The 243,793-nt window shown below is 41.5% G+C and overlaps 2 protein-coding genes across 5 annotated transcripts; one reads left to right on the plus strand and one right to left on the minus strand.

Annotated features, from left to right (window-relative positions):
• Positions 1–1,449: 1,449 nt before the first annotated feature.
• On the minus strand, positions 1,450–71,411 carry LOC126262672 (uncharacterized). 2 transcript variants are annotated; one of them, XM_049959446.1, is made up of 3 exons: positions 70,457–70,482; positions 39,823–40,026; positions 1,450–2,136 (listed from the first exon to the last, which is right to left on the minus strand). In XM_049959446.1, exons 1-3 carry the CDS (start codon positions 70,465–70,467, stop codon positions 1,854–1,856), a joined length of 498 nt encoding a protein of 165 aa, XP_049815403.1. In that variant the 5' UTR covers positions 70,468–70,482; the 3' UTR covers positions 1,450–1,853. The 2 variants fall into 2 exon arrangements, with proteins under 2 accessions (XP_049815403.1, XP_049815402.1); XM_049959445.1 differs by lacking the exon at positions 70,457–70,482 and adding an exon at positions 71,222–71,411 and having other exon boundaries at positions 1,453–2,136.
• Positions 71,412–71,655: 244 nt separating this feature from the next.
• LOC126262847 (leucine-rich PPR motif-containing protein, mitochondrial) lies at positions 71,656–237,245 on the plus strand. Of its 3 annotated transcripts, none has more exons than XM_049959713.1 (16): positions 71,656–71,950; positions 82,090–82,241; positions 108,244–108,369; positions 120,481–120,742; positions 122,074–122,305; positions 143,531–143,713; positions 146,058–146,271; positions 148,803–149,015; positions 158,156–158,376; positions 169,489–169,665; positions 183,408–183,548; positions 184,525–184,720; positions 184,825–185,035; positions 197,287–197,521; positions 214,969–215,122; positions 236,992–237,245. In XM_049959713.1, the coding sequence occupies exons 1-16, from the start codon at positions 71,784–71,786 to the stop codon at positions 237,159–237,161; spliced, it is 3,054 nt and encodes a 1,017-aa protein (XP_049815670.1). In that variant the 5' UTR covers positions 71,656–71,783; the 3' UTR covers positions 237,162–237,245. The 3 variants fall into 3 exon arrangements, with proteins under 3 accessions (XP_049815670.1, XP_049815672.1, XP_049815671.1); XM_049959715.1 differs by having other exon boundaries at positions 71,780–71,894; XM_049959714.1 differs by having other exon boundaries at positions 71,813–71,950; positions 82,094–82,241.
• The last annotated feature ends 6,548 nt before the right edge of the window (positions 237,246–243,793 follow it).

Raw genomic sequence — 243,793 nt, forward strand, 5'->3', positions numbered from 1 at the left:
ACAGTCTCTCAGGTGGGAACACACTGTGCAAGTGACAGTGATCCAGTGTTGATACAATGTTTCATTTTCAGTGGTATGCTTTACCACTCACCAAACTGGATTTGTAGGCATCAAAAATTCTGCACAGAATATGGAACACTCACAAATGTTGCTCCTAAGGCATATAAGGTCTATTTGGAGAGCGTTACTTTGTCCACAGTACTGCCTGTAGAACAAATGCAAAGTAAATCTTAATTGATGGAGTGGCAAGGAGTTTAAGCTCTCAGAATGGCTCAGCTATTTGTATGCAGTTATTCCTAACAATGAGCTGTGAATGTTCACTGCATTGTCTACTGAGGTCTCTATCTGACAGCTTGTGATGATTACTGCACTCCACGTAGCTACCTTTGCATTCCCCCAAAAAGTATAAAAACCTTGGAAGCATCATTGCTGCTGGTTACAAAACTTACTGTGGTGTCACCGCCAGACACCACACTTGCTAGGTGGTAGCCTTTAAATTGGCCGCGGTCTGTTAGTATACGTCGGACCCGCGTGTCGCCACTATCAGTGATTGCAGACCGAGTGCCGCCACATGGCAGGTCTAGTCTAGAGAGACTCCCTAGCACTTGCCCCAGTTGTACAGCCGACTTTGCTAGCGATGGTTCACTGTCTACATACGCTCTCATTTGCAGAGACGACAGTTTAGCATAGCCTTCAGCTATGTCATTTGCTACGACCTAGCAAGGCGCCATATTCAGTTACTATAAGTACTATCTTCAAGAATGTATTCTGAACAGATAATATTGTGAATCATGTACCATCAAGAGCGACGTTCATCATTAATGGATTAAAGTTAAGTATCAAACTAATTACATCCACTTTCTGAATTCTGATTCCTTGTCATGTTCCAGACCTCACGTCAGTATAGTTCTTCCCTCCTCACGCTAGCCTGCTTGAGCTAAAACATGTGCATTTCGGCCTCCACTCTTAACAAGGTGTTGGCTCTTCTGCTAACACAAAATTTACAATAAAAGGAATTCTAGTGTTGACAACAACAACAACAACAACAACAACAACAACAACCAGTCAACTGCCTGTAGACCACTTTTCTACATTAAACACAATCATTTAGTGTTACTGGTCAAGAGGTGGATTCAGGTTTCCCATGCTTGCAGAAAATGATCTACACATCCTGCTTTCCTGTAAAAACGTAGTTTTTACACAAATACTGCAAACATGATGGTGAATTGTCAGAGGATTTTCATTTGTTTCTCTTTGATTGCATTTACTGCTTTCTATGATTGCTTGACATTTCAGCTCAAGCAGACAAAAAACAGAACTAACATAATTATCCTTCAAAAGAACTGCATTGTCATAATACAAAATGTTTATAGAGAGGGTGCATTGGCTACAAAATAAAAATATAGCAGCAGATTTTAATAAAATTCAGATATTAGTATTTAAAATCTATAGTGTTCAAAGGAGCATACCAATCAATCTTTTGCTATACATATACACAAAATAAAAATTATTGTCAACATGAGATCAAAACTAAAGAAATTGCACATACAAAGCACTAAAAAAAATGCTATTTTTCAGACATGAATACTACAGGTTTCAATAGGTTTTAATAGAAACTGCAGCCACATCTGGTGAATGAAAAACTGCAGTTTGAAGCCTTCAGAGTATTAACCCATAATCAAAATTATCAATTTACAGTACACAAAGAAATATAACAAAAATAAAATCCACATTTTTAACTACTGTTACAAAATATGGTAGAGACTGAACTGTGTGATGATTATTTGGATCATGAGACATAAATGCTGCTCTCAGAAAAGGTATGTACTTTCAGGGACACAAACAGCTGGAAGTCACTCATAAATATAGTGACCAAGTTCTAAGTCTGAAACTAAGTTTTCTAGTAGTATTTCTATTCTCTCTGTGCACATGTTTAGCTTGGAAGAAATTTCAGTCAAGTTTGAAACCTTGCTTTGAAGGCTTGCATATTGTTTTCTTGCATCTTCTACTTTCATCTTCATTTTTTCTACCTCTGCTTCTTCTTTTTCTACTAGAGCCACCAGCTCCTGTTTCAATTGCATTTGTTTCTGACAGTCATGAGAACGTATGTCATTCAAGCAGTTCCTCGACGGCAGCCTGTAATGGCAAAGAAAGAATTAAGCCAGAAAACAGCATTTTAGAGCTAAAGTCAACAGACTGTTTGCTGTTTCATTAAATTGAAGAGTTGAAACTATTGTCGCGAGCAAAATTATAGTGTGAAGAAGCAAGGAGTTGCGAAATTACATATTTTATGAGAAGAAAGTACAGAAGCAATAAAACTAAAGAGAACAGACAAGGGCAAAGACAATCAGGCTATGCACATAAAGTTATTATACATTTATAACTATTTCTTTGGGTTCATCACTCAGTTTGCTATTAAATGCAATGATGTTTTTAGATACTTTTCATACTGCTTTTTTTATGTTAAAGTTACAGAAATACAGAATGTCCAGGCAGTACTAAGCTGCTTCTGCTTCAGTCTACAGAAGAAACAAGCACAGAACGGGAGAGATCAGAAGTCAAACACTGAGAGCAATTAAAAACTAAAATGGAGGTGGAGGAAAAACACACACACACACACACACACACACACACACACACACACACACACACACACACACAGAGAGAGAGAGAGAGAGAGAGAGAGAGAGAGAGAGAGAGAGGGGGGGGGGGGGGTGAGAGTGAGTGAGAGAGGGGGGGGAGGTAGATGTGAGAAGGAGAAAGAATAATGTAGGTAAAAAAGGAATAAAGGAAGGAACTCAATAAATAAAAACTAAAACAGAAAAGAAGGGCTATATAAGCTAGGTCCAGGAGAATATTGAGATGCGAGGAGATTTTGGAGAGCAAGTTCCCATTTCCAGAGTTCTGAGAAACTAGTATTGAGTCGGAGGGTCCCTGTAGACCATGTAGTGTAGCAGGCACTCGTGTCCTTTAAGCTGCTGAGCATGCTCGGCAACTTACTACTGGGAAACCTCCAAGACTGGAGTAAGTATTAGTGAGTGGGTGCTTTGCGCAGGTTTCACAGTGGGAACAGTTGAGGGTTAGGGGCAAGGATAACTGTGTGGGATTGTCAAATAGTTCGACAAGGATACTACAGAGTTTAGGAGGGTGAGCAGTATGTATCTTGGGGCATGATGAGCAAGTTTTAGCCTCAGCAGAGTAAAATATAATAATTATTATTGTGCATGGGTATTCTGCATGTTCATCAGACCATTCAATGACTGAATGCTCAAAATGTTGTTAAAGATGTGAAGGAAAAAGAAAAACACTGGAACCATTTTCATTACAAGGGGCCAGATATTGTTATGTTAAAGCCTGTCCCATTTCTAGAGTTTTAAGTAGGATAGGTGACTTTCAGATATGTTGTTGTAGTAGCACTTTGGTCGAGTTACGGGAGTGTGGCCTAGCTGGTGGCCTCTCTGTGCTCAAACTACGGGGAGAGGGTCACCCTGTGAAGATCCTGTATCCTCCCACGTCAATATATCTGCCATTTATCTACAACTACATCTACAAAGATATTCTGCAAATCACACATAAGTGCCTAGCACAGGGTTCATTGAACCATCTTCACAAAATTCTCTAGTATTCCAATCTCAAAAAGTGCAGGAAAAAAATGAACACTTATATCTTTCTGTATGAGCACTGATTTCCATTATTTTATTATGATGATCATTTCTCCCCACGTGGGTCAGTGTCAACAAAATATTTTCACATTGAGAGGAGAAAGGTGGTGACTGATATTTTGTGAGGAGATTTTGCTGCAGCAATAACATCTGTTTCCCAAATCCTGTATCAGGTCTGTGACACTCTCTCCCCTATTTCGGCTGAAGCAGACAAAAAACGGAATTAACATAATTATCCTTCAACAGAACCGTAGTCAGAATACAAAAAGAAAAGGAGATACATTTGTCATTTGGTCTTAAACTTGCCAATCTGCTTCCTCACAGAGTGAATTTTATGTTAATGCAACTACCGCTGTTTTACCTGCATCCGGCATTCCAGAGTAAGCGCTACCTGTTGACAATGCTTTCCGTTATTGCTTGGCACGAGCGCTTAATGGCTGAGTCAGTGTTAAACGGGCATTAGAGTACAGATGATGTGCATGCTGACATTGCTCAGACATACTTCACAATTTTATTTCAGTATAATTATTTGTGATGCGTTCTGTTTGCTTTAAGGTTTCAGTGTGAAACAATCAATGTCATATGGTGGCATGCAGAATATTGGTAAAAACAAGTGTATATACAGTTTACGATCTGTTTTTAATCGAATATGTCATTATCAGGTCCCTCATAATATCAATAAATGAAAGAAATATGAGGTCTGTTAAAAAAATTCTGGAGCATTCGTAATTTCACGCGAATGGTGTGTTGGAGCGAAATGCGGTTGGCATCCCTGCACACACACACACACACACACACACACACACACACACACACACACACACACACACACACACACACACACCTGTGTTTATGTGTAACTGGCATGAGTTTCATTATTGTATGTCTGTTACTTGTTCAGTGCTGTGTCGAGTATGATGATCAAGTTTGAGGGGGCGCTCAACATCATGGTCATCAGCGCCCTGACGAAAAGTCAGCATGCAAATCTCATAGGTTGGGATGACGGTTGTCCCCACATGCAGAGCAGTTTATAATGTATTAAAGTGTGCCGCCCTTCCTCAGCAGTTTAGGGATTAGGCCAGACAGTTCACAAAATTTCACCACTCTTGTAACACTGGTATCGACATTAGTGAGGATGGTGGGCAGATCTCCAGCGAGACTGAGGGCTGCCCTAATGTCAGTATATAGCACAAGTAGCCACAAAATGCTGAACTGAAAGCGGCATGCCACAAACTTCACAGAGTGGTGGATCCAACCGCCAGAGGAGGAAGCCATGTGTGAAAGGGCTCTGCCTGAAGCACAGTCTGGTGAGCAAAACCTCCTTCCAGCAGCGAGGCTGACATGAAGTCCGCCTAGCCTTTGTGGTCGATTTGAGCGACTGCAATTAGTTGTCTGTCACCTGCAACCATTCAGTCTCCCACTGACGCATGCTGCATCTGTCAAAAATGAGATGATGGTGTGCAAAGGGATGGGACATTGATGGACAGCACTATCCCAACATACTGCCTTGGGAGCTTTGTTGTTGCCCTGTATCCCAATGTGGCCAGATACCCAGCAAAAGATCACCTCCTTGCCACAGTGTTGGAGCCGCTGTAACGAGTCATGCATGAGCCGAATCAGCAGGTCTACCGGATACATTTTGTGAAGTGCTTGCAGTGCACTAAGAGAGTCGGAACAGACAAGAAACCTTGTACAGTGATTTCTGTGAACCCTCTCCAATGCCATCAGAATGCCATTAACCCCACAACATAATTTGTAAATTGTTCTGGAAGACACACTTTAAAAACCCTATCAAGGAAAACAGCAGAACAACTGAGAGCATTCTCCTGCTGGGTTCCACCTGTATACATAATGATAAAACTGTGGTAAGTACTTAGAATAGACGAAAACAAAGCTGTAAAAACAAAATCTGGAGCACAAGTTTTCTTGTACTGTGTCAAGCTTAAAATAGCTTTGGCCCTCTGAAGACGACAAGGCAGCAGTGTGTTCCATCCCTGGTTGTGTATTTTGATGCCTGAGAGATCCAGATCCTTGAGACAGTCTGTAGCACATATACCAAATGTGCTTGTTGTTCAAAGGTGGGTTGGACCACTGAACAAAATGCCAATGACTGAAGTGATGCCGAGATTTTCAGCGCATTTCGAGTCAAAAGGGTATGTCGTCAAATCGAGAGTGGTGGTTCACCAGCCTCTGCACACAGACTCTGAACTGGGCTGGTCCGAAAGGCTCCAGTAGATATCCAAATGCCCTCATCGTGGACAGCATCTAACATCCTGAGGTAGGAAGGACAGGCCGATCCGTAGACAACCAACGCTGCCATAATCTAAGCGTGATCGAACAAATGTCCTATAAAACTGTAGGAGGCGGGACCTGTCTGCTCCCCATGTTTTTCTGCCAAGGCATCTCAAAATATTCAATGACTGGAAGCCCTTCATTCATAGATTTTTCAGATGTGGAAGCCAAGTTAATTTCCGAGTCTAATAATAAATGCAAAAAGTGCGCAGTGTCTTGAAAACAAACTTTTGTCCCCCATGGTGAGCACTGGTTGGTTAAAATTCCAACAAGCATGGTTAAAATTGACACATGTAGTCTTCTCTGGTGAGAACCGAAAACCCAATGCGATAACGAAAAACGCCGGCCCGTCCAAGTAGTCTCCATTCATGAAGTTGACGAAGTAGTGTCATATGCTTTTTCGAGGTCAAAAACACAAAACAAATGGTTTCAGCGTAAGAAGGACTCCTCTATTGCTGTCTCCGGTAGAATTAAGTTGTCAAGGGTGGAATGGTAGTGCCTGAGTGGCTCAAGTGACCTCGGGACTCGAGCAGCCAGACGAGGCGGCGGCTGACCATGCATTCAAGAGTCTTACCCATACAACTGGTAAGGGCGACAATCCGACAACTGTTAGGGGCGCTACAGTCCTTGCCTGGTTTCCGGAATGGAATTAGTACTGCTTCCGTCCAAGTGTGGGGTTCTGTCCATCAAACCAGATCTGATTGAAACAAGAGAGGGGCTGTCCTTATGCTTCAGGGCACAGTTGGCGAAGCACGGCATAATGGATCTCACCAGGTCCTGGAGCTGTGGCTCTGGCTGCAGACAAAGCTAATTCCAGTTCCCACAAGGAAAATGGAAGGTTGTGGAATTCCTCATTATGCGACAAGAAATTGAGCTTCCTCATCTCTGCAGTCCTACGGAATACCTGAACAGCGAAAGCTTGTATGGATGATGTAGTAACAATAAAGAAGTGTTCAGCTAAAACGTAAGCCATGTCTTCTGGCATGCCCACCAAGACTCCATTATTTGACAAGGCTATAAGGGACGTGTACTACCCTTGCCTGAAATGCGTCTTATTCATTCCCGAACTTGCGCAGTGGAAGTACACCAATTAATGGAAGTCATGAATTTCTTCCAGGAAGCCCTCTTCCGTTCTTTGATCATTCACCTCGCATGTGCTTTTGCAGAACTGAAGGCATGAAGATTGTCTGTAGTTGGACAGTGTTTGAAGTTCCACAGAGCTGTTTGTCTGGTCCCGATTGTCAATTGACAATTTTCACCTCATCAAGGTACAGGCCGTCACTAGAGGTGGTTAATAGACCTGGGGGTGGACTCTGCGCAACCCTTTGGATCTCACAAGTGATATGGGCCACTGCCTACTGCACACAATCCTTTTGTTCAAAAATAGCCTGTCGACTGTACTGTAACCAATTTGCTCTTTGTGTCATCCATCTGCGTGGTCTCCTATTAGCCGCCGTCCTAGTCGGCAGACAGATCCACACTGGGAAGTGGTCACTAGAATGTAATTCTGGAGCCACTTCTCACTGAACTGAGTCTGCAATAGCTGGGGAACAAAAACAAAGATCAGTGGCATAAAAAGACCCTGTAGTTGTGGAAAAGTAGGTCATCTGACCCGCGTTCAGACGGCAGATATTCTCAGAATGAATGAGTCGCTTGATCATCCGATCCCTGGAGAAGAGCCCCACAGCACATTGTGGGCACTGAAGTCCCCCACAAGGAGGAATGGGTGTGGGAGTGCCTGGGAGAGTTCTGCCAGTGTGTCTACATCCAAATCATCATTAGGAGGCCAGGCACAAGGAACACACCATGATATTAAAGGGTGGGAGAACTTTCACAGCAACTGCTTACATGGTCATGGTAAGAGGGACAGGAGAGAGGTGGCATCTGTCATCAGGGAAAATAGCCACTCCACCTTTAGCCCTGTCTCCAGTAGTATGTCCTTCCCGTATGTGTGATAGCACCATAATGCAGGTGTGTCGGTGACTTCAAGATGCATTTCTTACGAGTAGATGCAGAAAGGTTTCTACCGGATCAGTAGCTGCAATTCTTCCAAATGTGAGCGATATCCATTCAAATTCCACTGCAACACAGAAGCCCCTGTCGAAGCCACTGGTTAGAAATGGTTGTTCTTTGCTTTCTCCCTCGGAGGTAGTGAGTTACCTGGGAGGTCAGGGGGAACATTAGCCAGTTCCTTGCCCTCCGGTTCCTCCTATTGGAAGTCCATATCCCCATTAGAATGGGAGAGAGCTCACCAATCTGAAGGTTTAACTACCGCTTTCTTGGACTTAAAACTACTTTTCGAAGGATGTTTTTCTTTACTGGCAGGACGAGGTGGTGCGTGGACTGCGGGGATGGCTTAGTTGGCTTTTGATGTTGGGTAGTTGTATGTGGCTTAGGTAGTAAGCCTATTGCTGATGGCTTCCGAACGACATCAGTTGCAAGTGGAGTGTGTCCCTGACAGGTAAATCGATAAGTGCATGTGCTCATACTTGAATCTGTGGTCTGAGGTTGTGTGGAGGCATCATACTCAGCAATTGGTGTCTTAAGGGCTGATGCAAAAGAAGTCGCAAAAACAGGTGGTTGAATAGCTTTGAAAGCTTTTTTAGCTTCACCATAGGGTATGCGTCTCTTTACTTTCAACTCCTGAATTTTCCTGTCCTCGTTGTAAATCCCACACTAAGTGATCCGCAGAGTATTTTACAAATTTTGAAGGAAGTGTACAAGAACTGCCCTACTTGTGAGCTGAGCCTCAACAACTGCCACACGTAGCCTTCTCATTACATCCCACAGTGGTATGGCTAAATCTTTGACATTTGTAGCATCGCATTGGGTTAGGAACAAATGGGCGAACCTTAAGGTGGATGTAGCCTGCAAGGATATGTTCAGGTAACTCTTGAATACTAAACATTAGAATAAATGTTGCCCATTTTTCCAATCTGCCATTCACTCTCCTCACATAATTTTGCACTTCCGTGATGCCCATATTTCACACAACTCTACGGGGTTCACCTTCATTATATCAGAGCAGGTAACTATGAACTTACTAAAGTTAAGGGTGTTATACAACTCAGCCTTGACTGGGTAGTCACCTAAGGCCTTACATCCAAGAAGCATACTTTTATATATTTGGTTGGAATTAGCAGTTTCAACTAAAAGTGTACCATTACGAAGTCATCTGACACTTTTCAGAGATCGAGCAATATCTTCCAATGGCTTGTGAATATAGAAACGGGATATCTTCTCAAAAGTTCGCCCTGTTCGCTTGATTACAATGAAAGTGTTATGGCACACTAATGACCTGCTCCTACGATTCTGAGACACTTTTTCGGGACGACTGACCAACCGAGCTCTCTGAGAAGTGGGTGTAGGTACTGCCTGATGGTACACCTGTCCCATCAGGAGTAGTAGTTTGATGAGACCATGCCATAGGAATCCCACGAGACGCTAGGGAAACAACAGTCAGCGGAGGAAGAGTCATGCATGCCTGAGCAAACCTGTCCCAGAGGTTGCCCGCTAAAGACTGTTTTACCTCAGCAGCCATTCACTTCATCAGCATGTAGCACACCTTGAGGTTGAGGGTTTTTTTAATTTTTATTTATTTATTTATTTTTTATAGAGGTGTGTACTTTCCAGGAGGTGAAGTCAAGACCATCGTTCTCCAAAACACACAACATTCCACTGCTGCATCGCACAGTGGTCATTGAAATGTAACCAGAGCTTATGGTGACAGAGGACTGGTGGCGCTTAGCAGTCCCTCGCTTAGGAACTCCTTGGGTCACCAAGCCTGTACTCAGCAAACGTATGCTGAGCCCCTGAGGGGCTGTATTGAGTAGATTGTTGTGTCAGACTGTTTGCGAATTTGAAGATAGCAGAGTTAGAGGAGCAATGTGTCTGCATTAAATTTTGTGTAAAAAAAAATCTTTACAGAGACACATCAAAGGATTCAGGAAGCCATACTCATTGTTACAAATGGTTCACACAATTTAAAAATGGCCAGATGGAAGTTAAAGATGCCCATAGTTCAGGACATCCTTCTATGTCTACCAACAACACTCTTGTCAGGAAAGTCAACAGAATTGTGTGTGCCAATCGAAGACTGGCTAAGAAATTGCATAAGAATGTAACATTTTAGTTGGATCATGTCATGAAATCCTGACACAGCATCTTAGAATGCATCATTTTGCCACCAAGTTTGTTCCACAGCTCACGAATCAGTATGACATTTGCCTCGCAATCTGTGAATAGCTTTTGGATCACACAAATGAGAACAAGATGTTCCTTAAGATAATCATAACTGGCAATGAGACATGGGAATATTGTTATGATGTTGAGGAAAACATTCATTGTTCACAATGGGTCAGGAAAGCTCCTAGACTGAAAAAGCTCATCAGGTCAGGTCAAATGTCAAAGCCATGCTGATAGTTTTCTTTGACTTAGAAGGATTATTTCATCGTGAATTCGTGCCGCAGGGACAAACTGTTAATTGATGGTGCTATCGGGATGTGTTGCGATGCCTACGAGAAAATTTGCGAAGGAAACGGCCTGAAATGTGGCGAGACAATTCATAGCTCTTGCAACATGGTAACGCACCACACGTTCGCTTCTGTCGGCGCGTGGCTATTGCACAAAAAACGAAATAACTGTGCTGCATCCTCCTCCGTACCTTCCAGACCTGGCTCCTGCACACATTTTTTTTATTTCCAAAGTTGAAAACCTGGTTGAAAGGACAAAGATTTGCAACAATAGACAAGATAAAAGAAAATTTTCAGATGGCACTTCATGCGATCCGGAAATGGAGATGGCGTTGGGAGCAGTGTAGCAATGGCGGAGGAGAAGCTTGCACAATAAGCAAAGGGTAAGCAGAGAAAAATTTTGTGGCCAAAATTCTGGAATTTTCTGAACATATCTCATATAATGTTAGCTTCCTGAAGTGAAGACAGGCAGCACTGTTGTCATGTAGCATCTCTACTACTTGTGTTATAACCACCCCCATCCCCAATATCAGCACAGAAGCAGGGAGACTTCTAGTTTATTATAATAACCGGATAGTCTTATAAACTGCAAGATTCACTTGATGGCTATTTCAGTGTTTATGAGTAGGACATGTAGTTAAGTGTTCCTTATGTTGGCTACAGCTGTGCATCCCACACATATATATGAGCCACTGTCCTGGACTGCATCGCATTCACACAGTGGCCAGCCAATTTCTTTGAGAGTAAAATCAAGAGTGCACCTACTGTGACCAATGGTATGTCTGCATGGTAAAACTGATTCCCTCTAAGAGGCTATTTGCAAGGTCCTTCATATAGCTGTGGCTCCCTTAATCAGTCATAATTGTTTAGAGGTGTTGTGCTATCGGGATGTGTTGCGATGCCTACGAGAAAATTTGCGAAGGAAACGGCCTGAAATGTGGCGAGACAATTCATAGCTCTTGCAACATGGTAACGCACCACACGTTCGCTTCTGTCGGCGCGTGGCTATTGCACAAAAAACGAAATAACTGTGCTGCATCCTCCTCCGTACCTTCCAGACCTGGCTCCTGCACACATTTTTTTTATTTCCAAAGTTGAAAACCTGGTTGAAAGGACAAAGATTTGCAACAATAGACAAGATAAAAGAAAATTTTCAGATGGCACTTCATGCGATCCGGAAATGGAGATGGCGTTGGGAGCAGTGTAGCAATGGCGGAGGAGAAGCTTGCACAATAAGCAAAGGGTAAGCAGAGAAAAATTTTGTGGCCAAAATTCTGGAATTTTCTGAACATATCTCATATAATGTTAGCTTCCTGAAGTGAAGACAGGCAGCACTGTTGTCATGTAGCATCTCTACTACTTGTGTTATAACCACCCCCATCCCCAATATCAGCACAGAAGCAGGGAGACTTCTAGTTTATTATAATAACCGGATAGTCTTATAAACTGCAAGATTCACTTGATGGCTATTTCAGTGTTTATGAGTAGGACATGTAGTTAAGTGTTCCTTATGTTGGCTACAGCTGTGCATCCCACACATATATATGAGCCACTGTCCTGGACTGCATCGCATTCACACAGTGGCCAGCCAATTTCTTTGAGAGTAAAATCAAGAGTGCACCTACTGTGACCAATGGTATGTCTGCATGGTAAAACTGATTCCCTCTAAGAGGCTATTTGCAAGGTCCTTCATATAGCTGTGGCTCCCTTAATCAGTCATAATTGTTTAGAGGTGTTGTGGTTTGCCGTCTTCTTCAAATCTTCTTAGCGTTCGTTATCTTAGTTGGGACTGTGCGTCATCAATGGGGGTTCTGAGGTTTATGGTTCTTTTGGCCTTTTGATGAGCCAGTTCATTTTCTCTAATTCCCACTTGGCTTGCTATCCGAAGGAATATGGAATGGATTCTGACAGCCTCTACTACAAGAGTGTTCATGGGAGTTGTACATAAAGCTCGAGTCACCAACTTCAGACTGATGTGCTCAGGATTGAACAGGTGCAATAATCAATGGACCTGTATGCAATGCACCAATGGCCAGGTGTGACAGGACTTGTGACTTGTAAAATCATAAGAGAACTGTGCAATCTGCTTCCCAGCAATCTGCTACCCAGAAACCGTAGAACACTGGGTTTTGTCATGCAATTCATTTTAGTTGGTATACATGAGGTAACCATGTCAATTTGCTATTAAGGAGAATACTCTGAAATAAGTGTATTTCAAAAGTTCTGGTAACTGATTACCTGGGTAGAGCTCACAGTGACACTGTGCATAAATGGTTTATTATTATTATTTGAGAGAATCTCAAACCTGTGGCTTGGAGCTGGCAGTCAACAGCGTACATTGATGTGGCACTGTAGTGTAGGGAGAAATTGTTGTGTACATCGTTCCAGAGGTACACAACAATACCAAGAGAGGCTGCTACCACACAGGCGCATCAGTCCCCTGGTTCATTTTGAGTTCTGAGAAGCAGTCTCCAGATGGTGGCCACTATTTGGGACCACTTCCTGCTTCCACTGTCACATCCATCAGCGAATCATGGCGTTCCTGGCTGCCAGAGGGAGTGCTCTCAACAGTGGACTACATTGTTCCTAACAAGTACTGGCAAGGATGGAGATCCTTCTGTTGACAGGCAGAATGCTCAGTTCAGTTCCTGAAATGCCACAGTTCTCTAGTTCACCTTGTTCCAACAATTCAAACATTTCCTGCAGTTAGAGTATGGAGCGCAGTTCGCGATTTCTGTTTAGAACATAGACAGAGCTAGGACAGTCAAACATGTGTCTGCATAATAATTTCAGTTATAGTGATTAAATTATAGACTGCCAAGAAACAGAAAAGTTATTATAGGTAACTGTATTACATGTAGGACGTGAAGTGCCATGCATCAAACTGTTAATAAAGTTAAGTTTTGTATCTTAACTATCAATAAATGTTACTTATTGTGTTGCCACATTCTGTTACAGAGCCATCCTGTAAAGAAGATGTTTAATTATTAATAACTAGCACACAAAATGCCACCCATTTTATTGAACCATAGTAGCAATTAACTTTCATGCTACTGTGGATGTCTGGGCTGAATTAATAGCAATTTAGTTACAACATCCCAACAGTCAGGGTGTTCAGAAATTCCTGCTACAATAATGTGTCCATGTCTGCTTAAGGACAGAGAAAGATCTCACAGTTGCTGGTCCTGGTATGCAATCTTCCTACAAAACATATCAGGCCCATCCTTGGAAGCTGTGCCACTGAAAGTACGTCAGGAAATGTGGTTTCAGTGTGATGCCACTTCTCACTTGTGGTTCAGAGACATCTCAACAGACAACATGGTGAAAAAGGGAAAGGCCGAAGAAGTCCAATTGTGCGTCCGCTGCAATCATCAAATTTATCTCCTATGGACTACTACTTCTACAGTTCTATGTGAAGTTTAATTTATGACACTCCTTTAGAGATAGAGGACGATCTGCTGGTGCAAGTTTTGTCCACTGCACTAGAAACTGAAGAGACACCAGGTGGAATGGAGAGAGTGTACCAGAACATACCTCAGTAGGTAGAATGTCTGTAACAATGCTGGTGATCACCATTTTGAGCCACTGTTGTAATCCATTTTATTTTGTTTTTGAACTATGTAAGCACACAATGTCCAAGTGTTAATACAAACAAATGTGCTTAAGCGATAAACAGATGTTTCTTTATGTTTTCTTTTGAATTGTTGTATAATAATTGTACTGCAACATGCCTAATTCACTTGCTCAAGCAGAATTGGATGAATTAAATACCTGAACTGAAACTGTCATTGAACAGAAATGGTATTTTTCTGAACATTGGTTCCTATTCAAACTATTGTATACTCACTCCCCTCTACTAGTCCTAGAAGTTTGTAATGGGAATTTATGAACACCTTGTATAGTGCTGGCAAGACCATGGGGCCCCGACAGTGGATGCTAGGCCACTGACTGTGATTACAATGAGTATGATGTTCAGGACTGAGCACAAGGTATTGTATTGTACTGTATGGAACTGAGGACCTAGAAGCAACAGAGAGGCTTTGTCCCCACCATAGCCCTCAGTGGTTCACAACCCCACAACAGGCTACAACAGTCCATTTACCCCACCGCTACCCCACACCGAACCCGGGGTTAATGTGCAGTTCGGCCTCCAGTGGATACTACAGCCCGCTGGTGCATTACTCACAGAGGGATTCTGCGGACAAGGTTATATTAATTACTGCACGCACAGAGGCATTTAAAGGTGAATGGAATGGGAAGAAACCCTAATAACTGTTACAACGGGATGTACCCTCTGTCCTGTGCTTCACAGTGATTCGCAGAATATAGATGTGGATGAAGATTTATATTATGTTTGGGGTTGAAATGCGCGTTAAACATACCATGGCCTACAGGAAACCTATGAAAACAGATGGGGTTACATACAGAAAAGACCTAAACTCATGCTTTCCGAATGTAAAACTCCGAGAAGAAATCCAGTAGATTTAGATGAAATGGCAGATGAAGTGACATTTGCCATCATGACCATATACTTAGAAAACTGTCCAATCACCAAGCTGTCCACAAACAGGAATGTACTTTGTTGGAACAATAAACTGGAATTGCAAAGGAAGTAGGTAAGAAGTTCGTTCAACTGCAAGAAGGAAAGACCGATGGGTAAAATATCAGGAGTCCCTCTGCAGCAAGTTGGGACCCATTCCTATACTGTTTTCTTATTCACCTTCTTAAATGATTTTTTTTTCTTTTTTTACTTATAATTAGTGTTACTGAGAGATGTGCCAGATAAAGCTGTCATTCTATAATTTTGAATTTAAGACCAGGCCCAGTATTCAAGCAGCTGATTTCCAAAGCACGGTAGGAACATTAGCACTTAATTCATTCTGGATATTAACACTTTTATGTATGGCATTTATGGTATTGTTTACTTAGCTATTTTTCCAGTGTCGTCATCAAGAAGGCTTATTTCTATCTAAACTCATATCGTAACATAAAATTCAGACAAAAACCAATTTTTATGTGCTATTCAATTAATTTGAGATGTGAAATTCTAATTGTAAATTATTGAAATTATGTATTTAAAAATGTAACTGGATAGATAAAACAGCTACTCACCAAGTGGCAGCAGAACACACATGTAAAAGACGGTTGTAATTGGCAAGCTGTCAGAGCCAGTGGCTCCTTCTTCAGGCAGAAGGGTTGCAGGGGAAGGAAGAGAGGTGAAGGAAAAGGACTGGAGAGGTCTAGGAAAATGGGCAGATTTTGCGAAAGTCACCTCAAACTGTGGTTTGGTTGGTTGGTTTAAAAGGGGGAAAAGGGACCAAACTGCGAGGTCATCAGTCCCTTGTTCCCAGCAAAAGAAGTACCCAAGGGAAAGAAGAAAACAAAGAAGACGTATGGCACAATAACAGGAGAAAGGAAGAACCAGAAGAACGACAGAAGGACAACAAACACTACAATGGACAAAACAGGACAAGAAAACCACAGAGAGATGCAAGAAACAGGGAGAACAGAGATAACAAACAAGAAAGCAGATTACCATGGCTGGCTGAACATGAGAATAAAAAAGAAGCCAGCCACTCTGCAACACATTAAAAGCTCCACCCTAAAAGCCTCAGGGTGGAGGACACAGAGGGACAAAGGAAATGCACTAAAACTCAGAGCAAATGATAAAACCCACCCTCACGAAAAAAAATCTAAATCTAAAGCTGCTGTTGAGGCATTGTCACCCAGCACCAAAGGTAGAGTGCTGGGAAAAGTCCGCCGCAGAGTGGCTAAAAGTGGGCAGTCCAGCAAGAGGTGGACGACTGTTATTTGGGAGCCAAAGCGACACTGAAGTGGGTCCTCACGACAGAGAAGGTAACCATGTGTGTGAGCCATGTATGGCCAATGCGGAGTTGACGAAGGACAACTGATTCCCTGCGAGAAGCCTGCTGGGAAGTATTCCACACTTTCGCAGTCTCTTTAATGACATGAAGTTTGTTGTGCTTACTGTTATGCCACTCCGTCTCCCAAAGCCACAAAACTTTGCAGCGCAAGATAGAACGCAGGTCAGTTTTAGAGATGCCCATCTCCAGGAGCGGTTTCCGCATAGCCTGTTTGGCCAGCCTGACAGCAAAGTTCATTGCCTGGGATTTCGACGTGTCCTTGGATCCACACATACACCACTGAATGACTAGACCGTTCCAGGGCAGAGTTGGACACCTGGATGTTCACAACCAAAGGATGGCAAGGGTAGCACTGGTCGATAGCTTGTAAGCTGCTCAGGGAGTCAGAACAGAGAAGAAACGACCCAACAGAACGGGAACAGATGTATGAAGTGCACGAGATATGGCCACAAGCTCTGCAGTGAATACACTGCAGCCAGAGGGCGAGGAATGCTGTTCAATATGGCCTTTGTGGACATAGGCGAAGCCAACATTACCATCAGCCATCAAATCATCAATATAAACTACTTCAGAACCCCAGAACACAACAAGAATCTAGAGGAAGTGACAGCGGAGAGCGGTAGGGAGGGGGGGGGGGGGGTGTGAATGGAGTCCTTAGGACCATGCAAAATGTCCAGATGAAGCTTCAACCGATGTGTACACCATGGAGATGTACGTGAATGGACCTCAAGTAGAGGTGGCAAAGGGAAGGACTCCAGTCGGAAGAGAAGGGATTGCACGTGAACCACAATCGTGAGCCCTGACCCGGGCCTCGTTTGCAGGATATGAACCGTAGCAGGTAGGAAAAGGAGACGGTAATTCGGATGCTCAGGAGAAGTACGAATGTGTGCAACATAACTGGAGAGCAGTTGTGCATGCTGGATCTGCGACAGAGAGATTCTGGCCTCCACGAGGACACTGGTCACCGGACTCGTTCTAAAAGCTCCCGTCGCCAGGCGAACGCCACAGTGGTGCACTGGGTCGAGTAAATGCAACACAGAGGGTGCTGCCGAACCATAAACTAGACTCCCATAGTCAAGGCGGGATTGTACAAGGGCTCTGTAGAGCTGCAGCCACATAGAGCGATCTGCATCCCAGTTGATGTTGCTCAGGCAGTGGAGAGCATTGAGGTGCTGGAGGCACTCCCACTTAAAGCTGATGAAGGTGAGGTTGCCAAGTCAACTGGACGTCAAACACCAGTCCTAAGAATCAATAAATCTCCAATACAGTGAGTGGATCGTCATTTAGATAAAGTTCAGGTTCCGGATGAGCGGTACGACGCCAACAGAAGTGCATGGCACACGACTTCGTGGCTGAAAACTGGAAGCCGTGGACTAGAGTCCATGACTGCATCTTGCGAATGACTACCTGTAGGTGTCACTCAGCAACACCAGTACTGGAGGAGAAATACGAAATGCAGAAGTCATCCGCATACAGAGAAGGGGAGACTGACGGCCCTACAGCTGCTACTAGGCCGTTGATGGCCACTAAAAATAGAGATACACTCAATACAGAGCCCTGCGGTACGCCATTCTCCTGCATATGGGAGGAACTATGGGAGGCACCAACTTGGACGCGGGAAGTATGGAGCGACAGGAAGTTTTGGATAAGAATCAGGAGCGGGCCCTGGAGACCCCACTCATACAATGTGGCAAGGATATGATGTTGCCAGGTTGTGTTGTATCCTTTACGCAAGTCAAAAAAGATGGCGCCTGGAAAAGGCTGTTCAGATGGTAGACTCAAGGGACACAAGATCAACAGTGGTAGAGTGACCCTGGTGGAAGCCGCTCTGACATGGAGCCAGTAGGCCACGCGACTCCAGGACCCGACCCAACCCAACTGCTGACACAGCAGCTTACAGATAACGTTGGTGGGGCTGATAGCTATGCACATCAGGCGGATTTTTACCGCTTTTTAGCACTGGAATGATGGTGCTCTACTGTCATTGTGATGGAAAGACGTCATCGCTCCAGATCCAGTTGAAGATGACGAGAAGATATCACTTGCAGTCAGACAACAGATGTTTAATCATCTGACTGTGGATCTGGTCCGGCCCAGGAGCTGTGTCGGGGCAATGTGCAAGGGCGCTGAGGAGCACCCCCTCTGTAAATGGGGTGTTATATGCTTCACTGTGGTGGGAAGTGAACGATAGGACTTTCCGTCCGCTGTTTGAGGGTGCAAAAGGCTGGGGGGTAGTTCTCCTATGCAGAGGCTCGAGCGTAGTGCTCAGCAAAGTGCTCTGCAATCACGTTTGCGTCAATAGAGAGCACGCCATTTATGTTAATGCCAGGGCACCTTTTGGGGTCTGGTACCCAAAAAGGTGTTGGATCTTCGTCCAGACTTTGGAAGGTGACGTATGGCACCCAATGGTCTGCCCATACTTCTCCCACCACTCCTGTTTCCATTGTTTTATAAGCAGGCGAACGCGGGCACGGAGCCGCTTAAAGGCTATTTGGTGCTCTAGCTAAGGGTGCTGCTTATGTCACTGTAGAGCTCACCAATGCTCTTTAATTGTGTCAGCGACTTCCAGCAACCACCAAAGGACTGTCCTTCTCTGGAGGTACCCTAGAGAACGAGGGATCGCGTTTTCCGCCGTAGAAATTATCGTTGTAGTGACCTGCTCAATCACAACACTGGTGGTACCATGTGGGGGAGATTCAGTGGTGACAGGAGAATTGAAGGCTACCCAGTCTGCCTTGTTTAAAGCCCATCTGGGTAGGCGTCCATGGGCATGACACCAGGGCAGTGACAGGAAAATGAGGAAGTGGTCAGTACCACACAGGTTGTCATGTGTGCTCTCCAGTGGATAGATGGGAAGAGTCCTGGGGTGCAAATTGATACCTTCTGTACACAATGCTACTGCCATCTGTATACGTGCAATCACTATCCCATGACTTGTTACCTCAGTGTATGATAACTTATGCAGCTACAGTATTTGGTATAAAGTAGAGTAGAAGATGGCTGCTAAGGAGCTCTAGAAGGTGCAGTTTGGCCTGTCTAGCCATAACAGGTGGAATTAGCAGCACTTCTGGGATGAAGACCATGCAGAACATGCCCCCATTATATCACTGGATTACAGTGGAGCCACTAGCAACATATATCCACAATCCTCCACAAATATAATGAATGGTGTAAATAATGTGGCAAACTCAGAAATGATCAGGGAACTGCTCGACAACTATACAATTAGCTTCAATCTGCTTAAACAAACCTTTCAGTGTAACAATTGAAAGTAGGGAGCTGTGGAAGAATTAACCACTGTACTGTTCAGATGACATAGTCTGGTAGACTGATGTGCCAAAAAAGAGACCAAGCTGCTGGGGCTGGGCATTCAGGGAAGTCGGCTATGGTATTCCTATATACCATCAGCGTGTGTGCGAAGGAGAATCTATGTTGGAGCTAAGGGAAGGCAACAGGGTACACTTGCTGTGTACCCTGATCATTCAGGTATTATTGATAATGAACAAGCTGATAGGCAAGCCAGGGCAGGGTAACAACCCCATTTTTTAGACTAGAATCAGTCACAATTAGCACTAAAGTGACGATAAATTTTAAACTACATGGCTGGATTGGAAGGCAGCATGTAGAACTTCTGATTAAAACACAAAAACATAAAAATGACTAGCTAATAATACAAAAAACGTGCTTAAAGAGAAATTCTGCAATCCTGGGCTTGAACAGGAGGGACATTAAACTCATGCTAATGGTAGTACCTGGTTACTTGCCTGACTGAATACCACCATGGAACACATTCACAGCTGGCAGGTTGGCCTAACCCTAGATATCCTCTGCTGAAGTCTGACACATGGCAATCCCAATTCTGGTTCTACACACCATTCTGTGTGCGCACCAGACAACAAAGGCAACATCAATCACTGTTTGCATACCAGATGACAACAGCAACATAAATACCACTATGTGTACACACCAGACTCCAGCGGGCTCCACGACAGGCACCAGTGTCGCCTGTCAGCAGCACGCACAGCTGATTGCTGCACTACATTTTGTCCATGTGCCATGTGATGCATGTCCCAATCCCATGTGACCCTCATGGAAATCCGTCTGTCACAGTACTTAAGATGCTGCACAATCAATAACAAGCAGATCTCGCTCTCACTCCACACTCTACGCTGGCTGCTCCTTGCAGTTCATCTATTGGTAGCAATCTAAAACAGCAGTCTTCAGCGCCATCCCAATCACCAACTGGGTGTCAACCCAGTGTGGCCGAGGACTCTGACAAACACTCTAACCTGCTTGCACCTGAATGAGCCAGACAAATTTGACACCCAGCTGCACCCAGTTTTCTATTCCAGGTGACGCACTCTGTTGACTAGCAGGCCCTCTCGACTGTAGTGGATCAGGGATGGAACAGATGTAATTAAGGCATTTTGTGTCACATGCAGAGCTCTGTGGCTTTTTTTTTTTTTTTTTTTTTTTTTTTTGTGGTTTTAGGGCGCAAAACTGCTATGGTCATTAGCGCCCGGTCCGTGACTGAGGAAATAATAAAAACTGAAAATGGAAAACAGCAAAAATGGGAACGAAACTCAAATAATTTGAGACACTAAAAGCAGAAACAAGGCTTAAAAGTCCACTACAGAGAGGGGTTGATGGTCCCCGATAAAACTTCAAATGACTGACGTCATTTCACTGTCACTAATAAACTGGAGAACGCGGTCGGCTGAGCGCGTCATCTGCTAAAATCGACGATAGATCCGGCGATAGCTGTAGACGGGAGCGTAACGGATTAAAATAGGGTCATTCAATTAAAAGGTGTCTTACCGTCCACAGCTGAGAGCAGTGGGGACAGAGTGGGGGAGGATCGCCGCTTAAAAGATGTTGATGGCTAAAAAGACAGTGCCCTATCCGGAGTCTAGCTAAAATTACCTCCTCCCGACGACGCGTTCGGGAGGAAGAGGTCCAAGCGCAAGGAAGGGCTTTCACTTCCCGCAATTTATTTCGGGGAAGCGTTGACCAATGCGCATGCCATAAATGAGCAACTTTGCGACATAAACCGCTCCGTAGATCGGTGAAGGGAAGCGACTGAATAGCTGGCCGAGGAAGAGAAACTGCAGCCTTGGCTGCTATATCAGCCACCTCATTCCCACAGATACCAGCGTGTCCCGGGAGCCAGAGGAACGCCACCGAGACGCCCCCCAGGTGGAGCAAGCGCAGACAGTCCTGAATCCGGTGGACCAGAGGGTGCACAGGGTAAAGAGCTTGGAGACTGAGGAGAGAGCTGAGAGAATCTGAGCAGATTACGTACTGTATCCGCTGATGGCGGCGGATGTAGTGGACAGCCTGGAGGACAGCGAAAAGCTCCGCAGTATAAACGGAACACTGGTCGGGAAGCCGAAAGTGATTTGGGGCGTCGCCAACAATATAGGCACTCCCTACACCCAACGATGTTTTCGAGCCGTCGGTGTAAATAAAGTTGGCGTCCGTCATTTGTGCACATAGAGCAGCAAATGCCCGACGATAAACAAGTGAAGGTGTACCATCCTTGGGAAATTGACAAAGATCACGGAGCAGACAGATCCGGGGACGGAGCCAAGGCGGTGCTGTACCCCAAGTTGTCAAGAAGGTTTTAGGAAAGCGGAAGGAAAGAGAATGGAGCAGTTGACGGAAGCGGACTCCCGGGGGTAGTAGGGAGGAGGAGCGGCCTGCATACCCTACATCAAAGGAGGCGTCGAAAAAAAGGTCATGGGCTGGATTAGCAGGCATGGAAGACAGATGGCTAGCATAACGGCTCAGAAGGACCGCTCGCCGATTGGACAGCGGAGGTTCAGCAGTCTCAGCATAAAGGCTTTCCACAGGGCTAGTGTAAAAAGCTCCAGACGCTAAACGTAATCCACGGTGGTGGATAGAGTCGAGACGCCGAAGAATAGACGGCCGAGCAGAGGAGTAGACTATGCTTCCATAGTCCAATTTCGAGCGCACTAAGGCGCGATAGAGGTGGAGAAGGACCACTCGGTCCGCTCCCCAGGAGGTACCATTCAGGACACGGAGGGTGTTGAGCGTTCGCAGACAGCGAGCCGAAAGATAGGAAACATGGGAGGACCAGCACAGTTTTCTGTCAAACATAAGACCCAAGAATTTAGTGACGTCTGAAAACGGAAGGTTGACAGGACCTAGATGTAAGGAGGGCGGAAGAAACTCCTTACGTCGCCAAAAATTAATACAAACGGTCTTACTGGGAGAAAAACGGAAGCCGGTTTCGAGGCTCCAAGAGTGGAGGTGATCGAGACATCCTTGAAGACGTCGTTCAAGAAGGCTGGTCCGTTGAGAGCTGTAGTAGATCGCAAAATCGTCCACAAAGAGGGAGCCCGAGACATCAGGAAGGAGACAATCCATAATTGGATTTATAGCGATGGCAAACAGTACAACACTCAGCACGGAGCCCTGGGGTACCCTGTTTTCTTGAGAGAAAGTACGGGAGAGAGTAGTGTTCACCCGCACCCTAAATGTTCACTCTGCCATAAATTCGCGAAGAAAAAAGGGGCAGCCGGCCTCGAAAGCCCCAAGAGAACAGTGTGCGGAGGATGCCTGTCCTCCAACAGGTATCGTATGCTCTCTCCAGATCAAAAAATATTGCTACCGTTTGGCGTTTCCGGAGAAAATTGTTCATGATATAAGTGGAGAGAGCAACAAGATGGTCAACTGCAGAGCGATGCTTTCGGAATCCGCATTGGGCAGTTGTTAAAAGACTGCGTGATTCCAGCCACCAAGCTAAACGGTAATTCACCATACGCTCCAAAATCTTACAGACACTACTCGTGAGAGAAATGGGGCGATAGCTAGAGGGGAGATGTTTGTCCTTTCCAGGTTTCGGAATGGGAACGACGATAGCTTCCCGCCATCGTCTGGGAAAAGTACTGTCGGTCCAAATTCGATTATAAAGGCGAAGGAGGTAACGCAGACTATGGGTTGATAAATGCAGCAACATTTGGACATGGATACCATCCGATCCTGGGGCGGAGGAGCGAGAAGAAGAGAGGGCATGTTGGAGTTCCCGCATGGAGAAAACAGTATTGTAGCTTTCGTGATTTTGAGAGGAGAAAGCAAGATGTCGCACTTCCGCTGCACGTTTCTTCGGGAGAAACGCTGGCGGGTAATTTGAAGAGCTCGAAATCTCAGCAAAGTGCTGACCCAATGAGTTAGAAATTGCGACGGGGTCCACTAGGGTATCATGCGCGACAGTGAGCCCAGAGACCGGGGAGAAACTAGGTGCGCCTGAGAACCGTCGAAGCCGACTCCAAACTTCCGAGGAGGGAGTGAAGGTGTTAAAGGAGCTAATAAAGAATTTCCAGCTTGCCTTCTTGCTATCGCGGATGACGCGACGGCATCGCGCACGGAGATGCTTATAGCGGATACAGTTTGCCAAAGTAGGATGGTGACGGAAAATGCGAAGAGCACGTCGCCGCTCACGTATTGCGTCACGGAATGCCTCGTTCCACCAAGGAACTGGGGGGCGCCGGGGCAATTCGGAGGTGCGTGGTATTGAACGTTCCGCAGCTGTAAGGATAACGTCGGTAATATGTGTGACCTCATCGTCGACGCTGGGAAAGCGACGGTCAGCGAATGTCGCTAGAGACGAAAAAAGTGTCCAATCGGCTTGGGCAAACTTCCAGCGTCGCGGGCGCATGTATGGCAGTTGAGGCTGCAACCTAAGGACACATGGAAAGTGGTCACTCGAGTGTGTATCATCAAGGGCGAACCATTCGAAGCGCCGAGCTAGCGGAACAATACCGATCGCAAGGTCCAAATGAGATAAATTTGTCGTGGAGGCAGACAAAAACGTGGGGACCCCAGTGTTGAGGCAAACTAGATCCGCTTGGTGGAAGACGTCTAGCAATAGGGAGCCACGTGGACAAGGATGTGGAGATCCCCAAAGCGGGTGGTGGGCATTGAAGTCCCCAACCAGCAAATAGGGGGGTGGAAGCTGACCAAGAAGATGAAGGAGATCAGCTCGTGCCATTGGTGTGGACGATGGAATGTATACAGTACAAAGAGAGAACGTGTATCCAGAAAGGGAAAGACGGACGGCGACAGCTTGGAAGGAACTGTTTAAGGGGATTGGATGATAATGGAGAGTATCATGGAGAAGAATCATGAGTCCTCCATGGGCTGGAGTGCCTTCCACAGAGGGGAGGTCATATCGGACGGACTGAAAATGAGGGAAAACAAAGTGGTCATTAGGACGCAGCTTTGTTTCCTGAAGACAGAAGATGACCGGCGAGTAGGATCGTAAGAGGATCGACAATTCATCCCGATTGGCTCGAATGCCGCGGATATTCCAGTGGATAATGGACATAGGGTGAACAGAAAATGGAGGATTGTGACCAAGGGTGCTGTCAACTCAACGACTGCTCAGAGCTTGCGACCGACAGCAGGGAATGGCATTCAGCCGAAGGCAGAAGATCCTGATCCATAGGTTGGTCAGGAGCAGCTCCTGCCACCAGCGATCGGCCGGTTGACCGGCCACCAGCAGTGCGCCTCGGCGACACAGAAGACGGCCGAGGGCGATTTCCGCCAGGTGGCGCTGTGGATGGGACACGCCTTGGCGGAGAAGGAGAGGAACTGGGTTTCTTTGTAGCCTTCTTGGAAGTATGAGGTTTAGATGAAGGAGGAACCGATGGTGGTGAAGTTGCCGTACGTAAAAACTCTTCATGAGTATGCTCTTTCTTCGAAGACTTGGTGTCTGACTTTTGGGCTCGAGATTTAGCAGAACCCGACGAAGGGTGAGCCATAGAGTGGGCAGGCGAAAGTGGTGAAGTTGAACGGGCGATCTTTGCGCTGGCCGATCGGACGACCGTGGCACTAAAGGTGAGGTCGCAAGTCTGCGTGGCCGCCTCCTTTGTTGGCCGAGGGGAAGCAAGGACAGTGCTGTATTTGCCTGTCTGAGGCACGGTGGGCTGTCGACTGGCGAATAATTTTCGAGTAGCAAAGGTCGACACCTTTTCCTTCACTCTTATTTCCTGGATGAGCTTTTCGTCCTTAAAAACTGGGCAATCTCTAGAGGAAGCAGCGTGGTCACCCATACAGTTGATGCAGCGAGGGGATGGAGGTGGACAAACACCCTCATGGGCATCCTTGCCACACGTAACACATTTGGCCGGATTGGAACAGGACTGGCTGGTGTGATTGAACCGCTGACATCGATAGCAACGCGTAGGGTTTGGGACGTAAGGGCGAACGGAAATTATCTCATAGCCTGCTTTGATTTTCGATGGGAGTTGAACTTTGTCAAATGTCAAGAAGACAGTGCGGGTTGGAATGATCTTCGTGTCAACCCTTTTCGTAACTCTATGAACAGCCGTTACGCCCTGGTCAGACAGGTAGTGCTGAATTTCTTCGTCAGACAATCTATCGAGGGAGCGTGTATAAACGACTCCACGCGAGGAATTTAAGGTACGGTGCGGTTCCACCTGGACAGGGAAGGTGTGGAGCAGAGAAGTACGCAGCAATTTTTGTGCCTGGAGGGCACTGTGTGTTTCTAACAACAGGGTGCCATTCCGTAATCTGGAACAAGACTTTACAGGACCTGCAATTGCGTCGACACCTTTCTGAATAATGAAAGGGTTGACCGTGGAGAAGTCGTGACCTTCATCAGACCGAGAAACAACAAGGAACTGTGGCAACGATGGAAGAACCGTCTGTGGCTGAGACTCAGTGAACTTACGTTTGTGAGCAGACATAGTGGAAGGTGAGGAAACCATTGCGGAAGAATCCCCCATGATTACCGGCGTCTCCGATGGCGCGCTCCTCCCTTGTGGGGGCCCTCACTGAGGGCACACCCGCCTTAGGTGATTGTTCACACCTCAGGTCACACCTCCCGACAAACGGACGGAGGGACCAATCGGCACTTTCGGAAGGTATCAGCTCGGGTAATCACCCCTCCCTGGGCCTGGCCGTTACCAGGGGGTACGTATGTGTCCTACCTGTCTACCCGGGGCGGGGAATTACGCGTTACCCCGTCACCGGCTACGCATGGAAGTGCGTGGGTCGGCCTTCAGACACGCACAGGGAGGAAAAAGGAGAAAGGGAAAGGAAAGAAGAGGGGGTCTCAAATGCCGCAGCGGAGAAAAGGGCAAAGAGAAAAGGGAAGGAAAAGAGGAGGACAGAGGAAGGACAAGGACTTGCAAGCGTAGAAATCAAGGAATTTGGAACAGTTTCGAGCGTCCGTCTCCGGACGTAGGCACAAACTATACTCCCAGAGGGGGAGAAAGGTAAGGGAAGAGCCAGAGGTGAGGGGGGGGGGGGGCGAAGATGGGGGACGGGGAAGGATGCGGAAAGGGAAGGTATGCAGCCCGGAAAGGAAGGAGGGCCACATTAGCTCGGGGTCCCGTGCTCGCTACGCACGTGTCCACAAAAGAGTTGTGGACCCCCTGGGGGGGAGCTCTGTGGCTGCCCACTTGCTGACTTCCCTATTTCCTTCATTTTACTGTTATTATTGATGGTACAAAATATGTCTGTGAGCTACTATCCTCATCTTGATCCCTGCAGTAGAAACACTTCTTTGTTAACAATCCCTCCAAGTGAAGCCAGCCTAATGTCAACATTGAACCTCATTCCTCCCAGTTCATATTACTATCCAATCACAACCACCACTCCCCTCGCACCTGACCATCCCCTGGAAACCTTTCAGGCTTTTCTTACCTCTAACTCCCCTTCATCATCCATCCTCTGGTCCATTCCCAAAAAAAACATTCTCCTCAAAATTCACAAACCCAAAAAGGCTGGACACCCAGTTGTAGCTGGTTATTGTGCTCCTACTGAAAGAATTTCTGCTCTTGTTGATGAACACCTCCAACCAATTGCCCAAAGCCTAGACTCTCATATCAGACATACTAATCATTTCTTTCACAAACTTTCAAACAGTTGATTGTTCTGGCACGAAATAAGAACCTCTTCTGGTGGAAAGAGGAAGTTCTCATTACAGTCCAGTTCGGTGTCTGGGGTCAATGTCTGATTAGTGCCTGGTGAGGTCGAAGATTGTGATTTGGCCGGTGTCCCAGTTAGTGTCAGCTCGGTCAGGTGCAGGCAATGGCTTTGGTTCAAATGGCTGTGAGCACTATGGGACTTAACATCTGAGGTCATCAGTCCCCTAGAACTTAGAACTACTTAAACCTAACTAACCTAAGAACATCACACACATCCATGCACGAGGCAAGATTCGAACCTGCAACTGTAGCGGTCTCGCGGTTCCAGGCTGTAGCGCCTAGAACTGCTCGGCCACCCCAACCGGCCAGGTGCAGACAGGTTGGAGTTTTAGTCGGAGTTCTCAGCCACATTGGCTCACCATCAATGGATGACCTGTAAGGAGCATTTGCCACTGAGCCCAGAGCAAGAGCGAATGCTGCTTGCTAGTGGTTATGCAGCATCTTGAGTACTACAGCAAAAGAATTGTTTAAGGGTCATGTGAGATGTCAAGCAGTGCACAGATGAAATGCTTGCACCGCCGTGATCGGCTGTATGTGCTGCTGGCGGGCGATGCTAGTGCCTCTCGTGGGGAGGCTGCTAGCATCTGCGCTGTACGCAGAAAGATTTTATGTCACTGTTGTCCTTTGGCATGTACACAGAGAGATGTGTTACTGATGTCATATCACAGATACACAGAGAGGTGCACACTACCAGAACTGGGATTGCATGTGTGTCTGGCTTCGACACAGAATGCCTAGGGTTATGGCAACCTGCCAGCTGCAGATGTATTTTGTTGTCATATTTGGCGAGTGGCCACATATTACATCCATCACCCTGTAAAAAGAGATGTGAAGTCGTTAGGCACAATGGCCAGAAGGAAGAGGAAGATGCGCAGGAGGGCGAAGAAGGGACCTCGGTTGGTAGTCACGACACAGGCACCAAAAAGCTAAGAATGGTCGTGAACATGCAAGGGGCCCAAAGGGCATAGAAGAGATCCATGGCCAGAGACAAGAAGCCTTGGGGCTGTGATGTTCATGATGCATGAGGAATTTATTGGAATATGTGAAGAAAAGGAAAAGAAAAACTGGTGCATGAAGGAGGCACAGAAGAAGACACATGCATCAATGAGGCACATAAGGAAATCAGAAGACCCGTTCAGAAATAGGTGTCAGATCAGGCGAAAGGTGGAGCAATGCTACACAGAGATGCGGGCCCAGCACCAATTGCGAAGGCAGCCACAGGTGAGGAAGGTTATAATGAATGTGTGAACATGCACAGTCTTGTGTGAGGGAGGACGCAGGAGTCCAGTGGTCTACATAGCAGCACAGAGGAGTGCAGTGGGGAGCATAGCAGCACAGTGGTGTGCGTAGGAAATGAACATAGGTGGGATCTCGGTGTCAGTTGACGTGATACACCGTCCTCATAGGGGAGGCCGACCACAGCTGTGTCCTTGTGACAAAGGAATATGAGGATGAAAGCAGTGTCGGGCTGTGGTGGGACCATGAAGTGAGCAGCAGGTGAGGTCTGGTGCAACGATAGGTGTCCGAGGAAAGTTGACAGACACCTCATTGCCAGCATGTTGTAAAGATCTGGGCATGGAGGTGTCCTCCAAAGGAAAGCTGACCAAGGCTGCATCATCCAGAGGAAGTGGCATGGCACCGTGGGGTAAGACTGGTGGAGGGTAGCCACCATGCAGAACAGCAGGACGAATGAGCAAGAGGCAGACAAAGTCAAAGGCAACAAAATCAAGCACAGCCAGGCCTTGTGGTGAAACTTCAACTACCATTGACCAGGATGTGCAGAGAAGTCTAGGGGATGTCCCGTGAATGCAACCACCACCCAGTTCAAAGCAGGAGGCCCACAAGGCTGCAGGAGATAATTGGTATCAACAAATACGCTGGGGTGGCACCAGGCAGGTGCAGATGCAAGGCATGCCACGGAGCCACCTGTCAGAGAAGAGGACAAATGTATGAGATAGGTGTGACCCTCGTGCAGAAGGGAGGAGGCCCGGGAGGGGACGAAGGCAGAAAGGAAGGCAGAATGAAGCGTGACATGTCAGAAGGTGACACACTTGGATCAACAGAGTTGGAAAAGACCAGAACTATGTCACCATCAGACAAAGAAGGGAAGGTCATGGAGTCGTCGGATGCCGAGGGCACAGGGGTTGAAGGACAGAGTCCAATAGATAGGGAAGCTTGGAATGGGCTGATAGCATATAGGCTTGCGGCGTACTGTACATGGGCCAGTGGTGGAGTTTGAGGGTGGGTGAGAGAAAGAGAGGATATTGAAGTGTGAGGACACATAAGAGCAAATGAGGGGATCATAGTCTGAAAATGCAGTAGAGCAAGAGAGGGCATTGGAATAAAGGTAAACAGTGCTAGAGGTGGTGCTGACAGAGGCAGAGGAGCTGGATGCAAAAGGAAGGAAACAGACAGAATTTCAGAGACGTGGAGAATGTGGTTCAGCCCTGCTAGAAAGGCAGGCCGCTAATCAAAAGCAATGTTGAACTCCGGAGGAAGCAGTAGCATCTGCACTGAGTCCTGAGCAGGAGGGGCATCCATACAGGTGGGTACCATGAGAAAACCTTAGTGGTGTGCAGAAAGTGCCGTGCATGACACAGAAGTTGTGCTGTCCTGTCCATAGCACATGGGGGCATTGCCACTAAACAGTGTGGAGTCAAGTGAGTGATGCCCTGGGTGAGACGCAGCAGCTGCAGACCCCATAACTGGCAAAGTTGCAGGAACAAGAGTTCCAGTGCGGGAGCAGCCATGATCATAACATTGAGAGAAGTATCCATGAAAGAAAAGATGCACATGGATGATCGTTCTTCTTCGCCACTTTTATGTAATGGTCATTACGAGGTGGCTATGACAGCACATAAAAAGTTTGTCCATAGGTTACAATGAAAGAACACTTTCAATCCTAACACACAAGTGAACGATTCACAGTTCTTAGGTGAAATAGAAAATCAGAGCCCCTGATGGAGGAAAGAGAAAGTTCTTACTGTAGTACAATTCGGCATCCTAGGTCGATCTCAGATTGAGGTCCAGAATAAAACAGGGATAAAAGAATAGCCTGGTCAAGGAGGTAGGGCAGGGAACCCTCAGGCCAAGCATAAAGCTTGAGACGCTCCATCCCCAACCACCCTGCCCCTTGCTCCAGAGGTAGATTAATACCTTATAATTGATGATAAAAACCACTTTCATAGACAAAACTGAGAACCAAGTCTATCATCCTGAGTTGTCCGCCAGTATTAGAGGCAATGAGACCAGAAGCCCGTAGTCAGCATGGAGAACCCGAAAGGAGGGAGCATTCCATCAAAATATGAGCTACCGTCTATAAGGGTCCACAACCAAAATGTGGAACTGACTCATTACACAAAATAAAACTATGGGTTCACCTGGTATGATTAATGCAGAGATGACATAGGACTGTGGATTCCTTCTGGGAAAAGCAGAAGAGCACCATGCTGCAGTAGACTCCTCCATTGTGTGGAGTTTACTAGATGCGGCAGTAGCCCACTAGATTTGATTTCATTTCTGAGGGAGCAGAGATCTCAGGGACACATGCAATTCTGCACTTGGAATCGACAAAGCGAATAGGGAGTGAGTAAGTGCTCCTCTAGCCAAACAGTTGGCCAATTCATTCCCTGGGATCCCCACATGACTTGGAACCCAAAGAAAGACAAGTAAGCAGGCAGCATGACGAAGGCCAGCAAGGTCATCAATACTGAACACCAAAGGATGGCAAGAATAGTGCTGGTCAATAGCCTGGAGACTGCTCACTGAGTCAGTACATACCAAGTATTGGATGAAGAGTTTCGCACTCCCCCATATATGGCTTGTTCCTCTTCCCATTATGTAGTCAGGGAAGGAAATTTCGTACGGTCATGTCTCTCTGCATTATAATAATTTTTCTCATCTGAAGAGACTGCTGGTGCCTTGCAGCCACCAACAGAAGAAAGTGTATTTCATTTCATGTGTGAATCTTCCATCATGGTACCACCCACTCCAAACAGGGAGAATGCCACAGCCACAGCAATGGTTAGTTGGTCAGTAAACCACTGCCCAGAGTCCCCATGCTCCAGCCATTTTGAACACATACTCCTTGGCTTGCACGGGAAGTTTCTAGCTCGGGCACCAACAGAGTGATCCCTGCATGGTCAGGAGGCTACCACCGTGCAGGTACTTGATGCCCCTTGCCCCACCCACCCAAAGAAATGGCTGCCATGTTGGGTTTTGCACATAGTATCTTTGCAATAAAGGATGGGCACAAAGAGAAAGAAGCACAAAAGGTGGAATATATGCCACAGACGGTGACTTCCCTGCACAATCCACACGTCTGTAAAAATTGAAAAAGGTGTACCACATCAAACCCAACAAGTGGAACATATAATTAAGGATGAGATGCTGTAACATGCTGGGAAAAAAGAAAATGAGTGCGCAAAATCACAAACCAGATTCCAGCACAATCACCACCAAGAATACCTTTTAGTGGAAAAGAAGAGAGGAAAATAGAATAGCAGAAAGATAGACCTGAAGCAAGGAAAGGTAAGTAGCACTGCAAGGGCTGGGGCCTTGTGGTACCAGAGCTTTTTATTATCCATCAGAAATGGGTGACATCCTGTCCAAGATCCTTCCCACCCATCCTAAAGAGATATACCGTCACTCATCCAACCTACACAACATCCTGGTCCATACCTATGCCAATCCCACTCCCATCCCCTTGCCACAGGGATAATATCCCTGTGAAAACCCAGGTGCAAGGTTTGTCCAATCCAGCCACCCAGTACTTTCTGATCCAATCCTGTCACAGGCTTACACTGTCCCATCGAAGCAAGGCCACCTGCGAAAGGAACCATGATATATACCAACTCTGCTGGAATCACTAACAGCTTTTTATGTTGGTATTGGACCACCAACCAGCAACCCATCAGAATGAATGGCCACCGTCAAACTGTGGGCAAGAACAAAGTTGGCCTCCTGTGGCAAAACATGCTGCTCAAGTTTGATGGCTGCGCCACAAATTCTGCCACCTAGATCCTTCCTTCCAGAACCAGCTTTCCTGTAGTGTGTAGATGGGAGTTATCCTTACAACACATACTTAACTTCCATAATCCTCCTGGTGTCAATAGCCACTAAACCGTAGTACACTACCCTCTAACCAATGGTTTCTCCTTCCTTTGCCCTATGAACTCCTCCCAATCTGCAGTTCCACATCATCACTGTGTACCACATCTTACCAGATCCAGTATGCACGTGTCATGTGCCTAGCCAGTGCACCTGCTACTCCCACATTAACAGCCTGCACATCTTTTGCCTCCCTCCAAGATGCTAGCTGCCTGTCCCCCTGCTTCCTGTCTCTTTCTTCCTCTACCTACCCTACCTGACAACCTCCACCACAGTCCACATGCTGACCTGCATTGTGTGTCCATCCAGGAGAATGTAGGTGCACAAGTTGCAAGTTTTCTTTTGAAATAGTTAGAATTTCTAACTTCTTGCTTCAACAGAATGAGATTTTCACTCAGCAGCGGAGTGTGCGCCGATATGAAACTTCCTGGCAGATTAAAACTGTGTGCCGGACCGAGACTCGAACTCGGGACCTTTGCCTTTCGCGGGCAAGTGCTCTACCAACTGAGCTACCCAAGCACGTCTCACGCCCCGTCCTCACAGCTTTACATCTGCCAGTACCTCATTTCCTACCTTCCAAACTTTACAGAAGCTCTCCTGCGAACCTTGCAGAACTAGCACTCCTGAAAGTCAAAGGTCCCGAGTTCGAGTCTCGGTCCGGCACACAGTTTTAATCTGCCAGGAAGTTTCATATCAGCACACACTCCACTGCAGAGTGAAAATCTCATTCTGGAAACATTCCCTAGGCTGTGGCTAAGCCGTGTCTCCGCAATACCCTTTCTTTCAGGAGTGCTAGTTCTGCAAGTTTCGCTTCTGTAAAGTTTGGAAGGTAGGAGACAAGGTACTGGCAGATGTAAAGTTGTGAGAACGGGGCATGAGTCGTGCTTGGGTAGCTAAGTTGGTAGAGTTCTTGCTTTAAGTTAGGTGGGAGCTTGTTAAATAGCTTTGCCCCACAGGACATAACTCTATTCAAACTCAAGAGAAGGAGGCAAAATGTTCATGAGAACTGTTTTTGGGTTTTCTATTATGACTGTGTAAGCACAGTTAAGATAAAATGATTTGCATTCACAGAAACGAAAATGATTAAGGAGAAAATCAATGTAACAATTCCACGATCTTTAAAAAGATTTCTGAAAATATATTTTTATCAACGTTATACTTCCTGAACGTGACTGCTGAATAAATACTAAATTTAACTAAGGTGCACTACCCTAGTAGATAATTCTGTACATTAACTCCATTCATTCACACATCATGTTCCATAAACTCTATCCTAAAGGATGGCCTACAGAGATGTTGAAGGACTGAAGTTAGTATACAACAGACAGAAGCAAACACTATCAGCTACTTCTGTAAAGTATACTAACAACAAAGTCTGGCAAGTGCTAGTGTGTTTACACTGATATTTATGAGAATAACTTTCAGGTTATTCCAATTAGGTTTATTAGGAGAAAAACAGTTCCGATTTCTCATCCTCTTATATTACTCAGACATTGTTTTTATCCAATACTTCAAACAAAGCACTTATTGAAATTTACATGGGCTACTGTGAACTCTCTGCATAACTGCTAAATAAAGATGTGTTGAATACAAATATTAGACTTACGTGGAATTTTTTATATCTCACAGTACAAATGTTCTTGCAAATTGTATGAGTGACTGATGATGTACCACTTTTTTTCTTTTTCAATATTTGGGAGTTTTCAATTTACTGCCCTTAGTGTCCCCTTTGGTACTGACTGGCATGGCAAGTTTTCATTTCCTGTTGTAGGGTTCTGTTCCCAAGTTTGTTGTCAAGCCACCGTCAGCCCATACCATACTGTACTTTGTGCTGACAGTGTTATCTGTTTCATGCACCCATCCAGTAAAATATTCACCAATACAACTTGCAAACTGTAAGAAACTAACAACTAGGCAACATGTGAAATTACTCTCACTTTTTACATTTCTTTCTATCCTTAACAGCATTAACCTTTCAACTTTATATTTTTCTTCCTCTGTTAATCCATCTTTCCTTCACACTGTGGCTCAGTGTTTAAGTGGCAGAATATGGATCAAAGGTATGGTTTCAATCCCGTCAGTCCCAGGATTTTTATCTGTAATTTACCATTTCTTTCACCTCTGAAAATCTTTGTTAATGTAAAAAGTGCTGAGCTGCAGCATTGTCCGGAGTCTACATTAATCTGTAGATCCGTCTAACTGGTTGCATGCGCCACTTCAAAGGTCTGAGGAAGGCAAAGATATGCAATCTAGAAAGGCAAAGATATGCAATCTAGAAGGTACATATAGTTCTTTCTATTGTGAGCATTTACATGATCAGAATTGCGAGTTAAGCCTCTGGGCCATTCTCTATCAACTGATCTAATCTGGAAGATCCACTCAGCTCACCCATCTTCGATATTGTTGAAATTTGTATTACTCTACCTAAAGGTCCTGCATGAACTTCTGCCAACATTCAACTCCATCTGTAACTCAGTGCTGCTGTTTGAGCATTTTCATAAGTGTCAATTTCCTTGTAACTGGACACATGCAAAAAAAAATCCTCACATTTGGTGACTTGCCTTTGTTCCTGACCTAAAGAACTAAGATCTTGCAACTTGCTACCATGGCACAACTCTCTGAACAGAACACAGAAATAAAAATGAAGGACAGGAAGCCAAGCCTATGGCAAAATCTCTCATTAAACTTCTTAAAAAATTTTGTTTTACAAATTTTCTCCATATTTTAACAAGAAAGTAAAAGGTTCTGGAAACACGATCATTCTCTATTGTCTTTCTGCTCGTTACAAAATTAAGGAATTGTTAGCACCACTGACAACGCAAGTGTATGAACTTCCTCCTCACCAATCTGATTCATACTGACACAATGCACAGGGCACGAATTAGACTTCAACATATGTAAACAGGAAGACGCAACTCTCAACCATTTTAGAGAAAACTGAGGTTGAAAATTTTAGGTATGCTTATGTACTTTGTGTGCTCATGAGTATTCGAGGAGCCCATAGCTGAGCAAGTAAGAGCTTCTTTTCGTAAGGATGGGGTTTCTAGATCAAGTCACACTGCTGATATCTTATTTTTTCCCCCTGATTCCCATGTAATTCTGACAACTGATTTATTATGACTGTGCAAACTCTATGAAGAATGGTAGTTATTGTGCAGCCAAAGGGCATGAAACAGGTGACACATTCGTACACTGCACAATATGCTGTCATCTTGTCTGGAAAATCACTACCAATGGTCTTTGTTTACTTTCAAGAGACCACTGGTACATTTGGAGCAAGACTGAAAAAAATCAGTTGATGAGTATGCGTGAAAATACAAAAACATTACAATAACGCCTTCAAAGTCCTTCAAACTCAGACCATCATAATACAAGAATTTTATAACCAACATCTTGAGGCCACATGTGGGAGAAGAACAATTTGTTTTTGCTCCTCAGTTCATGAGAAGTGCAAACAAAATGTGATTTGTATAATTAAACTTTTTAGGATGGAGAGGGTCTGCCAACGTGCAGTAATTCCTCCAACTGTACTCCACCGGTTCAGCTTCACAACGTTTATTTTTACAGGCTGGTGAAAACCCTTGTAAAATGACTACAACATTGCATGTGTGTCAGAGTCCAGAAGGCTGCATAAAAATTCAATCAATCATATACCATGTGTTGTCTGCATCAATATTTAGTGATATGCTTTCATATGCTTGGTATGGCATGAAATTGCATGATGACTGAGAACAGTTTATGAATGCAAACTAAGTTTGCTTCGCAATAGACACACTGGGAAAAAAGTCTTTCCGTTGAGCCTGTCTGCAACTCAACAGGTCACATTTAATGGTTGGTACTTGCAAATTATATTGTCTTCTCAGCATTGTTAGATTTTGAGCTGAATTTTGAAATTATTTGCTGTTCAGGAATCTGGAATCTAGAAAATTCTTCTAGCGGCTTCCTGAGGATTAACTGATTTGAGCATCTTTGTGTTTTTTTGAAATTTCACAAAAAATAAACTGTCTTGTTTTATCTATTGGCCCAAAAAGGTCATGATCCTTGGACTACTATACATTTTCTTCATGCCATTTAAATAAATTTCTGAGACAAAAATTTCTACTGGATATTAAAGGCTAGCTTGTGCCACTATATAACTATACCATAAACTTCATCACTCAGTGATTTGCAACGGCTTGCTTTAAAAAAAAAAAAAATAATAATAATAATAAAAAAAAACTCTATTCTAGTCTGAAAATAAAACAGATTGAAACAGTCCTTAAAATGTTTGTGTTGTGCAGGGCAACAATCAGTAAAATAATGAATATCCTCCATTTGTGTGATAGTGAATTTAAGCAGCTCGATTAGTTCAACCATAAAAGACATGCATGGCTATTTTTATGATGCTGCACTGATTTTACAGTATTTGATACTTTTTATTATACTTGGCTATTCGCCCAATGAAGTCTTTGAACTGTATATCTAAAAATAAAGGATTAGTTTTCTGCACAGTTCCATCTATATAATCAACTCACCCAGTTTGATGCTGTCTTTAGTCAGTTACAAATGCTTGTTTTGGTGCTTAGTAATGTAATGATGGTTAGGGAGAGCCAACATTTTTATCAACAGTTCTACAATAAATTCTAATATTGCCAGTCATATGGCTCCAAGTGTGTCTTAGTCAGTGTGAATACATAATTTGAATTGAGTTACTTTTCAGGATACATATTTTCAAGCTCCAATGCATTTTCGAGATTTTTTCCTGGACTTTCTTCACAGTGTTGAAGCATGAAGTCTTTGGATTCCAAACCACACATAATTTTGCTGTGTAACACTTTATAGCTTTTTAATGGGCTATGTGTCGACATTAGTTTTCCATTGTGATGTGTTGACCACACACAAACTGAGTGTGAACCTACTTTATCTCCACTCATTCACCACTTGAGACGCAAGCCAAAGAACTTTAAAAAACCACAAATAACAGAACTTAAAAAAGAAAAAAAACCAACACATATTTCTTTCAAACTACTCAGTTGCAAGTAATTTCGCTTATGAACTTGTTCTCCAATGTAGGTTTCCACGGCCAATATTTGCATTCTTGGTGAATACCATTTTATGGGCGTTACACCACAGTCCAAGGCGTAGTTCTGTGCGAAACATTTTGTCTGCTATTGTTGGAGCGTCATCAGAGTCTAAAAAGATTAAGACACAGTTTCAGACTTAAACAAGGCTTTTTTTTTCTTTGCGATTTTTTTTTTTTTGGGGGGGGGGGGCATGATGGGCACTGTATTTGGCTGCTTTGTATCAAATACTGTCAAACTAAGAGTCTTGTTTCAAACTTAAACAAGATACTCAAATGGAAACAGTCCAAATTCCACTAAATTCTCACTCTTCAGAAAATTATATATCTTTTTCCTTCTGTTTTCTGAAAGCTTGTTACCACACTAGCTTTTTGGATGTGTTTAAAGTTCCTTTTTCCATCTTAAAACTTCCTTGCTGATTTCATCATTCCTTCTGAAACAAATAATTCTTTGTTGACTTTCTGATGGACAAGCTCAGAGGAATTATGGTCATGTAATTTTTTTTCTTGATAATAGGATTTATTCATCTTTTTCTAGAATTATCTGACCAGTTTGTTGTAATCTAAACAATTGAGACATTGTTTGCTTGCACTATTAAGCTACAATTTGTTATGGTCAAGTGTGCCAATTGTTACAATTTTCTATCTTCAACCTCATGCATATTTCACTTTGCATAACAATTATCTCTTGAAACAATTAGTTAAATATCAATGGCAATATTGCAACAGCTGATAAGCTTGTAATCAGATCTTCAGAAATATTTGTCTTATTAACTTCGCGTTTGGTAAGGAATAATGTATGTGGATTTTTTGTTCTTTTTTTTTTTTCTTGTAGAAAAATCTATTCTGCATGATGACCACTGTTTTTGGCCTGGTGTATATCTGGCCTTGTCGTATACTATAGTTGATCAGATATTCCCAAACCAAATAAGCACAAACTTTTATATTTTATGATTCTTTATGGCAAAATGGTTACAATGTGAATTTTTTTTAAAAAATGTACCCATAGTTCATGATGAGAGCAAATCTGCTCAATTTCATGAGAATATAAACCCATCTGTCACTGAAGCAGCAGTAGTTCTTCTAAAGAAAATTCTTTTACAGCTTTTAGGACTTCATCGACTTTGACACTGTTGTATCCACGGACCCAACCAACCAACCAACCAACCAACCAACTCATGCATGCGCACCCTGATCGTGACATTGCTGGCCACAGTTCCTGTCACGGCCGTCGGCGTCTCAGGGCGTTACCACCGACGGAAGAGGTCGCACCATGGCTGAGCTCGGGTCCGCAGCACCCTCTGCCTTTTGCATATAAGGAGGAGCGCTGCCCCGAGACAGACAGTCTATTGTCGATTGTCTATTGCTAGCCTTTCGAGGAGTTTATAGCGGAGCCATTGCAGTGTGATATTAGCTATTGTATTCGACTAGGCTCAGTACACGGATTACTCTTGGATATTACTTGGACTCGTATTGATGGTGCACGTTTCGTCAGAAATAAAGATATGTTATCTCTTCATTCTAGCAGGTGCAATTCTTGTCATTAACTATTTTTCGGCCAACACTACCCACGCTTTATACAATTTGTGGTGGCTGCCCCAAAAGTACTGCCAGGGACCTTGGGTTTGGGAGCCGTCACAAAAGACACTGTTACATGACAAAGAATTTTAAACATTTTCAAAGCTGCAAGTGTTTTACTGATCATCTTGCACTTCCTTATTTCAATATTTTTTAATTTTATGACACGCGAACAGACAACGCACTGACAAATAATTGTTTTCAGTGCCTTTTGCTCAGTACAGGATCCTTGTTAGGATATGGGGAAAATCTGTCACAACAAAGTTATTCTGCAAACTTAGAGAGATTATGCCATGTATATTGCTTTATCATTTCCATTTATGTTATTTGTGTTTCCTGCACAAAAAGTTGTGCCAGGGTGGAAAGTTGCATGTTATTAGCTCTATTATGCAAGGAATAATGGCTTGCCAAACAAAACTTTTCTGTGTTTGTAGCTTTGAAAAAATTGGCTATTGTGTAAGCATCTCTAGCACCAACACCAAGGTTCAGATGGAGCTGAAACTTTGCAGAAGTTCACGCTGGTTCCTTACGTATGTTCTGTACAAATTTCAACAACATGGAACATGGCCAATCTGGAATCCCTGGGTCATTGTTCATGGAATGACCTCTGCTGAAATTAAGTACTGACCAATCTAATTTTAAAGTTACACACAAAAGCAAACATTTTAAATCAGATAACCAGCAATCAACCTTTCCGTATTTAATCTATTCATAGTAATAACTGATATATACCAATTTGAAGCTTCGATTCAACATATTTACTCACTACAAATATTTATCACTCACCATTTCACATTTCCTGGTGAGATGTCTTCTTCCAGCTTTTGAAGTTGTAGAAATTTTTCATTTACATTTTCTTCAATTACAAGTTCATCAATTTTCTCCTTAAATTCTGTTTCTACATAGTCTATAAAACGGCTATGTATTTTGGAGATTGTTGCTGGATATTTCCCAAGAAGTTTTCCATAACACTCTTGCATCACTCCTTCACTAAAACATGAATCACACGTCAAGATTCTGCCATGCATATCATACTGTAACAAATATATTACATTGTATGTGATACTATGCTGACAGGAAGGACAAAGATCTCAGTAACCTTAGAGCTGTCACTAAGGGCAAGTGTTTTCATGAAAGCAGTTGCAAAGCAATATCTTACTGTCTTTCAAAAACTGAAAGTTCACACACAATATCTTTTGTAACTGGTTCTGAAATTCCAAAAGATATTCTGTCCGCACCTATTGCTGAACTGTGATTGCCCAACTAGCACTCAGAGATTCTGGGAGTGATTTCTAATACTGCCAAATATTATTCCTTAATAGGACAATTAGAATGGGGTGACCTCAGCCTTGTGAAAATAAGTGAAGAGCTACTTTAAGTAGTAATAGATTTATTTTGAGAAAGCTGACATTATTGGTAAAGATTGTGACATGCAACCCATATTCCCCACCATACTAATTCTGCTGGCACAAAACATTAGAATTGGCTGTCAGTGTGTGATCTATCAAGCTTGATGTGGAATTCTTATCTTCCTTCTTCTTAGAGTAATTCAAATATAGCCAAATATGGGACACATAATACAATTATTCATGATTTATGTTTTGTATTGGCTCTTTCTCCTTTGCTGCTGAAAGTATTTTGCACTCTATGGAGAGAAACTGTAATAGAGACTGACAATAAAAAGCAACAGCACATAAATTCCAAATTAAAATGTCTGCTTGTGTCTGTGTATGTGCGGATGGATATATGTGTGTGTGTGTGTGTGTGTGTGTGTGTGTGTGTGTGTGTGTGCGCGCGCGTGTATACCTGTCCTTTTTTCCTCCTAAGGTAAGTCTTTCCGCTCCCGGGATTGGAATGACTCCTTACCCTCTCCCTTAAAACCCACATCCTTTCGTCTTTCCCTCTCCTTCCCTCTTTCCTGATGAGGCAACAGTTTGTTGCGAAAGCTTGAATTTTGTGTGTATGTTTGTGTTTGTTTGTGTGTGTATCGACCTGCCAGCACTTTCGTTCGGTAAGTCACATCATCTGTGTTTTTAGATATAAATTAAAAGCTTATTTTGATTGATACGCAGAACAGTGCACAAACATAAATAAATTGAAATACATAGAACATAAATTATGTCATCAATCGAAATGAACAAAACAAAACCATAAAATGTTAATAAATAAAGGCAAGAGAATATAAAGATTCTTCCAAACTGGAAACATTATGTGGCTACTTCATGAGAACTTTTATCACTTACAAAGACAATGTAACTTATTCACAGTAGCTAGAAGTAAGTAAGTTTAAAATTTAGAAGGTGCTCAATACTTCCATATTAACACACAAAAACAGAGAGCAAGTGACCTACAAACTAGCAGCATGGTAGAGGCACACCTTGTCTTGCCCCAGTGGCTGGAAGAAGGTAGGCCTTCACCTGGTAACCCCAATGACCACAACTTATTTCTCCCTTTACCCACTGTTCTACCCACCTTACACATGATCCTATGACAACTCTGGTAGTCCCACTGGATGTACCAGTGGATCAACCAATATAATTACGCATATGATCAGCAAGGCTATTAAGGTGTGATGTGGAATGGCACATCCACTGACACCAGGCAATGTGAAAGAACAACAGCGGCAGATTTAAGGGCTGATCTCATTTGTCCCAACTCATTGGTGTGTACTACATGCCATCCGGTGAATTTATTTACAATGATCTTGCGATACTCTGCTATTTTCTGGACAATGATTTGGCCACTGTTATTCCCTGTTGTCAACATCTGGCTTGCACAAAGACATTTCTGTTTCCCCATTGTGGCACTGCCTCCATTCTCCATTTGATCATATATTGTGCCTTCTGTAAATGAATTGGTGTGTGTGTGTGTGTGTGTGTGTGTGTGTGTGTGTGTGTGTGTGTGTCAGAAAAACTTACAGTGCCATCCACCAATAACGTTCGAGTTGTTCAGCGATTCTTTAAAGGACTTAATTGGCAAAAATTCTAGAAGTCTTTGTCTCTGTTTAGTTCAAGAAGACTAAGGTTCTATTATTTTTTGTGATGTAATTGTACTTAACTGGTGTTCAGTGGAAGCTGTGTTTAGTAGAATGCTTCTGGGCATCCAGTCCAGTTACTGTTTCTATTTTACACACATTTCGATGACCACCCCAGCCTAGGCCTTCAGGTGCTGCAAGTTCTGCTGTTACGTGTACTTGCTGCCTGGACTCCAACCAGAGTGTGAACTATAGTTTGTCTCACACCACAATTTATACCAGAGTTTGACAACCGACACCCACTACACCCTTCGGTGTTCTTTTGTTTTTCATGGTTTGCACAAATATTCCATGAAACACAAATTCTCTCTGTGTTTTCCAACTTTGGTAGATGTAATGGCCAGTGAGATTTTAATAAATTGACTGTTATGCAAACTGAACCCACCATCCCTGTTCATTAAGTTTCCTGACATCTTTAGTTTGACAGACTCCTTCGTTACACTGTCCCAGCAACTTGGCATTTGCACCACAGTACTGGTCTCGTCCTATTTTATTCCATGACTATATGCTTGGTGTCAGCTGATTTGCTCAGTTGTTTTAGTCAAGTATGGCATCCAGTGTATTTTACTTCCTTCAATTAAGATAAAAAGTATTCTTTGTAATATTAAAGACAATCCAGGTCTACAGAAGCTGGCTATATATATCAAATCCAATGGAATGTGGCATGTCCTACATTGGGCAGACCATCAAAACAGTCACAGAAAGATGCAAGGAACAACAGTGACACACCCAATTATTTTTGGGGTAATTCTTCTGATTCAAAAAGGGTATTTTTGGCTCAAAAACGGGCTGTTCAGGCTACGTGTGGTGTAAGTTCGAGAATCTCTTGTCGACCCCTATTCAATAGTCTGGGAATTCTGACATTGCCCTCACAGTATATATTTTCTTTAATGTCGTTTGTTGTTAGCAATATTAGCTTATTCCCAAGAGTTAGCAGCTTTCACACAGTTAATACTAGGCAGAAATCAAATCTGCATGTGGAATGCACTTCCTTGACTCTTGTGCAGAAAGGAGTGCACTATTCTGCTGCATCCATTTTCAATAAGCTACCACAAGAACTCAAAAATCTTAGCAGCAGCCCAAACACTTTTAAGTCTAAACTGAAGAGTTTCCTCATGGCTCACTCCTTCTATTCTGTTGAGGAGCTCCTGGAAGAGCTGAAAAATTATGCAAATTCCAGTGTTACATTGTTGATTTTCTTTATTTAAATTTACGAATTGTCGCCTGAATATGTTTCTTATATTTCATTTTATCTGTTTCCACTATCGTGTTATAATTTCATGTATTGACTCGTTCCATGACCATGGAGACTTCTCCTTAATGTGGTCCCATGGAACAATAAATAAATAAATAAACAACCTAGCAAGTCAGCTGTGCTGAGCACTGCCTCAAATAATCATAAAATGAAATACGATGAGACAATTATCATGCTGCATATGCCAAGTTTCTGGGACAGTATAATAAAGAAGTCTATCGAAATAAAGATGTCAAAAACCTATTAAATAGGGACAGAGGTTTCAATTTACATAATGCTTGGGGTCTGGCACTCAATGTACAAGTACTGAAATCAACCTGGCAATCACATCCATCAGATTTGGAAAACTCAGAGAGTTTGCGTTTCGTGAAATACCAGTGCAAGGTCTGACACACAAAAGATCTTAAAGGGTGTAGTGGGAAATGGGAATTGAACTTGGCTACAAACAGTGGTGCGAGACCAACAATAGTGTACAGTCTGGTGTATACATAATAGCAAACCTTGCAGCACCCAAAGAAGAAGGCTGGGTCAATTGTCAAAATACTGAGCATAAAACAGAAACAACAACTCAGCTGAACATGCAGAAGTTCACTATAAATCAACTGTGACAAGGAAACCTGAGGGATTGAAAGCTGTGTTGTTAAGGAAGCAGACTTATAGAAGTGGCAATGAAAGCTGTTTGGAACTCTGAACCATCCATGTCAGAATAGGACTATCAGGTACTTTGCTAGAGTGTTACAACCATGATGGACAAGTAGTTTTTTTGAGCCCTGAAACCAACAGCTCAATCAGCAGAAAGAGCTCGTATAGAAGCTGATGTATCTGATACATCGACAACTGCTCCCAGCAATCCCCTGCTTTTTTAGTCATTTAATTAAGCTCAAGAAGATTGAATAGTGTACTAAAAGTGTTTAATGCTTCATTTCCAGGCAAGTGACATTAAGTGAGACAGTGGGCATTTTTTCAACAAACCAAGAGCTCTATTATCTTGGGCAAAAATAGGCTCTTTTGTACAATCAGGGCAGCCCCTACCCACTATTTATTCATTTTTATGTGAATATTTTGCAACAACAATGCATATGGTGGCCACTAGTTTAGAGGTCCTCCAACATCATACAACAACATCAGAGAGTTGTGCGTCATGGATCATAGTCCTGCAGGGCCTAAGTAGAAAATGCAGTTTTACGTGTTCTTGTAGAAAATCACATGTAGAATCATTAATATGTGCCATGGTCATCAGATTAGCACCAGAGAGTGAAGTGCATGTGCAAGCATTATCACAGAAAGATCCTTATTTAGTATAAGTTTTGCGTATTTCTAGGGGTTTCAAGACTTCACAAACAGCTCAGGCCTCATTCTGTGTAGAATATATCAGAACTGTCATTTCGAATGGCAAATGTGGACGAGAAGTCCACCTGATGGTGAAAGTGCAAAGATGTCACTCAGTTCAGGTGGAAATGGAACAACCACCGTTTGACCAGGTGGGCATCAAACTTCATGCTATCACAGTTTTTCTGTTTGGCTTCGGCAAAATTTTCGTAGACTTCACACTTGTACTTATTGTTTTTCTGCACATGGTAGACATAATTGGCCACATTATAATGGCTGTCAACAGTGTTTTCGCCAGGGTCATTGCTGTACACCCAGCTTAAGGGTACACAACAATTACCATGAGATGCCGCCACCACACAGGTACCACACCACTCACCTGGATCCTCTCAGTTCTTAGTTGCAGACTCCAAATGGCGCTCACATATTCAGCCCATTTTCTGCTTCTGATCTATGTTTATCTGTACACTATACTGACTGGTTGTGGATATTGTGCAAGTGGTACATAAATGTCAGGTTTGTCAGTCTCAGCACCTGGCACCACCTAAAAATACCAGCAGTGGCCTCCATCTACCAAGCTGCTGGATTGGGTGTATGGCCTGTATCATGTGAAATAATCCAGCGGCTGTTACTCTCATATCACAGATGTTTATAAAAATCTGGTATAAGAAAATACATACTGAAAGAGGGCTCAAACAACTTTTCCTGAATTTTTCAACCAAAACTGCATTCAGGAGGCCATTTTGAAAATGTAAGTGATTTTCACAACTTGGGTTGGTTGGAAAGGCGAATTAAAAGTTTTTAACAACTACAACTTTTTTATTTATGATTCAGTTTCACTCAATCTGGTAGCATTGAAATGTTAAAAGAATCAACTACAATATAAAATGAATAAAATGCTGGAATTATACATAAAAAAATTTACAAATTTGTAACAAAAGCCTTTTTTAAAGACTTTTTCCAAATGTCAGCAAAACCTCAAGTTCTGTCGAGTTAATATTTGTTTCACATAATGCCTATTTTACATTTCAAATGGCTACATGACATAACAACAAAAAATTCAGTCTAGCAGCTGTACTCACAGGTGATACAGGCTCTCTCTCTCTCTCTCTCTCTCTCTCTCTCTCTCTCTCTCTGTCTGTGTGTGTGTGTGTGTGTGTGTGTGAGAGAGAGAGAGAGAGAGAGAGAGAGAGAGAGAGAGAGAGAGAGAGAGTGTGTGTGTGTGTGTGTGTGTGTGTGTGTGTGTGTGTGTGTGTGTGTGTTTGTACACACTTGGAAGGACTTTTCTACACGAGTATTAACTGGTAACAAAATTGCAGCTACTGTGAATTCTGGAACAGTTTCATAAGTGTTCTTACTCAGAGCATGCTAAGCAGAGATTTCTGCTGTGTCAGGTTTAAATCTTTTTTTCTTCCTTAACATATGTATTAGAGATCACATAATGTAGTCATTAACTCTTTTTTGATTCCTCTTACATTTGTTCATAATTCATCTTTTGTCTGATTAGAATGTCAGAAAAAAAGTTTAAACCACCCAGTCCTTGAAACTTCCTTGCAGATTAAAACTATGTGCTAAATTCAGACCACAACCCAGTAGTGGGAGAAATACAAGTGAAATTGAAAAAAGTCTGGAGAGGTAAAGCAAAGGAAAGACTAAACATAGAAAGCCTCAAATATGTAGAAAAGGCATCAGATTTGGAGAACAGACTTATGGAAAAATGGGAAAGAGGTAGTGTTGATGAAAGTTTTAATGACAAATGGATAAAAATGAGGGAAGGACTCATGGACTCTGCCAAAGAAGTACTAGGAATTAGAGTATCCCAAAGTACCAGGAAAGAATGGATAACAAAAAACATGTTGAAAAGATGGCAGAGCAGAGAAAGTGGAAAAATGTAGAAACTGAAGAAGGCAAACAGAGGTACAGGAAACTGAATAATGAATTAAGAAGAGAAACCGAAGAAGCAAGGGAAAAATGGATGAAACAGAAATGCGATGAAATAGAGAAAATGGAGAAAGAGGGAAAGTACAAAATGATGTCTGGCTAGTGAGATAGTTTTTGAATGTAAAAGAAAGAGGAATACCATGGAAATAGAAAGAGCAAATGGTACTCTAGCAGAAGAACCACAGGAGGTTTTGAACAAATGGCAAGAATATATGTCTGTATAAAAGGAGTGAAATACACAGTGAAATTAAAGTTGAAGAGGAACAATATGTGCTGGAAGATGGAGAGGGTTTCACCATCTTGGAAGCAGAAGTAGAAAAGGTGCTGAAGGAGATGAAGAATAGGGAGGAATGTGGAATTGATGATTTGCCAGCAGAACTGTTGAAGAGTCTGGGAAACAAGGCAAGAAAAGAAATAGTCTACCTCTGAACGAGATATATGACAAAGGAGAATGGCCTGAGGACTTCCTTGCAACAATTATGATACCAATAGAGAAAAAGAGAAACACTAAAAAGTGTGAAGAGCTTAAGACCATTAGTCTAATTTCTCATGCAGCTTAAGTCTTGCTGAGACTGTTGAACGGAAAGCTATATGGCAAGCTGGATAGAGGGATTGCAGAGGAGCAGTTAGGATTTAGAAGAGGAAAAGGAACAAGAGATGCTATTGGCCTGTTAAGAACTATAGAAGAAAAATATATGGAAAAAGGTAGAGAAAAATTTGCTGTTTTTATAGATTTAGAAAAGGCTTTTGACAGAGTTCATTGGAACAAGCTGATGGATATTTTGAAGAGGAAAGGAGTAGATTGGAAAGAGAGACGACTGATACAGAATCTATATTTACACCAGATATGTATTGGTGGAAACAGAATAGAATTATAACATCTGATGATGATGATGAGTTGGGTTGAGCGGGTGCTCGACATCACGGTCGTCAGCATCCTGATGAAAAGTCAACATGAAATCTAATGGGTGGGGACGAAGGCTCTCCTCACATGCAGAGCAGTTTATAATGTACTAAATTCTGCCGCCCGTCCCCACCAGTTTAGGAATGAGGCCTGATAGTTCACAAAATTTCACCACTCTGTTAACACTGGTATCGGTATCTGCGAGGAGGGTGGGCAGATATCCAGCGAGACCAAGGACTGCCCTAATATCAGTCTACAGGACACACGTGGCCAAAATACGCTGAACTGAAAGCGGCATGCCACAAACTTCACAGAAAGGTGGAGGAGGAGGAAGCCATGTGTGAAAGGGCTATGCCCGATGTGCAGTCTGGTAAGCCAAACCTCCTTCCAGCGGCAAGGCTGACACGAAGTCCGCCAAGCTTTTGTGGTCAGTTTGAGCGACCGCAATTTGTTGTCAGACACCTGCAGCCATTCAGTCTCCCACTGACACATGATGCATCTGCCAGAAAATGAGATAATGGCGTGCAACGGAATGGGACATTGATGGACAGCACCATCCCAACATGCTTCCTTCGCAGCTTTATCAGCCATGTCGTTATCCTGTATCCTAACTTGGCCAGGTACCCAGCAAAAGATCACCTCCTTGGCACGGTGTTGGAGCCACTGTAAGCAGTCATGGATGAGCTGAATCAGCACAGTGAAGCACTTGCAGCGCACTAAGAGAGTCGGACCAGATAAGAAAACTCGTAGGGTGATGCCTGTGAACCCTCACCAGTGCCATTAGGATGCCATTTAACTCCGCATCATAATTTGTAAATTGTTCTGGAAGACATATTTTAAAACCCCCATCAGGGAAAACCACAGAACAACCAAGAGCATTCCCCTGCTGGGATCCACCTGTATAAATAATGGTAAAACTATGGTACGTACTTAAAATAGACGAAAACAAAGTTGTAAAAATCATATCTGGAGTACAATTTTTTTGGGTAGTGCGTCAAGCTTAAAATCACTTTGGGCCTCCAAAGACACCAAGGCGGCAGTGCGTTCCATCCCTGGGCGTGTATTTTCATGCCTGAGAGATCCAGATCCTTGAGGCAGTCTGTAGCATGTATACCACATGGCTGGGTCGCTTGGGCCGATTCCTGAACAGTCGTTCGAAGGTGGGTTGGATCACTGAACTAAATGCCAATGACTGGGGTGACACTGAGATTTTCAGTGCCTGTAGAGCCAAAAGAATACGTCGCCGAATCCAGAGTGGTGGTTCACCAGCCTCTGCACACAGTCTCTGAACTGGACTGGTCCAAAAGGCTCCAGTTGATATCCGAATGCCTGCACGGTGGACAGCATCCAACATCTGGAGGTAGGAAGGATGGGCCGATCCACAGACCATACTGCTATAGTCTAAGCGTGATTGAACAAATGCTCTATAAAACTGTAGGAGGCAGGACCTGTCAGTTCCCCCATGTTTTTTCACCAAGGCATTTCAAAATATTCAACAACCAGAAGCCATTTGTTTGTAGGCCTTTCAGGTGTGGAAGCCACATTAATTTTGAGTCAAATAACAAACCCAAAAAGCGCACTGTCTTGAAAAAGTAAAATACTGTTCCCCATTGTAAACTCTGGTAGGTTAAAACTCCGACGAGCACGATTAAAATTGACACACACAGTCTTTTTGGGTGAGAACCGAAAACCAGTAGTCTGGGCCTCGGTTTCAAGCCTCCTAATGGTCAGTTGTAGCTGCCTCGTTGTAAGATCAGAGGAAGAGCAGAAGATTGCAAAGGCATCCACAAACAAAGAGCATTTGACAGGTCTCCTGCCTGACTGCAGAGGAAATGCCATTGATAGTGATGGCAGACAATGTGACACTGACCTGCGGCATACCTTTCTCCTGAACATAGCAGTAAGACATGGCATCACCAATGGGATAATGAAAACGCCTGTTCTCGAGAAAGGGCAGGATCAGAAGCGGCAGGCGTCCACGTAGTTCCCATTCATGAAGTTGGCGAAGGATGTTGTACCTCCAAGTAGTGTCGTATGCTTTTTCGAGGTTAAAAAACACACAAACTAAATGGTTTCGGCATAATAAGGACTCCTGTATCGCCGTCTGCAGTAGAATTAAGCTGTCAAGTGTGGAATGGTAGCGCCTGACACCACACTGGGAGCGGTTCAGGTAACCTCGGGACTCTAGCAGCCAAACGAGGCGACGGTTGACCATGCGTTCAAGTCTTACCCATACAACTAGTAAGGAAGACACTCCAATAGGGGCACTACGGTCCTTACCTGGTATCCAGAATGGAATTAAGATTGCCTCCTTCCAAGTCGTGGGGTACTGTCCATCAAACCAAATCTGATTGAAACAAGAGAGGAGCTGACCTTTCGCTTCAGGGCACAGATGACGAAGCATGGTATAATGGATCTCATTTGGTCCTGGAGCAGTGTCTCTGGTTGCAGATAAAGCTGAGTCCAGTTCCCACATGGGGAATGGAAGGTTGTAGACTTCTTCACTGCGTGAGAAAAGATTGAGCTTCCTCATATCTGCAGTTCGACGGAATACCTGAACAGCAGGAGCATGTCTGGATGACCTAGTAACAGTAAAGAAGTGTTCAGCTAAAATGTGTGCCATCTTTTTTGGCGTGTTCACCAAGACCCCATTATTTGACAAGGCCGTAAGGGGATGTGGACTACCCTTGCCTGAAATCCGTCTTATTGATTCCCAAACGTGTGCGGCAGAAGTGGACCGATTAATCGAAGTCATGAATTCCCTCCAGGAAGCCCTCTTCCGTTCTTTGATAACTCGCCTTGCATGTGCTCTTGCAGACCTGGAGACATGAAGATTGTCTGTAGTTGGACACCGTCTGAAGTTCCAAAGAGCTCTCCGCCTGGCCCTGATTGCCAATCGACAGTCCTCATTCCACCAAGGTACAGGCCATCGTCCGTGGTGGTTACTAGACCTGGGGATGGATTCTGCGGCAGCCCTTTGGATCTCATGAGTGATACGGGCCACCGCCTCTTGTGCACAATCCTTTCGTTCAAAAATAGCCTGTCAACTGTACTGAAACCAATTTGCCCTTTGTATCATCCACCTGCGGGGCCTCCTGCTGGTCACTGTCCTAGGTGGCAGACGAATCCACACTGGGAAGTGGCCACTAGAATGTAAATCTGGAGCCACTTCCCACTGAACTGAATCTGCAATAGCTGGGGAACAAAAGCAAAGATCAATAGCTGAAAAAGACCCTGTAGCTGTGGAAAAGTGAGTCATCTGACCCGCGTACAGAAGGAAGATATCCTCAGAATGAACGAGTCGCTCGATCAGCCTACCCCTGGAGCAAGTAGTAGCCAAGCCCCACAGCACATTGTGGGCATTGAAGTCCTCCACAAAAAGGAATGGGCACAGGAGTGCCCGGAAGAGGTCTGCCAGTGCGTTACCATCCAAAGTGTCATGGAGGGCCAGGTACAAAGAACACACTGTGATAGTAAACGGTGAGAAAACTTTCCTGTATATGTGGTAGCCCCATAATGTAGGTGTCTGTGACTTTAAGATGTGTTTCCTGTAAGTAGATGCAGAAAGGTTTATCCTGGACCAGCAGCTGCAATTCTTCCAAATGTGAGCAATATCCATTCAAATTCCACTGCAACACAGAAGTCCCTATGGAAGCCATTGGTTAGCGATGGTGGTTCTTTCCTTTCTCCCTTGGAGGTGGTGATTTACCGGGAAGGTCAGGGGGAACGTTAGCTAGTTCCGCGTTCTCTAGTTCCTCCGACTGGAAGTCCACCTCTTCAAGAGCATAGTCGCCATCAGAAAGGGAGAGTGCTCATCGATCTGAAGGCTTACCTACTGCTTTCTTGGACTTAGAACTACTTTTAGAAGGACGTTTTTCTTTACTAACAGGGGGAGGAGGCTGCCTGGGTTGCTGGGATGGCTTAGGTAGCTTCTGAAGTTGGGGAGTGGAATGTGGCTTAGGTGGTAAGTCTACTGCTGATGGCTTCCGAGTGACATCAGTTGCAAGTGGAGCATTTCCCCCACAGGTATAGCGACAAGTGCATGTGCTCATACTTGAATCTGTGGTCTGAGTTTGTGTGAAGACATCACACTTAGCTATTGGTGTTTTATGGGCTGATGCAAAAGAAGTTGCAAAAACCGATAGTTGCATAGCTTTGTAAGCCGTTTTAGCTTCACCATATGGTATGGTCTCTGTACTTTCAACTCTCGAACTTTCTTTTCCTCATTGTAAAACCCCACACTTTCTGCTCCACACTGGGCGATCCCCAGAGCAGATAACACATTTCAGAGGAAGTGTACATGAAGACCCTGACTTGTGAGCGGAGCCTCCACAATTGCCACACGTAGCCTTCCTGTTACATCCTATAGCGGTATGGCCAAATCTTTAACATTTATAGCATCACATGGGGTTAGGGACAAACGGGCGAACCTTAAGGCGGATATAGCCGGCAATGATATGTCCAGGTAATTCGGGAGTACTAAACATTAGAATAAATGTTGCCGAGTTTTCCAATTTGCCATTGACTCTCCTCATATAATTCTGCATCTCCATGACGCCCACATTCTTCCACTCTTCACAGAACTCCGTGGGGTCCATCTCCATTATATCGGAGCAGGTAACCATGCCCTTGCTATAATTAAGGCTGTTATGCAATTCAGCCTCGATTGGGTAGTCACCTAAGTCCTTACATCCCAGAAGCTTAGATATTTGGGTGGAATTAGCAGTTTCAACCAAAAGCGTTCCATTACGTAGTCGTTTGACACTTTTCAGAGAGGGTCATTCCATATCAAATCACACAATAAAAAATAAATTTTACACCCACCTTCTTAGATTTTCATGAAATTTGGCTCAAATGGTTCTAATACCATCCTGACAATACCTGCAAATTTTTTTTGTTGTATCTCTTATAGTTTTTTTTTATAAATTTTTAAAGTTTTTATGTTTTGCATTTTCCGAACCGTTGGAAATGGTAAATTTAATTTGTATTCAAAACTTTAAAATTGCTTATCTTAAAAACTCTTTTAGATAACATCATGAATTTTTGCAGCATGTTTATTTATTATACATATTTGAAGATAAAAATGATACTATTAAAATATATTAATATTTTCTATGAAAAAAAAAATATATATGTATTTTTTTCTTTTTTTTTTTAACGGATGTTTTGTTTTATACGAATTGCAATATCTAGAGTCTCAGACCTGATAGAATGCTCAAATTTGTTTTAATTTACTCTTAAACATATAGGCTACTTGATAAAACAAAAATAATGATGGCTTTTTAACATGTTTATTAATTATAGTAGATTACATTAGAATTATGTACAAAGATAGTGTTCTTACAACACTTATGTATAACCCAACTGATTGCTTGAAACATTGAATTTTTTGAGTAATTTTGTCTTTTTAATAAACATTAATGCTGATTCAAACTGTTTTTCCACTTCATCCAAGAGCTTTCAGTTCTTTTGATACAGTCTTTTTTGAAGTAATACATTCTTCCAGTGCCGCTTGATTGAGGTGCGTCTACTACACAGACTATGTGCTCCAAAGGCACTATGCAAGAATCTTCTCTTTCAGGCCAATAAAATGATGCAGCTGGTCCTGAAGGATGTAGAAACAGAATTTCTGCATCTTCTTCATCATTGAATATTGTTTTTACCTGTCCAAAGTACCAGTTACCATCATGATTTGCATGGTTCAACACGAACCCAATCAGAAGAAGAATGGAAAGAAAAGACTAAGGAGGGTTTTACACTATCTGTAGTCCTTCTAATTTCAAAGTTGTTTGTTGGAAGTGGTTTGAAGTTATGAAAACTTCTTGTTCCAGGAATGGTTCGGGTTGCTGAAAAAACGTTTTTCTAGTTTTAACCGTAGCAAATCAGCTTCTTTTTTGTCAATAAAGTGAAAATGAATGTTTTCAATATTTTTTTCACAAAACTTGTACACATCGATTGCTGTCATTATTTGTTCTTCATCAGAAAGCTGTAGACTGGCTTTCCTTAAAATTCTTTTAACAGTTCCTCCTAGGCCATCACAAATTGACTTCCCATGACTTGTTGCAAAAAAAGAGTGTTGGGGCTCAAATTAAAGTCTCTCAAGTGTTCAGTCAAATTTTTAAAACTGTTTCTATTTTTGTACTGCCCAGCACAACCATCTGCAAAGTAGTGAACTGAGTCAATGTCAGTATGATGTAATGACAGCCACTTTGTAATTTATTTTTGTACAAAGTTAACAAAACCAGTGTCATGTTCTTGGTCATCACTAATAAAACAGTGGTTGGAAACAAAAACATTGTTTCCCTCATTTCCTAGGAAAACTCCAACTGGGTGTAGAGTACAACCACCTCTATTCCAGTGGTAACTTTGGATCTCATTTTGTATAACAAAGGAATAATTTTCACTGAAATCCATCACAATAATTGCTGTTTTGGGTGGTGGGTCTTCTTTCAATCTTTTAAAGGCTGCTGATTGGGATTTTGCTATAAACGAGTGCGGGGTGAGCTTTTCCAATGACCTAACCAATAAAGAAATGTACTCTTCAACACTGATAGACTGTTTGATCATTTCTGCCCTGTCTGTGTTAACCCACTAACTGAATACAATTTCTTCTTCTAAATCATAATCTTCACTTAGTTTTTCAGTTAAATACTCAGTTAGTGCAGCATTTGCAGGACAGCTGTCGCAATGATGTAGCATGCAGTTTTGGTTTTCCGTGTTGCACACAAGCATCTTAATTAGGTCTTTATAAGATTCTTCAATTTTCACAGCATCCAATAATAGTTTAACATTCTGGTGGATACTGCATACACATACAGTGTGTGTGCCTGCAGCACCAGCAAGGATACACCATTTAGGTCTCAAGAAAAAAAATTTTGAAAATCCTACTTCTACCTCGGGATTATCCCATTTGAAAGAATAATAGAGTTCTCTCGAGTTACACGAAATGAGTCTTTTTTGCATGTACACAATTTTTTGAACACTTACTTTGTCTTTTGTTCCAGGTAGCACTCTGGAACTTTCATCCTTTTCATAAAAATCTGTTACAAGTCTTACTGTATTTTCAGAAAGAGTTTTACCTTTTTTTGGACCAGGAGTTTCCAAAATACCCTTTTCAGATTTTAGCTTTCTAGCTTGTCGCACCATGTACTCACTCACATTAAATTCTTTCATCACTTTATTTCGACTCCAAGAATCTGGAGCCAAGGTCAGAATCTGGATTTTTCTAGACCTCCAACAGGTGATATCTTCTCTTTCATAAGAGAAATCATTACATCAAAATCCTTTGCTTTCTCAACCACACTTATATCTTCTTCATCATCAGAACTTGGTGCATCATATTTTAATGCTTTTGAAACCGCCTTTTTTTGCAGTCTTTTCAATACTACTAACCTTCCTTTTAAAATAAGACCCTTTACTTTGTTCTGACAAGCCATGAAGCTTTATCGGTGTTAAACCTAAATTATCAAGAGCAATGTTTGTTTGTACGAGGGATTCATTTCTGGATTCAAATGATTCTATTTCAACCATGACTTCATCTTCGGTTTCACTTTCATTGACTTCAACTCTTAATTTTTCCTCACAAAAGTTACGGCATGTTGAGCAAAGCTTTTGTCCAGGTTTTATGCTAATATTTTTTGTCAGTAACTGTTTAGAAAGATCCGAGCCTACACTTCTCAACGACTTTTGATGGACTTTTTGTGTTTTTTTTAGTGGGTCTACACATGTTGTTTGATACTTTTCAAAAACATTTAAAAAGTAGTAGCTGTGGTGTGAACATATATTCTTAAATTCACACAGATTAATTCCAGATCGTAAGTGGATCAAATTTTTTTCTTCCTCACTCAATTCAGGTACCGGTTGTAACTTTTTTGAAGGTGTGTAGGTTGTTTGGAAACAGTCAGATTTTTTAAAAATGGTTCAAATGGCTCTGAGCACTATGGGACTTAACATCTATGGTCATCAGTCCCCTAGAACTTAGAACTACTTAAACCTAACTAACCTAAGGACAGAACACAACACCCAGCCATCACGAGGCAGAGAAAATCCCTGACCCCGCCAGGAATCGAACCCGGGAACCCGGGCGTGGGAAGCGAGAACGCTACCGCACGACCACGAGATGCGGGCTCAGATTTTTTAAATAACCCTACGCTACAGGTTTGAATAGCTGACATACTTATTTCACTTTTGGTCTGATTACTGTTCTGGTTACTTTTATAGGATATTGGAAAAGAATCTCTTAAACTAAGTAACAGTACTTACTGAAAGTTCGAATAAACTTAATAAAATACTATCCAAGCACTATTTAACACTGTAGTAATTTTTTACTTCAAAACACAGGAATAACAAAACAAAATCCAAGCATACATTGTTACTCCAAGAAGACAAAAACTTATTTTTGGTGTCTAAGTCACTTGGTACTTTTTATTTTTAAAATATAATTAATATTATATAAAAAAATTAGATAACTATTGAACAGGTTAAAAAGCCAACATAATTTTTCTTTTATCTAATAGCCTATACAATTAAGAGTATTTTAAAACAAATTTGAGCTTTCTATCAGGTCTAAGACTCTAGATATTGCAGTTTTTGTAAAAAAAAAAAAAGAAAGAAAGAAAGAAAAAACCACAAAAAAAAACACCAACAACTACTTGTAATTTTTTTTCATTTGGAAGATTTTAATATATCTTTATGGTATTTCTTTTAACATTTAGATATAATACACAAACTTATTCCAAAATTTCATACTGATATCTTGAGTATTCTTTAACATACAAATTTTTTTAGTTGTGAGGACACGTTTAAGTTACGATTTCCGACTGCTGAAACAATGCCAAATCTAAAAACTTTAAAAATTTATAAAAAAAACTATAAGAGATAGAGCCAAAAAATGTTACACGTGCTTTCAGGATGATAAAAGAAGTAATTGTACCAAGTTTCATCAAAATCTGACATGGTTGGTGTCAAGGCCTGGGTGACTTGTGACTTGACATGGAATGACCCGAGAGCCAGCAATACCTTCCAATGCCTTGTTAATATAGGAAGGGGATATCTTTTCAAAGCTTCCCCCGTTTTGCTAGATTACAATGAAAGTGTTATGGCACACTAATGCCCTGTTACTATTACTAGGAAACTTATTTTTGGGAGGACTCGCCAACTGAGCTCTCTTTGAGCAGTGGTTGTAGGTGTTGCCTGACAGTACACCCATCCCGTCAGGAGTAGTAGTTTCATGAGACAGTTCCATAAGGATCTCACGAGACACTAGGGAAACAACCGTCGACCCAGGCAGAGCCCTGCATGCCTGAGCAACCCTGATTCAACTGGGGTGCGGCAGGTACCCCAGAGGTTGCTCGCTAAAGACTGTTTCACCCCAAACAGCCATTCACCTCCTCAGCTCGTAGCACACCTTGAGGTCGAGGTTTTTTTTAGAGAGGTGGGTACCTTCCTCGCAGTCCAGGCGGTGAAGCCAAGACCCCCCGTTCTCCGAAACGGACAACATTCCACCGCTGCGCTGCACGGTGGTCGCTGAAGTATGACCAGAGCTTACGGTGACAGAGGACTGGTGGCACTTACCAGTCCCCACCTCAAGAACCTCGGGGTCACCAAGCCCGTACTCAGCAAACAAATGCTGAGCCCCTGAGGGGGTATAAGATTTGCTGATGACATGGTATTAGTGGCAAAAAGTGAGCAGATAGTGAATAACATGCTGAAAGATCTGAATGAAGCTTGTGTAAAATATGGGATGCAAATAAACACAGCAAAAACAGAGTATGGTCATCAGTACAAGACACAGACTGTCCAATATTAAAATAGGACAATCTACCATTAACCAAGTAAGTGCTTTGAAATATCTTGGAAGCACAATAACTGAAGACTTGAGATGTTACCAGGAGGCAAAAACTCGAATTGCCATAGCGAAGGAGGCATTTAACAGAAAGAGGAGACACTTATGTGGCAAATTAGGAATAGGCTTGGCAAATTTCTTGTCTGGAGTGTGGCACTATATGGGGCAGAAATGTGGACACTGAGACATGAGGATGAAAAAAGGTTAGAAGCATTTGAGACATGAATTTGGAGGAGAACTGAGAGAATAAGCTGGATGGAAAGAGTGAGTAATGAAAGAGTATTGGAAAGGGTTGGTCAGAGACTGTGTGTGCTGAAGGTTGCAAGAGGAAGGAAAAAGAACTGGTTGGGACATTCATTGAGAAGGAAGTGCTTGCTAGCAGATGCTTTGGAAGGATTGGTTTGTGGGAGAAGACTGAGAGGAAGAAGGAGATACAAGATGATAGATGACATAAAAGGAAGAGGAAATTATGCAGACCTGAAGAGGATGGCAGAAGATCGGACAGCTGGAGAACTATCATGTGAAAACTGCCTTTTGGCAGAACACTGATGATGATGAGTTTTAAATCATTAAGCAGAACAAACATCCTTCTAATTTTGTTGTTGTTGTTGAAAAGTATGATAATTGGCATTACGTGAAACAAAAATTAAGATGGCGGAACACGTGATTTTTTAAAAAAAACCAACAACAACAACAACAGTACCTAAAATTTGCAAAATCTTTAGAAACAACTTTCTTTACAGATTTGTAAATACTTTTATCCATGATTCCAGCATTTTAATACTTTGATAACAGAGTTGATACTTTTACTTTTCCAGTGACACCAAACTGAATAAAACTGAACTATATGCAGTGGCAGACAACTGCATATTCACCCACCACACTTACAAATGTGCACTGAGGGCCAGGCAAGGCTCCTGCTTTACTTTGGAACGTTGTCAACAAAAGATTTGCAAGGCTGTTTATCGCAAAGCCTCCTGTAGTCGCCACAGCGCCTGGAGCTGCAAGCCGTGCTGATCCTGCTGTGGCATGCAGTTTGCTGTAATGTGCTGCAGCTGCACCTATTTGCATCCTCACAGTCATGTGTCCATGTGACGCCACACCTATATTCCAACGCTGACGGGTACTTAAGCCATTACTCAGCCTCTTGGCAACCATTTCCACTCCTGTCTCCAGACTGACCATCAGTTGCTTCGAGCCTACGCTTCAGACCACAACACATGCCCCTACTGCTATCCATCAGACAGTGGCATCTCCTGCCTTCGCCGAGACCATCAGCTGCTGGACATCCATCAGCCACACCTGCACATGGAGCTGCACCTTTATGGTACACCAGCTCACAGCCTCATGGTACGGTGCCACTGATCATCCACAGTATCTCCCAGTTCATCACCACTTCTGACAATTGTGGACTTTGGCATAGTGGTCACTCTCTGCACAGTGTCAAGATAGACTCTTCACTTGTACTCTCCAGTGTCGTCTAAAGCTGTGCTGAGTTATCTGTGGTTAATAAACAAAGTATTATTACAGCAACTTATGAATTCCATCGCTACCATCGTGCCACTTGGGTAAAGTTACTTTGGTTACCAACTTTTAATCGCTTTTCTAATGATACCAGTTTGTGAAAATGACCCACATTCCAAAATGGACCGTCATTTTGATCCAAAAAATAGAGGAAAAATTTGTAACTCACATCAATTTTTGATGAACATCTGTGAACTGAGGTAACAAAATTTCCTTATTTTAAATTAAATGAACAGTATGTGGATTTTGCAGGCCATATCGATGGAGCCACAGTGTGATTTTTGCAGATACACATCCTTATTTCCCATATCTTATAAAAATGCAACAGACCACAATGTAAAATACTACCGTTGCTATCACAACCCCATTTCTATTGAAGGAAACCCACAAACTCTTGTTACAGTTTACTTCAAAGCATCTTCACACTTGCTCCCAGAATGGAATTCAGCATGCTACTATACTTCCTTTTTAACCTGTATCTAATGGCACGACAGAATATTTATGCCACAAATTGAAGAAAAAAAAAAGTTGAGATCTGCTCCTATCAATTCTGCATTGATCTCCTTTTTATCACTATAACAGCCAACACCATTCCGAGATCGGAGCCCCTGCAGGCCCTTTTATAAAGGCACAAACCTAGAGAAATGGTTCAAATGGCTCTGAGCATTATGGGACTTAACATCTGTGGTCATCAGTCCCCTAGAACTTAGAACTACTTAAACCTAACTAACCTAAGGACATCACACACATCCATGCCCGAGGCAGGATTCGAACCTGCGACTGCAGCAGTCACGCGGTTCCAGACTGAAGCGCCTGGAACCGCACGGCCACACAGGCCGGCGCACAAACCTAGAGAGATGGGCTTTGCATGGTAAACTGGGCCACTTATGACAATATGCTGATGCAACGTTTAAACCATGGCCGTCATTGGGTATCGCTGTCTGCCTGCGCTCTACTGCCCAGATGTTTAACAAAGCCAGTCGGTACTTTGGCATGTGGCATAAGTGACTTTAGCAGCCACAACAGGTCTGCTTGGGCACACATAAATGCTGGCCATCTGACCACGCAGGTGATCACAGCATTGGTCGGTCAAATCAGCGAGTCACTGAGTCTTCAACTGTTGTCATTCCAACCTCCACCAGTCTGCTGTCATCCTGACAGGACCACCTGTCAAGGAGGTCCAGCTGCTGCCTGACGAATCAAGAGACGAGAAACAAACACCATCCTGAAAACCCAAAGAATGACTCTTCCACCCCACCGTAGCAGTCATTGCACACCAGGCTACTGCATTTTGCATGAAAGCCCTTATCAGTCCTTGCTATGAGGGCTATCCACAAAGTACATTACGTTTTGGAATTAAAAATAAATAAAGTATTGGAAATTTTTTTTATTATATACAGATGAAAGCCACACTTAAATACTACTTTTCTACATAGTTGCCATTTAAATTAAGGCACTTATTGTAGCGATGGACAAGCTTGGAAATTCCTTCATCATAAAATTCGGCCGCCTGCGCCTTCAACCACGTGGTTTATCAGTAACCCGGTAGAAATAAGATTTTTGCCAATTTCCTGGAAAGAGGCACTACAATAAACTCTCAAAGGTATTGCCAAACTCTGCACAACCTCAGAAGAGCAATACAAAACAAGCGCAGGGGAAAGTTGGGCTCAAAGATCTTGCTGATTCACGACAACGCCCGGGCCCACATGGCAAATGCCACTCGTGAAGTTCTCGAATCTTTTAAGTGGGAGTTGTTTCCTCATCCGCTGTACAGTCCCGACCTGGCACCGAGCGACTTCCACTTAATCCCAGCAATGAAGAAGTGGTTGGCTATGCAGTGTTTTGATGACGATGCACAGCTTCAAGAAGAGGTAACCACGTGGTTGAAGGCTCAGGCCGCCGAATTTTACGACGGAGGGATTTCCAAGCTCGCCCATCGCTACGGTAAGTGCCTTAATTTAAATGGCAACTATGTAGAAAAGTAGTATTTAAGTGTGGCTTTCATCTGTATATAATAAAAAAAATTTCCAATACTTTATGTTTTTTTAATTCCAAAACGTAATGTACTTTGTGGATAGCCCTCGTACATTTGTTGCAACCCCCATCAGCACAAGGAGGAGGAAAAGAAGAAGAAAAAGAAGTAGTAGAAGAAGGACAATAACTTCTCTACCACCAGCAGCATCAGGAGATGAACCTAGCCTTCACAGTAGGCTGTGGTGCACACACCTTGTCCTCTCCCACACCAGCCAGAGCAGATTCAATGGAGAAAGCATCTTGTAATCCTGCCATAAATTTCTGTTTGCCTCCTGTGAGCAAACCAATGGCATGAGCATGCTCTGAGAGAATGGTTTGAATTCATCTGCTTCCCAGTCAGACAAATTTACAATGGCCTACCAAGTCAATGTCTGATTTATTCAGTGAATCTCAACAGTGCTTAATTGGCACGATATACCTACGGAAGTCTTCGTTTCCATTTTGTTCAAGAAAAGTCAGGGTCTATTATTTTCTGTGATTTATGTGTACATAATAGCTGTTCAATACAACCTCAGTTGTTGAAAAAGCAGACTTAAAACATCAACAGAGGGCGGACTGCATGAAGGGCAATGTAATTTAGGAAGTTGAAAAAGACGAATTTCATTGGTGAAATACATCTCCTTTGATTCAGGTTTCTGAAAATCACATCTACTCTGCCTCGTAGATAATGAAGGCATTTTGTAGGAGTATCTCGAACACACAGTCGAGGCAACTCAGTGTCACAGCAATGTCATTCCCTTGCGTTAAAATAGCGGTTTACAATGCTTTCATTCGAATTTTTGATAAATTTAAATTCAGAATTATTATCCAGAGTACTGGATCTTTTGTACTTCACAAAAGCTAGCTCCTAAAGCATCTTGACCATTTAGTATGTGAGGAGCCCAAAAAGTTTGTGCTCACACATATCTGATAAAGTGATGATGATGATGACAGGGTTCCAAGGGTCTGAAGATCATAATTATTAGGCCCTTTATCCTCATAATCCATTGGCAAGTCAAATAGTTTTGCGAGTAATATAGATAGAGTCTGGTCAAGAGCTGCGACATTGTCACAAGGAATGGCTTACAGAAAACAGTGAAGTGAGAATAGTCTTAAAAGAAGATAAGGAATGTGCAGAGGTGAAGTTAGAGTGATGTGAGGAAGAGTGTGACTAACAGTTCTTCCAAAATAAGAGCTGGGGCAGAAGATGTGCTCTGTCACTCCCAACCCTCTTCACTGAAACTGTAGTCGACTCGGCATATGATTACGCCCAACAGCTAGCAGTGCTGTTGCTAGCCTTCAACTGCAAAACACAAATGGCTGCAACAAAAGAACAATCTTCTATAGAACTGCAACAATACAGAGATGCTACCAAAGAGATGTTTCCAAAGTTGTGTTACACAGTTGGTTGAGGCAGGCACACAAAGTGGCCACACCCAGCCCACTGTAACAGCCCAGAGATCTGTTTATGTCACCTCAACTATAGGAGAGGATACCAAAAAGAAAAAAGTCAATAGAATGTATTGAATGTGATAAGGACACAGACAGAATAGTCATGTAAGATTTGGAGTTTATGTTTGGACTGAGGTGGAGCATTGTGTAACAGAATTGTTTTGGCATGCAGTAAACCTTAACCATACAATTAATTGTGAGTTCTTGGTGGCGTGTCTTTAGAGTACAATAACTGCTTCTACAAGGAGACAATAGACAGTGTTCATGCAGAACACTCCAGTAGCAAGGCGGACTCAACTGTGATGCATAGGGCTGCTGACCTGAAAGCTATACAGCCATAGTCTAATTGAGTTACGTGAATGATTAGTAAAGTTTTACTAGAGCCTGTTGATTTTCTAGCAAAGAAAAGTTTTCGAGAAAGCGCAGGGAACTTAATTTCTGCGTATCAGTTGTATTGAGCTGCTGTACATACAGTAACCATCTCAGTTTATAGTCATACTGCAGTCATAAAAGCAAAGTAATCTTCCATTTCTGGCCATCGGTTAATCAGACACGATTCATGGTGTGGATGGACAGAAGAGTTCTGTAGAAGTACATAACTTGGGTTTTGTAGATGAAAAACTGCATGCATGATTCTGGGTCCATATCAACGTCTTCTGAATGGGTGTTTCATGTACACATCTATGTTGATTGCTACACTGCGACAAGGTGTCACCACATTGTGGCTAATGACTTTTGAATACTGGGAAGGAACACTACCAGGTGTCTTCAGTGCAAAGGCCTACCTGACAGCAGACCCCAGATATGGATCTGGACCTTCGAAATGTGCACTGACATAGTGGGATCAAATTGTTGTTTCCAGACAGAAACGAAGTCTTGCTAGGATGGGTAGGATGTGTGCATGCTGTGTGTGGATGCTGGATGATCTGGCCACAGTTCGCGAACTACTGAACATGCTGTTGGCTACGGTCAGTCACCATTAGGCTGCTGCCTTGGAATGTAATGTGGTGGAGAATCTGGTGCATCACATGCGACACCTCAGGTGCCACTTTTTTTGTCCATGGGCTCTGCTTCCAAGGTATCTCCTAGTTCACACAACATGGTGGATCCGTCCTCACGGCAGGGCGAGTGGTAATGCGTCCGCGTCACTCGATGCGGAGGGCCAATGTGGAGACTGGCCGCCTGATCTCACCCATTCACCCTGTGAGTGGACAGGTGGCCACTCCTTCACAGGGTCTGAGCAGGCACACGGGCAGAAGGGTTTACTGGTTATTGGGAGCTCCAATGTTAGGTGCATTATGGAGCCCCTTAGGCAGATAGTGTTCAGGGCTGGAAAGAAAGCCAATGTGCACTCAGTATGTCTGCCAGGAGGCCTCATCAGGAATGTGTGTGCGGCCTTGATGTCTGCTATCAAGCACGCAGGTTGCAGTCACCTACAAATTGTGGCTCACGTCAGCACCAATGACACCAGTCCCATGTAATCCGAGGTGATCCAGTCCGTACAGGCAGCTAGCAGCGGTGGTGAAGACTCCTGACCTTACCTGCAGGGTGCAAGCAGAGCTTGTAATTTGCAGCATTGTTCCCAGAGTTGATCTGGGTCCTTTGGTTTGGAGCCAAAAGTAGGGTCTCAACCAAATCAACTCTGTGATGGTCTTGGCTGCAGATTTCTGGACCTGCGTTATCGTGTGGGTATTTGTAGGACTCCCCTTGGTAGGTCAGAGGCGCAACACACAAAGGAAGAAGCAACTCCGGTAGCAGAGTACTTGTGGAGTGCACATGAGGAATTTTTAGGCTAGGCGGTAGTTTGAAATGCTCTAATGAATCTCGCCACTCGATTCACACCAAAGGATGTCAAACTGCTTTCAAAATAAAGTCACTTTGTCTGTTACAATTTTATCAGTAAACTGTCGAAGTATTCGTAGTCAAGTCCCAGAATTTACTGGCCCTCCAGGAAAGTTCTCGTGCTCCAATTATTCTTGGGACTGAGAGCTGGCTAACATCTGAAGTGGAAAGCTCTGACATATTTAATGATTCGTGGAACACATATCGGAAAGAAAGATTAGAGGCCATAGCAGGGGAAGTTTTCATTTCTGTTGACAAAAATATTTTCTCTATTGATGTCATTGTTGAGTGTGACAGTGAAGTTGTCTGGTCGCATATAAGAGCTGTTGGCTTAAACTAAGTTAATTGTTGGATGTTTTTACCGGCTACCTGATTCCGCTGTGGCAGTTCTAGAGTCATTCAAAGAAAGTCTATGGTCAATAGTGCGTAAATACTCAGATCATGCAATACTGGTTGCAAGTGATTAACCTGCCGAGTATAGACTGGGATCTCTATGGATTCATTGCAGTTTCTGAAAACTGTTTTGAGCAGTTAGTTTGGCAGCACACACACAATGGAAATATCTTGGACCTCGTAGCTACAAGCAGGCCAGACCTCATCGACAATGTCAGTATAGACACAGGGATTAGTGATCATGATGTCTTAATAGCAACTACGATAGTTGCTATAATGATATGAAACATAATAAATAAGTCAAGAAAGCTGGGAGAGTGTTCCTGCTAGATATAGCAGAGAAGCAGTTATTAACATCTTACTTAGACAGTGAACTGGCATCACTTAGCACCAGTAAGATGGATGTAAAGGAATTATGGACACAGTTTAAGCAGACTGTAAATCGTGGCCTGGAGAGTTACGTGCCTAGTAAGTGGATAAAAGATGGAAAACACCCACCAGGGTTTAATAATGAAATTCATAAGATGCTGAGGAAGCAGAGTCTGTTGCACTTTAGGTTCAAAAGGTTTGTAGAGATTTGTGTGTCTGTGAAAAGATATATGCGCAAAGCATACAGCAACTACCACAGTCACACCTTAGGAAAAGATCTGGCAAAGAACCCGAGAAAATTCTTGTCGTATGTAAAATTGCTCAGCGAGTCTAAGGCTTCCATTCAGTCCTTTGTTGACCAGTCTGGTACGCAGTTGAAGATAGCAAAATGAAGGCCGAAGTTTTAAATTTCATGTTCAAAAAATCGTTCATGCAGGAGAAACAAACATACCATCATTTGACTGTTGGACAAACTCCCATATGGACAATATAGAAATAAGCATACCTTGCATAGAGAAGCAACATAGAGATTTGAAAACACTACACTACGTCATTAGCTGCTTATCTATCTTGCACTTATCGTGAATCTCTCACCCACCGCAAAGCCCCAAGTGACTGGAAAAAGCACGGGTGACTCTAGTATATAAGGGAGGTAAAAGAATGGACCCACAAAATTACAGACCAATATCCCTAACTTCTATTTTCTGCAGAATCCTTGAACACGTTCTCAGTTTGAATATAATAAACTTTCTTGAGGCAAGGAAGTTTATGTCCACAAATCAGCATGGTTTTAGAAATCATCGCTCATGTAAAACTCAGCTTGCAATTTCTACATCTACATCTACATCCATACTCCGCAAGCTACCTGACTGTGTGTGGCGGAGGGTACCTTGAGTACCTCTATCGGATCTCCCTTCTATTCCTGTCTCGTATTGTTCGTGGAAAGAAGGATTGTCGGCATGCCTCTATGTGGGCTCTAATCTCTCTGATTTTATCCTCATGGTCTCTTCACGAGATATACGTAGGAGATAGCAAGATACTGCTTGACTCCTCGGTGAAGGTATGTTCTCGAAACTTCAACAAAAGCCCGTACCGAGCTACTGAGCGTCTCTCCTGGAGTTTATCTATCATCTCCGTAACACTTTCGCGATTACTAAATGATCCTGTAATGAAGCACGCTGCTCTCCGTTGGATCTTCTCTATCGCTTCTAACAACCCTATCTGGTACGGATCCCACACTGCTGACCAGTATTCAAGCAGTGGGCGAAGAAACATACTGTAACCTACTTCCTTTGTTTTCGGATTGCATTTCCATAGGATTCTTCCAATGAATCTCAGTGAGGCATCTGCTTTACCGACAATTAACTTTATATGATCATTCCATTTTAAATCACTCTTAATGTGTCCTCCTAGATAATTTATGGAATTAACTGCTTCCAGTTGCTGACCTGCTATATTGTAGCTAAATGATAAGGGATCTTTCTTCCTATGTATTTGCAGCACATTACACTTGTCTAAATTGAGATTCAATTGCCATTCCCTGCACCATGCGTCAATTCGCTGCAGATCCTCCTGCATTTCAGTACAATTTTCCATTGTTACAACCTCTCGATATACAACAGCATCATCCGCAAAAAGCCTCAGTGAACTTCCGATGTCATCCACAAGGTCATTTATGTATATTGTGAATAGCAACGGTCCTACGGCACTCCCCTGCGGCACACCTGAAATCACTCTTACTCCAGAAGGCATCTCTCCATTGAAAATGACATGCTGCGTTCTGTTATCTAGGAACTCCTCAATCCAATCACACAATTGGTCTGATAGTCCATATGCTCTTACTTTGTTCATTAAACGACTGTGGGGAACTGTATCGAACGCCTTGCGGAAGTCAAGAAACACGGCATCTACCTGGGAACCCGTGTCTATGGCCCTCTGAGTCTCGTGGACGAATAGTGCGAGCTGGGTTTCACACGATCGTCTTTTTTGAAACCCATGCTGATTCCTACAGAGTAGATTTCTAGTCTCCAGAAAAGTCATTATACTCGAACATAATACGTGTTCCAAAATTCTACAACTGATTGACGTTAAAAGAGATACAGGTCTATAGTTCTGCACATCTGTTCGATGTGCCTTCTTGAAAACGGAGGTGACCTGTGCCCTTTTCCAATCCTTTGGAACGCTACGCTCATCTAGAGACCTACGGTACACCGCTGCAAGAAGGGGGGGCAAGTTCCTTCGCGTACTCTGTGTAAAATCGAACTGGTATCCCATCAGGTACAGCGGCCTTTCCTCTTTTGAGCAATTTTAATTGTTTCTTTATCCCTCTGTCGTCTATTTCGATATCTAACATTTTGTCATCTGTGCGACAATCTAGAGAAGGAACTACAGTGCAGTCTTCCTCTGTGAAACAGCTTTGGAAAAAGACATTTAGTATTTCAGTATCATTTTGGTCTCAGAGTGTCTGGACATTTTGTTTTGATCCACCTACCGCTTTCACATAAGACCAAAAATTCTTAGGATTTTCTGCCAAGTCAGTACATAGAACTTTACTTTCGAATTCATTGAACGCCTCTCGCATAGCCCTCCTCACACTACATTTCACTTCGCATAATTTTTGTTTGTCTGCAAGGCTTTGGCTATGTTTATGTTTACTGTGAAGTTCCCTTTGCTTCCGCAGCAGTTTTTTAACTCGGCTGTTGTACCACAGTGGCTCTTTTCCATCTCTTACGATCTTTCTTGGCACTTACTCATCTAACGCATATTGTACGATTGTTTTGAACTTTGTCCACTGATCCTCATTACTATCTGTACTTGAGACAAAACTTTTGTGTTGAGCCGTCAGGTATTCTGAAATCTGCTTTTTGTCACTTTTGCTAAACAGAAAAATCTTCCTACCTTTTTTAATATTTCTACTTACGGCTGAAATCATCGATGCAGTAACTGCTTTATGATCGCCGATTACTCGTTCTGCGTTAACTGTTTCAAATAGTTTGGGTCTGTTTGTCACCAGAAGGTCTAATATGTTATCGCCACGAGTCGGTTCTTTGTTTAACTGCTCAAGGTACTTTTCAGATAAGGCACTTAAAAAATTTCAGTGGATTCTTTGTCCCTGTCACCCGTTATGAACGTTTGAGTCTCCCAGTCTATATAGGGCAAATTAAAATCTCCACCCAGAACTATTACATGGTGGGGAAATCTACTCGGAATATTTTCCAAATTATCCTTCAGGTGCTCAGCCACAACAGCTGCTGATCCAGAGGGCCTATAGAGACATCCAATTACCATGTCTGAGCCTGCTTTAACCGTGACCTTCACCTAAATTATTTCACATTTCTGATCTCCGTCAATTTCCTTCGATACTACTGCACTTATCGCTATAAACACGCCTCCTCCTTCACTGTCCAGCCTGTCTCTGTGGCATACATTCCAATCCGAGTTTAGAATTTCATTACTGTTTACATCTGGTTTCAGCCAACTTTCTGTCCCTAGTACTATGTGGGCAGTGTGACGCTCCTGCAGTTTACTATTAGCACATTAATGTTATTCCCTGTTGCATTTTGCCTACTCCTACATTGCCGCGTCTCAGAAGGCGTCTTGTCAGGCCTAGGGAGGGAATTCTCTAACCTAACAAACCCACATGTGCACACCACATGTACTCCGCTACCCTTGTAGCCTCTTCCTGCGTGTAGTGCATGCCTGACCTATTCAGGGGGACCCTACATTTCTCCACCTGATATAATGAGAACTATGGATGAAGGGCAACAGGCAGATTCCACATTTCTAGATTTCTGGAAAGCATTTGACACAGTCCCCCACTGCAGGCAGTTAATGAAAGTACGAGCATATAGAATAAGCTCACAGCTATGTGAGCGTCTCAAACACTTCTTAAATAACAGAACTCAGTATGTTGTCCTCAGCGGTGAGTGTTCATCAGAGACAAGGGAATTATCAGCAGTGCCCTAGGGAAGTGAGATAGGACTGCTATTGTTCTCTATATACATAAATGATTTGGCGGACAGGTTGGGCAGCATTCTGTGGTTGTTTGCTGATGATGCTGTGGCATATGATAAGGTGTTTGAAGTTGAGTGATTGTAGGATGCTACAAGATGACTTAGACAAAATTTCCAGGTGGTGTGATGAATGGCAGATAGCTCGAAATGTGGAAAACGGTAAGCTAATGCAGATGAATAGGAAGGAAAAACCTGTAATGTTCATATACAGTATTTCCAGCATTTACTTTGACACTGTCAAGTCATTTAAATATATGGGCGTAACGTTGCAAAGTGATAGGAGGTGGACCAAGAATGTGAAAACTGTGGTAGGGATGGGAACTGATCAACTTCAGTTTATTGGGAGAATTTTAGGAAAGAGTGGTTCACCTGTAAAGGAGAGAGCATAAAGGACACTAGTGTGACCTATTCTTGAGTAGGCCTGCTGCTCGAATGTTTGGGATCCATGCCAGGTCGGATTGAAGAAAGACATTGAAGCAATTCAGAGGCGGACTGCTAGATTTGGTACTGGTCGGTTTGAACAACATGTAAGTGTTATGGAGATGCTTCAGGAACTCTGAGAGAACCAGCATTTGAAGCCAACTGCCAAACGATTCTGCTGCCACCAACATAGATCATGCCACGAAGGTAAGATATGAGAAATTAGGGCTCATATGGAGGCGTACAGACAGTAATTTTTCCCTCGCTCAATTTGTGAGCGGAACAGGAGAGGAAGAGACAAGTAGTGGTACAGAGTATCCTCCACCATGTACCTTAGGGTGGCTTGCAGAGTATCTATGTATATGTAGATGAATTGGCCACTTATTCCAGGAGTTAGCATCGAGTCCCTGTTAAAATTCTTGTTCTGTAGGCCTACCTGTATCTAGTGTGGTTTCCTTTCTACCAAGTTTATATTCTTTAAGTGAATATTAATATTAAACTAAAATAAATTATTGTATGTAAAATCTGAATATTTATAATAGGTACGATGTAACACCCAATATTGTGCCTTATTAGGTACAATGGTACATTTGTATCATGTATATGTAATCACATATGTATATATGACTGTACTAAACTTGTAAAAAAATGCTATGACGTTTGCAAAAGACACCAGTTAGTGTCTCCATGCAAAAAAATACAATAAATAAATAAAAAATAAATAAATAAATACTGGTATAACTGTAATAAAAGTTGTGTAAAATAGTATAAAATGTACATATGTAATTATCATCCAGTGGGCCTCAGATAAATCGATCAACAATACAAATGACAGTTTAATTAAAATAACTATTATTATACCATTGCTTATGTTTTGCTAACGAATCTCTAGAAACAAAATTCTAAGTCTTTAAATCAATTTCTGTTAGTCCATGTCCAATTTCAATTGTAACTATTAAAGATATTTGTGTTGAAATTCCAGATAACTCAGGGTGTTTACACAATCTGTTATTCTCTATTAATTGTAATTTTTGTTTAACCTGTAAATTGCGGTTATAACTTTTATTGTATATTACAATTGCCTTACCCCATAACCATCGTATAACCGTAAGTGATCCATGGGATGAATGAATCAATCAATCAAATCACGAACTGAGGAGGAAGGCTTGGGGCCGGAGGCGGCTTGAGCTAAAATGTCTACACTGCATTTCGAAACCAACAACGGAAATAATCACAGGTAGTGAAGCCGAATGAATTACTACGCTATCGGTGTGTAAGGAAATGAACACACATTCTATGCGAAATGTTTCTCACAAATGTGGCATAAGTACAAATGTATAAAACATATTTTCCATTAACGATGCCCCAAAAAACAGTTACATATTTTGATCACAAAAGTGCGCTGAATACGTAGCCTTCAGGCAGAAAGTCTCTAAGGAGATCTATGATAATATTGGCACTGAATGACAAAACATTTGCCTTGTAACCGGACTTTACTTACGACTCTCGTTATTTGATACTATTAAACTATACATCAACTGGTTCATCTAAGAAACTAGTCAGTGTATTACTAACTACGCGAAACTGATTAAATGCAAAGCATTCACGATAGGTACTTTATATCGAAAATAACATATCCGCTGGGGAAACAAGACTGGTGGACGTAGCTAGCAATGGTAAATAACAAAACAGACAAGCCATATGGAGGCAGGAATGAGTTCTAGTTTGAGGCAATGACAGAAACTGGCAGCAACAGGTGCGAATATTGTTCGTACAACATTTTGGGCTAAGTTAACATGAAACAGGTGTTGAAGCTTGAACTCTGTTTGAAATATGCATTGAGTTGGCTTACTCGATATCCTTGCAAATTCCTTTAAAAATGCTTTCCATGGTTCTTCGAAATAACTGTGTTTTCACACACTCAGGTCTCTTATCACCAGTATTTACCATTTTACTTTCATCCATCGCAACACAATTTAAATTCTGCAGAAATAGTGAACAATCATAAAACGCGCGCACTTTACAAAAACATACAATGACAATCTACTTCTACTCATAGCATCTTTGATTACCCAGTCAGGAGCAAAAACAACATAGAACTAAGCAAATTCTTCAGAAGTGGATTAAAAATTAAGATAAAACAATGATAATTTATAATAAACTTTAAAAACACATTATTTTGGTGATAACAATTGAAATGTAGAATTGCTTCAGAGATACTATGCCTCAAACGGGTGGCGTTGCTTGCAAGGCGTGCTTCGTTGATGTCGCCGGCATCGAAGTAAACACTAACGTGATGCAGACATACTGACATACAGTCATGCGTAGTTAACGAATGAAAGTAGTTGTTAATTAGTGATAAAAAAGAAGCAAAAGTCAGCTGCTTTCCTTTGAATTCATCTTTCAGTTCGGTTATGATGTTTCGAGTGACGCTTTGGCGACGATTAATAGCATGTCGCGCAACTGATCGTTGCTTACGAGCGCGAGCATTGCAAGAATATCCCAGAATCCTACAAACTTCGTCGGTAAATAGTCGCATTAAAAACTTAGCATCTCGCAGTTACGTGACTTCTACGTTAATGTAAGTTCGAAGGTCTGTTGTAATATAATTGTTATATAATTTATTTTCCACAATGCATCTACATGCATACTGTGCAAATCAAGATATATAAAATGAGATGCAAATCGCTGCAAACAGCATTGCAATTGAGACTTTTTTTTTATTTTCGCCACCGGTTTGGGCAGCTCATTGCGGTAGTAATGCTGGGGTCATATATTTCTGGATGTCCAGAAGTCTTCGAAGGATGCACTTGAGATACTTCTTCCCAGCATCCAGAAACATATTGTCCCAGTAGGCCTATGCCAAAATCGATTGTTTTTGACAGATGCATATGGGGCCTGAAGATTGCGTAATGAATAGCCGAAACTGTGAGCGAAAATAAAATAACGTCTCAACTGCAAAGCTATTTGACGAATTTCATTGTTAAATATTTGACCACCCGCTGTCCCATGTCCACAGTGGATCAACAGATATTATAGTAAGGTTTCATCCCGTTGCATTCGCTCGAGTTCGGTTCCTCTGTATCTGTTGCAGTTAGTCTAATTTCGTGTTCGCGCTAATTAGATTCGTTCGCAAATTCGCCACTTAATCCTGGTTCTTGAAACTTTGTAAGAAGGGTTTTGCGGAAATGTTGACACATGTCTTCAAGCGTCTACACACACACACACACACACACATTCTACGTCACAGTCATGAGAAGATACTCCTCAACCACTCTCATGATCCATGGACACAAACATTGTTCATATTTCCAGAATTCATAGGTCGATTCAACCGAAATAGGCAGTCCCATCCGTCTGCTTTACCTGAAATGTTATTGTGGTATTACGTCATAATGTGTGTGTTTTTGAGTACAGTTGAGTTAGTATAAGGCATTGTTGTATTTGGTGGTGCTCTCTTACTTGTAATGTTTATGTTTTGAAGTTGTTAGTGAGTCATTTGACCTTGTGAGTTGAGTATGTCAGGTAGTTATTGAAAGAGTTTATTTTGGGTAGTAACAACAACAGCTTGTCAAGCTTCAGTGATCACGAGTGCCTGATAATATATCAACAACCATGAAACTACTTATGACCAAAGAAATTAACCGTATCTGTTGAACAGTTATTTTTATATGTACACTGTCTGAAAATGAAATTGAAGCACCAGAAGGCATAGTAGGATGTCAATGTAACTTTGAACACATATGTATCTTTGGTGGGTATGTAAATGAGTAGATTTTCCACCAGAGTGCATAGGAGGTATCAAGTGAAATTTGTGACTGGATTGAAGACTTTTTGGTAGGGAGGATGGAGAGTCAATTTCAGATACACGGGTAACTTCGGGTGTGCCCCAGAGGAGTGTGTTGGGATCTTCGCTGTTCATGTTGTATATTAATGACCTTATAGACAATATTAATTCTAAAACCAGGCTTTTTGTGGATGATGCAGTTATCTATAATGAAATAGTATCTGAGAGAAGCTGCATAAATAGCCAGTCAAATCTTGATAAGATTTCAACATGGTGCAGAGATTGGCAACTTGCTCCAAATGTTCATAAATATAAAATTGCTCACTTCACAGAATGGAAAAAAAGCACTTAGTATCATGAGACTGTAATATCAATGTGTCAATTTTGGAATTGGCCAAGTCATACAAATACCTGGGTGTAACGCTCTTTAGGGATTTGAAATGGAATTATCACACAGGTTCAGTCATGGCTAAAGCAGGTAGACATCTGTTTATTGGTAGAATACTGAGGAAGTGCAATCAGTCTACAAAAGACATTGCTTACAAATAACTCATGTGACACATCCTAGAATACTGCTCAAGAGTGTGGGACCCATACCACATAGGGCTAACAGGGGATATTGAATGCAAGCACAGATGGTCACAGATTTGTTTAATCCATGGGATAGAGTTGCAGAGATACTGAAGGAAATGGCAGACTCTTGAAGACAGACAAAAACTATCCCAAGAAAGTCTATTTACAAAGTTTCGAAAACCAGCTTTAAGTGATTGCTCGAAGGATATACTACAACTCCCTACGTATCAGTCACACAGGGATCATGGGGATAAGATTAGAATAGCCGGCCGCGGTGGCCGTGCGGTTCTAGGCGCTTCAGTCCGGAACCACGTGACAGCTACGGTAGCAGGTTCGAATCCTGCCTCGGGCATGGATGTGTGTGATGTGCTTAGGTTAGTTAGGTTTAAGTAGTTCTAAGTTCTAGGGGACTGATGACCTAAGATGTTAAGTCCCATAGTGCTCAGAGCCATTTAAGATTAGAATAATTACTGGATACGCACAGGCATTCAAACAATCATTCTTCCCACACTCCATATGTGAGTAGAACAGGAAGAAAGCCTAATAACTGGTGCACTGAGATGTACCATCTGCCATGGACCTCATGGTGGTTTGCAGATTATAGATATAAATGTTGTTACCAGGCTTGGTAGGGTATGTAGATGGCGTGAACAACATTGTATGTTTAGTGAACGCAGTCAACAACAGAGATATGCCACATACACGGTTGAGGCAGCATTATCAGCATATGGCAACAGTTTGAAAGGAGCCTCATTGTGTCTCCATTTGGCCGGTTGGTTGAATGGTGCATTGTCCAGATTTACATTTGGAGAGAGAGTGTTCCAATAACTTGACTACATGGGCCTCGTCTTCATGGTCCTGGTCAACCATGTCTTACCACTAAAAAGGAGGATAGCTGTATTGTGCATGTAAGCACATCATAACCCTCCTCATGTCTGGACCTGCCATCCAAGAACAAGTGATGAACTCCCTACAACATTCTATATCATTCCACATCATGAACTGCTGATGAATTGTGTTACTTTGCCTTCAGCGATGAATTGCTGTTCTACACTACTCTGGATGGCCATCTCGGTGAGTGTGATGGTGTCTTGGGGTGAGGCTCCATTATTCCAATGGGCCAGTATTGTGTTGGGAGGCATCAGATATTACTTCAGCCCATGGCTGATAGTGATTGAGTGAACTCTGATAGTATAATAGTACGTCATGGAAGTTCTACGTCCTCATATGTTACATTTGATGTGACAATATTATACGTCATTGTTCAACTGGACAATGCTCATCTTTGTAAATTTGACTTGATTTTCAGCATTGCAGAAGCATCCAGTTCCACCCGTCTGCTTCGACCCACGACACCAGTGTATACAAAATGACAATGATGACATCACTACATACACACACCTACAAACACAGACAAAAATAAACATGACACAATAATATCTCATGCCAAAAATAAAATGAAACTAACTGGATAACTGTGGAAAATTGGGGCGTATGTCATGGGTCAAAGCAGATGGGTGGTGTCGGACACCTCCATTGACTCCAATTTTCTAATAAATGCTATAACATCACATACCCTCCGAATACGTGAAGCTTCATTTTGTTTCCTCTTCCCCTTCTGGGGGCTTCAGTGTTTTTTTTTTTTTTTTTTTTCTCTCCTCCAGGCTGTGTATTATCAGCGAGCATCTCTGTGCTCAGATCGAGGGATTGGCTAGACCAGGTTTTCTCTTCCACATAGAGCACAGTGTTGTAACTGCAATAGGGTTTTAAGGGAGAGGGTAAGGAGTCATTCCAATCCCGGGAGCGGAAAGACTTACCTTAGGGGGAAAAAAGGACAGGTATACACTCTCGCGCGCGTGCGCGCGCGCGCACACACACACACACACACACACACACACACACACACACACACACACATATCCATCCACACATATACAGACCAAGCAGACATGAAATATGTCTGCTTGTGTCTGTATATGAGTGGATGGATATGTGTGTGTGTGCGAGTGTATACCCGTCCTTTTTTCCCCCTAAAGTAAGTCTTTCCGCTCCCGGGATTGGAATGACTCCTTACCCTCTCCCTTAAAACCCACATCCTTTCGTCTTTCCCTCTCCTTCCCTCTTTCCTGATAAGGCAACAGTTTGTTGCGAAAGCTTGAATTTTGTGTGTATGTTTGTGTTTGTTTGTGTGTCTGTCGACCTGCCAGCACTTTCATTTGGTAAGTCACATCATCTTTGTTTTTGGATATATATATCATAATTTTTGTTGTTTTATTGCATGTCAGCTTTTGTCACAAGATCTTTGGCTGGGGTTTGTTTAACAATTTTTCTGGTGTTTTGCCAGCCACTCGTGTTCATTGTTCATGCAATGGAGGGTGAACATTTGAAAATACTAGCCATTTATGCTGTAGAGATGGCAGAAAATATGTTAAAAAAACATTGGCCAAAGATCTTGAGACAAAAGGCAACAGGCAATACAGCGACAAGTTGCCATGAAACCCTGAACAATAACTTTCCCTGTCTCATGTGTTCCTCCCTGTTTGTGCTAATTGCAGTCATTTTTCCTGCATTTGTTTCTTGATATTATTCTTAGAACACGCTTCCACTGACTGACTGGCGCAAAAGCTTCTCTTGGCATTTCACACCAACATAATTACATGTAGATAAACAGAAAAGAATAATTTTAGTTGATGGCTCATTCCTACTTCCACTATAGCATCTTATTCATGATATTCCAAAACATCCATTTGTAACTCATTCCTATTTGTGACAAAATACACTGAAGGGAAGAGAAAAAGTGGTGATGTGGTGGATAGCACATTTGTCTAGTAAGTGGAAGACCATGTCCAAGTCTCAACTTTGGTACAAATGTTAATTTGTTACTTTAGGTTCTATCCTGTCAAAGATGAAGTTGAGACTCAGTATGTTTCCAAGAAAGTATATTCCATCAGATCAGTATATCACCTATGCCCAAAATATACACAAGATTTCCCCATTACGTACAAAGCTAGGTTGCCATTCCAATATCAGAGAGTCTCGGCAACACTGATGATGCAAGAAGGGGAAAATCTAGATGGGCTGAGGCTTGAATTGAAGTTTGTGTTCTGGAGGGCACTGGACAAGGATAGTCAGTGCAGCTATGTCAGCCATAATGCCAGGGTAGTGTAATGATAGCACATCTGCCTAGCAAGCAAGAGACAAGGATTCAAGTCCTGACCTTGGCACCAATTTAGTTCATTACTTCAGCTTGTGGCATAATCGGAGTAAAAACAGCAGTTTTTCACAGTTTTAGTGTGCCTAAGTGATATTTATCACCTTTTTTGTTTGCTTGCTAGCTCCCACACTAATAAGTGCAGTATGAGGAAATTCTGTTTTGCCAAAAATTGGAATATTTGATTTGGCAGTTTATATCATAGATGGATTCACTTCAAAGACAGTTGACTGCTTCATGCATTTACAGAGTCGATGTAGTAACAACAATAGAAAAAATATAGAAATAGTTGCCCATCTAGTAACAGCGAACAAAGCAGTTTGTAGTTTTACGAAAATCTTAAATAAAAGAGCACTTGGTACTAACTCCAAAATCTGCTTGTATCAGTTGGCTATTATACTGGAAACATCATATGGATCTGAAGCATTAATATTTACAAAGAAAGATGAGGAAAAACTGTTAATATTTGAAAGAAACATTCCACGGAAAATTTGTTGACCTGTAGGCCTATATGATGAAAATACTATGGAGTTAAGGATAAGAAAAAATGAAAAATTAAGAGAGCTATACAAACACCGTAATATCATAAAAGTTCCAAAGAAGAGAAGGTTGAAGTGGACAGGCCATATAATGAGAATGATGGGGAATAGAGTACCCTGAAATAGCATTCTGCGGAACAATAGATGGAACAAGAGGAAGGGGAAGACGAGGTGGTGAGATAATGTCTGGGAGGACACAGCTAGGATGAACATCAACACCAAATGGACAAACAGTGCATTTGACAGAAGGAGATGGTCAATAAGGCCCTTGCCACATGTAAAAGTAATAGTTTCTTTGCATTAACAGCAATTAATAACAAAAGTTCTTGATATGCAAGTCATAACAAACTTAAATCTTAATCATAGCCACTGTCCTCACTATCAAGAGTTAAAAAATAAGGACTCGCACCTGTGACATTTGATTCATCATATATTTATAGTGGCTCTTGAAGCTTTGACAGATGTTGGACAACACAGGTTCCACAGAATGTTTGAAATGTTGAATGGTGATTTATCACGTATGGTATCATATATATAAGACTTTGATACATTTTTGTACATACTTGTTTTGTTCCTGTGTAACAGCGTGTACAGCTTTTATTAATGTACAATTAAACACCCACAGAATAAATTGTTGTTGTTGTTGTGGTCTTCAGTCCTGAGACTGGTTTGATGCAGCTCTCCATGCTACTCTATCCTATGCAAGCTTCTTCATCTCCCAGAATAAATTACAGTTCACAAAAAGCTGAACAAGATGGGTCGACATAAATGAGCAAACTTGATGGTGGAAGAACGAAACCAGAAATTTCAAAGTCCACACAAAGTTGTCACCAACACAGCAATAAATAGTCCTTATAGCAATCTGTAGTCTATTCCAGTTCAGGCAGCCAGGTTCAAATTGTACATATCAAAGATGATGAGTCAGGTCTCCACTTGATGTATGATAAGACTGTGGATATCCCACGACTACCTATAAAGGTGTTGGTGGTAGGACAAGGTGATATTTTCACGAAGAACTGCCTATCCAGAGTTGCCATTGATATCTTCTGTAGCAGAATTGATGTTGTAATCCAGGTGAAATAAAAGCACCCTTTGTTTGGAAACATTTCAGAAGAGTAAAAAATTCCTGTATTATTTTTGAAGGTAATTAAAGTTAATCCCTCTTGTCATCAATATTCCTGTAGCTCCCGCTGAATTGAAATATCCAACACATTTAAGACTGTATATCTTACTACTGAAAATGCTGACTGTTAATATTGTCACCGTTATTTGTCTTGATCATGTGTTGTATGATTTCCCATATCTGACCCATTGTAAAGGAGGAACAGTATGCTTTCAGCGACATAAATATAAGTTTGTAACAATATTCTGAGAAGGATAGTTGCTACTCTCCATATAGCATAGATGCTGAGTCACAGATAGGTACAACAAAAAGATTTTCACACTTAAAGCTTTTGGCCAATGCCCATTGTCAACAATGCGCGCACACACACACACACACACACACACACACACACACACGACTGCAGTCTCAGGCAACTGAGTGTGGTTTCAGTTGCCTGCCTGAAACTGCAGCCGTGTGTGTGGATTGTGTTTGAGAGAGAGAGAGAGAGAGAGAGAGAGAGAGAGAGAGAGAGAGAGAGGGGGGGGAGAGAGAGAGAGAGAGAGAGAGAGTGTGTGTGTGTGTGTGTGTGTGTGTGTGTGTGCATTGTTGACAAAGGCCATTGGCTGAAAGCTTTAAGTGTGAAAATCTTTTTGTTGTGCCTATCTGCGACTCAGCACCTCCGCTGTATGGTGAGTAGCAACTTTCGTTCTCAGAATATTGTTACATTCCATCCTGTATTTTCCATTGTTTGATAAATACAAGTTTGTTGCTTCTGAGAATTGAACATTGCAGGATAAACTATCAACACTTTTATGCCCAAATAAATACTCTTGTGTTTTATCTTACAGCCATACCTCAGTCACACTTTTGTAACACCCTTATTTTTATTGAAAAGGATATTGCTCATGAAACTTACTGTAAGATTAACAGTGTGTGCTGGACCAGGACTCAGATCCAAGAACTTTGCCTTTCGCAGGTGATAAAGGGCCCAGGTTAAGGTCCCTAACGAACAGTTATCTGCCAGGATTTTCACATAGTACACGCTCTGCTGCAGAGTGAAAATTCATACTGGATTTGCTAATGTTTTAACTACACAATTCATAGAAGTATTGTTTTTTTTTAAAAAATATATGTTTTAAATTTTTTATTTGCTCAATTCTAGAAAAAAAAAGTCAGGATTTTTTCTGTTAGGCCTTGGAAGTTATTCTTTTGTGGACACTCATTCCTCTGTTCAGAAAATGTTGAGCCGAAGTGCTTAAATCTTTAGACAATTCTGATTTCATTATCTTGTATTCTTTAGTTTCTGGCCGATGCTGTCCGTATATTATTTGTAGATCAGTGAATGATACTGATTTATACTTAAGATATTTAAAGTTAGTTATGTTTTACCTTCTGCTGTCAAGAACTGATGCTGAGGTATTATCTTGTTGTTATATTGTTTTTGTGGTATGCACATAAATGGATCTGAAGACACTCTGGCATGGTAGTATGATCAGTTATTGCTAGGTCACCCACAGAGTTGAATTTGACACTAGTCACTTGAGTCAAGCCACTGCTGTACTAATTGGATAGTGCCGGAAATGCTACAGCACCTTGAGATAACCCATTCTTTACTGTGAAAGATTGATTGTATTACACTTAATGCTGACACTGAAAGAGCAACTTGTGAGCATGTTGCTCATGAGAATGATCATCATTTTCATTGTAATTCACCATTAGTGTTTGACCATGAGACATCATACCCATGCAGGATTGTGCACATAGCTCAACAAAAGCTGCTGCTGTTGTTTACCTCCTCCTCCTCCTATAGTGTGACTGAATTTAAGATTTCAGTACCACTAACTTCAAAACAGCTTCACTTGTTTTGGAAACTACTTAGCATGCTTACTCACACAACTATTAAGTGTTCAGGGAGTTTGAAACAGATCCCTAATGATGACACGGAACTATAGCTTGGCTTTTTATTAATATAGTTAGTGCACTGAAAACTCTCTGTAATATGCAGAATCTCTCTCTCTCTCATATTGTAATTTTTGTTAACATTGACACAGATTAAATTATCTCTGAATTAATACTTTCTATTCCCCAAGCCTTAAGGGCCAACTTCCACCTGAAGTGATATTTTGATGTGATCTTATTTCAGTGATTTAGAAAATCTAGCATTCTTGCTTCTGTGAATCATTTAAGTACGGGAACCTAAACAAACAAAGTAGACACAATCAGCAGAAAATCAATAAAACCATCATTCAACTTCATAAATACGAACATCTTAGGTTAGACCTTACTGTTTCTGTGATTGAGATGATTTGAAACTTCAAGTGTACTGCTACTGTTCACAATTTATTTTATTTGTACTGCACCTTTCAGATGTTTAAACTTACATTATCAGATCAGTTTATTTGAATTAATAACCGCATATGTGTTGTAAGTATGTGGGGTAATCTGTGGGACAGTATCCAATGCTCACAGGCAACTTTTTCTGTCATGTTTACATAATATATTCTGAAGTAAACAAAGATGGCACTCTGCTGACCAGAAGAATGAGCCTGTGGCCACTAGATGCATTGCTACAGGTTACCTCGAAGTCATATGCACAACACATAGATGCCTTATTAATTCACATAAATCCTCATTATTGTGGAGGTTCAAACTTCTGAAACACAGTGTGGAAATAAAATAAATTGCAGCTACTAACAGTAAATTTATAGTTTCCATTAGGTTTTTCAACAAGCTGTTTTCATGCTCCTAGGTGTTCATCTCATTCGCACAGAAAATCAACTAGGCATCTGCTTCAACTGCTTACACACTGTCAGATGAAACCATAGTCATACATCAGTCTACAGGTTTCTGTTCCCTTGTGTAATAGCCATTCACCAGTGGCTGGTTACACCTCACGCAGTTGGGGCCAGTAATCAGGAAGTGTAATTTTCTCATCCTAATGTCACAGCACTACCAGCTTTCTTTTCTGTGTCACATTGAAGGTGCTGCCAGTGGTATTGTTGCAATTTTGAGAGTTGAATCCACTGCCTCATAATTTGTAAGTTCCAATAATTTGAGTTATATGGAAAAAAGTGTGTTTTCAAACAATAGTCCATGTCCAGTTGTGGGACTGAGTTTTGTGACAGCCATCTTGTCAAATGTAGTAATGCAGATGGGACAAACAACTAATACTTTTAATGAAGGTGGTATGTACTTCTGGCATACAGGGGAATTTCTTTTACTTTGCCATTTTGTGAACTGTTTAACGCACATTCACTTAATGCTATGCTACCTATTGGTATAAATTTCAATCATCGTTTGTTACATTTTGTGATCTTCATCAGGCAGTACAATAAATAGCTATGGAAATCTCAATAGTTTAAATTAAAGTTTGTATTATGTATTTCCTTTTATAATGTAACATGTTTTGTGTGGGATGGTTGCTCTGTTATTGGATAATGTAACAGTATTTTATTTCTTTTTATTTGTTATTTTACAATATTGGTATTTCTCTTTCTTTTTTAAGACAGGAGTCAGTGGAGAAGAATAAGTCAATGCCATTGGATCCCAGTACTGAAATTTCAAATACAGTTCAAGCAATTGAAACCAGTGTGAAAAACAGTAACAGAGTTAAAAAATCAACTTTATGTGGATTTTTGGATATGATTGAAGTGAAAGGTAAGGCATTATTGTTGCAGGAAGAAACCTCATATAGATCTGTATTTGGAACATGAAATTATACTAACTAAAGTCTCAGTGCTTATTTTTTACAAGATAAATAAGTATTCCAAGGAGCCCACATATAGGTATTCTTTGCACCTTCATCATTATGAGTGGTCTTCTATTATTTACAATTGACTGTTTAAAAATTCCCATACACCACTGTGGGGTTCGGCTTGCAACTGGCGCTTTTCGTACGAGCCCCGTGGATAGTTTACTGGTGGAGGCCGGGGTTCCCCCGCTGCGGATTCGCCGCCATCGACTGCTCGCCGACTATGCTGTCCACGTGCATTGCTCGCCGGGCCATCCCAATCGTCGCCTGCTTTTCCCTGCCATGGTCCTCCATCTGCCCGAACGGCGACCTCGGTCTGGGCTTACCATAGCTGTCCGCATCCAGTCCCTGCTGTCGGAACTGGGGTCATTCCCTCTTCTGCCTCCCTTCCGGGTCCGTGCACCTACGCCTCCCTGGTGTTTGCCCCGGCCGTCCGTCCGTCTGGACTTGGCGCAGGGACCCAAGGACTCGGTTCCGCCTGTGGCCCTCCGTCGCCGTTTCCTTGCGCTCCTCGCCTCATTTTCGGGCTGTGAGACTGTCTACACTGATGGTTCCCTGGCTGATGGTCGCACTGCCTACGCTTTTGCTCACGCTGCCCATGTTGAACAGCGCTCCTTGCCGGCTGGCTGCAGTATTTTTACTGCAGAGCTGGTGGCCGTCTTGCGCGCTCTTAAGCATATGCGTTCCTGCTCAGGTATGTCCATCATCATCTGCAGTGACTCCCTGAGTGGACTCCAGGCCATCGACCACTGCTATACCTCTTCTCCTCTGGTGTCCTCTATTCAGGAGTCTGTTTCCGCCATTTCCCGTCCTGGTCGTTTGGTGGTCTTTGTTTGGACGTCAGGTCATGTTGGCATCCCGGGGAACGAACGTGTTGACAGGCTGGCCAAAGGGGCGATCGCCGCCCAGCTTTGGAGATCGGCCTCACGGCTCGCGATCAGCAGCTGGTGTTGCGCCGTAAGGTGCTTGGGATGTGGTCTGCTGAGTGGCGTGGCATGACAGCCCCGAATAAACTGCGGGCTGTCAAGGAGACGACCGATGTGTGGCGCTCCTCCCTGCGGGCTTCTCGCAGGGACTCTGTCATCCTGTGTCGTCTCCGCATCGGCCATACCTACCTGACGCACGGCCATCTTTTGCGTCAGGAGGATTCCCCCCTGTGTTGGTGTGGGTCCTGGCTGACGGTCGCCCACATTTTGTTGGAGTGTCCCCGACTGCGCACCCTCCGGCAGTCTTTTAATCTCCCGGGCACTTTGCCTTTGGTTTTATGTGACGATGCCTCCATGGCTGATGACGTTTTAAATTTTATCCGTGGTAGTCCTTTTTATGGTTCCATTTAGGGAGGTCCTGCACCTTTCCCTTTCTGTGTCTTGTCCTCGTGTCTCTCATATTTGGTTGCAGATTTTAGTGTGTCGTCGGCTGGTTGACTCTTTCCCTTTTTTTTGTTCTAGTGGTCAGTCAACCAGTCTCCAGTCATCTTCTTTTCTTCTGTTTCTTTCTGTCTGGTGTTTGTCTGTACTCTTCTTGTCTGTTAGTGTTCGTTGCTGCATTTGTGTTCTTTTAGTGCCTGGGGGGGAGTCTCCTTCCCCTTGGGGTTTTACCTCCTTCGTGACTATGTCTCGCCTGTTTTTTTTTTTGGAATGGGGGACTGATGACCTTCGCTGTTTAGTCCCCCGTACACATCCCAACAACCACCACCACCTTGGAGGAGCTGCAGCAGCTGTCTGCCACAAATAACCAATTTAAAGAAAACATATTGTCAGTCAAGACTGTCGAATTTTCAAAAATTCATTTTCTTTGTAGGCTATATCTTGTGCAGCATAGTTGTTGTTAAAGCCGTATCCTGTATAGCAGAGAGTAAAAAATGTTGTGTTTCCTCCAAGTTACATCAAGTTAATTTGCTGAGGAATAACTCAAAAATGTTCATGGAGTATTATTTACCATTCCTCCTTGTTTTTAATACTGTACTACCTGTATGCTGGATTCACAACTATGTGTCAAGTTGCTCCACTTTTCTGGGGTTATTTTAAGCCTGATTTCCACTGTTTTGGAAATAATAGCTTGCATCACCATTTATATCTTGCCAACCACTGTATACCAATTGAAATAGAAACTCTTAAAGAAGAGAGACCATGCAGTGTGAAAACCAGCAGTATACCTAACTTCACTTATCAGTGTTTAGAAATAATGACAGACTGCCTGAAGACCATGTGACTTCTTATATATTTTTCACTATACAAACACATGAGTATCAAACAATAATATTCCAAAACTTGTTTTGACTCAGAAGACACTAGCAGCAAGGGGTTTCTGTTGCATTGTCAACAATAATAATATTGTTGACAGTGCAACAATTCTGTAGCCTGAGGGTGACCAGTGGCTGCTCATAACAGGTGATGGCATTGTGAAATGCTTATCAGTGTTGGCAGAAGTAGTGTCAGGCTGGACGGTCGCCCCCAGAATTGTTGCCTAAACCAGAGAGGCGCACGAGATCTGTCTGCCCAGTGTCTCACGGCCATTGAAGGTATGATAGTCACCATGAGAACACACGGTGTGCGTGCAGCTTGTCAGGTTCTACAGTGGCTGTAACTGTCCTGCTCATCACACGTGGGAAACATATACCTATTATCCACACAGTTTCGAAAGATTGTAATATATTCTTAACTTCATGAGTAAAAATCAGTGCTGGGGAACTGAAAGGTATGTGTGAGGATGGAGTGGGGACAGGGAAGGACATATAGGCAGATGGAAGATTGAGGCTAGTGGAGGTTGAGGAGAGGTGGGTGGGAGGGTTACAGGAACAAATGATATTTTCAGGGAGAGATTCCATCTGCGCAATTAAGAAATTTCTGAGCAAGCCCAGTTCAGATTGTTGAGCTTATTCCAGTTTGAAACTGCTCTCTGAATCTGTATAGCCTCTGATGATACGGAAATATGGCTAGTACCATGACCTAATGCCCATAAAACAAAAACTACCAAGAATACATAATATCTTTTGGTATATGTCAATATTTGTTTGTCTGAACATTTGTTCACAGCGTCATGGACAGATGTGAGCAACTTGAGTTGTTCTTCCCGTGTACGGTTGCTAGATGTCCCAGTTTTCCAGTTTCAGATTCAAGAAATCGATGTCCTGAAAAATAATTTTGGGGCAGCAATTTGTCCCAGACTTCAGAGAAATATTTTCATACTGTATATTTTTTCTCCAAATTCTTGCATACATCTATATTTCTATTTCAACAGTTCGGCCTCAACAGCCAGAGACAGTAGTCGTGTGTGTGTGTGTGTGTGTGTGTGTGTGTGTGTGTGTGTGTGTGTGTGTGTGTGTGTGTGTGTGCCTAATTTGGAAGAAAGCCTTTTGTCTGAAAACTTACTCAATGTTAACAGTCTTTCTGTTGTTCCTATTTGCAACTTAACAACTCTGCTGTGTGGTGAAAGCAATGTATCCTTTTCATAATATTGTCATTATATTTCAACTATGTTAACCTAGAAATGGAATTTTTTATTATCGTAGCTGACTGAATCATTCAAGGAGTATTATCACATTGTAATGCTGCTCAGTTTCCATTGTTGACCCTCAGTTGAGTTTAAGCTTTGCAGCAGCATGGTTTTCTATTTCTCTGCCAAGTCGTACTGCAGTTAATTTGTTATCAAAATCCTTGATTGTTCCAAGTGAGCATAAAACATGAGGGAGGAAATATTCAGAAGACTGGTACTTCATAAAATGAGGGAAGTGACTACGAAGTAGGAATGTAATTCGGAAATGTAATGTTTCTGTTACACATGTGGGAAGAGCAAATAGTAAGGATCCTCTAACTAACATAAAGCGTGAATCAAATGTGTACTCTGCAAACACTTTAAAGAAATGTTGTATATTTTGTTTCATATTCATTTAATCAGGGCAAATTAGCGACAGCAGCAGAATTAGCAATGTGCTACCGTACCATGGAACATCACATGTCTTTGAGATCAGAGGATTGTACTTCTTTAATGATTCTGAAGCAGCAAAAAATTGTGACATTGGCGAGGACAAAAGTAAACAGCAATTGTGAGATAATGTTAATGTGACACTGTCAAACAAATACGAGATGATCTTTCCAAGGTCCATTATTTTGGTATAGCTACAGACTCTAGTAATCAGGAAGCCAAGAAAATATTTTCACTAATTGTTTAGTATTTTACATCAAAAAGTGAAATTATGTAAATTAACTTCTATGCCAAATAAAACTGTCTCTGTAATACATACAATTTGGATCATTACCTTAGAGGAAAACAAAATTGATAAAAGTAGGAGCATATCATTTTGTGGTGATAATACCAACACTAATTGTGGAGTACAGTGAGCGGTACAAATAATTTGTTAGCAAAATTGATAGGTGAAGTAAACGAAAATCTTGTAGGGGTGAGATGCTCCACACACAAATTACATAATGCTGCAAAGGCAGCTACCAACTTGATGAGTGTTGATTGGAAACATTTGTGACTAAACTTTTAAATTTCTTCTTCTTATACACAGTACAGGTGGAGCATCTTAAAGAATTAAGAGAGTTAGTTGACAGAGTGTATCACGCATTGTCTTCACATACAAAAACAGGGTGGATATCTTTGTTTGTTACAGTAGAGAAAGTACTGAAATTATATTATGTTCTTAAGTCATTCTTCCTCTCAGAAGGAAAAAAGTACATAAATTTCTGACAACTCAGTTTCAGAATGTGCTGACTGAGCCTTATTTATCGGTTTTACACTGTCAGATGTATTTATTTCAGAGACAAATACTTAAACTCAAGAAAGCAGATAGCAGTCTTATACAAGCAGCTTCGATTTTACAAGATGTTGGAGTGATAGGATGGTGTAAAGAGGAAAAATTGCACCACACGAGGTGACATTTATCTTGGAGAAAATGGATGTTGCATCAGCTGGGAATATTCCAACATTTCACTCTGGTATTAAACAGTTTTATGAAACATGCGGATTACTTAAAGAAGAAAAAAGCCAATGAACTTGAAACAATTTCACCTTTTCAAATGGATGTTCTTGGACTCGGAGCCTATTTGGAATTAAGTGACAGGGATTAATATTTCTGCAAGCTAGAGGATAGCGCATTCTCTGACCAGTTTTGTTTTGTCAACCGTGTCACTGTATCACAACTCTTCAGAAATAGTGATAATTGGTCTAGTAAATCATGTCAGGAGAAATGGTGGAATTTCTTTGAACAGTGTGGACACTTAGAGCAGCATTCACAGTTACTAAATCCGTGCAACTTCACCTTTAGTATTCCAGGCCGCAGTGCTAATGTGGAAATAAGTTTCACTATCACAAATGTCCAGTGAACTGTGGAACGGAATAAATTAAAAGTATCAACAGTTAAGGCAATAGTATAACATGTTTTTAATTATGAAATGAGCTTCACTCACTTTTATGATTGTCTTTCAGCATCAGGATCTTCCCTCTAAAGCTCCAAAATACGATAGATACCAAATGTAGAACAGTGAAGAAAATTTGAAATAGAATTTTTTAAACTTCATGCAACTAAAACTGTGCATTTGGACCTATTTTAATATTTAAGTTTTTGTCTCATAATGCAAAGATGTTAGAAAAAGTGTCTTGGCGATTTATTACATTGTCACAAGTATAGTTATTATAATATTCTTTCTTTGGTTTTATTAAGTTACTTATACATAGTAGTAATTACGATTTATATATTTCATTAAATCAGTTGATTGCAGCGTTGAGTCTTTCACACGAGACAATTTGGACAAGCTGCAATTAGCAAGTCAAATGAGAGTGTTCAGACGAGCGCACATCAGGCAGTGCTTTGGCTCTGCAGCTGACTTACCAGCTGTAAAGCGAATTGCGAGCTACTAATATTGCAAACAGCTAACAAACTTATAATCAACTGATCACAAGTTGCAGAGTTGATCATTTACCGTGTGTGCAGTCCCACTAATATGAATGCACTGTATAGTATGGAAGCACAATAATTATAACAGTAAAAGAATAGTACCAGTTCTAAATTCCATACTACTGGGGTAACAGATAACTGTCTACACTGCTTCTAGACAGCCACATTGGAATCTGTAAAGTTTTGTCTGTCTGATTAGTTAGGTGTCTTCTCATTTGGAAAAGAATTGGAAAAATAAACTCAGGCCTACTAGTTCACTAAAAATTTTTTAACTTGTGTGTTGTGGATTTGAGGACTTGAGTGCAGTTGAGCAGCAAAATAGTTACTGTGTAAATGTACCTTTGTATTAAATCTTTTATTCAGGTACATCCTGTAGAGTCTTGTGACAGTGATATAGTGACTCTGCAACTTTCTTCTTCTCCTCCTCCTCCTCCTCCTCCTCCTCCTCCTTTCTTTTAATATGGCAACAGCCACAACAGTGGCTACTTTCTAAGCAGAGAACCTGCTTGTGTGAGCCATTTCTCTTCTAACATCAGAGACTTGCTGCAACAGTTTTTAATCTCCTGACTAAAAGGGGCAATTTGTTCACATTTTTAACATTTTTTGAAGCCTAAGAGATGTGTCCTGGTTTCTGCTTCCCATATTACATCCATTTTTATAGTCAGTTTAAAAGACATGTCCCTGTTTGTTAGACACAAATTATAGCAATTCTATTCCCATTCCAGTATTATAGGCTGTCTGCATGAATGTACTTCATTTACAGTCCTGCTCTGTGATACGTTTCTCGTCTGACACGGACAGTTGGTTATGGTCATGTTGTGTATAGTTGCATCTTTTCTCCATTTGCTGTTATACTAGTACTTTTTGCCATGTACAAAGAGTGCAAAATATTCATTACTTTTATATTTTAAGTGGACTAATTGTAAGCGGACAGTAGCTAAAATGTAATACAGTTTCTGGTTATTGATTATAGATGACATAGCTGCTGTTCACAAAATTTTTACATTAATCCTCAGAAGTAATAGTCGTAAAATATTGCCAAATGTTGTTCATATTATGTGATATGTATTTGTTGATTAAGATTCGACTATTTTAGTAATGGAAGGTATCTCACAATCTCACATTGCCCTTTTGACAGCTAAACATATTTAATACAGAATGAGATTTTCACTCTGCAGTGGAGTGTGCGCTGATATGAAACTTCTTGGCAGATTAAAGCTGTGTGCCAGACCAAGACTCAAACTCGGGCCTTTGCCTTTCGCAGGCAAGTGCTCTACCATCTGAGCTACGCAAGCATGACTCACGCCCCTTCCTCACAGCTTCAATTCTACCAGTACCTCATCTCCTACCTTCCAAACTTCACAGAAACTCTCTTGGTAGAGCACTTGCCCGCAAAAGGCAAAGGTCCTGAGTTCGAGTCTCGGTCTGGCACACAGTTTTAATCTGCCTGGAAGTTTCATATTTCATTCAGCTTCTCTTTCATTTTCATCTACATCAGTACTATGGAAACCACAGTGAAATGCGTGGTAAGACATGAGGAGAATAAATGGTTTAAATGCCTTTCTGTGAATTGTAATTAGTCTAATCTTGCCTTTGCAATCTCTGTAGGACTGATACATAGGGTACCATAGTGTCTTCTTAGATTCCTCATTTCCAGCTGGTTCTTGAAACTTTGTAAGCAGATGTTCATGTGGTAGTTTGCATCTAATTTCCCGTGTCTGGCAGTTCTGTTTTTTTCCAGCATCTCCATGATGCTCTTCCTTGGATCACACAACTTGTGGCTATTCATGTTACTCATTTTTGTAAGTGTTCATTATCTCCTGTTAGTCATTTGATATGAGTACTACCCACTTGAAAGCTATTCTAGGGTAGGTTGCATTAGTGTTTGTAAGTTATCTCTTTTGTATTTGAATTGAGTTTTCCTAGTATCATATCATTGAACTGAAGCCTGCCACCTGCATACCTACAGTTCAACCTACATAAATTGTTACAGCCAGTATTCGTATAAGCAGATCGATTCCAGTTGCGACACATTGATTTTGTAGCCATAGAGCACTACATACATTTTTCTATTTCGTGAAGTACAAGATTTTGTATTCCTCAACATTTATAGCACTTTGCCATTTTTGTGCTGCTTTGGAATCTTTATCTCTTCATTTCATCCATTCTCTCATTCATCATGTTCTGTAGATCCCATCGAGAATGAGAAACTTCATGGATGTGGAATGAGTCGGATTAGATTATCTTCAGTTTGTTAGTGATGGAGAGGCTGTAGCCATTACAAACTGCAAAAAAAAAAAAAAAAAAAAAAAAAAAAAAAAAAAAAAAAAAAAAAAAAAACACTTTGCCACTTGACCAAGAAACCACTCTCAATCCTGCATCTCAGAATTACAGGGTTTCTAAGCTTCTGTTTTTAAGTAATGTGTCCTAAGCCACAGCTAAACTCTTTCCTGATAAAAATATAAGAATGGTGTATACCACCTCCAATAGAATCCAGTATCAGTACATTCACCATGAGCATTCCCAGAAAGATAAATATGCTGCCTTTGGTGTACACTATGTGGAAAAGTATCTGGACACCTGGCTGAAAATGATTACAAGTTCATGGCACCGTCCATCGATAGTGCTGGAATTCAGTATGATATTGGCCACCCTTAGCCTTGATGGCAGTTTCCACCCTCGCAGGCATAAATTCAATCATGTGCTGGAAGTTTTCTTGGGGAATTTCAGCCCATTCTTCATGAAGTGCTGCACTGAGGAGAGGTATTGGTGTCTGTTGATGAGGCCTGGCACAAAGTCGGTGTTCCAAAACATCCCAAAGGTGTTCTACAGGATTCAGGTCAGGACCCTGTGCAGGCCAGTCTATTACAGGAATGTTGTTGTCGTGTAACCACTCCGCCACAGGCCGTGCATTATGAACAGGTGCTCGATCGTGTTGAAAGATGCAGTCACCATCCTCGAGTTGCTTTTCAGCAGTGGGAAGCAAAGAGGTGCTTAAAACATCAATGTAGGCCCATGCTGTGATAGTGCCATGCAAAACAACAAGGGGTGCAAGCCACATCCATGAAAAACACGACCACACCATAACACTACCGCCTCCTAATTTTACTGTTGGCACTACACACGCTGGCAGATGACGTTCAACGGGCATTCGCCATACCCACACTCTGTCATCGGATTTCCACAGTGTGTACCGTGATTCATCACTCCACACAATGTTTTCCCACTGTTAAATCACTCAATGTTTACACTCCTTACACCAAGCGAGGCATTGTTTGGCATTTACTGGAATGATATGTGGCTTATGAGCAGCCGCTCGACCATGAAATGCAAATTTTCTCACTTCCCGCCTAACTGTCATAGTACTTGCAGTGTATCCTGATGCAGTTTGGAGTTCCTGTATGACAATCTAGATAGATGTCTGCTATTACACATTATGACCCTCTTTAACTGTCAGCAGTCTCTGTCAGTCAACAGACAAGGTTGGCCTGTATGCTCTTGTGCCGTACGTGTCCCTTCACATTTCCATTTCACTATCACATCAGAAACAGTGGATCTAGGGATGTTGAGGAGTGTGGAAATCTCGTGCGTAGACATATGACACAAGTGACACCCAATCACCTGACCACGTTCAAAGTCCGTGAGTTCCGTGCAGCGCCTCATTCTGCTCTCTCATGATGTCAATGACAACTGAGGTTGCTGATATGGAGTACCTTGCAGTAGATGGCAGCACAATATACCTAATATGAATAACATATCTTTTTTGGGGTGTCCGGATACTTCTGATCACACAGAGTATATATATATTTGAGTGCTGTGAATATCAAGCAGCTTATATTGGCCAGAGGGAAAGGACTTTTAAAATTAGGATTCAGGAGCATTTACTCACTACAAAGGTTAAACATTATTCCACCTTTGCCAAGCACCTTAAATCCAGTGGTCATCAGCCACTGACTTCAGAAACTTGAGGGTTTGGCACTATGCTCCCGAACGTAAAAGACTCAATCTGTTTGAAGAGTTTGAAATTGTTAAACATTTATGCGCTAGTAAGGCTTTGTGACTCTGTGATCAGTTATCAAAGAAGAATCATGTTTTCTATGATTACGTGTTTCCCATTTTCAAACAATTTATTAGTTTTTAGCTTCTCTTGCCAGGAAGGTGTCCTGGGGACACTTCCTTCCAAAGTTTCTGCCAATCTGCAACCAGACACCAGCCAGTGGCTGAAGTAGCCACAGGCTGCTGGTAGCAGGGCTTTGCGTTCATCATCTGTACCAGAAACTGATTCAGAGACGTCCTCACAATCATTGAAATCCTCTAAGGACAGGAGAGAAAAGAAAAAGTCCTCAAAGAAAAATGTCATGCTGGTGACCTCCACGCTTTCAGATCCCTCCTATTCCACTCATGTGGCCAAGGTGGAGATTCTGGCAGCCCCTGAGTCCCTGGTTCACACCACACAATGGACCCCAGAACCTGTGTATATTGATACTATAACCCCTCAACCGGTGGCAGCAGGTGACCATAGGTCCTCCTTGGTCCCTTCATGGCCTCACAGTATATCGACAACATTACTCCCCAGTGGAATTGTAGTGGTTTTTCTCACCATCTGGGTGAGCTACGATATTTTTTTAAGCACTTTTGCTGCCTTCTGCATTGCTATTCAGGAGACTTGATTTTCAGCAACATGGATCCCGGCCCTTTGTGTATACCAGGGATATAAGAACCGTGCTACCTATAACAGGGTGTCAGGTGGTATTTGCACTTATGTTCTGGACACAGCCCTTTGTGTATACCAGGGATATAAGAATCGTGCTAGCTATCACAGGGTGTCAGGTGGTATTTGCACTTATGTTCTGGACACAGTATATAGCAAACTGTGCCTCGTACTACACCTTGGGAGGCTGTGGCTGTTTGGGTAAGGGAATTTCAGGATATTACCATCTGCAATGCTTACCTTCCTCCTGATGGTGACGTGGCTCAGAACATACTGTGTGCATTGGTTTCTCAGCTCCCCTCACCTTTTGTAATCTTGGGGGATTTCAATGCCCATAAGCCTTTGTGAGGTGGAACCTTGATCACCAGTCACAGCCAAGACCTCTAAAACTTGGTGGCACAACTTGACCTTTGCCTCTTGAACACTGGTACCCCCACACACTTCATTGTAGTGCACCAAACTTTCCCGGCCATTGACCTTTCCATTTGCAGCAAGTGTCTCCTCCCATCTATCCACTGGAGAGTCCACAATGATCTGTGTGGTAGTAACTACTTCCCAATCTTCCTGTCCCTTCTTCAGCATCACTCCCCAGCACACCTGCCCAGTTAAGCTCTCAACAGTGCTGACTGGAGTGCTTTCACCTCTGCAATTGTTCTCAGCTCCCTGCCACATAGAGATGATGAGACAGTCCAGAATGTAACTACGCCCATTCTTTCCACAGCTGATTTAGTGTACCCCTGTTCCTCAGGCCCGTGTGACAGCAGACCTAGGTGGTCATCAGAAACCACAGAGGCAATTAGAGATCATAGGTGGGCTTTACAATGCTGTAAGTGGCACCCATTGAGGGGGAGCACCTCTTTGCCTTCAAGCAGCTCCGTGCCCAGGTCCGCCATCTAATAAAAAGACGGAAATGAGAATTCTGGGAACAGTATGTTTCAACCATAGGACCACATTTCTCTCCTTCTCAGGTTTGGGTTAAGATCAGGTATCGCTACGAATACCAGAAACCTGCAAATGTGTATGGTGTTATCTTGAATGGTGCTGTCTACACTGACCCAGATGCCATCGCTGATGAGAATTATCAACCTTCCTCTTGGGTTCTTACACAGCGGGTGGAGCAAAACAGTTATCTCTCACTACATGCCACCTGTAACCATACAATACTCCATTCACAGAGAGGGTATATGTCAGTTTCCTAGCCCACTGCCCTGATACAGGCCCAGGGCTGGATTGCATCCACAACCAAATGATCGAGCACTTACAGGGCGTGCAGAATGCCGTGGCCTCTAGACGCACAGACAGCAGGATGTGCGTGGGAAGAGCAGCAGTGGTGAGGGTTACAGGCAGGCGCTGTAGGGGAAATGCCAAGCACTGGAGTGCCATTCTAAACTGTAGCCTACACTCACATATTCTGTAAGTATAAAGTGGGGCTCTCCACATCCACACTTGCGTGGTGGCCATTCAAAAAGATCTACTGTCACCTCTGCTTTAGTTAGTATCAAAAAATAATTTCACCAAAAGTGAAGTGATTTATTTTCGCCTGGCTTGTTAACCATTTGTAAGTTTCAAAGAAGCATCATGAGTGGCAAATTTTGAGTAAAACCTACATTTTCTCTGGTTGCCATACAAAAATTTGCTGCTTTTGCCAAAACACAGTGGAGTTTACACAGGCTCACCTCACTAATATGTTGTGTAGACACAGTTGCAAAAGAATTCCGAAAAAGTGGTTTATATGTTTAATATGTGAGGGACTAAGGAAAAGTAAGATCAGTAGGTTATGAAAAAGCACATTCTTGGCACAAAATAAATGTGTAGTGTCTTCAATTATATTGTTCCAAAACCCATAGCATTTCTTGTTTCATCAGCTATTGATGGTTCATAAAAATTGCATTCTTTCATCGAAAGTGAAATAACATGGTAAATAATGAAATTTTGCATAATAACCTTATCACAAAATACTCTTCTCTTAGCGTGCTGCTATTTGCCAAAATTTCATTTCTGTATCTCAAACCATTTATGAAATATGAGGAATGATGGAATGTTGTAGATAAAACTGGTGTGGCTTGATCACAACTAAGTGTGTTATGTCAGATCAGTTTTCTCAAGATTGGTGGCAGACAGATACCTCCAGCCTAGTCTGAAGAAAAATTCAATATGTTAGCTAAACTTCACACACTGCAAACACAAAATCATAGCAACCCCTGTTTTTTCATTACAAACTTTTTCAGATTTCACGCAGTGTCTTACTTCCATGTAAATATCACAATTACTGTGACCGTTAATGAAATGATGGGCACACCATCATGAAGCTGACATATATATCTATAAGTAAAGCAAAAACGTTGTTTTTTTATCGGATAGTTTCTGTAAAATCATTTTGAGAAAGATTGCAGGGCGTGTGCCTTGATCCTGTCATCACCAACTGGCTGAAAGGTTTCAGACACTTGTTGGCCTCCTCTTCCGAACAAATGAACTCGCCCAGCTTTTTGGTGAAAATTGGTCATTGCACATTGGCCACCGTATCCTGCACTTGCTATACCAGTGGTTTGTCAGCATCATATCCTTGCCATCTTCAACTGCATCTGGAGCAATGGCGAGCTCCCATTACAATGGTGAGAAAGCATCATTGTCCCAGTGCTAAAACCAGGCAAGCACTTTCTAAAGATGACAGTTAACACATAATAAGTCTCACCAGTGGTATCTGTAAGTTGCTTGAGCATATGGTGAGCCGGCAGTTGTGTTGGCTCCTTGAGTTCGGGGTTCTTATGGCTCCGTCCCAGGACAGTTTTCACAAACACTGTTCCACTACTGAGAATCTGATTTGCCTGGAGTCTGCCATCCAAATTGCTTTTGTCCAATTTCCACACCTTCTATCTGTCTTCTGTGACCTGCAAAAGGCCAGTGACATCACATGGCGATACTATATCCATGCTACTTAGCACAAGTGGGGCCTCTGGGGTATGCTCCCAGTTTTTATCCATAAGTTCCTGTCGAACCATACATTCCAGGTTTGAATTGATGCCTCCCACAGTACACATCATATCCAAGGGAATGGGCTCTCATAGGGCTCTGTACTGAGTATTCCCCCCGTTCTAATAGCCATCAATGGTCTAACAGCAGCTGTGGGGTCCTCAGTATCACTCTCCTTCCTGCTGAGGACTTTTGCCTATACTATTGCTCCTCTAGTGTGGGTGTCACTGAGGTGCCATACGAAGCACACAGGTGTGGGCCTTCACCCATGACTTTGGTTTTCAGCTGCCAAAATTCGCGTCATGCACTGCTGACAACATCATACCGTTCACTCACAACCAGAACTTTACCTCAATGACCAATTACTCAGTGTGATGGAGACTTCTTGTTTTTATGGACTGTCCTTAAATTCTCGGCTGACGTGGATTCCCCATCTTCACCAGCCTAAGCAAAAGTGCTGGCTGCACCTTAATACACTTCACTGCCTGAGTAACACCAGCTGGGGTGCAGATCGCACTACCGTTCTGCAGCTTTATAGGGTCCTGATAGAATCCCTTTTTGATGAAGGGAGTCTGGCATACGGTTCAGCATCACCCTCACCATTGCAGATACTGGACCCGATACATCACTGCAGGGTTTGACTTGCGACAGGAGTCTTCCGAACTAGCCCTGTGAACATCTTGCTCGTGGAGGCTAGGGTCCCTCTATTGCGATCAGGCACCAACAACAGCTTATCAGTTATGCTACCCATATTCGCAGCTCCCATAAGCATCCAAGCTACCATCCTTTCTTTCCAAACACAAAAATCCATCACCCGCAATGGCAGCCCAAATCAGGGATTATGATAGCAATTCACATCCAATCCGTCTTCTCTGACCTCCAGTTGTTTCCTCTTTCCTCATGCATCTCTCCTCTGGGGCCGACTCACGTACATCTCCACCGTGCATCCCTCGGCCACATCTTTGTCGTGAGCTATTGGAAGGTCTGAAAGACTTGGTCTCACCCGAGGCCCTCCACTGCCAGTATTTCTCCATCCTTGTTGCTTACCGGGTTTCAGAAGTAATCTATACTGATGGCTCAATGGTTTCTGGTCATGTGGGATTTGCTTGTATTCACACAGGACAAACTGAACTGCGTTCCTTGCTGGATGGAAGTAGTGTTTTCACTGTGGAGTTGGTAGCCATTTCTCATGCTCTTGAGCGTGTGTGTTGCTGCACCAATGGGTCCTTTCTCATCTGCAGATATTCCTTGGGCAGTTTGCAAGCTCCCGACCAGTTTTACATTCACCATCCCTTGGTCACTGTTATCCAGGATTTCCTGTATGCCCTCAAAAAACTGGCTGCCCATTGACCTTCATCTGGACCGTGGGCCACATTGGGATCCCGAGGAATGAACTTGCTGATAGCCAGGCCAAACTGGCTACTCTTGAGATAAGTAATCTGGAAACAGACCTCCAATCGGTATTATGCCATCAAGTTTCACGAATCTGAAATATGGAATGGCTCAACAAACTTTGGATGATAAAGGATGCTACGGATCTATGGAGGTCCTCCAGGGAAATCTCTCGCAAAGACTCTACTGTTCTTTGCTGGCTCCGCATCATCCATACCTGGCTGACTTACAGTCATCTCCTTCATCGTAAGGACCCACCCCGCTGTCATTGCAGTTCCCATTTGATGGTGGTCCACATTTTGCTGGACTGTCCCAACCTAGCTGCCCTGTGGCGGACTCTTAATCTACCCCTGGTGTTAGGAGATGATCCCTCAGTGGCTGATTTAGTCTTACGTCCTAGATGGGGCACCTTGCCTATCTTTCTTTCTCTGTCTCCCTTTTACCACTCTCTTTAAGGGAGGGCCGTGTGACTTTATTGGCCCATTGATTGGTAGGCAGACCACTGTTGGTAGGCAGACCACTGTTGTCTCCTCTGGCCAGACTGGGCTGTGGGCTTGGTGGTCCAGACCAGTCCTCACACTGCCTGCTCTTTTACTCTTCTTGCCCCGTCTTTCATGGCCTGTTAGACTTGTTTATCTTTTGTGTCTTTGTGCTCCTCTTGCTCTGCCTGTGTTGCTGGTCTTTCCTAGGCAATTTCTGAGTTGAGTACCTCTGATAAGTGACAGGGAATGCCAATGTATGTTTCCTCATTTCTGCTCTGCTTTTGAGGGCTTCTGGCTACCTCGTAGATGGGGCACCTTGCCTATCTTTCTTTCTCTGTCTCCCTTTCTTCTTTGTACCCCTTATTTCAGCTTTGTTGACCTTTGGTAGACCTTAGGGTTTTCTTCTCCTGGGTTTTGCATAGTTGGCTGTCTCTGATCTACAGTCATATAGATCTGTCTGTTTGAGGAAAAAGGAACTGATGACCTAGTAGTTTTGCCCTTTTAACCATCCAACCAATGAGCCAACCAACCAATCACTAAAAATGAATTAACTGAGTATGGCATGGTTGCAGCAATTCAAGAAATGTACCCAGAAAGAGCTAATTTATTTTAAAACATCAATTTGTCAGCAGACACTGTGGCTTGAACGGTAAATGATGTTGCCTGGAACTATAGTAACTCAGTTGTCTTGACATTTAGAGTGGTTCTCTTTGGCTCTGGATGTGTCAACAGGTGTTTTAGATACTGCCTAAGGGGTTAATTTTTATTCAAGGGATAAGCTGCTTGACATTCACAGCATTCATGCAATAGCCACAGGAGAAGAAATTCTTAAAGGAGTAGAAAATGCTGTCAGAAAAACAGTCTTCAGTGGAAAAGCTTAAGGTATATCAAACTGATGGTGGCAAAACATGTGGAAAAAAATAGGGGTGTTGTTGCTCTCGTGTTAAAGGCATTAGAAAATGATGGTGTATCATAGACCTTAATCATATATTGCATCTTTCATCAAAGAGTCTTTGTGCGGAAAATGCTTGGATATGTCAGAAGTTTTAAAGCCGGTCATGTCAGCTGTTAACTGTAGGAGATCACATGCCCTCATTCATCAGCAGTTCCTCAACTTTATTGAAGAGACAGAATTAATGACTTACCATATTATACAGCAGTTCGCTGCCTTAGCTGCGGAAAAGTGCTGATGCAATTTTTTTGGGCTCCAAATAACAATCAAAATTTTCTTGAATAAAGGAATCATCGTCTGGCTAAATTACAAAACAATGAGTGGTTATGGAAGTTATCATTTTTTACAAATTTAACTAAACATGTGAATCACTGGAGATAACCAGCTATAACTAATTTTTATATTCATATTACATCCTTTCAACAATTTTTCTCCCTGTCAATCTCAGATGAACAAAAAAAGTTCCGTGCATTTTAATACATGCCAAACATTCAGTCAGCTGCCAGACTCTACTTCTAGTAGATTTCACAATTGAAACTTTGAGTGCCATAAAAATAAATTTTGAGTCTTGTTTTTCAAATTTTGATGCAATTGCAGACAGTATAAATATTTTTCAAAATCATTTTAACGCTATTGTAGAAACTCTTGCCCCAAAATTCAAATGGAAAAGATTGATTTGGAATGTAGTGATTTTTGTAAAGATAAATATTTAAATTAATCATTGCTGGAGTTTTATAGGAGTCTTCCACTCACAAAGTTTGATCAGTTGTGTAAGTTTTCTCGTGACCTTTTTTCCACTTTCGGCACTACTTATCTCTGTGAAAAATGTTCTCCTAAATGAAATATACAAAAAAATATTTACAGAACTAAAATATTTGATGAGCATTTGAAGTTGCCGCTGTTAATGTCTGTTAGCAAACTTGATCCACAACTGCAAACAATTGTAAGTGGGAAGTTACAACTACATATATCTCATTTATCATAATTACAATGCTTAATTTCATTATGTGGATTGTATATGTATGTCACTTAGGTACACTGTAATTAACACCCATTAAGTGAAACACTTTTTTTCCATAGGAAACCACATGAAAAAGGTCAGTGTATTCAAAAAAAAAAAAAAAAAAAAAAACTGCTCAAACAGATTTAGTACAGTATTGTATTTTTTTATTTTTAGTACAGTACATCCTATTTCGGAAGAAAGTTGTCAAAAGATATATGTTTATGCCTTTTGGTAATCAGTCTACTGACTGGTTTAATGCGGCCCGCCATGAATTCCTTTCCTGTGCTAACCTCTTCATCTCAGAGTAGCGCTTGCAACCTACGTCCTCAATTATTTGCTTGACGTATTCCAATCTCTGTCTTCCTCTACAGTTTTTGCCCTATGCCTATGCTTCAAAAATTTGTCAAAAAAAGAGGCATAGCATTATCATTAATTAAATTCATAGCATGCATAATTACTGCCTTATTGGTATTTTTAATGAACTTGTGTTATTTAGCGATGACAAATCGGAACTTTAATTCATGAACAGTTGCAGTGAATTTGCAAGATCATCACGGAAGCCTGAGCAGTGGTACAGGTGATAAGTGCGACGCAAGGCAAATTATGATCAGTACATCTGACTGAATACAGCATTGTCGAAGCTTCTATTTCACAGATTGGTGGTTTATAGGAAAACATGTGATTTAGTATTCATTTATAGTGGCCAAAGAGACCGATCTAGCCCAAAAGATGCTTTTTTTTAATGGTTGTTAAAGACTGACAAAAATATTGCTAAACAGACTCTTTATGGGAAACGTTATTCATTAAGTGAGTCATTTTCTTACAATTTCTTCTACTCATTGTGTGAATCAATTGTTATGGGAGGTGCTCGATAAGAAGGTTCAATAATAATAATAAAGATCATGGGGGGCTTGATACCGTGCATCTCTGACCTGTTACCGTGTGTCGGATTGATGGTGTTTGCAGACCAGTGTTGGCCCGCAGGCTGTAGTTTGGAGACCCTTTCATAGAAGATAGGTTAAAGGAAGGCAAACTAACATTTATAGCATTTGTAGTCTTAGAGAATGATTATGACAATGTTGACTGGAATGCACTCTTTCAAGCTATGAGAGGCAGCAGAGATAAAATACAGGCAATAAAATGTTGTCTGCAATTTGTGCAGTAACCAGACTGCAGTCAGAACAATCAAAGATTTGTAATTGAAGCAGTAATTGAGAAGGAAGTGAGACAGTGCTGTAGATTATGCCTGATGTTATTCATTCTGTGAACTGAAAAAACAATGAAAGAAACCAAGGAAAATTTTATTTGGGATTAAAGTTTAAGGAGAAGAAATAAAAGCTTTTTGGATTGCTGAAATTTGGTTAGGGGGGGGGGGGCAAAGGACTTAGAAGAGAACTGAATGAATTGTGTTTTGTAATGATATTAAAAGGTGAACATCAAGAAAAGTAAAATAAAGGTAATTGAACATAGTTTAAATCAGGCTTGTCTGGAGAATTTGCTTAGAAAATGAGACAGTAAATAGTAGTAGATGAGATTTGCTATTTGGGCAACAAATTAACTGATGATGAGCAAGGTAGGGACAGTATAAAGTGCAGACTACCAATAACAAGAAAAGAAATTCTGAAAAAGAGAATGAATCTACACCTAAATGAAACTTAAATGTTACTGACTCTTTTTCTGAAAGTATTTTTCTGGAGTATAATGTTACGCGGAATTGAAAAGTTGATGGTTTGCATTTCAGACAAGAAGAGAATAGAAGCTTTTGAAATGTAATGCTACAGAATACTGCTGAAAATTAGATGAGGAGATTGAGTAACTAATAAAGAGGTTGTTGTTGTTTTGGTCTTCGGTCTGAAGACTGGTTTGCACAGCTCTCCATGCTACTCTATCCATTGCAGGCCTCTTCATATCCGAATAACTGCTGCAGCCTACAACCTTTCGAATCTGCTTACTGTATTTGTCTCTGGGTCTCCATCCATGATTTTTACCTCCTGCACATCCCACCAGTACTAAATCGGTAATCACTTGATGTCCCAAAATGTGTGTATCCATCAGTCCCGTCTTCCAGTCAGGTTGTGCCACAGATTTCTTTTCTCCCCAGTTCTGTTCACTACCTCCTAACTAGTTATGTGGGCTATCCATTTACTTTCATCATTCTTCTGTAGCTCCACATTTCAGAAGCTTCTACTCTCTTGTCTAATCTGTTTATCGTCGTTTCACTTCCATACATAACTGAACCCCATACAAATATTTTCAGAAAAAGACTTCCTAACACTTAAACCTGTATTTGATGTTAACAAATTTCTCTTCTTCAGAAACCCTCTTCTTGCCATTGCCAGTCTACATTTTACATCCTCTCTACTTGGATCGTGATCGGTTATTTTGCAGCCCAGCAGCATACCTCATCTACTACTTTCTGTGTCTCATTTCCTAATCTAACTCCCAAAGCATCACCTGATTTAATTCAACTACATTCCATTATCCATTATTTTGCTTTCGTTGATGTTTATCTTTTATCTTACTTTTAAGACACTGTCCATTCCGTTCAGTTGCACTTCCAAGTACTTTGCTGTGTCTGACAAAATTACACAAAGTTTTTATTTCATCTTTGTAAACTGTAATTCCAACTCCCAAAGTTTTATTTGGTTCCTTTACTGCTTACTCAATGTACAGATTGAATAAGACAGCCGTGTCTCACTCCCTTCTCAAGCACGCTTCCCTTTCATGTCCCCCAACTGGTTTCTGTACGAGTTATAAATAGCCTTTCACTCGCTGTATTTTACCCCTGTGACCTTCAGAATTTCAAAGAGAGTATTCCAGTCAACATAGTCAAAAGCTTTCTCTAAGTTTACAAATGCTATGAACCTATCTTCTAAGATCAGTTGTGTGTTCCTGCATTTCTCCAGAATCCAGAGTGATTTTCCCCAAGGTCTTCATTCTTCTGTGAAGAATGAAAAGGTACTGAATTGAATTGGGGAAAAGTTTTTGTCAGAACTTGACTAAAAGAAGGGATTGGTTGGTAGGGCACACCTTAATACCTCAAGAAATTGTCAGTTTGGTAATGAAAGGAAAAGGGGGTGGGGATAAATTATTGTAGCAGGAGACAGGGGGCGATTACATATTATGGCGGGAGGCAAGGGATTATTACAGTAAGCAGGTTCAAATGAATGTAGGTTGCAGCAGTTATGCAGAAATGAAGGGACTTAACACAGGATAAACTAGCGTGAAACAATTACGTCGAACCAGCTCCAGACTCGAGACCAAAACAGTAACAACTACTCTGTGTGTTATTCAGCTTTATAACTAATGATCCTTCATGCCATGTAGTTAATAGAACTTTTCAATCCATGAATCTAGATATTTATGTAATTTTAGAAAGAACAGCTAATGATGATCGTTTTTGTTGTCTTATTTCATAATGTATGTTTTTTTGTTGAGTATCTTCACAGCAGTGTACCTATTGCTGTTCTAAACCGTAGACAAGAAGGCAAAATCTGCATGAAAATTATTTTTATGTCTTGTATTGTGACTGCATAAAGCATAGTTCATCAAAATCAATTTTTGTTATGAGGATGAAAAAGCGGAAGAAAACAAATGTTAATGTACTTGAAAGTGATTGTGAGATTGCAAGATAATGAAAAAAAGATCTTGCAAGATGTTCAGTTATCTGCTTTATACAATATTCTGACTGCTCATTTATGATGAATAAAAAGTTTATCTACTCTAGGTGTATTGCCCCTGAAGGTAATACAGCTGGTATGAGTAGGTCATTATTGCTTATTGGAGATGGCATAATTATGAGTCATTGTGAGATTAAAAATTAGACTGCTTGCTGTGAACTGCTTGTCTGCCTGCTCAGTTATCATATGATCTGTGTTGGCTGAGGTCGAGTTGGAGACGTTCATTTATATACTTGCCATCAGCAAGCATTGCAGTTTCTGAACCATGCTTTAAAGTCGTTGTAAGAAATAGGAGTCAGTCTGGTATCGATCATTGTCACTCCTCATATGTAATATTTCCCGATTTCATGCCTGTGACAGTCTTTGAATGGAACTTACTGATTTCTGATATGAAAGTGAGACTCTGTCCATGCAAGAGGTATGTCATTAATACCATAACAGTTTAATTTGCCAAGTAAAGTTTTGTTATCCACATTATCACTGTCGTTGGCGAGGTCACAGAATATACCAAGAGAATAATTTTTGGTCAGATGTTTGAGCAGAATGAAAACAAAGTCTCTGGAAATCATATGATGGGTTTTCATCTGAATTTTCATAAGTGTTATATTGATCAACTGCTGCTATCTATGTAAATGAAATGTCAAAAAGTTCGTCTCTTCAAGGCATAGCTATTTTGTTCGTAAAAAGTTAAATTGGTGTAGCAATTCTGGAATTCTTTCTTTCATGTTGAAAAAATAAAACAGATGTCAAATTAATGTATAAACTGTAACTCCTATGCTTTCTATTGGTCTGTATACTGTTAATAATAATAGAATCCAATCAATATTTAATGTTTTTTGAGCAAAACCTGAAAATAAAAATTAAATTTGGAAAAAAGAGTCAAGTGAAATGATTTGTCTAAAAATAAGAAATAGAATGGATTAGGGAAATTCTGATATGTTTCACTTGCTGTACACAATTTTGAGCATCATTCAGAAGCACATCATCTATTTTAGTTCTTACTTTTAGACAAATCATCTCACAAAATATTTGAAACACTCTTTTTTTCCTTCAAAAAATATATGACTTTATTGAGAATCAATTACAAAAGCCAAACTGAGGTGCTGTTAATAAGTTCTGCTCAGTTATACGATTTGGGCCAGATTATCAAACATGTTTAAAAAGATTCAAAGATGATGTTTAGGTTTCTAATTAGACGTAGTTTTCTTATCTCAGATTTTGTAGGCGGGTGCTTCTAGAGCATATTTAAGTCTGTCAGGAAATATTTCCAAATTAATTAATTCATTCATTCATTGATTACAAAGATAGCTTAAGTTTAAGCCTATGGAGTCAGCATAAAATTTTATTATTGGTGTTTTTAACTATCATAGTCACCTGAATTGCTCCTTTTTAGTGAGCTGATGAATTTTGTAGTCTCCTTAGGGGTTGTATTTTTTAAATTAGTTTCTGCAAAAGTAAATCTACGCATCTCTATTTGGTTGTAGATTAGTGGCTGCAATGCATGCTGCCACTGTGAGGAATTAAACACAGTTTGAAAGTGTCAGCATATCTGCCAGAGATTTTTTGTGGGAGTTCATTTTCGTTGTATCTATCTTTCTTTCATTCTTCTTGTGCAGTAGTAATTTCTACTGTAAACAACGGAGCTGTGCACCTAAAGTAAATGAAGTATTTATTTAGCAGAAGTGAGCAGTAGAAAGTCCTATATTATGTAAACTAGGTGACTGCATGTTTTGCTGAGTCCTCCATAAGGATCTTGGAATTTTCATACCTACACTCACTTCTCTGTGCACATTTACTCCTCATTTCATTTTGTTGTTGTAGTAAAATTCAATTTCAAGTGAACGATGATTTGCACAATCTCACAAGACACAAAAATAACTTTAATGTAGACTTTGCTTCTTTATTTATGCTTTGATATGGAGACATGAACTCTGGTGCAAAGGTATTCAACAAGCTGTCATCTTTTATATAGCAAGAAACTGGGAATACCCACCAATTAAAAAAAATTAAAACATTTACTCATTAGTAACTTGTTTCTACAAAATTTACCATTTATCTGTACTCAAGAACTGAACATTTCTGTTCACTATATGGCAAGTAACACTGTTCATTATAAAGCTACACAACACATAGAGGGGGATTGCAAATAAACCTAAACTGAATTGAATTGCAAAAGAGGTAGGTAATTATATTCCTTGAAAACTACCATTGTAATCAAGTATGAGGGCAGTTCAATAAGTAATGAAACACATTTTTTTTCTCGGCCAATTTTGGTTGAAAAAAACCGGAAATTTCTTGTGGAATATTTTCAAACATTCCCACTTCGTCTCGTATAGTTTCATTGACTTCCGACAGGTGGCAGCGCTGTACGGAGCTGTTAAAATGGCGTCTGTAACGGATGTGCGTTGCAAACAACGGGCAGTGATCGAGTTTCTTTTGGCGGAAAACCAGGGCATCTCAGATATTCATAGGCGCTTGCAGAATGTCTACGGTGATCTGGCAGTGGACAAAAGCACGGTGAGTCGTTGGGCAAAGCGTGTGTCATCATCGCCGCAAGGTCAAGCAAGACTGTCTGATCTCCCGCGTGCGGGCCGGCCGTGCACAGCTGTGACTCCTGCAATGGCGGAGCGTGCGAACACACTCGTTCGAGATGATCGACGGATCACCATCAAACAACTCAGTGCTCAACTTGACATCTCTGTTGGTAGTGCTGTCACAATTGTTCACCAGTTGGGATATTCAAAGGTTTGTTCCCGCTGGGTCCCTCGTTGTCTAACTGAACACCATAAAGAGCAAAGGAGAACCATCTGTGCGGAATTGCTTGCTCGTCATGTGGCTGAGGTTGACAATTTCTTGTCAAAGATTGTTACAGGCGATGAAACATGGGTTCATCACTTCGAACCTGAAACAAAACGGCAATCAATGGAGTGGCGCCACACCCACTCCCCTACCAAGAAAAAGTTTAAAGCCATACCCTCAGACGGTAAAGTCATGGTTACAGTCTTCTGGGACGCTGAAGGGGTTATTCTGTTCGGTGTCCTTCCCCATGGTCAAACGATCAACTCTGAAGTGTATTGTGCTACTCTTCAGAAATTGAAGAAATGACTTCAGCGTGTCCGTAGGCACAAAAATCAGAACGAACTGCTCCTTCTTCATGACAACGCAAGACCTCACACAAGTCTTCGCACCCGAGAGGAGCTCACAAAATTTCAGTGGACTGTTCTTCCTCATGCACCCTACAGCCCCGATCTCGCACCGTCGGATTTCCATATGTTTGGCCCAATGAAGGACGCAATCCGTGGGAGGCACTACGCGGATGATGAAGAAGTTATTGATGCAGTACAACGTTGGCTCCGACATCGACCAGTGGAATGGTACCGTGCAGGCATACAGGCCCTCATTTCAAGGTGGCATAAGGCCGTAGCATTGAACGGAGATTACGTTGAAAAATAGTGTTGTGTAGCTAAAAGATTGGGGAATAACCTGGTGTATTTCAATGCTGAATAAAACAACCCCTGTTTCAGAAAAAAAATGTGTTGCATTACTTATTGAACTGCCCTCGTAAATACAGAGCTATTCAGAAAGTAAGTTCTGATCAGCCACGAAATGGAAATCACTGTGAAAATCAGAACTGTTTTATGTGCAGTAGTTAGCTACACTTTTCAGCTACTTCTCTACATAATCACCACTCCAGCTTAGACATTTGTCATAGTGTTGTACCAACTTTCCATAACCTTTATCATAGAAGACAGCCACTAGTGCTTTCCACCACTTCTCTGTGCTGGTCTGAAGCCTGTTAAAATGTAGTCTTCATAGCCAGTGGTTCATGTGAACAGAGGGGAAACTCAGGACAAGACAATTCCGGGCTGTGTTGTGGGTGATCAAACACTTCTCTCGGAAATGCTGCAGGAGCATCTTCATTGCCCATGCAGATTGTGGCCACAAATTGTCACGAAGAACAAAATGCATGACAGTTATGAGTGGGTTGCACGGCATGAGGCGAAATCTCTCACCAGGCCCTCATCTTTCGACGCTCACCGTGCGCTCAGAATTGAAAAGAGTGATGCGCCGCAATCAACGGGCATACTAGAGAAACTACCCAGTACATTCATGCAAAATTTCATCGTATTTCTGCACTGGTTTCCATTTCGCGACCGACCATAACTTACTTTCCAAGTAGCCCTTGTATTAAGCTACCAATACAAGTTAGACAGCAACTGTTTCATATAACTGAGGAAGCAGCAGTCACCTGCCCCCAGCCCCTTCCACACTCCACTCTCCCTAGAGGAGAACCTCTCTTTCTAACTTTAAGCTAGCATAAGTGCCATTAATGGTAAGTAATATGGTGGTAAGTTGTTATTAATACAGCTAACATACCAAGATTTCTTGATTTTCTTATTTTTGGTAATGTGTACCTGTCATTTGTTTCACATCGCTAGGAGTTGTTCTTGGTAGGATCTACAAAACGTGTATGAATTAACTGGAAAAAAAAACACACACACACATTCTTGCTTCGCTATATATATTATACAAAATAGGTTAAAATATGGCTTTGAATGCAAATGTTTTTGCTAATTATTTCGAGTTTTATGTAACTAACACTGTAGACTGATTTCCTAGAAGCTACATCGTATGTTTTGGTTGTAATTTGCTTGCTTCCATATACACTCCACACAAGGCTTCAGCTGTAAGCCCATTGCAGCTAAAGTCAATTATTTCATTTATATATTGCATGAACTTCATTAACAAAATCAAATGTTGCATAAATGATGTTCGCAGTTGTCAGTGGTCATTGTGGTTCTATGTTCTTCTTTTGTAGGACATCCCCTTGATGATCAAACTTGGCTCCTTTTATTGAGGTGTTGTGGGAGCTTGCTGCCTGATGAAGTTCCTTCAGCACGAGTGAAACTTGCTGACAGGGTGTGGAAATTACTGAAACACTCAGGTAATGTGTGTGCAGAGTGCTTTGGATAAATGAACTGAGGAGTTTACACAAATAGAAGGGTTAGATGAGATGAAGAAATGAATTTATCAGGTAAAAGGGATCACTGCAGAGATATATAATCATATCTCATTGTTATTGAATTCAAGATATAAGATAAAAAAGTACTCACACTCCAATCATCCATAGTGTTGAGAAAATGTAGCTGCATGTATGTGCTCAGAAAAAAAGCTATCTTGAAGTGTAACTTTACTGACCCAGTTCTTGTTTATGTGGGTATATATTGCTCAACATTTCTGCTATATAGGGAGCAATTATCTTCTCTCGCTTTTTTTTTTTCAGTAAACTAAAAAAAGACACTTTTTAGTCACAAGTGATAAATAAACCCAATTGCAAAGTACTTAGCTGAGGAGGCTATCAAATAACATTTCCAATATTGTCCTTAGGGTGCTTACAATGCTTTAGTGAGCACATTTGTGGTGAGTGCAGCATCCTGAGCCATGGTCAGTTTGAGAACATTATTCGACACAAGGGACTTATTGTTTTGCATTCTGCTCTTTTTCCTTGTACACTTTCACCAATGTTAGTTTCCACTACTAATTGTACTATGGTACACACTGTATATAAATATTGCTCTTCGGCATCCTTGCATGCCTCTCAGCTTGGCACCTCAAATGGCTGCTACTAATTGTGATGCGTTCTGTATAGAAATCCTATATATTGGGCACCTCTGGCAACCCTCTCAGCTTGGTGCCCCAAGTGCTGGCTTGTCACTTGCGCCTTAAACTGGCACTACCTAGAGCTATAGCAGATTTCTTCTTATGACCTGGTGCAGTTACGATCCCTCATCTCCTCTCTGAATATCTTTCACCTCTTAGCTCATAAACCTTGGTGGCTTCTATGATGTGGACTGAGCTTCCTTGCAGATTCCAATTTTGGTCACCCCCCTTATGTCCTTTCTTGGCTAACAGAGTATTACCCCATTAATAACTTTCACCTTCCAATCTTCAAAATTTTCTCAGTAGTGCACATTGTATGGGGAAGTTCACCCAATGTGACATGCATCCCACCTGGTGTACAGTTCCATCTTATTAAAACATTTGTATTAGATTGCTTTCTTGTCTGTCTGTTAGATACAAATTTCCTGATGAGATAGAGACTTGAAATATTAGATGCGGCCCTGAATTGGATGACAGTGCAATATTAACTCACTTTCTTGTCATTCTGTTCAGTAGGGGTTGGGTGGGGGTGAGAAGGATTGGTAACGCCCTGCAGGACTGATGTGTTGTGTGGGTGGTATCGAAATGCATTCTGGGTGGTATGCGAGTGGATGGGTTCAGCAGAGCTGAGAGAAAAGGGACGGGGTGGGAGTGGGGGTGGGGGGTAGGAGATTTGTGCAATATATGTCACACACGCATGTGCGGATGAAGCCATGGGTAAAAAGCTAGTGTATATGTAGTTGTTTGTATGATGAAAATGTAATCTCATGAAAATGTTTAAAATCCTTGAGAAATTTCACACTCACGAGACTAAAAAGCAGAAAATAATTGAAACTTCCTGGCAGATTAAAACTATGTGCCCGACCGAGACTCGAACTCGGGACCTTTGCCTTTCGCGGGCAAGTGCTCTACCATCTGAGCTACCGAAGCACGACTCACGCCCGTATACACAGCTTTACTTCTGCCGGTATCTCGTCTCCTACCTTCCAAATCTGCCAGGAAGTTTCATATCAGTGCACACTCCGCTGCAGAGTGAAAATATCATTCAGAAAATAATTATTTCAATAAAAATAAATTTTTAATACAACTTGTTTGTAAATTGGACTAAAAAGTATAAAATAATTTCTCCTGTTGTTGTTGTTGTGGTCTTCAGTCCAGAGATTCGTTTGATGCAGCTCTCCTTACTACTGTATCCTGTGCAAGCTTCTTCATCTCCAAATAACTACTGCGACCTACATCCTTCTGAATCTGCTTAGCGTATTCATCTCTTGGTCTCCCTCTACTACTTTTAACTTCCACGCTTCCCACCAGTACTAAGTTGGTGATCCCTTGATGACTCACAATGTGTCCTACCAACGGATCCCCTCTTCTAGTCAAGTTGTGCCACAAATTCTTCTTCTCCCAAGTTCTAATTAGTACCTCCTCATTAGTTATGTGATCTACCCATTAATCTTCAACATTCTTCTGTAGCCCCACATTTTGAAAACTTCTATTGTCTTCTTGTCTAACCTATTTATTGTCAAAGTTTCACTTCCATACATGGGTACACTCCAGACAAATGCTTTCAGAAAGGACTGCCTTACACTGAAATCTATATTCGATGTTAACAAATTTCTCTTCTTCAGAAACACTTTCCTTTCCATTGCCAGTCTAAATTTTATATCCTCTCTACTTCGACCATGATCGGTTATTTTGCTCCCCAAATATCAAAACTCATCTACTTTAAGTGTCTCATTTCCTAATCTAATTCCCTCAGCATCACCTGATTTAATTCGACTACATTCCATTATCCTCATTTTGCTTTTGTTGATGTTTGTCTTATATCCTCCTTTCAAGACACTGTCCATTCCGTTCAGCTGCTCTTCCAGGTCCTTTTCTGTCTTTGACAGAATTACAATGTCGTCGGCAAACCTCAAAGTTTTTATTTCTTCTCCATGGATTTTAATTCCTTCTCCAAATTTTTCTTTTGTTTCGTTTACTGCTTGCTCAATATACAGATTAAATAACATTGGGGATAGGCTCACTCCCTTCCCAACTGCTGCTTCCCTTTCATGCCTCTGGTCTCTTAAAGCTGCTGTCTGGTATCTTCACAAATTTTCAAGACCCTTTTTCTCCCTGTATTTGATTCCTGCCACCTTCAAAATTTGAAAGATAGTATTCCAGTCAACATTGTCAAAAGCTTTCTCTAAGCCTACAAATGCTAGAAACATAGGTTTGCCTTTCCTTAATCTATCTTCTAAGATAAGTCATAGGGCCAGTATTGCCTCACATGTTCCAATATTTCTACGGAATCCAAACTCATTTTTCCCAAGGTTGGCTTCTACTAGTTTTTCCATTTGTCTGTAAAGAATTCATATTAGTATTTTACAGCCTCGACTTAGTAAGCTGGTAGTTTGGTAATTTTAACACCTGTCAACAGCTGCTTTCTTTGGGATTGGAATTATTACATTCTTCTTTAAGTCTGAGGGTATTTCGCCTGTCTCATACATCTTGCTCACCAAACAGAAGAGTTTTGCCATGGCTCGCTCTCCCAAGGCTATTAATAGTTTTAATGGAATGTTGTCTACTCCCAGGGTTTTCTTTCAACTTTTAATACATGTGGTTCTCTTGTCACCAAAGGTCACTTTAATTTTCCTGTAGCCAGTATCTATCTTACCCCTAGTGATTTATGCCTCTACATTCTTACATTTGTCCTCTATCCATCACTGCTTAGCCATTTTGCACTTCCTGTCGATTTCATTTTTGTGACATTTATTTTCCTTTTTGCCTGCTTCATTTACTGCAGTTTTATATTTTCTCCTTCCGTATTTAAATTCAGTATCTCTTCTGTTACCCAAGGATTTCTACTAGCCCTCATCTTTTTACCGACTTGATCTTCTGCTGCCTTCACTATTTCATCTCTCAAAGCTACCCATTCTTCTTCTACTTTATTTCTTTCCCCCGTTCTTGTCAGTTGTTCCCTAATGCTCTCCGAAACTCTCTAAAACCTCTGGTTCTTTCAGTTTATCTAGGTCCCATTTCCTTAAATTCCCACCTTTTTGCAGTTTCTTCAGTTTAAATCTACAGTTCATAACCAATAAATTGTGGTCAGAATCCACATCTGCTCCTACAAATGTCTTACAGTTTGAAACCAGGCCTCTTCCATGTATACAACCTTCTTTCATGATTCTTAAACAAAGTGTTGGCTATGATTAAGTTATGCTCTATGCAAAATTCCACCAGGTGGCTTCCTCTTTCATTTCTTACGCCCATTCCATATTCTCTTACTACTTTTCCTTCTTTTCCTCTTCCTACTATTGAATTCCAGTCCCCCATAACTATTAAATTTTAGTCTCCCTTCACTATCTGAATAATTTCTTTTATCGCATCTTACATTTCTTCAATCTCTTCATCATCTGCGGAGGTAGCTGTCATATAAACTTGTACTACTGTGATAGGTGTGGGCTTCGTGTTTATCTTTGCTACAATAATGCATTCACTATGCTGTTCATAGTAGCTTACCCGAGCTCCTATTTTTTTGTTCATTATTAAACCTACTCCTGCATTTGATTTTGTATTTATAACCCTGTATTCACATGACCAGAAGTCTTGTTCCCCCTGCCACCGAACTTCACTAATTCTCACTATATCTAACTTCAACCTATCTGTTTCCTTTTTTAAATTTTCTAACCTACCTGCCCAATCTGACATTCCACACTCCGATCCATGGAATGCCAGTTTTCTTTTTCCTGATAACGATGTCCTCTTGAGTAATCCCGCCCAGAGATCCGAATGGGGGACTGTTTTACCTCTGTAATATTTTACCCAAGAGGACACCATCATCATTTATCCAGTGAAGCTGCATGCCCTCAGGAAAAATTACAGCTGTAGTTTCCTCTTGCATTCAGCTGTTCACAGTACCAGCACATCAAGGCCGTTTTGGTTGATGTTACAAGGTCAGATCAGTCAGTCATCCAAACTGTTGCCCCTGCAACTACTGAATAGGCTGCAGCCCCTCTTCAGGAACCACACCTCTGTCTGGCCACTCAATAGATACCCCTCCATTGTGGTTGCACCTATGGTATGGCTATCTGTATCGCTGAGGCATATCTACATGCAATAGACAATTTAAACTATAACAGATTGTGGACAAAAATCGTACAGGCAGACAATCTCTTAGATACATAAAAACCACCATTTTTTTCTTTAATCATTGAAGCCATGCGGGGAGCCAGACAGACAAAGCCCTGTGGCACTTACAAGAGAGAGGGGGGGGGGGGGGGGGGGGGGGGGGAAGACACCGAAACATAGACAGCTTATCATCTCAAAACAACAACAAAATTTCTACTTTTAAGAATGAAAGCAAAACACAAAAACAGAAAATACTTGTTGTCTGCACATTAGAAGCTGTGTGGAGTACCATTGTCCTCTCACTGATGCACACTATTGCCCAGTCATTTAATGTGATGTGCTAGTAACTTTATTATCTATAAAAATAATGAAAGAAAATAATTGGAACTTACAGTTATCACAATACTCTTTCCTTAATTAAAATAAGATGAGATAAAGACTTTAAATTTTAGACACAGCCGTGAATTGGATGACAGTGCAATATTAACTCACTTTCTTGTCATTCTGTTCAGTAGGGGTTGGGTGGGGGTGAGAAGGATTGGTAAAGCCCTGCAGGACCGATGTGTTGTGTGGGTGGTATCAGAATGCATTCTGGGTGGCATGCGAGTGGATGGGTGCAGCTGAGCTTAGAGAAAGGGGGTAGGATATATGTGCAATATATGTGAAACATGCATGTGCAGATGAAGCCATGGGTAAAAAGCTAGTGTATATGTAGTTGTTTGTATGACGAAAATGTAATCTCATGAAAATGTTTAAAATCCATTGAGAAATTTCACTCTCACAAGACTAGAAAGCAGAAAATAATTGTTTAAATATAAATGAATTTTGAGTACAACTTCTTTGTAAATTTGACTAAAAAGTATAAAATAATTTCTCCTATCCCTCACAAATTCCCAACCCCATATGGATAGTCCTGAAAATTTGTGCTTGTCAGTTTTTAATAACTATGAAAATACTTAATGATTTATAATGAAAAACTTGGTGTGCATTCAGCAGATAATAGTTATGAGGTGAGCTATTCATGCATCGTTATGTATTACATGCGCCACTTGTGTTTTGTTACAGATCTTATAAGTATTCTCATAGATATTAAAAATTCACAATCACACATTTTCAGGACTATCTTGAGCATGTAACCTGTGCATAACAGAATCAAGCTGCTCATTCACCTAGCCAAATGTCTCATTAACTAATATGTGTTGCACACAAATTATTTGTGAGATTCTAGCTGCAGTTTGACGTAGTGCTTGTTATAAGGATAATGAAGAAGGATTTACAACGATGCACAGTGCCCTGCAACTTAGCCGAGATGCACCACTCCCATGTAGTTCCCTGTGGGTACTAGCTGATTAGTGAAGTATACTCCTTCAAATGGAGTGTGTGTCCCCTCTTAAAGCATGATTCTTACTCATGTCATTACTTCTGGTTTTTTGTTGTGCTTGGGGTAGATATTAACAATGACCTGTTTATGAGTGAAAGAGCTGTTCTATCTGTAGTTTCCATTGTTTGATTTTGCCGAGTGGCTTTCTTCCATCCTAAAACCCTGTGATGTTTTCCTTTGTTTCTCCTCTCAGTGCTCATGCTTCCTCTTCTTTTTGTGTTTTATTCACCACCTTCCAAACTGCAAATACTTCCAACCCACAGTGTATGAATGATTGTCCGTGCACAACACAGACTTTGTGACACCGTGGATTGTTGATGCAGCATCTGATGCCCCAGATTCTTTCCTCCGATAGTTGCAATTATATTTACTTCTGTTGATCCCACTTCATCCCTCAACCTGACGTACTTTAGCTTTTCTTTCTACACCTGCCTATGCCACACAAACTTTTGATCCTTGACCTAGCTCATATCTTCTCCCTCTCTCTTGGCTTATCACAACATGCACACACTCCTATACCTCATCATTCCTTTTACATGCTTATTTTTGCATATCTGTACATGTTTCTGCATGTCTTTGTGTATTTTTTACACATTTTTGTGTGTCTTTTTGCTTATCCAGCTCTTCTCACAACCATCAACACCAGTTTTTCCCATTCCTGCATCCCATTTCCTTTACACCTTTCCTGCCACAATGGACCTTTTTCTCCATCTTTCTGCACCAGTTCAGAAAAGTATCCCTGTCCCTGGCTAAAACCCAGTCCCACCTCCTGTTTCCCAGATGCTGCCTAAAGCATGTAACTCCCCAAAGGCCGTAATTGTAAAGATTCCTTTTTCTGCATCCCACCCCTCCTTCCAGAGTGACCTACACCTTTTCAGATTCTGCCAATCCCTGGCCCTCACAAACCTGGTACTTCATGAACACTTCTCCATGCACATGCATCCCAGAACCACCTCCACTCTCCCCGGAAGAGACTACTACTCTTCAGTACCCTCTCCATACATCACATCTCTGAAATTGGATTCCTTGCTCTCCAGCATCTGGAGGAGCATTCCAGACACCACCTCAGTAAGTTATCCAACCTGCTGGCATCCTACTGCCACCTTGGGGCACCACTATCCAACCCGTATTGTACCCAGTGTTCCTCCTCATCCACTCTTCATAGCAGCTACACCCTGCCCATCTGGCCTTTTCAGCTTGCCACATCTCCAACTCCACCAAATCCAGAACCAAAACATTCCCGTGACACTGTTGTTAACCTTTCCATCAAAATCCTCAGCTCCACAGAAGTTTGTCCTATCCAAAGACCTCTAGTCTTACACCCAAATTTAACTATTCTGGACTTGTCAGAGGCGTACTCTCCTTCTTGTGGTCCCTACAATGGAAGTACTTCTTTGCTGCCTATCCCTCCAACCAAAACTGCCCTAATTCCAACATTCAACCCTGCCTCTTCCAGTTCATACTGTCATGCAACCACGTCCCCCCTTCCCCCCCCCCCCCCCCCCCCCCCGCCCAACCTAACCATTCAATGGTCACCTTCCAGGAATTCCTTACGTCCAACTTAATCTCACCATTTTTCCTCAGGTCCTTTCCTCGGAACACCAACCTTTCATTAGAAGAAGGAAAAGCCATACACAACCTCAAAACAAATCCTGACCTAATCATCCTACTTACAGACAAAGGTTCCACCACTGTTGTTATGAATCACAGTGACTACCTGGCAGAAGACCTCTGCCAGTTATCTGACTCCACCTATAAACTCTGCTGGAGTGATCCCATCCCAAAAGTCCAACACAACCTCCAGTCCCTGCTTAAAGCTTTAGGTCCATCTCAGAACATCTCCCCTTGAATCCATTTCTCTCGTCACCCCTATCACATCCCCACACCCACCTTCTGCATCCTTCCCAAAATCCACAAACCTGACAATCGTGGATGCCCCATTGTGGCTGGTTGTTGTGCTCCCACTGAAAGAATTTCAGCCCTCATTGACCAACACCTCCAACTAATCATGCCTAAGCCAGCCTCCCATGTCAAAGACACTAACCACTTCCTTCACCAACTCTCCACCATCCCACCCCATTATCTCCTGGATCTTAACTCATCACTGTTGATGTCACCTCCCTGTACACCAACATCTCTCGTGCCCATGGTCTTACCTCTATTGAACACTATCTTTCCCAAAGTCCTTCAGACTTCAGAACCACTACCTCATTCCTCATACACTTTACTAACTTTATCCTAATCCACAACTACGTCTCATTTGAAGGGAAGGTATATAAACAAATTCACTACACAGCCATGGGCACCCTCCTATGCCAACCTTTTTATGGGACATCTAGAGGAGACTTTTCTAGCCTCCCAAAACACCTAACCCCTAATGTGGTACAGGTTCATTAATGAGATCTTCCTAGATGTTGACCTCCTTCTCACTGATGGCTCTGTCTGCACATCTGTCCACATTAAATCCACCAACCACCAACAGTACAAGCATTTTGACAGCTGCCATCCCTTTCACACCAGCCTGGCTACCCAAGGACGGTGTATCTGTAGTGAGAAGAACTCCCTTGCTCAGTATGGTGAGAGTCTCACCAAAGCCTTCACAAACAGGCACTATTCCCAGACATGGTCCGGAAACAGATCTCCCATGCCATTTCCCCTCACACCCCAATCCTCCCATCTCCCCCAGGAACCAACCACAAGGGAGTGTACCCTTCATCACCCAGTCCCACCCTGGACTGGAACAATTGAACCAAATCCTTCACCAGGGCTTTGATTACCTATCATCATGCCCTGAAATGAGGGACATCCTACCCCTTCTAAAGTGGTGTTGCGTCATCCACCCAACCTCCACAGCATCCTAGTTCACCCCTATGCCACTCCCAATCCCAACCCCTTGCCACAAGAATCTTATCCCTATAGAATACCCAGGTGCAAAACTTGCCCAGTCCACCCACCCAACATCTTTTATTCCAGTCCTGTCACAGATTTATCCTACCCCATCAGGAACCAGGCTACCTGTGAAAGCAGCCGTGTCATTTACCAACTCAGCTGCAATCATTGCACAGATTTTTATATTGGAATGACTACCAATCAGCTGTCCATCAGGATGAACGGCCACCACCAAACTGTGGCCAAGAGCAAACTTCACTACCCTGTGGCACAAATGCAGCTGAATGTAACACACTTGATTTTAATGGCTGCCTCACTATCTGATCCACCTGAATCCTTCCCTCCACCACCAGCTTTTCTGAACTACACTGATGGGAGTTACCCATACAACACATTCTCTGCCCCCATAATTATCCTGGCCTCAACCATGGTAACATACTGTCCCCACACCCCCTCTGTCCTATCATCTCCTCCCCATTCTCATCTCCCACCCTATTTATTGGCAGCCCTCTGCAAATGCATCCACCTGTCTTTCCCTGTTCCTCTCCTTTTTTTTGCTCCTTTTTTCCCCAGCTGCCCCACAGCATTCTGACGCTGCACCTGATGGTGTTCTAGTCCCTGCACACTCCACCAGACAGTGTTCGTCTCTCACTCCCCACCCATACACTACTATCCCTTCCCCTCGCCCACTCCCTCCAGATTGCTACTTGCATTCCAAGTGATAGTTGCATTCTGGCCCGAGATGCTGGAGTTGGCAGTCATATTTGCATAAGGGGTGCTTACTTGTGTGTATGAGTAGTATGTCTCTCTCTTTTACTGATGAAGGCTGTGGTGCTTCATGTAAGTGTCTTTTAATTGTGCCTGTCAGCAACTTAATTGTCTTCGTACAGTGAGTAGCAATCTGTCTTTTCCTACATTATTGATATTCCTACCTGGAGTTTACATTATTTGTAAGAGCACAAATAATCGTTTGTGAAAAACTCAATGATTGCTGATAGTAAGGGGCTGCATAGTAATTGGAACAGTTCCATGTGCCTATTGTACTGTTGGAATGTCTCTACCTGCTATCTACCAAAAATCACAGGCAAGGGAACATGAAATACCACTTACTCTGTTAGGCAAAGTGCATGTATAGTGGAATAAATACCCAGCATCATGGTGTTAGTGCAATGTTAATGCCACAGCTCCGTGTATGTGTACCACAGAATGACATGCGCCTCATGTGCCGGTGCAGCTGCACAAAGTCTCTTGCGTTGTCTGACTTGAGGTTGGTGCCAGGCAGGGAATTTACCTGGGGTGGTACACCTGTCAAAGAATAACACAACTGGTCCAAGGCCAGCTCATTGAGACCAGAAACCTTGTGTTGAGCAGATGGGCAAAAGTGGGCTTGCTCTCAATATTCAGTAAGCATAGGGACTGCAAAAGCATGACAGTCCTTTTGGCTCTGAGAGTTTCCGACAAGACATATTAGAGAAGTTACCACAGCTATAACTGGCTTGTGGTGGTCAAGAATTCATAGTGACATTGCTCTCTGATCCTTCAGTGTCACCTCTCTTATAATTCTGACGCAGAATTTGCCAAGCATTAGACTGCTCACCCACTAATAGGGAATGTGAGACAGGCTAGTTTTATCCTACTGTTGACTGTGATGTTAGTGACTGCAAGTTTGAATATTTGATTCACTCGCTTGGCTGAGTGGCTGGTGGTGCAAACCTACCATTTGTGGGGTTAAGTCTGAATACTTCAAAGTCCGAATCCCTTCAAGCACATGCTATCGATATCACTAGGGAGTCCTGAAGAATAAAAGGCTCTAAAATATATGACTTTATTAGGAGCTGTGTGTATATTTCAATGTCGAGACTTGTAATTGTCTATAGACAGCAACCAAGTGAGATATTGCGTACAGCAGAGCAGTTGTCATACTGTATTGGTTGGGGAAGCAAGAACAGTTAACTTCCTGTGCCACCTATCACTATTTAAGTTTTTTGTAATCATCCAGACTCACTATGAATGAAAACTGTTTCAGAAAGTGGTGACCGAGCAAGGTGTTGCTGCATAATATACTGGGCTCTCATTCAATAGGTGTGGAATTCAAATTCCCTTCAGCTAACAAGATTTACGTTTTCCATCATTTCCGTAAATTGATAAAGGATGATACTGTGGTGTTTTTACTGAAAAGTTTGCTGGTTGCCTCTGCATCCAGTTTTTGTCTCTAATGACCTAATCATTGATGGTATGTTAAACCTTTATTTTCTGTACTGTATTATGGAAAACAATGGCTGGCAACTTTCCCATTCTGTGTGTAACTGAGCCCTTGATGTACATTTCTGTAGGCTTCTTGCTGTTCAAATCATTTCTGTATCATTAAAATTTATCTCATTAACTTGTTTTACAGTAGTCCATTGTCTTTCTGTTTGATGCATTTCTTGGTTAATATGTTAACAAACTTGACTACCTTCTGGTAATGCCCCCAGAGGTTCTACAAAATGCATATAGAAATGAACTACATAAACACTATTGTTACAAAGTTGGAACTTAACCCTTAGAAAGGTATAAAGCATACAATCAGAATCTGAACATTAACCCTTTCTTGCCACCAGCAGACGCAGTAAACTGTAAATTTAATAACTAACAATCAGCCTTCCTTGCCTTGAGTTGGAAGTTGATCCTTTGTGAAACAAAGGCAAAAGAGAAGAGAGTAAGTGTTAAGAATGGTTGGTAGGAATAACAAATAATATCTTGTGTGATTTTTTTCTTTTTTCTTCCAATTGTTCCATTTTCCCCTCACCATTCGTTCAATCTGGCGTACTGAAGTGGTAATCATTAGGCCTAAAAGCATCTGATCATTGGGTTAACATTGTTTTGAGCTGCTGTTGAACCTGCTACCTGTTAAATTTAGTGTTAGTGTATTTTATATATTTTTTCTATTTATAATGTGCACATGTTTTTGGTATCCCAGGTGCTGATCATTTAAGACTGTATTACGAGTATTACAATAAATCAATTCTACTGCAGGTTGCCCACTTACTGTGGATCACTACAATGCACTTCTGTATAGCCATCTGGAAAACAGAAATCTGATATCCTTGCCAAACTTTCTTGAGTTAATGGGAAATGTGGTGCCAACTGAGACTACGTATCTCTTGTTATTGGAACTCATGTGTGAAGGTGGTAATATAGATGCTGCTGCTGAAGTAATACAGCAAATGAAAAGGGAAAATTTGCCTGCAAATGAACGTATGTTCAATGCGCTTTTGAAATGCAATGCCAAACTAAGGTATGAATATAGAATATAGAATGAAATGTGTAAGTTTCACCCATATTTAACAATACAGAATGACAGCTTTTGTCACCAGACTGCCAAAAGGGTAGGTACATGGAAAAGAAGTCAGAAATAGATATTAAAACTCAGTCTTCTGAAACTACAGAAGAAAAAGATGTATAATATTATTGAAAGATACTGACAAGGTTTCATATTGTTAGTTTTGAGTTTGCCTTCGCATAACCTTTGTAACTGGTTACATATCTGTCATGTAGAGATCATAAAGATGAGCTGCTTTACAGCAAAGCAAAAGTACAGAACCAAAGACTGGTGATTACTTTTTAAACAAAAATTAAAACTTCTTGTATCACTTGTCCATTTACTTTCATTTTCATCTGGTCTGTAAATTTCTCATTTTCAAGTATATATTAATTTTCCTTACACTTTCAGAACTTCAGAAAAAGATTTCTGTTTGGTTTTATCTGTCTCCTTAGCTTAGTGGTCAGTGTGGCTGACGGCCACGCAGAAGTCCAAGGTTCCATTCCGGGACAGGTCAGAGATTTTTTCCACTTTAAGGACTGGGTATTGTACTACCCTCATCATCATTGATTTGCAAGTCAACAAAATGACATTAAATAAAAAAGGACTTCTTTTTTGTGAGACTCGTAAGAGAGAAAGGGGAGTGTGTTGTACTGTATGACTAATACATGCAACTTTTATAGCCAATGATATAGCTTTTTTTAAAGACTTTTTTGTTCACATGTTAACATGATTATACTCTTGTAACAAAATAATAAATACCATGTAAGAAGCATATAGGGTTGTGTAAGAAACATGTACCTGTTTCAATACCTCATTGATTTCAGTTTGATAATATTAACCATACAGGAAAACATCACGTATTTGCATATTATCCCTCATTAAAAACCTTGTGTTGTATCTTAAAGCATTTAATAAATACATAAAATGCTCAGGTTTCATGGGGCACCCTATATGTAAAAGTGCAAACTGCTGTCATTTCAACCCTTTATACATTGAAAGAAAACAGCTTTTGCTTTCTTAAGTAGAGTACCTAATTTTTAGGAAAGTGGTGTCTTTCTCAGATGTTAAGAAAGAAAAAACACAGGAAAGGAACACTCCATTGTTAGATCTTCATTCTGTAACTTGCATTATGTAGCTAGGTATTTCTTCTGTTCCAGTAACATGGGTTTCTGTTTAGTAGAAAATAGGATTTGTGTGTGTTACTATCAACCTTTTTCTGTTATACCCTGTTTCAGAACTATTTCCCCCATTAAATGGCTCTTGATTAGTTACCATTGATATTGCTATTTCTTAAATATTTGCAGAGACCATGAAGGTTGTCAAAAAGTCCTTGAAACTATGCGAGCTGCTCATATATTGCCCAGTGTGGATAGCTTTGCATCATTACTTGAAGGTTTTGGTGAAGCAGGGGATATAAATGGTTTCAAAACAACTTACACAGATGCCATGGCTTCATCAGTAGCTTTTAGTGAAAAGCACATTTTAAATATTCTAAGGAAAACTGCCTTTTCAACAAATTACCCAACTTTCAGCAAGGTTAGTGACCAAATTGTCCACATAAGCTGCACATGTGTGTTCATTTAATTGTTTATTCTAATTACTGATGTAACTTTTCTTAAGATTTTATTTTCCTTGTGGCAGAATTTGAATACTTCTTTTTTTCTCTTTAAGACTAGCCAAGTGTTACTAACATATCTTCACACAAACGATCAACAACAAAATTCAAAGTTATTTGTGAGGATACAAAATGTATGTTCACTTGCATTAATAAATAGTCTGAAGATGCACAGTGGTTTTGGTCACAGTGCAGGAGTAGAGTACTTTACACAAAATAATAATTTTTGAAGAAGAAACTATATTTATAATACTTCAAACTTACTCTCTTAACAACACAGCAGTCTTAAGGCAATTGATGCAAAATATTTCAACATACACAAAATAGTTCCAGAGCACAGGCAAGTGGGTAGTGTGTGTGAGCTGGTATGCAGACATATATGTGCCAAATGCGTGTACACACACACACACACACACACACACACACACACACACACACACACACACAAAATAATTCATTTGAAAGTTAGAAACTTGCCAATAGGAAATCATAAGTAAAGTATGAAGTAAAAGTAACCACTCACCTTACAGTTGAGACAGTGAGCGTACAATGCTTTCAGGGGCCTGTTCTTGGAGCTAACAGACTAAGAAAGACAAGTACCATTGTAGACCTGTGTGTGTGTGTGTGTGTGTGTGTGTGTGTGTGTGTGTGTGTATGTTACTATTATTAATTTGTTATTATTATTATTATTATTATTATTAATTTAAGTGTTTTAATTATCACTTCAGAAAATGAAGTTATATTACATTTTTTTTTTTTTATTCTAAGCACGTATATGTCTGCAATCCTGGTACACACCGAATTCCCTGTGCCTAAGTGCCACTACACTTCCCCCCCTCCCCCTCCCCTCCCTCTCCTCCTCGCCTTCCCCCTCCTCCTCCTCCTCCTCCTCCTCCCCCTTCCCCCCTCCCCCTCCTCCCGAGAGCCTACGACTGTTTGCGGGCACGTGTGTGGTGAGCATGGGTACCTGAGCAATTGCAGTACTCCTTTGCTATAATGTGGTTCCCATGTCCTATATTGTATTCCCACACTCACCCTATCTTTTCCTGCTATCCTGATGACAGCCTAGCTTTCACTCATGTCTTATGTTGGCTTTTTTCTTCAGACTCCTTAGTTACTTCATACCTTTTTTAACTACTTTCAGTCCTTACAGAAGATTGATTTCTATTCTTTTCCAAATCTCGCCAAAGCACAAATTGTACAGGGTAGTGCACCTAATGCTGTATGCGGGTAGGGCCCAGGTGTGACCATTCTGACACAGAATTCTGGGGAAACTACATGCCATATTCAAAACCTAAAATCGTGACCAGACCATTGTATGAGCATCGCCTTGTAGCTGCACAGCTGTAGCCACCTGGCAATATAGGGATCATATTGCTGACGTCTGCACTGTAAACTTCTTACACAGGCCAAAGAGTAGGTAACCGTCTCCAGAGGGACTAAGGGCAGCACCCACCACTGTTGCCATGGTGGGGTGGCAACCGTGGAGAGAGCTCACAGCCGGAGTAGATGAAACCAAGGTGAACAATCTGCAATGAAGCAACTCACACTTACTCAAGACAGTTATCACAAGATCCTGGCAGTCTCTTCAGAACAGAAATCTTACTATGCTGCTCACCAGTACAACTTGAAAGCGTTCCCACACTTGGCCATACCATGATAGGGAGGATGACAACTCCAGTGTGGAGAACCCTCTCACCGCAATACCTAGTCTGTACTAGAACAGATGACAAGGCCTTTCTAATGACCAAAGTTTAATTTTTCACAGAACACATTGAAGACAAGTTTGGAGGGATGGCTTCATTGCGAAAGACACAAAATAGCTCCCTGCTGATCAAGACGGTGGACTCTGCTTAGTTTCGAGCCTAACTTACCTTTACTTCTTCTATCCCCATTAAAATTCAACAAGATACAGGAATTACCTTTTGCCAAGACTTGACTTTACTATTTGTTGAAGAACTAAGTGCCAACTTTGGACATCGAGGGATGTAGTTCATCATCTGTACACAGAAATGACCAAAGAGTAATACAGGAGCATTTGTTCTTATGTTCATAATGACCACACTCCCAGAAAAGGTGATGATCATGATTTACCACTGTGGTGCTGTATAGCCCTATGTGTCATCACCTATGCAGTGCTTCAAATTCCCCATTTCGGTCATACCATGTATACCTGAATAAAACAACCATGAATATAAGACAAACCCTCCCTTTTCTAAGGAACTCCTTGATAAAATTTTATTTTCAACATATTATGACTAATAAAAATTACAAACTATTCTGGTCTTTTCATTGCCAGAACTTTTTATGGGAACACTTTCAATGCTCTTCACATCAAATGTAATATTTGATGGCATATCAAAATAAACATTCTGAGCTAGCCATGATCTGCATTGTAATGTAGGCTCCACACTCATTATCATCCTCATGCACTAACTAGTACTTGCTTTGAATTGCATTATGCACCTTCATTTGGATAATTTCTTGAGTAGTCAAGAAGCCTTGATTGTGTTCGTATTGCTTGTAAACAAGACACTACTGTTTGAATTTGTGAAACCTTCTCTGCTTTGGTCCCCTGAAAGTTTGGATTTTAGGGCTCGCATTCTGTAATTTATTCATCACCTGACACCATGTACGAACATTCACTTCTGTGGCACCCATTTTTCTTCCTGCTGCACAGTCGTTTGTGTTCTCTACCTCATGAATCACCATTAACTTAAAATTAGGATAATGTTGTCTGTATGAACCAGTTGGAAACTGCGAACTTGTAGATACATTCCCCCCCCTCTCCCCTTAGTCACACCTATGATTTGCATCCACTATCAACTGCTCAGTTTATTGTTATTACAGCAGTGATGATATAAGCAAAGTGAATGACAACAATATCTTACCCTCTTAGCTGTCTGCTGCTGTATCCAGAGAAATGGTGCAACTTCAGATTAATTCTGTAACCAGCTTTGAAAATCAACAGTGCTGTAGAGCAGTGGCAGCTTTTGTACCATTTCTGAAGCTCATGTTTCATTTTTTGTGCCATGTTTCAAATGTTCTGAGTAATCATATTTTTGTTAGGATTAGTTTGTCTACAGGGCGAAAGTCTTAAATTGGGGCACTCCTAGTCTTGAGAGTGTGTGTCGAATGGGCGCAGGTTGGCAAGGCATCATTTGGGTGATAGTTTCACCTAGGGGATTTCACATCTCTATATTGGTTCTTCAAAATAAATCTGCATTTGAATCTCAATTGCCAAAACTTCACCTGTAAATGTAGGACAGTCTCTCCATTCATCTATTACACAACAAAAAAACATTCTCAGCGGCAATAGGTAAATCACAATCCATTTGTAGCAATTGTGGCATTTCTCAACTTGGCAGAACTCCTTGTGTCTATTCTATAGCTTGGGTCAGCTTGCTGGACCGACTACTAACAGATGGTGTAAAATTGCTCTTTTTATCTTACAGCCATGACGATACTTTACCCAATATTTTAGAAAATATGACAAAACCGTACAGTCACTGTTGTGCAGAATATGGTATCATTACACTTCCCATCTGGACCAATTGATGATCTTTTTGAGATTTAATGCTGATATCGGTGATGCCACAGATGTAACAATCCCATTCTTCAGTGACCCTTGTCACAAACAACCACTTCCATGGTGGACTTAGGAAACTGCAATGAAAATCAGAGTCCACTGGTGAGCTCTTCAGTGATTCAAATAATACTCCTTGATGGTAATTCTCATAATTTTAGATAGCTATGTACAAGGAACCATTTTTTAAATTAAAATCACTAGAAAGACTGCTGGAAATGATACTACTTCTCCCTCTCACTGCACACTCCCAAGCAATGCGTACTCCCGTCTGACTCAGAAATGACTTCCATCACAGAAAGGATTATCTTCCCTTGAGAGCTACTGACCAGCTTTACTTGTGTGCTGCATAAATTACTCAAGAGGATGGTGGTCTTGTCAGTTGTTCTGTGACTTCAGTGCACTTCTCAGTTCTCTTGACAACACCACATACTGTTTTTCTGAAGTCACGTGGGCACTATTTTAATAGGGCAGCACTATCCATAATCTGAACAATCAGTTTGTCTATTATGTTTACTTTTTCTTTGTAGACTTTGTCTTTCAATCATCCCCACAGGAAAAAGTGTAAAGGGGTAGGACCCAGGAACCTCTGTGGCCAAGGAATGTGACCACTTCTTCCAATCAATCTTCTGGGACATCTGGTGGGTCATGTCATGCTGGAAGGAAATACCTATCCTTGTAACAAAAGGAATCTGTTCCAATAATTCTGGAACATTGTTTTCAAGAAAGTCTAGATAATGAGGCCCTGTAAGATGATGCGGAAACACAACAGGCTACTCAACTTATTGTGTACCATACCACATCATAAAAATTATAAAGAAGTTCTAGCAGACTAAGGAGTAAAGAAGACACCTCACAGGCCATATACATTTACAAGAAAGGTAGTAGAAGTGATCCAGATAACTTGACATTGATTTGTTGTGGAATCTTAGAACATTTTTTGAGCTCAAACATAATGAGATCTCTTGAACAGAATGATCTCCTCCATTGCAACCAGCATGGATTCTGAAAATGTTGATCATGTGAAAACTAACTCACACTTTTTTCACATGAAATAATGAAATATTCAGTACATCTTTGTTTCCAAAAAGCATTTGAATATGCACCACATCTACGCTTATTATCAAAAGTACAATATAATGGTATCAATCACAATTTGTGACTGGATTGAGGGCTTTTTGGTAGGGAGGATGCAACAAACAATTCTGGATGCAGAGTCATCAACACATGTAGAAGTAACTTCAGGTGTGCCCCAGGGCAGTGTGTTGCGACTCTTGCTATTCATGTTGTATGTTAATGACTTTGCATACAATATTAATAGTAACCTCAAACCTCTTGCAGACGATGTATTTGTCTATAACAAAATACTTCCTAAATGAAGCTTCATAAATGTTCAGTCGGCTCTTGATAATATTTTGAAGTGCTGCAAAGATTGGCAACATGCTTTAAATGTTCAGAAATGTAAAATTGTGCACTTAAAAATAAGGGGGGGGGGGCAGTATTCTGTGGCTGTAATATCAGTGAGTCACAGTTGGAATAAATAACTCGTTCAAATACCTGACTGTAACATCTTGAAGGGATGTGAAATGGAACTATCTCATAGACACAGATTTTGATAAAGCTAGTGGCAGACTTCGTTTTATTGGTAGAAAACTGGGGAAGTGTAATTGGTCTACAAAGGAGACAGCTTACAAATCACTCTTGTGACCCATCGTGGAATATTGCTCATGTGTGTGGGACTGTACTATAATGGGACTAAAAAGAGAGATAAAATGTATGCAGAGAAGATCAGTACAAATAGTCGTAGGTTTGTGTGATCCATGGGACAGTGTTACAGGGATACTGAAGAAACTGAAGTGGCACACTCTTGAAGATAGACACAAACTATCCCAAGAAAGCCCACTTACAAAGTCTTCAAAACTGGCTATAAATGATGGCTCTAAGAATATACTAAAACCCCCCTACATTCTGCTCCTGTAGGATCATGAGGACTAGCTTAGATTAATTACAGCACAAACAGAGGCATTTAAACCATCATTCTTCCTGTGCTCCATACATGAACGGAACAAGGAAAAAACCCTAAAAAATGGTACCATTGGATGTACCCTCTTTCATGCGCTTCAGTGGTTTGCAGAGTATAAATGTAGATGTAGATTCAAAATAGTACATTCACAGTGAAGTGTTCTTGAAACTCGTGTGTCCACAAAGGCTTGTGGGTGATTATCAGATCACTGATGAGAGTTACAAGTGTTAGGGCTACCATCATGACTTAAAGGGGGGGGGGGGGGCCTTACTCATTGAATTAGAATTAACCAGTGACAAAATTCCAGTCTACTGCCATCAGCTACTTCTCTTAAGTTGTCGGATCTGCTGCAAATGATAAGGACAGAGGTCATGCATATATAATACCTGCTATATTCTTGTATGTATAGTAATTCTTCATTTGCTTGTTGAAGGACTGTGTTCCACCAAATGAATAACATTTTCTAATTAAGTCATAATTTGTTCAATTACAAACTGAGAGGAAATTTGACTGCTGAGACCTGCACCAGCCTCACCTGGTTTAGTGAAAACACAAGAAAATGCTATAACATCTGCGACTCCCCAGTTAGGAACTCATCTACTACATTCTCTCCAAGCAGCATCATCATTTCTGTTGCAAATCCCTTACACAAATGCCATATTGTCATACCTAGCATTCGTAAATATTGTAGAAGTGGCCAACAAATCACAGTCACAATTGAAAAATTCATTTATGTAAACTCGACCACAACTTCACAAGTTGAACATCGAAACAAAAACGACAGTTGATAAATAAACCTATAGCAACTAGAGTACCAAAATGCAAAATGAAAAACTTTTCTCTGGAACCATTAGAAATTGGACACATACCATATGGAATATTTTATTCAGATTAATCTATACTACCATAACCTAAAATATTTACTATTTCTCCTAATCATTTCATTATTCATATTCATTAATGGCCTTTGTCATTTCTAATATTTCTCTTTTCTAAAAAAATACTTAAAAGCATGACTATAACAATGGGACAAAACACGCTACTAGAAAGACATCAAGAGATTAACATTAGTACAGGAAGGAGAAAAGTACATGAACACATATTTATTCAAAGTCTGCTTGAGTATATTATTTCCTTGCAAATATTATGTTGGAGTTTAAGACTGAAGTAAAGAATGTTTTGCTGGGCAGCTCCATCTCCGTTGTGGAACATCTTCACTGAAATACTTAATATTAATGTTTTAAGTTATTATATAATTAGGATTCACACAAGGCTGCTATAATTGTTCATAATGTTAAATCATTTCATTATGTTTCACATACATAAAATGTACATCTCTGACTTCTTTTCTCATCCCACAGACCCCTCTTGGCAGAATACATGGAATACAACAAATGTAATGTAAAAACATTCAGTGAATAAATTAATGAATTGCCTTATGTAGGTGTTGTAGTTGATGTTTACTGAACACATTTTGCTAACTGATGAGTATATTTTTCCTAAGATTTTAAAAACTGATGCACATTATCTTGGACAATTTTCTGATTCTGTTTATGGTGCAGACTGTTAAAATTTGGTACCAGTACAAAAAGATGTGCTTATAATTAAAATGAATTTTTTTGTCATAATGTGATAGTTACTACTAAGTGTTGTCAAGACATGTTGCAGTAGCTTGTGTTAATGTCGTCTAGTCCTCAAAGTTGAGACTTAAGCCATATACAGATACAAGATCCTTCATATGCATAGCAAACTTTTCATTAAGTTTAAGTCAGCATTAATATTAAAATCACCACAAATAACAACCTTTCTGCAGAATTTTTCCTCCCCTTAGTTCATTTAATAACATTCCAGTTTTACTCAGTATTTCATATATAAGGGGCGTTCCAAAAGAAATAAGCTGGAGGCATAATTACAAATACCAATACCTGTATGTTAGAAGTGTTGACCCTGGGTGTTGAGACACTTGTCCCACTGTGACACAAGGTGGTGAATGGCTGTCTCATAAAAGTCCCAGGGCTGCGATATTAACCAGTTCTGCACGGACAGTGGACATCATCATCCAAAGTGAATCGTTTGCCCCTCAGAGCCTTTTTAAGGGGACGAAAAATGGCGTAATCACAGGGATGGATGCCCGGACTGTATTGTAATGGGATGACCGGAGCAGGGGACATGGTCGGGGTTGTAGGGCCAGGCTGGGTAGAAAAAGGTGGCTGTTTTTGGCGATCGTCCTCTTTACTGTTGGTTCGTCCAATACATTTTCTGGTAGCTCAGCCCCATTGCTCGTGTCGTGGTGGAGACGAGCTGATGCACGCAGTCCGGGGAACGCAACGCAATGCCGCGCTCGGTCAGCGGCTGTGCAGGCGATAGGAGGTTAGCAGCACGAGGCGTGGCCCAGCTCGCAGACGCGGCAGCTCATGACGATGCCGGGAGTCGCCAATGCAGCAACGGGCGACGCCCCCCACTGACCGGTCCTCGGAGACAGCATCACTGATGACGACGATGTGACAGCAACTGAACGCCCAGTCGGTCGAACCGAATGCCAACGCCCACCTCTGATGCCCTTAAATAGTGCAGACCGCTGCTGCATCCGCCGGTTATGCGGTGGCATGTTTATTAGGAGGTTCTCGATGAGTTGGCTAATGCAACCGCACCACATGCGGCCCGCGCCTGCGTAATTCTGCTAATGCTGCGTTCTGGTGGTTGCCCCACACATACACACATACCAATACTTGTTGCAAAACTGTGTCACCTGCATAATGCGCTGGCCGGCCTTCGTCCGCCTTTTGCCGTGAGGCTGGCACATCGCGCACTGAAACACACTAAATCACAATTTCACACCGTATTTCCTAAAAATAACCCCTTGTCCTCTACTATTCCTCCCTCGTACGAAAAGAATTCGTCCCCGAATTCAACCAAAAAGACAAAACAAGTACATTTCACTTCACAAACACCTCAAAATGCGATTGATTAACTATTTACACTGTGTTCATTCACTTCTATCCTCAGTCTAATCTTAGTCCATAAACATTACTCACAAGGGAACCTCCCCATTGCATCCCCCTCAGATTTAGTTATAAGTTGGCACAGTGGATAGGCCTTGAAAAACTGAACACAGATCAATCGAGAAAACAGGAAGAAGTTCTGTGGAACTATGAAAAAATAAGCAAAATATACAAACTGAGTAGTCCATGTGCAAGATAGGCAACATTTAGGATAATGTGAGCCCAGGAGTGCCGTGGTCCCGTGGTTAGCGTGAGCAGCTGGAGAGCGAGAGGTCCTTGGTTCAAGTGTTCCCTCGAGTGAAAAATTTTATTTTCAAACAATTACCAGTGTTCAGGCACTCACACATAATCAACTTTGCTCTCCAAAATTCCAGGACATGTTCAGATTTGCTTGGACATATGCAGTATCTGACGGTCTACACACGGAAAAATTTGAAAACGTTAAAAACATATGTTTTGACAGAGCACAGAGAAAACTGTGCGACAGTGAAACAGTTACATTCATTTGTTGCACTTTATGTGACACACTCTCATGTTTTCATTACTTTTTTGGGAGCGATTATCACATCCACAAGAAAACCTAAATCGGGCAAGGTAGAAGAATCTTTTTACCCATTCGCCAAGTGTGCAAGTTAGGTGGGTCGACAACATATTCCGGTCATGTGACGCACATGCCGTCACTAGTGTCGTATAGAATATATAAGACGTGTTTTACTGGTTCAAATGTTTTCGGTTCCCATCGGAGAAGCACGTCCATTCGTCTACTAATCGCACGGTTTTGCTGTGCGGTCGCAAAACTCAGACACTAAACTTATTACAGTGAACAGAGACGTCAATGAACGAACGGACAGATCGTAGCTTTGCAAAAATAAAGTAAGTAAATTTTCCCTCGAGGGAAGACGTGAACCAAGGACCTCTCGCTCCGCAGTTACTCACGCTAACCACGGGACCACTGCGCACCTGCGCGTCTACTCTCCTCCATAGGGTCTATGTTGCCCATGGACTACTCAGTTTGTAAATTTTGCTTATTTTTTTCATAGTTCCACACAACTTCTTCCTGTTTTCTCGATTGATATGTGTTCAGTTTTTCAAGGCCTATCCACCATGCCAAATTATAACTAAATCTGAGGGGGGTACGATGGGGAGGTTCCCTTGTCAGTGTTCTGTTGCAGTGCCTCACAACTGTTCAGTGATTTTGTCTGGACCCTTAGGTTAAAGGTTGGAAGGCGCAGGATTTGGGCTACCTTCCTCTTGAGCCAATAGTACACTAATCCTACGACAGATGGCGGTGGTTGATGATCCAATAACTAGTAAGCATTGCTTATGCTCATTACGGTACTCATGCACTCATTGAAAAAGATGTTCCCTAGTTATACGTCCATCCTGAGCTGTTAGCATCCAGTCCAAAGAGGCGAGCAAAGTCGGGTCTAATGTGCTATTCAAAAGAGTGAGATTTTTTTTTTTTTGTGACGAATTGCACTGTTTGGTTGGGTACATAGATCAATGTGTGTGTTATGTTCATGATTGTAGCTCCAGTAATCATGGCTGGTAAACGGGAAGTTGGCCCTGAAATGTCACACTGTGTGCCGTTAATTAACAGTCCCTGCCCCTGCAATTCTATTCTTTGCGTACTCCCTTTCTTACCCTGCTCGTAACAAACGCAAATAACGACTTTGTTTTCCATTACTGAAAATACCCAGTGTGGACCCACTTGCTGAAAGAACTACACCGTGCCGTCTATAATTTCCTTAGGGCACTCCGCAACTGGTTCTTGAGAGCGGAATAGAGGATACTCACAAGATTTGGGAACAGTGTGTGACAATTTCGTGGGGCAGATGGTAATTAGACCTGTTCGACAATGCAGCAAGTATTGTGCAGTGAGGAATGCATGAGCTTTGTGCCACTAACAGTATTTCCCGTACGGTTAATTCTACGAATTTCTGCAAAATTTCCCCCTTCACTGGGTACGTATGCAAGGAACATTCAAATTTACAATCCTTACATGTTAGTGGTATTATGATATGAATTCTCAGCAGGGTACCCATCCACGTACTGGTAACAGTGGCCATTTTGTAGTACAGGGATAAGTGTTCATCTGTTAATGTCGTCAGTGGCTCCAGGGATGTGGGCAATTCCGATTGAACTTTCCGTAATCCTTCCCGAAGTTGTTCCGAAGGTAACAGTACTGGAGTTAGGTGCCCACGCATTGCGTGCAAAAACTGATTGTAGTAGCTGATATTCCCCCTATGTGTCACTAAACCTTGACTGATTAGCCACCATGGAATGAAGTTCATTAAATGTATCCTCTAATTTACGGGATTTCGTCTTCAACCGCCCAAATATTACAGTCCACCCTTAAGGTCCATTGATGTCCAGACATAATTATGTCCACTTGTCACGAGAACAAAACACCACTTGATATAGGATGTACCTTCAAGGCTTCAGCTAAGTTGCAACAGCAAAACAGAATAACTATGCTGAGAGATAGTGCACACATTCCCTCTTCCTTCTTCAGCGCAACCCATGTCATTGGAACTGCTGGTCTTACCCGAACGTCACGCCTTCTGAGAAACAAAAGAAAAACAACTCACACTAGCTCTTCCTTTTTACGTGTGGCCTAAGAGCATAATAGCATGTCTGATCGCTTCCACAATTAACTTGGTTCTCTTGTTTATCTACTCCTTTCTTATTCTTTTTCTTAGATTCATCTTTCTCTCCACTAGAAGTTACTGCAGACAATGAAGGAAGTTCCTCAAAATTCCCCTTGAAAGGCCTAATTTGGCTCACATGCGCAATAGTAGGGTGAGTTGGAAGCTGTAATTTTACATTCACCAGCGATGTCATCTCGATTACCTGGAAAGGACCTTGATAACGGGATACAAATTTTTTCGTTTTGCCTTTTGGCACATACGGATTAGTCATCATCACCCATTGTCCTAAATGATATTTGGGTAAAGCCACCTTTCTATTGTGAACTTTCTACTGTCTCTCTAACGCTTTAGTGTTCATTTTTTTCACCTGCCGCCAGATTGTTTTCAACTTTGTGGATAAATCCTTAACAGCCGAAATATCGGTTACTGGTGGGGTCTTGAGCAATTCAAACGGAGATGGCATCTTCCGACTGAACAGTATGCCTACTTCATATGGAGACAATCCTGTACTTTCATGCACTTTTGAGTTATACGCTGCATTTACAAATGCCAATAGGGTATCCCAATTGTTGTGTTGAGAATTTACATAATAACTTAGCTATTGTACGATGAACTCTCTCGGTCCGACCATTAGCTGCGGGTGTTACGCGCTCATTCTCAATTTATTTACATGCAACAACTTGCATAACTGTTTCATCAAATCGGACATAAAGTTTGACCCTTATCTGTAATTATAGTTTCAGGTGTTCCGAATTTCAATATCCATTTGATGTACTATGGCGTGAGCCACTGTTTCGGCTTGCTGGTCCGGAATAGCTGTCATAGACACATAGCGCGAAAAATGATCTATTATTGTTAAAACATAGCGATTACCCGCTGGTGTTTGCATAAATGGTCCTAAGATGTCTACGGCAAGTAATTGGAGAGGTCTATCTGCTTCCGGTAGTCGTTGCAACACAATTTTCTGATGACTCAATTCCGCCCGTTGAGCACATGGAATGCAGTTCTTTACGTACTGATCGACATCTTGCCTACGCGTTGACCACCAATAACTCTGTGCTACCCTCCTTTCCGTTGATCTTTGACCTGAATGACCAGAAAACATTGAATCATGTGCTTGCCTTAAAATTTCACTTCGCAATTTTTCTGGTACGACTATGCGTGGACCGTTCCTGGTTTTACGGTACAATATCCCGTCTTCCACAATGAACTGTCGCTGCGAGGTATATCGTTGATAATCTGTGTCGGCGGTTTGTGCCTCCACCCATTCGTTCTCATTTATTCCTGTGCATTCCATGGTGCATACTTTACGGCTCAGACCATCCGCGTTTCTGTGCGATTTACCCGGTCGATGAATCACTTCAAAATCGTACTCACTAAGACACAAAGCCCACTTAGTTAATCTACTCATTGGGTCTTTAAGCCCTAACAACCACTTAAGTGCTGCATGGTCAGTAATCACCTTGAAACGTCGTCCATACCAATAACACCTGAAATAGGTTATTCCGAAAATTAATGCCAATAACTCCTTCTTGGTTGTTGAGTAATTTTTTTCTGCATTGTTTAGCTGTCTGGAAGCATATGCTATTGGGTGTTCTTGCCCATCTATTTCCTGAGATGATACAATACCCAAAGCAAAATTGCTATAGTCACAAGATAATATAAACTGTCTACTAAAATCTGAAAAGCCAAAACCGGACTAGATATTAACAAATTTTTTAACTTTTGATAAGCCTCTTCACATTCTGCTGACCAGTGAAATTTTGCTCCCTTCTTCAACAACTGCGTGAGGGGCCTTGCAATTTGCCCAAATTTTGGAATATACCTCCTGTAAAAATTGGCGAGACCTAAATAAGTCTGCAACTCTTTTACTTTTGTAGGTGTCGGAAAATTCATTACCGCCTCTACAAGTTTTGGATCCGTGCGGACACCCTCCTTTCCTATAATATGACCTGAATATCGGACTTCTTCCAACAATGACATTTTTCCACATTCTTGCATGTCCTTTGAGAAAACAATTATGTCATCCAAATATATCATACACTGATTAGGTTTCAGCCTTCGTAACACGCTATCTAGTAACCGTTGGAAGGTTGCCGGAGCATTTTTGAGTCCGGAAGGCATTCACTGATACTGAAAATGACCTCTAGGTGTTGAAAAAGCTGTCTTCGGTCGGTCTTCCAGGGCGACCTCCAACTGGTTTTACCCGCTTTGAAGATCCTAGGTCATGAAGTACCGACACTGACCCAAATTTCCAGAGTTTCGGTGATATTAGGCATTGGGTATGCATCCGATACAGTTTTTTGATTCAGGAAATGATAATCACAACAAAAACGATATGCCTTGCCCCCATCAGGTGATTTTTTTACCCACTATTACGACAGGAGCGGACCAGGGACTACTACTGGTTTCTATTATCCCATCCCTAAGCTGTTGATTAATAAATTCTTCCATGACAGGCTGCAAACTTTTTGGAACACGACTTATACACCGGTGCTTCATTCCCAGTGTGGATGTAATGCTGAACTAACGGTGTGCCGGGCAGTGGACCATGAGCATTAAATAACTCTTTATATTCCATCAAAAGGTTCTCCATGACTTCTCTGTCTTGCCCTTCTAAATGTGCTACTTTACCCCTCAGTGCGGACCAGTTGACAGACTCTCCCGGCATTGTGTAATCTGCTGCGAAATCCTTATCCAGTCCATCTTCCCCTATTATCTCCAGATTCGCTATTACGGTACCCTGTGCTAACTGCACCTCTTTAAGGCCAAAATTATCAATAATGACAGGCACAACCTTTTTTCCTTCTATATAACCTCACGTAGGACACGCTACGGTGCATAAAAAACCCGGCATGCTAACTCCAACATCTGCCCAGATTATTTTCCCTGTACCCTTCGGTATAGTATCCCACGAGTTAACCATAAGGGACCTTGTACACAGTTTAGGTGGTCCACCCGACGTCTGGGCAGTTCCTTGTGACAGTAATGGTTTTTCGGACGCAGAACCTAGGCAAAATTGTATTCCATCCAGTTATGCTGTACGCCATTCCAGGTTAACTTTTGCATGATGCGCAACCAGGAAATCCAATTCGAGTGTGACATCATAGCTTCTGCCAACAACTGGAAGAACTTCTACCTTCACCTGGAAGTTCCTCATTTCCACTTGGAAGTTTAACACCGCTGATCCGAGTGACTTCACCTGTCCCCCACCCACGCCACTTAACGCCCAGCGTGGTGGTTTTAAATTCTACTTTACCGAGTACACTTCTACTCACCACGGTTACCTGAGACCTGGTATCCAATAAAAATTTGCACTGTCTGCCCCTCACCAAGCTGGTCAGAAAAAAGTCTGCCACTGATTCTGCACTAGCATTAATCCTTACCGGGGGTGTTGCACAGTGGACCACCACCCCCTGCCCCGTTTAACTGGGGGGGGGTGAGGCCCACCTTGCGGTTTACTATCATGTTTCTGCCAGGACCCATTGCAGTTACGCTCCATATGACCCCAATGTCTATGCATTTCCTGCACTGCACTTCCTTGCAATCATGTCTAATGTGTCCCATCCGACCACATCAGAAACATTTTATTTCTGCATTAAACACTGCTTTCCTGTCCCGCATCTTTGTTACTGTTTCAACTTCCTCTAACACCACAGCAATTTCGACTGCCTCATTGAGAGGGAATTCCATCCTAATCTTGCGGGAGGTTTCGGGTTGTATTCACAACAAAAATGAGTCTAGTGCCCTCTGCTCAGCTTCCTGCAGAATGGCTTCATTAACCCTATCGGAATCAGTTAGCTCATAGGTGTTAACATTAATTTTTCGAATTTGATCTACAAAAGCTTCTATTGATCCCCCATTCCTTTGATACATTCTATTCAATTGTTCCCGATAATATCTAGACGTATTTTTCCTCCGATACCTTTCCAGCAACCCTTTTTTGAATACTTCAAATGTCCGAGCATCCCTTAATTCTTCGTGGCATGTAACGTACACTCTGGCATCCCCAGTTACTTTCAACTTAGCCACATGCAAAAGTGTTTCTGCACCCCAATTTCCCAATATAGCGGCCGTGCTAAGGTTCTCAAAAAAAATCATAACATCCTCCCCAGCTTTTCCCGAGAAAGGGGTGACCAAAGATGCAGTGTTAGTGTCAAGAATTACTGCATTAACAGGAAACCGTACTTTGCTCGCTTCTTTAGACCGAGTAAGCTCTATCTCTAATTACGACACTCGCTCAAGTAGCTGTTGAATAACCACCTCAACTGACACAGACTGCTCCATCACTACCAGCTATCGAATCAAGACTTCAGTAAGCCCAGAAAGAAGAACAGGAAGGGAAAATGGACTATGCTACCGGTTCAGACAAACCACCAAACAAAAAATTGGCACTTACTTGTCATGTTGCCCGAGTTTCTGATCCATTGTTGCCCTTCTCAGGTGTTACTTTTCCTCGTCGATTACCAGCCACAATTTCCTCCAAATCCAGGGAAAAAACCACTACCAATTGTAACAGGAGTGTGTGATGCGCAGGTTGCCTGACTGACACCACTTGTAATGGGATCACCGGAGCGGGTGACGTGGTCGGGGTTGTAGGGCGAGGCTGGGTAGAAGAAGGTGGCAGTTTTTGGCGATTTTTCCTCTTTATTGTTGGTTCTTCCAATACATTTTCCGGTAGCTCAGCCCCACCGCTCGTGTAGTGGTGGGGACGAGCTGATGCACGCAGTCCGGGAAACGCGACGCCGTGCTCGTTCAGCGACTGCGCAGGCAATAGGTGGTTAGCAGCACGAGGTGCGGCCCAGCTCGCAGACGGGGCGGCTCGTGACGACACTGGGAGACACTGATGCAGCAGCGGCAACGCCCCCCTGCCGACCAGTCCTCGGAGACAGTGTCACTGATGACGATGATGTGACAGCGACCGGACGCCCAGTCGGTCGAATCGACTGCCGACGCCCACCTCTGATGCCCTTAAATAGTGCAGATGCTGGTTATGTGGTGGCTTGTTTATTGGAAGGTTCTCGATGAGTTGTCTAATGCAACCGCGCCACACGCGACCCACGCCTGCTTAATTCTGCTAATGCTGCGTTCTGATGGCTGCTGTGCATGTACACACATACCGATGCTCGTTGCAAAACTGTGTCACCTGCATAAGGTGCCGGCCAGCCTTCATCCGCTGTTTGCCGTAAGGCTGGCACATTGCGCACTGAAACACACAAAATCACGGTTTCACACCATATTTCCTAAAAATAACCCATTGTCCTCTACAGTATGGAGGGTGGCCGAGAACCTCCCATTTGAATTTCTGTAGGAGCGTGACGACTGTGTTGGCCGTATGAGGCTTTGAGTTGTCGTGGAGCAGAATGACCCCACAGGTGAGATTGCCTGGTTGTTTTGATTTGGTCGCTTGGCGAAGGGTGGTCAAGGTTTGCGAGTAATGCTGGGTATTCACTTTTGTCCTGTACTGCAGGAAGTGAATCAGAAGGGGGCCATCTTGGTCAAAGAAGAATGTCAGCATAGGGGCAAATGATTCACCTTGGATGACGATGTCCAGCTGTATGTGCAGAACTGGTTAACATTGCAGCCCTGGGAATTTTATGAGACAGACATTCACCACCTTGTGTCACAGTGGGACAAGTGTCTCAACAGCCAGGGTCAAAACTTCTAACATACAGGTACTGGTTTCTGTAATTATGCCTCTGGCTCGTTTCATTTGAACGCCCCTTATATTATTGAATATTCAGAAACAAACTGTACAGTGTGATTCAAAGGTCATGTTCCTCTATACAAATAGGGTGCACTGGAACAATATCTACAAATTTTCAGAGTATTGGTATGGACCAAAACAAGAAAAAAACAGGCTAGTAAATATGGACTCTAAAATGCATACCTTTATAGCTGTGTGTCTGTGCTGTGACAAGAAAGGCACTGTACAACAGTTTTGTACTTTGCCATTATCATGGTTTGTCCAGCAAGTGGAATGTTTTGTTTGTTACATGCCGCTGAACAGCAAGCTGTAGAGCAAAGGGGCAGTGCCCCCAGTTGGACAAATTTTAAAAATCCAACAGGGATGCAGAGGCATTAATGTCAATCTGTAGCTGAACTTGTATATTGCACAAAGTCAGCGTGATGAACAGTTTCTGATAGAACCCAACTGGGGTGCAAGATTCAAATGAAAGCACAATAACATCTACATCTACATTTATACTCCGCAAGCCACCCAATGGTGTGTGGCGGAGGGCACTTTACATGCCACTGTCATTACCTCCCTTTCCTGTTCGTCGCGTATGGTTCACGGGAAGAACAACTCCCAGAAAGCCTCCGTGCGCACTCGAATCTCTCTGAGTTTACATTCGTGATCTCCTCGGGAGGTATAAGTAAGGGGAAGCAATATATTCGATACCTCATCCAGAAACGCACCGTCTCAAAACCTGGACAGCAAGCTACACTGTGATGCAGAGCGCCTCTCTTGCAGAGTCTGCCACTTGAGTTTGCCAAACATCTCCATAACGCTATCACGCTTACCAAATAACCCTATGACAAAACGAGCCGCTCTTCTTTGGATCTTCTCTATCTCCTCTGTCAACCCGACCTGGTACAGATCCCACACTGATGAACAGTACTCAAGTATAGGGCGAACGAGTGTTTTGTAAGCCACCTCCTTTGTTGATGGACTATATTTTCTAAGGACTCTCCCAACATTTTCTAAGGACTCTCCCAATGAATCTCAACCTGGCACCCACCTTACCAACAATTAATTTTATATGATCATTCCACTTCAAATCATTCCGTACGCATACCCAGATATTTTACAGAAGTAACTGCTACCAGTGTTTGTTCCGCTATCATATAATCATACAATAAAGGATCCTTCTTTCCATGTATTCGCAATACATTACATTAGCCTATGTTAAGGGTCAGTTGCCACTCCCTGCACCAAATGCCTATCAGCTGCAGATCTTCCTGCATTTCGCTGCAATTTTCTAATGCTGCAACTTCTCTGTATACGACAGCATCATCTGCGAAAAGCCGCTTGGGCACACTGTTTTTGTAACAAAACTGGGCATACATTTTATTTTGTACGCATGTAAAGAATAGCTGTCTTTATGTTACAAGGAAAGCATATATGAGCAAAATCACACTGTAATCTTAGTTTTAGTCAACAATGTTATAATAACTTACATTGTATGGGCTAAAGCACTGTTTAATTAAATAATAAAATAAAATTTCATTATATCCCTCTCTTGCCGCGTACAAGTGTTACTGTACAGTAATGACCCTCTCAAAGGATTAAACAAAGCAGCTGCATCAGATCTCAGCCAACTGCCTATTCGATCACTAATTATCTCAGACAGCTGCCTCATTATGTGAGTATGCTGCTAGCTCATTATCTTGATCATGTTCTTGCATGGATTGTAATTTTTTTCTCGCATGGCTTGCTGTTTATTTTACATTATGGCTGCTCACTTGGACATATGACAACACAGCTTATTACTGTGTTACTGAAGCAATAATGAAGAAACAGGTAGGAGTTCACAGATGTATAACAACAGTGGCATGGTACAAGACAATGTTTTCAATGGTTTGTGTACTTTATACACAGGTGCACCAAGTGGAGGGTTAATATCCATTAGGTCTTCTTGAGGTGAGTGTTTCTTGTTTAGAGCGCGGCAGACATGGGAGATGACTGGCCTGGCATGCCTTCCACCATGCCCACATTTTGGGACAGTCTTCTCTGACATGTGTTTGAAAACAGTCTGAGCGTGATGGAAATGATGGGGGGGGGGGGGGGGGCAGAGACTTCTTTCCTTGTTTATGATCTAGAGTCAGAGGATGATGTTTGTGCACAACTGTTACTGCATTGGCCATGTTGGCCAGAGTGGACCATTCTTTCAGGTCTGATGCGACTGCCAACACATGAACCCAGGTTCATGTCCTTGGAAACATCAAAAGATTGGGACCACTTTACAATTTCCAGAAGGGTCCCCTGCTTGTAGAGCTTTCTGACACACGTCCTTATCTGATGCCACCTGAATAATCGCGTCTGTACTCATCACTTCCACATTAAATATTGACAGGAGTCACTAAATGACATTTCCTATTGATTCCCTTCAGTTCAGCTGCCCATGCATTATTTGGCTGGTTAGGCTGTTTATGATACTGGTAAAATTTCACATGGGATGCAATCACATGGCTGTGGCGGTGAAAGTAGATAGTTAACAAAGCACACATTTTGTCAAAGGTCCGGTGCACTAGTTCCGTGAGTGTGGCCAGTTTGCCCAAAAGCTGGTACGAACTAGGCAACATCAATGACAGAAAAACTGATTTGACCACATCTGGATCTGTTACTCGAACATGGCGAAATGCTGCTGGAGCAGTTTGTTGTATGGCCCCTACTCCTCTGCTGACTAACCATATGGTGGAAACAGTAGTGGGTGTGCAGACAACAAACCTTCCTGACATTTCTGCCCTTCTAACTGCTGCTTTAGGAATTGCTGAAGCATGACATCCATCGATGCACCCGGTAAGGTAGCCTGTGATGCCCAGGATAATCATCAGTTATGTTTTGTTTCACAACATAAAAATACCAAACACCACTTACAGAATAAGTGTATTTAACAGCCATACAGCACTATGTGAACCACAGATACAATGTTAGGAATGCCACTTGGCCGACATATGAAAGACAGTTCAGTAAACATAAGGAACAGCACGTGGGGTCAGAATAGAATGAGAATGATTGTTGGGCAATGATCGCATACTTAGCTGGCAAGCTGTAAGTGATGCTGGGCTGCGCCTCTGCAGTCATTGCACACTGCAGCTTGGCTATAGTGCCTTCCCCTAGCTACCATGCTCCGCAGTCAGAGAGGTTGTCTGGTGCCCAATGTCCAAGTTGTAGCTTGGTGGCTTATCACAGAATCTCAGTAAGTTCAAACTCAAATTAAAAACATATCTCATTAGCCATTATTTTTACAGGTTACATTAATATCTAGAATCAGGGATTGTGTGACTCTTTTAGGTACGTGGCAAGTAGCAGTATTTGTTGTAATCTGCTTTTCCAATAGTAAGGTCCAGAATGAATTTTCATCCTGCAGCAGAGTGTATGCTGATTTCAAACTTCCTGGCAGCTTAAAACTGTGTCCTGGAACAGAACTTAGGCCTGGGAAAGTAGAAGAGGTACTGGCAGAATTAAAGCTCTGATTACGGGTCATGAGTCAAACTTGGATAGATTCGTTGGTTAAACACTTGCACAAGAAAGACAGTAAGTCCCAGGTTTGAGTCCCCATCCAGCATACAGGAAGACACAAGCAGTAATGTGTCATAAATAGGACACAGTATTTACAGACACAGGTACACACAGTTTTTTGAAAAATACTGTTGTATAAATAAGAAGGCAGCAGTTTTTTCCAAAGTAGCAGCTTTAAATTTTCAACGTACTAGATTAAATTTATGTAGCATAAGTGTGAATAGTGTTAAGTGCTGTAGGGAAAGTTTATTGTTAATACAATGAACAGAATAAGTTTTTTTGATGTCTTGTAATTTGTTAATGTATTACTTGACTTGTTCCACATCCTTGAGGTTTCCTTTTGTATGTGATCTACAAAATAAGACAAATTAGTGAATAGATGAATCTGTATTAACATTTGTAATTTTAATTTTATTGCAATCTTTTTTACCTACAACATTACTTGGCACCACGTTAAATTAATGTGTTCTTCGAGCCACATTAGTTCCTGTAACATTTTTGTTTTACTTTTTATACATACCTGTCCAAGTCAAAAAGAAATAGGTTCAGTTCTTTGGTGGTAATTTACAGTTTATATTTGCCAATATTACTGCTCTGTCAGTTACAGGAAAGTTAAACTGTATTGTTGATTTTGTAGGTGTTGCAGATATTTCCATCTGGGCTCCTTAACATGACCCCAAATGTAGCTAATTTGGCCACGCATCTTGTACATTTGGGGAAAGTGCAAGAAGCTTATACTCTGTTTAAGTATTTGCCTAATGATGCAGATTATCAGAACTACAGTAATTTCTTTATTGAAGACATTGTGAAGACTAATCAAGTAAGTATATGAGATGTCTACAGAATGGGATGTCATCTTATTATGAATTTGTGCCTATTAATTAATTATAGTTGTTGAGCAGTTTCGTAACATTTTCATTTCCCCTAAGGAGTGCCATGATATTTGTACCATTTCACTTGTAGATAATATCCAACTGAGCAGCAACTAGAAGTTATCACCTATTAAGTTATCTGTTTAGCAAGCACCAGTGTATTCATAATGTACCTTTCATCCTATAACAGAATATGCACTGTTGTGAATGTGCACTGTTATGACATTTCTTGAACTTTAAACTGTGTGCAGGTCCACCACTAAGAACCTGGACCCTGGCTTTTTGAGAGCACTGTTCTTGTCAAATGAATTATTTAGGTAACTGAATGAACTATTTGGGCACATGTTCTGAATGATCTTCTTGGCTTCATATGTGCTTCCACTCTCCTATTTTCCAGACTTCTTTTGTCTGCAGTGGCATTTTTGCTTTAGTGAAACTTTTAACTGTCTATCAGACTGGGACTCAGGCCTCTACTCTTGTCTTTTGTGGGCAGCAATGTTGCTGAATGAACGATCCATGACATGCCTTCTGCTCTGCCAATGCTTTCTCTCTCAGTAGTATTAGTTCAAATGATATGCTTGAGAGCATCTATAGAGTTGGGAATGTAGGACAGAGGTACTGACCAAAGCAAAGCTACAAGATAGGTTGCGAGTTGTGGCTGGATGCCTCATTTTGTAAGAACTTTGTGTGAAAAAGGCAAGTGCTTCAGTTCTGTTCTGTGTGTTGTTTGCACATAATGCCTTGCCCAAAGAAAGAAAATTGGTTGTAGAAACCACTGGTATTTTGTTGTTACATTCTACACTTTGCATCCAGAGAATCTGCTCTTACTTTGTGTAATGGTAGCATGATAGCTGTTTTTAAAATTAAAATTTAAATGTTTGATAGTATTGACCTCTTGTCTATGACCATGTTGATCAATTTACAGCACTCTTTAGGAGAAGAGGAACTTCTGAGAGTTTCCCATGAGCTGGATTTCTCTGTTTGCACTTGAGAGTTTGAAAGGGACTTTATAATGGGTTTCCATTTTTCCAGCTGGTCAAATTGTGATTTGTGGGCCATTGGGATGTGACAGCGGTCCATTGTTGGACTGCATGAGAATGTGAGGGCAGGCATACTTGGCATCGGGGTTCCAGTTAACCGCATCTGACTACCACAAAGGAGGATTGCTGAACTGTGCACCAAGCACATTGTAACACCCGTCACCTCTGTAGCTGTCACCAGAGGAAAAGTAATGGACCCTCTGCAACATCTGTGTCATCCCGTGCCATCAGTTGGAGACCAGCAGCAGCCAGATTAGATAATTACGGTCCCACGCTTACACTGCTGTCGACACCACGTCTCTGCGATTGAAATGCTCTCTTGACTGGGAAACATGGACTGTGGACGAATTGTGTTGGATTGTGTTCAGTAGTTAGCTGAGGTTCAGTACTACCCTGGGTGACCATCATCGGCGAGTATGGCAGCAACCTGGCAAGAAATGCCTCTCGTGCGACAGACACTGCTCGTCCACACATTCTACGTGTCTGAACACACTGTGCGGTGCTGAGATACTCCTGTAGCTTACAAGATGTACAGATCTACCCTCAGTAGCATACATTTGGGGCTAGCTCAGACGTCAACTCCATCCCAGTGCCAGTATCCACAATATCGAGGACCAGTTATGACAGTTGTGGGCCGACTTGCCTTGGGAGAGGATACAGTAGCTAATGACAGCCTTCTCAACTGAATCAGTCCACGCATCTGGGCTAGAGAGGTGAACATTGTATTGATATTCGTACTGCTTAGTTCTTTGTAAATTTGACTTGATTTTTGTAATCATTGAAATAACATCAGATACCCTCTCAACCTGTGAAGTTTTCATTTTGTTTCCTCCTCCCCTTGTGGGTGCTTCATGTGTTTGGCAGTCTGTGCATATTGTTGAAATACAGCATGATTCTCTGTCAATTTTACAAATTGATTGTGATTACGAAACAGATAATGTTACCGTAACACAGAGCAGATGAGCTACTGATACAGCAGTCTCAGCAATTTTTAAATCTTGATTAGGAGTTCTTGATTCGTGTAACACTAGGACTTTGTCTAACAAGCTGGATGTAATTTTCTTGCATATCGCACTTTCTCTCTTTGCTGGATTGATGTCAATCATATGAAACTATATTTTTCTGCTTAAAAATAATATAAGTACAACCAAATGAAGAATTGCTGTCATCCATTCTCTAGGTTCATGTTTAATATTTGAAGTGTGCCACCTTCCTAATTATTTCATGTATGAATGTGATGTTTTTATTACAGGAAACATCCATCATTGTAAGCATCTGCGAGGACTTGGAAAACACTGGTCGCAATACTTGTGCTCTGCTTACTGCTGCTGAGGTTGCTCTGTCTTCAAAGAAGGTGGAAATAGCACTTGGTATTTTTAAAGCCATGAAGTTACACACTTTGCCTCTTCGCCCACACTACTTCTGGCCATTGCTTGTCATTGAAGCTAGAGAAAAGGGAGAGAAGGGTAATTACTATGCATACATTACAAACCAAGTATCTTATGAAAACAGAAGGTTCTGACATTAGTAATGCAGCTATGGTAATAACTGATCTTGCCGAAGCAAATGGAAAATGGGAGATTTGATTCATCTGTCCCCCCCCCCCCAAATCTCGTATATAAAATGTCAACAGGTGTGTGTGTGTCTGTGTGTAGTCTCAATTAGACTAACAGTTATTTGTCTCCTTTTTGTCGTTTGGATTTCAATATCTGTATTGAATCTTTCACTAATCTTACCTTTGTCTTTTGTGCAGCCTATAGGTTTTACCACCAGTGTGATCTGTGCTTTAATGGTAATGTAACTGGAAAGCCAAAACATAGTAGTGAACAGTGTACAACAAGAAATAAAATTTTGCAATAGTATTTGCTAATTTTTAAAATACAGTATAAAGCCTGTTAGAAATAAGCTTTCCAAAAAATCTATCAAGTGTCTCATTATGCTTGATCACAGAATGTACATTACATACAAGGGTCTAACTTTGATTCTAGCAAGTTGTCAGTATGCAGTCAGTGGCTTCGACATCCTAGCATATTAACACACATGTGGGAAGAGATATTGGCATTCAACACTGTGTCAACTTTACATCCTTCACAGACTACTTGGCACTGTGTGTTCTATTAGATTATCGTGTAATGTGGTTCAAAGTCGCAACATTCTGCTGATTTGTTATCTATTGTTATGGTTTACACGTGCCACTTGGCAAAGTTAATGTCCCTCCCCCTACCGCCTCCCCCCCCCCCAACATGTGTGGTGTTAATTGTTGACATTGATAATCTGAACACTGACAAACATTGTGCTAAGAGTGTCCTTTTTGGGACCAAGTTCCAGCAGAGTAAGGAACCACAACCATCTCTATTTTCCAAGACAGTGTCTATGACATACCAGATACCACTCCTTCAGTGGATCTGTGTTCATAATGTATGTTGGCAGCTGAATGTAAGTGGCATTTGCTTGTCCAGACACTAGTTTGTTAGGACCAATCCCTACTATGTAGAGACTGCTATAGCTGAGCTCCTCAGTATCTGTTTTATTAACATAGTGTTATGTTTTAAAGTACAGAAAACAATCAGATGTGTAACTTGTGGGCAACCCATATAGTGAAATTTATCTCTAGATATTAACATTACCAGTCTCTTATGTGAAAACAATACACATTTCCACTCCAGTCCTTCCCCTCTCACTCACCTTCCTCACACCACCCTCTACCCTCTTTCCATCCTTCCTCTCCTCTCTTTGGCTAAACCTCTGACAGGTATTCAGTGAACTACCCCAACAACATTACCTTTCTCTGATAAAATTCGAACTATATTACTTTGTTATTCTCCCTTTCTTTCCTTACTCTCACCATTCTACCTTAATTTATGTGCATCTGTGTATCCTCGAATATTATTATTTTGCATAAGCTTTCGACTGTCTCCAGTTATCACTTACCTGACCGTGGCTGATAGAAATGTTCTGCTTCAAAGCTCTCTTCTAAATCCACACAGTATTGGCTGTGTTGTATAGTGTATAGTTGCTGCATTTCAATTCCTGTTTATACACACACACACACACACACACACACACACACACACACACTGGTATAAAAATAACCATCACAATAGGCACAAGAACATGCAAAATTAACTATTTAGACATTCTCCAAGTGTCATTAAATAGTTTAATTTTACATGTTCTTGTGCCTATTGTGATGGTTATTTTTATATCAATGTGTGTAAAATTATAATTTACTAATTTAGTAGTACATTACACCCTGATACATGTTATAGATACTGCATGATTTAACCTGTCATTCCCCATCTGCAAATCCCTGTCTTTTGTAAATAAATAAAGCAACTGAGTAAGAATTTGAGAACCAACTGGTATAGGTATGAGGGACCCGAACCTTTTATTCCTGGTACTGCTATTGGCAAATAACCTTACTATTAGCATTAATAATCATTATTTCTGTTGTTGAATGACATACCACAATGTGAGTGTATCAGTTAAATCCCAGCACATATTCTATACTGGGACCGTATTGAAAATGCTTTGCAGTTGTTAAAAAATAAATGAATAAACAAACATTATGAGAAACTTATTAAGAATCACAATGACTCTACCAGTCTAGTGCGTGGTTACACACTGTATTGAATGACTGTAACTGTAGGTACTGTGGATATTTCTGAATTATTCTACTGTTGCAAGTATTGTGAAGATGTATTGAGACAAACATATGAAAATTACCCAGAACACACTTCAGTGTATTTCATGGTATTTAAAAGTGTATCCTATGTGAATCATCAAAGGAATGTGGAGGCTTCTTGCTTTCCCCACTCGTTTTCCCTCCTAGTGCTCCTCCTTCCCCTTTTCCCTTCCACTTTCTCCATGCCATTGTAATGTAAACTTTAATATTTCATTTTTGTAATTAGTTATGTACTGATTTCAATGTGATCAGCCTCTTTTTCAACAATTTTGAAACATATTATAATTGTCAAATGTTGTGGTCTTTTTCCAGGAGTTTTTAATATTCTGTCTCGGATGAAAGAGTTGGAGGTGAGCCCAGATTCAGACACACTGCAAGATTATGTTCTCCCATATTGCTCACTGTCAGATCCAGTTCAACTTGTGCGTAAACTACAAGATCTTGAACTTAAACTGTCTGCAATTATGGTCCCACTGCTAGCTGTACTTCTGAGACTTGGTTGTCTACAACATATTCAGGAGTTATGTGAGTAAAACTTATTGTTTCTATTTAAGGAATTGTTAATTTCCATCATCTAAAAACTTCCAGGAATCAGTACTTATATTGTTTTGCAAAGAAATAAGTCATTCCTGGTCAATTGCTGAGAGGTGAAAGCTAGGTTAAAGGCAGACCATAATATTCCGTAAACTGAATGGGGTTCAGTTCTACAGCCTTTTGGTTTCCAAGCACGTTCCTTGCCGCTAGACTATCAGACCTGACCATTGTTGCAAAGTAAACATATCTCTAACGAAGTCAATTGTTTTGTCGTAATAGTGTGCTCCATGTATTTTGTGACTTCCATATCATGTTCCATTTAGTTCCTTCGTGTAAATTATTTGCACGTGTTGTAAATTTATGCTAGTTTCATGTTTGTTATGTGGGTTTGTTAAATATCATAACCTCGACAAATAAAAGTTCATAAACTTCAATCAGTAAACTTAATCCCATGTTTTTCTCCTGTTATAAAAGAAAAATCACTCTCTTTGGTGGGGATCACCTCAGTTCTTACAAGGAACTTGTAATCCTTCCACCATAACAGATCCGTATGTTGAAAGAGTAACAGCAATTTTAGTTAAAATTATTTGTGTAATTTTCTGAAAAAACATTACACCAGTCACAATGCAGGTAGATAGTGAATGCTTTTTCTGAGCATAGAATGGAATGAGTTAGTTGCTGTTTGTCAGTAGCTGGAAATCAACCTGACTGTTTGCAAGAGGCTAGAAGCTGCTGGGAATGGATGTGCTGAGTGGGCTACAGAGAGACATGCGACATAGCTACTAAAGGTACTTGAAGTAAAATCGTCTCCTGTGGATACTATCTCCTCTACATGCAGTCAGTTTGACTGTTGAGTGGCTTGTCACTTTCCACTACAGTGGAAACAGGGACCAGGAATACCTCAAGATAGTACACCTAGCCTCCTAACCAACAAGTTCGAAGTGCTGTCTTCTACAGAAATCGAAATTGAACCTGTAAACCTTGATTCGCTTGTTAGAAATACTGATTGTGTGGCTCATGTCAGGAAGAAGCTAACATGGAAGGATAAGAACCTGTTAACCAAAATTGTTAATAGAATGCGTAATTGTGAAATCCGAATGAGCTAATCAGTATTTGAAGAGTAATGGCACCATTCATTAGAAAATCCTCTGTCTGGTAACCTGTTTGTTTTCTGAAAACTAATCAACTTAAAAGATATCCATAATTAAAGGACAGAGTAAGGTTGGTTGTAGAGAAGGCGAATGGCTGACTGTGATGTACTGGAAGAATTCTAGGAAAATGTAGCTCGTGTATAAATGATACCACGTACAGCACATTATTGCTACCCATTCTTGAGTACTGCTTGTGTTTGGAATCTCCATTGGGTAGTATTAAAGGAAGAAATTGTAGCAGTTCAGAGGCATGCTGCTAGATTCGTTACTGATTGGTTCCATCAGCACATTAGTATTATAGAAGTGCTTTGTAAACTTTTAAGGGAATCGCTGGAGGGAAGAAGATATTCATTTCACAAAACACTATTGAGAAAGTTTAGAGATTCAACATTTATGACAGATTGCAGAACAGTCCTGCTGCTTCCAACATACACCTCATGCAAGGACCAAGAAGACAAGACAAGATAAGTGAAATCAAAGCTCTCACTGGTGCATATAGCTGATCATTTTCCTCTCTCTCCTTTTGTGAGTGGAACAGACCTGAGCTGGTTTGAGGACACTGCCCATAATGCACAAAACATTCTGACTTGTGGAGAGATCCAGTGACCTTGCTGGCCAAGGTAGGGTTTGGGAAGCATGAAGACAAACTGTAGAAACTCTCGCTGTGTTCAGGCAGGCTTTATTTTGCTGAAATGTAAGTCCTGAATGGCTTGCAGTGAAGGACAAGATTGGGCATAGAATATTGTTGACATTCTGCTGTGCTGTAAGGGTACCACGGATGGCAACTGAAGGAGTCTTGCTATGAAAAGAAATGGCACCCCAGACCATCACTTCTAGTTGTCGTGCTATACGGTGTGCGATAGTCAGGATGGTATCCAGACACGACTTCAGCTTGCAGTCTCATTGACTGAAGTAGAATAGTCTTCAGTGATGAGTCCTGCTTCAAATTGAGCCCTGATGATGAGCAAAGACATGTCTGGAGATGCCCCAGACAAAAGTGGGATATCAGCTTGACTGTCGTCCATCATATAGCCTGACACCCAGGAGTGATGGTGTGGGTTGCCATTTCATTTTATAGCAGGACCCCTCTGTTTGTCATACGCGGCACACTTGCAGCACAGTGGCACATCAATATTCTATGCCTCGTTTTCTTGCCCTTCATCGAAAGCCATACTGGGCTTACATTTCAGCAAGATAATGCCCGTCTGGACACGACGAGAGTTTCTACAGCTTGTCTTCATGCTTGCCAAACCATACATTGGCCATCAAGGTCATTGGATCTCTCCCAAATTGAGCCATTCTACCAGCTCAGGATTTTGATGATCTGATGCGCCAGTAGGACAGAATTTGACCCAATATCCCTCAGTAGGACAGTCAACAACTCTTAGCAATCAGTGTCAAGCCAAATAACTAATTGCATAAAGGCCAGAGGTGGACTAGTGCATTACTGACTTTCTCAATTTCTGAAGCCCTTTCTCTTGAATAAATCATCCAGTTTTTGTGAAATAATTGCAATCATATGTTTGTCTGCATATGTACATCATATCTGTTGATTTCTGTCCCATTTGGATAATTCCTTTGTAGTGCGTGTTTTATTTATTTATTTATTTATTTTAAGGGCATTTGACTGTGTGAGAGGGAAAGGCAGATGTTTCTTCCATTATTACTCCTATAAAAATCTTTGAACTTCCTTCATGAATGACAAATGAATTCAAATGGGTTAAATTTTTCTTTGGTGCTTTATTTTTAATTAGAAACTAGTGTTATCTGCAGGTGCACTCATGTTTCAGTAGTTTTTTTATGATGAGTGAAGGTGAGTAAATAAGCTATCGTATGTGCAATAACACAAGCTGCCCTCACATGTCTGCTTTTATGGGTAAGCGTAGCTCGTGATGTCCACCCCACCTCCATCTTTCTTCTCTCCCAACTGCCCCAATGAATGACGACGCAGCGCACACAGCTGTACCAAATTTCATTGAAATCAGTTCAACAGTTTAGTCATGAGAATGTGACAGACAGAGCTACTTTCGCACTTATAATATTACTAGTAGTTGCCCACGACTGTGCACACATATTAGTACTTTTCATTATGATGAGTGATAACGAGTAAGAAAGGTATAGTATGTTCAATAACATTTTCTGCTTTCACACATCTGCCTGTTTAACAGGTAAGCATAGCTTATGATGTGTGTGCCCCCCCACACAGGATATTCAGGTACATTGCTTGTCTTGATTAATCCTGTACACTTCCATCTAATCTGGTGGAGAGTCGCAATTTCTTGGTCATTCTCTGCGCACTTCCAGGCCTGTGTAGGCCACTTAAAATCCAGATTCCAGAGGAGAAGTCCATTGTCTGTCACAGTGTCCAATTTCAGTTGAGACGGTCCTGATTCCAAGGCTCCTGACCAGTGTGAGCAGGGAGGTAATCCTCTGCACAACCCCCAACCTTGAGGACCAGTGGCATTATGCATGGATGCCCATCATAGAGGCATTGTGTTCCCCATGGCTTTTGACACACCACTGGCCCAGTTTACGACATCCTATACAGGGTGGAATCACCTATATCTTGAAAATGTTTCAGTTCCCACAAAAGTTAATAAGACTAGCACAGATGTGTTTAGAGGAAATGTATTGTAGATTAAAGATCACTACAGGAATTTCAGAGCATTTTGAAGTTATAACTGATAATAGACAAGGAGATGCATTATCTCCAATAATTTTTAATCTAAATTAGGAAAAGAGCTGCTAGTGGTAGTGGTCATGTGTGTACGAGATGTGCTTGCGTGGGTGAATGTATGTGTGTTTTCTTTGCTGAAGAAGGCTTTGGCTGAAAGCTATAATATGTAACAGTCTTTCCATTGTACCTCTCTGAAACACAGCAGGTTACGGTGAGTGGCAATCTGTCCTTTTTCTAATATTGTTGACATTCCAACCTGGTGTTTCCATTGTGAGTGAGAAAGGAGGCTGGAGGGGGTTGGGGAGGGAGTTCGCAAAGGGTGGGCAACAGATGCACGATACAGGAATGTGACATGAATGCATCTACAGGTGGCCCAAGCAACAATGGGATAGAATAAGTCTGTGAAGGGCATGGAGTATTCCACAGGTGGCCCACCCAGCGATGGGATAAGGGTCCAAACATATTTCGCAAAGATACACAGAGTGTCGAGGACATCATAGAATTATATATTGGGAATGATCTATTTGAATATATTAGCAACGAAACCAACAAGTACTACAGTCAAAATTGGAATAGAACGAAACTGGATTAAAAAAATGCCAAATTTGTCGACGTTACAGGACCCTAACTTAGAAAATGGTTTCGGCTTGCTATCATTATGAGAACTGTAAACAAAGCAACGATTGATGATTATTGGTCAACAAATCTGATATTTCACAGAACAATGTCCCGCAATTGATTCAGACAAATATTATCAGTTTTACATTTTTATGACAATAACTATAAACCGTATAATGCCAGCCAGCTTTACAAATCGCAATTTGTAGTAGATTGTTTTTCCAAAAAGTTTAAAGAAACTTTTAATCTCAAATCAATCAAAAACATCTCAATTTATGAAGGAATGATACTGTGGCATGGATGGTTAAATTTTAAGGTTTACAATCGGTCAGAAATTAGGAAATATGGCATACTCATTCAGATGCTGTGTGATTCGAGTATGGGATACATTTCCTTATTCGAGATATATTCTGGTCCTGGACAGCCTTTAGCAACTACAGTGATGGAACTGTTAACACCTTCTTATGGAAAGTGGCATCACCTCTACATGGATAATTATTATAACAGTGTAGAACTTTCAGAGAAGTTACTCAAAAAGAAAATTCAAGTTTGTGGAATGATACGACAAAATAGAGGGTTTCCAGAAAAATTAAAGCACGCAAAAGTCAATGGGTTTGAAACATGTCATCGATGGAAAGGTGAAGTACTCGTACGGGTATGGAGAGCTTCGAAAACTAAAACGATATGCATGATCTCTACAATACGTAGTGCCACTTTGACTGACACTCAAAGAAAATATAGAAAAACCAATTACACAATAAAAAAACCTGAAAGTGTAGTAGACTACAACAAATACATGAAAGGAGTGGATCGGACAGACCAATATTTGAGTTATTACCTTATATATAGAAAAACTATAAAATGGTCAAAAAAGGTTTGCATGTACCTGTTTAATTGCACATTATTTAATGCATTCTGTACAAGTCAATATTTCAATACAGAACATAAGAGTCTCCAATTTCATGATTTTTTATTGAAAGTGTCTGACTTGTGGATAAAAGACCATGTACCTGCTGCTGAGCAAAACTTGGAGGTTGCTACTACATCGCATACGTCACGTCATGATCCAATTGACAGACTTTCCGGTCACATTATTATTTCCGAATCAAATAAACGTAAACGAAGAAAGTGCTATGTATGTTCCAAAAACAAAACACCAAACTTAATGTGCAAGTCATGTGGAGTTGTGTTACACCTTGGAGACTGTTTTGCTATGTATCATATGAAAGAGAAATACTAAGTACCAAAGACAATGCAAATAAACAAATATATGAAACAAACAAATTTTGTATTTATTTACATATGTATATCTTCGAAATTTCATGAAAGTAGTAGAACAGGGTTGAGAACTGGTGAGAACTAATGATGATGATGAGATTAGTAAAACTTAACAATTTATAATCTCCCGATAATTTCAAGAATGGCCGGCACCAAGGAAGTTAATCTGACTTAGCGCTGCCAAGCACCAAGTGATTAGATTTGTACGAGACGTGCGGATGGCAAAGTGTTAATTATGGTGGCCAGTTTATACATACAAATTATTGGTCCAATTATCCAAGACAGCACACATAATTACAGTGATGAAGTTAATGATTGAATAGGGACACAAAATAGATAGTTCATATTTATCAAAAAAATAAAACAGTTCATGTTTAGTACAGTCCTTTAGCAAATTGTTAAATGCATTATACTTCGGTAGCTGATTTAGGTGAGTCAGTCACACAAATAACTGAGTCCAACAACAGCTTATACACTCTTGACAATCACAACATAGTTCAGAAGAATATTCATTAATTTTACATACTGAATTCACTCAGAAGTATTTAAAGTTAATGAGCTTCGCAGTTTCCAGAGCATGTATTCTCACATGCAGAATGTACATAAAATAAATCTGAGTCAAATAACGGGAGCACGTCCGGCATAGGTGTTACTTGTTAGCTCCCTAACCACGGACTGATATTTCATGGGCAGTCTCAACCTATAAAGACTGGCATAGGAACAAATTGTTATTTTGGAAACTACATTATACTTTGAAAAATCGCTAGGTTGTAAATCACTAATTTTGATTTATTACAAGAACTAATGGAATATTACAGAAAATGTTACAAATTTATAAAAGTAGATGGACACTAATATCCGTCTGCCACGTGATTCTTATTTTTTTCTTGAGTGAGCACCATATTGCAAATAATGATAATTTTTATGAAAGTGTTAGTTAATTAGTTAATTAACACTTAGACTTAAAGAGTATTTTGACGAAATCCACAACAGAAAATGGAACTGTTTATGAAGTTACACTGAGGTGGCAAAAGTCATAGGATAGCAATACGCACTTATGCAGATTGGGGTACTATCGCGTACACAAGATATAAAACGGCAATGCATTGGTGGAGCCATCATTTGTACTCAGGTGATTCATAGATGCCTGAGACATTTGATATTGGAAATAGTTTGGGAATTCAATATCCCGAGATCCACAGTGTGAAGAGAGTGTCAAGAATAGCAAATTTCAGGCATAAACTCTCACCACGGACAATGCAGTGGCCAACACCCTCCACTTAATAATCGAGAGCAGGAGTGTTTGCAGAAAGTTGTCGGTGCTAACAGACAAGCAACACTGCATGAAATAACCTCCAGAATCAATGTGGTATGTATGACAAACATATCCAGTGGGACAGAGTGGCAAAATGTAGCATTAATGGGTTATGGGAACAGGTGACCAATGTGAGTGCCTTTGCTAACAGCATGACATCGCATGCAGCGCCTCTTCTGGGCTTGTGACCATATCGGTTGGATCCTAGACAACTGGAAAACTGTGACCTTGTCAGTTGAGTCCCAATTTCAGTTGGTAAGAGCTGATGTGTAGGGTTTGAGTTTGGTGCAGACCACAAAAAGCCATGGACCCAAGTTGTCAATAAGGCACTATTGGTGGCTCCGTAAAGGTGTGGGCTGTGTTTACATGGAACGGGCCATTTGATCCAACTGAACTTATCATTGTCTGAAGATGGTTTTTGTTCGGCCACTTGGAGACCATTTGCAGCCAGCCATTCATGGACTTCGTGTTCCCAAACAACTGTTTAAATTTTATGGCCATCAACATGCCTTATCAGCAGGCCACAATTGTTCAAAATTGGTCTGAAGAACCTTCTGGAGAATTCAAGCAAATGATTCGGCCACCCAGATCGCCCGACATGAATCCTGTCAAGCATTTATAGACATTATTGAGAGGGCAGTTGCATGCGCAAAATCCTGCACACTTTCACAATTATGGGTGGCTGTAGGGGCAGCATGGCTCAGTACTTCTATAGGGGACTTCCAGTGACTTGTTGAGTCCACACCACATTGAGTTGATGCACTATGCTAGGCAAAAGGAGGTCCAACACAGTATTGGAAGGTATCACATGACTTTTGTCACCTCAGTTTATTATAGAAGATAATTAGTTTCTAGCAATTTAAAATACTTTCCAGAAAAGTTGGAATGCGTAAATTTCAAATTGTGTAGGTCACCATTCTCAAATATAGGTATTAGCTCATAGGATTTTGCATGTGGCAAACTGTAGTGCTAACATTAACAGTGCCCTCATGAAAATTAATTGTACCAGTGAAATCGAAACACTTGAAATGGGAAGCTGAATAATAAATTTAAGTGGAATTCACTCTAAATAGTAACTTGACATTCCCAGGTAAGTGCTACATGTCACCCAGTAAATGTATTGGAAATAAGATAAAAATTAAAAAAATTGAGAATAGAAAAACATAACAGATTGAAACAATCCATCTGCTTTGTCACAAATTTCTTCCTTCTTTTTGATGGTTTTACTGTAAAATTCATGTGACACATGCTTCATAAATTTAATACACACAAAATGGAAAATCCAGGATGGAATGAAATAATATTATGAGAAGGAAAGTTGCTATTCACCATATAGCGGAGAAGCTGAGTCGCAGATAGGCACAACAAAAGATTCTCACAATTAAAGCTTTTGGCCATTGGCCTTGTCAACAATAGAATCTCTCTCTCTCTCTCTCTCTCTCTATGGCCTTGTCAACAATAGAATCTCTCTCTCTCTCTCTCTCTCTCTCTCTCTCTCTCTCTCTCTCACACACACACACGCACACACACACACACACACACACACACACGTGTGTGTGTGTGTGTGTGTGTGTGTGTGTGTATTGTTGATGAGGGCCAATGGCCAAAAGCTTTAATTGTGAGAGTCTTTTTGTTGTTCCTATCTGCGACCAATTGTCTCCGCTATATGGTGAGTAGCAACTTTCCTTCTCATAATATTAATTACACATATAAGGTACAAACAGCAAACAGGAGATAGTTGTACAGAGCATAATATTTGCTGTACTGTACCATATGCAGAAAAGGTGACATTGCAGTAATATAGTGAATTCATATGTGTTAGGTACCAAATTATTTTCTTGATAATTTTAAGACGTATATGTATTTTATCTTTCTTCCTCACTCATTCTGTCAGCAAACATTACACCCCAACCCCCCAACCCCTCTCTCCCTTTCTGCCTGCCCTTTCCTATGTCCATCTCACGTATGTCATTAAAAACTTTGATACATTTTACTCTAAAATAACATTTGCATTAAAATTTTGGTAGTGTTTATTTTTCTAACCGCAGCCCATACCAAGATATTCATATCTTGATATTGTGTCCCACTGCAGGTGGAACGTACAAATTTCAGATTGATGCCAGTTCACTCACTACTCCGTTGGCTGTTGCATATTTGGTCACTAAGGACCTGCCAACAGTAATAAGCCTAATAAAGACCTTCTCAAGTATCAGCAGTAACAGCAATACAGATGTTGGAGGCTATTTCTTGTTGGGTGCTATGACCTCTAAACGTATAAAAATAGAAGCGAAAGAAATTGTCAACATTATGCAAGTAAGTCAAACATAAAAATTATACATACGTGTATGGGCAAAACTGTCTTTATGGAAGATTAAAATGTAAATTTAAATAACTGAGAAGGCAAGGCAAAATGAAAAATAATTTAACATGAAATAATGTGATAAAATTAAATGGGAATGGAAAGCAACATGAAATGTAGGAAATAGGAAAAAAATTGCATCATATGTAGTACAAGCTGTAAAACACCTATGGCACACAAATACAGTTAAACCCCTTCTTAAAACTTCTCTCAGGGCCCATATATTTTTCCCTCAAAGGGTATTTTTCTTAAATAGGGATTTAAAACACTCGTACTGAAGGAGTGACCAGAATGTGAATTCAAACTTTTCAGGTCATGTAAGTATACATTAGTTACAAGCTTTCATATACTTGAAACTGAAATGCAGTTTAGCATGATCTCAAGAGGATTCTGCTTCTGTGGCACGTCTAAAATCAGCAACGAGTATTCTGCTGTGATGAATCATTAAAAAAGAAGAAGATATTGTTTTTACAAAATATTGTTTTATTCAGTAAATGTTTGGCATAAATATGATGTAAGTTAGAAATAACTCCTTAAATACTATATTTTGTTTTGTGGGAGGGTAGCAGAGGGAGGATGGAGGGGAGGGTGGGAGGAGGGGGGAGGAGGAGGACGATGACGGTGATAATGAGAGTAGCTTGCTTCTTTTTTTCTGTATAATATATCATTAGTAGTTGTCATTTCAGCTGATTGATGCAATAAGAACTGATGAAAAATAGCTCTTATCAGTGTCACGTCTTTGCATACCTACAACAAAACTTCTTGCATTGTCATCACTCTCACCTTCTCCATTATCTCAGTTTTAGCTTGTTCCTTTACAAGAGAATTTCACAGCTTGCTTATGACCATCTGGGGCATGGAAGTTGTAACATAACACGTATGCTGCTGAGCTATCAGCCAGCTAAAAGTTATCGAGCCATAGTATTGTAAGGTTGGCTCTGCTAGTGAGGCCAAGTTGATGGAGGGCAGCTGGGCTGTCGCAGTAAGGCATTCAGTTTCAGGGAAGCGAGTGCCCAGCTATAGCTAATTGGTGGTTTTCCTCAGGCCACAGGAGTTGAGGGACAACAGTTAGTCAACTGGACATCATGGCCTGAATGTAAATGGTTTCAAATATGGCAGCACATCCACAACATGACAGAATGTGACTACTTCCAAATTTGATAGTTATTCACAGTTTCATCATCGCATAAAACTAATCACATTAGCATATTCACAGCAATGAGGTGACTGTATTGAGACATTAATTTTATGAATGTCACAAAAACTACAGAAGTTACTTAGTCACAGTAAATTAATAATCTTATGGAAAAGTATTAAAAATTAATAACCACCGAATGTTTCATTCGGTCTTGATAAACAGTGTGTTGAATGGTAGCTTAGGGCTCTAGTTACCAGCACTGAAAGCCACACATTTTATTTATTGAGTTATTATGTATTTTATATATTTTTAATTATAGAAATGTATTGGACCATCATATTATCCACAGTTACAGAGCAGCTGGATCCAGCATGCCAATACATCTCCCTACTTAACCATCTAATATATTTCTAGATTATTACTCGATTCTGTTTAATTAAATGTTAATTCAGCCTATATGAAAGACACACATCATTTGAAACTGGTAATTTGCATATAAGATTTGTTACCACAGCTGAATGCAGCATAAAAAGAGGCAGCTATTGAGTAGGCGAACTTTACTGTTTTCTTAATTCCAACTCACTAGGCAGTTGCCCTGACCACCAAGCCATCTGGACATAGTGGTCATTGCAATTGCATGGACTATCCTAGCACACCTCCTGTCAGATCCAAATTCTCAGCTTATCCATACACACTTGCCCATTATCCTCATTACTTACAGTATGTCACCAACTCCAGTAAAAGTTCGAGCCTGGTGTGCATCTGCACTGAAGAGATCATTGGCCATCTTGCCTGCATTATATCTACACTCCTGGAAATGGAAAAAAGAACACATTGACACTGGTGTGTCAGACCCACCATACTTGCTCCGGACACTGCGAGAGGGCTGTACAAGCAATGATCACACGCATGGCACAGCGGACACACCAGGACCCGCGGTGTTGGCCGTCGAATGGCGCTAGCTGCGCAGCATTTGTGCACCGCCGCCGTCAGTGTCAGCCAGTTTGGCGTGGCATACGGAGCTCCATCGAAGTCTTTAACACTGGTAGCATGCCGCGACAGTGTGGACGTGAACCGTATGTGCAGTTGACGGACTTTGAGCGAGGGCGTATAGTGGGCATGCGGGAGGCCGGGTGGACGTACCGCCGAATTGCTCAACACGTGGGGCGTGAGGTCTCCACAGTACATCGATGTTGTCGCCAGTGGTCGGCGGAAGGTGCACGTGCCCGTCGACCTGGGACCGGACCGCAGCGACGCATGGATGCACGCCAAGACCGTAGGATCCTACGCAGTGCCATAGGGGACCGCACCGCCACTTCCCAGCAAATTAGGGACACTGTTGCTCCTGGGGTATCGGCGAGGACCATTCGCAACCGTCTCCATGAAGCTGGGCTACGGTCCCGCACACCGTTAGGCCGTCTTCCGCTCACGCCCCAACATCGTGCAGCCCGCCTCCAGTGGTGTCGCGACAGGCGTGAATGGAGACGTGTCGTCTTCAGCGATGAGAGTCGCTTCTGCCTTGGTGCCAATGATGGTCGTATGCGTGTTTGGCGCCGTGCAGGTGAGCGCCACAATCAGGACTGCATACGACCGAGGCACACAGGGCCAACACCCGGCATCATGGTGTGGGGAGCGATCTCCTACACTGGCCGTACACCACTGGTGATCGTCGAGGGGACACTGAATAGTGCACGGTACATCCAAACCGTCATCGAACCCATCGTTCTACCATTCCTAGACCGGCAAGGGAACTTGCTGTTCCAACAGGACAATGCACGTCTGCATGTATCCCGTGCCACCCAACGTGCTCTAGAAGGTGTAAGTCAACTACCCTGGCCAGCAAGATCTCCGGATCTGTCCCCCATTGAGCATGTTTGGGACTGGATGAAGCGTCGTCTCACGCGGTCTGCACGTCAAGCACGAACGCTGGTCCAACTGAGGCACCAGGTGGAAATGGCATGGCAAGCCGTTCCACAAGACTACATCCAGCATCTCTACGATCGTCTCCATGGGAGAATAGCAGCCTGCATTGCTGCGAAAGGTGGATATACACTGTACTAGTGCCGACATTGTGCATGCTCTGTTGCCTGTGTCTATGTGCCTGTGGTTCTGTCAGTGTGATCATGTGATGTATCTGACCCCAGGAATGTGTCAATAAAGTTTCCCCTTCCTGGGACAATGAATTCACGGTGTTCTTATTTCAATTTCCAGGAGTGTATATGTGGTGTCTGTTTTTTTGGACTTTCTGTTTTTAGGACTGCTGTTTGACCACAAATTTACATGGTTACTGCGTATAAAGTAGGTCAAGGCAACCTGCATGAGTATACTAAACTCTGTACACTTCCTCAGAAGTGGAGTCCACCTTGCAACTGGGGCTTTCCACATGAGCCCTGTCAACAGCCTTCTTGTTGAAGCAGATACTCCACCTTTAAAGATGCGTCACCAACAACTCTTAATGAACTACAAGGTTAAGATTTACTGTAGGCCAGAACATCCCTTTTATATTATGCTTTTCCAGATCCCCAACATAAATCTTATTATGAATAGCTTTAAAAACTGGGAAAACAGTAGCAATTAGGCTAAAAGATATACACTGGAAACCCTTTTTTTTCTCCTGCAATAATTTGCCCCCCTAACCCACAGATGGCAATCCCCCTATAGTGCATTCCTCACCCTGTAATGTGAATGGATTTGTGGTGTGGAGTCAAGGTTCACACAGACCCTAATATTCATTACTGTAGGTTCTATTGCGTCGTTCACATTCATGCAACTTGTAGTCCGATATATGATGATGGCTCCAAGGTTGGAAAGAAAGCCAGATATGCATTTATTGTTCAAACACATTTTGGCGTTGAAGCTTGTTACCATTGAATACATACCACAATATTTCATCTAGTCACCTGCCAGTCATCCTCAGGTAAGCAATCAAAGACTGATGAAGACATCTTCCATGCCACAACATATAGCATGCTCTGAGTATACCACATATACTTCAGAATCAAGTTGGCATACAGACCACACTACCCAGTGGAAGTGCCTTCCCTGGTGGAATCATGGAACTCAGCTGTCCTCTATTACTGCTCGTTCCAGCCATCGGCACACTCTGTTGTCTTTGATTAGAGCAAATTGTGGAGATGATAGGGTTCCATGCACTGTCACCTGGTAGTTATTACACTTAATCAGATTTTTCACCATGTGATCCATGGATTCTTTAATTATGGAGTCCCAAAAAGATGTTGCTGTGGTGAGAATCATTATATTATCATACTCCATCGAGTGTCTGGTGGAAATATGATGTTCAGAAATAGCGGACTTGCTTGGTTGCCAAAGGCAAGCGCAGCATTGATGTTCAGTGCAGTGGTCTGACATGTGTTAGCCATACCACATTGGCAAGATATTTTGTAAATTCTAACAAAATCATTCTTCACCGACTCCGGAAGATCTGCAGTCTTAGATGGTGGGCAGAAAACTATCATCATAAAATTTACAGAGGATTCTTGCTGTCTTAAACAGAATGCTGCCCATAATGGGAAGAAAAGCTAAAGATTTTGCTGGTGTATTCTCCGATTAAACTGCTCCCCAGTTCTTTATTTTTAACTTAAAGTACCCTGTTAATCTACCAGGTGGAGCATCCATTATCCCTGAACACTGTCTTTAGGTGGGTGAACTCTATAGGCAAACTATCTAGATCTTAACTGTGTGAACTTTGTTTGAAAATGTTTTAAGCACACTCATAGCTTGTAAATATAAATCAGTATAAGTGTGATTATGATAAACTGAATGCCCCAGACAGCCATAATTGTTCCATATGACCCAGACATCCAAGAAAGGTAGACAACACTCTTTCTTTCTTTCCATAGTGAAATGAATATTGTTATGGATTGATGTGATATAGAAACTTCATTAATTTGTCTCCTCCATGAGGCCACACTATGACAGTATCATCCATGTACCTCCAAAATACAGTTGGTTTCATTAGACAGCTGATTGAAGCAGCCTTTCCGTGAAATACTCCATAAAAAGATTAGCCACCCAGGCAGACACAGGGCTACCCACAGCAACACAGTCGGTCTGTTCAAAATAATATTGGTTGAGGAAAGAGCAGGCTGAAACAAAGCAGTAATGGCCAAGTAAATCGAATAGCAGAATACATAGTCTTCCCCAGCTCTTCTTCAGGAGGAACCTTTTGTCTGCCGTGAGATGACTGATGTTGCCTCTTCATTGATAAATGAACAGGAATTGTATAACTTCTATGAGCTGCAGCAATTGTATAGCTTCTATGAGCTGCAGCAATTCATGGTTAAACCTTTCTGGTCACGACAATGAGAAAGTCAGTTGCTCAGTTTTTGGTGCACTGCACAGCAGTAGTGGTTGTCATTCCGTATCAGCCACAGCTGTTCAGCAAAATACTTAGAAGGAAATCATTAAGAGCTGTCATTAAAGTGGTGCCGTAGTGTGTGTTCGGTCACTTGTGCTAAGAATATTTAGCATTAGATCAAGAGTAGGGAATGCCATTAAAGGGGGAATAATTTCTGAACCCAAGGCAATATTAGAATCTCATAGCATGATTTCATTACTTGATTCCATTATCACTATTGATAAAGGAGTTTATAGTTGCTTCTTATCCTGTTGTATATACTGCACTTCATATACTGATCACTATATGCTATTAATTAAGAAACAATTTAACGGCAACAAACAGAGGTATAATGCTTGACAAAGTAAGGCAGGAGACGCCTTAATACTGGCAACTGTGCTATGACTATGATTTCATTGCAAAATTGTGTGTGTATGGCATTCCAGCACAGCAGCACTTCATTTTTCTTGAGAAAAAAAGAAAACACACACACATTGGAAAGCAGTAATAATCTGTGAACTATAAACTGCGAATAGGTGTGACTCTGAAAATAATAGGCCACATGCTACCCTAAAAATGAATGCAGCAATAATACTGCTGGGATTGTTGCAGTGCAGGACAGTCCAGTCATAAATGTCAGTTCTGAAAATAAATCAGGAATTTTGTTAAATAACAGTAACTTAAATTGTGAGAATAAAGAACTTGCAGAGCTGAGAGTTACCTCAACAATGGAGGCTACAAGACAGACAGTTGGTCATGGTGGACCAGTAACAGTGGAACCAAGTCAGTTGGTTTGAATACATAAGTGGAATGAATAATGTTCTTAGGCAACAAAAGGATGATCTTAAATAGCAAAGTGACAATGATATTAAGCAGCAAACTGCCAAAGTTGCTAATCTCATGGTGGATCGGGTCAAAGAAATAAATAAGAATTTCAAGAAGCATTATAAAAGCCACAAAAGGAACTCATCAGTGTGTTCCTATAAAAGCATGATGATTTACATAATGAAGATTGCGTGTCGAATAAAATGGCACTTGATCAGGTGGAAAATAAAATCAGTGCAGGTATCGTGATAGTAAAAGGGATTGTTCACAGCACAAACAGCCAATCATTAAAATGTTATTTGGTATATGGCAACAATGCATGGATCTGGCCACAAAAGTTGAATCTGTACAGCAATCCACTGTAGATGAAAGTGCACTAGAAGAAAAAAATAAGTGAAACAGTACAAGAGTAACATTTTGTTTTCCTGAGTGCAATGCTAAACAAGCATGTTGATAGCACTATTGAGGCATGGAAGTTTCATGAGTTCAAACCAAATCAAGGATTATGCCCAATTGCTTTCATGCACCAGTTCACAAACACTTCTTCAACACTGCATTCTGAGAAACAGTGTACTGAGATGTATGTGAGTAATTTGAAAGAGAATGCATATATGTGAGTCATGAATGTCACTAATAGCTACAATAATTTCAGTGAATTTCAGGCAGCCCTTTTAAATAAATTTTGGTGGTTTGAATGAAAGTGGACAGTCAAGTCAAAATTATTGACACCACAGTGACACCATCATTCTCGGATTTTTACAGAGGTACATATGTTTGGCAGAGCCTGTCAAAGACACAGAACTCATAGAGATTCTTATACAGCAATTACCACTGCATGCTGTGAGAAATTAATCTTTGCAAGTACAAAGACATTGATGATGTATATTTTTCAGAGATCGAATTGCATCTCTCTACTCCGAAAAAAGGTGGTGTAAGAATAGTTACTCCGACGTAAGAAATGACAAAATAAAACCCTGTGAAATGAGCATTGTAGTGAACAGAACTGCAGAGCACTGAGTCGGTTGAGTGAGCATAACAAATCAGGAAGGCATGACCACATACAACCATACAATAAACTGCAGGGATATCATCTCGAATCGAGGCTTTGGATCGATCGCATCAACATAGAAGAAATCATGATGTGGTTCCACTTCAGGATTCACAGGAATGCAACCTAAATAATAAAATACTAAAGGAACTGAAGACAGGGACCCAGAAGGCATTGAACATCTTGAAGTGTCTCAGCGACAGGTCGTGGGGAACAAATAGGATGTGTCTGCACCAATTTCATAGGCCCTTCACGTAATTGCAGCCGGACTATGGGTACTCAGTGTATGCATCAGTGAGGCCTTCTTACATGAAGATCATTGACATTGTACAACATGAGGGGTTCAGGCTGGCCACTGGCACTTACAGGACAGCCCCATACCCAGTACCTGTTCAGAGGCTGGTGAACTGCCACTTACCAAACAGTGGCAACTTCTCATGGTGCATCAGGTGTGTCAATTCCTCACTACTCCCTCTTCCCCAGCATACCATACCATCACTTGCCCAGCTATGGAACGCCTCTTTATCACACACACCCAGGCAGTGAGGCTATTTTGGATCTGCATGATATGTGTGCTAGAGTCCCTAGGTGTGGGGCATGTAGAGGCTCAAATCTAGGACTTTAGCTGGCTGCCACCTTAGTTACTGCAGAGAACCAGAGTGATTTTAGATTTAGTGCAGTACAGAAGAGATTGTAGTCCTGCTTATTTTTTAATTCATTATTTTATGGCATCTCAGCTGTGTACCAGAACTCAGTAGCAGTATTTACAGATGGGTCTAACTGGGGAGGGGGACTATGTTGGTTGCTCAGCTGTTTTCCCTAGGTGTGTTCTCAATTTCTGATTGTCTCATGCGTTTACTGTATTTGATGCCGAAATAAATGTGATATTGCAGGCACTCGAGCAAATGAGATATGTTTCAGGTGCTAAATTCCTTGTTTCTTCCGATCCACTAAGTGCTCTTCGCTCTCTACAACCCTTTTGTGCAGCAGATAAAATAGTTCAGAACATCCTGGTTGCCCTCCTCCAACTACAAAATCTGGGGAAGGAAGTGTCTTTTTGTCGGGTGCTGGGGCACACGGGTATCGGGGGAAATAAAAGGATGGATGTAGCAGCCAAGGAGGCATGTTGCAGTCCTCAGTTTGGTGTGCCATCCCCCTGCATGCTATTGTCTCGCTGTTGAGATTCAGAGCAATGAATTGATGGTAGGATGAGTGGCTGGAAGTAACGGACAGTAAGCTGTGTCTAGTAAAGTCCATTAATGTGGCCACGGGGTACCTCAATCCAGCCACTTTGGCGGATGAGGTACTCATTATTTGTCTTTGTATAGGCCACAGCCCTATGATGCACGGCTTCTGCTTGCTCCGGCAAGAGGATCCTTCAATGTGTGGTGCTTCTGGTGTACAGATCACTGTGCATCACATATTATTAGACTGCATTTTATTTTCAGGCAAGAGGGCAGCAGCAGATTTGTCAACATATCTGTTTTCTATTTTAAGATTTTGTGATATGTCCAACTTGTTTCCTAAAATTTTAGGCAGCTGTTCTTAATGTGGTAACAGGGTGTCTAGCTGAGCCATATTTTTTGTAAGTGGTCAGCCAGTTGCATTTCCCCTGTGTCATTATTTTAGATTCTCTGTCATTTTACTTATGTTTTAATCCTTGATATAGCACCATTCACCCTTTCTCCATTGTCTTAAGGCCTGTGTGATAGCATGATTGTATGGGTCAACACGAGTGATTTGGAAGTGAATGAGTGAGTGTCATTTTGTAGATTTACTCCTTATTGCTTGATAAATTCTTAGCCACGTAGCCATCTTATTCATATTAGTTTCTTTTAATATTTGTAAGGGCACTGATAATCTTGCCGTTCTGCACTAGTCAATTTCAAAAATACACACACACACACACACACACACACACAAAACTTGGTTGTAAGTTAGTAAAACCTACTTTCCTAGCAAGGCCTCATGATAACATGCATAGGCCCAGTGTCTTGGTTGCCCGCAAGGCTGGTGACCCCAAACATAAATAAATAGATTGGTTTAGCAAGGACACAGAAGCAGTGCTTCACAAAACCATGGACCATAAATGCATCAAAGTACATTTTTATGCTGGTTTCTATTCTGACAACTGTGCAGTTGGTTCAATTCCACAGGTTGGGACATATTTGCATTGGAACTGCCACACCATACCTCTTGCTAGTGTCCCTTTTTGCGGCATCTGTGGTGTGTTGTGCACCAGTGGGGACACACACTGCATGGGTGGTGATCAGGAAGCAATGTTTGGACCAAGGCCATGGCTCTGCTGGTCCATGGATCAGATGGGTTCCCTGCCAGAGGTAGCGCGGCACTATTTTCCATCGTAAACCGAATCTAGGCTGCATTGGCAGTTTCATAGACTTGAGCTATTCACTTTATTTTTCTCAGAGAAGGATCTGATTACTGCAGTATGTGGTTTCTCACTTTCAAGTCAGAGGTAAGATTGAGATTATATTTTCCCACCTCCGCGTTGCAAATGTTTTGACTTTTGAGTGAAATTCCCAGTCGATGTGCTGTTGTTTTCACGTCAATTCTACCAACAGTGAGAGTTGTTTAGTTCTCTGGGTGTTGTAAAATTCCTGGATTCGTCTCGTCGCTGTGCAGCCTATGAAAAGGATTGCAGAAGACTCCCAAATAAATTCCAAAGTACAGTGCAGTTTTAACACCAATATATTTCCAGGACTCTTGTGTCCGAGCCTGGTTACATCACATGTACCCAAAGTTGACATCAAACGACACAGAGTTCACAACAATCAACAAATGAGTGAGCCTATAATACATTTGCTCGCAACCCTAGCCAAAAAACGAGTGCCCCAAGGCGCCTGCGTGACCTCTATTTATACTTTTGTTAACAATTACCTACAATGAAAATTACAATTTTATGTAAAATCACAATTAAAAGTTAAACCGAATATGAGATACACATTGCTAAAAAATAAGAATCTCAGTGCTGAACAAGGTGAACTTATTTTCAACTTAGTTAAGAGTTAATATAACATTTTCTGACTAATTATGTTACATGTAACAATTACATTTCTAAATTTGTTTATAACAAATCAACTAGTGCCTGAATTTTAGTGCTAACATATATCAGAGATTCAATTAACATGCTTTATATAAATGTTCTATTTAAATTGTTGTAGTAATTTTATAATGATAGGTTTACTGGTACACCCTGACCATGTGCTACATTTCTTTCAATTAGTTACAGTATTAATTTCACATTCACATTGTGTTTTTCACATAAGAACAATGTTAATCAGCAAAGCATCATTTTCGAATTATATGTATACTGAAATAGTGGTCATTCACATCTTTGATTTTCCATCCCCTCCACCACACTTTATTATTGTCTTTATGGAGATGAACTGTAGCAGCAGCAATTATTTATAGGATCCGTGTGAAATTTGGTGGAGAGAATCAAGAATATTGTTGGTGTCTCTGAGGGAGACAGGTTCTTAAGAGAATGATTATCTCAGTGATTTGTTGTAAGAGCATAAAGAGTCTATGTTGGCATAAAAGGAGGGGAGCTCTTAAGAGTGTATGTCTCTGCAGGACATATAAAGCAGGAAGATATCCTGTGCAAGTATATGTTATATTGATCTTGCAGACTGTTAGGACCTTGTTATGTTGTCATTCCTTTTTCTCTCACCTTTCAGGCTTTCAAGGAAGAAAGTATATTTATTTCCAGTGCAGCAGCAGACGCAATATATTATCAGCTGCAACGCCACACAAGAGATTTACATGACTTGAAAATAAACAGAAACATTATTTATCAGTTGGTGAGAAGTGATACAGATCTGTCAAAAGAATCAAACAATCATATGTTGCATCCGGTATGTTCATTTATTCTATTATATCGATGTTGAATATCAAAATAATTTGAACTTGAACATATTTTTTTTCTTTTAAATTCCTCAAGGTTAATCATATGTGAAGCATTATATTTGTTAGTATATGCTTTGAATAATGTTATAGCCATTATTTCATTTCCCGATAAATCAAAGAAATGTGTGTTTGCTCTTAATTTATTTGTACTTTTCTGTGTTTGTATTCCATTTACATGTAACTTACTTGTTCTTTTCTGTAGCTGAAATTAGATACATTTTAACACTGTATCAAAAAGAAAATCCACCTGACAACATAAAAAATTATTAGACAGAATTTTTGTCTGTGATGGATTTAGTTTTAATAGCTATCATCCATTCCACACAAGAAAGTCTTTCCCATACAGACTGGTCTCATGTGGGCAGCACATCTGTTGTGACCAACAAATCCTTTCCCATTATGGACAGGTACTGCACTCCAAACCAGTCTACAAACAGATCTCCCTTGCCAGTTTATCATATTTCAACCCCCCATTCCAATCCCCCCCCCCCCCCTCCACACCAGGAGGCTCACAGTTTTTCAGGAGTTCGTGCGTGGCACACATGGACCCCGAGATACTGCAGCCCATTCGTCCTTCCCTGGATGCATTTCCTTCCCTGTATTTCTGCCTCCCTGCCCTCAATCCTGCCCTGTGCCCTCTCCTCCCCTCTCTGTGTTCTTACTGTCAGCCTGGCTACCCACCTGGTTTTCTGTATTCCTTGCAGTTTTGAACCCCTTGCATTCGGTCCCCATTTGGGGTTTGACACTCCCCCCCCCCACTTTTAAATTTTTCTCTTTCTTCAATGAGCTATTTGGGGAAGAACTCCATCCTAGCGTCTATGTTGTAGGTTCCTCTTACCCCCCCACCCCCTCCCCCCCACCCCCTTTCTTTCCTTCTTCCTTCTCTGCTGTCTCTGCCCTGAAAGGTCACCAGCATGTGTAGCGAGCGGGACTGTTACGTACTCATCTGATGAGCCCCGTGACAGCACAGGGATCACACTTCTGATACCTGAGTTGTTGCCTCCCATGGATGCCTAGGACTGGTTGCTTGTCATTTCGGAGTATCAGAACTCTCAGCAGTGGCCACCATGACAGATGGCCCTTGCTGTGACTGGGTAGCGCCCATGGGGATAGCCTGTGATCAGTGTAGGTGGTATCAAGGCAGATGCGTTTTGCATGAAGCATATCAAGCTCCAAAAATCTGATTATTCTCATACGACCATCTTTTTGATTGATAACAGATCATTGACTGCTGCTTCTTATGATCCTGTGTCCTCCACTTCCATGGCTACACCCTGGGAGGAGGGCCTGGCTTGCTAGCTTGGGGGTTTCCTTGCTACCTGGCCTGTTGTAGGATGGCAGGAACACATTCACCACCACAAAGCCATTATTTTTTCTAGAAAATATTGAAGACAATTTTGCCAAAGTGGAGTGTCTCAGTAAGATGTGGTTGGGTTCCCTGTTGACCAGAACTTCTTTTGCCACCCAATCTGCAGCTCTTCATGCTTGTCATCACCTTGATGATGTCCTTGTGTCCATTACACCTCACCAGTCTCTGACTATGGTCCAGGGTGTCATTTTCCATAGGTACCTTATCCTTCGAACTGGTGATGAACACTGGGCCAATCTGGAACAATGGGACTTTCACTTTGTTTGGTGTGTGCAGAAAGGCCGTAAGGACAATCACACCAATACTGGCACCTTAAGTCTGGGTTTTTGAAGGAGATACCCTCGCAGAGCAGGTTATGTGTTACCGTTATGACTTGAAGCTATATGTCCCACCACCCATGAGGTTCTTTTTGTGCTTGGGTTTTGAGCACTTCTTTCTGTTGTATGGCAGACCCTGTATTTGGTGACTGTGGACACTCATGCCATGAGGACAGCCCTTGTGTTCCACTACCGATGTGTGTAATTTATCATGACCCTCAGTCTCCATGTTCACCAGACTGCCCAGCTTGTAAGAAAGAAAAGAAGATACAAGAGTATAAGTCCCTGGATCGTTTATCTTACACTGAGGCTTATCAGAAATTTGACCAACTGCATCCTGTGTCGATGACTTCTACTTTTGCCTCTGTATGTCCTCCCCCCCCCCCCCCCCTTTCTTCTTCCTTACCCCAGTCCCGTCCCTCTCTCTTCTTCCCCACCCCTGCAGTTCCCACACTCCACCCTATGGATGCCACTCCCCCTCTCTGCCTGAAGAAGTGCCCCCTTTCTTTGGCACCCACTAGTGGTGGGGCTCCCTCCTGGGGCCCCTACCCCCAGCATCTCTCAGGCCTGAGGCCTGATACCACAACTCGGGCACAGGACATACAGTCTGTGCCCCTCAAGGTTGCTTGCCCTGTTTCAGTTTCAGATCTTGCAGAAGCCCGCTCTACTTTTGTGCCCTGCTCTCTTCAACCTATGAAAAAGAAGAAGAAGAAGAAGAAGAAGAAGAAGAAACATAAGTCTCAGGACAAGGCCCTCCCGTTGCCCTCAGAGATGCCATCTCCCCCATCACAACCTTAGTCTGTCACCTTATTTTTGGACATCACCCTGTCATCGTTGGTGACAAATGGTGATCCTTGGAGCAATTGTCTCCAGCCCTTTCACATCCCATTTGGGTAGCTGCTCTGTGATTATTCAATGGAGCTCTAATGGACACCACTGTCACCTCCTAGAATTGCAATCCCTTATGCCTTTTACTCGGCAGCTTGTGTCACCCTCCAGGAATCTCATTTTCTGATGCTCCCTCACCGACTCGTCGTGGGTTCCGTGCTTTCTTTTGGACCTGAGTTGGTCCTTCTTGTGGCATCTGCACATTGGTCTGTATGGATATTGTTAGTTTATCGATTACAAATCGTACCCCATTGGAAGCAGTCTACTTAGACTCATCCGTCACAATTTGCAATTCCTATCTCCCTCTCCTGACAGGCCACCTGCATCTGCTGCTCTAACTGCTCTCCTTCAGCAACTCCCCCCTCTCTTCCTCTTCCTTGGGGATTTCAATTCCCATCACCCTTTGTGAGGCAGTGCTTTCTCATCTAGTCAGGGGCTCCTCATTGACCAGTTTCTTGCAGACCACAACCTGTTCCTTCTTAATGACAGTTCCCATACTCATTTTAGTGCCGCATGTGGCACCTTCTCTACCATTCATCTTTCACTCTCTTCCGCTTCCCTTTTTCCTTCCCTACACTGGTCACCACACTATGGCTTCTGTGACAGTGACTACTTCCTGTCGATTATCTAGTTTCCTTCCTGCCTTCCAATGACCACGTTACCCTACTGGGCTTTCCCTACTGATTGGCCTCTATCTACCTCCCAGGCCATGTTTCCCCTTCTTTGTCAAGTTGTATTGATGAAGTTGTCCTTGATCTGTCCAATAAGAAATCCGAACTGCTGGCATTGCCGTTCCCTGCTCGACAGGCCCTGTTTGCCATCTGCCAGTTCCATGGTGGAGCACAGGCATTGCCATTGCCATCCTCAATCATCGTCATTCCATGCAACATCTCAAGCGGCATGCATGCTCCAACCGTCATGTCTTCGCATCAAAGCCCATTACTTAATGAAACAGAGCAAGCGACTGTGTTGGGAATGCTTTGTCTCCTCTCTAGGGTCTTCTGTCCCTTTCTCACGTATGTGGTCTACACTCCACACCCTCCAAGTTTCTCAATGGCACTCTTCCATTGTGTGCCTTGTGTGGTGTCACCGCCAGACACCACACTTGCTAGGTGGTAGCTTAAATCGGCCACAGTCCATTAGTACATGTCGGACCCGCGTGTCGCCACTGTCAGGATCGCAGACCGAGCGCCACCACAAGGCAGGTCTCGAGAGACTTACTAGGACTCGCCCCAGTTGTACGACGACGTTGCTAGCGACTACAATGACGAAGCCTTTCTCTCATTTGCCGAGAGACAGTTAGAATAGCCATCAGCTAAGTCCATGTCTACGACCTAGCAAGGCGCCATTAGCCTTAGATAGCTTGTATCTAAAGAGTCTCACTTGTATCGCCACAATCTCCAGATGTCTCATCAAGAACGATGTATACAAAGGATGGATTAAAAGTTAAGTATTCGAGAAGCTACGTACTTTTCTTTATAGCATTCATTACGTATCCTGTTTCAGACCTCACTCCATCCTTCGTGAGTTAGCGCGTGCATCTTGACCGCCTATTTCAATTAGTGTACGTAGTGTTGGCAAGTCTGCCGACACTACACCTTGCCCTTCCAGGTGGTCTCTCTGCAGACTCATCAGTTCTTGCAGAACACCTCGTGTCCTATTTTGTGACAGCATTGGTGTCAGCCTCCTTATCTAGCCACCTTCCTCCTCCAGAAACACTGGGCTGAAGCTTCTTGCTTATGTTTTGCCCCTTGTCAGGCAGAATCCTATAATGAACCTTTTACTGAATGGGTGCTTCTTCTGGCCCCACTTTCTTCCCAAGATTCAACCTCTGGCCCTGATCCCACCATAACCAATTACTTCAACAACCCTGTATGGCTCCAAGGCATTTTCCTCTCTCAATGGAGAGACAGCATTGTGGTTCCTGAGAAGCCTGGCAAGGATCCATCATTCCTTGATAGTTACCAGCCAATCAGCTGGACCAGTGTCCCATGTGAGTTACTAGAAAAGATGATGGCTCATTGGCTCAATTGGGTCCTTGAATCTTGTGACCTTTTATCCCCTCACCAGTGCAGCTTTCAGAAGGTGATCTCTGATCAATCATCTGCTTAGATTGGCAACCACAATTGGCAGGCCTTTCCTCAGCACCATCAGCTTGTCACAGTTTTCTTCGATCTTCTTAAGGCCCATGGCACAGCTTGACAGCATCACATCCTCGTCATCCTCTTCAGGGCCCCCCTCCCAATTTTTATTTGCCAGTTCCTGTTCCACCGGTTGTTCAGAGTCTGTGTTGGCACTGTTCTCAGCTCTCTGTGGACCCAGGAGAATAGTATTCCACAGGGCTCCATATTATTTGTCCTTCTTTTTGTAATAATTATTAATGAATTTTTGGCCTCCGCTGGACCTTTGGTCACCCCTACCCTGTATGAGGATGATTTATGTATTGGGGATAGCTCTCACTTGGGAGACAACATCAGAGTGCCATCTGGTGTGCTTTCACGTGGACACACTTGCACGGTTTTCAATTATCTCTCCTTCAGTCAGTGGTGCTGCATTTCTGTTGTCATACTACGGTCCATCCTGATCTGGAGCTCTACCTCAATGCCCAATTGCTGACCGTGGTGCCACAGCTTCTTTTGACAGCAAGCATAGTTGGTAGTGTCATATCCGTGATCTGAAGGTTGTCTGTTTTCCTAAACTCGATGTTCTTCACTTCCTTGCCCACACCTCTTGGGGCGCAGATTGTTCGACCCTTATCTGCCTTTACTGGGTATTAGTTCTGTCTCTTCTGGACTATGTTTGTCAAGTTTAAGGATTACCTGCCCCTTCCACACAGGTACAAACACGGTTCAAGGTTCATGATATCCGTTTAGTTACCAGTGCCTTTCACACTAGCCCTATCAATAGTCTTCTAGTTGACACTGGGATTCCTCTCCTTTAGATTCATTGGTCCCAGCTCCTGGTTTCTTATGCCATCTTCCCCTGCTCACTGCTCCTATTCTATTCTTCCCATGGCTTCGGGCCATTGCCTGCTCGCTGCCCGCCCTCAGGTGCATTTACCAGTTGGGGTCCACCTCGCTTCTCTCTGTCATGACTTCCATCTCCACATTCTGTCATGACCATCCCCTCCCCACCCCCCCACCCCCGCCCCTCTCCCTGCCCCCGCTGTCTATTTGTTCCTCGACCACATATTAGGATGTATTTCTCTTGGGGTCAGAAAAACTCCATCACTCCAGTGGTGTTCCATTGTTTGTTCTGAACACTCTTACGGGAGTTGCAGGACACCATTGTTTTTTACACTGATGGCTCTAAATCCACTGATCATGTGGGCTATGCTTTCACGTCTTCTATTAGCATGGAACACCATCTCTTGCCTGCCACGTGTAAGATGTTTACTGGAGAATTGATGGCCATTTATTGGTCACTCTGTTTTATTAAATTGTCCTCCCTCACACGAGTTTTCTTATATATGGACTCAATGAGTGGTGTTCACACTATTCCTCAGTGTTTTTCCCACTACGCCTTGGTCTCTGCCATCCACAACCTTCTCGCTGATCGTGGTGATGCTGCTTGTTTGGTTGACTTCCTTTGGGTTCCTGGCCACTCCACCTAGCATTTCTGGGGCACCCCTGCTCTCCCTGTTTCCATCCACCCCCCTGCTGTTCTTTCCTCTTCCTGCTGCTCTGACATCCCTTTTCCGTCTCTGTTTGCATGTTATCCCTTCCCTTTCACTGGACTGTACTGTTTGTGAAGTTATTCCCTTGATCTCTACCATCGTAGATCATGGGACTGATGACCTCAGTGTTTGGTTCCCTCTTCCAAATCAACCAACCAATCATATTCCCAAACCCTTGCTGCACAGGTCATATACTTGAGGAATACCTAGGTCCAAGACCTATTCCATGCACCCACCATCACAGCATATCCTATCCTATTCCAGTCCTGTCACTGACATATCCTACTTTGTCAAGAGGCAGGGCCTCCTGTGAATTATTTGTGTCATAAGGCAACCCTGCTGCAATTTCTGCACAGTCTGTGACATGGGCTTTATCACTAATCAGCCATTCCCCTGAATGAATGACCAGCACCAAACTACATGAAAGTTGATTACACAGTGGCAGGTCATGCTGTTGAACACACCTTCCTCCATTTCAGTAGCTGCTTCACAGTGTGTGCCAGCTGGATCCCACCCCTCCCCCTCCTTTAATATCAGCTTCTCTGAATTACATAGGTAATATTTCTTCTTGCAGCAACGTACTTTGCTTCTGCAGTCATCTGGCTCTTAATCTCTGCCAGTGTGACCCACACTTATATGAATCCCTGTCCCCATGTCTCCCACTTCACCCTACTAATTTTACAGTGGTTTCTACACTTCTCCATCTTCTTCTGCTTTCTATTTAACCTCCTCCTCCCCCCGCCCTCCCCCCCCCCCCCCCCAAATATTTCCCTCATTTCCAACATTCTATCTACTTGAGTGTCTTCCACTTGCAACTCCCCACCTGGTACCGAGGTCAGCTCACCAGTGGCACATTCTTATCCTATTCCTGCACCACCTCCCCCTCAGAGCTGTCAACAAATCTTCCTTCTACGACTTCTTGTCTTGTGTTTCCTCACTCCCATTGCACTAGTGACAGGACTGTACAGTCAATTGGGATGCCTTAAACATACATGTGTTAAAATGTGTGTGTTTGCATTCAGTAACTCCAAAGGAGGACATTGTATAAAAGCTTTGCAACATTTTCAGTATTGTTTACATGCCTGTCAACTCCTCAACTGATGGGGTGAACAGATACCTTTGTTCCTTCTATTACTTGTTTTCAACCCCTCTCTTTCCAGAGTCTCATTGAAATAAAATAAATATAGATCCATATCCTTGCAGATAAGAACTGATACTTATCACAATAAGTATATTTATTATGGTTATAAATGGTGCCACATTGATAACTGGGAAATAAACTCATGAAAGAAATAAGAATGCCTTAAGCTAGTACAGTTGCTTGTAAATTCTGTTTACTGTCGTATTCCGTATTGGAAACATCACACAGACAGTTTTGGTAGTTCATGGTTAAATTGCTCTGGAGGTTTCTTGTTCTGTCTTCTCCTCTTTTATTTTTATTTGTGTCTCAGCCAGAAAGTATGCCACAGAAAAATTCCAAAATAGGCTAAGAAATTTAGCCCCAAAATAAAATAAGTCACAAATGAGATTGCACAAACCACTCACTGTACACACACTATCACAGTATTTTAACCATGTGTGAGTACTGGAATGTAGCTTTACTTTTTAAAACATTTCAAAGTTCAACAAACTAAGTTGTATTCCCATTATGTCATAAGAGAATAAGTAAATTATAAAATAGTATTACCAAGTGCGGATCAGAGCTTGGAATGTCAGATCCCTTAATTGGGCTGATAGGTTAGAAAATTTAAAAAGGGAAATGGATACATTAAAACTAGATATAGTGGGAATTAGTGGCAGGAGAAACAAGACTTCTGGTCAGGTGAATACAGGGTTATAAATACAAAATCAAATAGAGGTAATACAGGAGTATGTTTAATAATGAATTAAAAAAAATAAAAAAATAGGAGTGTGGGTAAGCTACTACGAACAGCATAGTGAACGCATTATTGTAGCAAAGATAGGGTCGAAGCCCACACCTACCACAGTAGGACAAGTTTATATGACAACTAGGTCCGCAGATGGCGAAGAGGTTGAAGAAATGTATGACGAGATAAAAAAAAATTATTCAGATAGTGAAGGGAGACGAAATTTTAAGTCATTGGGGACTGGGATTTGATAGTAGGAAAAGGAAGAGAAGAAAAAGTAGTAGGTGAATATGGAATGGGGGTAAGGAATGAAAGAGGAAGGTGCCTGGTAGAATTTTGCACAGAGCGTAACTTAATCATAGCTAACACTAGGTTTAAGAATCATGAAAGAAGGTTGTATACGTGGAAAAGACCTGGATACACTGGATGGTACGAGATAGATTATACAACGGTAAGACAGACATTTAGGAACCAGGTTTTAAATTTTAAGACGTTTCCAGGGGCCGATGTGGACTCTGACCACAATCTATTGGTTGTGAACTGCAGATTAAAACTGAAGAAAATGCAAAAAGGTGGGAATTTAAGGAGATGGGACATGGATAAACGGAAAGAACCAGAGGTTGTAGAGAGTTTCAGAGAGAGCATTAGGGAATGAATGACAAGAATGGGGGAAAGAAATACATGGAAGAAGAATGGATAGCTTTGAGAGATGAAATAGTGAAGGCAGCAGAGGATCAAGTTGGTAAAAAGATGAGGGCTAGTAGAAATCCTTGGGTAACAGAAAAGATACTGAATTCAAATATGAAAGGAGAAAATATAAAAATGTAGTAAATGAAGCAGGCAAAAAGGAAAACAAATGTCTCAAAAATGAGGTCGACAGTAAGTGCAAAATGGCTAAGTAGTGATGGCTAGAGCACAAATGTAAGGATGTAGAGGCTTATCTCACTAGGGGTAATATAGATACTGCCTACAGGAAAATTAAAGAGACCTTTGGAGAAAGGAGAACCACTTGTATGAATATCAAGAGCTCAAATGGAAACCCAGTTCTAAGCAAAGAAGGGAAGGCATAAAGGTGGAAGGACTATATTGAGGGCCTATACAAGAGCGATGTACTTGAGGGTAATATCATGGAAATGGAAGAGGACATAAATGAAGATGAAATGGGAGGTATGACATTGTGTGAAGAGTTCCACAGAGCACTGAAAGACCTAAGTCGAAACAAGGGCCTGGGAGTAGACAACATTCCATTAGAACTACTGATAGCCTTGGAAGAGCCAACCCTGAGAAAACTCATCCAGCTGGTGAGCAAGATGTATGAGACAGCGTAATATCCTCAGACTCCAAGAAGAATGTAGTAATTCCAATCCCAAGGAAAGCAAGTGTTGACAGGTGTGAAAATTGCCAAAATATCAGTTTAATAAGTCACAGCTGCAAAATATTAACACAAATTATTTACAGACAAATAAAAAACTGGTAAAAGCCGACCTTGGGGAACATCAGTTTGGATTCCGCAGAAATGTTGGAACACATGAGGCAATACTGAGCCTATGACTTATCTTAGAAGATAGATTAAGGAAAGGCAAACTTACGTTTCTAGCATATGTAGACATGGAGAAAGCTTTTGACAATGTTGACTGGGATACTCTTCCAAATTCTGAAGGTGACAGGGATAATATACTGGGAGTGAAAGGCTATTTACAATTTGTACATACACCAATGGAAGTTATAAGAGTCGAGGGGCACAAAAGGAAAGCAGTGGTTGATAAGGGAGTGAGACAGGGTTGTAACCTATCCCCAATGTTATTTAATCTGTATATTGAGCAAGCAGTAAAGGAAACAAAAGAAAAATTTGGAGAAGGAATTAAAATCCATGGAGAAGCAATGAAAGCTTTGATGTTTGCCGACGACATGGTAATTCTGTCAGATACAGCAAAGGATCTGGAAGAGCAGTTGAAAGGGATGGACAGTGTCTTGGAAGGAGGATATAAGATGAGCATAAACAAAAGCAAAATGAGGATAATGGAATGTAGTCAGATTAAATCAGATGACCCTGAGGAAATTATAGTAGGAAATGAGACACTTAAAGAAGTACATGAATTTTGCTATTTGAGGAGCAAAATAACTGATGACGGTCGAAGTAGAGAGGATATAAAATGTAGACTGGCAATGGCGAGGAAAGCGTTTCTGAAGAAGAGAAATTTGTTAACATCGAATATAGATTTCAGTGTCATTAAGTCCTTTCTGAAAGTGTTTGTCTGGAGTGTACCCATGTATGGAAGTGAAATTTGGACAATAAATAATTTAGACAAGAAGAGAATAGAAGATTTCAAAATTTAGTGCTACAGAATGCTGAAGATTAGATGGGTAGAGCATGTAACTAATGAGGAGCTACTGCATAGAACTGGGGAAAAGCGGAATTTGTTGTACAACTTGACCAGAAGAAAGAATTGGTTGTTAGGACACGTTCTGAGGCATCAAGGGATCATCAGTTTAGTATTTGAGGGAAGTACAGAGGGTAAAAATCGTTGAGGGAGACCAAGGCATGAATGCACTAAACAGATTCAGTAGGATGTAGATTGCAGTAGTTACTTGGAGATGAAGAGGCTTGCACAGAATAGAGTAGCATGGAGAGCTGCTCAAAGCAGTCTCTGGACGGAACATGACAACAACAACAACAACAACAGCAGCAGCAACAACAACACTACATAGTATTGCTTACTGGGGAAAAACCACTTTCAGAAGTAAAGCACATGTAATGTAGTTAATCAAACAATGGAAAATCCAAGGTGAAATATAAGAATACGAGAGAAGGAAAGTTGCAACTCACCATATAGCGGAGATGCTGAGGTGCGATAGGCACAATAAAAATATTCACACAATCATAGTTTTCGACCATTAAGGCCTTTGTCGGCAGTAGACACACACACACACACACACACACACACACACACATGCAAGTGCAACTTGCACACACATCTGCTGTCTCAGAGAGCTGAAACTACTCTGCGAGCAGCAGCATCAGTGCACGATGGGAGTGGCGACTGGGTGGGGGTAAGGAGGAGGCTATCGAGGGGAGGGGGAGGGATAGTATGGTGGGAGTGGTGAAGGGGAGAGGGGGTAAGTAGCGGAAAGGAGAGAAATAAAAATAAAAGAACATAAAAGACTGGGTGTGGTGGTGAAATGATGGCTGTGTAGTGCTGGAATGGTAACAGGTAGGGGGCTGGATGGGTGAGGACAGTGACTAACGGAGGTTGAGGCCAGGAGGGTTACGGGAACATAGGATGTATTGCAGGGAAAGTTCCCACCTGCGCAATTCAGAAAATCTGGTGTTGGTGGGAAGGATCCATATGGCACAGGCTGTGAAGTAGTCATTGAGATGAGGGGTATCATGTTTGGCAGCGTGTTCAGCTACAGGGTGGTCCACTTGTTTTTTGGCCACAGTTTGTCGGTGGCCGTTCATGCGGACAGACAGCTTGTTGGTTGTCATGCCTTCATGGAATGCAACACAGTCGTTGCAGCTTAGCTTGTAGATCACATGACTGGTTTCAGAGGTAACGTGATAGGTAATGTTAGTGACCGGACTGGAGTAGGTGGTGGTAGGAGGATGTATGGGACAGGTCTTGCATCTAGGTCTATTACAGGGAAATGAGCCATGAGGTAAGGGATTGGGAACAAGGATTGTGTTAAGGATGGACGAGTATATTGTGTAGGTTCGGTCGATGGTGGAATACTATGGTAGGAGGGGTGGGAAGGATAGTGGGTAAGACATTTCTCATTTCAGGGCACGACGAGAGGTAATCGAAACCCTGCTGGAGAATGTAATTCAGTTGCTCCAGTCCCGGACGGTACTGAGTTAGGAGGGGAATGCTCCTCTGTGGCCGGACTGTGGGACTTTGGGAGGTGGTGGGAGACTGGAAAGATAAGGCATAGGAGATTTGCTTTTGTACAAGGATGGGAGGATAATTAAATTCAGTGAAGGCTTCAGTGAGACCCTCAGTATATTTAGAGAGGGACTACTTGTCACTGCAGATGCGACAATCCTGGATGGCTAGGCTGTACGGAAGGGACTCCTTGGTATGAAACGGGTGGCACCTATCAAAGTGGAGGTATTGCTGGTGTTTAGTAGGTTCGATATGGACGGAGGTACTGATGTAGCCATCTCTGAGGTGGAGGTCAACATCTAGGAAGGTGGCTTGTTGGGTTGAGTAGGGCCAGGTGAAGCAAATGGGGGAGAAGTTATTGAGGTTCTGGAGGAATGTGAATAAGGTGTCCTCACCTTCAATCCAGAAAGTAAAGATGTCATAAATGAATCTGAACCAGGTGAGGCGTTTGGGATTCTGGGTTTTTAGGAAGGATTCCTCTAGATGGCCCATGAATAGGTTAGCATAGGATGGTGCCATGCGGGTGCCCATGGCTGTATTTTCTTCTCCTTTGAATGGATTACCTACAAACATCCACGGTACTATTACCTCTCATCGTACCCTGAAATGAGAAATGTCCTACCCACTATCCTTCCCACCCCTCCTACTGTGGTATTCCGCCGTCCACTGAACCTACACAATAAACTCGTCCATCCTTACACAACCCTTGCTCCCAATCCCTTACCTCATGGTTCATACCCCTGTAATAGACCTAGATGTACCATACATCCTCCTACCACCACCTACTCCAGTCCGGTCACTAACATTACCTATCACGTTACCTCTGAAACCAGTCATGTGATCTACAAGCTAAGCTGCAACGACTGTGTTGCATTCCATGAAGGTATGACAACCAACAAGCTGTCTGTCCGCATGAACGGCCACCGACAAACTGTGGCCAAAAAACAAGTGGACCACCCTGTAGCTGAACACGCTGCCAAACATGATACCCCTCATCTCAATGACTACTTCACAGCCTGTGCCGTATGGATCCTTCCCACCAACACCAGATTTTCTGAATTGGGCAGGTGGGAACTTTCCCTGCAATACATCCTATGTTCCCGTAACCCTCCTGGCCTCAACCTTCGTTAGTCACTGTCCTCACCCATTCAGCCCCCTCCCTGTTCCCATTCCAGCACTACACAGCCATCATTTCACCACCACACCCAGTCTTTTAATTTCTTTTATTTTTATTTCCCTCCTTTCCGCTACCTACCCCCTCCCCCCATCACCACTCCCCCCATACTATCCCTCCCCCTCCCCTCGATAGCCTCCTCCTTACCCCCACCCAGTCGCCACTCCCATCGTGCACTGTTGCTGCTGCTCGCAGTGTAGTTTCAGCTCTCTGAGACAGCAGATGTGTGTGCAAGTTGCACTTGTGTGTGTGTGTGTGTGTGTGTGTGTGTGTGTGTGTGTGTGTGTACTGCTGACAAAGGCCTTAATGGCCGAAAACTATGATTGTGTGGATCTTTTTATTGTGCCTATCACGGCTCAGCATCTCCACTATATGGTGAGTAGCATCTTTCCTTCTCTCGTATTGTTGTAATGTAATTAATTTATTTATCTCTTAAAGATCTGAATAGTTAATTATACTGTTATGTACATATTATTTTGCATGCTCCATATAATCTTGGATGTAATGCTCACAACAGAGAGAGATGACTCTGGAGGAACTTGAATGCCACTTACTGGAACTGAAATCTAAAAGTATGAACACTCGTGGTGTGCTTCGAAGGCTGTTGCAGATGTATTGTAAACTAGGTGATTGTCAGAATGCTGCAAGGATTGAAAAGGTACTTGGATTGTTATTTCAATTATTTTAGTTTATTATGAATTCTTTCAATGACAGTAAAAATTTAATTCATTTTGTAAATACTTCATATGACTTGTTCTGTAACCTTAAAATATGTCTATTAGCTGTATGTTCTTCAGGTATTCAGTCTGTAAGCATTGCATGAGGCCTTTGCTTTAAAAATTGTAATACTTATCTCAAAATGTGTGCCATCCCTCTCGATATTTTAAAGCAGGTTTAATATTATAAGGGGCGATCAAAAAGTTCTGGTTTGAGGGTGTTGCTGCAGCTTGTATGTGACATAGAATGTCTCCAATGTGGTTATCGAAGCACCAGTCTGTAGGGATTAGTGTGACATTTGTGTTTTCCTGACATGTGTTAGGTCATTGTGGAAAGGTGAACCATGGTGATGCTATTACCAGTTTGTCCAAACAGGACCAACTTAATGTTATTCTCTTCTTGGTTGCCAAAGGACATACATCAGTAGACGTCCATCAGAGAATGAAGTGTATGGTGCACGACTAGGAGTGCTGCTGCTTCATAATAACACGTCTCCATATCGCAAATGTTGTAAGGCAGATGTTATGCGAACTCAAGTGGGAGACACATGAACACCCACTGTATAGTCCTGATCTCTCTCCATGTGATTATCACGCCACTGGTCCCTTGAAAAACGCCTTGAAGACTTGACAGTTCCTGTCAGATGAGGATGTACAGCAGACAGTTATAGTTATGGACTTCTTGACACAGCAGGACAGTGTTTTACCAACTGGGTATCTTCAACCTAGTTCATTGGTGGGATGATTGCCTCATTGCTCACAGTGATCACAGTGATTTTGATTGATTGGCATATGAATTCTGGATAATATGCCTTCAAATGGAAACTTTTTGATCACCCCTGGAAACTTTTTGATCACCGTCTTATACAACATTCTTTTAATATTAATGAGAAGGACATATTTGTTGGGTAATTGTAGGAATTTGAAAGAGCGGGCCATGAATTTTCTCCAGGAATGTATGCTGCATTGTTGGATGTGCATGTAAAATGTAAAAATTTGGAAGCTGCACAAAAATATTTCACACATTTAATGCAAGAATTTCCTGGCTTGAAACTTGATGAGTATAAGGTTGTGGATTATGCAACTCTTCTTATTTCTTGTGGAAAAGAAACAGGTAAGTCTGAATAATTTCTGATGTCATAGCTGTTATTTTCTTCAAATGATTGCGGTTTTAGAGGGAAGACAGAATCAACAGATTGATATTTACTTTCTTCACAGATGCATTACATGTACTGAAGAATTATGCATCTTCACATAAAATCAGGAATACAACTGAAATATCACGTAACTGTTTTAAATTGTTGAATGCAGTGGCAGAAAAGAACAATCCAGATATTACTAAGAGAATGTTAGAACAATTGGCCCTTCTCGGTTACTGTTCAGTGACAAATGTTCTCTTAGGTGCTGTCATTAGAACCTACTTAAATTGGTAAGCAAAAGTAAAATTTATTGAGCCATATACTCATAAACTTATTATTTTGTTAATATATTTTAAGAGAACTTTATGCTTACTTTTCCTCTTACAAATTAAGATATTTTTAGACCATACTACAGAATTTGGAAGTAAAAGAGGTTATAATTCTGTTTATCATCTTTGACACTGCAACACATATAAATGAAGGTTTCCGCCATTGTAATAAGAAAGAGTCGAGTTTTTGACACGTGCATAGTGCCTATAGCAATCTGGTGTTCTGAGAAGGGAGAGGGTTGGGGAAGGATAACCAGGCACGATAGGAGATACAAATAGAACTTGTATGTTTGTCTGTGACTGCATATTTGCTGTGCAAACCAGAATCCTATACTGATGAAAACGAAGATTATCGTCTAACAGTCTAAGGTGTTACTGTTCCACCCTCCCTCCTCCTCACCACAGTTAAAACTGATCATATCTTTTTATATTGAACATTCATTCTGGTTGCTGTAATTTTAAATAGGTAACACTAATATAGTTTCCAAAATAAATGTATATATCTTGAAATAATGAGTTCTACACAGTGTCTCTTACTGTGGTGTAGTATACATTGCCCTTTTGTATATTAAATCATGTTAAGATTTTCTGTTACTGAATGAGCTTTTGTCGATTTAAATATATTTTCACAAGTAATCATTCCACAAAATCTTTTGCCTGTTGCCTTCTGTTCCCAAATTGCAACGTAATTGACATTTTACAGTGAATAATGTGAACTTCGTGCAGTGCTTTTGAAACCAGTTATTTATAGTCCCCCATAGGACACCGTTTGTGTGAGTGGAAATAAGCTGGATAGGTAACTCTGCTTCCAGTAATTGCGCCTACCACATTTTGTTGTGGGCATTACAGAATTACCCACAGTTTTTTTACATGGTATAAACCATCTAAAATGCACATAAATATGATGGAATATCACAAAATTAACACATAAAACATAAATAAACATACACCAAGTGCTTTTATTAAATTTTATTCTAATAGACACACAAGTTTTGCTTTGATCACCGATAGGTGCTAGAAGCTCTTGTGAGTAGCACACTGAGGGGCTGACCTCATGACACAGCTCTCTCATTAGGCAAATGATGTCAGTGCAAAATCACCCAAAATGTTTAAATTATTAGAAAACATAATAATTAAATTATTATCCTTCATAAGTCCATACAACATGACACCAGGTCTGCAAACAACTCTTTCAAGGTTTCGCCAACTCAGATTGTCACTCTACAAAAACCATCATTCCAAGAATAGAATTAATCCACACTTTGGACAGTCTGCATTACTGATTTACTTAAATTATTATGAGTTCTCTTGTGTACACAGTTAGTCCCTTTGTGTATCCCGTAAACCTATTTGCTAACCAGTCAAACAGATTTAATCATCATCATTATTTAGATGATTGCCTAATAAATAGGGAATGGTAATAAAATGTCAGAATACTTTCATAATTACAGTATGAAAAGGATAGGTTGCTACTGCCCACATAGAGGAAATTTGGAGTCACAGACAGACACAATGAAAAGACTGCTGAACAGTCAAGCTTCCCACTGGATCTCAGTTGTTGGAGACAGTGGCCATGTGTGTGTGAGTTGTGCTTGTGTGAATGTGTGGCTCATATGACAGAGCGTGTGTGATTTGGATGGCGACAGGTAATTCATAGAAAAGAAGAGGAAGTAAAAGACAGACACTGAGTAAAGTAATTCGTTGGAGAATAGTAACAATGGATTGTTGACTCAACATCTCCTCTCTGTGAGGAATAGCAGTCTATCCTTTTCATAATATTGTTTTTTCATATTGTTGTTATTCCATCCTGGCCTTTCCATTGTTGCCTTTCCATTGTTGTTATCACAAACACACTTTTCAAGGCGTAAGGGTTACTGGATGATGTGGGTGTGCTTTTTTTAAAGAATCAGATGTGTAGTTGAACATAAGTAAAGCTCATACTGAGTTGAGTTTGCTGTACAGCTGTCTATATAAGGATCACTACCACCAAACTAGCTTAATGCTTCAATGAACACAGGATAGGCTGCCTTGGGAATGTACAGAACCTAATTTCTGGACACACCCTTCAGCAGACTCTAGTGGCGTCTATACTAAATGACTCACTTGTCTCAAACTACATGTCAAGTGTGTCACCAAACCCTGAAGATGGGAACTTTCTGTTTAACATGTCCTTTCATCCTGCCAACATCCATTAGCATAATCCCTACCAGGTAATACAGCTTTTTATTTTATATGTCTTGTACCAGCGTAGCTACCAGCAGGGTCACCCATGCCGCACAGGCCAAAGGGGAGGAGCCAGACAAAGTGTGTCCCACAACGATCTATCGCCCCCCTTTCCTATCCCAAACCTGTCCTCACCATTTCCTTTTCCTGTCATTCCCTGGTATATGTACAAAAGGGCAGAAAGACCTCTATAGGCGTGGAGAAGCCAATCTTTCTACGGGAGAAAACCCCGAATGAAAAATCCTGGTCCTCCAGGTTGGGGGTTGGCGACGGGCTACCAACCCGTCCTGGAAAAAAAATAATCACCGGTACTAGCATCACAGAAGAGCCTCGGATAGGACTGATCTCTGTAAAACGACCTAAGCAAGAACAAGGACTACGGAAGGAAATACAACAACTAGGGACCTGGAATGTCAGAAGCCTATACCAACCTGGGGCAGCAAAATGTGTAGTAAGGGAGGCAGATAAGTATCAAATTGATCTATTGGCCCTGCAAGAAACAAGGTGGACAGAAACCGGAGCTAAAGAAATGGAAAACTATGTCATATTCCATGGAGCCTCAGAAACAAACCACTCACTAGGAACTGGTTTTGCAGTGAAGAAATCACTCTGTACCACTCTCATAGATTTTAAATCAATCAACCCCAGAATCTCACTCCTAACCATAGACACGGGAAAACACAAACTCACATATATAAATTGTCATGCCCCAACCGAAGAAAGCGATGACATCAAAAAAGATATTTTCTACGAGGAATTAGAAACGGTTTTAGACAATGTACCAAGTGAACATTACAAAATTATCCTTGGAGATTTTAATGCGAAAATAGGGAAAGAAGCAGCCTTCATGGGGACCATCGGAAAGCACAGTTTACATGATGTGAGCAGTGATAATGGCACTAGGCTGGTTAGCTTTGCGACTGCAAAAGGCTTGTTTATAAGTAGTACTGATTTCGACAGGAAGAGAATATATAAAGGAACCTGGGTGTCTCCAGATGGGAAAACAGTGAACCAAATTGACCACCTAATTGTAGAGAAGAGAATAAAGAAGTGGATACAAAATGTTAGAACGGCAAGAGGTGCGGAATGTGGATCAGACCACTTCCTTGTCAGAGGAAGGATGAAAACAATATGGAGAGCCAGGAAGCACAAAAGAATGCAAAGAGTCACTCGATATGACCATGAGAGTCTGACTGAAGATAATATAAGAAGAACTTTCAAGATAGCACTAACAAACCGTTTTGAGGCTTTGAATGAAGAGGAAGGAGAGATACTGTGGTGGATCAGAACTGGAAGGCGATTGCAGAGACCATTAAAGAAACAGCCCAAGAAGTAATCCAAAAGCGAACTAGGGGAAAAAGAGTGTGGTTCAATGAGGAGTGTGAGGGAGCTATCAGGGAGAGACAACGGGCCAAACTACTGTGGATACAAAGCAATATGCAAGAAGAAGAAAAATCGAAGTTTGAAGAAACACGACGGCAGACCCAAGCCACATTGAGGAAAGCAAAGAGAAAATATGTTAAAAGTATCATGGAGGAAGCTGAACAAGACTTTCATGGAAATAGGTATAAAGAACTTTATAGAAAAGTGAAAAGTTTTAAAGGAGGGACATACCATCAACACAGATTCATAAAAGATGCCAATGGAAGAATGTTAACAGAAGATCAAAAAATTGGAAGAAGATGGATGGAATACTTCAGAGAATTACTAAACTCTGATGAACCAACCGAACTACTTGAGTTTGATGAACCAGTAACAGTAGACCCAGAATATCCTCCACCCACCATTGAAGAGATAAGGAACCAGATTAAAAACCTTAAGAATGGTAAAAGTCCAGGTGAGGACGGTATTCCTGCTGAACTTCTCAAGGCTGGAGACGAAATCCTCTGTTTCAAAATCCACAAGCTAATCGAGCAAATTTGGGTAAAACATGAAATACCAGAGGAATGGAAGGTAGCTGTGATATGCCCCATATATAAAAAGAAAGACAAATCCGTATGTGACAACTACAGGGGCATAGCGCTACTCAACACCTGCTATAAGATCTTCTCCAACTGCCTATTGGAACGAATAAAACCTATAGCAACAGACATAATTGGAGAATACCAAGGAGGTTTCCAGGCAGGGCGATCAACCACGGACCAGATTTTTGTCCTAAAACAGGTCTGTGAAAAAATGTACGAATACGGACGAGAGTTACATCTCCTGTTTGTAGACTTCAAGAAGGCTTACGACAGTATACATAGACCTAGCCTGATTGGAACTATGACGGAGTTTGGTATACCAAAGAAGTTGGTCAAACTGGTAGAGGTATGCCTAAATGACACAAAACTTAAGGTTAAGGTAGGCAATCAAATGACAGAAAGCTTCCAAGTTGTAACAGGATTACGCCAAGGAGATGGACTATCACCTGTCCTCTTCAACCTGGCACTTGAGAAGGTAATGCGGGATCTCAACAAAGAAAACATCAAGGGCATTCAAATTGGTAATGAACACATTACATATCTGGCCTATGCAGACGACATTGCACTATTAGCATGCACACAAGAAGATCTGAAGAGAAGTATCCAGACCTTGGAGTTATTGGCAGCTAGGATCGGTCTACAAATTAGCTCTGAAAAGACAGAGTATATGACCATAGGAAGAAAGATCCAGAACTCTCAAGATTTAATTGTGAACAACACCAGGTATAAACATGTGAAAGAGTTCAAATACCTTGGATCATTTTTTACAGAAGTAACATCAACTGAAGCAGAGATAAAAGCACGACTGCAGTCGGGAAACAGATACTATCACTCTCTAGCCCCTATATTAAAATGTAGAAGTGTCTCGCAACAACTAAAGCTACGGTTGTATAAGACATTAATAATGCCAGTAGTACTTTATGGTTCTCAAACCTGGAGCACTCGAAAACAAGACCTTAAGCGAATGATAACATTTGAAAGGAAAGTCCTCAGGAAAATATTTGGACCAGTCAGAGATCAGACTACTGGAGAATGGAGAAGACGCCATAACACTGAATTAGAAGAGCTGTACCAGGAGCCTAACATCTTGGGAGTGATGAGAAGCAAAAGACTGCAATGGGCTGGACATGTTGTTAGAATGGAGGCAAGAAGATGGCCCAAAATCACAATGGACTGGATCCCGTCAGGCAGCAGACCAGTGGGAAGACCTAGAAAGAGGTGGATCGATGGAGTGAGAGAAGACCTGTTGCAGCTGGGAGTCACAGAAAACTGGAGACAGATAGCAGAAGACAGAGACGGATGGAGAGCTCTAACTGTGGTGGCGCGCGGTCCTCTGGGCCTGATCGCATGAAGAAGAAGAAGATGTCTTGTACCATAGAACCAAATTGAGGAGCAAATCTCCAAGGTCTTGGAACTTGAAATTACAACATAAAAGTAATAACAGATAAAATAAAATGTTTATGAACAAAAAAAGATAAGCCATAAGTTTATATAAATGCAATCAATCACATAACACAAGAATCAGGTTACTTTTTCAAGGAACTCCTTAACAGAATAGGAGGAGTGACCTATGAGGAAACTCTTCAATTTCGGTTTGAAATCGCGTGGATAACTGAAGATTTATGTATTCTTAAAACAGATACAGCAGTATACTGCACACCTTTCTGCACAAGAGTCAAACAAGTGTGGTCCAAATGCAGATTACATTTCTGCCTAGTATTACCTGAGTGAAAGCTGCTAATTCTTGGAAATAACCTTATATTGGTAACAAGAAATGAGAGTATATGTATGAGAGGCCAATGTCAGAATACCCAAACTAATGAACAGGGGTTGACGAGAGCTTTGTGAACTTAGATCATTTACTGCCTGAACTGCCCATTTCTGAGCCAATATTATCCTTTGAGAATGGGAAGAATTGCCCTAAAATATAATACCATACATCATAAGCAAATGAAAATTAGCAAAGTAGACTGTTTTTCGTGTTGGACTATCACTTACTTCACATACTATTCAAATAGTAAAAGTGGCAGCATTAAGTCTTTGAACAAGATCCTGAATGTGGTCTTTCCACTACAGTTTACTATCTAGCTGAGCACTTAGAAATTTGAACTGTTCAGTTTCGCTAATCATTTGTCTATTCTGTGAAATCAAAAAGTCGGGTTTTGTTGAATTGTGTGTTAGGAACTGTAAAAACAGCATCCTTTACTACCAAGCTAGTGTCATAAGCAAACAGAAATAGTTTATAACCACCGGTAATACTGGAGAGCATATCATTTACACACATCAAAAAAAAATTTTGCGTCACCTCGGTTCTGAGAGTTCCAGAACCTGTACAGAAAATTGGAATAGAGATCAACATAAAAATCATTTCCGCCCTTTTTATTGCTCATGAAAACCACACATTGCATGTTGTACCACCATACAGCGAGACCTTCACAGGTGGTGGTCCAGAATGCTGTACACACTGGTACCTCTAATACCCAGTAGCACCACCTCTTGCATTGATGCGTGCCTGGATTCGTCGTGGCATGTTATCCATAAGTTCATCAAGGCATTGTTGTCCAGATTTTCTCACTCCTCAACGGCGATTCGGCATAGATCCCTCAGAGTGGTTGGGTCACGTCATCGATAAACAGCCCTGTTCAATCTATTCCAGGCATGTTTGATAGGGTTCATGTCTGGAGAACATGTTATCCACTATAGTCGAGTGATGTTGTTATCCTGAAGGAAGTGATTCACAAGATTTGCATGATGGGGATGCGAACCGTCATCCATGGAGATGAATACCTCGCCAGTATGCTGCCTATATGGTTGCACTATCGGTTGTAGGATGGCATTCACGTATCGTACAGCCGTTACGGCGCCTTCCATGAGCACCAGCGGTGTACGTAGGCCCCACATAATGCCACTCCAAAACAGCAGGGGACCTCCACCTTGCTGCACTCACTGGACAGTGTGTCTAAGGCGTTCAGCCTGACCAGGTTGCCTCCAAACATGTCTCCTACGATTGTCTGGTTGAAGGCACATGCAAAACTCATCGGTTAAGAGAATGATGCCAATCCTGAGCAGTCCATTCGGCATGTTGTTGGGCCTATCTGTACTGTGCTGCGTGGTTGCAAAAATTGACCTCGCCATGGACGTCAGAAGTGAAGTTGTGCATCATGCAGCCTATTACGCACAGTTTGTCATAATACGACATCCTGTGGCTGCACACAAAGCATTATTCAACATGGTGGCATTGCTGTCAGGGTTCCTCCGAGGCATAATCTGTAAGTAGCGGTCATCCACTGCAGTAGTAGCCCTTGGGTGGCCTGAGCAAGGCATGTCATTGACAGTTCCTGTTTCTCTCTAACTCCTCCATGTCCGAACAACGCTATGGTTTACTCCCAGACGCCTGGACACTTCCCTTGTTGAGAGCCCTTCCTGGCACAAAGTAACAAAGCGGACGCAATCGAACCGCGGTATTGACCATCTAGGCATGGTTGAACTACAGACAACATGAGCCATGTACCTCCTTCCTGGTGGAATAACTGGAACTGATCGGCTGTCAGACCCCCTCTGCCTAACAGACGCTGCTCATGCATGGTTGTATACATTGTTGGGTGGGTTTGGTGACATCTCTGAACAGTCAAAGGGACTGTGTCTGTGATACAGTGTCAACAGTCAACGTCTGTCTTCAGGAGTTCTGGGAACCGAGGTGATGCAAAACTTTTTTTGATGTATGTATGTATGTAAATAAGGAACAGGAGTGGCCCCAACACTGGTCCCTGGGACACCCCCCATTTAACCGTGCTCCACTCAGACCCCACGTCATAGCCAATCTCAACACTGTAGACAATGATCTTTTTCTGTCTGTTGTTAAAGTAAGAGGTGAACCAATTGTGAGCTACTCCCCGTATTCCGTAATGGTCCAACTTCTGGTGCAACATTTTGTGATCAACACAAATCAAAAGCCTTAGTTAAATCAGAAAAGATGCCTAGTGTTCGAAACTTTTGGCTTAATCCATCCAGTACCTCACAGAGAAAAGAGAATATAGCATTTTCAATACTTAAACCACTTCTAAAACCGAACTGTACATTTGATAGCAAATTATGTGAAGCGAAAAGATCAATTATCCTTACATGCACAACCTTTTCAATCACTTTAGCAAACACTGATTGCGTAGAAATAGGTCAAAAACTGTCTACACTATCTCTTTCTCCCTTTTTATGCAGCTGCTGTACTACTGAGTACTTCAATCATTCAGGAAACTGACCATTCTTAAAGGAAATATTACAATTACTAGGTACTCAATCATGTCCATGAAAGCCCTTAATCTTCAGTGATGTAATTATTGACTTAATCTCTCTCTTGTCAGTATCACAGAGGAGTATTTCAGACATCAGTCTCAGAAAGGCATTTTCCAAGAGAGTTATACGATTCCCTATAGAAAATAAGCTTTTGTTTAATTTATCAGCAATGCCCAGGAAAAGATTGCTAAATAATGTACATACATCTGACTTATCAGTAACAGAAACATGTTTGTTACGAACTGACTTTATATCGTTGACCCTTTGCTGCTGATCAGACACTTCCTTCGTGACTGACCATATGGTTTTAATTTTATCCTCTGAATTAGCTATTCTGTTGGTGTACTACATACTATTTGCCTTCCTAATAACATTTTTAAGCACCTTACATAACTGTTTGTAATGTGCTACTGTAGCTCAATTGTGACTATATCTAACATTTTGATATAATTCCCACTTTGTTCTACAAGATATCCTTATCCCACTAGTCAGCCACTCAGGCTGCTTTTTACTGCTAGTGCCCTGTTTCAAATGTTCCAATAGAAAGCAACTTTCAAAGAGAATGAGAAATGTGTTACGGAAAGCATTAAATTTGTCATCTACGTAATTGGCACTATAAACATCCTTCCACTCTTGTTCCTTAATGAGGTTTAAAAAACTCTATTGCCATTGGATTATCTTTTCTGCACAGTTCATAATTATATATAACATTTGTTTGGGTACAAAAACCTTTTAGCGTTAAAATTTGTGCATCATGGTCTGAAAGGCGATTCACCCTTTTACTAACAGAATGCTGATCTAGTAATGAAGAATGAATAAAACTATTGTCTATGGCTATGCTATTGTTCTCCTGCACCCTGTTTGGAAACTGCATCAGGTCATATGAATTTATACCTACCAACATCCTTTTTCTTGCACAGTCACATACAAAATTAATCTTGAAGTCACCACATACAAGTAATTTTTTGTACTTCCTATAAAGTGAACCAAGACCCCTCCCTAGCTTGAGCAGAAATGCTCTGAAGTCAGAGTTATGGAACCTATAAAAACAACAATTAGCTGTCTAGTTTCACTAAATTCAACTGTCCCTGCACAACATTCAAATATCTGATCAGAGCACTGTTATGACATGTCTACGGATTCAAATGGAATACTGGTTTTTACATACATGGCCACTCCCCCACTCCTCAAAGAACTCCTTGAAAAACAGCCAGCTAATCTGTATCTTGGTAAAATTATTTAAGTGGCACTCTGGTATACCAATAATGTCAGTCAACATCTATAAGCAGTTCACTAACTCTATCTTTAATACCTCTTATATTTTGATAAAATATGCCAATTCCTTCACTGCTTAGATGCTTGACTTCCTTTGAATGTGATTCCTGTGTTAGAAAGACTTCCTATAAGCAGGGGTACCAATCAGCTGACTTCAGTCCAAAAAGGTGCAGCTCTAACACCAACTACTACAGGAAGTTTCCTATGAGTGATCCTGCCACCGCCCACTACACTGTCACCTATAAGCTTTGCCAGCCTCCACTTCCCATACCTACTGAGGTGCAAGCCATGCCTAGTGAAACTGATCTATTGATAGACTCAAATAGCAGCAATGCAATGTGAGCCATGCCCTCCACTATTAGCACCTTCTCCAGCACCACATTAACACACCTAACAGCAGCATTAAGATGAGGTTGATCATGATGCTGAAACAGTTGCATGAAGTGCACATTTGTGCCACCTGTTTGAGTAGCTATCTTTACCAGGTCACCAGCTACATCATACTCCCTGTCCCTATCATGACAGTTCCCTGCTCCACCCACAATCACTGCCCGATTCTCTTCTGTAAAATTCCTACATGACTCCCCAATGTTAGCAGTCACCTGAACCAAAGCTTCACAAAGCTGGTGACGTGGTACTCACTCCCCAACACTTTCTGCAACTCTTGGCCCACACCTCTGGCATGTGAACTACTTAGCAACAAAACCTTAATCTTTTTGTTAGAATTTGCAACTGACTTAGGGTTCCTAACTGCTGAGGACTACTGTATGTTTCCTACACCTACATCTACAGCTACAAGAGGCTCCTCTCCACTAAATTCCGACAGTTGGTCAAGTCTATTGATAATATGCAAAGTACAAGGGGGGGGGGGGGTCTGAATATCTCTTCCTCCTCCCCCTCCTCCTCCTCCTCATCTTCGCCGCTGTCTTCTTACCGACTGCCAGTTCCCATTCTCCAGTGCCCTTCACCCTCCTCATCCTATCTAGCTCCTCCTTTGTGTTTTGTAACTGCACCTGGAGGGCGCAGATTTGACATTCCTGCTCTGGAGAGGATCACTCTAGAATGCCCATTGCCTTCCCCACTGCATTCCTTCCAATGAAAATACTTGGAACAAATCACACACAGTAAACCATTACTCGAAAACCTACGACAGAACCCACACTTCTCACTCGTGGCAAAATGTTAACAGTTAGTGAAAAAACTAAATGTGTATGTTACCTAAGTTCAGTTACTACACAAGAACTATTGAAAGAACTAACAGTAGTGGTCTTGAATTTTGCACTCTACTAAGAAAGGAACTGCTTTTATTAATACTACTAAACCATAACTAACACCAATACCACAAAAACCTCACACAATTTCTTTTCTAAAACCAATAATTCAAGTGACCACTGGAACACTTGATGAAATTAAATACAGCGGATGAATGTTTTACTGAACTATTTCACTACAAACATCAGCTGAAAACTATTGTACAAAATTTAATAAATGACTACAATGCACAAAGAACTTTATGAAAAACAGTGGTCGAAAGTTTCTGACCGTTTATTAAACCACTATTTCACCAGAAACAACACAAGAGACTGTTAAAAACTGTTAAATTTAATGACCAAATAACAGTGCATAAACAACTTTGTCAGTACTTAAGAATCGTTACAGCTGCAATTGCTTGCCATGAAATGTAAACACACTGCTAATATTTAGATGAACAATTGAAAACTACTGAATTTAATATTTGAATACAGTGCACAAACAACTTTGTCAGTATTTGGCTTTAGAACCACTGCAGCCACAACTGCATGCTGCGAAATGTAAACACATTGCTGAGACTTCAATGAATGATGTAAGTACACTCATGAATAGCAGACCACTTGAATCAATAATATAAAAAGAAAAATTTAGATGAACAAAAAGCCACTAATAAATTACTCTTACTGCAGATATTAACATCAGTAATCTTTGAAATAAGTATCTGAGGCCTAAGACTTAATAAAATATTGGAGAGCTATCTGAACAGCAGTCCTGCACATGTAACGTCACACCAAAGATTCCTCATTGTTTGCTCAATTATTTACTTATTTCTGTACTCACTTTTGTTTTTGTCACCACTTGTGTGTCTGTCTCTCCCCACCCCCTCCCTCCCCCCACCAGCTCTCATGCCTTTTTGTCATTTGTGCCTTCCTTCTGCCTCACAACAGATAAGACGTTTTCTACATTTTACATAAGGTCTGAGTCTACCCGCCCTTTTCAGTTGCAACCTTTCCAAAGAAATCTTTTCCCTCACTCTAGATGAATATATAGTTCCAAAATTTAGAAATATTATTTTTTTAAGATTTTTTTCTATATTGTATGATGTATTATGGCCCCTGAAGGGAAGTGTTATCCATACTTTCTCTCTGTTTGTAATTAATTAATCATAGTACCAGAAATTCTGTGACTCAATATACATTTATCTTTCAGCAACAATTTGGAGGGTGCAGTAACAGAGTATGTCAACTGTGTTAAAGAGTTCCGCAAAACTCCCCTACAACATGAATTGATGTGCCAATTAGTTAAAAGTGAACAATATGAGCCCCTTCTAGAACTGGTTCTTGATGGAACAAAAGAAGTGCATGGCTCTGATGCTGCATGGGTGTCCTACGCAGCAGCTGTTGCCGAGACTGGCTCCACCAGCCATTTACGCAGTATTCTTTTGGTGAGTCAGAAATCAGAATGTAAAGATAGCAATAATGTAAAGAATAAAACCCCTCACTACCTGGCTGAGGCGTTTAGCAGTTGATAGCAACAGTAACAATCTTGTGTATCTGAGATCTGAGCTTTCAGCTAAATAAAACACACACACACACACACACACACACACACACACACAGGGGAGTGGGGGTCAGGATAGATTTGTTGAAATCATATTTTAAAACAGCAGGGGGGGGCGGGGGGGGGGGGGAGTATGCACCTTCACCAATGGTAGAATTCCTGTAACTACAGGAAGTTGATGTCTTACTGGGTTGTCTGTCTGACCGCCATGTAAATACATAAATACATATGTTAACCATAGAGGACTGTAAATTAGCTTATTTTGTGGTGCTGGAAGGGGAGGGTTAGCAGGCAGGGATGCAGAAAGATACTAGTGTTGCCTGGGTGTGTGAAAAGATGTGGTGGGTAGAGGGCTGTTTGGGGGTAGGGGGGAGGCAGCAGAGAGAAGTAGATAGAGAAGAGGAAAGAATTTGTAACTGTGTCGGCAGAACAGAAGGTGTGTGTGTACTGTAGTGGGAGTAGGAAGAAGAAAGGCAGGTGAAGGATGGGATTGCCAATGGCTGAGGCCACGGAGGTCACAGGAATGAAGGATATGTTGTAAGGAGAGGTCCTACTTTTACTATTCAGAAGAGCAGCTGTTGGGAAGAATCCAGATGGCATAGGCTGTGAAGCAGTCATTAAAGTGAAGCACACCGTGCTGGGTGACCTGTTCAGCAACTTGGTAGTCCAGCTGTCTCTTGGCCACAGTTTGGCAGTGGCCATTTGTGCAGACAGACAGCTTTTTAGTAGTTATACCCATGTAGAATGCAGCACAGTGGTTGCATCTAAGTTTGTAGATCACATGCTTTCACAGCTGGCACTGTGATAGGGTAAGATATGCCAGTGACAGGCTTGGAGTAGGTGGAAGAATGTATGGGTCAGGTGATGCATCTGGGTCTATTGCAGGGACATGAATCTTGAGGAAGGAGGTTGGAAAGAGTAAGGACAGACAAGGATATTACATGTGTTGGGTGGACAGTGGAATACCAGTGTGTGATAGATAGTGGGGATGTTATTTCTCATTTCAGTTAACGATGAAAGATAGTCAAAATCTAAATTGAAAGGGGATCACTGCTCTCAGCTGCAGCGTGACATTATGTGGAATCAGCTGTGATGAGTGAAAATGTGTACTGGACTGGGATTCAAAGCCGGGATCTCCCACTTACTGGGCAGATGCGTTAACCACTGCACCATCCGGGACTCGGCATCATCGCAACTGTGTGGACTATCTCGGCACACTTCATGGCCGTCTCACATTCCCACCGAGTGCCAACTATTTGCAGTCCTGCTGCAGTTGACAGCAGTGATCCTCTTTCAGTTTACATATCATGTTTCACAGTTACGGATTACGCTGGTGTCTGCTCTTTTGGACATGTCATATAATAGATAGTTGAAACCCTGGCAGAGAATTTGATTCATTTGCTCCAGTCCTGGGTGTTACAGAGTCATGAGAGGAGTGCTCCTTTGTGGCCATGCATTGAGTATGTAAGGGATTGTATATTACTGGTGAGACGAGGCATGGGTGATCTGCATTTGGACTAGGTTGGAATGGTAATTTTGGTCTGTGAAGGCCTCGGTGAGATCCTTGGTGCATTTGAAGAGGGCTTCTTGTCACTACAGATGTGATGACCACAGGTGGCTAGGCTGTGTGGCAGGGATTTCTTGGTGTGGATGGGTGGCAGTTGTCAGAATGGAGGTATTGTTGGTTGTTGGTAGGTGGGCAGAGATCGACATCAAGGTAGGTGGCAATTTGGGCTGAGGAGAACCAGCTGAAGCAAATGAGGGAGGTGGTGTTGAAATTCTGGAGTATTGTGAGGAGGGCATGCCTGTCTCAGTCCAGATGTAGACAATGCCATTAAAGAACCTGAAACAGTTCTGGGATGTGGGGTTATGACCAGTTTAGAATGATTCATCTAGGTGGCCCATGAATAGGTTAGCAAATGATGGTACCATGCAACTTCTCATTGCTTTGCCCCAGGTTTGTTTGTAGGTGATGCCCTCAAAGAGGAAATAATTGTGTTGGGGGCATAGTTGGCTGCAGTGGCCAGGAAGAAGGTTGTAGGTTTGGAGTCAGCTGGAGGTTGGTAAATGTAGTGTTCAGTAGCTTTAAGGCCATGGGCATTGGGGATGTTCGTGTAGAGAAAGGAGGCATTGACAGCAATGAATAGCACTCAAGGTGACGGAGTAGGAACTGTGGAGAACCGATGCAGAAAATGATTGGTGTCAATTATATAATAGGGTAGGCAACCCACAAGGGCAGAAATTATTTCTGTGGGTGCGCAGTAACCAACAACAATGCACAATGGGGCATCCTGGGTGGTAGGATTTATGAACCTTAGAAAGCATGTTGAAGTTAGGAGTGCACGGAGTGGTGGAGAGAGAGAGAGAGAGAGAGAGAGAGAGAGAGAGAGAGAGAGAGAGACTCAGGGGAGAAGTTCTGGGATGCACCTAATGATTTGAGGAGGGATTGGAGATCCTGCTTGATTTCTGAAATGGAGTCACTGTGGCAAGGCATGTAGATGGAGGTATCTGACAGCTGGCAGAGTCAGTCTGCTGGATAATCCTTGCAGTTCATAACCACACTGGTACCGAGCGAGATGGCGCAGTGGTTAGCACACTGGGCTCGCATTCGGGAGGACGACGGTTGATGACCTCTCTGTTTGGTCTCTTCCCCCTCAGCAGTCCAATCCAATCCGCACTGGTAGAGCCTTTGCGAGCAGATAGGATTAGACTGCAGTTTTTTTCTGTGGATGTGAGGTTGCTGTCCATGTTAAGGGATTTGGGGAATGATGGTGAGGCAAGGTTTGAATTTAGGAAATTCTGGAAAGTTAACAAGGGCTAATTTGTGAGGGGGGGGGGGAGGGGGGGGTAGGGAGGGTGGATTACGGTTCAGTGGAAGAGTAAACTGAGTCAGGCAGGATTCAGTAGTGGTTTTGGGTTGAATCTGATTGATAGAGTTAGTGGTAAAATAGTGTTTCCACAGAAGGGACCAGGCGAAGGATCTTTAACAAGCCCAGCATGACTGAATTTGGGAGTGGAGCAAAAGGTGTGGCCCTTGGAAAGGACTGAAGCTTTTGGAGGACGGGTTCAAGCCTGTGTTTGGGTCTGTATAGGTTCTGGGTTCTCAGGGCGATGGGAGGGAGTTTCTGAGGATGTGGTAAATTTAGCAGCTGTGCAAGGCAGTGTTTGGCAGCTACAACAGGTTGCAAGGGAAGTTTGATAGAGACTCATGAACTGGGTGTGAGGTGAACAGATTAAAAAGTTTTTTGAAATGGCATTGCACATGCTTCTGTAGTTGCCCTAGGGGAAGATGGGATGTGGGAATTTTGGATTGTGGAGCATTAGAATTTCATGAATGGCGGGAGGCTAGTGCAAGACAGATTTGGGCCTGATCAGTATGGTATTACAGGACAAGGTTGGTGAGGGCTTATGGACTGATGGAATTTGAACACATAGAGATCACTAGGAAGGAGGTGTTACAGCCACAAATGGGTAATTTGATGGTCAGGCCATTTGAGGGAATTCCATGAGCTAGGCAACAATGCAGGAACAGTACTTGGAACTGGGTTCTGGCTAGGGTCAGGGAAACATTTCTGTATTGGCATGGATGGAAGGAGCAAGAATCCATAGTGAAGGATAAAAAATTCGTAAAAATATGGTGAAAATCACTAAAGAACAAAACAGATGAGACATAGTGAAAAAAGATGAAATATGAGTGAGTATGGCTTACAGTGAAAAATAAAAATGAAAAAAAAGTTGTAAAAACCAGATGAGTTCAAAGTGGAAAAATAAATAAAAGGACGATATGAGTGAGGTGCAGATCGGTGGCTGGATATATGTGAGGTCAGCAAAGTATGTGCTAAAAAATTAAGAAAAGAGGGGTTGTTAAGTACGGGATTCAACAACGTACATCTTGCTCATGAAGGTACAGGAAAATATGCAAAAGTGAATAGAGGTAGTGTTATCAAATTGAAGGTCCACAAATAAGGAGAATTGAGAATAGTAACAAATGTTAACAGTACTGGGTTTTGAGATGGACCACTATACACCACCAGTTCAAGGACCTCCATCAAACCTCTCTCACGACCTCTCATATCAGCCAAACCATGTCTTTCAGACTTCTACATTTATTTAACACACCCTTAGCAACCCTTTCTCTGCCCATCTCCTCTTCCCCACCTCTCTGCTAATCTCCCCCTCCCCCCCCCCCCTCCCCTCTGCATATCTCCTCCTGCCACCTTCCATCAGTCTCCATCCTCTTCCCTGCCTTCTCTGCCCATCTACTCCTTCCTTCTTTTTTGCACCGCCCACATCTGGGGCTGAAAGCCATTTCTTGCCATGGCGTGTAGGCTGCCCTGTAAAGTAGGGCAGGTCAGCCCAGCCCATACACCAGGGGTTAGAGAAAACACTTTTTGAGCATATTTCTGCTCCTGTTGGAGCTAGGAGGTTATAACCTCCACAGTGCTGATAATTGTGAAGCCTGTTGTTGTACCAAATTTGACTGAAATCTATCCATGGGATTTGGAGGAGAACACACACACACACACACACACACACACACACACACACACACAGGGTGTTAATTTCAACTGAAGACATTGAAATATCTCAAAAATTGCACATTGGATAAAAAAAGTTATAATTCCAATTTGTTTGCCTCGTAGAGGGATATCCAGCAACACCACATTCCACCTGCCACCCCAGCCAAAGTGTGGGTGGGAGGGGCAGCTTCGAAATCTTAAGTGGGAACCCCCATTTTTTTTATTGCAAATAATGATTCTACAGCAGTATATATGTACATATTGTCTGAAGCATTTTCTTCATTCCAACAAAGATGGTGCTGTAATTGAAGGAATAGAAAATGGGTACACAATCATAATTTACGAAATGCTGCTCAGTGGCTCTTGAATATCCAATGGCATGTGGGACTCCAGCTCCATGTTGCAAGGGTAGGACAGGCTGTATTTCCTAACTTCTAATTGGAAACTGCATTTACAACTTTGTATTTCTCTGACATGTTGAACAGGGGTTTACCCTATGTGCCATTGTGGCTGTTAGTGAACTATGACGTTTCAGAACATGCAGTACACTGTAACCGTAGCTTACGTATCGTGCAGATGTAGAACAGATAGCAGCTATAAACATTACAATACTTGTGCAGTGTTTATTGCCTGCACACCTATCTATCATTTGGAGAACACAAGTTCACCATCAACGTCCTTGTTCGTTTAACATATGGTGTGTCATCATGGGAAAAAAACTCTTTGGTCCATATTTTATCAGTGGCACATTTAATGTATGCAAATATCAAATTATTTTGGAACAGGAACTACCAGTACTACTGCAGGATGATGCCCTGGACATTTAACAACATATGTGGTTTCAGCATGAGAGTTCCCCAGCGCCATTACACAATTGAAGTGCAGGAGGTACTAGGCTGTGTTTACACTGGTCGGTGGATTGGCAGAGGTGGCACTACTAATTGGCCCACTAGGATGCTGGATTTGATGTCACCTGATTTTTTTTTTTTTTTTCTCTTGGGATATTTGAAAGATAAGATATACCAGAAAGTGGCAAAAAGCCATTAAAACAAGGTCAGCCACATCAGAAATGCCTGTGCTGACATTCCCACAGATATGCTTGTGCCATGTCATTTGAAAAGCAAATCTCTAGGTGTATTGAAGTTGACAGTACTACGTTTGAACACTTTTTCTAATGGGAAAAGTAGAGTAGCATTCACCCTGAACCATGACCACAGCGGTGTGTTGAGTAGGAATACAATGTTGCGAATGGTGTTTCCAATTAGAAGTCATGAAATACTGGCCTGTCCTGCCTTTGCAACATAGAGGTGGGGGGTCACACGTGCCACTGGATATTCTAGAGCCATTGAGTAGCAGGTCAAAATTACGAAAGTGTATCCATTGCTATTCTCCTATTACAGTGCCGCCATGTGTTGCAAAATGAAGAAAATGTTTCAGACAAAGTATATAGATTCTGCTGTAGAACTGTAATCTGCAATAAAAAATTGGGGTACCCAATAAAGATTTCAGAGTTGTCCCCCATGCACGGGATGAATTGATGGGTGGAGATCGATTGTGGTATTGTTGGATGCCCCCTCCAAGACACACAAATTGGAATATAACTTTCTTGATCCAGTGTGTAGTTTTCAAGACATTTGAATGACTTCAGATATATAAGATGAACTGCAGATTAAAACTGAAGAATTTACAGAAAGGTATAAAATTAAGGAAATAGTTCCTCTATAACGTGAAATAATCTGAGGTGGTTTAGAGTGGCTGTGAAATCTTAATCTCTGTATGTAAAAGGCAATGTCGTGATAGACTCACTCCCTCACTGACTCATCACCACTCAGCCCAAACCACTAAGGATAGAAACTTGAAATGTTCAACTGCTGTTGCTCTTATACTGTAGGAATCATTTAGGAAGTGATTTTTTTGTTTTTTGTTTTGATACTCCATCCCTAAAGGGGGCAAAATAGGGGATGAAAGGCTTTGTGAAAATATTTTGCTATTAAGGCAATTTTGAAGCTAGAATTATGAAAACTGGTATTTGGTTTCTCAGTTATAAATAAAAAATACATGTTTCAGCATTTTTGGAAATTTAGCCCATGTGAGGGATAAATATTAGGTAAAAGTTTTTTTTAATAAATCATTATTAAAGAACTACTGAAGTATTTTTAAAGCTACATCTATGAAAATTGGTATTTGACTTCTCGGTTACAAAGAAGAAAAAACTGTGCTCTTCAGTGTTTTTGGAAATTCAGCCCCTAAGGGGATGAAGTAGGGGAGGAAATGTTTTATGAAAATATTTCATTATGAAAGCATTTTTAAAGCCAAGTCTATGAAAATTTAAGTTTGGCTTTTCGGTTAGAAACAAAATATGCGTTTCACTGCTTTTGGAAATTCAACCCATAAGGGGGTGATATAGGGGAAGAAAATATCTCATTACATTAAAAAAATTTAAGCTAAATTTATGAAAATTGGTATTACACTTTTCAGTAGGAGACAAAGAAATATGTGTTAGGGATTGAAAGTTTTTAGGAAATATCACCACAAGGGGATGATAAACACAAACCTTGAATGCCCAGCTACTAGAAATGCTTTTTTTGGTCTGAAGTACATTCAGAAAAGACCATGTTTCTATGGCCTTGAATCATTTTAAAAAGTCTAGAAAGTGTTGCAGTTTGTGAGCAACTTAAAAATTTGATTAAAAAAGAAACTGTGCACACCATAGAGTCTACGTGAGCGACGCAGCAGGTGCTAAGCTAGTAAAATAAAATCTGGCTCAATCTCATTAAATTTTTGATAAGATCCCAAGTCCCGTGCTGTGTTTTGAGAGTAGGCTCTCATCTTCAGATAAAGTATGCAAGAGGCTTTTTTAAGAAGGTGAATATTTTAACAGTATAAAAAGCAGTACAGCTGTCAGACTAAGCAGTGGCCTTACTATAATTCAGTCCGTTTCATATTATTTTGCCACCATTGATCTCGCACACTTTTCCATCCTGCAGGATGTTGGAAGATGGCCAACCTTATGCCACATCTATACTCACTCCCTTGCCACATGATTCTTACATTTGTGGAAGACCCAGGTACAATACTTATCCAATACACTCATCCAGTATGTCCTGCAGTCACATCATAGGCTTATCGTATCCTGGAGGCAGGGTCACCTTTGAAAGCAGTCATGGCGTATACCATTTCTGCTGTAATTTTTACACAGAATTTAAGTGGGCATGACTTCTAGTCAGCTGTCGACCTGTTGGAAGCCCACAGCCAAACTGTGGTCGAGAGCAGATTTGACCACCCAATTGCAAAACATACTGCTGAACAAACTGTGTTTCAGTGACTGTTTCAATGACTGTTTCACAGGCTATCTGATCTGGATCCTTCCCTTCAGTGCCAGATTCTTTGAGCTACATGTAAGGGAGTTGTCCTTGCAACACATCCTTGATCCCATAACCCTCTTGGCCTCAATCTCCATTAACAGCTACTCCACATCTCTTCCATCCTTGTCCCATGACTCTAATTTTACTCATCCTGCATTCATACGCTCTTCTTCATAGGATTTCTCTTGCTCTGATCTACTTCCCTTCCCAAACACCACTCCATGTCGTCATATGCTATGCACAGCTCCCTCTGCCTGCAGCCAGAATGAGTTCACCCGTGCCATATTCCTCTCCTGTGCACCTGCTATCTCAACCTTCCAGCCATCAACCGCCCCTGCCCCAGTTTCTCCCCTCATCCACTTCACTGACAACTTCTTGCCACAGTCAAGTCTTAGAGCCAACACAATGTAGTCAACAGGGACAGTGTAGCCAGACAGTATGTAGATGGTGGTTATGATTAAACTTTCACTCTTTACAGGCATGATCTTTAGACTTTGTGCTGCAGGTCTTGCACTGTTAGTAGTGTTAGTGTCATGATGCTAGTCTTGGTATGGTGATGTAGGGCTGAAACACGAGTGTCAGTGTGCATGACAGTTGCAGACAATCAACATGGGTCTGGACAAGATGAGTAGAGCTTTGCTTGTAAAAAAAAATAAAAAAAATAAAAAAAAAAAAAAAAAAAGGCTTTGGTGCTGCTACTGTTCATAAGTGTCAGCTCATTAAAGGAATATAGAGAAGGCCATGATTCGAAAGTTCAAATTACCTGGTGATTTGGAAATTGCTCCTGGGAAAGGCCTTGGCCAATTGCACCACAAATTGTTGAAGTTACTGTTGCCATGGCTGAGAATGCTAAATGCAATGCACAATCTTGAAGCAGTGCTTGAGCTGTGTCATGACAGCTGAACATTTGATGGTCCACCATTCAAAAAGTGCTGTGAACAATTGTAAAATGGTACCTCTAGTGTGGTTCCAGACTTTTGTGAATGCATATGGCTGTCACATTGAACAATGTTTGTAACTTGTAACATAAATATGGGTTGCAATTAACAAATGTTACCCTCTCATTTGGAAATTAAAATGTGTTCCTTTCAGTGATTTTTTTTTTGATGTTTCTCTTCTCCATACCCTTACAAATCTTTCCACAAAGTTTCATTGTCCTAAGATCATTCCTTTTTCATGGGGGCTCTCTCAGGTAGCAAAAGTGTTGTTATAATCACCCTGTACTATAAGAAAATATGATAAAAGCTAAAATACAGTACTGGAAGATATTAAGTGCAAATTGCCAATAGGAAGAAAGAATTTTTCTGAAAAAGGCAAATTTGTTAACAGTGAATATAACTCCAAATGTTAGACAGTCTTTCTGAAAGTATTTGCCTGGAGTGTAGCCTTACATGACAGCGAACTTCTTTGAAAATTGCTGCCGGGCTAGATGTTGGACAGATTTTTGGCCAAATGTCTTATTAAGTGGATACTTGACTACTGAGATCCCTTGTGGAGCATTGCTATTTGTGGGATATGCTCTTAAGAGGTTTGTCTTCCGTGGGAATTGTATTATATTATTGTTTTATGTATCTTTGGAAATATAATTGCCAAGATGCTGTTCTTGCATGATTCAGTGAGTATTTTTCTTAATATGGTCGTAATAGGTTCTTTTCCATTCCACAACATAGACACACTTTTTGTTTTATGAATGTTTCAGCTCCTATGCAGTCTTACTCCGTACTACAAAGAGCGTTCTAAAAGTTTTGCACAGTCGTCTCTAATTTTTTTTACCTTTTGCAAGAGGAGAATGAAATTTTATGTGAATATACTTGAAACATTTAGCTATAAGTTGGTATAAAAAAGTATTTCTTTTATTTACAGGTGAGCCATAATGGACCGTGAAGTAAGTGTCAGGTTGCGACAACAGTTGGTGATGGAGTTCCTCTTCAAAACCGGTGATGACTCTGTCACATCAATTCACAGGAAGTTGTTCCCTGTTTATGGGGAGGACACAGTGGATCACAGCAGTATCCAGCGAGTGGTTGCAGAGGATTAAAGAAGGTGATTTCTCTCTACTGGACAATCCACAATGCGGTAGACTATCGACGGCAGTGAGTGACGTCAATAAGGAGACCATTGATCAAATCATCCAAAATGACAGATCTGTGATGAACAATATCTTGCTGAAATGACTCATTTGTCGTTGGGTAGTGTGGTATCGCTGGTACATATCTGTCATTTTGGATGATTTGATTAACGTCTCCTTATTCACATCACTCACTGCCGTCGATGGTCCACCGCATCGTGGATTGTCCAGTAGAGAGAAATCACCTTCTTTAAACCTCTGCAACCACCTCTGGATACTGCTGCGATCCACTGTGTCCTCCCCACAAACAGGGAGCAACATCCTGTGAATCGATGTGGCAGAGTCATCTCCGGTCTTGAAGAGGAATTCCATCAGTGACCATTGTCACAACCTGACATCTACTTCACGGTCCATTATGGCTCACCTCTAAATAAAAGAAAATACTTTTATATGCCATCTTATAGCTAAATGTTCCAAGTATGTCACAAAAATTTCATTCTCCTCCTGCAAAAAGTAAAAAAATTAGAGATGATTGTGCAAAACTTTTTGAACACCCTTTGTACATTATCATTCAAAGAGTACACTGATGCATACTGTCACAGCTGCTTCATAATGAAAATGTTTTTGCCAGACAGTGTTAATTTGCTGTTTTCATTTGAGCCCAGTACTCATACTAATACCTTGGAGTCTAGTAACTTATACTTTGTCTTGTCTTATATTTTGATATGCACAAGACTTGCTTTTGAACACTGCATATATTATGTTTGTCAGGCTTACAGCCATGTCACTTCCCATGAGCCATTATATTACATGTTTTCAGAAATAAATGTTTTTCTCACAAGTTGCTTCATGTGTGTTCTTTTTTCCAGTATCATCATGTTATCTGTGAAGTTTTTCTTCTTTTTCTCTTCAACACTTTTATCATTTACAGTTGTGTTACCGTATTTACTCGAATCTAAGCCGCACTTTTTTTCCGGTTTTTGTAATCCAAAAAACCGCCTGCAGCTTAAAATCGAGTGCAAAGGAAGCAGAAGTTCTGAAAAAAGTTGGTGGGTGCCGCCACAACTTACTTCTGCCGTCGAATATATGTAGCGCTACACAGGCATGCTTTGTAGGCACAAAGATAAATATTGGTGCCAAAACCTCTGCGTCAGTAAACAAATTTAAAAAAAAACGTGGAAGATGAGCTTTTTTTTCTCCGCCCCGAGTTTCGACCACTGCATTTTCATACATTATCCAACAAAGTAAATACAAATTCCGTATTGTTCATCTTCAAATGTAGCCACATTTCAATGTACTACGAAAATCCGACTGGCAAGACTGTTTGGGATGTTTGTCAATATGGCCAAACCTACGTTCTGAATTTTTTCGTATCTGTGAGAAGAGATGGTTGCTAATAGGAACTTTTATAAATTGTGAATCACATGCAGTATTCTCGTCACCATAAGAATAATATGCATATAAACATTTTGCCATGTATTGTTTCATGTTTGCTGCTATCTCATGTAAATCCTGTCTGCCTAATAAACTACGAAACTAGAGTGAGACAACAGCAAACGCGGAAGAATATACATATAATGTCATGTTTATATTCGTATTATTCTTATGCTTAATAGTGATACAGTCAGAAATGAAGCACGGCAATTGACTAGATTTTTAAATCTAAGATGACTCTAATATCTGTGTAGAATGTAATGTACTAAAGAGGTGCCTGCAAAGATTTTCATACGGAGAAAAACTTTCGCTAAACTCTTGTTCAGAATATCTTCTATCATACGCAGTCTATTATTTGCTTCTTGTTGATCATTATCAAAGAAAGCATCAGTGTAAGTTACAACAAATAGCAGTTTCTTGCCATTGTTTCGCTAATGAGACGATTCCTCTCTCTCTCTCTCTCTCTCTCTCTCTCTCCCTCTCTCTCTCTCTCTCCCTCTCCTCTCCCCCCCCCCCCCCCACGAGCGTCGACAGGCCATAAACACGCACTATCAGAATGCGACCAACAATGCATGACACAGTACAGTAATGCATTGTCAGCTTAGAGTGACGTAAACACCTATAACACAGAAAACTGTCCTTATCAGATAAAAGATAAATAAGCAATCGATTCAAACCAGATGAAGCATGTGGAAAAAGAAGGGTACCCGTATAAATACGGACGGAGCGCCTGACGCATAGCAATGGCTACCTGGTAAAGCTTAACTGCTAAGCTTAAGACTCGAACCAAACTACTGCAGCTGTATCGTTATTCATTCGACCTAAATTGTGTCTCATATTACAATGGACCAACTTTGTTTCGATTTGGAGATTCGGCCTATAACTTTTCTCTCCCCATGAATTTCGAGTCTCAAATTTCAGGTGCGGCTTAGATTTGAGTGCGGCTTAGATTCAAGTAAATACGGTATACAGCTGTGGCCTTTATGGAATTTTCTGACCAGTACATGTAATAATTAATGAGCACCATTTCCTGTTATTTGGATGTGGTTGTAGTCTTTCCGTGCTTGCCCACAGTTCCCATAGATTTCCAGCTTTGGTATAGATATTGCATGAGCAGTAATCTTCTGTCATTTGGAGGGATTCAGAAATATAGCAGATAGAACTTTTTTTTATCTAGGGGCTGTTTTATATATTATATTGGAGTGGCTATTGTTAATTCTTCATATTTATTCTTTTTAAAATCATAGTGTGATGGTATGAGGATGTTGTGCTTGTCCAGGAAAATATCTGATATTTTTTGCAATGGCATTTCCAGGATGTTTTAGAAGTCTGTTTTCGCCAAAATTGTCTGAAATTGTTTTTAGTGGATGCATTCCAGCTCTGAAAGGCCCATTTTGTATGTCCAAAAATGATGTGATTCAGTATTTCATCATTACCCAATGCTTTCTTGGCCTTTAAAGTCTGTATAGTTTTTCTCGGTTCCTCTTTTGTGACTGGTTTCAGGATCATTGTACTGTATCGTTTTGTTATAGCTCACGACTCTTCTTTTTCGAACTGCTTCTTTCTTGATTTAAGTTTTCTGTCACCTTTATACAATTATCATTGAGTATGACTGTTATTTCCTTACCGTCTGTATACATGTACACCTACATTAAGAATTGCATGGGAATGATTTCCAGAATTGTGTACATTTCTGTCGGTGGGCACAGCAGCAAATCCTCACCAACCCGAACTTCTTTTCCAATGTTCTATTTACCGATGAATGTTCCTTCTCAAACAAAGGACAGGTAAATATAAGTAACATGCATTATTGGTCCAGTGACAACCCACGATGGCTTAGACAGGTGGAACATCAGTGTCACTGGAGAGTTAACGTCTGTTGTGGGATGCTTGGTACAATTCTTGGCCCTTATTTCATCAATGGTAGTCTAAATGGCATAGTGCATACCAACTTCCTCAGATAAATTGTTCCTCCTCTTCTGGATGAAATGCCACGAAGAACCAGAATGCTTATGTGGTACCAACACGATGGATGTCCAGCGCACAATGCCTTGTGTGCATGTCGTGTTCTGAACCAAACGTATCTTGCCAGATGGATTGGTCAAAGAGGAACAGTTACTTGGGCTGCTAGGTCCCCTGATTTTTTTCTTTGGGGATGCATTAAAGACGTTGTCTATCGCAATATTCCAACAATTCCAGAGGACATGCAGGAACGTATCATGCTTGCTTGTAATTCTCTTCAGCAGGCAGCACTGGAAGCAGTAAATAATTCTTTCATTCAACGAGTGCACCAGTGTATCGGTGTCTCGGGTCACCACTTTGAGCATCTTTGAATGTTCTACTCCTGGGCAGTAGTACCGGAGAGTCAAAGTCAATTTTGTGTTGTGTTTTTACTTGGTTTTCGTTTCTTTTCTGACAGCTCCAGCAAGTGGATGAGTTTGTGATCCCAGGCCCAAAGTCAATGTTGTGCTGTGTAATTAATAATGTTGTGTTTCAGTGAATGGTACACTGTGATACATTTTTGAATAGGTCTTTAGGAGAGGAAATGAATTACCGAATAAAAAATATAGGGTGCCATTTAAAAAAAAGTTATACCGCTGTTCATATCTTTGTAAAAAACAAAGCTACAATGAAGGCTATCATGCTGACGGCTGAAGAACATTTGCTTGAAACATTTTGTAATTGTCATCTGGACAAACAGTTATTTAGGGTGGTCAAGATAAATGGGACACCCAGTATGTGTGCAAAAGGCTTTTTTTGACTATGAAGCTAAATAAGTCACAATTGCACTGATCAGCTAGAACATCATGGCCACCTAGTTAATAGTCGGTATGTTCACCTTTGGCACAGATGACAGCGGCAGCATGTCGTGGCATTATGTTGAGCTGCATGTTGTGCCACAGGGTGGTCTACTTTGCTCTTGGCCACAGTTTGGCAGTGGCCATTCATCCTGGTGGACAGCTGGTTGGCGGTCATACAAGTGCGAAAAGCTGTGCAGTGATTGCAGCAGAGCTGGTATATGGCATGGCTGTTTTCACATATATTTTGCAGTGATGCCCAAAATGGAGGTAAGCAAAACACCTCCACAGATGGATCCATCTCACTTCTTTCAGTCTTTTGAAAAGCTTTTGGGAAAGTGGTATTTTATAGAATATCAACACATTTTAATGAGCAGAATTTGTTAGATGCCCCTCAATTTAACTTTTGTAGATGATTCTCCAAAGAGGAAGCCAAATGAGCTCAGAAATGAAGTTGTAGCAGGGTTAAATAGGAATAATTATCCTGTTGGAATATTCTGTGGCCTTTTCAAAGACACTGCTTGTGTGAACCACAGCAAACTGAAATTTAATAATGTTAGTGTGATCTCTTTTGCATGAATGGTGTCTTACCTTCCATAACAGAAAGCAGAGTGTCATACTGGCTGTGGAAGAGGAAGAAAATTAATTTCAGACTGTGGAAACAGAGCATATGGGGTCCCACATAAATTTTGTTCTGAGCCTGCTCTTATTATTAACTTACGTAAATGATCTTCAAAAACCGTAATGTTTGCCACTGACACAAGCATACTGACTGAGGGTCCAAACTCAATCATATCAAACACAGTTCTGATTATTGCTGTTAATTAACTGTAGGCCTGTTGAGCTAACAGTTTGTCTTAATCTTCAAAAGACTTATACCATGCAATTTCAAACCAGCAAAAGAACTTGCCAGCACCAGGAGTGGACTTTAATGATCGTGTGCTAAATGAAACACTGTTTGTAGAATTATTTGGGGTTCAACTGGATGGTGATAAGACGCGGATAACTAATCGAGATGCTTAGCCCATCATATTAGTGCTTAGAAGCAACTCCCATTGTGTTGACCGAAAGATGTGTCAGCTTTCTTTGCATATTTTCACTTCCTGCTAACTTACAGAAGTATCTAGTGGGACAGTGCAGCTCAAGTAAACAAAGTAATTATTCAGTAGAAACAAGGACTAAAATATTGTAAAATAGATGAGCAAACAAGTTGTAGAGGACTTCGAGTGAAAGAAGTGGGATTTTGGCATTTGTCTTCAACGCCATATGTGACTTGTAACCAGCTAATATGTATGCCAACTTTTGCATTACAGATATCTTGCAGTCATCATTCTTGATGTAATTCACTGTAGCGGATCTGATATGCAGTGCCACTAGGTAGTGACATTTCCTCTCGTCAATGGATTTCTTCACTTTTCGTAGTGGTGGGTGCTGAAAGAGAGCTCTAATCTATTCAAGTTACTAAAATGATGTAGTCAGTTGTACAGTAACGCTTCTGTTTTATAAGCAAAATGTTTCCACAGCGCGACTTCATTTATGATTGTGGATGAAACAGATCTCTCTTAACTTACAGCTTAAAATATATCATAACATGTACTGATTTGACATTTCAGAATGACAGTTTTTCTTTTATCTGCTTAAAATGATCTGACATTGACATTATTGTCCACACCTTTTGCTCCAGGACTTCCAAGGCACCGCCACGTCATGATGCCAAAGCGTTAGGGGGCCTCCATAATATGTGGACACTCACCACACTCACTGTCGTGCTCTGTCGATGTTCTGAGCTGACGTCTTTCGCACCCAGTGTGCATGTACGGCAAACCAGTGTGTGCGTAGTGCTATATTCCACACTTAATAACTACCTAAATGACATTCCTGGTTTCTGGGAACACCTTTCATTGGCTCTATTGGTTAGAAGTGGAACACATTATTCCACACATTCAACATGCTACACATCAGCCTTTTTAAGAATCTTGAAATTCTTTCATTCATTTCCCAACATACTCCTTAACGGCTCTTGTTGCTAAAAATAAAAATCAGTTTCAACTGAATTGTGATACAATAACAATACAAGACACACAAATAATTTTCGCATATACTTTGTGTAAAAAAACTGTCATCTAACATGAAGCAGGACATTTTGGAATCTCAAACTGTTGAAAAAATTAAAATCCACAGTTCATTTAGCCACTCTTTCTACAATTTATGTGAATTCTAGATTCAAAGAATGGGAAGTGTCAAGTGCATAGCAAGTAGAAATGTTCATTGTAAAGCTATATGGCAAGCAGTAACTTACTGTAAATAGGACTCAGTAATTCGTGAATGTGGGTAAGCATTTTCTTTAAAAACTACCTATCTAATCAAGTAAATATTTATATACCAGTAGCGGATAAACAGTGACCGTGGTAGTCCAGTGGTTAGATCATTAAACTCCACCCACGAAGATCCTGTTTTCAGTCCAATATAGTTTTGGGGATTCTTCTTCATTCCAGTCCCTACAGGATGGCCTCAGGTCCATTCAACTAGCTATCAAATGATTACCAGGGTTCTTTACTGAGGCTAGAAGGCAGATTGGGCAATGGTCCCACTACCCTCCCTCTCCCCACGGCAAAGAAATGTTACACTCTGCTGGCAGTCAGGCCAATAGCCCAGTCACAGATTTGCACTACAGTTTACTTTTTTTACCTTTAGCAGATAAACAGCAGCTATATAGCACATATCAAGAATCTTCCATTTTAATTCACTAGATCACATTCAACTATCATAATCATAATTACCGCTGAGCAGTATAGTGATAGTTTATTGTTAGTGCTGTATGCAGATTAAGTTTCTATGGTTTGATTGGCTTTTTTATGTAGATCTTGACTGATGTCATGTCCCCATAGATGGGCCTTTTTGATGTGATTTGTGGGATATGATGAATGCATGATTTTTGTAGTTTTACCACTGCATGGTAAAACTGAGAATAGAAGCTTTGTGTTCAAGACTGAACGCCTATCCCTTTGGGGTACACACCTACTTTGACAGACATTCTTCTTGTATATGTTATGAAAGCATTTTGACATACACATGTATTGCTATGTATTTTGTTAGTGACAGAACTGATTTAGGGGTGGAAAACAATAAAATTGATCTGATTTCAGAATAAACATTTCAACTGGTCACTCTTCATTCAACGAAGCAAGAGATTTGTGGATGAAAAAAAATTATCTCCTCTTGAGAAGATAGTAGCAGCAGGCCAAGGACTACCACATCCACACATCCCTTCAATTTATACATACATGTTGGAAATATACTGTAAGTCACTTATTTTTAAATATTTAACTTTGAGTGTTTTCTATATATAATGTGTTACAGATGTATAGAGATGTTAATTCACCACCACTACCACCACCACCTCCTCCTCCTCCTCCTCCTCCTCCAGCTCCTCCTCCTTCCTCCCTTCCTTTGGGTTACCTTTCCAGTCATCAATTTTCTCTGGAATCCATTGCAATACTTCATCTATCTATCTACCATCCACCCACTTTGCTGCATGTTGTATATGTGAAAAATCATTAAAGAAGAGATTTGTAATATAACACAAGTGACACCTCTTTAAATCATACAATTCACAGTCTCGGTCATGTTTTATTTTATTTGAAGGATAACTACATTTGAGTTAGAGCCCTCATCTGATCTTGTCAGACTGTGACACAGAGAACACATAATTTTTAACTTTTGATGGACTGTTTGAATGAAAGCTTTATTTCAGTTAGAGCAAGGAATACACAACAATTACAGAGGCACAATTTCTTGAGGTGACTTCTCTTCAGCGATAGTATTGTCATTGTTTCTCGTGATGACCATCTATATATGATCAGATTAATGTACTATCAGATCTTTCCCCATCGAGCTGCTGGACAGTGCTCCTTTTAGTGACTGGTTTGTCAGCAGCGGTCATTGTCTTACAATGTCTTCTGTATATTCCTTTCACCTTTAACTTAGTACAGGCTCTTGACAATCACACCCCTGCTTCACTTTTCTCCACAAAAGTCTCTGTAATTTTCCTGCAGGTGACACTTGTCTTTCCCCTAGTTATGCATTCTTCTATAGCCCTTGCATTTATCCTCTAGCCATTTTGCACTTACTGTCAATCTCATTCTTGAGATGTCTGTATTCCATTTCACCTGCTTCATTTGCTGCATTTTTATATTTTCTCCTTTCATCAATTGAATACAATATCTCCAGTCTTTTCCAGGAATTTCTGTGTGATTTTCTGCTGGCTTTCTTTTTGCATCATTCAGAGCTTCCTGTTTTCATCATTCAGAGCTTCCTGTTCATCTTTCATTCTATCCCTTTCCCCTATTTCGGTCCAACATCAGTTACTCAGCAACCCCTGCTTCTTTCAGTATATCCATCCATCTATGTTCTTAAATTTCTATCTTTTTGTTATGTCTTCATTTTTAATCTGCAGTTCATACTCAAGAAATTACATTCAGAGCCCACATCTACCCCTAGAAAAGTTGTGCGGCATAAAATCTTATTTTGAAATCTCTTACCATTATACAGGGTGTTCAGAAATTACTTTTACAAACTTCTGGGACTTGTAGAGCGGGTGAGTATGAAATACTTTGAATAGGAACCCATATCTGGAAGCGTATCATTTCCATTCTAAGACTATTTCAATTCAAATGTTTAACTTGTCCACTTCTGCTTGAGGAACTGAATTAGGTGTGATGCAGTATAATTATTAAGTAACAATTAAAAAGGAAACATAATGAAACATCCACTTACACTTAAGTACATTTGTTTGTATTAACACTTAAATATTATATGTTTATATTATTTCAAAACAAAAAGGAACCCAGCATACTGTACATTCAGAATGTGATGTTTAAGTGTTAATACAAATAAATGTGCTTAAGTGATAAATGGATATTTCGTTATGTTTCCTTTTGAATTGTTACTTAATAATTGCACTGCATCACACCTAATTCAATTCCTCAAGCAGAAATGTGCGAGTTAAAAATCTGAATTGAAACCATAATAAAATGGAAATGGTACATTTCCGGACCTAGGTTCTCATTCAAAATATTATGTACTCACTCCCCTTTACAAGTCCTAGAAGTTCGTAATGGAGATTTCTGAATACGCTCTATAAACAGTCTGAAACATACCAGAGTCTCCCAGTCTCTTCCACATATACAACCTTCTTGATTCTCAAACCAAGTTTTTGTGATGATTAACTTATGCTCTGTGCAAAATTTTATCATGCGGCTTCCTCACTCATACCTTCCCCCAGTCTGTGTTCTCATACTGTTTTTCATTCTCTCGCATATCTTACTGTTGAATTCCAGTCACGCGTCAAATTAAATTTTCGCGTCCTCTACTTATCTGAATAATTTCCTTTATCTTATCATACATTCTTTCAATCTCTTCATCAGCTGTGGAGCTAGGTCACAAATAAACTTGTACTACTGTGGTTGGTGTTGGTTTGTGTGTGTGTTGGCTGTGGTAAAGCTTTCACTATGGAGTTCAAAGTAGCTTACAAACATTCCTATTTTCTTATTCAACTCCTGCATTGCCACAATTTGATTTTGTATTGATAATCCTCTATTGACACAACCAAAAGTACTGTTTGTTCTGCCACTGCACTTGTAATTCCCACTGTATATAACTTCAATCTGTATATTTCCATATCTAAATATTCAAACCTACATACCTGATAGAGAGATCTAACAGTCCACACACTGACTCACAGAATGGTAGTTTTATTTGTCCTGATGGCAATATCTTCCTGAGCAGCCCCTTGCTCAGATATCCAAATGGGAGAATATTTTACTTCCATAATAGTTCCCCTAGAGGATGCCATAATCATTGTATAGAGCTGGATGCCCCAAGGAGAAAAAAACGTAGCTTCTCCTCACTTTCATTCATTCACAGTACCAGCACAGCAAGGCTAATGTTACAAAGTCAGATCAGTCAGTCACCCAAACTGTTGCCCCTTCAGCTACTGAAAAGGCTTCTGACCCTCTTCACAGGAACTGTGGGTTAGTCTGACGTTTCCACAGAGACCCCTCCATTTTGGTTGCACCTACAGCACAGGTATCTGTGTCGAGGCACCCAAGGACCCCAACTCAGTGTGGTTCATGGTTCATGTGGGGTGGCTATACCCCTTACCTCTGCAAAAGCTGGCAGTCAGTTTGTAGCTTGCTAGTTTATTGTGGATAATAGTAATTTCAGTTTTAAGCCAATGTTCTTTTACACATATTATCTTTACTGACTGTTTCAAATGCTCGAACAGAATTTGCTGATCATTTCTTCAGTACTCCAGGTAAAAATCAAACAATGGAAAATCCCGGATGGAATGTAACAGTATTATGAAAAGGAAAGTTTCTACTCACCGTATAGCAGAGATACTGAGTCACAGATAGGCACAACAAAAAAGACTATCACACAATAAGCTTTCAGTCATCAAGGCCTTTGTCAAAAATAGATGACAGATGCACCCACACTCACACAAACACAACTCGCACACACATGACTGCAGTTCTATCTCATCTTGCTTTGCAGTTCCACTCATTCTCCATCTCTTGGGTGAGGACACCTTCCTGGGTGTGTTTTCCTCCATCCATTATGCAGTGTCGTTTTTTGTGCCGATGATGACTATGGACTTCTTTGCGCTTCATATCCAGCACAGAAGCCAGTCCGTTGTGGTTGGGCTGCCATATACCCTGTTGGTTGTTGCCTCCTGATTACACAGGGATCGCTCTGCTGATGCCTGCAGCATTGACTCCCCACATATGACAAGGAGTAGATGTCCATCATGTTGGGGCATCAGGACTCCCGGCAATGGCCATCCTGCCAGGTGGCCTTTGCTGTGGCTTGGTGGCGCCTGTGGGGAGAGCCCCTGGTTGGAGTGGGTGGCATTAGGGCGGCTAACATGCCATGAAGCGTACTAAGTCATCTCTTGCTGGTGGCCCAACACCAGCAGTCTCTAAACGGTCGAGGTCTAAGTACAATGCAAAGAAGTGTGACCCCAAATTGTTCCCTTCCTGGCCACATCATGGGAGGAATGCCAGGCTAAGGATAGCAGTGATGCTTATTCGCCCCAGTACCTCGTATGTACAAAAGCTGATGGGGCATCCTTCATGTTGATGGAGCCTCAGTTTTTTGTGGAGCATTTAGAGGACAAGTTTGGGGAGGTGGAGGGATCGTCCAAAATGCGATCTGGGTCAGTCTTGATAGAAAAAGCATCCGCTGCCCAGTCACGAGCACTACTCGCCTGTGACAAGCTGGGGGATGTTTGTGTTTCCACAAGCCCCATAACAGCTTAAATATGGTCCAGGGTATTATATTTCAAAGGGATCTTCTTTTGCAGTCTGATGATGAGCTGCACGCCAACCTAGAGCAATGAGGTGTTCATTTCATCTGGTGCGTACATAAGGGTCCAAAGGATAATCAGGTGCCTTCATCTTGGCCTTTGAGGGTGATACATTACCCTAGAAGGTCAGGTAATGGTATACCGGTGTGATGTCAAGTGATATATCCCTCCCCCGATGCGGTGTTTTAAGTGCTGGAGGTTCGGGCATATGTCTTCCCAATGTACTTCCAAAATCATATGTTGGGACTGCGGACGTCCATCACATCCAAATACTTCATGTGCCCTGCCTCCCATCTGTGTCAACTGCTGAGAGCACTATTCCCCTCACCTGCATCCTGTGGCTATGACATCATCTTACGCCGCTGCTACGAGAAAAGTTCTAGCTCCGTCAGTTCCGCCAACTCCAGTCGGCTCTCAGAGCCACAAGACTACTTCTGCCCTCTTGATGGTGGGGGGCACTTCCCTCCCTGTTGCTCCCACACCACCTACCTCGGGAGCACTGCCCCCCAACCATGGGAGACATGTCCCCACTTGTCAGCTGGAGAAGCTTAAATCTTCTTTGGTTCCTCATGCTAAGAAGGGGTCCCTTGGGTCTCTCCCTTCTCAGGTTTCTACCAGTGGGAAAGATAACACCAATGGCTGAAGTGCCCAAAAGCAGCTGGTCGTAGTGCTTCATGATTCTCCCCAGTCCCGGAGACTGAATCAGTGAAGCCCTCCCAGCCAGAGAAGCCCAAGGAGCAGTGAGAGACATCCAAAAAGAAGACCCCCAAGAACAAGGAAATTGTGGTGGCACCCACACCACAGCTACCTACAAGCTCTGTGTCAGAGGATGAGGTGGAGATTCTAGCGTCCACTGAGGACTTAGATCTTGCCAGACCCTCAGACACAAGGGTTATAGACTGCTCAGGTACTAAGTCAGTGGCAGCAGGTGACCCTGAGGTGTAAACTGCCTCCATGGGGGTTCATGCCTTCTCAGCCTCACGATCACATCATCCTCCAGTGGAATTGTGGCAGTTTTTTCCACTGCCTGGCTGTTCTACGGCAATTGTTAAGTTTACACCTGCTTTCTGCATTGCCCTCCAGGAAACCTGGTTCCCGCCAATGCGGACCCCTGCCCTCCACGGCTATAGGAAATATTAGAAGAACCATATTGACTATATTAGTGAGTCAGGTAGAGCTTGTGTCTGTCCTGAACTCAGTATGTAGTGAAACTGTGCTCATTCAAACCCCTCTTGAAGCTGTGGCTGTCAGGATAAGGCTGACAAAGGAAATAACTGTCTGCAACATATATCTTCCTCCAGAAGGTGCAGTACCCCTGAACATATCGGCCGCACTGATTCAACTCCCTAAACCTTTCCTATTTTTGGGAGATTTTAATGCATGTAACCTCTTATGGGTGGCACTGTGCTTACTGGCAAAGATAGAGATGTCAAAAATTTACTGTCTCAACTCGACCTTCGTCTCTTAAATACTGGGGCACCACACATTTCAGTGTGGCTCACCGGACTTACTATGCCATTGATTTATCCCTCTGCAGCCCAGAGCTTCTCCCATCTGTCCGCTGGTAAGGCCGGTATTACACTATCAAATTTCTTTGTCCAATATCTTTGTCAAAGATATTTGATAGTGTAATAGGGATCTTTGACAAATGTCGTCCAATATTTGATCAAATCTAGGCCGAGGCCGTATATTTGATCAAAGAAATCGCTTGTCTTCTGTTCACTGCAATGTGATACGTTACCACGCGGAGCGCTAGCATCGCTGCAGCGTTCTGTCGTCTGTAGTGTTTTTATAACCATTGCCGGTAAATACAATTGGTGTATGCCGACAACTACAGAATTAATAGAGATGTCTGAAGCTGATGAGGCGCTTTATAACGTGAGGCACCCTGAATACAAAAATAGATTAAGAAGATTGGAGACCTAACCTAACCTAACATAACCCTCTCCTGTAGCAAGGAATCGGAGTGTTATAGTGAGCCTGTCTTCTGAAGATGTAGCAGTTCTTAAGTGAAAATTGTGCTTTGTGATATGAGGATACACTTCATTGAGCACATACAGAAATGTATGCTCATCCATTCTTAAGTAATTGATGTACGACTTGACGTCTTCCACTGTAAGCTCACGTAACAAGTTTTGTTGAATGCTTTTATCGTGTCGTCGTAAAACCCACGGCTTCACCCAGATTATATTAGTTTTTCGTTCCATACATCCGTGCTGAGGAGATCCTCGTGGATGTGGAACATGTCGATTTTTTTTTAAGCTGAAATAAAAATACATCATTTGTTTCTATTAAAAATTTCGCCAATGGAGTAGAAGGAGTTGGCCAGTAGTAAGTCTTTCAGGCTCCTTTTAAACTGATAAACTGATCTTTATTTCTAACTAAATTTTTTATGTTTCCTGGCAAATTATTGAAGATGAGTGTTCCTGAGTAGTGGGCCCTTTTTTGAACTAAAGTAAGTGCTTTTAAGTCCTTGTGCAGATCATTTTTGTTCCTGGTATTGTATGTATGAACTGAGTTGTTTGTTGGAAAAAGAGTTATATTATTTACGACAAATTTTATTAAGAATTAAATATACTGAGAGGCAGTAGTTAGTATACCCAGTACTTTGAAGAGGCTTCTGCAGGAGGTCCGTGAATTTACTCCACAAATAATACGTATTACACGCTTTTGGACCTTGAAAACTTTTGTTTTACTTCAAGATTTACCCCAAAATATTATCCCATATGACATTATGGAATGAAAGTATGCAAGCTTTTTCATTTTTATGTTGCCTATGTCTGCTAACACTCGAATTTCAAATACAGATTTGTTAAGGCGTTTCTGCAGTTCTGTGGTGTGCTCCTCCCAACTGAATTTATTATCAAGTTGTAATCGCAGGACTTTTAAGACTGTCAACCTCGTATGTATGGTTCCATTTTTTCCCCCCACTTCTTTTCCGCATGTGCACACAATGCAATTGGAGTACGTAGAACTGCTGCGGTTAATAACAAGTTGTTGTCAGCCATCTTGAACTTTGACGAAAAATTTGATGACAGTGTAATACCCCTTGTAGAGCTACGTCAAAGATCTTTGTCAAATATATTGGACGGAATATTGGATCACATCTTTGATCAAATCTTTGACAAAGAAATTTGATAGTGTAATACCGGCCTATGCCCATGATGATTTGTGTGGTAGGGACCACTTTCTCATCTTCCTGTCACTCCCCCGGTGCCATTCCCCCAGACATCTACCCAGATGGGCTCTAAACAAGGCAGACTGGGAAGCTTTCACCTCTGCTGTCACCGTTGAATCTCCCCCACATGGTACCATCGATGTTGTGGTTGAGCAGTGCACTAGAATGATCATTTCGGCTGTGGAAAATGTGATCCCTTGTTCTTTAGGGCACCCCCGGCAATATACAGTACCTTGGTGGTTGTCGGAAATTGTTGAGGCCATTAAAGAGCGTAGGCGGGTTCTTCAGTGATATAAGCGGCACCCTTCCCTGAAGCACCTAATAGCTTTTAGACGGTTCCATGCCTGCATTTGCCAGCTTATAAAAAGATGGAAATAGGAGTGTTGGGAGAGGTACTTCTCGACCATTGGGTGCCATGTCATCTTCCCAAGTCAGGACGAAGAGCAGATGTGTTTTTGGGTACCAGACCCCACAGCTGTCCCTGGCATTAACATAGATGGCATGTGATCTACTGATGCAAACGCGTTTTCCAAGCACTTTGCTGAGCACTATGTTTGAGCCTCTGAATCGGAGAGATACTCCCCCAGCTTTTCACACCCTCAAACGGCGAATGGAAGGGAAGGTCCTCTTGTTCATTACACTCCACAGTGAACCCTATAGTGCCCCATTTACAAAATGAGAGCTCCACAGCGCCCTTGCACATTGCCCTGACACAGCTCCTGGGCCAGATCGGATTGACAGTCAGATGATTAAACACCTCTCATCCGACTACAAGCGACATCTCCTCATCATCTTCAACCGGGTCTGGTGTGATAGCACATTTCCATCGCAACAGCGGGGGAGAACCATCATTTCAGTGCTCAATCCCAGTAAAAACTCGCTTGATGTGGATAGCTGTCAGCCCATCATTTTTTGTAAGCTATTAGAACTTATGGTGAGCTGGTGGTTGTGTTGGCTTCTAGAGTCACTGGGCCTACTGGCTCCATGCCTGGGCGTTTACCATCAGGGTCGCTCTACCACTGATGATCTTGTATCCCTGAAGTCTGCCATCTGAACAGCCTTTTCCAGGCGCCAACACCTGGCTGCCATCTTTTTTTATTTACAGAAAGCGTATGACACAACCTGATGACTACACCGCAGATTTTAGGTAAAAACCTATTTTGTTCCTGAGTTCCTATTTGCATAACAATTTGTACTTATGTGTTTCATGACTATTTACACTTAATAGCGTTAATTCTATACAACCTTAAAAATCCTATTTCGACGTTAGTGCCTATTTCGGCTTTAATATCCTAAAAAGTGCCCATTTCATCATATATGACAGTGGCTCCAAGTTTTTCCACACTATACGACAGATGTAAAAAAATATTTTCTGCCCAGTGTGCAGCAAGGTGGCTAGTTGATATGCGCTCATGCTTTGTATTTGCCTAACACTTTGGTCTTTTTTTATTTTTTTATATCGCTATCCCTGATAATACCAAATACTCTTTATAGGTGTTTTATAATTCATATGTAAAAAATAGAGCATGGATCTCTAGGTTAAAACCTTTTTTTTTTTCCTAAACTCCAGTTTGCATATAAGTTGGTACTTATGCGTTTCATGACTAACTAAACTGAATACCGTTAGTTCTACAGGACCTAAAATTGCGTATTCTGACGTTGACGCCAAATTTTGCCTATTTCGGCATCAAAATCCTAAATAGTACCTATTTCGTTACTCTGACATAGAGTTCTTGTGTTTTCAAAGATTAGAAACAGGAAGTAAACTTAGGGCTTTACGTCTCGTCGAAGGCGAAGGTCGTTAGAGACTGTTTACAATTCCTTTGCTCACCTTACTACCAACAGCACTCGGCACGGTTGAATGGTCATCCATCCAAGTACGCGCCGAGCGTGACAGTGCTTTACTTCGGTGAGCGAATGGGAACCGGTCAAAGATTTGAGTTACACATTAGAATCGAACGTGGGAGTACTAAATGTTATATTTGAAAATATTTCGTTTGTAGGATTCTGGCCAGCTATGTATTTTCATAAAGAAACTGTTTCATAGGCCTTAAGCTGAGCACGGATTAAAAAATCACAATGTTAATCGTAGACGCCCTCTATAGCTAAATTACTGCCCTTCGCGCATTTTCTCGCTGCTGTCTACAGGCAGTCCTATCAAACTACTCTGTTTCGTAAACGGTATTAGACATGAATTTTCTGATTCGAAAAATAATTTGCCAGTAGTGAGATGTTTTCATCTGAAGCACCGGTAGATTCCATTCGCTTGTTCAGAAGGGGCGGCCATCTGTCAGGTGCCAAATGTCCAGCAACGAGTATGGTACTTTCCCTACCGCTCCCATGCACCGCAGTAAAAGGGAAAAAAAAAAGTCATCATTCACTTTTTCCCAGTGAAAACAAATCAGTAGTTCAGTACATTGTGTAGCGACCAACGTGTCAAGTGTTACTGACGTTCTAAGTGCAAAATAAATTCTAATTTCTGTGTGAGAATACTACACCATGCCGAAAACAGCTACTTCAAAGTCTACTCATATAAGGCAGTGGCTGCAAGATTTTCCGCATTATACAACAGATGGGAAAATTATTTTCTGCCAAGTATGCAACAAGGAGGTTAGTTGCTGTTTTTCTTAGACTTCTTATTTTCTTGTCACTTAGGATTCTTTTTTATCGCTATCCTTTAGTAATACGAAATACTCTTTATATGCGATTCTAAATTGCATTTCCCTTTTCTCTCGTATTAGGTTTCGAGTGTTAAGAAATCTCACTTAACTCAGCATGCAGATGGAATCGCACATAAAGCTAATGTTGAACGAAAGTCAAAATTGAAGCAAACTCTTTTAACCAATAAATGTGGTGAATCCTCCGAAAAAAACAAGTTCTACAGTGATTTGTGTCATGCAGTTGTGGCAGCAAACATCCCCTTTCGGAAACTAGAAAACACTATTTTCAGAGGTTTTCTTGAGAAGTACTGGCATCAGTCTATTCCTGCAGAGTCAACTTTATGTAAGAATTATGTCGATTCAGCTTACAATGCTGCATTGCCCAGAATCCGAGAAGATGTTGGAGAAACTTGTATATGGATTTCTGTGGATGAAACTGCTGACAGTCTTGGCCGTTACATTGCAAACCTGATTATTGGCAAGCTAGATCCATATGCTCCACCCAGTGCTCATTTGATTTACTCAAAACAGCTTGCAAAAACTAACCAAGAAACAATAGCACAGTTTGTGAACAATGGGCTTAAGGTGCTATACCCAAACGGAGTGGATGAGAATAAGGTGCTTCTGGCCGTCACTGATGCTGCTGCTTATATGATAGCAGTGTTTCAACAATTAAAAGTATTCTACCCATTGATGCTGCACGTAACTTGTGTAGTGCATGGGATCAACCGCATAGCAGAGCAAGTAAGGCTACAATTTCCTAAAGTAAATAAAGTAATCTCTATGGTGAAGAAAATTTTTGTTAAGGCACTATCAAGAATACAGACATTCAAAGAACAGCTTCCAGATGTGGCACGTGGCTGATAGCAGCAGAATACTATAGTATGCATCTCTCAGCTGTCCAGAAAGTGGTTGAAAATATACCGGAGGATGCTGCATCTGTAAATGCAGCAATAGAGTTACTCAAAGATTCTTCTTTAAAACGGGACTTGATCTTACATTAGGGCCCAATACACATTTATGGCAAGAATAATTTCACAATTAGAAGGCTCAGGGATACCTATCTACGACAATATTTCTTTGCTTGAAGAAGTCAAAATGAAAATGAATGAAGTGCAAGGTGAAGTAGGGGGAAAAGTACGGGCAAAAATGCAAACGGTTTTGCAGAAGAACACTGGCCTGAAGGAGTTGTGTGCAGCTGCCGACATACTTACAAGGGAACCTCCCCATCGCACCCCCCTCAGATTTAGTTATAATTTGGCACAGTGGATAGGCCTTGAAAACCTGAACACAGATCAATCGAGAAAACAGGAAGAAGTTGTGTGGAACTATGAAAAAAATAAGTCAAATATACAAACTGAGTAGTCCATGTGCAAGATAGACAACATAGAGGACAGTATAACCTCAAGAGTGCCGTAGTCCCGTGGTTAACGTGAGCACCTGCTGAACGATAGGTCCTTGGTTCAAGTCTTCCCTCGAGTGAAAATTTTACTTTCTTCACTTTCGCAGAAGTATGATCTGTCTGTTCGTTCATTGACGTCTTTGTTCACTGAAATTAGTTTAGTGTCTGTGTTTTGCGATGGCACCGAAAAAACTGTGTGATTAGTAGACGAAAGGACGTGCCTCTCCAATGGGATTATCACATCCACAAGAAAACCTAAATCGGGAAAGGTAGAAGAATCTTTTTACCCATTCGCCAAGTGTATAAGTTAGGTGGGTCGACAACATATTCCTGTCATGTGACGCACATGCCGTCACCAGTGTCATATAGAATATATCAGACGTGTTTTCCTGTGGAGGAATTGCTTGACCTATAACCTTTAGATCAAATGTTTTCGGTTCCCATTGGAGAAGCACGTCCTTTCGTGTACTAATCGCACGGTTTTGCGGTGCGGTCGCAAAACACAGACACTAAACTTATTATAGTGAACAGAGATGTCAATGAATTAACGGACAGATCATAACTTTGCGAAAATAAAGTAAGAAAAATTTTCACTCGAGGGAAGACTTGAACCAAGGACCTCTCGTTCCGCAGCTGCTAGTGCTAACCACGGGACCACGGCACTCGTGAGCTCATTATGACCCTTGAGTTGCTTATATTGTACATGGACTATTCAGTTTGTATATTTTGCTTATTTTTTTCATAGTTCCATACAACTTCTTCCTGTTATCTCGATTGATCTGTGTTCAGGTTTTCAAGGCCTATCCACTGTGCCAACTTATAACTAAATCTGAGGGGGGTGCGATGGGAAGGTTCACTTGTTAGTGGGAAATCCAGCACTCCTGACTGCAGTATTCCTGTCCAACATGTGCCGAAAATGAAGTACGCCCTTGTCACATCTGTTGATGAAGAACGTTCTTTTTCAGCGTATAAATTGATTCTGACTGGAAAGCGCCGTAGTTTTTCACTAGAAAACCCAGAAAAGATTTTGGTTATTTATTGTGAAGCCAACTATGATCGGAATATGTGAAACTACGAATGTATTAATTAAACTATTGCCACATCTTTTTTACGGTCTTTTATCTTGCAGGAACTCAAAAATATTTGGAGTTATTTTCAACATTAATGTTGTAGATTGCTGTGCTCTGTAAATGTATAAATATTCATTCTCCTTGTTTTAATGACTAATAAGATGTTCATACTGTCAACACTGTGTATTTTAATTTATTTTTATTTTCTGTGCATCATTTTTATTAGAGCCTATTTTAGGTTTTATATAGCCTAAATGAACTACTGAAGGAGCCTATTTTAGGTGCCTAAAATATACTTTTTTACAACCTAAAAATCAGTGGTCTATTGATGACATCATATCCGTGCCGCTTTATATGAGTGGGGTCTTCGGGGCCCAATCCCAGAACTTCCTGTCACCCTGTACTTTCCGTGTCCGAGTGTGTGCCTCCCATAGTCCCACCCCCCTACCCCCATATCCAGGAGAATGGAGTCCTGCAGGGCTCTATATTGAGTGTCTCTCTATTTTTAGTGGCCATTAACGGTGCAGCAGCAGCTGTAGGGCCATCGGTCTCACCTTCTCTGTACGCAGACAACTTCTGCATTTCATACTGCTGCTCCAGTAGTGGTGTTGCTGAGCAGTGCCTACAGGGAGCCATCCACAAGGCGCAGTCATGGACTAGTCCACGGCTTCCAGTTTTCAGCTGCAAAGTTGTGTGTCATGCACTTCTGTCAGCATCGTACCGTTCATCTGGAACCAGAACTTTACCTTAATGATGATCCACTCACGGTAGTGGAGACATATCAATTCTTAGGACTGGTTTTCAACACTCGATTGACTTGGCATCCTCATCTTGCTCAGCTTAAGCAGAAGTGCTGGCAGCACTTCAATGCCCCCCACTGCCTGAGCAACACCAACTGGGGTGCAGATCACTACCCTATTCTGCTGCAGCTCTACAGAGCCCTTGTTCAATCCTGCCTTGACAATGGGTGTGTGGTTTATGGTTTGGTGGCGCCCTCAGTGTTGTGTTTACTCGACCCAGTGCACCATTGTCGAGTTCGACTAGCGACAGGAGCTTTTAGGACGAGTCCAGTGACCAGCGTATTGGTGGAGGCTGGAGTCCCTCCATTGCAGATGATACTTGCACAACTGCTCACCAGTTACGCTGCATACATTTGTAGCTCTCCTGACCATCTGAATTACTGTCTCCTTTTCCGAACCACAGCGTTCATCTCCCGCAACGGCGGCCCAGGTCAGGGCTTACGATTGCGATTCACGTCCGATCCCTTCTGTCTGAACTGGAGTCCTTCCCCTTACCACCTCTACTCGGGGTCCATTCACGTACACCTCCATGGTGTAAACCTAGGCCAAAGCTTCATCTGGACCTTTCGCATGGCCCTAAGGACTTAATTAACCCTTCTGCTGTCTGCTGTCACTTCCTTTAGATTCTTGACATGTCCTGGGGCTCTGAAGTGGTTTACACCGACAGCTCAATGGCTGATGGTCATGTTGGCTTGCATATGTTCACAGAGTGCATATTGAGCAGCACTCCTTGCCAGATGAGTGCAGTGTTTTCACTGCAGAGCTGATGGCCATATCTCGTGCTCTTGAGCACAACCGCTCATGCCCTGGCCAGTCGTCTCTTCTCTGTACTGATTCCTTGAGCAGTCTGAAAGCTATCAACCAGTGCTACCCTCGCCATCCGTTAGTAGCGACTGTCCAGGAGTCCATCTATGCCTTGGAATGGTCCAGTCATTCAGTGGTGTTTATCTGGACCCCAGGACACGTCGGCATCCCAGGCAATGAACTTCCGACAGGCTGGCCAAGCAGGCTACACGGAAACTACTTATGGAAATCAGCATTCCTGTAACTGACCTGTGTTCCTTATTACACCGCAAGGTTTTTCAGCTTTGGTAGTTGGAATGGCCTAACAGTACACACAACAAACTGCACGTCATTAAGGAGACTACAAATGTGTGAAAGTCTTCCATGTAGGCCTCTCGCAGGAACTCTGGTCCTCTGCCAGCTCCCATTAGCCATGCTTGGATCACCCATGGCTATCTCTTGCTCTGTGAAGACCCACCTCAGTGTCGGTGCAGTGCCCAGTTGACAGTGGCCCACATTCTGTTGAGCTGTCCTTCAATGGTTGCCCTGCGACGAAATCTTCGCTTAGCGGACTCATTGCTGGTAATTTTAGCTGACAACGTCTCATTGGTTGATTAAGTTTTACATTTTATACGTGAGGGTGGGTTTTATCATTCCATCTAAGTTTTAGCACATGTCCTTTGTCCTTCTGTGTCCTCCACTCTACTGCTTTTAGGCTGGAAGTTTTTAATGTGTTGCAGAGTGGCTGACTTCTCCTTTTTATTCTCATGGTCACCCAGACATGGTTATCCGCTTTCTTGGTTTAATCTCTTCTACCTGTTTCTTGCACCCTGGTCCCCCCCGCCCCCCTCCCTCCCTTCCATCACCCCTTGTAGTGTTTGTTGCCTTTCTCCCGTTCTTGTGATTTTTCCTTCCTTTCGGTGTTGTGCTCTACATGTTGTTTTGTTTTATTCTTTCCCTTGTGGGATTCTTTTAACATGGAAAAGGGACCGATGACCAAGCAGTTTGGACCCCCCCCCCCCCTTTTAAACCAACCAATCAACCAGCTACCAGTCGTGTGTGTGTGTGTGTGTGTGTGTGTGTGTGTGTGTGTGTCATCTATTTCTGACAAAGGCCTCGTTGCCCGAAAGCGTATTGTGTGATAGTCTTTTTGTTGTGCTGTCTGTGACTCAGCATCTGTGCTGTATGGTGAGTAGCAACCTTCCTTTCAATAATATTGATACATCAGGTAAAGTTTGTTTTATTCTTTCCCTTGTGGGATTCTTTTAACATGGAAAAGGGACCGATGACCAAGCAGCTGCAGCAGCAAGTCGTATACTCCTAGCTCACTCATTTCTTACATAGTTTAATTCTTAATTTCTTTGCGTGTTTTTGGTACTTGCATTGTTTGATACATAAATTTCGGGCGTATTATAGTATTTGATAGTTGTAGCATCGCGTTTTAATACTTGAATAGTGTAAATTCGCGTAGTCGTTTGTCTTTTGTTTTTGTTTTGAACGGCCAGTGTCGGTTGGTCAGTCAGTGTGCTCCCTGCCGCCGTTGGATAAGCAGCTGCAGCGGCAAGTCGTATACTCCTAGCTCACTCATTTCTTACATAGTTTAATTCTTAATTTCTTTGCGTGTTTTTGGTACTTGCATTGTTTGATACATAAATTTCGGGCGTATTATAGTATTTGAGAGTTGTAGCATCGCGTTTTAATGAATAGTGTAAATTCGCGTAGTCGTTTGTCTTTTGTTTTTGTTTTGAACGGCCAGTGTCGGTTGGTCAGTCAGTGTGCTCCCTGCCGCCGTTGGATAAGCAGCTGCAGCAGCAAGTCGTATACTCCTAGCTCACTCATTTCTTACATAGTTTAATTCTTAATTTCTTTGCGTGTTTTTGGTACTTGCATTGTTTGATACATAAATTTCGGGCGTATTATAGTATTTGAGAGTTGTAGCATCGCGTTTTAGTACCTGAATAGTGTAAAATCGCGTAGTCTCCTTCCGCTGCCGAGCAGTGTGTCAGCAGTAGCATTACTGCATTTACTAGGCAATCTTGTATTTTAATAACCGTTTAAATTTTGTCGATTTGTTTGCGCTCTCTGTAGATTAGTTCAGAAGTTCTTTGCAAAACAGTTTTTAGCATGGATAGGGACTGCAACTGCTGTGTTCGGATGCAGGCTGAGTTGGCATCCCTTCGCTCCCAGCTTCAGGCAGTGTTGGCTTCGGTCACACAGCTTGAGGCTGTTGCCAATGGGCATCACTGTGGGGGTCCGGATGGGGGTTTGTCGGGGACGGCCAGCTCGTCCCTCGCATCCCCCGATCGGACTAAGACTGTGGTTGCCCGGGATACTGCCCGCATTGAGGCTGATCCCTCACCTGTGGTAGAGTGGGAGGTCGTCTCAAGGTGTGGCAGGGGGCGAAAGACATTCCAGAGGGCTGAACGGAAGGCCTCTCCAGTTTGTCTGACGAACCGGTTTCAGGCTCTGTCTCAGGCTGATACTGATCTTTGGCCTGACATGGCTGCTTGTCCTGTTCCAGAGGTTGCCCCTCAGTCTGCAAGATCCGGGCGGTCGCAGAGGGTGGGCTTACTGGTAGTTGGGAGCTCCAACGTCAGGCGCGTAATGGGGCCCCTTAGGGAAATGGCAGCAAGAGAGGGGAAGAAAACCAATGTGCACTCCGTGTGCATACCGGGGGGAGTCATTCCAGATGTGGAAAGGGTCCTTCCGGATGCCATGAAGGGTACAGGGTGCACCCATCTGCAGGTGGTCGCTCATGTCGGCACCAATGATGTGTGTCGCTATGGATCGGAGGAAATCCTCTCTGGCTTCCGGCGGCTATCTGATTTGGTGAAGACTGCCAGTCTCGCTAGCGGGATGAAAGCAGAGCTCACCATCTGCAGCATCGTCGACAGGACTGACTGCGGACCTTTGGTACAGAGCCGAGTGGAGGGTCTGAATCAGAGGCTGAGACGGTTCTGCGACCGTGTGGGCTGCAGATTCCTCGACTTGCGCCATAGGGTGGTGGGGTTTCGGGTTCCGCTGGATAGGTCAGGAGTCCACTACACGCAGCAAGCGGCTACACGGGTAGCAGGGGTTGTGTGGCGTGGACTGGGCGGTTTTTTAGGTTAGATGGCCTCGGGCAAGTACAGAAAGGGCAACAGCCTCAAAGGGTGCGGAGCAAAGTCAGGACATGCGGAGACCAAGCAGCAATCGGTATTGTAATTGTAAACTGTCGAAGCTGCGTTGGTAAAGTACCGGAACTTCAATCGCTGATAGAAAGCACCGAAGCTGAAATCGTTATAGGTACAGAGAGCTGGCTTAAGCCAGAGATAAATTCTGCCGAAATTTTTACAAAGGTACAGACGGTGTTTAGGAAGGATAGATTGCATGCAACCGGTGGTGGAGTGTTCGTCGCTGTTAGTAGTAGTTTATCCTGTAGTGAAGTAGAAGTGGATAGTTCCTGTGAATTATTATGGGTGGAGGTTACACTCAACAACCGAGCTGGGTTAATAATTGGCTCCTTTTACCGACCTCCCGACTCAGCAGCGTTAGTGGCAGAACAACTGAGAGAAGATTTGGAATACATTTCACATAAATTTCCTCAGCATGTTATAGTCTTAGGTGGAGATTTCAATTTACCAGATATAGACTGGGACACTCAGATGTTTAGGACGGGTGGTAGGGACAGAGCATCGAGTGACATTATACTGAGTGCACTATCCGAAAATTTCCTCGAGCAATTAAACAGAGAACCGACTCGTGGAGATAACATCTTGGACCTACTGATAACAAATAGACCCGAACTTTTCGACTCCGTAAGTGCAGAACAGGGAATCAGTGATCATAAGGCCGTTGTAGCATCCCTGAATATGGAAGTTAATAGGAATATAAAAAAAGGGAGGAAGGTTTATCTGTTTAGCAAGAGTAATAGAAGGCAGATTTCAGACTACCTAACAGATCAAAACGAAAATTTCTGTTCCGACACTGACAATGTTGAGTGTTTATGGAAAAAGTTCAAGGCAATCGTAAAATGTGTTTTAGACAGGTACGTGCCGAGTAAAACTGTGAGGGACGGGAAAAACCCACCGTGGTACAACAACAAAGTTAGGAAACTACTGCGAAAGCAAAGAGAGCTTCACTCCAAGTTTAAACGCAGCCAAAACCTCTCAGACAAACAGAAGCTAAGCGATGTCAAAGTTAGCGTAAGGAGGGCTATGCGAGAAGCGTTCAGTGAATTCGAAAGTAAAATTCTATGTACAGACTTGACAGAAAATCCTAGGAAGTTCTGGTCTTACGTTAAATCAGTAAGTGGCTCGAAACAGCATATCCAGACACTCCGGGATGATGATGGCATTGAAACAGAGGACGACACGCGTAAAGCTGAAATACTAAACACCTTTTTCCAAAGCTGTTTCACAGAGGAAGACCGCACTGCAGTTCCTTCTCTAAATCCTCGCACAAACGAAAAAATGGCTGACATCGAAATAAGTGTCCAAGGAATAGAAAAGCAACTGAAATCACTCAACAGAGGAAAGTCCACTGGACCTGACGGGATACCAATTCGTTTCTACACAGAGTACGCGAAAGAACTTGCCCCCCTTCTAACAGCCGTGTACCGCAAGTCTCTAGCGGAACGGAGGGTTCCAAATGATTGGAAAAGAGCACAGGTAGTCCCAGTCTTCAAGAAGGGTCGTCGAGCAGATGCGCAAAACTATAGACCTATATCTCTGACGTCGATCTGTTGTAGAATTTTAGAACATGTTTTTTGCTCGAGTATCATGTCGTTTTTGGAAACCCAGAATCTACTATGTAGGAATCAACATGGATTCCGGAAACAGCGATCGTGTGAGACACAACTCGCGTTATTTGTTCATGAGACCCAGAAAAGTTCGATACAGTTCCGCACTGTCGCCTGATAAACAAAGTAAGAGCCTACGGATTATCAGACCAGCTGTGTGGCTGGATTGAAGAGTTTTTAGCAAACAGAACACAGCATGTTGTTATCAATGGAGAGACATCTACAGACGTTAAGGTAACCTCTGGCGTGCCACAGGGGAGTGTTATGGGACCATTGCTTTTCACAATATATATAAATGACCTAGTAGATAGTGTCGGAAGTTCCATGCGGCTTTTCGCGGATGATGCTGTAGTATACAGAGAAGTTGCAGCATTAGAAAATTGTAGCGAAATGCAGGAAGATCTGCAGCGGATAGGCACTTGGTGCAGGGAGTGGCAACTGTCCCTTAACATAGACAAATGTAATGTGTTGCGAATACATAGAAAGAAGGATCCTTTATTGTATGATTATATGATAGCGGAACAAACACTTGTAGCAGTTACTTCTGTAAAATATCTGGGAGTATGCGTGCGGAACGATTTGAAGTGGAATGACCATATAAAATTAATTGTTGGTAAGGCGGGTGCCAGGTTGAGATTCATTGGGAGAGTGCTTAGAAAATGTAGTCCATCAACAAAGGAGGTGGCTTACAAAACACTCGTTCGACCTATACTTGAGTATTGCTCATCAGTGTGGGATCCGTGCCAGATCGGGTTGACGGAGGAGATAGAGAAGATCCAAAGAAGAGCGGCGCGTTTCGTCACAGGGTTATTTGGTAACCGTGATAGCGTTACGGAGATGTTTAGCAAACTCAAGTGGCAGACTCTGCAAGAGAGGCGCTCTGCATCGCGGTGTAGCTTGCTCGCCAGGTTTCGAGAGGGTGCGTTTCTGGATGAGGTATCGAGTATATTGCTTCCCCCTACTTATACCTCCCGAGGAGATCACGAATGTAAAATTAGAGAGATTAGAGCGCGCACGGAGGCTTTCAGACAGTCGTTCTTCCCGCGAACCATACGCGACTGGAACAGGAAAGGGAGGTAATGACAGTGGCACGTAAAGTGCCCTCCGCCACACACCGTTGGGTGGCTTGCGGAGTATGAATGTAGATGTAGATGTAGATGTAGATGTACCTTTAGAATTAACTAGGATGTTCCACCTGTGTACAGAATTACGTATAAAATTCTTTCTTTTGATTGTTAGCATTGGGCTAAATCCTGTTGGAATTGGCCCCTATCACTAGCTACCTTCTGTGAGTGTGTGGATCTAGGGTGATGGCTTGTTTGCCTTCACAGTTGAATTCGCATGTTATTTTCTCAACTGCTTCTGTTATATGTGATGCAGGTCTCTTCTTCCCAGATGTATTTAAATTCAGTTCATGCATTGTGAGGCTAGCTGCTTCTTAACTGTTGATATCAAAAACTCAAGACTACAAGAATGTTATTTTTCAGTTAGTTGGTACAATTTCACTGTTCATACAAGACCAGTTCATCAGAGCAAATTTCATCGGCAGATTCATGGATAAAATACTTGTAATTAAAAACAACTGTGTTGTGATAATCTGTATATATAAAAGGCAATGTCCTGACTGACTGACTGACTGACTCATCATCACCCAGTCCAAACTGCTAAGGATAGAAACTTGAAATTTGTGGAAAGTGTGGATCTTATACTAGAAGTGTTGTTTTCCAAGGGATTTTTCGAAATTCCAACTTTAAGGGGGTGAAATAAGGGATGCGTTTTTTGTCACTGTCATGTCATTTTTGAAGCTATACCTGTGAAAACTGGTATTTGTTTTCTCAGTCATAAATAAAGAAATTCGTGTTTCACAATTTTTTGGAAATTTTGCTGTATGGGGGTGAAATAGTGGTGAAAAAATATCATTATTAAGGAACTACTAAAGGGGGTGAAAGGTTTTTTGAAAGTATATTGCTATTAAGGGAAGTTTGAAGCTAGAAGTACAAAAAACTGGTGTTTGGTTTCTCAGTCAGAAAATAAAAAAAATGTATTTCAGCAAGGGTGTAAAATAGTGGGTGAAAATAAAAACAGTGAAAAATGGTTATTTCTAACTCTGAAGTCAAATTTAAATTTTCACAGATTTATCTTTAAAAAAGTCTCATACCCTATTTCAATCCATTAGGGGTTCAATTTCTAAAAACATTGAAACACATATTTTTTTATTTGTAATTACACTATCCTTCCAAGTAGAAAGTCATGTCAAAACAAAAATGAAGTGCACAGTAAGAATCCTTTGGAAACAAAATTTCAGCATTTTTGGAAATTCAGCCACTAAGGGAGTAAAATAGTGAGTGAAAGTTTCTTTGTCAATTGATATTTGGCTTCTTGGTTAGAAATTTAAAAAAAAATACATGTGTCAGTATTTCTGGAGATTCAACCCCTAAGGGAATGCAACAGAGAATGAATTTTGAAGAAAATATTTTATGTAAAAAAAAAAAAATATTTAAAGCTAAATTTACAAAATTTGGTATTTCACGTCCTGGTTAGATATAAAGAAATATCTGTTAGGGGATGAAAGTTGCTATGGAAATATCTCCACAAGAACATAAAAGGCATCATTAACAAAAACTTTGGACTCCAGCCACCAGAATAGCTTTTTGGCAAGAAGTACATTCGGAACAGACCATCCTTATATGGCCATAATTAGCATGAAAAGTATTGAAGGTGTTGCAATTTGTGAACAACATAACAATTCAATCAAATGAAAACAAAAATAATCTCTGCAGGCCATAAAGTCTATGCGAGCAAAGCACAAGGTGCTAAGTTAGTGTTATATACATGCATTGGCTTCATTGCAGTAACCTTGGTTTGAGGCTACTGTGAGAACAACACAGCCAGTTGTAGTAATGAAATACAAGAGGACTGTTCTGTTTATGTAGCTTTTGTGGTTTTATTGACTTTAAAATGTTGGTGCTATTGCTCTGTTTGTGGATGTTAGTTCTGCTGTACACTGCACTTTGTGTATTAAAACTGATGTTCTTAGCTTACTTTCTCATAGCTTAAAAAAAATTGGGAGAAGAAGCAACCTTTATTTCAGTTATCACAAATTGCTTCATAACCTGTTTTGATATTACAGGCCGTCAGGGTGATACTGTAGGAGCACTCTCTCTCTGGACATCGGCTCAGGAAGCAGACATCATTCCAGAACCAAAATTTCTAATTAAATTGGCATCATTACTTAAAAGCCACAAATGTGAAGTGCCATTTACAGTTCCAACAGCCGAAGAGTATATTCATGAAAGATAGACATGTGTGTATGTTAATAGTTATTAGCATTTTGTATATAATGTGCAGTGAAAATTTTAATAAACAAAGATTTTTTCCTGTAAATGTCATTTTTCTTGTTTTCTATTGCATGTTTCGAAGTGTTGTTAACTGTAAAGTGTGTGTGTTTGTGTGTCTGTTTTGGGTTCGCCCCCCCCCCCCTCCCCCCATACAATCAGTCTGTCTCTCATAAGCATTTTGATTTGTGTACTTTATTTTTTTATACTCAGTGAAACATAGGCCTAAAAGTGTCTCTCTTCACTCATTCTTTCTTTCTTTCTTCTTCTTCATTGTTTTAGAGGCTATTATCAGATACCCAGGGTGCCACACAGAATTAAAACTCTGTCTGCATCAACATTTACATCTGCCACTTCTTCCCACTCCTTTCACATATGTGCTTGCAACGTAACCCTTATTTATCTGTGCTAATTTGCCCTCCGTAGCTGCACCTCTGTCGAATCTGGCTGAAATGTGATTGTCTCAAGTAAGCTTTTTCTAATGATAAAGTGCACACAAGGTTTATAGTTCAAATACTTTAATGGCTCTTTGATATTGAACCACTTGCAGTTTATGGCCAGATTGACTCTCATTTAACATAATTTATGCACAGATAAATGGTTAGTCACATACTACACTCTGTTGATGTCCTATATCATGATTGTTCCAGTGCAGTTACCTAACATAGATGTACTGATTCACGATAATTAATGTGTGGCAAGTAAATCATTAACACATTCACTATTAACACTGTCCTTCCACATAGATAGTCATATCAAAATGCATAGTACATAGTAAATATCATTTGGAAACGACACCGTTCACTGACGAGCATTATTGTTACAGTTTGCAGAATGCATTATTGAGTATTAACACAGTTCATGAGATTAATTGCACTTTCACAGTCACTAGAGGTGACTCTAGAAGTCTGTCAAGGGAGGGGGGGGGCTAATGGGAGGGGGGGTTAGGGGAAGGAGAGTTGGGGTCCTCGACCGACAAATTGGTAAAATTTAATGTTGCTTAAAGTAGTTTTTGGTAACTGTTTTGGAGTTCAGGGTAAAAAAAGAAACTTATTTTAACATGGGAGATTTTATAAATTACATAAACCATAAAAAAGGTCAAATTAAAACAAATAAGTTTTCATTAATTTTCTCGATACAGAAGATGATATGAATGTAAAAACTTGAACGTGACATGAATATAAAAATAATTCTGTAACAAAATTCACTGGATATTTCCGTCTTCTGCCCAATTTGTCATGCTCATTCGTCTCTGTTTCTTTTTACTGAATATGCCAATGATATTATCAATGTCCATATCTCTTTCTTTATGGATATTTGCAAGAGTCAATCTATTTAGTCTCACCTGCCCCATTGTGTTACGCAAATAAGTCTTTACTCGTATCAAAGTAGAGAAGCTTCATTCAGAAGAGCTTGTGGTGACCGGAATAGTCCCAAATATTTGAAGTAAAACATATAGATTTGGGAAAAACTGCTTTCACAGTTCTTCAAAGCTTCAGTTGCTGTTTCAGGTCTTTTACTTTCATCAGTCCACTTTTTCTTCCATAGTTTCAGCTCTCCTTTCATTAAAAGCGAAGAACTCCCCAAAAACTTCATATTTCTCGGATGCCTGGATCACTTCATCCTCACTGTATTTAAAACAGTATGCAGGAATAAGACCTTCAAGTGGTACTATGGTGTGAAAATCTTGGGTGTTGCCAGCACTGCAACACGTCTACAGAACTTGTGTGCGCCCAGGAAAATAATACGATTCGACCCAGGTGTTCGGCGATTTCGAAGTTTTTGTCTGGGGTCAGCAATTTAAGTGTTTGTAGGCATACCCAGCATATTTAGCTTCCTTGATTGTTGTAAGTGGTATTTTGATATTTATTGGTTTAGATAGTAAGCTATTTGCCGCTTTTATTCTTTTGTTAAAATGTGTTTGAAATACATTGCAACCTATATTGCTACATAATTATAAAAAATGATTGAACACGTTAAAGTAATATATTCACTGCTTTGTGAAATCATTTTATCCAGCATAACACAATACTCCATTGGCGGGGGGGGGGGGGGGGCTGTAGTACCCCCTCCCCCTCCTCATGCCACCGCCACTGTTTTACAGTAATTTTGGGCACAGATCTTGCTCATATCCTAACCTTCTGCAGTCTGACTAGAGTGGCGTCCAGCAACCTCTCTTTTATAAGACTGCAATAATTAAAACTGCTTTCAGTTATTGCTGGCCACTGTCTTTTTTTATGAACTACAATTGAAAGTTTCTGTTTCTCAATAACTGAATAGTGAAATAAGATGTGTTTGACTGAGGACTTTAAGATAAAACAATAATTTCTGTTGGTTCATGCTGTCTAGTTTGCTAAAATATGTGATTCCACTTCAGTGAAAATGCTTATAAGAATGCTAATTGCACTGAAACTAAATGAGTGCACTAGCTATATACTGTAGATACTTCACCTATTTATATATCTTTCATCTGCCTTATATGAAACTTAGCAGTTGGGTATATGTTTTTATAGGTACAGTGATAACTAAGTTTTATATTACGGGTATTTTGTAATCAGCACAATTTCTAGGTAATGTAATTACGCTTTTGAGTTCCAGTTAAATGAATGTAAGGGATAATAAAGTTAAGTTGGCAAAACCTGATTGAATAGTCAAGATTTTGGGTACTGTGGCACATGCCATAAATATAAGACTATTGAAGATAATTGCAAAAAAAAAGGGGGGGGGGGGTCATAATAGCTGAAAGAATCAGCCTGCTTTGTCACAGACTGTGGAGAGACTAACTGCTTTAACTGAGTGCACATAATTAGTCTAATCTTGTTTTTTGAATCCATATGGGAGTGATACTCACATGGTTGTAATCTATTCTAAGATTCATCTCTTAAAGTTGGTTCCTGAAACTTGATAAGTTGGCTTCATGTGGTATTTGCATCTATCTTCAAGTGCTAGTTCAGTTTCTGCAGCACCTTCCAAGATGCTCTTTCAGAGGTCAGACAAACCTTTGACCATTTGTTCTACCTTTCTTTGTATATTTTCTATATCCCTGTTAGTCCTATCAGTACTAATCCCAAACACTTCAGCAGTATTCTAGGATGGCTCACATGAGTGTTTTGTAAGCAATCTCCTTTGTAAACTGATTGCATTTTCCTAATATTATACCAATGAACCAAAGTCTGCCACCTGCTTTACCTATGACTGAGCCTATATGATCATTCGATTTCATATCCTCAAAATTATTACAGACTTGTAGTTATGTGAGTTGACAAATTCCAATTGTGACTCATTGATATTGTAATCAAAGAATACTATGTATGTGATGTACACAATTTTGCAATTTTGAACATTGGAAGCCAGCTGTGAATCTTTTCAGCACTTTGAAATCTTATTGAGTTCAGACTGAATATTTGTGCAGCTTTTTTCAGACAGTACTTCATTATAGGTAACCATATCATCTGCAAAAAGTCTGAGGTTCCTGCTAATATAGTCTGCAAGGTCATTTACATACACATGAGCAGCAAGGGCCTCAACACACTTCTATGGAGAACATCTGATTTTACTTCTACCCTCTATCCAAGATAACAGTGTGTGTCCTTTGTATCAAGAAATTCTCAATCAGTCAAAAATTTCACTTGATTATCCATAGGCTCTTACAGCCATCAGTAAATACTGATGTGACAATAAGTCATACAGTTTTTGAGAGTCAAGAAATATTTCATCTACTAACTGTCTTTATTTAAGGCTTTAAAGACATCACACGAGAAAAATGCGAGTTGTATTTCCCTCAATCAATATTTTTAGAATTCATGGTGGTTGACATGGAGAAGGTCATTCTGTTCGAGATATCTTGTTACATTTGTGATCAGAATATGCCCTAATATCAAGGATATTGGACATTAGTTTTGTGGATGTCTTTTGCTACAATTATCTTGATCATATTGAGCCCACAGCTGACATTAATGCTATTGATTAATGAAAACCATCTACGTTGTGTTCTTACACGTTTACTGTGTTACAACCACTTTTGCTTCTTTGAAAATGTGCAGGTTGCCTGCAGTTAAACGAAACAGGACATTAGGCTAAAGCTACAGCATTTTAGCTTCAGCCTAATGTCCTGTTTTGTTAAATAGGTAACTAGCACTGATAACAACCTTGTACCAAATGATGAAGTCAAAACATAGACAGTCTGATTGTTGTATGTAATATTGAAGACAACATCCAAGAACACCGATCTAAACATTCTGCCAACCACTTGGTAAAAGTGTAATGAGCTGATACATCATGCTGTACAAAGTACACTGCCTACGTAGGGCCAGTCCTTGATAGAGGTAAACATGTAGACATAGTATTTGGCCTCTGTCGAGGGCGGTAGGCGACTGTGCAATCGTAATCATTACAAGCAATGACTAAACATTAAGTACAGAACTGATATTAGTTTAATATTAGTTCTCTACTTGAGGTTTAATATTACTTCTACACTTAAGGTTCATCATTGCTTATAACAATTACGGTCACATGGTTGACTATCTCATTCAACAGAGGCCAAATACTACGTTTACAAGTTTACCTATGTCAAGAACCGCCTCTGTGTAGGCTGTTTACTGCATGCAGCATGTCACATTGGCAATAGACATACAGCTAACATGGTTTTCATTAATCATTATGTTCTGCTACCATTTTTGTAGGTGGATGTCACTTCGGTTTTCTTCCTACCACTGGTCATGGTTTTTTGTTTCAGGGGTCTACAGTATATTACTGATAAAAGAGGGGCTAACTCAACTGCAAATGTGGTATAGAATCTGATGGGGATTCCATCAGGCCCTGTAGTTTTGTTCAGTTGTAGTGATTTCACCACTACATTTGTGCAAAGTAAGGGTCATTTCACACTTGTCTGGCTGCCATGTAAACAGCTCTGGGTGCACGGCTGTCGCATAGGCACTTTTCACGTCAGTTGCTGTGTAAATATGCGGTAGCCTGCACTGACAATAGCTGACAGGCAGTAGCTGCAGCACTGAGTCAGGTGTTTCTAAAGTATGGCGTAGAACTAAACAAATGGATCACAATAAATTAGTTCTGTAGGTGTACTTTTATGGTCGCCTGAAGATAAGAAGTAGGATAACATGAGAAGATGCGATGTTACGACATTCTCTATATCTTTTGAGGACTTGAGAAATAATTGTGATAAATTTTTCAACTGCTTTGGAATGAGTATGAATACATTTGACAACTCTCATGTAAGAATAAAGATTTCAGTCCAAAGCCACAACATATCCTTCAGAGAAGGTATCCAGCCTATGTGGATTTTGACAATCACTTTCAGGGAAAATGAAACATTTCAAATTTTATTGTATGTATTTCTATTTTTTATTCAAATGACTTTAATATATTGTATAGTATTATGTATTTGGAAGATATTTAGAACCAAAGACACAGGTATAAAATAAAACATTGCAACAGAAAAAATAGTAAATGCAAAATGATATTTAAATATTTATTTTATAAACTGGATGTATAAAGTGATGAGGTTTTAGAGTGGTCTGAGACAGTAGGAGGATGTGTGAAATGCCCCTGTGCAGTCTTGGTAATGGTATTTTAGGGATCATGGTGGCTATCCTGTGCTGAATGGTGTCTATGGTACATGCTAGGATAAGCAGCCACACTTGCATTTATTGACTATTTTATGATTTTTTTCTTTTAATTTTGGAAACAATTTGTAACTTTCTCAACTGGAATTTCACTACTCTCCCATAGTCAAAACCATCAAAGGACAGCATTATCCCATTGAAAAATGACATATGCTGATCTGGCATTTGCTTCAAGGCACCAATTAGTTCAAATTCAGCTGGTTCTGGTCTGCTTCCTTCCATTTTAAGTGATGTTAGATTCTAAAATGTTTCAGCATTCTTAATGATGAAAACAGATAACAGCAAGTATAATGCCACACGGAAGAACGCAAAAGCATTGGAGAATCCAGCAACAAATGTCAAATACTACCATATTAGTAGCCCGTATTCCATTGGTCACCTCAGTTTGCCATTGGCAGCAGGCGGTTGTGACCGTAGGGTCTGCAGTTTCCCATAGCAGCAGCACAGCAGCCTTGTGTTACTTAGCCAGCTCCAGACAAGTATGAAACATCTCATACAATGTACCTTCTGACAGCTGTGTACTGGCACTGTTTACACACTAACAGACAAGTATGAGATGACCATAAAAGAAAATATTAGCTTTTTATAAAATATGTTTCTCTGGTTATCTTCTTTGTTAAGGTAACTGTTCTTGACCATTTTGTGACCTCTGCTCACTGACAGCTGTGTACTGGCACTGTTTACACACTAACAAACAAGTATGAGATGACCATAAAAGAAAATATTAGCTTTTTATAAAATATGTTTCTCTGGTTACCTTCTTTGTTAAGGTAACTTTTCTTGACCATTTTGTGATCTCTGTTCAATTTATAAGATGATTTATAAAATATCTGCCTAATCACTCTAATTTGGATTACAGCAAATATAATCCTCACACCTCCACTGTTTCTACAACATAAAGCAGTCACAGTACGTTCATTCCACCTGTACTTGCAACTTGCTCCCTATTTCTGCT

This window comes from Schistocerca nitens, chromosome 6 (genome assembly GCF_023898315.1).
Source record: "Schistocerca nitens isolate TAMUIC-IGC-003100 chromosome 6, iqSchNite1.1, whole genome shotgun sequence".
In the NCBI taxonomy this organism is placed as follows: Eukaryota; Metazoa; Arthropoda; class Insecta; order Orthoptera; family Acrididae; genus Schistocerca; species Schistocerca nitens.

Excerpts from the sequence above, each read along its gene's own strand:
- LOC126262672 (XM_049959445.1), bottom strand. The coding sequence starts at position 71,334 with ATGGATGAAAGTAAAATGGTAAATACTGGTGATAAGAGACCTGAGTGT. Across the intron at positions 40,027-71,221 it reads GGAATTTGCAAGGATATCGA|TGAAGGAGTGATGCAAGAGT; the intron begins GTAAGCCAACTC and ends TTCATGTTTTAG. Across the intron at positions 2,137-39,822 it reads TCACCAGGAAATGTGAAATG|GCTGCCGTCGAGGAACTGCT; the intron begins GTGAGTGATAAA and ends TTGCCATTACAG.
- LOC126262847 (XM_049959713.1), top strand. The coding sequence starts at position 71,784 with ATGATGTTTCGAGTGACGCTTTGGCGACGATTAATAGCATGTCGCGCA. Across the intron at positions 82,242-108,243 it reads GGATATGATTGAAGTGAAAG|GACATCCCCTTGATGATCAA; the intron begins GTAAGGCATTAT and ends CTTCTTTTGTAG. Across the intron at positions 183,549-184,524 it reads ATGCTGCAAGGATTGAAAAG|GAATTTGAAAGAGCGGGCCA; the intron begins GTACTTGGATTG and ends GGGTAATTGTAG.